Source organism: Zeus faber, assembly GCF_960531495.2.
Source record: "Zeus faber genome assembly, chromosome: 14".
Classification (NCBI taxonomy): domain Eukaryota; kingdom Metazoa; phylum Chordata; class Actinopteri; order Zeiformes; family Zeidae; genus Zeus; species Zeus faber.
In genome coordinates this window covers 15,160,326-15,433,482 of record NC_137200.1, presented here as the reverse complement: position 1 = coordinate 15,433,482, position 273,157 = coordinate 15,160,326, and the positions used below count along the sequence as shown (strand labels likewise).

At 43.2% G+C, this 273,157-nt stretch overlaps 1 protein-coding gene across 1 annotated transcript; it reads left to right on the top strand.

The window, feature by feature from the left end:
* Nucleotides 1-102,530: 102,530 nt before the first annotated feature.
* opcml (opioid binding protein/cell adhesion molecule-like) lies at nucleotides 102,531-245,545 on the top strand. The gene is made up of 7 exons (XM_080014178.1): nucleotides 102,531-102,764; nucleotides 172,838-173,073; nucleotides 198,862-198,987; nucleotides 242,971-243,108; nucleotides 243,422-243,542; nucleotides 244,511-244,662; nucleotides 245,438-245,545. Exons 1-7 carry the CDS (start codon nucleotides 102,622-102,624, stop codon nucleotides 245,536-245,538), a joined length of 1,017 nt encoding a protein of 338 aa, XP_079870304.1. The 5' UTR covers nucleotides 102,531-102,621; the 3' UTR covers nucleotides 245,539-245,545.
* The last annotated feature ends 27,612 nt before the right edge of the window (nucleotides 245,546-273,157 follow it).

The window sequence follows — 273,157 nt, the reverse complement described above, 5'->3', positions numbered from 1 at the left end:
AATGCAGTAGTCATTATTTTGACAAAAAATGAAGTGCCACATGTACTTTTGATATAAATATGGAAAAGCCTTGTGAGATGTGGATGCTTTACTGCGTTGAATGAACACCAAGCCCATTACTGTGTGATCCAAGGTGGGTGCTCCCTGTTGCTCCACGCCGCCTCTTCCTTCAGGGAGCCTGGTTAACCAAAATAGCCTATTGCACCCTGTCAGCGTCAACACACTGGCAGAGCACAGACAATACGAGGTGTTCAATCTCACCTTGACTAGAATGGGAGGGTGGGTGTGCACGCAGTATTTGAAGCTCTCAAAAGAAGCGAATGTGCTATATTGGGTTGACGCTCTCCCAGTTTCCCAAGTCTTGAGGAAAAGAAGCAGTTCATTAGCCTGAAATAAATCATACCTCGTTCCGAAACAGGGTCGGAGAGCCTGGGGCTTCCGGTGTATTTATCTCGAGCCGCCAGGTCCTCCAAATCGAAGGTCGACGCTCAATAATTTTCTTTGGACCCTTAACCTTCGAGAACGGCTTCTGTCGGCAAATGGTGCGTCTTCCTCGGCCTCCGAGAAACGAGTGAGTGGCGGCCGGACCCCTGTGCAGAAGTCCAGATGAAGCTTCTAAGTTGCTGATTGCTTCAACACAAGAATCGCACGTGAGGGCATGCTAAATACTGGGGCTTTTGTGGTAAATATACTGCATTTCTAGGAGTCTTTCAGAGACATCAGAGGCCACGGTGCTATCAATACCCACCACACCCTCCACTTGTCCACCGGGAATGAAAGCGCTGTGGCGCAGCGGTCCGCACGACTCGAAATTGAAACAAGGCCCAGCATTTCTAGTGTTAACACAGTTGGCAACAGCCACAGTGCACAAGGCTCCCCTGAAGTGCATAATAGAAAATGGAACAACTAGATTGGAATAATCTTTCTGAAACAGTTGATGACTCTGGTTTCCCCATCCCATAGTATTATCCCGGCAGATTAAGAATTGTTTCCACCAAAAAGGCTCACTTCTATTGCTCAAACAATCAATGTGTTCGGGAAGAAACTAGGCCACAAGCTAATCTGTGGCGATTAACGCATGTTAAGTTGCAGCCGCTGCGTTGCTGATGGTGCCCCAGAAAAACACCAATTTCGTCACATTTTTCAAAAAGCGTATCTGAATGATCACGTTTTACTGTTACGCAGAATAGCGATACCCGTTTGGCACATGACTAAATCAACGTAGATGGCTTCAGGCATGAGATCGACATGTACCGGGGTTCATATAATATTCTGAAAAGTGTTGAGAAAGTAGGTCTTGGTTTGTCGGGATATCATCTCAGCGTCTGATTTGGCAGTGACGCCTGCCTCACAGCTGTGAAGCCGCAGTGAGCAAACACCGTGCACAGTTTGTGTCATGCATGCTCCCCGCTATTTGTTGTTTTTCTTGTGCTGATGGCGGGGTCCGCCTTTCCAGGCGAGAGTGCACTGATCGAGCATGCACAATGAGTGAGAAACCGCTCCATAATAGATGAACGCTCGCAGACTAAAAAATATTCCCACTACCTCAAGTGATGAAAAATCGACTGATCAGAAAAAAGTATGAAATGGAATTCTGCGACTTCTAGTTAAAACCACCAAACACCGACGATTTTATGTATTTCCACTTTAAATGACCTGCACGTTGTAGGGTATGTGTATGCGTGCGCAATATAAACGTGTATGTGTGTGTGTACTCTTTTAAAATTAGCATATGCAGTTTGGATGGATGTGTGCTCAAAAAAAATTGTCTATATAGTTACATACATGCATATAACCTTTGTATGTACAAAATATGTATGTATTGTATGTTATTGTAAATATGTTTGTATGTATATAATCTATGTTATGGCTGAGGAAATGGCTCATATGAATGTGTGTGTGAGTGTGTGTGTGTGTGTGTGTGTGTGTGTGTGTGTGTGTGTGTGTGTGTGTGTGTGTGTGTGTGTGTGTGTGTGAGTGCGTGTGTGTGTGTGTGTGTGTGTGTGTGTGTGAGTGCGTGTGCGTGTGTGTGTGTGTGTGAGATGTCACTTTTTTTAATCCAGCAACCTTTTCATCTATTCCTGACATAACAGGACACAAAAAATCATCACAGTTTGAATGTCATATATCTCGTATGCTATTCACACTAATCCACCGGTGCCTTGACAAGGCCTGGTACCAGATGTCCATTCCAGATCCCCGCAGAGTTGCCCTTGCTCAACGCTGCCACAGTGTCCAAAAAGGAATCCCTTTCCGTGCCCTTTGCTGGGTGACTTTTGTTAGGAACTGCAGGCGTGTTTGTGGATGGGCAAGATAACAGGACGTCACAACGTCACACGAGTTGCAGAAGATTCTCATTGGTCCTCTGCTCCAAAATGAAGGGTCGATACACATGCTCCATCATGTGGTTTTGATTTTTGGATGTCGATCAGAAAAATAAAACAATAATTAGCAGTCCCTGATAAGAAGCTTAAGCTTATTTTTTAATCACATTTTATTTATTGGCTGCAAAACATGCTTTCAGTTAACCTTCCTCACCTCTGCATTTTTTTCAAATGCCACAGTAATTGGTTTATCTCTTGTCTGAATATTAATGAAGCTTTTTGGAGGATTATTTCAACAAATACACTTACAAACCAGTTTCCATCAGTGACAGTGGTGCATGCTGGCCACACGTCTTTAACAACAGGCTTCCTTCAATGTTAGCCTCCCCTGTTATCATGGACAACCAAACATGTTTGATTTTTATCAGGGTTAGTCTATCCAAAAATCCTTTGGGGGTGTGCCCCGAAAGCCAATGAGATCATGCACCCGCACTGTGGCGACGCCAAAGAAGGAATGGGGGAGCGACTTGTGGAATTGTGGCGACTCACGAGGGTCTAATTAGTGTAGAACGTCAGCCGCAAGATCATGCACAAACAACCACAGTAGTGAGCTGCACGGCACCCACGCTTGCTTTGCTTGGTGTTAAATATCTTGCCTCTCGTGACAGACAGCATTTATATTGTGTGCAGAAGAGACTGTAAATGTCAGTTGTTTTTTGCAATTTTTTCATTGTTGTCCACGATTGAGAACATCACGTTATATGGCCCCAGCTTTAAGCGGTAAAAATAATCCCATAGATGCAACGCACAGAGAAAACAATGGCTTATATTGAGGTATACGCAGGCGGGAATAAGTAGTTGGGGTAGGAAGTGGACAAAAATGAAGATACCTGGTCTAATGCCTTTTGTCAAAACAAGGCAGCCAGAAAACAACTCTGACTCCGTCCCAAAGTCGCAGTTGCATCGAGGAAACACACAGGGAAGAAAACGGCGGCAAGACAGCGTTTCAGGATAAGCAGAGGACACGGACGCTGTGACAAACAGCCGGGGGAGTATTGTTGACAATATTGCCTCGTGCGAATCCCCCCCGGATGAGGCGCGCTGTAGCATTTCTCACAGTTACTGCCGACGCCTTGCACCCATCCCCGCAGCGAGGAGGTTGTGCGGAGTGACAGGTAAAGTATGAAGTGGAAGTACAATGGAAGGAGCTCCTTCCATTTGTTACCCAATCAAGTGAGCGAGGTATAAAAATAAATAAATAAATGAATAAAAACCTGGAAGGAATGAGGAAGTAGGCGGCGATGCTGTTTGGACTTTGTCTATCAGCTATGAGCTGTTGGATTTGACATTCAGACATGCGGATGGACTGGACATTCCTGGGAAGGAACCATGGCCGCCGCCCTCCCGTTCTTCTCTTTCACTGAACTTATACATAAATATAGCCATGACTGCATTCCGACTAAACTTGTTTCCTCCCACCGACAACGTAGCGAGCCACAGAGAGGTGGTACAATGTTCTAATCGGATCTGTGAGGCCCGCAAAATACCTTTGACATTCAGCAGACATCACGGAAGAAACCCACAGATGGCGACGACAAATGGTGTCTGCCTGAGTTCCAAAGGTGGACAATTCCCGGTTAGGAGGATTATTAGATGGTGCCTCTGTGTTGTTCTGATTAGCAAATCCAAATGGTTTGCCTTTAAATGCTGTGCAAGTCTTTCACTTTTAAGGCCATCTATCTGCCGAATCAGGTGCAGAGATTTCGAAAAAAAACGACAACAACAACTTTGTATTAATCAGCCAACTGTGCTGAGTAAAGATATGATTGTGATTGCTCGTGATTAAAGATAATTAATGGCTCAACTTCTCCATTGGCTCCGCGGACGAAAACGGAGTTGGCTGAATATTTCAAATCTTTCCCATGCCAGGAGCTGTTCTCATACCTTCCCGGGAGCACCGAGCACTGCGAAAAAAAAAACCTGCCTTCCAAGTCCTTGGAAGCCGCATATGCAAAAGCTCAAGAAAACAATGAAATATACGGCAGAGGAGGTTTCGCCAGAACGCTCCTGTTTCATGGTTTTGAGGGAACACGATGACAAAAATGCTGCTCAAAACCCGATAAGCTCACCAGCAGAAGGCAGAAAGTTTCCCCCGTCCAAAAGGTCAGAAAAGGCAATGTTTTTGAAAACTTTGGAATGCCCAGAGTGTATTGGTGAACTTATTTTCTGGTTGTGTGCCGCTGTGTAAGTGCATCTCTGTGTGTTTGTTCGGCACCCGGCATATGGCAGTATTTGTTGTGTGAGCAGGACAGCTCTTTGCGTTTGATCATAGATCAGACGTGCTTTGTGGCCATCAGCGCTGTCTCTGTCATTATTTATTGATGAAACAACAATTTCCAGCGAGACACCCCTTTACATCACCCGGGTGGTCCAGATCTGGCAGACAGACGAGTCCTGACCTGAATGGAAAAAACCTTCTCGATTCCGCTTTTTACACTGTCAAGGTCATTGTCGGGCAGCAAAAACCTGCTCACATTCGATTTAATGCAAACAGAAAGTCATGTCAATATAAATGAGTCCGATTATCGGGAGGAGTGGAGAAGGAAGAGAAAGAAACAAATAAATATTAGAATCAATCCATAATGAGATCGTGGAAAGTAGACATGAGATACTACATATATCAATAGAGAGAAACATGTGTACATATAAACACGGGCAGATTCATAGCTACATTAATAGAGAAACCGATAGATGCATACACTGATAAATGCACACAACATGTTTGTATTGCGACTGCGATCGCATACGTGCATAGTATCGAGACCTAAGCCTGTGACGTATAGAAACTGATGTTTCGGGAGGGCAAACAGCAGAGTTCCCATTTTTGGCCCTGTCAGCCGGCCCTGCCTTCCCGTTCAGCTGTCACATCTCATTTGGCGCCGGCTCGCCTTCAGCATCTCCAGGCCCTGACCCCCTCAACAACGTGTCACTGCGACCGGTGGCGCGCAGACTTTCTCCTCCGGCAGCGATGAGGTCACGGTCGCTAAAGAGGAACATCTTCCATCGGGCAAAGTCGGAGAAAGTGACCCGCAAGGTCACAAGGCTGTGGACTGTATAAATATTACGAGAATGTTGATCTCCGCGCCGGATGCAACGGTTCCGGCAGGAATGTTCTGGGTATGGAGAGCTTCTTGTTGAAAGTTTTTTTTTTTGAGTACTGGGATAATGATGTAGTACCACTAGTCACGACGGTTCACCGGATGCGCCTCAAGATCGGCTGCGACGACTTTGAACTGCGATGCATCATCTGCGATGAGGAGCTAGAACTTGTTTTCTGTAGCAGTAGGGCAGGGAAGTTTTTCCTCCGCGCAACTTTTGCCACAAAGGCGAGCGGTGGGTACGGGTATGTAGGCAAGCTGTGTAATGCAATCCAAGCTCGTGGTTACCTCAAGGTATCCTTTGGGGAATGGGGAAATTGATGCTAAAAACCTATCTGTGATATGTAAATTAGGCACTTGACTTTATTCATCAATGCAATTGGTATGCAGACTCCCTAATCCCGTTGAATCATCGGCCCTCTCACAGCAAGGATCATCAGGCTTTTAAAATTGAAATGTGTACGTGGACGGACTTTTCCCAGCCTGCATTAGCTCGCATATAATGGGTAAACAAGCAGAGTAGACAAAAGGTCCGTCTCGGTGAGGTGGGGCTCTTCGGACGGAGCCAGGTTGATCCAAAGAACCATCCACTGCGCCGGGCGGTAGGATTTCACACAGTTAATTCAGTTCATAATCAGGACAGTGAATGATGTGAATAATATTTGAAAATGTCACGTTCCGTGTGAAGCTTTTCAATGCAGTTGCAGTCCGCCGGTATATCCGCAACCACGTCGTAGAATGTTCGTTAATAGATGCTGTCGATTAAGCTGTTCATGGAGGGTTCGAACCTTTGCTGAAGAAAGGCATCTCGTACCTGAACACTCTAATATAGGATAGAAAGCCGAGGAATATGGAGGGGTAAAACGATACGGTATAAAAGCCAGGGTGGAGGTTTTTCCCTCGCCAATAAAGTCCATGATCCAGTCGATTTTAGGACATCCATTGCTCAACTTCCCCTGAGCTGTCTCTTCCCATAATTCTGAGGCATTAAAACAGTGATGCACACGATTAGGGGGTTGTCTGAGGGCATCGTGGCACCAGGAGGAAATGAGGAATGTATTTTCCCGGCACTGCAGTGAATGCCGTCTGTACGTTAATGTGCCTACATTACCTTTATCCAACTATATCCCGAAGGGAAAACCTGAAATAGACACATTAAGGTGGAAATGTGTGAGTTGCTCCAGATTTGTGCGGTTCGTAACATCGATGGTACCAGAGCAAAGGTGGAGGTACGGGTCATTTTCATCCATATCTCCTATAGATTCGCCACCGAGGGAAATTCACTCAATTATACTTTTCTTTAAATGGGTTTAACGGACATTCAATTAAAGATTAACTTAATTGCTGACAGCACAGGTTTAAAAAAAAATTTAAATACAATTTGAACTTAATTATTATTGTTTGCAGATGTTCTTGCGCTCGTGCAGTGCAGGCAACGGCCCTGTTGGTAAAAACAAACCAAAACAAAGCAAAAAAAAAACCACCCGGGAAAGACACTCTTTCTCACAGGGAAATAAACACACCCAAGTCGCGCTTTTGGATAAACTCACTGTTCGCCCCCAAACACGGCCGGTCCGTCACAGATTGCTCTCCCGGGAAGCCCCGCCCCGCTCGCCGTTCGCAGTTTACTGAAAGTTTACCAGTATGACATGTGTCGCGTGTCCAAATTGCACCAAATTCAACACTGCGCGTCCCTTGGGTCCCGCTACACCCGCCGAGATCATCGCCGAGATTCCTTCCTTTATAGAGAGAGATTATATTCAGTTTTGAGTTGTAGGGATGGGCGAGGTTGTAGCACTGCTCTCAGCGTGGTTGCACGCTGTTATGAGGCGGTATGAGTTCGCGATACCGCCTCGCCGTTTCTCCCAGAACACTTCCCGCCCCCTCTCGGTTATTTGATCACCAAAGAGGCCGCAAATGAAAACAAGCCTCCTGGTCTTTCCAGTCTCGTTTGATTTTGCACTTGTCGAGCCAGGGGCGCGGCGGGGGAGCGAGAGATGGACGCGCCGAGCTCTTTCGTTCACCGAAACGGTAATGACAGAGTTAAGAGACGAAATAAATGAAACGAAAAAAGACGGCCCACGCGTCCACACACCCACGGACCCACGGACCCACGGACCCACGTGCAAAAAAAAGAGAAAGAGGGGAAAAACATGAGTAGCCGGAGTGGTCCGTTAGCCGACCGGTTTCTTCTTTATTCTTTTGAAATTGCGCCGTCGTCGTTTCCTTTCTGTGGGCACAGAAGGTCCGCCGAATAAACCAAAATGGAGACAAAGGAAAATCACGAGTTGGACTGAATAAGGTTGTGTGCTTTGGCTCTGCAGCCCCATAATAGATCCATCTTTATGTCCGTTAAATTAAGTTTCATAACCGCCAATTTAGTTGAGCGAACCCTCCAATCTTCCGGGTTGAAAGGCCGCAATTTTTTGTTCAACTGTGCGCCGGTATCGCTCTTGGGGGTTGACATCGAATGCCCTTGTCGAGCGCACGGGTCCTTTTTCTTTTTTTTGGGGGGACTGACGGGTTGAGACAGAGTCTTCAGCTGTCATCCTCTCCTGTCCGGCCTGTCAAGAAGTCGATCCATTAATCATGTTTGGCTCCGACGCGGGAGAGCGACCTCCATTTGCTTGAGGTCTGAAGCACCTGTGACGTCGGAGGGGCCAAACCCCCTCTAATGGTACGTGACACTGGACGGGGCGCGTCACCTTCGGGGCGTCGTCCGTCTTTCACTCTCGGTGAGATTTAACTCTAGCGGTGGCCCCTGACGGCAGCCTCGGCGTTTTGGAGTCGGGGAAGAGTCATACGTTATTCATGGTCGGCGACTGACGTTTACTCGAACCTGCCATCGGCTGGGCCGGGGGGTCAGAGGTAGCGGGATGAGGAGAAAATGGGTGTAATACTGAAAATATAAAAATAAAATATTGCTGCTCTGTTCTGGTCTATTCAATATTACAGGGTGGCCAACTGTGCTCAACTGGCTGCAGAGCGATTTGGATGACTGCTTTCTCGGACTCATCACCGACGACCAAAAAGAATGTGTTCTTCGAAACGAATGCGGCAGACTAACATAAACCCTGCATTGGGATGGTGTCTCATACAGCAATGGTTTTCAACTACAGACCTCGAGGACTTTGTCTCTCGATCCAAATAAAGGCGGCAGGTATTAATGTCATTTAATATCTACATAGTAAGTGTGGCAAAGACCTCAGACCGCGCACGGGTTTGAGGGATTGCACACGTAAAAATGTTGAGCCTCAAATGTGTTAAATCGTTTTGCTCCACGTCAGTGGCGCTTTGAATTTGGAATGCCGTAATTCCATTTCTTTATTATTGATTCATGTCCATTTATGTTAAACCCTTCAAAAAATGAAGAAAAAAAAAAAAACACTGTGCAGAAACAACAAAAAAAATTGTTTTTAATAAATAATCTTTGCGGGTGGCTTGTATTTCTCAGAGCATTCCATCTGGCCTTTTTAATGCGCGTCGAAGAGGCCGATCTGCCCTCAAGTGACACACCTTCTGCTCCGAGGCCACTCTGCACACAAGCCCCAGCACGATGGAACACAGTTATTTGTAATGGGAAAACGTGCAGCCGTCGTCTCCTCATCTCATCCGTTCCCCAATGTCTGCCGCATCTTCACCGGCTCCATTTCTCCTTCCTCATCCACTATTCCTTACTTTTGTCAAATGAATGAACTCCCGACCGTTTCTTCTCTGAGACACTGCAGCTGGATCAGGGGTCCACCCGATGTTCTCGACAGCCCCGTGACTCTCAATCCCCTGTTCCCTCAACACATTAAAGATTAAACACATGCTCTCACAGCACATGTCCAGTAAATAATAACCGAATAAGATAGTGTCTCCGGCAGCAGCTCCTCCACAGGCACCATTTCAATCCCTCCTGTGTCGGGCATTGCAGTGAACAAGAATAAGGATCTTTTCTGTGATGGGAAGGTTTTTACATGTTGTTTTTGACATGTTTGTAAAAGTTATCTACATTCGAATGTTTTTCAGTGTGCATCATTAACAACCTTCGTACCTCTATTGCATTGAGGGAACCTAAGGCCTTGGAAACACAGATACAGGTCCCGGTAGGATCCAGCTGGCTAGCGGCTGCAAGACCTAACAATAATGTACAAGCTTTCACAAATGACTCTGTTAATCTAGGAACACGATTAGCAATCCCAAATGACATTAGTGTCATGTTGGAGTGAGACTTTTGTTTGGGCAGCGTGAGACCATGAGTGTGCAACCCTGAATATTGTCTCTAATATAATATATTGACTATAATATAAGTTTTATTATGCTGGCGTTCACGCTCCATATTGCATTGTTGTTGTTTTTTTAATGAGAATGTAGTTGTTACTTATGAGCTGAAAAGCCTCTGGTTGACCTGCACAAATGTAATATTGCTGCTGTGAATGCTAACTGTTTAGGTATGATAGATAAGAACAATATTAAGGCTGAACTCTGCCGTTTTTCATGCTTAATAATAATAATAATAATATTATATATATATATATATATATATATATATATATATATGAATATATATTCATAAATAATAATAAATAATAATATATAAATAATATTCATATATATTCTTATATGTTAATGGAGCCCAAGGCTCCATTAACATATAAGTAGAAAGTAGTGATGGGAAGGGCTGGATTTGCTGTCTGGGGTACATTTTATAATAAAGGCTTATGGCATGAAGGGTGTTTCTAATGGATGTTCTTACATCTGTCATGGCTGTGACAGGAAGGTCTCTTCTATACTTTCTTTAGAACAGTTTTCTGTCTTTATCGTTATTATAATATTTTTTATTACATTTTTAACATTTTATATTTGAGACTGTCTCCTCCTGCGAACACCTGCCTTCGAGCTCTTTCAACCAAACCGTCGCCGTTTAAGGTTTTCAATAACGTTCCCTCGCGCAAAAAAAAAAAAAAAAAAAAAAAAAAAGGTCTCATTTTATGACCCGAGACTAAATTTGGCAGTCGCAAAATGTTATATGTGTACATGAATGTGTGTGCGACCTTGTCGGAACAAACACACGTTTCCGGGTTCTCCTTTTTCCCATGGGAGAGAGAGAGAGGGAGAGAGGGAGAGAGAAAGAGAGAGAGGGAGAAAGAGAGAGAGAGAGAAGGAGAGGGCTGGAATGTGGGAGCTTGTGCATGAAGGAAAGTCTAGGTCAAGCAACACACAGAGAACACCCTCTCCAAATCTGGAAGGATGCCATGGAAGTGCTGTGAGAGGTGGGATGGACTCGCCCGGGCGGGTCAGCGGCAAATCTCGCACCGTGTAGAGGTTTATCATTGGATGACTTTACCAAGAGGACGACGAAACAAAAGCTCGACTTTGTTTATTGTTCTACATTGCCGATTTACTTGTGTCTTTCTGCCCGCAAATATTGGAGGAAGAAGTTGGTGATGTGGTTAATAAATTGAGAAATGAGAATTTTTGAGATATGCTTCCGTCTTAACTCGTGGAGCAGGACTGCTTGAGTTCGTCCACTGGCCGCATCGACGAATGGAATATTTTTCCAAACGTCATAGTTGGTGTCTTGAATGCAGGCTAATCCATGGTTGTTTTTTCTGTCTTTTCTTCAGCCAAGCTACAAGCTCCTGCGTGATTTATCGAAGGTTAATCAATGGCACATAAAACTTGATTTAAATTCACATATTCTTATTCCACGGACCACGTTCGATACAATTTCGGTCCCTGTGACGCCAATCTGAGAAGATTTTTAATTGTTAGATATGATTTAGTTCAAGCCTACATACCTGTCCAGACTGTAGTTATGAAGATTACACCGAAACTGGGATCAAAACGTTCATCATTGTACATTGTCTAATCATTTTGCCCTGGATCCTCTTGAAGGACCCATGGGTGGTCCCTGGGTCCCACACCCAGAACCGCATAAAAATAATTACAAAATTCTCAATTTCACTGAACCGCAGTGCGTGAGTGTCGACGAAATCATTTTACATGTCCTCGATTCTTATCAATGCTATATCTCATCAACGCATAACTTACCCAAAGTTGTTTTTTTACGACATTTTGACCCTTTTTGCTCACGTGTGTGTGTGTGTGTGTGTGTGTGTTAAGGGTGATCAGTTAGGATCGAACTCACAGCACGGGGGGGGGGGGCAGGTAGTTTATTACTCGGGGGGCTTCGAACCAATTTGACATTTCGTAATCACACTCGGGGGAAATCAACGCCGCCAACAAGGTGTTCACGCTACACACCTCGGAGAAATTTGCAAAAAAAAAAAAACAGCCGGGCGAGAAGTATTGCGGTCGTAAGCGTACACGTCAACTTACGAGCGGTTTGTGCCACGGTCTCGGAGGGATTTGTGCAGAATATGAAATGAAGAAAAAAAATAAAATAAAAATGTCATAAAATGGAATGACTGTGCCTCCCGATCCGATGAATACAGTGCAGAGCTGTATTATTTATGAGCGCCTTGGCTTTTAGCATGTAAGTGACAACCTGGATTGGACCGAAGGGATGGCCATTTTGCTCTCTTGCTTAGTGCGGGGAGCGGAGAGCTTTCGGTATAACAAATTTAGTTGTTGGTTTTTTTTTTTTGCAATGGCGGTATTTTGTAGATCTTAGAGGAGCTCTTTTCACTCACAGTTATCCTTCATTTTTACTTTCACACATCAGCCCAGTTAACAAACACGTCCCGGAAAAAAGAACGACTGAGCGTAAAGGCGGAATGATGAGCGCAGAGACAAAATACGTTGTGTTTTGCGACACTGTAATGAAAAAACAAACCAACAGATAGAACATCTAAAATTCCGTACTCCGTACTTTGAAAAACGAGATGATTTTGTCTCTATCTTTTCATTTCGGAAGCAATGAAATGCAAATATTTATACATCTAATCCCTTACACATTGTAGGAGTCGTTGCAGCAGTCCCCTGCTTGTGTGGAGGTATTGCTCAGTATCTAGTGTTCATGGGGCCACAATATGAGGAGAAACTCTCCTCCTGCACATGGCATTGGTGGTGAGGTTGTAACTTTGCTGTAAGGAACGAAAGCAACATAAAACCAGTTGAGTGACATTTCTGGACATTTTAATTAGTGGGCAACAGGAAAAAGGTAATTGCAGGATTGCAAACACGTACTTATTTACATCGACGTCTTTTGAAATTAGATGTCATTCGACTAAATCCTTCATTTAAACCCATTAATCCGGTGTGATTTATTTTTTATTTTTTTAGGTGGTTAATTTGATACAGATTTACCCACAGGGGTGGTGAGCAGTTTCTGCTGATAAACCCCTCTGTGTGGCATTAGCAGACATGAAGCTTGTAAGTAAGCGATAATGTGCAGCCTGCTGGTCATCATCACAAAATTAATCCCCAACATGGTAATCAGGACTCTGAAGAGGGTTATTTGGCGATACTGACCGACTGGCTGCACATTGCGGCTGCCCATTGCGTATTCCGACGGATACTTACTAAATAAAATAATACGTTTAGATGGATTTTATACTGATTTGAAATGATTTCATAACTTGTTTGTCTTGTTTAAAAGCTTCCACTATGAAAAATAGTTAGACAACAACGTAGCAAACTGTGTCTGGACTATAGCATGTCCGACAAAAAAAAAAAAAAGCCACCCTGTATGTCTAGGGCTGAGCTATGTACTGTTCAGCGCCAAACTGGACGCATCCACCTCCATCTCTTTATGTTTTCCATTGTAGTTTCCTTGCAGCGTGACAAAATGTTGCTGCCACCTACTATTAGCCTCCACAAGAGCGTGCGGGCGGAGTGATATGAGGGACATAAATCCATCTGCAGAATCGGTTGTGCGGCCTGGGACGACGGTCGTTATTAACAGACATCCGCCGACAGCGCCGCGTAATATCCACCTACACTCAAGGAAACGCAGCGGGCCGCCGGATTGTTCAGCATATTGACTTTGTCTTTTTAATGATACCGACGCTGGTGGCACTCCGCAGAACCAATCAAAAATCATTTCGACTCACCGAACCCGGCGGAGTTTGAGCATCGTCTCCATCGGGCTCTCCTGAACGCCCGCAGCCAAAGATCTCTCTTTGCTCACCATCACCATTGACACTGACATTGAATTATGAAAGGAATAAGCGATTATAACTCATGGCGCTAAGCACATTTACAGATGCCTGGGCTTATCAGCCGTTGCATTTATCAGCGGTGTCGCGAATTCCAGAGTACAATACGAGGACGCCAGCTGGTGTTGTGAAATCAGTTTTGAAATACGACAAGAACGGCGACTCGCGTTCCCAAGTTCCAAGGTCCTAGCTCATTTGAATGTCGTTTGAGTGGATCCAAGATGGGTTATTGCAGATGGCGTTGCGGGGCCGGCGCGATCAGACCTCGGTGTCGTTTCCTCTTTTGTGGCGTTGGAGGGTTTGAATGCGGGCGCCTGGAATCGCCGCCGCGTGGTAGCCACAGGAATCCAGACGGTTATTTCACATCATCTATGCCTTCCGTATTAAAAAAAAACAAGTAAAAATCATACCTCCAAAGCTGTCTTGCGCAACTATATGTTAACGTGCAGCATACAGTATACGTAGCTGCTTTTGTGGAATCCTGCTTTTTGGGAAATCCTCCGTTCACGTGAACGATGGAAATATTTCTGATGTGACTGTGGGATAGAGGTTTGTCCATGGGATCGTAGCGTTTCTCTATTCAGGGTCTCTGCAGGTGCTTTGTCTTAAAAAGTCTTCAATTCAATAACATTGTTACAAATTCTAGGCCAAATATTCAAAGTTGTTTTGCATCAGAGTCAACGTTTCAGCCTTAATTTGATCCCGATACCGACCTTCATACTTGATGAAAACTTGCTTAATCTCTTTCCAGCAGTTCATCACCTCCCCTATAGCTCTACCTAACCTTAACCTCTGCCCTGTACCAAATAGTAATGCCACAGTAGCAAAAGTTATGGTTAGTAGGCTTAGTAAAGAAAAGTAAAGTCTATACTGTTTACTATTTACAATGATGTATACAGTAATACCGGGTGGTATTATAATGACCAAAGTATATTTTAATGTAGTAGTATGAGGTGGGGTTTATGATGAAAGAACATAGTGTGATGATATAATGATATGGTAATAATTGAGTATAGTATTCATAGTTTGTTCAGAAATCTGTGTTAAAAATGTGAAATTGAGCTCTGTGATCCCCTGTTGTTACACTGTCCTCAGATAAATGTTTAGTAGGGGGGTCATTCTCATGAAACCACTATAAAACACGTCCAAAATGAATTGATACACAAATTCGCAGAGAATGTGAAATAAATAAAATGTATATTAAAGTACACAGCGCCTACTATATGGTCCACTTGGTTGTTTTTAACTATTATATTATTTCTCTAAACAAATTTTTACTGTGCTTTTCTTATTAAAAACATTTTTTTAGGAGTTCCTATTTTCAACTTTATCTTTATACCATGAATTACAGATTACAGATCTATTGCTGTTACGGCAATGAATGCACTTTATCTTCTATCTGTCTATCTTAGCGTAAAATGGGGGAACACACAATGGCAGTGCAAGCATGTATACTCCATCACTACATTCCTTCACCGTTCTTTCCATTGTCAAGTTTAAAATAAATACAATTCGTATTTCTGTCAGAAATATGCGATATTACATTCTTACGGCAATGTAGGGGCATATTACATCAATTTGCCCGGACGCGTTACAGGAATACATTTTTTGAAGAGAAAGGCACAGAAAAAAACACTCAAATAATAAAACAACCATGTGGGCCACATACTGTAGTAGGCACTGTGTACTTTACTGTATTAATATTGAAATGAAATATTTCACATTCTCTGTGAATATGTGTATCCATTAATTTGGGACGTGTTCTGCACTGGTTTCATGAGAGCGACCCGGGTGAGGTGAGGAACCCCCCGACTGGTGGAAGCGTCCCGTCCCACCGGCGGGGGAGACATCTGCGTGTGGGAGGCGTGATGGTGGGGAGGGGGTTACAGACGGTCTGACAGGTGGGGAGAGGAGGCGTAGGATCCTTGTGCCCTTGGTGCTGAGCGGGTAGGGAAGCTGCGGATTACAGCTGCTAATTAAGACAGGAGGCCGAAACGCTGGTCCTAGCAACGCACACACACACACACACACACACACACACACACACACACACACACGCACACACACACACACACACACACACACGCGCAGGCGCGCGCACGCACACAGACACAGTTGTTGCTTAGATGATTATTAAATTGAAGACCTGTGCAGCCCAAATGAGCCTCATCGCAAAAAAAAAAAACGTCCAATTCACCAACACCGACACTAATAGCCACACGCAGTTAGAATGAAATTATTATCGTCTTCAGAGAGCCGGTGGTAACTGAGGCGCATTCATAAGGGGGTGGCACGGCCAGACTTTCCAGTGATCTGTAAATTCTATTTTGACATTATTCATACAATTGTTATTTCTGTCGCGGCATCTGAAGGTAGCGGAACGAGCAGTCTGTGGTGGTTTTCATAGACGCACTCCAAAAGCGACTTGTTGAAACCGTGAATAATTGGTTGTGCAAAAATGGGTTACAAACGTCGGCAAAACCGGTTTAATTATTCCTATTCAACTCAAAAGATTAAAAATAAAAAAAATTTAAAGTCATTGGGAAGAGCTGTTATGTTATTATGAATAATGTTTACCGAGGCAGAGGTCTATGCCGGTGTAGCCAGTGCACAGCATGTGGTATGACTAAAACATAGTAGCAGTCAGTTACCTTTCTGGAGAAATCATCCACTTCTCCAAATATCATGATGTTGCATCTGGGAAGCAATTGAGTATCAAATAATACTCATAGATGAAAATCAAATCTCAGTCAATGTGTACATTTAAGGGGGGGCGGGGACGGGGGTTGAGAGCTTTCCAAATGTACCTGCTTTTCCTTTCCCTTTTGTTTCGATCGATTTTTTTTCTTGATTTGTATTTATTTTTTAAACAAACAAAACAAAATAACATACTCCAGGTGCGGCCCAGCGAGCACGTGCCCATCACAGCCCCGTGCTCGCTGGGCCGCACCTGGAGTTTGGAGGCCCGATAGCCCCAGGAGCCGGGCCGCTGCACCCAAAAGGCCGCGGCGTTTGGCCTGCACTGAAAAAAAATAGCTTTGCCATGGAGTAAAATATTTTTTCTGTCACAATTTCTTCATTGTCATATTACGATTCAGTGAGGGCTATAATTTGTTAAGTAAAAATTTAAATATATATTCTGTACACTAGGGTTGCCGCGGTTCATCAAATAAAAACAACCCCGAATTGATAAAATACTGAACGTGTTACAGCACTTAGTCAGACGCTACAAAAGTGAAAGTCAAAGTGTCGGCTTGTGCGCGCACAGCAGAGTCTGTTTATCACGGGAGGAGAGGCGAGAAGGCTGCAGGAGACCATCGATCGGCTACAGAGGCTACACCTGTCCCCCTCCGTCCGTACGTAGTTTCCCCCCCCCGTTGTAACCTGTCCAGTGTTGCACGGTGCTGTCGTGAGATTATTAACTGGCGGGGAAAATTCCTCGCCGTGACATCCCTACTGTACACATTTTATTCATGTAATAAATGAACTGTGTTGGAAGAGTAGGTTCTATAACGGAGTAACTCATACTATTTGAATGTTTAATAGTCAATGCACGTAAACCTAAAAATACAAAGTCAATTTTAATCAAAAAGTATAGGCAAATTGCAGCAAAACTTAATGGGTGTGGCATATCATGTGAAACTGCCACTTAGTGTATTTACTTACTTACTTAGCTTGTGTATTTCATGACTTAGTTTATTTACTTACTTACTAATTCATAAATTGTACTTACTTAATGTATTTAAGCAGTCCATATACTAAAGTTGCGGTAAATTGAAACCACCTACTTCTACTTAGTATGTTAAAAGTTGTACTTAAGATGCACTTAAATACAGTATATTACAAATATATTTTCATGTATTTTTTTCTACTTTTGTAACAAATAACATTTTTATCAGGTATACAAAAGTGGAAATATATTGCTTATATAAGCAGGTAACAGGGAGTTGGAGGCAGCACAATTGATGCTTCAAAGCTATAATTACAGACTGTATTACAGGTGGAAGGACAACACATTGTTCGTGTTAGGATCCCCTGGCCCACCTGGGCTGGGTTTTTTTTTTACTGTTTTTTTTTTATCTTTATTTATTTCTTCACAATGCGTTGTGTTTTTTTTTAGTCTTGTCTCTTGTCAAAAGTGTGTTTTGCAATTTTCCCCCTTATTGTGTTGACAACTGCAAACCTTAATAAAAATCATGAAATAGGTATAAATTATCAATACATTTAACTATAAAGTCTGTCTGTCTGTCTGTCTGTCTGTCTGCCTGCCTGCCTGCCTGCCTGTCTGTCTGTCTGTCCGTCCGTCAGTCTGTCTGTCTGTCCGTCTGTATGTCCTTGGATTATCTCGACAACCCTTCACCATGATCCATTTCACATTTGGCGGGTGTGTGGCTGGGGACCCAAAGCCGTGCAGTGTCGAATTTGGTGCCATTTGGGAAGGCGACATGTGCGGTGTTTGTAAACTTTGAATAAACAAGCGAACAGCGAGCCGCTCAGCAGCGAGCAGGTCCACACTAAGGTATTGAGATAGTTCTACATTAAAAAAAACTCAAAACACAGCCATTAAGAGCTCATCTATCTTATTTGCAAAATGTGTCTTTTTGCTGTTTTCAATATATATTTCCCAATTTCTTTTTGTTTTTCCTTCCATTAGTGCTGTGTCAACCGCCGTGCCGCACGGGAAGGTATACAACGCTCGCATTTTAATGAGGTGGTAATTCACTGACACCCTCGAGGAGTTTTGTAGGTACGTTTGTTTCAGGCTAAGCTGGCCCCGGGCTTTAGGAGGACACTAATTCATGCTCTTTTCTCTTTGGCCCTCTGCCCCTCTCTCTCTCTCTCTCTCTCTCCACACATCGCTCGTTTTGTATGAATGTCTCGTTAAAGCCATCATCTCCACTGCTCTGAACTCCTGGTCACTTTCTACCGCTAGTTTGGAACAGAAGAGTGACCGGCTGATAACTGCAATTTGTCGCTCCAACGGAAAAAACGTAGCCTTATCATATTGCCAAACTAGATGTTAAAGTACAGGGACGAGTGCAGAGTAGCTTTGTCATCTTTTCCGTCGTTTATTTTTTTTTAATATAATCTTGTAAATTTTCATGTTATTCTAGACCGTTTATTTGTCAGGAGCTGGACTGAACCAATTACCATTTTAAGATGGCTGGATGACTTTTTTGTTCGACCTTGGCAGATGGAAGCTACCACCACTTGTCCATGAGCCACGCAAGCCCACTCAGAAACACTTTCAGGCTCATGATGTTGCAATCAATTAGCGCTGAGCTCCGGCTGATCGAGACGGTCCTTACACGCCCAGCACGCAGCATGTGTTTTGTTTTGTTTTTTTCCTGCTGGGAATGCATTGTGTGAGGGACCGAGCCATCAGACACGGCAGTCACATGTAGATTTGGGGGGGGGAATTGGCATTCATTGACCAAAAATTATGATTACACTGATTACAGAATAGTTGCAAAACAAGTGCAGGAGGAAACATTTGGGACCAACATGAAGACACCCCAAACAGACCTCCCCAAATGAAACAGGAGGGAACAAACCAAAATATACACAAATGTCAGAAAAAAAAAATGATTTAACTTTTATTTTTACAGGGAACTAAATAACATGAGTTACACATGTTATTTATTTAAAAAAAAATACCAAACCTTCACCTATAAAAAAGGAATTATTGTCAAAGTAAACACAAAATAAGTATGAGGGATGACATTGATGTTGAAATGAGTTGAAGAGGCCACATATCCGCCAGGTGGGGCGTCTGGTCAGCTGCGGTGGGGGCATGGGAGTCCTTCCGGCTTCCTCGTGCTCCCTGGGACTGGGTCATGCTCCTCGAGGCCGTGAGCATTGCTCCACAGCCCTTTGGCTTCTCTGGCGGCCCGGGGGTCTTCTGTGGCCGCAGGGCAGGGTACTCGGGGCTTTCCTGCAGCCGTAGGGTGTCTACAGGGCTGCGGAGTTCGGGGGGGCCCTTTCAGCTGATTGAAGGCACCGCGACATAATACCAACCTTATACACCAGTACCAATGGGGATAAGTCATGTACACTCACCGGTGGCCACACACACACACACACACACACACACACACACACCGCCACACTTGCTTGGAGTGCACCCCAGCACCCTCCTGGTTGCATTCCTCTCTTTTCCTCCCTCATTTGCTGCCATAACTACGACAGGAAGAGGCCACGTGACCAGTTGTAGTTCCAGTTTTTTTCTGGACCTAATTAACTGTTTTTGTGTAAATGTTGTTTGTTTCTATGTTTTTTTTTCATGTCATGTCATGTTTGGGTCTATAAACAACTGATCACTACTCTTGGAGTAGTGATCAGTTGTTTATAGACCCAAACATGACGTTCTCCAAAGAGGTTACACATTGGAACCCTATAAAGTACACACAACCGCCATTGTAAAATCAACCGATGAACCAACACCCGTTTCCAGCTGCATAATAAAACAGCAACTCTGTAACACCACCATTTCTGAACAAATGAATGCAGAAACTAACGGCGAAGTGTCGGTGGAATGGAAGCCATGCGAACAATTATAAAGGCGGTGTGACCAGGCTTTTCAACAAGAATGCCACGGAGCTGCCGACTGCGCTGGATTTAAAAATCCCCATACGGCGAAGCACTCGAGCGTTCAAGCGCTCAAGCACTTCAGACCCTTCTAACGTACTGCAGCCTGCACAAACGGCTATGTTTAATTGCGAGACTTGAGTTTACACACCTAATCATTTTCAACTTGCAATCATCTATAACTGTCATTCAGACCCAATAGACACCGTAAGCGGAACCGCCGTCTAACAAATTGCGTGACCATATCTGTTTCCTTCTATTTTCATCATGTTGTTGATTTTCGGAAGCTATCAAGCGTGGAAAAAACTCAAATTAAATTGCCTTTTAGCTTACCACAGCCGCCTTATACGATTTCAGCTGTTCCGGCAGACATTGGCGGACGCGGAGGGTTGTTGTGCCCCGGTGTTGATTGCTTTGTCACCCGTCTTGTATTGGAAAATAATCCAACACAGTGGGCGTTACTGTAGAATCGGGGATTTGATTTTTCTATCAGCCCCCGTTTAAGGAGGCCCCGCTTCCTTCGCCGCCCTGACACAGAACAGCTCAGGGTGATGTTCCACTTTCTCCGACTTTATGCCCATCAGCATTGGCCACACACCAATATAGAACCCAGAATTGCGATTATGGCGCCGCCCCTTGCGGCCGCCTGCGCGAGCACCTCGTGTCGATTACGCACATTTTAGTATTTTTCGTATTTTGAGAGCTTACAGAGCTTATTGTGCGTAATCACCAGGTGTCATGACATTTCACTGCATATGTGTATGACCGTATGTCAATGTATCTGACAAATTATCTCTCGAACTTGAACTTGAGCTGTCCGAATCGTCGTCTAGAACCTCTTTAGGAAACATGTCATCTAGGGAAGCACATCCGAAAACTGCCCAGTGGGAGGAAGACTTTTGAAGGGAATTGAACCAGAAGGGCTTTTGAGTTATGATATGCAACTCTGTGTGCAAATGTGTTGGAAGGGTTTGAACAGGGCGTTTTGCTTTCTTTCGCTTCCTACACGTTTTGACCAATCATTGTTGCGTTAGCAGACGTTACATGGCATGAGCCCCTCCTGGAAAGCAACCTGTCCAGCCAAACCACAACGATAACACGCTGATTGAAACGCGACATGGCTGACCATCGATTGCCAGGGACTTAAAAGAAAACCTTTTAGAAAGGGAGCCCCGGGATCCCAGTTTGCTCCTTGGCGAATAGTGAACACAAACTGGGCCGGCGCTGACAAATCAAACTTTTCCTGTAGCGGTTGGGAAGACGAGCTAAAACGTTCCATTCCGGACACCAACGCTCTCAGGCAAAGTTTGGAGTGAGGTTTCCAGTCGTCAGCACCGTGCAGACTGGCCACTGCAGAAATACACTTTAAATCCTCATTTGTAAGCTCCGTCTCGCCACTGGCGAAGGAGGTTTCTCTTCGATACGAGACTCGGGGGGGCTTACCTCCAGAGGTCCTTTTAGAAAAGGGCCGATTAGGGTTGCCCTAACCCTGCCACGGCAGTCCTGGCTGGGCCTGGCACAACAGCGGCCGTTCCTGCTGCCAACAATGGCCGATGGCAACAACTTGTTTTGCTCTTGAGCTGTTTATTTTGAAGTGGTTCTCTTCCCCCGGTTCCTCCTGTGGTGCTAACCCTGTCCGGCCGCTGCCTACCTCTGAAGGACGACGGCCTGTTTTTACCCAGTGTTTTTTCAAAGTGCAGCATTGAGAAAATCAAATCCACAGCAACAGTACACTACAAGGATCCAGAGAAGGTCTGAGACGGTTGTTCTCGTTCCCGTTAATATACTGTCTCGTCCGCGCACGAAGCATTTCTTTTGGAAAACGTATTTGGAGTTATTTTAAGGCCGTAGAGTGCGTGTTAAACTCGCCTCTTGAGTCTTTGAACAGTGTCGTTGGATGTAAACATAAAACACCGGATGGAACGCATGTGATAACACCGCTTCGGCCCTGACGGTCTGTGTTTGAAAAGTATCATTTAATCGCCGCCGTGAAATGTCGTGTTTTTCTTTTAGAATCTGTGAAAACTGTTATTTTTTTAAGATTCCAAGATTCAAGAGGCTTATTCGTCACATACATATACATACTTTCATACATATATGCAGTGAAATGTCAATGCAACGATGATTACGCACAGTATGTTCTAGACTGAACACAGTAGCTACCTAAAAGTTTCTACTTGACCAACTAACTGATTCCGTAATGCAGTAAGTAAGTGGAATAGCATCGAATAAAATAAAATAAAGAACTCAAAGGTAATGCAGAGTGGGGGTACAAAATACAAATAAAGGGAATAGACTTATGTGTATGGGATAGGCTATTATGTACATACAGATATGTGCATTAATGTGGCATGTGACTAAAGCGAGGTAGTGTGTGTGGAGACATACAGTACAGTATACTGTATTAAATCTGGGTCTGTGAAATTCAGCAAAATGTACCGTGAATTTGGTAGGGCCCGAACTATGATCAAAATGGGATTCAACTCAATTTTTAACCTGAGCTTAAAATTCTTGAGCCCGTCTTCACTGCACCGGTGACGAACAAATGAAAACTGAAAGGAAACTAAACTTTGATTTAGTTCAAAGGGGCATGTGGTGAAACACATGGCAGAGACATTGTTATATTGTCAACAGAACATGATATTTAACCATTCCAAAGTTGATATCAAAATGATGATCATTTAGGAGCCGGCGTCAAACCGCTTTCAACAATAATGAGCCCTACCGCTTACTGAATCAATAGAATGAGTGAAAAGTTGTGCGTGAAGTGTGAGAGTTCAGTCGGCTGCAACAAAAAACATTTAAAAATGAGTTACATGGACTACCTTATAAGCAGGCCAATGCAATTTACCACATAACTGTTGGGCGCAGGTTTTTGGACCACGTTAGTGTTCTGACTTGGATCATCTCTGAGAGCAGCTTTCAAAACACGAGGAGCAACGCTTTTCACCTGGATAATGAAATTAGGGGATTTCCGTGGATGGGCCCGTGTCGCCGTCCAGCTTGGTGGTGTGAACGCGCGCGGAATTGAAGTGTGACAAACGACCTGCCGCAAACAGGTGCGTTCTCAGCAGGATCATGACGCGCCTCAAACTAGGTGACAGGTGTGGAAATCGCTTTGCGTGGCCAAGATGAGCCCCGAAGACTCGTTGAACTCGGCGGTGTGAGACAGCTGTCTGACGCGGATGAAGCCCCAGCTGTATAGAACCCAGTGACGGAGAGGCTTTTCAGAATGTTCCCGTCGGTCTCTCAAACGCTGTGATTGCACGGGTTTCAAGAAAAGCATCTCAACTTTTTCCCACGTGTGGCCCCGATCGATCAGCGGTTGAGGCGATTTAATATTCGAAAAATGATGCCGCTCCAGCAGAAGAGTGCAATTTTTGGTTCAATATCTCGCAGACGAGATGCGTAATGAACAGCTCTGAAGGCAAGATGGGACAGATTGCAGTTGGTCGTGAAGGTGGAATGGGATTGGAGCCAAAGGAAAGTTGACGTGGCGGCAGCTGGAAGGCTTTGCAAGAGCGATCGCTTGATTGCCACAAAGACGATTGATTGCTCGCTGTGGCCCAAGTCGGTGTGATCGGGAGGGTTGGGGAGATGAAGTCTGAGGTTCCTTCAAAGCTGCAGCAGCTGCTTGTAGCATTCGCTCTCTCACGGTCACGTTTATCTGCCAATAGTCGAACCGTTGCGGTTATGTAGAAGGTCTGACATCACCTCTCTCTTCCTCTCTCTCACTCCCTCGCCGACATCTTTTGGCACTACAACATCCCCAGCCGACTGAGCCAATTCCGTGGTCAAAAAAAAAGGCCATTGTTCTGATGCGGCGGGCTACCTCGGCCACCGCACTTTCAGGAATACATTTTCTACATTTTGTTACATTTCAATGCAAATCCATGCAAATCCGTTGCAGATTAGACAAAAAAAAAATTAATTGGTTTTAGTGACTGCATTTTTTTTTTGGAAACCATCTCTGATGTCAGTAACGGCGGCGTCACCGCAATGCTCCATTTGCATCATCGTTTTAGAGCAGTGGCATCACATTTATTAAATTTGGAATTCCTCAGCTAAAGCCCACCCCCCCCCCCCCCCCCCCACACACACACACACACACTTGCTGTAATTGAAAAAAGGGCTTTCACAGCGGAATATTAAATCACACACGGCACAATGTGCGAGACAGAGGAAAAAGTGCGCGCCAGCAATCTGGAGTTGGGGCTTGTGCTCTCATTTATACTGCTTTACAGTTCAGCAAGCCCGGGTAAAGTGCCTTTTAACGCCTTTTGGACAAATGGGATGTCAGTTTGTGGGAGGACCTTGTAGGCGACGGTCCTTAAACCACCAGCTCAGGGGTCGCTTTTACTCATTGCGGTGAGGCAGCAGAAATATCTTGTCTGTCTTTATTTGTGTATGTTAAGTGATTTTTTCTTTTCTTTTTTTTTACGTTATTTATTTCTGCGCTGAAAACCATGAGTAATTGGAGAATCTGAAAAGTCATGTAATCACCTGTTAAACCTACATATTCTTTGTGTTTAAAACTTACATCTGTGAACTCAAAGTATAAATATGAAGTTGAGAAAACCTAAAAATATAATTAACAAATTAAAGCTTTTTTTTTTCAAATTGATCCAATGACTTATTCAGTGTATTTTTTTTCCAGTGTTCATGCATACATACATTAATATACAAATATAATGTACATTCACACAGTTATACACACAGTATTATAGCACTGCAATGGAAAATGTGTGGTTAGGATAACATTATAAACAGGAGAATGCATCACAATTCTTTGCTTTAAAATCAAATTGCGTGGTTTGATCTATATTCTTGGCTTGTATGACATGTGAAACCTTGCGTTGCACATAGCTTTTATTTTCACATCTTCTGAGCTAAATCCTGTTGGGTTTTTTTAAACTTCCTCAGACAGAGTAAGATGAACAATTAGGCTTGCACTAGCAACAAAAAGGAAAGGCTTCTGCAGCGAAGGAAGTCAAACAGGGAATCTAGAGAAACGAGTAAGGGGGAACAAGTGTCCGAAATGACTCAGCGTGGAAGTCTGAAAATCATCCAGACAGCGATGGAAATTAAGACGCAAGGATTTGGTGCTTCCTTTGAAAATCCCACCAACTGGGGTAAAAAATATTTGCATGGACCAAATTGCCAAAGTACTAAGGAAGGTAAAACCACACACTAGGACATCGTGGCTCCAGGAAGGGAGAGCTTGTTTCCAAACGCCTGGCGGCCAATTCTGGTATTGCAAGTCGGCCCATAAAGCATTAGCGTCCCCATAGATAAATGTATAGGTCGTTAAGTGAGGAGTACCTGTACAGCATTTATAAAAAAAAAAAAAAATTAATTCATAACCTGCTCTTTATATTATCAAATGTCATACCAATGAGTCACCAAGAGCCAAGTAAAGCTAATGTTATGTGTGACCTTAACCCAGGGCAGCAGCATTTGTGCTTTGCTTTGGGAATTACTCCGGTCATGGCTGAGTGGAGTACAGCTGAATATCCAGGCTACACAGCCGTATAGTTCTGCGTTTATCAAAACGGGACATTGATAAGTACAATAAGGTTTCTCTGCATGTGCTCCGTTGTATGTGTCCAAACCCAAAGGCCACTTTAGTGTATGCGCTGGTTGAGCAACTTGAAGATAAGATGCAATTTTGGCCTCCTCCAAGCAGTCATGTTCATACCTCCACGTGGGACATTCATCAGCCCCAGCCAATAGTGGACTTAGCCAAAGACCATCCAAAAATGAACCAGCTGTATCCAGACTCATGGAAGATGTCATTGCGGGAACTGATATCAACACAGGTAGAACTGATGCAGTAGCTGGAACACAGGGATAGGTTCGATGTTTTTAATCACAGGCCTTATTATCTTGTCGGTTCGCATCATTTAACCTCATGGTACAAACTTTCTGAATGCCTTACTGTTGAGAGACTTACCACTCTGCGGCAGCGTCTCACTGATTTTGAATGCAGTCCGATGGGGCAAACTTCAAAAAATACAACTTTACTTTTCAGACAGTCTTCATGTTATACGAGCAAAAAACTGGTTACAATCGTGGAGTTGATCGGGTTTTTCAGGGTTTTATTGATTCTTTTTTACGAATGTAATTCTTTTGTTCTCTCAATAAGCTCTTTGGCTACATCTGTGCGAACTGGCAACCTACTGTACGTACTAATGTTATGCTTTGGAAGTACTCCAGCAATTAAAATATGCGTATCTTTAAATAAAATGCAACATTACGGTTACAACTGGGGGTGTCACGATTCTATTCGAAATTAAAAGTCGATCGGAGTGAGCGTTCGATTTTGAACTTCGCAAATCACATGCGGGTTTTAGCTTCTCCCCATAGGTTTGTGGGTAATATTTTCCGAAATGGTCACCATTTTGGGGCAGTCAAGATCCGCCAGCAAACAAATGCAGTGTCCGTTGGGGGGACCCCAAAAAAGTGTTTTTTTTTGCTTTCTTTGGAGAATGGTGTGTAACTTATGCTTTATCATTCTCAAGTCTAGTTTTGCTAAAGCTCTCAACTGTTTAAGTGTGTAATATAAATATTTTCATTCATTTCACTTCAAATGTTTTTTATTCTTATTATTATTTATAGTTTTTAATATTCAAATAAAAGTTATTTTTTGAGAAACAAGTGTTTTTCTTTAGAAATCAAGACTCGATGGTCAAACAATGGCATAGCTGTCAGTGCTGAACAAAAAAATTTTAATCAAAAATCGAATCCAATCGGGACCTTACAATCTAAAGTCTAATCAAATCGAGGATTTGGAGAATTGTGACACACCTACTTACAACTGTCAAAACATGTAAAAAAAAATTGCGCAAAAGCACAATTTTCTAAAAGAGCATTGTGGTGTAGGGAAGGGATGGTTTGAGCAGCCACACCTGACCTAGGTGATTGGGTCAGGGTGGCTGCATACCTGTTTCTTGTTGGTTGGGCAACAAGCAGCAGGTTAAAAGCCTCATCCTCACACACACTCAGGAAAGGCGCCCTGTCATGAAATGTTCCATCTGCTCCTGGCTAATTCCACCTAGCCTCCTCTCTGAAATAAAATGGTGTCTACAACCCATCGTCTTCTGTGTCTCTCAGTGAGAAGCTGCAGCAGAGTGGTAAGTTTCTCAACAGTAAAGCGTCAAGCGACGTTGCCGCTCTGAACGGTTCCACTAACCGTGGAACAAAGAACATAGAAATGTTTTTGTAAAAAGGGCAATCAATTTAAATGTGTTTTATGAGTCTACAGAGCTAGAGCTGCTGTAGGATTTGCTAATCAATCAAGACCTGTTTTAAATACAATACACAATACACAATACAAGGATATCCCACTGACCAATTTCAACAATTACAGCTCACATTTCAATTACTGTATAATAACAGTTATTTAACACAGACTACTATAAAAACATGTTTTAAACACTTTTCACTGGATAACTGCAAGGCCTTGTTTAACTGAATGTGTCTGCAGCAATTGGAGGACATATTGTGAGACAGTCTAAACGAGATCATGGTCATTTTTAAACAGGTGACAAACAATGAGCAGAAATCCCAAAGATTTATTTTTCACACAGTAACTACTTAGTACCAAACTGTGTGTTTGATCTAAATTGCTTTTGTCCTGAAAATTCCTCCTCTCTCTACGACAACGTTGGCGCGTCTGGGTAGCAGGTAAAACAATACACAGGCCCCGCCCCGCGCCCATATGCAGCGCCAACACGCCCGGTGTAGTTCCAGCGATTAAAAATGTCCCTTCCACACTGGTGTATGAAAGGCCTTTGAATAATTTAGTGCGGCCGCCGGGGTGACTCAGGTCACTTTGAGGAGATTCTTGAAAACGACTTGTTTGTTCACATACTGCACGTCTACGTATCTCCTGCATCCTTTCCACGAGTGGGGTCTCCGGGTGGAGACTCAGCAGCCTCCAACACAGATCTCAGAGGACATGCCTCGATTAGATTCGGAGCGGCACCATGTGCACTCCTGTAACATTGCATTGCACGTCCAGTCGTTGATCATTTGTCTTAGCTTTGGTATTCGACTATTAAACCATTCTTTATTTACTGTCTCTGTTGGCGAAGCCAATCGATAATCTCCCCTGACTTTCATCAAGCATGCTGGCTGAACTTGGCGTTTCATGCAGAGTGCATTCCTTCTGCTGGAGCTTCAAAGGTTCTGCCCGTGGGAAATGGTTTGTTAGTTCTCCTCGGAGCCGGTCCTGACCCGGTTTGAGAACAGCACGACGTGTTGTCCTCTGAATACGACTCTCGTCTTGTCGAATTACTCGTCGGCCGAACGAGACCCAGCACGGGTCGCGCAGCTACAGCGGTACCGGCAATGAGATATCCATTTCAAAGCCTGGCGATGGCGAGGAAAAGACCATTCAGCTCTGGCTCATTGCCAAGGTGGTTGCAGTGCTGTGGAAGAGCCGCCGTTGACCTCCGTGTGCACGAGGAGCGTCTGGATCGATCCGCACTGTCTTCTCCGTCATATTTCATTGCATTATCAAAGAATGATTTTCCAACTAAGCAGCCACTAATGATGTACTGGAGATGTATCAGCAGGAAAACAAAATTGCTGGTATTAAGTTTGTTTTGATGAATATTTTTGTTAACAATGTGGTTAGTCTAGCACCCTGAAAGAAAAGTCATTAAATAAACAATTGCTTAACCAGTCTCATATTTAAGTGAAAACAAAATAAACGTTTAAGCAGACGCTGTTATGCACCACTGTCATCCCTTAGTATTTTCCAACTGATGTTCATGATATTTTTGTCTTGACGGGTTTTATCTCTAACAGGAAATACTTAATTAAGGCAAATACGCTACATATGCCTCTGAAATGGCAAATATGTTACCAATGGTCGTATAAAATTTGATATATTGTAACGCTGATCAGAATTGACTCCCAGTGATGGGAAAACAAGAAACCCCTTCTTTGACTCATAAGACCATGATATTGTCCAGATTTTGTGCTCCTTACCCCAGCTTATGATTCACTGTGCGTTGGCCTTGGATGCAAGTACTTTCTAAATCTCAAAAAACCAATACCAAAAGTTATATAGTGCTGCTTTAACATTAAAAGCTTTGAGATAGTCATTTACTAGATAAAACTGAGTGTCGAGCGTCAGCTATCCTAAGGGAGACTTCGGAGGGAACCAACAGCTGGAGGGTTAGATTAATCTTTTGCCCCTTTACCCAGGTCGGAGGGCCGATTTGCAATAGCTCGAAGGTTTAGGAAAATGAGCACGGTGGCATAACAGTTCATCAAGTACTCACCACTATTTGAAGGGCACTCGGAGAGCCTTGCGCTCTGCAAAGTCATCCACAAGGCGCCGTATGTCCAACTTCTTTGTCATTTTCAATTCATAAGGTGGCCAGTCCGCACAGTTTATCCAGTCCCATTGTGCTCTTCAGATAGTTTTTCATTAGTTTTAGTTTGGGGGAAGAGCGCTCGGCAGTCGCGACGGTGACGGGAAGAGTCAGAAAGTGTTGACAAGTGATTGATGATGACGTACAAATTTTTTGGCAGCTGTTGACGCGGCATATATTACCCAGCTCACATTAGGAGGCGATTCACTCGTACATCTGCGTGTTGTTACGGCAACAGTTGTAAGCGTGCAAATAAAACAACTACTCATGCAGCACAAAACTTTTAAATGATTTAATTCATTTCATCGTTTTATTTGAGTCATGGCTCAAATTGTGGGCAATTTATTACCAACTGTGACCTCCTACTGTATGTGACTTAGGTGTTATATATACAATTGAGTACACTGATTGGAGGTATGGTAATGCTCTAAAGGTGACATCGTATCAGCGCTCAAACCAGTTATTACGTTAATACATGTTATGGGCTTGCCAAGGGGCCGCACAGTCTACTCAGGCCGGGGTTTCGGTGGCACATAGTAGGGCAGCCCTTCTGGCAATGCCCAATTCCTGGATGGCAACTGACCTTTGAATATTCTGTCACATTGATGTTTGGAATGGTGAAAGCTGCACCGGTTTCTCTCCGCTCAAACGGAAAGCTGTGACGCCGCTGCAGCAGACCCCGAGTCATTGGGGCTCAGTTTGCATTTTCAGTCAATGTGCATTTGATAATGCAAGGAAAATCAAGAGTCCCTCAGCAATCAGCAATAAGTCCCCTATAGATTGCAATGCGCTGCTGAGTGCTGTTCCACACTACGGTGAAGAAGAGACACATCTCTCCAAATTTACATTTTGGAGTGAGCGTAAATTGCAGGATTTCCTAATTTTATTTGGGATCAAACCAAGTCTCTAATCAGTGTCTCGCAGGAGTGTTTGCATCTGTGTTAGCACAGGTGGCTGCTCACTTCAGCACTGTTTCGTGGCAAACAACAACGTTTGCCAGTCACTTTTGTAATCGTGTCGAAACAAAAGGGAAATATGGTAGGTGGATGCGTGGTCTTCTCGTCATATACGCTGTGCCTGTGGTGTTTGAATTCCGAAATTGCTACTGCACAGTAAACACGTTTGGGTAGAACCGTGTGGAATTACTGTATATCTCTCCCATCAATAATAAAGGTTAAAAACACAAGGTCATCGATATTGCAGAATAAGAGTATGGCTTCTTTCAATAGCTCAGCCTGCGTCAACTCCAGATCCTCCTGGCCCCCCTGATCCAGACTGTCTCTTATCTCTAGGAACATGACAAAATTTGACCTCAGAAAATACGCTTCCTTTGGGTGCAAATTGTTCTCGATGACAGTTCACGACCCGTAGATCTTTTTTTCCCCAGACCAATGGACGCCGGGTAATTTGTCCAACTGTCACTGAGTGACCACTGAGATGAAGAGCACGGGGTCATTCCTGTATCAATGGCTTGGCAAAAAAAAGAAGCTATTTTTGTGCCCTTTGCTGCTCCACCTGCTACTCGGAGTGTGGTGGTCTGTGTTTGGAACAAAACCAAGATGCTGTTTGCGCTGTTATTTTGTCAAAATGTCTTCCTCATTCAGCTACAGTTAAGTTTAAGGATCCATATAATCGACAGAAAAGGCCAAATGTTTTTTTTCGGTTTTTATTTGTTATTTATTTATTATTATTATGAGATTATTTTGTTAAAGAATCCCCATCCATCAATTTATCTGTCTACCTGTCTGTCTGTCTATTTATCTGTCTGCCTGTGTCTGTCTGTGTGTTTTTGAGTAGTACTCGAGTACTTAGATTTTAGGGTAATATTCTACTAAAGCAAAATACTTTACATTTCTCTACATTTAGCTGGAAGACCTGTAGGTTATCTGTTTCCAGTCAACTGCTCTCATCGTTCAAGCCGTTCCACCACTGTGGTAACCTTCCATTGTACATAACTTTGGAATTTTTATGCTTCTACTTAATCGCAGTATTTTTCCACCGCTCGTATGGTTAAATATGTAATCCCAAGGACAACACCAAACATATCTGCGCTCTGTATCTCTCTGGATTGAAACACGCTCTTTATCCTCCTACATTATCCTCCCACATATCACTTTCATGCCTGGTTGCTAATTACCTTTATCTCGCCCCCCACCAAATTAATTATATACCCGTAAATTGGCAATCTACCCACCTTAGTAATGCTTCAATTCTTTTTTTTTTTTTTTTGACCCCGTTCCCCCCTCTTCCCAAGATTTAAATGGCAATGGGAGCATCTGCCAAACCTCGCCTATTTTTCTGCCACCGCTGAAGGTCAGCCCGCCGACGGCGCGCCAACAAAGCCTGCACACGCGGGGGCTGCTCCTGGCGCCTCGGAGAGCGGCAAACAGGTGCGATCGCAATTCTGACGGGTCTTCGGTCTGTGCTCGCCGACGGAAAGAACACGCGGCGGATTGCCGGAAATAGTGTTGGGGTTTTTTTCTGCCGGTTTGTGTGGAAGTCAATCTCAGTCAAGGACGGGTTGCTGTGATTATTGAGCGTCCCGGAGCTCTTTCAGATGCTCCGTTGTGGCCTCGACACTTTCACCGGAAAACCAGGCGTCCCGCTCGGGGAAGTCACAGAGTCGAGTTCACTTGGAATCTCTCTGACCTCCTTTCTCTCTGAATTCCTGTCAATTGAACTCTGCCTTGAACTTCTTAAAAATAGCTGGGTTTCTTTCAGGTGTTTTTTGGTTTATTTCTCCGGAACTCGCAGCCTCCGTTTAGGTGATGGCACCAGAGGAGAGATTGCTGTCTCTGGTGGCTCTGACCATTTGTTAACCTTACTCCATTGCTCAAGTCATGTGAACAGCCCTCCTCAAGGTCGTCCAAAGAGGTAACAACAGCTTCTGACCTTCTCAACCCCAATATACCAGAGAGTCAAGTTCCTCTCGTGCCGAGTTCAGACCACAAGATTTTACCCAGATTTTCCACTCGCCGACAGGTTTTTGGAGATTGCCGTGCAGAGCCCCAGATTGGGGGGAAAATCGTAGTGCGCTCCCGTGAGGGACGAGCGTGTGGTGAGAACTGATCACAACCCGATCCGACTGCTCACTAGACATCAAGCAGGTTTAACATCTGGTCGTGTCGGGATCGAGTCGGGAGTAACGAGCTACAGCCAATGAGAGCAGACATGGAGTGGGGGGGGGGGGGGGGGGGGTCCAGAAGGAGAGACGGAGAGAGATGTTTTTACATTTCTACTCTGGGTTTTTAATGTATTTCTTAAGTTCTGTTTTATGCCTTTTTTGATTTTTTTAGAATGATCAAGAATATAATAAAAAAATAAATAATCCTTAATAAATAGTCATTTCCGGTGTCAGTTCTGCCGTGTGTTTGTGACAGAACGTCGTTTGGAGACCCGACAGACTTGTCAGTGAAAGATCTTGTAACGTGTGACGCCCCGTCACCGATCAGTCTTGTAGTGTGAGGGCCACAAGACTCGCAAGATCCCCCATCGCCAGACAGAAAGTTGTGTCGTGTGAACGGTACAGCGATCCGACCACTTTGAAAGTCGTGTAGCGTGCCCATGGCATTACTTGTATACAGAGAAATGGCTTATTCGGACAGGCCTACATGACAGAATCACTTGTCTCCTCTGCTGGCCCTTCAGGAGTACAACACCCCACTCAGAAGAAGATCGTTGATGCAGCATTTTTCTCTAACTATGCTCCGAAACTATGGAACAAGCTCCCAAAGAATATGAGAGAGGCAGACCCTGTGGGTGCTTTCAAGCCACAAGGCACAAGCCATAAGCTCTTCGAATTGGCTTCCTTCGTTGTTTTTAAATCCATTTTTATTCTTTTAATGTTTAAAAAAGTCCAAAGAAAAGAAGAGTTTTTAAAAAAGTTTAGAGGTAAGACATGGGATGTAGGAGAAGAGGCGGATGTGATATTTGGCCAACAGTGGAAGAAAGCCATGGTGAATGTTTATGTGTACGTGTGTCGAGGATCAGACACTTAGTAGATGAGAGAGAAGGAGTGATAGTATTTTGTGCAATTTGGGTGTCATGATCATAAAATCCAAGGCTGCATCGAAATAAGAAAGATCATTCTGAGGGACGCTTACTCTTGCCCTGTTTTTAATTTATATCGCTCTTTTAATTATGGTTTTATTCTTCTTTTTATTCTGTAAATGCATTTTGCTTTGCTTTTATTGTCGCTATCTGACGGCCTTCTTTTAATGTAAGGCACTTTGAGTTACAGGTTCTGTTTGAAAGGTGCTGTACAAATAAAAGTTGTAATTATTATTATTATTATTATTATTATTATTATTAATGTTATTATTGTTGTTAAAAGTATTAGTATTAGTGTTATTATTGTTATTATTATTATATGGTCTAGAGGGTTCAGAGGGGAATTGCCATTCTATCTTTCTCTCTGTACGACCGTTTTTCTCAATTTGTCTGCGCATTAATTGTCCTTTTGAATGCATCCCCTCAGAAATGGACCCCTGACGTTAACCTGGAGCGATTGTTCCGAAAGGGGCGTCTATTCACAGCCGCGCGGTTGGTCGTCGCCTCGTGTGAGCGCTTCTCTCGTCCGTTGAGCTGTGAGCAACTCGCTCGGCCAAACTGTTGCTCGGCTGTTTGTCATCGGCTTCCTTCTCCCTCCCTCCCTCGTCCTGGCTTTGTTGACCGAGGTTTTGTAATGGAACCCCGCTTCCCCCCGTCCCCCTTAAACAGGGGCCCTGCCTCTCGCTCTGCGGTACCAAGCCTCAAGTCATGGCCATTGCGAGACCCTGACCCCCGTTCACTTTTCCGCTTATTATCTGACCTCTCTGAAAAATTGCCAAGTTTTACCAAATAAATCCCGTTCCCCTTCTTTGATACCATCACACAGCGAGGGGTGGGGGGAGGGAGAGAGATATAAATAATTTGCTGATAAGCAGACGGGTCTTTTATTTCCTCTCAGACAATTTCCTTTTTTATCCCTCACCCGCCCAGAGATAATCCCTCTGTAATATACAAAGGTACCGCCGGTGTTTCATTACTGTTCTTCATCAAAAAAAAAAAAAAGCCTACGGCAACCCACTAAATTAGTCATTAAGCCGCTAATCAAAACTTTCATTATTGGCTTAGGCCTCTTTGGAAACGGAGAGCAATGTTGCAGACACCACGGAGCTAATCCCCCCGTCTTACACGGCTCTTGTTTGTGTTTTGACAGCCCCTGTTCATCCCAGAGTAGTCAGGGAGCGGAGGTTTGCAGGCTGCTCCGCAGAAGGATCGCCGGCTTCCTCCGCAGCTCTGATGATTTGGTTAAATGATTCGCAGTGAGCAGGCGGTGCAACCCACTCGGAATTTCCAATACATTGAGTAACAGTGACATCTACTGGGAGGGCGCGATGCAACTGGGCAGGACGTCCTGGAGGCGCTGCCGGGGCAAATCCCCTCTGATTTAAAAGATTTCTTTTGACGATGTTCATGCCGTGGAGCGTTTTTGGTTCTTTGTGTGACACAGGCGCTTCTCCACCCGTACTCCATGCTCAGGTGGGGGGGGGGGGGGGGGGGGGGGGCGATTTCCCCCCATCGTCGTCAAGGAAGGACAGCCTACGTAACTCACAAGGGTGGAGCCGCTTATACGCTCCTGCATTTAAAATGGATTCCTTTGTACATAAAAACCATTGATGAGAGAGGGTGTGTGTGTGTGTGTGTGTGTGTGTGTGTGTGTGTGTGTGTGCCTGTGTGTGTGTCTGTGTGTGTGTGTGTGTGTGTGTGTGTGTGTGTGCGTGTGTGTGTGCGTGCATGCATGTGTGTTTGTGTGCGTGTGTTTGTGTGCGCATGCATATATGTGTGTGCTTGCATGCGCGCGTGTGTGTGTGCGTGCGTGCATGTGTGCGCGTGCGTGCATGTGTGCGTGCATGTGTGTGTGTGGTGGGGTTCCACCTAGCTTGATTGCTCCCTGCAGCTCATTGTGAGCCAGACTGTCTGTGTTGATATTCATCTCGCTAATTTACAATTCACTCACTCCTGCTGAGACTCTCAATTTGTCCTGACCTTAGTTGTTGCCCTGAGACTTTGACGGAATGAGTTTATTAATGCCCTGGTCTCGAGAAATGCTATGTTGTCTGCGTGTGTGTATGTTGGCGAGAGAGTGTGCACAGCGTTGCATGTTTGCATTTGTGATGAGGTGCCATTAAGAACCAATTAGGTCCAAATTGCTATTTGTTACCTTCTGAATACCAAATGACCCCACTCCCGACGCGTGCGGTGGCTCCTCCATTAGCTGGGCCCGGGCGGGTTCCCCAGGTCGTGCAGCTGAATTCAGACTTCCATAGACTTTTCGGGAGACGTTTGTCCGTCTTATGGGGAATCAGGATCGGAATCCGTTAAAAAGTACTTTTGGGGGGAATTTGTGGTGGTGAACGTGCAGTCTGAAAAGATTTAACAACAATAGCCAAATGTTCACAAATACACATAATGAATAAATAAATAATAATTTAAATATACAGAATATACAGAATATACAAAACAGAGTGATGTTAAGTTAAAGGCAATATCTGGCGGTGTGGTTGCTATGTTTATGGGTACAAAAAATAAATACAACATACACAGAAACTATAGGTGGATGTACTGTACAGATTAATAAATATGAAGACGATTCTACAGGGATGGATGACAACAGGCGAGTGGGTGTAAGTTATAACTGTGTTTGACTCAATTATTACTGTATTATTAACTGGTTGCAATGTTGAATGAACGCTGCCTGAAGGGTCTGACGTCAAGGTGTAAAGCGTACCATGCGATCCTCCTTTTCAACAAGACAATTCATCCCCTCCCTCCTCCTGTCTGGGAAGAAAAGCGAGCAGCAGATGAGTCCTCTCTACCTCGCCGCGATGATATTTTGATTTCAGTTTCCCATTTCCAGTTTATCACAGTTTGATAAGGTCACCTCACGCCGTCACCTGCGCTATCCAACTCCATTTACTCGAGCGGCCCCGAAATGCTATTATCAATATGATATATTGTCCAGACAGACGGGGACTGTTCCACAGAGGAAAACATCAATGTTTACTGTTTAGGAATCAGGCCCTTGCCCCAGGTGCCAGGCATTATCTGGCTCCTCTAGGGGGGGAAAAAAAAACAAACAAAAAAAGACAGCGATTCCTAATCCCCTCCACTTGCTTGTGGCACTCCGACTCGACTGAGCAATATTGTCCCTTCTGCTGCCCCCACGCCAAAAAAAAACCCATATTAATTTTGCTCAATATGCTACATTAAGCGATAGCAATACAAAACAAACATATTGGCATGCACCTTTAAAAGAAATTGGGAATATAGCAATAAATGGATGTGAATACATGTGGATTCATATAAATTTATTTAGCATGTATGTAAAAAAAAGTACTATTCATGATATTAATATTCTCATATAAATATGAATATAGCAAAAATATTCATTTGGCCTGTTTTTCTATTATTCAAATATACTTTATATATATATATAAAGTATATTTGATTATACTTACTTATAATATATAAGCAACATATGTGGTTATGTTCTACCAAAAGTGGCATATTGCACTTTATTAATTATACTATGCATATTTCTTGTAGATGATACTTATTTGTCTGTTCCTCCCTTGATATCTGTGTAATTACAGTTTAATTTCTGATATAATATTTTATGAGAACGGCGTTGAGTTGCCAAACATAATGAAAAAAACAAGAACGACAATGTATCTGCATTTACGGAAAATGTCTTTCTGTTGTGTGAGACAATAGGTAGTGTTTATACCATTATTAACAGTAATACACTGGCCCCTAAAATAAATACATAATAAAAGAAAAACACATCCCAGAATGCCACACAATGCCGCTCAGACATTTTCTTTTTGCTCTTTCTTTGTAAACAAATTTCAACACATATTTATTGATTTCTTTGCAGCCCTGAATTGGTGGAATTACAAACGGTGCAGAATTGATTCCCGGCTCGCTGGAAAGAATCAATGGCTCTGAGATGTGGGGAGGTGGGGAGGTGGGGAGGCGGGGACGCGGGGAGGCGATGAGGCGGGGAGATGGGGAGGCTGTCCCGAAAAACACAAAGGTACACGGACACGCTGGGGATCGGCGAGATGGAAATAAATGTTCCATTTTGTGGTTTTGGTTATCAAAATAGTTTTGTTTTTTTAATGTATACATTTTAAAATCAATGAGATGAGATTCGGAAGATCACCCTCGGGGGGGCGTGGCTTGGTCGTAGATTACATCGGGGATGGAGGTTCATTATCCAGCTGCTGTGGTGACCGGGCGGGGCGCTTACAAGGTGCCAGCGTCGGCAAAACGTGTCATCGGGCCCGAGCCCAACATCGCAATGCGTCGACCTTTACCGCGACAAATTCCTCAGATGTGAAAATGTACTGGCCCACATCACAATTCAGATTCAGATTCTGATTCTGACCGGGGGTGGAGCCGCCGTGGCCGAGCTCTGGCCAACGGCTGTGTATTCCCTCAACGATGAACAATCTCTTGGGTGTTTCGTCTCAGATCCTGTCAAAGCGCGTCATTATCGCACTGTGGCTTTGTGGGATTATTCCATTGTGATTGGCCAATCAGCGGTCAGTTAATAGTAACAGTAAATAGGTTCAGGTATGTAGTGCAATGTGTTTTTGTGAGGTAAATAGTCCGCTGTGAACTATTTTATCGTGTAATAACCGGCCTTAAACCACTGTCTTCTTTGTTATAAATTTTGGGTTTAGGTAGGCCGTTTGTGCGTTTGGTTATGTAGTTGAGCTGGAAGTGGGGGCAACGTGGGCTTGTGTTTCGGGAGGAGCCGCGGTTATTTTACAAAGCAGCCTGTGTCCGCGTCCACGGCCCTGATGCAGGAGGCTGATTCAGAACACCTTGGATGGCAGCGGTGGGCTCGCAGTAACACCTGCCATGTTACTGGTGACACGTGAAGTGTCAAACACCTCTGAAATAACTGATTCTAACAGCTAGATGTCATTGAGGATGGGAAGGGATATAATTGCCGTTTCAACAGCTGCTGCACTGTGTCATCTTCCACTGGCTCTGGTTGGGGACAAAATCTGAACATCGGCCTCTTTATGGCAACGTAAGCTGGAGACTTCTACAGATGGTTTATTATTAACTGCTGCCTATTCTGTGTACATACATTCTGGAAATGTATGTACAATATCCTACAAGTTCATTGGTACAATTATATTTACATGTTTTCTGAAAGGACATATTTATCGTATGTACTGAATTCAGCCTGTTAGAGATACCAGGCATGGCCTGGTGACGGATGTTTAGACTAATGTGTATGTATATATACAGTGTATATACTGTATATACTGTATATATGTGTGTGTCTGTATCTATTCTATAAATGATCCAAACACAGTAGCTTGTGTATGAAAACTGCAACATTGTAAGGAATGGAATCGTCTTTGTGGTTTACAGCTGATAGTGAATCATAGTTCAATTGTGTGTGTGTGTGTGGGAGTGTGTGTGTGTGTGTGTGTGTGTGTGTGTGTGTGTGTGTGTGTGTGTGTGTGTGTGTGTGTGTGTGTGTGTGTGTGTGTGTGTGTGTGCGAGCGCCTGTGTCAGACACACACCAGAGCTGCTAAGTGTAATTGTGCATATAAGTGTCTCTGTGTGACTGTCAGAGAGAGCGAGAGAGAGAAAATAAGAATACAGTCACATTGTGTGGGCATCTGGGAGAGTGAGTGTGTGTGTGTGTGTGTGTGTGTGTGTGTGTGTGTGTGTGCGCGTGCGCACGCGTCTGTCCGCCGGCCCACCCCCCCCCCCCCCCCCCCCCCCCGCCGCCCGCCCGCACGTGTGCTGGCTGAGGCCCCCGCTCTCGTGCGCGGATCAACAAAGAGCGTCGCTGTGATGGTCGGTACAATGGCGCGGCAGATACGTCGCTGAATCACGCGAGCGTTTATCTCCCCAGCGCCACCCGAGCGAACTGACCGGCCGCCGTCTCCCCCCGGCTCCGGCCGGGCCTCCCGACACCACCCGCCGGGTCACGCCTCCACGGGCGTAGAAGACGTGCGTATGGACGTGGAGGACTCCCCCCCCCCCAAAAAATTGTGCCGAACGCAACGGTGTAGAGATAAACAACATCAACAAAACTAAGCTTTAACATTGGCGTGTGTGTGTGTGTGTGTGTGCGCGCGTGTGTGTGCGCGTGTGTGTGTACGTGTGTGTCTGCGTGTGTGTCTGCAGTGCCTCTACTGTAGAGGCTTTGCTCTATAATTAACTGAGGGAATTAAAGGCCGGGATAGGCGGCCCGGGTGTTGGGTATCATTACAAATCCAACGGCACAAATATCAAAAAGTCATTTCATTTCCAGCGAGTGAGTAATCAATTCTGCGACTCTGCAGATGTGACCGCCGGAATGCGGAGACTAATGGGCCGATTTAACACCCATCGCATTACAATAGGCAATTGATTTCCACCTCCACCTCAAATCCACGATGCAAATGAGACGGCATTCCATCTCCGCGGCCAAACCGGTTATCAAGGCCTTGAAAATAGCATAAAGAAAAGACAGTGATTCAGTGAATTAAGGCACTACGTGTTTAAGCATCCGGGATGAACGTGGACCGGTGGAAAAATGATCATCAAAAGATTATTTTGATTCGGATAAATACGCCGCAGTCGGTGAGGTGGCTTCCCAGCCCCAGTGGCTTTTCCATACACAAGTATTTCGTGAAATAATGAGATTGAAATAAACCGCCGGCGCCGTATGTAGCAGTGTAGTCATTAGACTGATGGAGAACTCCCTATCTGTGTGGAGGGTATCCTCACCAATAATAATAATATGTGTTCAGTATTCGCACAGGACGGAGCGCGTCTCTTTAGGAGGTTTTTTAAATATAGCACCACACAAAACACACATTATTAAAACAGTACATAGCCACTTTTCGACTTCATAGACTCACTGGAAGAAAAAAAAAGTCAACAGCCCGGAGTCAGTGCAGATCAAAATGCGGCGTCCTCTGCAACGAGGCAGCTCGCCACTAGGGGGCAAAGGAGCACCGTCAACCTCGGGCGGTGGTGACCCATTTTTCCAAATGTATTGCTCGTCGCGAGCATTTGTTGTTGGCTCTTTGAAATGAAAAATATGTACACAAGCGTAAACATATATAATGCATTAGCATACCGTCCGGGGCCGAATGCTGTGTCACTATGGAGAGGGCCGGGCGTGTTATGAACAAGTGGTGGACGTCGCCCCCCATTCTCTCCCCACTGTCTTGTCATTAGGGAGAGCGACGCAGGCGAGGAGGCCGGCGGAGGAGACAAAAGCTTCCAGGGACATCCGGCGTCTGATAATTATCTCCTGCAAACTCTCTCGAATGCGGCGTGACGTGCCATCGGAGCGACGGGCGCAATTTGTTATTTGTTATTTGTTCGCCGGCTGACACTACATCGGAGGGCTTCTCCGGGGGAAATTTAACAGGATATAAGGCTACGGCTGTACGGCCATAAATAATCCACCTCGAGATTCCTCTTTACACATCAAAGAGATGCGGCGTGGAGATTAGCATTCAGCTTTTCACGGGATTGGGGCGGGGGGCGGGGGTGGAAGTGTATGGAAGCGCGTGCGTGTGTGTGTGTGTGTGTGTGTGGGGAGATAAAAATAGTTGGGTTTCCACGGAGAAGCATTCTCTCTGTGGCGAGGAGACTGGAAGGTTATTCCTCCGTCGGCTGTTTTGCTGGTGCCCATCGCTCTCGTCCGTCTCAGCCCGGTGTGGCTGCGCGTCCAGCCTGCCGGGGCGCAGGTGTCAGAGAGAAATTGGTGCCGGTCGACGTGTCCTGGAAGATTTCAATTTCCCCGGAAAAATGGGAGGGATTCCGGGCCAAATTATCTGGGTTTTATTGATCTTAAAACCAATTGATAGGCAGAGTAAATAGAGAATAACATCATCGAGGCATGTAGATGTAGAATATTTATTTATCGAATATTCAAAATAAAATAACGCCCTTAGCCTGTCAGTAAACCCCATTTTACAAATAGATGAATAAATAAATATGTCCAATATTACTACTACTACTGTTACTACATGTCACTAAAATGAAGTTTTGATCAAATCAAAATCAACAAATCAATTTGACAAGTAGGACTAAATAAATAATAAAGTTTGTGTGTTGTCCGTCCTCGTCGGGACATATTATACACAATGAATCTTTACCGTCTGCTTTGGGCCAAAAAAAAAAACCCGCCAAACTATGGACGTATGTGTCCCAACGACACATCATCTTTCTGCTTCTCCTCAGAGTTGTAGACGCTCCAGCTCCGTCTCCGCTCCGTGTGTGTTTACTGTGTTTACAGGTGCAACCTGTCCACAAGGGGGGGAGGGGGGCGGGGCTTAGTTCTATATCGACAAACCTGATTGGTCAGAGCTGTAGCCCTCAGCCCAGCTTGGGGTCGTCCAAACCGACCGGCTTCCCGTTGCAGCTGCAGCTTTGCAGCTCGCCGAGTTCTCCCCGACAAAGCGACCGAACAGGTAACAGCGGAGGAGTTTGAAAGGTTCGGCGTCCTTATCGGTGGCTTGCTGCTCGTCGTCCTGCATCTCGCCGCGGATCCGGCCTTGTTTGACCAATCTGGTCTCAGTTGTCACAGATATGGTTTTGTAGCTGTTGGTCAACATCGGCGCAATTTACCCAGAAACCCTTTACACACACCGACGGAGCTTCGGTTTAACGCCCAATTTCACCCAAATGCTGAAGTTTAGCGGAGCAGAGACGCTCGGTTCTCCGCTTGGGAAAACAGAAGATAAACAGAAGAAATACAGGCCTCCTGAAGTGAAGACTCACGCGTTTAAAAATGCTATTCATTTTGGAACAGCCACCAACCAAACAAATACTCTAGTTTTTATAAGGAACGGGGCTGTGATTCCGTCTTCGAGAGTTCTCCTCTGTTCTGAGTTTAAAAACAAAGATCCTCCATTTCCAAACTGTTCTGTCTTGGATTTTGTGGAATTTTGCCCGTTGTCGCCCCATTCATTTTGCACTTGCTGTGTACTGAGCACCCCCTGGTGGTCATTTGTTAACATTTTTAAATAGTGTAAACAAAATGACATGCATCGTTGTCTCCCCCGACTTCAAAACAGCGTCCACATTTTTAATTTGTTTTACATAGTTCGCAGCAGCTTGCGAACACCTTTGTCTCCTCTCGCAACGTGATAGAAACCAGCGTGTGAACCAATTCATGAGAGATCTATCCAGTGGCATTTTTTTTTATTGACAAATGGAACTTCTGCGTGTGTTCCCAAACACGTAGACATCGTCCACATTTTTCACTCATAAACAGAAATGTGCGCAGTGTTAACAAGTCTTTTTCAAATTCAGTCGTGCCGACCTATTGACGATTTGTTATCCATTCCAAAACATGTGGGGCCAGGCAGCTGCTTAATAATAAATCCCCCCGACAGCCAACAGCTGATTCATAATTTAGCTCCCGGACAGGTAAAGCCTCTGCCGAGGAGGCTAAGAAGTTGCCGAAACTTTCCGGGCGCTCGGCAGGCGACGGAAAGCTGCGCGCCTTTAAAAAACGATGTCATTTGGGGGAAGCGGGGGAGACGTGGGTCTAACAACGCAGCTGACATCAGTAACTTCAGGGACTTCCCAGGGCCTTAACCTACTTTGCTTCAAGCCTGGGAGAGGCGAGGAGGAGAGGGAGGGAGGGAGAGAGGGAGAGAGAGAGAGAGAGAAGAGCAACTTGCTGAGCCGACTGCCTGCACCGGCATCTGATTCCGGCTCGGAAGAAAAAAAACAAACAAAAAAAACCTTTTTCCTGGGGAAACACAAAGCCCTCGTCTGGATCCTATTAAGGACTGAAGTCTTGCATTGCGGGTTATAAGATCTTGTTTGCGGTAATGATATACTGCATTTGAGCAGGAGAACCTGAAATACAGAGGCTTCTTATTATCCTGACGGTGGAAGCTGTGTCGACAAGGTCAAACCGAATGGAAACCATCAGCAGCAGCTTGTATTATTTTGGGTTTCATTTGTTACAGTGGGAAAATACTGCGACGGATGCAGTTCCGTGGATGCTTTGATTGTTACGGGCGTGCAGAACATTCACAGAAACCATGTGACGGGCAATTTTTCCGGCATCGCGCTAAGTTATTAGTTTATCTGGAGACGGCTCAGAGCACAAAGGCAATCAGCTTTTAGCTCTTAGCCCCGATGAGCCCAACGCAGCAGAGTTCTACATTATGTTTAGGAAACGTTGAATAATTTCACACCCTTTATTTTGAAGCGCGCATGCTTTTTATTTGGCTTTGGCACGAGGTCACGCTTTCACAGGAATGGATTGATGTGGGGCAGGGCTGTTGCAGCACCGTTTGCTGTGGAACCTGTTGTCAAAACCTCTGCTTTGAACTTTATCGTACAGCTTCTGACAGCTTTGCATTTTTAATACTGGACTAGAATCTCAGAAGGGGTGTGAAAATTTGTATCCTATTATTATTATTATTATTATTGTTATTATTATTATTATTTTAGTGTTCTTATTTTCTGTACAGTCACTAAAACGCCACAATTTAAACCAGCTTATAGATTTTTTTTCATGGTTATTATTATCATAACTTATTTTTATTGTTATTATGAATTCTTATTTTGTTATGATTATTATAATTATTATATTTTGTTTCATTTTTATTATTTTTATTATGTGTATATTTGTGTTTTTTCTATATTGCAACGCACATGTATACATTTTCGTTCATTTTCTTTCATCCCCTTAAAAAGGCGGGAAAAAACCCTTTATTTTCCGCCTGTGCGAGGCAGCGATTCTGTTGGAGAATGAATTGGAACTTGCTTTGTTGAGTGATGAGTTTATTTGTTTGTTTGACTAGATAAACAAATTTTCCACCAGTGCAGAGCAGGTGTTGTGCGAGGCAACAAAATACTTGAGGGAATACATTAAATGAAGATATCTGCCGCGGTTTGTGTACGAGGAGAGGGAGGCAAGCGGCAAATGCAGCCATCCGCCATCACTCACCGACTTGAAAAACCTATGAAATCACCATCCAAGCATATTTGGGTGGCTGACTTCCTTATCTTCACATGACACTCCCCTGCGCCCTCTACCCGAGACATTCAAAGCCGGAGCCCGGGAACGCTCCGGCTTTCACCGCGGCGTTCATAAAGGGCTTTTTCGCATTTTGCATTCTCCCCCGTCAAAGAGCACGGCCAGAGAATTCAAACCATCGGCGGAATGTTGCGGGACATAATGGTCATCCAAAACACTCTTACTGGATTAGCCTCAAAAAGCCCTTTCCTCGCCGCGCTTCCTCGACCGGGCGTTGGAAAGCGCGCAGGCGTAGAAAAGTAAAGCCAAGCGATCACTGGCAGGACGCATTTGATCGCAGAAAATGGTTCTAATTAACGCCACCTCGGCCTTGAGCTACAGAGCTCCAGAACAAAAAAAATAAGAGAAAAAGTCCCATTTTTAAATCTGCTGGTGTATATATAACAAAAGGAAATAATTGAAGGATCATGTGTTTACTGGGCGCTTTTTGGATCAAATTACCGTTCTTTGTTGTCCCACTATTGACTCAGCGATTACAGGTTTGTAATGGCATGGGGCGCTAAAACAAAACAAGTTGTTTTTTCTTTTTTTCTTTTTTGTTTCTTCTGCTGCTTGGGGATATAGCCCCCACATATAGAAAAGAAAGGAAATGTCCCACTGGGAATATTTTTTCTATACACAGAGAGAAAAACACCAGTTCTGTCCAAAATACACTGAGATACAGCGTGACTCTCAAGACAATAGAGACTGCCCTGTATATACAGTTATATACAGTATATACCTATGTATGTATGTATGTATGTATGTATGTATGTATACTGTATAGTATATATGTATGTATGCATATATACTATATATAACTCTATATACAGTTATATACAGTATATATGTATATCTATATGTATTCATACTGTGTGTGTGTATGTATGTGTATATAAATATATATATATATATATATATATATATTAGGGATGACTCGATACTACTTTTTCATGTCCGATACCGATACCGCCACCTTAAGTATCTGCCAATACCGCCAATCAATCATTTGTCTGCATGCACTTTGCTTCACCTTGCGATCGAAAAAACGTCAAACTGCTCAGACTGTGAAACACTATTCTCCTCCCCTAAAGTCCCACAACATCACTCGGTTATGCAGAGTCAGAGTACCTATCTTCTCATTCAGCTTCTGGTCTCCTGGGACCTGAACTCATACGTCTCTGTGTACGCGAACACGGAGGTGTGAAATCTGCCTCTTCCACTGCTCTTATAAACATACAATGCATCTGCCGGCCACAAAGACATTGGTCTGCCGGTCAGTTAAACAAGTTCAATGTAGAATTTCCAATTAAATGCTGCATCTTTGTCACAAATTTCAACAATATGTTTTCATATTTGTTGTTTATTATAGGCATAATAATGAATATCGACGGGGTAGTATAATTGATAGCACCCACAATGATGTGTTCTCCTGTATGCAAACATCACTTAAACACTTTGTATTCTTTTTATTGAATTTCTTTATTTTTCTATGCTGAGAATTAAGAATACATCTTGGTGACAAGGCATAGTTTTTCATTAGTTGTGGTGTGTAGATCCAGCGGGTTTGGGGGTGTCGGACCTCACTGGGTTGACACGGAGGGCCCGGCGTTAAGATCTCCGCTGCTGTCCCGTGTTCCATGGAGGAGTGTGAGCTGGCCGTGGCACAGCTTGTGACACATGTCGCTCAAAGTTAAGTTCAGGGTTTGCCTGATAGTTTTGGCCAATGGATCGGATCGGATTATACTCCCCCCCCCATATATGGCCAGTTTCGTATCGATACAGAGTATAGGATCGGCGCATCCCGAATATATATACTGTATGTATATATATATATATATATACACATTTGTACTTATACAGTATATGCATACATACATGAACACACTATATATATATACAGTATATATACTGTATTTATGTATGCATCTATATATACAGTATAGATGCATTATGTATGCATGTTCATATACTGTACATACATACATGTATTTATGATATAAGTTATTTATACACTTGCGTGTGTGCGTGCTTGCGCGCGTGTGTGTGTGAAGGCTAACGTGAATGGGTCTACTTAATAAGCGTCTCACTGCTCTGAATTGAAATCTCTCTGACCCGCCTCTGACATGCTGTCATACATCCCCGGTATCTTGAGCGATCTGAGAGACTTGTAGGCTCGATTAAGACTTCACTCCGCCGCGGCTATTTGTCTAATATATACACCGCTACCCTGTGGTATTGGCTCCAGCAGTCCATCAACCATTCAGTCGGGGCTCCCCCGTGCGCTGGAGGCTCGAGGTGAATATCTATTTCCTGCGAGGAGTGGATTATACTGTATATGAATTCACCTCAGTCCGACAACTAATGGTGGCGTGTGGCTACGTGCCGAACACCCCCCCCCCCGCGCTCCCTTTCCTCTTGAACAATCTCAAAACGTTCTGCGCGGCTTTTCGCTCGACCCCGTCCCAAAGCGTCCCCTAATGGCGTCGCCACCAAATTGTAGCTACCGTCCGTTCTCAGGCTCCTCTACGGAGGAGCCTTAAATATCATGGAACGGGAAATGCTGTTAATAATAAACCTTGTGGAGTGGAGGGGAGGGAGGCCGGTGAATGGATGCCGCTCCTTAATGACCGCACCGGATTAAATGGAGAGCACCGCGTGAAGACGCCCCGTCGCTTGCGCTCGCACTTCGCTCGCGCGCGCTTTAATATTCAGACGTTTCATTTCCGACAGCCGCTGAGAGAGGGAGATAAGGTGACAAGGGAGGGAGGGACGAGAGGGCGAGGAAAGGGTGAGAGGGAGGGAAGACAAATGTACCTTCCAGCGGATAAAGCGAAAGGAAGAGAACGCGTGGAGGGAGAAGGAGACAGCAAAGTGCAAGGAGGAGGTACGGGGACGGAGGGGGAAGATGCAGGTAAATTCGAGCAGGGAAAACGACGGAGGAGAACGAGTGGAGGGGGGGAGAGAGAGAGAGAGAGGGAGAGAGAGAGAGAGGGAGAGGGGAGGAATAGAATGCGGAACAGGGCTGGACGGCGTCGGGATGCGATAAGAGAAGCAGCTAATGGAAAGATGATGCCGCTGCTGCCGCTGCCGCTGCCGTTCGGCTGCTTCGCACAGGATCCCCATCCCGAACCCGCCGCTGTGTCAATAATTTGGCGGCCAGCAATGTCAACAATTCGGAACAGAAAGGACGGGATGGAAACGCCAACCTCCCCCCCCCCCATCCCCAACCGCGCCCATCCAGCTCATACACGCTGGAGATTTGAGTCATCGGATCAACTGCCTTGTGAAGCCCGTATTTGAAGGAAAACCGAGGTGCCTCCTCCGCTAAGATCGGGGCGTTTGTCGGGAATTCCCTCCTTTCCAACTATGTCTCCTTTCCCGGGTTGGTCGGATACTTTTCTGAGAGACCTCGGCCCTTCCTTCCTATAGTTTGTGGCACTGCATGTGCAGACATGCCATGTGCTATACGTGCTTGCGCTGTAGCGTGTGAGTGGTTTTTCAGCTGGGTCGCCAATGGTCTCACGTACTGCACGCGCCATTCACCATTGTTTTTGTTGTTTTCCTTCCAGATGTGAAGTGAGACTCATTGGCTATCGCTGGAGACTAAGGGCTAAAGAAGCAGGAGACACTGAAGGAAAGGAACGTATCGTCAGCGTCTAATTGTTAAATCTAACATCTAAATTAGGCATGAAGGTATGGACAATGAGACAGGTTGGAGAGTTATCTGAGTCTTTTTTTCCCGCATTAAACAACGAGTATAACATGGGTTTGAGGTAAAACACAAACAAATCCAGCAGAGGTGTCCCCAGAAATGTTTCACAGGGGTGGCCAGATGGGGCCACTGACTGAGAAAGACTCCCGTTACACATAGGTTTGTCTTTTTTCTGTTTAAGTTTGCTAAATTAGGAAACGGAGAAAAATAAATACATCTACAATTAAAACACTGTTTTTAATTTGTTTTGTTTGGAGGTGCGCAGGCACCCATGCCACCCCAGGCCACTCCCTGGACACACCAATGAAATCAAGACTTAATGATTCGTGATAAATTTGACGGACAGCATGAGCCTGTTCGATTGTTTAGAGCCTCAGAAACCTTCATGGAAATGAATACGGCATAATCAAAGAGAATATGTGTGGCAGTCAAATGCTGCTCTTCACCAGTGGTAATTATTTAATAGACCGGTGGGCAAAATATGAATTAATTACAAATGAGATGTAACGATGACAAAGCCGATAATCTTCTGGTCCCTCGGTCACACTGTCTTGGCCTCCAAAATAAATCATTTTAATTCCGGTTTTGCAGCACTAGAAGAAAGTCAATATGCTGACTGTGATGTGGAGTTGAATTTTCACGCTCGTTTTGTGCTAATATTTGCACAACTCATTGTCGTGATTTCTGGCAGGATGTTTTGTTTTCACGGTAACGACCCTTCCGCCCCGCCTCCCAAACCCGGGGTTCATATTCAAATGGGATATTTCATTGTTTGTTAAAACCTACTTGTACTACCAGATTTTTTGTAGTGCGGGATTTCTCTGCCAGAGTTTGTCACAATAGACGTGTTTGGACCGAAAGGCAAGTTGGGGATGAAAGCGCAGCACCTACGGTATCTGGAATTTGTCCGCCTTGCTGTTTTTGCCGTTTTTTTCCGAAACCGCATGTGGTGAATCCAGGGAGTTGTAGTCCCAAACAATCTGTGACGCAAGCATTGAGGAAAAAAAGTTTAGAGGTTTACCCAGAACTTGGCAAAAGATTTATTACTGTTCATAGCACAACCTGCGGAACACACTACTACTGAGGAACTTACCACTCTGCTGCAGATTCTCACTGTGTAAATGCAGTCCAACAGGGCGTTTAAGCCTGAAAAAAACATGAAATCTCCGTTACCAAAACCCTTCACTCGTTACTTAAAAAAAAAGAAAAAGTAATGCCTTACTTTACTTATTATTCCCTGTAGAAAGTCATCCCTTACACTACTCGTTACATTACATTTGCGTTACTCCACAACATCGCCTGAGATGCATTGTCACGTCATTTCCAGGCATTGTGCCTTCCTGTTTCGCAGCATGCATTGTGTTCCGACTTTGAAAGTTATGTCATTAAGTGATGTCGTTAAGTATAGTGTTTAAATGTCATATGAAAGTGTTACGCACGATTGTTCATTGTTGTTAAATGGTAAGTAATCGTTTCGGTTTATGTTTGCAGTGTTTTGGGGGAGTACTGGAACCGTGATGGACATTTCTGTTTGGTATGATTACTGCAGTGTTTATTTTGACACTGTGAAAGGGTTTGTCTCTCAGTTTGGTCGGTCAATAAAGAGACTGTTAAGAAAACGTTGTCTTACTTCACTGTCCACCACAGACAGATGAAGGCTGGGTCCCTCCGCTCTGCCGTGCCACCCGCACTTCCCAAACGAAATATACGCCCTTGTAAGAGACTGGAAACAGGAAGTTTCACCGCTTCCTACATGCCACCTTCTCTAGTTGGTATTACGCTCTGGATATGCTGCAAAAAGTACCTTTAAATACAATGTGATAGCATACAAAACAATGTGAAAAAAATACATTATTAAAAATATATATATTTTTAAGGCTTGAAGGCCATTTTCCGATTTGGACTGCATCCAAGTACAATAAGAATCTGCGGCAGAGTAGTCAGCTTGTCAGCAGTAACGCGTTCAGCAGGGTTCTGCTATGGACCAACACTTTAAGAGAAATGGCAGGGTTGGGTTGAGAAATGGCAAAACTATCCTTTCAACTGGAGTTTATGGGTTGGAATTTACCTCTGATGCCTGGGGCCATGTGTGGGAGTAGTGAAGTGATGTGGAGGAGGGACGAGCCATGGGCTCTTTAATCCGTTTCTCTCCAAACACACACCTCTCCATTCGGACGCCATGCCCAGTTACCTGCACAACAAGCGGTCACCCTCATTATTTTAACAGCCATAATTAGGCCATTTCAATTAGATTATGAGAAGCCCACTCTAATGCTTGCCCTGATGGCAACACACAATTTTGTTTACAATGTAAAAAGTAAAAAAAAAAAAAAAAAAAAAGCCTAAATTGATTAAAAAAAAAAAAATACATTTTTTTTTTTTTAGCTCATGCACATTTATTTTTCATGACTGACCAGAGATATGATGAAAATCAAAATATACTGGGCTGTCTGCAGTCCCAACAGGCTTTCACATTCTTGTCATGACTGCTATTTAAAAGAGAATTTTGCAGCCGCTGTCGATAGAGCGAGGGTGTGTGTGTGTGTGTGTGTGTGTGTGTGTGTGTGTGTGTGTGCGTGCGTGTGTGTGTGTGTGTGTGTGTGTGTGGGGGGGGGGTTATCTTCGCTGCTTATTTGCCAGAGCTCTTGAATAAAGATGGGCGAGCTCACTCCGGCAACCAGAGGTTCCGGTTTGACCTGCGGGCCCTGTGGTCACTGCAGAGGAGGGAAGAGCCACTCTGTGTTAGCCCAGTAACCCGGCCGGGGCCCCATCTACTTCCCATGCAGCGAGCGGGGTTAATGGACTCGCCGAAGAGGAGGAGGAGGAGGGGGAGGGGGAGGAGGAGAAGTGGTTGGAGTGTTTATTATTGGAATGGTTGGAGAAGAAGCGATGCGCTTAATGACAGGGTTGGTAAACACAGGGCAGGTCGAGGGGAGACAGCAAATGGATGGGATTCAAAGCCCCCCGCGGCCCCCTCGCTTTTCCTTGTTCTCCGTTTGTCACGGCAGCTCGCGGCGAATCTGTCTGGACTGTCTTCTGCAATGTCGGGAATATCATAAAAGAAAGTGGAGGCAGTGGAGGCACGATGCAGAGACAGTCAGGATGAAGGCGATGCTTGTGACATAATCGCTGAAGACCGTGACTTATCTCGGGCGAACCTTCATGTTCCCAATCAGGCATCTGGCGGGGATGTGGCAGCCGCCCTGAAAGAGGCTTACAGGCGGAGCTGAGCCGGGGATGTGTGATTTCAGCAGCCGTAGGTTCCCTTTCCTCCTCTCCGCTGCCGCCATCACCTTGCGAGAATAACAAACAAAAAAATGAGCCCAAATCCAAAATGCGAGCCCGTCAGCGAGAACAAAAACCAACTGTCGGGCGGTATCCATCGTGACGCTTCACGGCGATAAAGGCTCTCGCATCAGCCCCGGGTTCAGACGACGGCGAACAACAAAACCTATTTAAACATTTGTTAAAGCCGCTCAGGGTTGTTCACACAATGTGTTCCAGACGCCGCTGTGACCTTAACGTTGATCAGCAGCAAGAATCTGAAAGCAATTCCTTTTCTTATTTTCTATTGTTCCCAGCGAACATGAAAGCAATGTTTTTCCAACGGCTCTGCGCCACAAACATTTTTCAAATTTCATCTTAAAGAACTGAATAATGGAAACTAGCTCTTATTGTTGGTGTTGCAAGGTCAAAATTCCGATGCTCTTCTAATCCATCAGTTCCATCAGAGAGAATAGCGGCTCCAGCAGAACAAGTTCCACAAGAAAGTGAGGGCTATTCGTGCCGATGAAAGGTTCGACACTTCTTTTGTCTACCCATCAAGAGTCGTTTGATATTCCCACTTCTTTGTTTTGTTCAGTTGGCATAGCGCACCGTGAGCTGTGAATGATTTAATTCTGTCAAAATTCTTTATTTTGGCGGAATGCGAAAAGTAAATCAGTATGAATTATGACAAATCCCTTCACCCGTTTTTTGTGTCAGACTTTAATTTAGTCCTCAGTAATTATTTTGAATCTCAGAGTCAAACATCCAACTCCCGCCCTCGCTGTTTTGACGGAGTGACGGCCAACTCCTGAGTCATCTAAAAGATTTGTTCACTGTAATCGAACCGTTTGCGAGTCTTGAAACATTAACTATGGGTTGAGCATAATGATAAGCGGGGATTGTGTGGGATTGTTTCATTGTAAAAAGTGCCGTGGCAGACAAAAACACTGCATTCAATTTATATAGTTTTGTGTTTGTGTTTGTGTACACGTACACACACACAGAGACACACACACTGTGGAAATGGATCACTGGGCTTACCGGAGTGAACCGCGTCAACAGATCTGCTGTCACCGGACGCAGCGAGTGCCAGCACAAAGCAGTGGTAATGCACTGGAAGCCGACTATAATTCCTCCACCCCCATCATGCACCTGGTGGGTATGTTTTTGAGTCTCGGGCTCGTTTAAAAGCAGATACATCTCAGAATTTAATCGCTTCGACTCCGGGTTTAATTTAATAACCTTTGTACGTGGAGTTTGATGGACATTTATCCTTTTATACTGTGTCTGAGGACAGCCGTGTGGTGTGGTGTGGCAAATACGGAGCGGTGCGGAGTACGATTGTCCCGGGGGGGGGGGCACAGAGACGTACAATAAAAGTAAGACTAACCTGATCAAAGTACACCACTGCGGGGAGGTTTGGGGGGTGGGGGGCATGGATGTATTAAAATGTATAATGTATAATTACTATTTAACTATCAGCGTTTGCATGCCTGTGTACCCATCAGCCAGCGTGGTAAAAATGTCCATGGTAACAGCAAGCTCCACCAATCAGAGACATCGCTGTTACACTATTACAGTCTCCATGACATTCAAATTAAACATGTTTTTCTTTAAACAAGGTTGATATCATACAGACTTGTGACTTCTACAGGAGCAACAACAAATTATTATGTACATTGCATAATATTTACGCAATTATTTATAAACATTTCAAATCCTAAAGCTAAACTGTATTCCTTGAAACTACAAAAACTACAATTCAGTTTTGCATTTATCATTTGCATTTGGCATCTTGATGCAATTGCCTCATGGGTAAAATAGTTGTATTATTAAAAACCTGAAAACAAAAAACATTATTAAAAACCTGAAACAAATTTATGGGTGAAAAACGACATGCATGTGTTGCTAGGGTTGATTTGGTCAGGGAATATACTTGTAAAGCCCTGAATGTATATGTTACTGACACTACCATCCTCACCATTGACATTGACCATTGACATTATACTGTAAAACAGCTGTTCCCAACATTTTTAGACTCACGGCCCACTTGAAAAAAGTGTTGGCGACCCACATCCTACCAGAACTAATACGGGAGCCAAACAGTGCATTCTCAGAGGACGTATATTTTAAAAATCATACGTATTCTCATACATACAGTGCAGTAGTGGTAAAACAAAAAAAAGAGTGGGTTAAAAATAACCTTATAACAATGGAACTTTCACGTAACCTTTGGAATGTAAAACTAACAATAACAGGAGCACATGAATATGAACTCACCTCATGAGAAGGCTGCTTGATGTCTGGCTTAAGGGACGACAGTCTCAGGCGAAGATCTGGCTCAACATTCAGTTTATCCCTGTATTTCGTCCTCAATGCCACAAGCGCCGAAAAGCCAGTCTCACAGTGATAAGTCGTCGGGACAGGCATCAGAAATCACAAAGCTCTGTCGGACAGATCGGGATTTGCGTTCTCGGTGCCCATACATGACTTTTCGGTGACTTTCCTCTTGCCCTGATACTCCTTGAGTTTATTATGGAAAAATTCCAGTGGCTTGGACGTGTACTGTTGGTGTTTTGTCTCGAGGTGACAGCGCAGTTTATACGGCGTCCGAGCATCATTTGATAACATCTCTGGCCCCCGCCCGCCTTGACTTTTCAGTGTGCCTGATGATAGACAACCATCCACCTCGATTGTCACTGCAAGTTCAAAAATGTAGATGTGCACGATGATCGTCGTCCGGCTTGGACGTAGTACGCCCTAACATAAGTTCCTATCTATCAGTGATGATACATTTTTGAATGTTTTAAAGAAAAAATACCATGATATTATTATTTTTTTTTACATTTAAAAACGTTTTTGCAATTAATAATCTTTTTTTTTATTTTTTCAATAAAATCGATTTGTGTTTTGCCCATGATTTGGCGGCCCACTTGCAATACCCTCGCCGCTCACCAGTGGGCTGTGGTCCATCGGTTGGGAATCGCTGCTCTAAAAGAACATGTCCAGAGCGGTCCGAAACAGCTGACCTTATTTTCGTAGCTCTTTTAATTACTGAGATACAGGGCTTCAAAGGTCAATATCTCAGTTTGGTGTCCACAAAAATGTCTCAAACGTACACGTGTTAACCTACAGGCTGAGGCCTTTCCAAAAATGTCTTTGGTTTTGTTCTACGTCAAAGTAAAACACAGTCCAACAGCCCCCCCCCCCTCCAAAATCCCAGCAGTCAATGGGAACGCATTAAAAGGGGGATTCATGACCATGTATGTCAAAATGGCGAATTTCTTTCAAAGTTAGCACCACTGCATCTAAGGCCCGTCAGAAATGGTACCGTGAACTGCCTTCGTGTGTCTAAAATATACATTTTAGATATTTTTTTATCATTTAAGGATGCTCCAGATCGAGTCACGTGCAATTTATGGACAAGCAATACCCTAGCACTAGTACAAATAAATACAAGCTGGTGTTTGTTTAAATATTATTTTATTGTTTATAGACCAGAAATACCCAGGCCAGGAATGCCTGTACCTCAGTAGCAGGTCAAACATGTACAGTACTTCATTTTTGTTCAATTTTAGATATTTTTAGATTTTGTTTGTTTATTTGAATATTATTTATTTTTCAACTGCAACTTTAGAAGTACAAATGTGTACTGCCAGTACATGATGTTTGCAATTATTTACTGTTTATAGACCTGCCCTGAAGATTAAGTCCTTCAAGTTTCAAGGTTAAAGTGATCAAATTGGCAATGGCATTATCTGATTTATTTCCTGTGTTGGAATAGATTGTACAGCCTGTTCAAATATAGACATTCACTGACTACCTGAATCTAATCTATCATGGTATCCTCACAGTGGTGGCCTGCTGGCAACAAACCTTTCACTTGGTTTCACTCACTCTGTTTTAGTGTTACAGCAGCCTAGAGTATCCATCGATTATGCTTATTAGTGGTGGTATCAAGGGCTGGTGTTTTTGTATGTGAGTCAATGGGCGCGGGTGGTGGCGTATCTGCGGCCTGGTTGCGGTGGGCTGGTTTGAGTAAGAAAGTCCAGGGCATTTTCTTTCCCCAGTCGGTCCCTGGATCTCGCTGTTACCATGGAAATGTTTACCACAATGGCTGATGGGTACACAGGCGCACAAATGCTGATAATTATATTCAGTTAAATTGTATCTATGAATGAAGTTCATACTGAGGGTATGACCCTTTATCCCTATTCTCACCCAACCTTGAATTTAATAGACCATTCAGAGAAAAAACAAAACTATTCTCCCCCTTTTATTTCATGCTAGTCAGAATAAAATATAAACCCAGGCATTTTAAATTTGAATACATCCATGTCACTTTGACGCTTGTGGCTCAGCACATGTGATAGACCTGCAACAGCCTGGACAACGACGCATGAATTCAGACGCCTGGTGCATTGTTTATGTTTTTTCACTGGGTGAAAAACTTGTGGGACAGAACATAATAAACGTCTATGTAAGCGCTGAAAAAGTTGAATATTATTATTATTATTATTATTATTATTATTATTGTGGTGAAAACTGGGACATTTTAGTGTTTTACAGATATCTGCTGGGACTTGGGACACAGCTTGAGACCAGGACGATCCTGGACAAACTGGGATGTCTGGTCACCGTCATCACAATGATAATAACAATAATAATTATCTGTTGCATTTACCCGCAGAACAGGTTTCTCTCTGAAAGACGAGAATTCTTCATCGTGCCGAAAGTTTCGACTCTTTTTTGAGATCCGTTTTCCGACGTGTTGCTCAGTAGAAAGGCTCTGAGTTGGTTCTTCCTTAGTTGTCACTCTAGTTTTTGCTCTGCCAGTGGAACTCTTTTCAAGAACACAAATCGGTTCCCGGGTTATGATTGGTATGTTAAGTGGACGTCGCTGAATGGGAGTTTTTCTTTTTTCTTTTTTATCAAAGACGGTTAGAAAACGAAGGAAATGGGACTCGCTTTTGTTTGCGATTGAACCATGCTTCCCAGAGACCCTTCCAGCCATTTTATTATTCCTTTCAATCGCTCGTATCTGTTGTTGCGTCCTTCCCTTTTGGAAAGACACAATCGCTCCGAGTTTGTTCTTCACCTTGAGCGGCCAACGCTAACTCGCCGCACTCGCAAAGTTTCAAACGTTTTTTGCTTCACGCGACGGAAACCTTGCTGCAGAACGGGAGCGTTATCGCCAGGAAATCAAATTCAGCCGCCCAAGAAAAGGAGACGCGCTCATCTTCCATTCGTCCCCCTTACTTCTATTCTATACATCACCCTGATAGCCTGGCAAGCGTTTCTGCAGTGTTTTTTCAGTCAGTTTGAGACGTTTTGCCAACAAAGTCATTCATTCATAGCTTTTCTTTAAATCTTTGGAAAGCGCCTTGAGGGAAAGACTTGAATTTGAAACGAGGTAGAGACAGCACAAAGAAAGAGGAGGGAGCTAAAAGCTGCTGCACTGGAACTCTACACGATTTATAGTCCCACCTCGGAGCCGGCAAAGAGGGTACCACTTTAAGGGTGTGTTGCAGTGCATTCCCAGTAAAGTCAGAAACACAGACTTTCCGGGTTCCCTGTTAATATTTGGAACCTGACGCCTGAGACGGGATGTCTTAGATGTTTACCTGAGAGAATGGCAAAATCACACTCTCTGCTAATCGCGCCGCAAAGTACCTTATTTCGAGAAACACATTCATAATTGATCCCCAGATATATGAAAAACCTCGGTATCCAGCAGATTCAGGACTTTGTCAGGGATACCGTGCGTCTGTGTTGCGTTCTGTGTGAGTGCTGCTCCACAAAACCCCAGACGGTACCTTGTTGGCTTGATATTAAACAGAGCTGTGATGGAAGGTTTTGTCGGTTCAGTGCATTGCCCAAGGAAATGCCTGCTCATATCCCCAAACTGGTGTAATTCAGTTTGAGCGGCATGGACAAACATCGGGCTTCCAAACAACGCCTCTGCCACGGCGGCTAAGAAGCCTCACGGAGGAGGGGCGTCATTTTTGTCGACGTGGAAGTAGTTTCTCTGCCGTTCATGTCTAATGTTTACTGATTGAAATGTACGGAAACTAGAGAGGCCCGGTGAAGGAACCAGATGTACTGGTTCAATTCCTGTTTCTGCAAACTCATAAGAATGGGTGGTTTTCTTGAGGTACGTTAGTTCTAACATGGACCCAGTGTTGGTCCTCCAGAACCAGAGCCAGAGCCAGAACCCAGCCCGGTGACATCCCAGCAGCCACAGGGAAACGGGATCCCTAAACCATCCCATTCAATACGATGGCTCATTTTCAAAACCCAAACTGCCTTGATGTGAAAGGCCATCTTATAAAAATATTCCATCTTCCAAGTGATATTAGGGAGCAGCATTTGCTGGCATTGATGTTGTTAGACAACAACAAAAACTGAATTCAGGGCCAAGAGAGATACAGAGATACATAAATAGCCTTAAACCCAAAAAACAGTCTGCCACTGGTTTTTGTCTGCTTTGTAATACACAAAGAATGGTGGAATTCGCTTTCTCATAATTGTCTTGTCTCTCTGAACCTTCCATTTGGAAACCCTCATGGTCTGTGTTGTGTTGTTCATTTTGTTGCATGAATCCCCCGTCTGCAGACGAGCAGACCTCCCACTTGGCCCAAGACATGATGCAAACTCAATTTACACGTTTGCCAACTCGTCTGGTGCAGCCAGAGCCACTTCCAGAACCACAAAATAAGAAAAAGAAAAAAAACCTGTCCAAATCCCAAATGACTGAAAAGGTTGTTTTCAGCATTACAGCCTTCACATGAAGGCATTTGGGGTTTAATCGTAGAAATGTGTTAATGAAAAAAGCTTTGTTTTTATGCCAATACCAATGATTTATCCTGTGCATAGAATATTCACATTTACTATATTCTGTATTTTATTATTTAATTTTATATATATTTTTTAAATATATTATATATTTTTTCATATTTCTGTTTTGTATTTTTTTGGCTATTTAGATAGAGAAAGATAGGTATATAGATAGAAAGATAAATATTTACTTTATTAATCCCTGGAGGGAAATTGCAGTGTCACAGCAGCAGTTATGGGATACATTTGCAATACAAATTGCAAATAACCAGATAAGCTAATGGACCTTTCACCTTTGTATATATTTAGCAGTTTTAGTTTTTTCTTTTATATTTACTTATTATTCAATTTAATTTTATTATTATTATGAAAGTAATTATTTTTCACTCTCAAGCTTATTTGATGCTAAATGTCTGCGGAGAAACACACCGATCCTCACCTTGACAAATTCAGATTCTGGGAAAAATACTGAACCCCTAAACCCCTGGCCTTCTTCTCCTTCTTTAACCAACAAATAAAAACGGCGGTATTTTCCACGCTCTAGTTGCTGGATCCTTCATGGTGACGTGTGATCAGGTGTAAGTGTATGAGTGATGCACGGGCCGCGGCGCTGGCCTCTCTCTAATGGCTGACATTACTGGCCCTGGGACCACGAGTGATGACCGGCAAGCCCTCGTCTGGGGCGCGGGGACGTGAAATATGGCGGCAGGAGCTCAGCCCAATGTCTAATCAATATTGTGCTCATGCCCGACTCCGAGACGCGCAGTGCTCATCTGCCGTCGGAGAAAAGGGGCTTTCATCGTCGCGGCTGGAAGATAATAAACATTTTATCCAGAGCGACCGAAAAAGAGGCAGTCGACAGGCAGAGGGGAAAATGACAACGTCTAGGAACAACACCCATTTAATTGCCGTCCTTCAAATTCTTCCATTCAGTGCCACTCGTCACGCCTCCAAGAGCTTTGTAGCTGGTTAACATTTGCCTGCTTTCTTTTACATTCGGTTATTGGCAGGTAACCTGTGTAATTTTAAGCGAACAATAAAACTGAGTGTGGGAGGCTCTGCCCACAGCAAGGGTTTTAGGGAGGGCACCAGAGTTTTTCTCGCCGTGGCGTGCCGACATGGCGAGTGATTTTAGTGGAGAGAGGAACAAAAAGGGCTCGCTGGCCAGAAGTATAAATAATAAATAATAGTGAGAATTTTGGGGCGCAGGTGGAATGATGTTCCGATCTGACCTCTGGTTTGCTGACGAGCCCGTGCTTCCGATCCCCTCTGCAAGACAGACAAACGTTAAGGAAGCTCCCCGCCCCGAGTCAGACCAATCTGCGCCGCGTGGGGGCTGATTCGTCCGATTCGAGGCAGCTTGGCAGCGGAAGGAACGGGAGCCATGCTGCCGTCTGCAGCCGGTGCTCTACCACGCCCCCTGGTCCGCCACACTGAGCAAGAGCAACACATTGGATCTCGATTACAAGTAATGAGGGGTTTAAAAAAAGAACTAGTTTTTGTGTACTTCAACCATTCCAAGGGTGTACTCAAAGACGCATGTTGCTGATCACCAATTGAATAAAAATAATGTCTTTCGGTGTTTCAACCTGTTTTCTCTCATGTCACGCTTTTCACAATTAAATCATCTCAGACACTACACCGCTAGCCTGTTAACCACTAAAATTGTCAGAAACATGCGGTGTGTGAAACTGTGGTCATTATTATTATTGCCTTCTGATGGTTAGTGATCCAAAATGCAAACGATTCGTTCGTAGTGAAAAAATCTTTGAATTGACTCGGGAGCGTGGCCGAGCGAGTCAATTCACTAAATGAAAAGAATTTCTGAGAATTCAATTGGTGTCCAAGGAAAAACAGGCCAATGCATTTGGCACAATTCCTACTGAATGTGACTGATTAACGCTTATCAGCGTTAAATAATTTTGACAGGGTGAACTGATTCTTATGAGAATTCAGTTCACAACTCAGAGCCGAACCGACTCTTCTGACTCTCAAAAATCGCTCAGGAATACGGAACGACTCTTCTTGCCGAGCGACTCGTTGAGAACCGAATCTCCAAGAAAAAGTCGAAGTCTTTAATTTTTCATTTTTTTTTAGTGGAATTTGAAACATTTCCATCTCTTACTGCACACTAATCTACTGTGGCACACTTAATATTAACCACAGCGTGGTTAATATTAAGACAATATTGAGACAAATATTTCAATTAATTGGAGAACAGTGTTATTCAGGAAGTGCTTGGCCAAACTACTGGATCTTTTCCATTCCGAAATGGTCGGACTCATCATCGAAACCATCATCATGGCTTCCTACACAGAGCCGAAGCTTCGGTGCTGAAGCTCAATTCGATGCAGCGTGCCTTTAAACAGCGCATGACTCAACCATGCGTCTCAGCGGTATTTAAAATAAATGGGAATTTAATTTTTGAGTGCCTCAATAAAGACATGCCTAGGGCTTCCAGAAATACAGCAGTGAAATATCTCCTGCAGTTTAGGCATGGGCTCTACACGAGTACTTATTGTGCATAATCTCCGGGTGCGTTGCAATGTCATTTCACTGCATATACAGTATGTATGCTCGTATGAGTATGTTTGTGATGAATAAACATCTTGAATCTTGAATCTTGAATGGAAAGCAGCGTATAGAATTCATAACAATGGCACATGTTGTACTTATGAATCATGTAGGAACGTACAACAGTTTGTTTTCTCGCATAAATATGGACCCATTCATACAAATTTTACACATTATTGTACTTCGTCTCAAGTAAACATGTGTATCATTCTTAATTTCCTGTAATAAAAGACCAATAATAAAGTAATCTTATCTTAACTTACCATATAGTACAGAGAGTGAACAGATTTTATTGTATAGATACAGATGCATGTAATGTGCAGATACAATAATGTACACATTTTATTATATATATATATATATATATATATATATATATATATATATATATATATATATATATATATATATATATATAATTGTTTATCATTTTATTTTTATTGTTTATTGTAAAAAAAAAAGTATATTGACAAATGTACTTTTTTTCTAATTATTGTACATTGCCAAATTTGCTAATTTTAGGTTTATCTAATATTAGTAGAGAGTGCTCAGGCCAACAACCAGGAACCTGAATAAAGACCCTCCTACTTGGTCGTCTGCAATCACTTAGACCTGGAAGGGAACGGTGTCGCCACAGATGTTTTTCTTTATTTTATTTGAACCTCCATTACTCTGGTGGTGGCTTGTTCTCCATCCCATCGCATGGGCTCTGTTTCGCAGTGTTAAGCGAACTTCACACCAAATCTGTATACGCATCTGACAGCGGGATCCACCCTCTAGTTGGATGAACTGTGTCTGGGTTTCGCATCACAAAACATGTAATGGAAAATGTGTGAGCTTGTTTTTTTCCATTACAACAGCGAGAAGTTTTCTCTGCTTGACATTTTCCATTTTCCTTGAATAAGAGTTTACAACTTCCTTTATAAAAAAAATATAAAATACACACAATTCACTTACTGTATGTAAAAAAAAAAATACAGTTATTGATAGTGAATATGGTGACGTCAACATTAATAACCTCATTATTTAATATACGTGACTTCCTTGGTTTTAAATTGGAAAATGTGAACACCCGGTGAAATTCTGCAGAATCCTACTTTTCCATAGGAACGAATGCACTTCTGGTTGGTTCTGGTCGTTTGTCAGATTTGGTGTGAATCAGGCTTTAGGGCCTTTTATTTGTCATCCTCATCGCAGTGTGAGACTTGGCAGTAGATAGCGCGTGGGCGTCGGACGGCGTCTTAATCTGCAGCCCTGACTCAGGGTCCGGTCTCGGTGTCAATCTGCCTTGGGGGTCCGCCCACAGATTATCGCTGGGATTTTTCGGGCTGGCGGCGGCCGTCTACTTTGCTGGTCGCCATCTGGAGCTTGGTGCGGTCAGAGATTTGGATGTAACTGGGCTTTAGTATGCCTGTACGCATACGAGCGTACAGGCATCGTGGTTAATTCTATGTGTGTTGTGGGACCATTTTGATCTTTGTCTTCGGGACCGATCCTCTAATCTGTCGTGTACTTATGCATATATGGCCTTCGATTATAGTCGACTCAGTGGTATTTAAAATGAGTGCGAATTTCATTTTTGAGAGCCTCAAAAAAGATATGCCTCGCAGTGTTATCAACTTGGCAACTTTATCGCTAGATTTAGCAACTTATCAGACCCTCTCAGGGATTTCATTCCTCAAAAGCGACTAGAGACAAATTACAACTCTGGTCAGTCAGTAGATGTGGGTGTGGCCAGACCATGTAGTTGGTTTGAACTCTTCTCTCACTTTTTCTCTCCAGATTGCTAGGTAAGAGTGTCCGTGTAGCTTGCAAATATGTAAATAATTAGTTTGATCTCCCTCCCTTTGTGGATTTGTTTTTTTACTTCATATATGCGATGTCCCCGTCGAGAGTTTGTGATTATTTGACTAACGATTTCTCTATCTGCCTTTTATATGTCTTAACGTGATGTCCCTTGACACAATCACTAAGGTTTATGCAAATGAATGCACGATGACGTCATCCATATCTGTAAGATAGATAGATAGATGAATAGATGGATAGAGAGATGGTTGAATACATAGATAAATAAATAGATAGATACTATTAATTCCTGGCGGGAAATTTCAATGTCACTTCAGCCCAAATCAAAAAATAAATACAGTGCTACCTCGACTTACGACTGTAATTCGTTCTATAAGAACGGTCGTATGTTAAAACAGTCGTATGTCGAAGCAATTTCTCCCATATGAATGATGAAATCATGAAGGGTGAAAATAAACAAACTACACAGCACAAACACAGTAAATATGAAAAAAAATATCGATAAGCCCCGAACTACGTGCACACACCATGTAGGTCGCCCGCTGACTGACTGCTGACTGACTGCTGGCTGACTGCTGACTGACTGCTGACTGACTGCTGACTGACTGCTGACTGATCGCTGACTGACTGCTGACTGACTGCTGGCTGACTGCTGACTGACTGCTGACTGACTGCTGACTGGTTGCTGACTGACTGCTGACTGACTGCTGACTGGTTGCTGACTGACTGCTGACTGATCGCTGACTGACTGCTGACTGACTGCTGGCTGACTGCTGACTGACTGCTGACTGATCGCTGACTGACTGCTGACTGACTGCTGGCTGACTGCTGACTGACTGCTGACTGACTGCTGACTGATCGCTGACTGACTGCTGACTGACTGCTGACTGGCTGACTGACTGACTGCTGACTGATCGCTGACTGACTGCTGACTGACTGCTGACTGGCTGCTGACTGACTGCTGACTGATCGCTGACTGACTGCTGACTGACTGCTGACTGGCTGCTGACTGACTGCTGACTGACTGCTGACTTGCCGCCGACGCGCCAACTGCAAATCTCCACGGTCGTATCTTGAAGCAGTCGGTCGCAAGTCGATACTAATTTTCGTGACTATCGCTGCTCGTATATGGATTAGTCGTAAGTAGATGCAGTCGTAAGTCGAGGTACCACTGTATAATAATAATAATAATAATAATAATAATAATAATTATAATAATAATAATGAAGCAATAGAATAAATCATATAAAAGAAAATGGCAATATATGTAAATAAATGTGAAAATATACAAAGCAATATAATATACAACAAATATTACCATATTTATGCGAGAATATTCTTTTTTTATATATAATTTTTGTGTCTGCTAACTTTTTTGTTCATGCAGATTTCCTACATTATTACACTTCTGACTTGTACTTGTATGATAAACCGTATGAACCAAAACACATTTTCGTATATGTAAGCATTTATATCATGTTTCCCAGTCTATATGTATTGGCTACACTGTCTCATTTGTTTTGCTAAATGGGCGCTTTATTACAACCAACATATCGGTTATTACCTTGAAAAGATGATCACCAATAAAGGGCAAATCGATGGCTCATGCAGTCACGCCTCGAAAATGAAAGTCAAATCAATGCTTTGAAGAGACAGAGCCGCTCCCTTACCCCGACACAACGCACGCCCTGAGCTCTAGCACCTCAACAGGAATCCAGGACGTTCTCAATTCCAATTCCGGCGCCGGTCAATTTCCCTGAGACACATGCTGTCGCTCGACCGCCACCGTATTCCAGTGCGGTCGGCGATTACAGGAGTTTGATTCGAAGGACACAACGGAACGTAACAGCGCGCAAGGTCGCCGCGGTGAAGCGCTTTTCGCCGCGCTCTCTTGCGCCAGTCGAATGGCTCAAATTAATTAGGCTCCCTTTTTTCGGAAAAAAAACTCTCGTGACCTTTTCAATCACAAACCATAATGGCCTCCTGCTCGGATCCAGCGCTAATGAAAGAGAAGGGTGTTGGTGTTACGCCGATCACACTTCACGTCTACGTCCGGCCTCCACCGGCCTCGACGGAGACCTCGGCAAATTCAGAACAAGTGTGGCTTTTAAGCGGCGAGGAGGCTCCCTGTGTTCCTAAGCCACCACTAATTCAACACCAAAGCCTACAAACACGCAGTAATCCTTCTATCTTCCTATGCAGTCAGGAACCTTTGATGAAAGTCAGCGCAGATCAAGGGGATCTGTCGAGTGCTTTCCAATTGAAAGGACGAGAGCCCTCCTTCAAAGGGGCCCCCTTGTGGTTGTGCATTTATTTCCAAGTATATTTTCGGCGGTTTTTCGACACCGCCGACGTTGATTCCAGCCATATGGTCGGGGGTTCGCCATAATCGAAAAAAAAAAAAAAGTTATCCTCCGGGGTAGAATTGTTCCACGGAGGTAGATGGCACACACACACGCGGTTTTGGCAGAGCCTCTTAGAGGAGAAGCCTAATGACTTTCATTCCGTTTGTCTGCCAGCAAATCGTCCGCAGCGCAGAATGAAGTGTCATGGCGGCCGGTGAGTCCCTGCCAACGCATTGTGTGGTGGCTGAGACGGCTCTGGAGGGGACGCCGCGCTCTAATCACGAGCAATAACGCAGAGAATTAGAATCACAAATTAACAGATTGCTGCATTCTGTAGGTGTGAGGGCATACAATTAATAATTTAAGATCATTAGACAGATAGATGGATAGATAGATAGATAGATGATAGATAGATAGATAGATAGATAGATAGATAGATAGATAGATAGATAGATAGATAGATGATAGATAGATAGATAGATAGATAGATAGATAGATAGATAGATAGATAGATAGATAGATAGATAGATAGATGTATAGATAGATAGATAGATGTATAGATAGATAGATAGATAGATGTATAGATAGATAGATAGATAGATGTATAGATAGATAGATAGATAGATAGATGTATAGATAGATAGATAGATGTATAGATAGATAGATAGATAGATAGATAGATAGATAGATAGATAGATAGATAGATAGATAGATAGATAGATAGATAGATGTATAGATAGATAGATAGATAGATAGATAGATGTATAGATAGATAGATAGATCGATCGATGGATCGAAGGATAGATCGATGGATAGCAGCTTGCATCAAAAATGGGCAATACAATTTCATAGTAAGAACACAAATGGAGACAAAATGCCAAGGTGCCATAAACCTGAGGATTACCTTAAAGTTTTTTTAATATAAAGTAAAGCTAAGGATGAACTTAAAAATAAAAAAGGGAATGCGCAATTAACAACAAAAATATACCCTTACTATAATCCTAAGATAAACAATAACAATTGACAGTTACAATAACAATGTGGAAAATAAGTGTAAACCTGGAATGAACAAAAACAATAAAATAAAGCCAGGAAACCACAATAAGCAAGAAGAAATGGCAATATACACCAAGCTAGAGTGAACTTGAACAGGAAGTAACTAGAGGGCACAATCTTCAGAAATCTGCGATGTTTTTGGGGAACTGCAGATGGCACAAAATCATGTCCAGTTACCGACTCGGTTCACCCTAACCCTATATCAGCCATAACTTCAACCAGATTTTCTAAAAATCCTTCTATGGATGGTTCCTAGTTAATATTCTGGTGCTCTCCAGAGTTAAGCTTTAATATAGTGCTTCGCTGTCGCCTGGAGGAACGTAAACGCTTATCACAGCTTTATGAAACCATGCGCTGGCTTGTGAGTAAACCTTTTTTTTTTTTTTTTAACAATTTATCAAATGAACCGTGTTAATTTCCACTTCTTGTTGCACTCTGCCCTCCTGCTTGGAGAGGTGAACCAGCTCTGCCGCTTGTAATACATTGAAATTACGCTAATAATAATAATAATAATAACCTTTATTTGTATAGCACAACATGCAACCCATAGTGCTTGACATTCATAGAAGGCCATGAACCAGTACCAATAATAAAGCAAACAAGCAAAATGCATTAAAAGAAAAAGATGAGTATTATACTCATGTTCAGATTTCAAGTCATCAAGTCAGACCTTGAGGGATCACTGTGATGCCTCACCAAGTCATTTTCTTACTTTAAGTGAGACAATGTCTCTTTTCTCTTGAGTTATTGGTCTTGAATTCACTTGATTCTCAAGTATTTCGCACTGGTGCACTTAACCTCAGTCACCAGCGTAGTGGTGATTACACGTCCTTTGTGCTCAAACGGATCACACCGATATGATACCACTAGATAGTATTATGCTGTTTAATGCAGCCATTCAATTCTCCTGACGGGATCCCCAAACATTCTATGGGTATAACACAAAGTAGCAAAAAAAAAACCCAAAAGAATGATGCATTGTTTAGGGAGCTATACGGTTGCCTACGGCGCTGAGGTCAGCGATGAAGACACTCTTTCACTGGAGTTTCATCGAATCTGGGGGTTTTTGCCCCGCCCCCCGCTGTTTTGACACGGTGGTCTGGCTTGGCAATTTGGGCTGGCAGGGGAGTGTGTGTGAAAATAAGAGCGGGCTAGATGGGATGGCGAGGACCGCCAGCAGGATTACCGCGTTAAAGCAGACCCAGCTGGAGGAAATCTTCAGCAAACAAGCCATCAGGAGAGCGAAGACGATCCTCGGCCGTCCACACCGCCCACTCCTTCCCCTTTCCAGAATCCCCCCCTCAGGCAGGAGGCATTCTAGATTCTCCACATTGGAGAGTAACGGATCAAAGTTTTACTTTTGTTTTCTGTGTACGGTTAATCTTCTGAACAAATGAACTAAACCTAAATGAATATGAAAGACTTGGTGGATTTCACACGTGTATATACTGTACAGTAGACACACACAACGGCCACGGACTCCTCTGTGCTCTTGAGTGTTAAGAATTATAATAGAATTCTAATTATAATAAACAGCTGTGTTCAGTTGACTACAGCCAAAAGCTGAGATTAGCAGTGGAAAGTTATTGGAGAATCATAATCAGAATGAGTTTAATTTTCCAGGTTCATTTACATGTACCGTACGAGGAATTTGTGGTGCTGAGGATCGCTGCGTTTCCACAGACAACTGGAACTTCAAAAAGCTTAACAGTCCGAGACAATATCAGATTATAAGAAAATAAAAAGGACAGAAAAAAATGAAATACAAATAAAATATCAAAAAAATACAGAATATATAAATGCAATTCTATGCACTGCATAAGTGATCGACATGCGTATTTCATTTTAGGTGCAGTGACATTACTCACAACTCATTTTTACCTCAGGTGTGGTTGAAGCTGCTTGGCTGAGTTGAGGTGAGTAGCAGTCTTGGAAAGGTATAGCACATAAAGCATTTAGTTCTATTCTGGGGTTTGTGACGGTGAAAGTAGAAATGGAGACGTTGGTTTGGCTGCCAGACCTTCCAGGGTCTGAACAGGGGAGTGGTCTGGTCTTGGCTCATGCTTGATTTCCTTCCCTGATTAACAGTGAAGGGTCCTAAGAGTATGATGGATTGGCGCTATCCTCCATTCTCAATCTCCCAAAATGAGCATGTTTACTCAATATGAATAGAGCCAATTGGGCCCCAAGGAAACAGAAAGTGCTGCGGAGAGTATTTTTATTGATTAAATCCATTAAACGATGTATTGGATTTGTTAACATTCAGCCTCGGCTACACTCGGGCAATTAAGCGTCTGTAAAACATTCAACCAGGTAATGGTTTATCAAGATGGTTAGACATGAGACATAACGTCATCTGTGGCGTATTTGTGGAAGCAGGATCCAGTCAGATGTGGGAAGTTTGCTTGATTTTTGTTTTCTATGCTTGCAACATCATTAATTACCGTGTATCCTGATTTGGGTTTGTGTACAATACTGAAGTACCATGAAGGATTGTAAAATATTAGAGATTTTGTACTACTCGTAAAATGCACCAGTCTTTAACTTCTGAATGTGCTTCATACAAAGCCAACTCACTGTATCTATTTACTAAACTTTGGTTTGAAAGCTGAACAGGACAGGTCAGTCCATCGTTCCTGCCCAGTGGTGTAGTGGTGCCTGGGGAAGTGGGTATACGCTTTAATTTTTGCCCAAAAAGGTTTTTTGTTTTTTGTTTTTTTTTTCAAGCGACCCATCCAGCAAAGGATGAACGCCCTGTGTTATGAACACTGACATCTAAGACTACTCTCGCATATTTCGTTCTCCCAAAAATGGTTCGCTTAACTTCTGCTGCCTGACGTCAGGGAGTAAGGATCACTATGGAATTAACATTAACCACAGGAGAGCAATCAATCGATGCTGGCCCACAGACTATGGGGCAAGACAGCTACATAATAAGCCTCTGTTTATGTGAGGATGGTGTCTTTAGTGGGTGTGTTTGAGGGAACAGAACATGTGCTCCGACTGTCATGACTTGGCTGTTGCCGGATTTACTCAGTATTTGTTTATAGTTTTTCCTTGATTGCTTGAGCACATTGGCTCTGGCAGAATTCACTTTTTTTATTTTATTTTTTCAGAGACAATGGACTCACAGGCAAAAACTTCAACATGTTGGCCAAAATGGCAATTTATTTTTTGTGCACCAAAACTCTCAAAACATTAAATACACTACACAAAATCAACTCTGCATCAAAACATACAACTTGTCATCTAATGTAAAGCTATTGCAATTGAGGTGTCCTGGAATGTGTGTCGTCCCAAGGCAGTCCCCATTGTATAAGATAATTATTAACAGACGGTGCCAGGGGTCTCTCTCTCTCGCGAGAGCCCATTGTCAGGGGTCCCGGCGATAAGGGAGGTGAAATGTGAACGGTGACCTATGTAGGGGAGTCAGAGGGTCAACGTTGTCTCTGCACAAGCATAAAAGCACCTGCCCGAGTTTTATCTGACAGAGAATACATCCGGCTCTGTTCTTTTTTACTCAAGTCAGCGTCAGCGGTCACTCCTTCTTCATTAACACATCAAAATCATCAAGAAACTCCACAACCAATCATTACACAATGGCCCAATAAATACTGACTACAACTGTCCTGATATACCCTCACATGGTTAACCCGCTTGTACCTGTCTGCACCATGTGCTGATATTACAGTGTGTGCCGTTAAGAGGAACACATCACAGTATGGCTGTATCCTTTTCCGCACCATGAATGTCACTCACGAGCATGGATGTCCAGAAAGTCTGACATTTCCAATTTGGGAAGCCTTTACAAAACCCTTATCCTTTGCAAACTCACTGACGCTGCACAACCAGGGGATACGATCGAACAAATCACTGCGAAAACAAGGTAATGTCAAAAAACAAAGCAAAACAAATTCACCACATTAAGTCTGTTGGTTCTTGTCGATCGGGCCATCCTTCGCGGTGCAACTAGGAAAGAATCCCCCCCCCCCCTCTTCCTCTATGACCCCTCTTCCTTTATGACCTCCTCTTCCTCTCTGACCTCCTCTTCCTCTTTTGCTCCATCTTCCTCTATGACCCCTCTTCCTTTATGACCTCCTCTCCCTCTTTTTACCCCCTCTTCCTCTATGACCTCCTCTTCTTCTCTGACCTCCTCTTCCTCTTTTACTCCATCTTCCTCTATGACCCCTCTTCCTTTATGACCTCCTCTCCCTCTTTTTACCCCCTCTTCCTCTATGACCTCCTCTTCTTCTCTGACCTCCTCTTCCTCTTTTGCTCCATCTTCCTCTATGACCCCCTCTTCCTCTCTGAGCTCCTCTTCCTATTCCTCTTCTACCCCCTCTTCCTCTATGATCCCCTCTTCCTCTATAACTCCCTCTTCCTCTTTGACCCCGCCCCTTCTCTATGACCCCTCTTCCTCTTCGACCCCCTCTTCCTCTTTGACCCTCTTTTCCTCTTCTCCACAAGAATGTGCTCCGCATTTGCATTGTGTGGGAAAGCAATGAGGAATGACATACAGTTTTTTTTATAAAGTATACTGTTGTGCTCATTAAGTTATGATGGAGAAGTGGACCCCAGTTTAATTACAAGTTTCTTAGCGCTCGAGTAAAACTGTCACCGCAACATTCACAGTTCCGTCCCAAATTGACTGAATATCAGCGTGACCCTGGTGCTAATCTGTGACCCATTGAGCTCGTGCAGTCGAATCTGTCTCTAGCTTCCCAAAGCTCATTGTTATTCCCTGATTTTTTTATTTTTATTTTGATCCGGTCTTTTAATCTAGATCAAGATTTGACTTTTTTTTTATTCATCTTTATTTTTTTCTTGTCATATATGGATATCATCTCTTACTGTGCAGCAGTGATATATCTCTCACTAATGTCTCAGGAAATGAACTGATCTGCAGAACTTTTTAAATCAAAATGATCAAGTCTTTTTTATTTCGACATCGAGAAAAATCGTTATTGTTTTGTGGCCCAGTACAAATTCAAATTGTGCTTACAGGGAATTATTTTTACTGGACATTATGACCGGAGAGATTAAAATATGTCGGACGTCAACAGATTTTCCCGGGCAAAAACCAGCAATTACTGGATAATGGAAACTTTGCCATCTATCTATTTGTCTATCTGTCTGTCTGTCTGTCTGTCTATCTATCTATCTCAATTGGCTCCTGGAAGATGAGACAGCGTCACAGTTGACCTTGAGCTTCACCAGTTCACCAGTTGGACTTGACCCCTCGGGTATAGATGTCATATTACATGCCCTCGGGGCCACATGGTGGATTATTTATTCTGGGACATGCCCACAGCATTCGGTTTTCTATGTACTCTACCTGGCCCTGAAGAGTCACTTTTTACCGTGTCCCTTAAATACGCTCTCCATCCATAATTCAAAATATTGAATATGAATGTTTTTAATGAAGAGTAATCTGCTTGAACCTGGAGGAAGCTGATAAGTTTGATGCAGTGCCCACTAACTAGTCAGCTTCCTCCATGTTCATTAAATGTTTTTTGTTCCTGGAGGTATTTGCATAATGGTTGGACCTTCTGAGGCAAAATAAAAATAAAAATTCTTCCATCGAATACTGTTTCCCAATCAGTTTTCTGCCACGTCACACTATTTACGATAGAATAATCCCAAGGGACTCGACCACTTTCCTGTTAAAAACGCCACCAACATGTAGAACTGTGCTTATAATAAAGGTGGCCGTGAGAGCTCAATGCACTGCAACTTAAGAAAACAGAAGCAAATACATAAAACACAAATGCAAAATAGTGTTGGGTCCTTCGCGAATGAATCGTTCTTTGTGACCGAATCTTTGAAGTGAACAAAATGAACTGAATCCTCGTCCTCAAGATGATTTGTTTGTTTGAGTCTCCGCCAAGAGCTACTACCAGAAGTCGTTCGCGAACCTAAAGAACCGGTGGAAATAGTTCAGAACTATTAGATTCATTTATTGATTCCCTGTTTAATTATTGTAATCAGGATTCTGTTATTTCAGTTTGTGAGCTGCAAACCGTATCGTGCAGACATTACACATGCATTGCACGATGCATGCCTGTCAACACTGGGTTTCGAAAATAAGGGAAAGTTTCCGTTAATCTACAATAAAAAACACACTGTTATTATTGGTTTTGTTTGGAGAAATGGGGGAATGGGAGCGCGCAGCCGTCCGGTCAGAACTGGTAGTCGGAGCCGAGACGGGTCAACCTCTTTTTTCTTTTTCTTTTGGAAAGATTAAAAATACTGGATATTTATTAATTATGGGAAAAAAAACAACCGGCAGTACAGCAGGAAAGAAGAGTAACATACAAGAGAATCCCGGGGGTTGACATCAATGGCATGATCCCACATACACTTGGCAACATGACATTTAAGTCGTAAGTAAAATCTTTGTCAGGTAAAATTTGACATTAAAATATTTGTATTTAATATATATTTTTTAGATAGTTTAGATTTAACTGCCATATTGATTGAAAACAACTATCTGACATCTAATTGAGATGTAGATCTAATTTTGCAAGATCTAATTGACAAATATAGGACGATTCCATATTTTACAGGACGGGTAGCATCCTTATTGGTCAGCGCTTCTTCTACAAAGGTTTTATCCTTTTGCCCCCCTCCCCATCACACTTTCTCTGTTTAACAGCTCGGATAAATAAGTGAAAATACATTCAAACTAAGGTGACACGATGAATGAAAGCCATAAAAGGAGCAGTGTTTGGATGTATTTTAATCAGGTGTCAGCAACAATTTCCTCATGCACCATCTGCAAGGTGCAGATATCCACCAAAGGTGGGTTCACAGCAAATCTCCTCAGACATTTAAAGACGAGGCACCCAACTGTTCATTTGACTGTCAGATCCCAGCCTGGGGCAGCAGAAGAGAGCAGGGATGCAAGCAATACCAGCAATGCACCCCTCAATGTTAATACAAGTAGATCTAGAGGAAAGGAAACAGAGAGCACACATTTTGTCTCCAGACCCGTTTCCCCATGAAAGCAGAGGACAGTGGATGAGGAGCTAGTGAGGATGATAGCTCCTGATTTTCAACTTTTTTCAATCGTCAAAGACAAAGGATTTAGAGGCTACACAAATGCTTTACAATCCAAATATGCCTTGCCTTCCAAATATGCAGGAAAACATTGTCGAATACAATTATTCCTGGAATATACACAAGACTTGGGAGAAAATGAAGGATGGCTACAGCCATGTGCCTCACCACAGACTGCTGGACTGCCCGGACCAAAAGCAGTTTCATGTCTGTGACATGTACTTTCTTGGAAGACTTTCAATTAACCTCTCTCTACTTGACTGTTTTCAGTTCAGTGGAAGGCACACCGCAGACGATCCTTCAGAAGACTTTTAAGCATTGCCAGAGAGTGGGGCATCAGCGATAAAGCAGTTGCTTGGGTCACTGACAATGCAGCAGGCATAACCCTAACCACCAGAAAAACAGGGTGGAAGCACCTCAGCTTGGTAGCTTGCTTCGCACACACCCACAACTTAATTGTGATGGGGGCTCTTGAAGCACAACTGCAGCGGAACAACTAAAGGCCATTGTGGGAGGTCTGCCTGCCACACGCCACCCAAATGGCGTTTTCAGGGCCCTCCAGCACAGAGACACAGACGGCGATGGGTTGTAGACGTTAGTTTATTGTAGAGGAGTCTAGGTGGAATGAGCCAGGAGCGGATGGAACATGTCATGACAGGGCTCCTATCTTGAGTGTGTGTGCGGATGGGGGTTTTAACCTGCTGCTCCTTAGCCCAACCAATGAGCAACTGGTATGCAGCCACCCTGACCCAATTACCTAGCTCCAGGTGAGGTGTGGCTGCTCAAACCCTCCCATCCCCACATCCCAGCCACTAAGCATCGTATGGGACGGCCGCAACTGCGTCTCAAGCAAAATTGTCCAACACGCACACAAATTCAACTTTTTTTCATGTTGAAATGGTTTTGTGAAATGAAAGACGCAATCACCACCACCCTGACTTTGGTCAATCCCCGTCTGCAAACCCTGTCTCCAGATGAGTGAGAGGAAATCAAAGAAGCCTGTGATGATCTGAAGCCATTTGAGGAAGAGAAAGTTGAAGTTAGTAGGGAAGGTAAGAAATTCATATTGATGAAAGATTAGATTGTTTAGAAATTGTAGTTATTATAAAAAAAAAAAAATTATTATTAGTTTGTTAATGATTTTGTGAAGCCTCTAATTGAACTTGGCAAATCAGAGTTGTGAACCTTTGTCCAGTTATTTCTTTGAGAACAGCCTCAAAGGATTAGTTCCCCTTAGCTGAAATATTAAAGGAAAGCACCCAAATTATCAAAAAAAATCAAATACTCACAAGGAAAAAAACTGTTCACCAGAAATGCTATCCATATTTTTATGGAACAATAATAATATTATTATTATTATTATTATTATAAATAATAATAAAAATAATAATAATAATAATAATAACAACAAAAACAACAGCAATAATAATTGTTGCTATCGAGCCTAGATTTTCAGCATCTTTTATTCTTCCAGCAACTGAAATCCTCCAAAGTCAGAATCTGAAAAGGTCCGTGAGGGAAATGGTTTAAGCCCTGAACACAGACGTGGCTTCCAGATTCGGTGGAACGGAATTTCACAGGCTGCGTTCAGAGGCAGCAGCACTGGACGCCAGGTTCAGGAAAAGAGCTTTTACCGATGGCCATGCCGCTGACGAGGCCTTTCGAAGGTTTTGCAGTGCAGCAGGAAAGGTGACTGTCAACCAGCAGGCTGGAGAAGAGGAGCAAGGAGCCGCACAGGCAGGGAGCGCCACAAGGGAGAGCTCAGTGGGGGCCGAGTTTGATCAGCGACTCTCTGGACAGCTGATCAGTGCGACTGCAGAAGCGATAACGGTGGTCCGCTCCTCCTTCGGAGAGGCTATGGTGCCCAGGTCCTCTAACCCGCTGGTGCGGCGGCCAAATCCGGGTGTGGTCATGATAGCCGAGCTTTGCATCGCGGCCACATCTGTCCCTTCAGAGACAGTCTTCGGCAAACCTGGGCAGATCAAATCAGAGGGACGCAAAACAGAGTGAGCCCTTCAAAAGTGCGCCAGCTGCCATTTCTTAATGGAAAAACCTGCAATAGGGTTGCTTTTTGCCATCGAGGCATTTCCTCGTAATTAAGTTTCGTAGTCATTGCTCATTGTTCATTGTTCATTGTTCAATTATTTCTTCAGTCGTTAATTATGATTATTTGTACGTTTGTATTTCCACACTCATGTTGATAATGTTGGCATATTTATATATTCTTCTTTACATTTTCTTATATATATTTATTGCCTAAAATATATTTATTGCCTGTTCCTTTCAACCTAATTAAATAGAATTCCAATGGAAAGACAACTGTTCAGAAATGACAACACTATCACAGAGCGGGTAGATGGCGTTTTCTCTGGAATGTGGCACTTAAATGGCTTAAATAAAAACCGTGGATTGATATTAAAGTTTTTTGTTTTTTTTTCTATTTAGTAATTGCATGGAGGAAGCAGATGGAGGATTTGGACATGGTGGTCCCACAAGGTGCAATTTGTCTGCGATTATTCCAGGTTGTTACTTGTAAACACTACAAACTCTGCACTTGCAAACTCTACACATCCTTCATACAAATTCTTCTTTATAATTACACAAAATAATTTAGTTGAATATATTTTATTGCAGATAAATCTGTGCATCCACCGTGGCTCACTTCCGTAATGTGGCTTTTGCGTTTGTGTTTTCTGTTAATGCAGGTGTGTTTTTCATGTTTGCGGAGCGTTTCGATTCGCAGTTTGTTCGACACGTCTGGAAGTGCAGTGCGTTTTGTAAATGCGGCTCACGTGTTGTCGTGTTGGTGAAGATGTTTTCTTACTTTGCTCGCGTTTTTGTCGGTTTGCGCGTGTTTTCTTAACTTGCAGTTAAGTTGTGGATTTTGCATTTGTCTTTAATCTATTTGCATGTGTTTTTCTAAAGTTGTAGGGAGTTGAGCTCTCAGGGCCCCCGTACATTATGGCCTACTAATAGTAATGCATGACTTGCGAACTATTCTTGGTAGCGAACGACTCAGGAGTCGGCGGTCACGCCGGCAAAAGAGTGGGCGAGCAAGTGAATCTTCAATTGACAAACTGAAAATCATTAACTCTCGTTCATCATTCAGGAAGTCCTCCCTCGCTCACCTTGCGTTACGCCAACTGAATCAAATGAACAGTGTCAGAAAATCAAACGGCCCTTTTTACTGAGTGACATACATACAGTGATCTCTAATGAACTCAGAGCTGCTATTCTGCAGTAATGAGTGCAATGCTGATCTTGCAACACAAAGCCAAACTTCCCTTGTTACGTCTTTTTTTTGTTTTGTTAAGGTTGAAAAGTTTAAACGCCGCCACGTGGCTCTCACAGCACACTGATGCACCGCAGTGCAGCGGTTGAAAAACACTGGTTTAAAAGCCGTACAGCAACGAAATCGAACGAATGGATCGTTTTACGATGCTGTGGCCCGTTCTGCGGTGACTCTTGCGTCCTGAAAGGAAAGTAGCTCCAGTCTCCTATCTCTGCTCTGATGTGGACTGGATCACCAGCTCCTATCTGGCAGCCGATCGCGGCTCAGAGCTCCCCAAAGAGTCACAGCGCGGAGGCGTGCGTGTGTGTGCGTGTGTGTGTGTGGTTAGTGCATAGAATCACATGTCTGTTCTGTATATTTTGTGTATCACGTATATTCTTTATATTGTTGACTATTTCTGGCAATACGTGGCAATTTTTATTTTAGGGTTACTTGACTTTCTACTTTATTTATTATTATTATTATTATTATTTATTACTTTTTATTATTAATATTATTTTTTATTTCTTATTATTTTACAGACTGTTAAGCTTAATTTGTGCTAATGGCCTGCAAAGACGCACCAGTCCTCATCATGACAAATTGCTCGTCCATGGCTATGCGCCTGGCGGATTAAAAACTCATTCTGATTCTGATTCTCCAACAACTTTCTTGCCTTTTGCTAATCTCATGTTATGGCTGGAGTAAAATGAATACAGCTGTTTATTATAATTCTATTATATTCTCAACATTGTTGGCAATACTTAATCAGTGAGCCATCCAGTATTGAGTCCCTTTGGCAGACCTGTGTGTGCAAAAATAGATTGTGATTAAGGGTAAAATGAGTGTTTCTACCAGTTAGATGTCTCCAGATAGCCCCTGTTCTGAAATACAGCAGCGTCAGGGAGATAATCTAAAGCAGGAACACGATGGGAGATAAGGACAGGAAGTATCTCCTGAGCGTCTGCATCGCAAAATGGAGGTTTCGTCTCCGCTGATTACAGCCAGGGGCACGTGGACCTCCAATCAAAATCAGGGACATATAATTAGCGCCGAAAATGATAACGCCATGGAATGGTCTGCAAAATCAAATCATACAGTGATAAAATAGCTCTGAAAGTGTGTGTGTGTGTGTGTGTGTGTGTGTGTTTGTGTGTGTGTGTGTGTTTCCCTTTTGACCAAATTGTAATGAGAGATATTCCCTGAGCTTTTGCTCTCAAACCAACATTACAAAGATCATAAATATTTAACCTGCTGTGAATCACCATTATTCATAACTTTATTTAATTGTTAGTCATTTCCATATTGCAGTTTGTTATTATAGATGGATGGACGGATATAGCTAGATGGCTGGATGGATGGATGTATACATACAAACACTTCTTCCTGTGTCCATTTTCTGTCGTAATCAGAGGTTTTGGAAAAATAAATCCTCTTCCGTTTTGGATTCCCAAACAGCAGCAGAACAGTGCGTGTGTGTGTGTGTGTGTGTGTGTGTGTGTGTGTGTGTGTGTGTGTGTGTGTGTGTGTGTGTGTGTGTGTGTGTGTGTGTGTGTGCGTGCGTGTCCCGGGTTGGAAGCTGCAGTCTGTTCGGACGGTGACCGAACCAGACAGTCGCTGGCGCCCGAGCCACCGCCGCCAAGGCCACCGCTCCCACGGCACTGCCCAGTCGCGGAACTTTCCTCCTGCTTTGCTCTGTTTGTTTGGGCCGACAGCCACAGCAGATGTCAGTCCGTGCTCGATATAATTCAAATGATCAGCCAGTCGGTCGGTCGGTCGGTCGGTCGGTCGGTCGGTCGGTCGGTCGGTCGGCGATACCTTAACGTGTGAAGCGCAGTTTGGAAAAATGTGACACCCTAGCCCCGGGATCCCGTTTGTTCTGAGCTTGAGCCTGCCTCGCGAAGTGCTACGCGGTCTGTGAGACTAATACAATCTGTAAGAATGACCACACTGTACACATGCGGTGCTGGTGATGAGAGGCGTCTCCCTTTGGAGATTCGGCTCTTTACGAGTGATGCGTTAAGAGTTTGTTCGGTTTGGTTCAGTCGGTGAAACGAGTCAGAAGACGGGGTCGGTTTGGCTCGGTGTGGTGGACGGAATCCTCACAAGACTCGTTTGATTCTTGTGAAGGTTATTTATTTAGGAAGAATGCCGAGTGTAATTGGAAAGTCCCATTCAATGTGAGTTATGACAAAAGCCTTCACACAAAACACATTTTTTCACCTACATTGAATCTGCTGCGGAGCTTCACGCGCAGGCGTCGCTCGTGACTCAGGGATCCCGTCCGAGGATCGGTTCGGGCGTCATTGCCTCTGCTTGAGCTTCGTGTGTCACTTGTGACTTAGGGCTCTCGTCCCTTTTGAGCCTGTGTGTCTGGCTGCAGTAACAGAGTCGCAAACGGGCGACTCTTTTACCGGAGTCACTCACGAATCCCGGACGACTCGAGTCATTTAAATGATTCTTGCATCACCAGAAAGTATACTGTGAGCCTCGTATCAAACAGTACGTAATCCTTTATGACGTGTTTTAGTCAGGGTTTTTACTGATCATTCAAACTTTAGTTAAATACATTATATCTAATATATTAAATATTTTTATTGGTTGTGTGGGTCCCAACAAGAGCATGCAATCTTGAATTGCTAAAATAACGAAATCTTACCGTCTTTTAAACAACACAACAAAAGTCGCGTACTGCACAAACAGCCCAGGATTTCACCGCGCGGCGTTGGAAGCCCAGCGGATCTTCCTGTCGAACCCCGCACCAGGTGTTGATCCACCGCTCGCCGCTGCTGACAGCTTTACAACATGTCGGTGGTTTTCCAAACCACTGGCAAACCGCCCCCACCCCCAAACCTTCCCCCAGTCGAATGCATCCACGGGAGAGAGAGCGTTTCCAGGTCCAGAACAAACAACCAAGTGGCCACTTGGGAAATAGAAACAGCGGCAACAGAATAAAGCAGATCATTTTTAGAGACACATGCCGGAGTCTGGCCAATTTACGCTCGGTTGGTACATCACAGTTATTCTTCTTTTTTGCTGTTGTTATTAAATCACCACTTTGAAATTCTCTGCTCAAAAGCTCTGCCCTCACCCAAAAGAAATACTTAAAATACCCGCAACCATCTGAATTGTTTACGAAGAAAAAAAAGCGAGTGTCGGACTGCTTTATTTCAGACGCTAAGTTTGATTGACTTTGACCCCCTGCTTCAACACGGGCAGGTTGTCCAGACGACGATAAGGGAGAGGGAATCGCACTCCTCTCTCTCTCTCTCTCTGTCTCTCTCTCTCACTCTCTGTCTGTCTCTCTCTCTCACTCTCTGTCTCTCCCGAGAAAAAATAGAAGAAAATAAAAAAGCAAGCGTTGCATCCTATTTTCGCTTAGCCTCACAGCCTGTCAGCAGATAGCGGCATTTCAAATGACAGTCGCTTATCTGAGCAAGCTCCACTGCTCGGGGCGGAATGGGTGATACACAAACTCCCACATCCCCACCTCGCAAGTTTCCCTACAGGAATACAGGAATACTGTCCCAAAGACGGGTTGTTGTTTTTATTACTGTGCTATAGGTTGTGGCTCCCCTGTGGCCAGCATTGTAGGTCTTGTGGCTGGTTTTGTCCCCCTTGTGGTCTGTTTTGTCCAACTTGTGGGCAGCTGATTTTGTCACTGTTGTGACCTGGTTTTGTCCCCCTGTGGATGGCTGGTTTTGTCCGTGCTGTGGCCCGTTCTGTCCCCGTTGTGGACATTTTTTCTCTCTTGTGGCTGGTTTTGTCTCCCCTGTGGCCGGTTTTGTCTCCCCTGTGACCGGTTTTGTCTCCCCTGTGACCGGTTTTGTCCCCCTTGTGGCCTGTTTTGTCTCCTTTGTGGCCGGTTTTGTCTGCTTGTGGCCTGTTTTGTCGCACTTGTGGATGGCTGGTTTTGTCCCTGTTGTGGCCCGTTTTGTCCCCCTTGTGACCCGTTTTGTCCCACTGGTGGCCCGCATTTCCTGACTTGTGGCCGTTTTTTCCCCCTTGTGGGGCGTGGCCAGTTTTGTCCCTCTTGTGCAAAATCAAATCACCGACATCATCAAGACTTTTCAGCAAAATGAATGCAAATGTGAATAATAATTACCGCCGGGTGTAGTGCATCCAATTAATGTCAATGGGAGTTAATTTGACAAGTCAACGTGACAACATTTTTCTCTGTAACCCACTCGTCTGAAACATGAAAAATGAATTACAGGTGCCTCAGATAGTGATTTCAATTGGACATGAAGTCGTTCTTCTAAAACATATCCCTCCGTGCCCAATTAACGCAATGCTTTTAACGGACGCCGCCGCTGCTGTTGAAAGAAAAAGAAAAATCCAACATGGAATCCCTTCTCCTTTCTTCTCTCTGATGTTACAAAGCTCTGTTCTGATATCGAGCAAGAGCTTGATATCAGATCTATTGTCGTGGCCTCATCTGCAATTGTTTATAAATAATAGGACTGTATGTTGCGGCTTGAGGAGGGGTGTGGGGTAAGGAATAATAAATCCCCCCAAAAAATTTATTATGAAAGAACAGGTAGAGATTAATCTCTCATACGCACATGGTTCTCCTGCGTGTATGTGTGTGACGAATGATTTTGTCTCCCTTATGTATGGTTTTGTCCCCCTTTTGACCAGTTTTGTCCCCCTTGTGACCAGTTTTGTCTCCCTTGTGGTCGGATTCGTTCCCCTCGTGGACAGTTTTGTCCCCCTTGTGCCCGTTTTGTCTGCCTTGTGGCCATTTTTGTCCCCTTTGTTGACGGTTAAGTCTCCAATGTGGCCAGTTTTGTCCCCCTTGTGGCCAGTTTTGTCCCCCTTTTGGCCAGTTTAGTCTCCCTTGTAACCAGTTTTGTCCCCCTTGTGGCCAGTTTAGTCTCCCTTGTAACCAGTTTTGTCCCCCTTTTGGCCAGTTTAGTCTCCCTTGTAACCAGTTTTGTCCCACTTTTGGCTGGTTAAGTCTACCTTATGCCCAGTTTTGTCTCCCTTGTGGCCAGTTTTTTACCCCTTGTGACCGGTATTGTCTCCCGTGTGTATGGCCATTTGTGTCAGTTGTTATATGGATATGTGGTTTTGTGTCGTGGTCAACTGATTAATTGGTCAGCCGATAAATTGGGCCGATATTTGGGCATTTTGAGATATTCGGCATCGGCCGATGCCTGCGCTCCCAAGGCCGATACACAAAAAATGTCTGCAGACTAGTGTTGTCAAAAACATATATACATATCGATTCCGGGTATTTGAAACAGTTTCAATACTCATTTTTCGCACTATCAATATATAGCAGCTGCTTCCTCGCTCTCTCTACTCTCCCACAGCGAGTCACTTACCCCGCTGTAGTGTCCACTTAACCCCGCCTCCTCTCACTCACTTGCTGTCTTCACTCATCTCATTCGCTCTGGTTTGTTGTGGTCTTAGCTCATTAAAGATGGCAAGTGCAGAGCCTCCGCGACCGGTTTTGAAAGAATACAACAGGAGTGCTGTTTGAAAATACTTTGCATTTGAGGCAAAACGTAAACCTAACCCAGAGAATTGTTCACACCGCGGTTCTTTTAAGTTAAGGTTCAATAAAGGAATGGAGCAGCAGGGGAATGCACAGCGTAGCGCACATCACGGGTGGCCCAATGTGCACCATCGTGGGCGTCCTGATCGTGGAAATCTGCTACCTTCAGTATGTCCCCACTGTCTCGTGCCACTTCACACCATCTCCCCGTTGCTTTCTGTTTCTATGGGACTTCATTTCGTAAAAACTGGATGTTTTTGTGTAAATACTTTACTTGTAAATAATAAATCCTGCACTTCTGTAATGGGGAGACTCTATTTCTGGACAAGACTTTAATGTGACGGTGTTTATTCGTAGTATTTTTTAATCTTTTATAATAATTTATTTTCAATCTTTTTTTTTTAAGTTTCGTTTTTTTGATTACCTTTGCACATTTATTCAGGTGATACATTTTTTTATTTAAAATAAGCGCACTATTAATCACAGCGAGAAAGAGCGAGAGAGAGACAATGCAGACAATAACATTATTGTTAAATAAATGTTTGTTTAACTTCAGCAATTGTGTGGCTTATTTGTTATTAATATTAAATTGTTGTATTCAATAAAAAAAAACAAAAAAACATAAAAGAAAAAAACAACAACATGATACCAGCATTATACAGTATACAGTATATCGGCCATCGGCCACCCCGCTCTCTAAATATTGGCATCGGAATCGGCCATTGAAAAACCCATATAGGTCGACCACTAGTTAGGGTGGCCAGTTTTGTTCCCCTATGGGTGGCGGATTCTGTCTCCTTGTGGGTGGCCAGTTTTGTTCCCCTATGGGTGGCTGATTCTGTCTCCTTGTGGGTGGCCAGTTTTGTCCCCCTTGTTGCAGGTTTTGAGAACAAGTAGCGAGGGACTGAATCTTTAAGAGCTTTTCCACTACAAGTGGGTTCTCCTGTGTGTGTGACAAAAGGCTCATAAAGCAGTCAGGTGTGTGTGATGGAATTGAATCATATTGATTTACTGCACTGAAAAAACTAACCATCAGTCCCCGAAGTTTATAAATGTTGGGCGAGGGAAAAATAAAATAACCCGAAGAAGGGCAAGAAAAGTGAGGAGTGACCAGGGCTGGCGACCAGGGCTGGCGGGCAGGGAAAACTTGGTGACAGTGAGGGATGGCGGGGCCCGAGGTTCCTCCTCTTCCTCCCGCCGCCAGATCAGTCATCATGGTCGCCGGAGCTATTTGAGGGTTAGGGGCCGATATTAATCTCAGCGAGAGAGAGCGAGAGCGAGAGAGGGGGGGGGGGGGGGGTGTCCAGTTGAATGAATCAGGATTGGCGATATATACGGACAAAAGGGATCGGGCCAACTTTTTAAATTCCGCAAAAAAAAAAAAAAAAAAAAAAAAAATGGAAATGAGCTCTTCTGTTGCAAGATCAAAATTGCAAGGCTGGACAGTACGTGTGATTCATCAGTTCCTGACAGAACAGCAGTCTCATCAGAACAAGTTTCAGTCTGAAAGTGAAGACGATATGTGGCGATGAAAGGTTTGACCCTTTTTTGAGATTCGGTTCTTGACGAGCCACTCAGTAATAAGAGTCATTCGATTTTACATCTTTTTGCGTTAGCGCGCGAGGACTTCGGAAATGATGAGCGAGAATCAGAAGAGTCGGTTCGGCATGGAGCTCTCTCAGGAATCATTTAATTTCGGACCGCAAAATTATTGATTTTGGTGGAATAAAAAGAGTAAACCAGTCACATTCACTATGGGATATGACAAGTGTCTTGGCCTTCTTTTTCTTGGACCTCACACTAAATATTTTCAGTTTGTGAGTGGGAGACGCACTCTTTGACTCCAAACTCCCGGGTTATTTCAAAGATTTGTTCACAACGAACAAATCGTTCAGGAGTCGTGCATCACTACTACAGGGCCAGAATAATAACTGGAACAGTTCGACATTTTTCGGCCGATTTCAGTGTTTAACAGGACAGTGGTGTACTGTGGGATTATTTCACTGTAGAAAGTGTTGTGGGATTAAATGTTTGGGGAACACTGGGTCAACTCATTGGTGACAGGGTTTTTTCTTCTTTAATTCATGACTTCTGGTTGGCACCGAAGCCAAATATCAAGCCGCCGAGGACCCTTCTGCTTCTCCTGCTTTTCAGAATTATACGCTTCTGAGTTGTTTACAATTTATTTTCCTGGAAAGTCAAAACTCAAAGCGTTATACTGTACGTCTTACTGGCCAGAAGCAACAGATCCCACGCCTCCACCCACAACAAAACACCCACCTACAACTCCAACCACCGCCTCCATGAGTCACGCGGCCGGTCCGGGTGCGAGAGAGGGATTCGGCGCTCGGAGACACATCGCGGCCCTCAACGGCGATCTGAAATGATCTCTAGCTGTGGCGTAGGCTCCCCTCGCTGTATGGTATACACCACGATACACGCCAGACGTTTGGCTAAGACGTAAATGAAAGACGGGGCCACGGATCCAACTGCGCTCAATCTCTCCCCGTCCATGAGTTCTCTGGACTGGCTGACGCGGTCACCAAGTGACCACCGGGCAATCCAGGGCTTCTTTTAACCGCTGTGCCCTGAATTTTCTCTCAACATCCGCTTTTGAAGTAAATGAATAATGGGAATGAGCTCTTGTGTAGCAAGATCAAAATTGCAAGTGTGCACCAATCCATTCGTTCAAGACAGGATAACTGCTATGTAATAACTGCTCTGTGTTCATCAGAACAAGCTCAGAGAGTGAAAACTAGTAATTAGCAGTAGAAGGGTCATTCAGGAGAGACACGTTCAATTTTTTCAGCTCTTTGCTCAAGAATGATTTAATTCTGTCAAAACCATTTGTTTTGTTGGAACTCAAAGTGTAAATCAAATGACATTGAATGTGAAATACCTTGACCTTTGCTTTAATTTAGTAATTATTTTCAGTTTGTGAATCAAAGGCTCACTCGCTCCCCCGGAGCGACTCCTGACCCCCGAGCCATTTAAAAGATGCGTTCGCTACAAACAAATTGTCCTTGCTTCTCGACTTAGCAGGCCCCAATAAAAAGCAACTTTTTCTGTATTATCCACGAGAGTGGAGTCAGGAGAGTAAGAATAAAAAGCTGCTGAGTGTTATTTTCATTTAATTGTCAGGGCTGTTATAAGAACCGTAATTACTGCTCTCTCTGAGGTCACTGTGATTCTATAAGTTCAACCTTTAGAGAAATAAATTACGGCTCCGCCAAATATGCCCTTTGCCCCGTTTGACTTTACCTTCTTTTAATCTTCGTCTATCTTGAAGATATATTTATTCTTCTTCTCGTACATAGTGCAAATGTCATTAGTTCTTAGGAACTAATGTCATGAGTTAGAAGGGGGCTTCTTGTTTTTGGTTATATCGCAAAGGACGTCTTCACTCGTCCCTAAAAAACAGAGCAGTCCAGGGAGATACAAATGAAAATGACATCAGAAATCACATCACATAATGTGCACTATATATCTACACAAGGTAACACCAAGCAGCACGACGCCAACTAGTATCCCTATGCTTAATTCCACTTCCAAAATTCCAATAAATAACGGAAATTTGCTTTTGTGTTGCAAGATCAAAATGACAATGCTGTACTTCAGCTCTGTCTTCATCAGCACAAGTTTTGCTCTGAAAGTCAAAACTATTCGTCAAAGGTTTGACTCATTTTTGAGGCTCGGTTCTTGAGGGGTCACTCGGTAAAAATAGTTTTTGACTCTTTGTTCATTTGATTCAGTTGATTGAATGCACATTGAGCAAGGCAGGGCTTCCCGGGAACAAGGGATGAAAGGTTAATTATTTTCAGTTTGTGAGTTGAGCAGTCATTCTTTCGTCAGAGTGACTCCCGACTCCCGAGTTTTATAAAAGAGTTGTTTACTACGAACGAATCCCTCGCAAGTCTTGCATCACTATTAGATGTCTATGATAGCAAGCGCAGTTGTTTCTCGGGGTTAACAGCATCGGATCATTCCATTGTAAAAACTGTAACGTTGTAGAAAAGGTTAAAACACTGGTACAGTGTTGCAGCATAACTAATAGAAGTGACGTACAGTATTAACAACAACGAATGATAACGCAGTCCATAATAACAGTTTTAATAATGAAAATGGTACAAATTATCCAAAAATAACACTGCGGCAGTTCAGCCTGCCACACGCCAACCGAGTGGCACTTCCAGGGCCCTCCAACACAGAGACAGAGGCTGAAATGTTGCAACTACACCAGTTTGTTATTGAGAACGGCATGTACCAAGCCGGGTGCAGATGGAATCTTCTCACGACAGAGGCTCTCCTCTGTGTGTGTGTGGGGATGGGCGATTTACCTGTTTCTTGCTGATTGCTCTGACGGGCAACAGTTGTACAGCCACCCTGATCCCGGGCCCAATTACCGAGGCCCAAGACCGGTGCGGCTGCTTAAACCACACCACCCCCACACCACAAACAGCAGTTCAAATAAATCGCAATATGTAACAGTGTGCAAGGCAAAATAATCCAGATTTACAGTCCAGGTCCGTACCGGCGTCACATTGACGTTTAGAACAGTTGGTGTCATTTGGCAGCAGCGTTAGCTAAAACACTGAGTGTTTGTTTCAGGGTTTTTCTCAGGGTTCCCGGCATTGGGCAATGGGGCCGCTCAGCTCTTCCTCTGATTGTATAATCATGGTTTTTGTTGCGAGAGGGGGAGTATGGATTTGCTTCTCCCAACACCACATTTGGGGCGTCACTTTCCCGTTGTGCACCGCTCCCCGGGGGCTTTCCTCTAAAGGGGCCAAGAGCAGAAGAATGGTTTATATTTGTCTCCTCCTTTCTGCTTTTGATAAGGATAATAAATCCATCTTCAGGGCCTTTTTGGCTCATCCTTGTTGCAGACAGAGAGAAAATTGAAAGAGTCGCAGTGGATTCTCACATCCCTAATACCATTCACAAGCCCTAAAATCAGACACTTGAGACTCGTGCAGAAATGTGGATTTTATTTATTTATTGTTATTTTTAACAAATCTGTGGGAAGTATAGAGAGAACTGAACTGGAAGAAAGAGTAAAAGGAAGGACCAAATATGTATCAAATGGGGTTTTAGCACCAACTTTGACATATTAATAATAATATTAATAATAATAATAATAATAATAATAATAATAATAATAATAATAATAATAATTGATCCGTTTTATTATTATTATTATTATTATTTATAATTATTAGTATTGTTTTTAAAATATTGTCTCTATTTTTGGGATTTGGAAAATGCAAACAATATGAGAAATCTTAGAACTGAAAATTATTATACTATATTCTCATAGTTAATTAATTTATCCGCATTTTGCATTGTATGTGTTAGTCCTGCATGGGGATGGTAGCTCAGGCGGTAGAGCTGGTGGTCTAGTGATCTAAAGGTTGCTGGTTCGATCCCAGGCTCCTCCTGCTAGCATGCTGTAGTGTCCTTGAGCAAGACACTTAACCCCTAATTGCTCCTGATGGCTGCGTCCGTCGGTGTTTGAACAATTGTAAGTCGCTTTGGATAAAAGCGTCTGCTAAATGACTAAATGTAATGTAAATGTAGTCCCATGTTAAGGCCGCCTTGAGGAGTTACTGTTACAAATACAACATTTGGCAAATCTAAGTCACTGAGTCTGGTCCAGGTTAGGAATAACGGTAACAGTTTAACATATACATCAGATGTATATGTTATACATAGAAGAACCTGGATATTACATTTTCAATTCAAATTGTGCCATTTCACAATGTGTTGTAAACAGACCAAAGTCCTGAGAACGATATCTTGATCCTGGAAAAAAGGAATATTTAGGAAATTGGAGAAGGGTAGAAAATTAAGTGGTGACTGAGCCGATATACTAGGAGTCTTCATCTCCATTGAGCAAATCCCAGTGGCACACCAATCATCTGTGCGTTCTACATAGTTAATTAAGATGGAGTGTGTGGAATTAATGGAGTCGCGCCGTCACAAAATGTCCTCAATCACCAGGCACACACACTGTAATCTGTCTGCTCATCTGCGGGTCCATTTCCCCGGTGATACTCACATCCAGAAATGTATCGTAACGTTATCATTATTATTATTATTATTATTATTATTATCATTATTATTATTATTATTATTATTATTGTTGTTGTTATTATTAGCAGTTGTAGAAGTAGTAGTAGTAGTAGCGGTAGTTGTAATAATAATTATAATAATAATAGCATTAGTATCACTGCATTAATGTTATTGTTTTTTATTATTTTTATATTATTATTATTATAATTGTCATTTTTATTTATTTGATATAATTTATCTATGGGTTTCCCTCCGTGCTATTCAAATCGAGACACTTGTATATAATAATATTATTGTCATTGTTATATTTTATTATTATATTATTTGTATTGTTAATCTTATCGTCATTATTATTCATTTTAATACATTTCATATAATTTATCCGTGGCTAAATTTTTGTCCGTGATTAGTAGTAGTAATAGTAGTAGTAGTAGTAGTATTAGTATATAAATAGTAGTAGTAGTAGTAGTAGTAGTAGTAGTAGTAGTAGTAGTAGTAGCAGCAGCAGTACTAGTAGTAGTCACAGTAGTAGTGGCAGCAGTACCACTATTAGTAGTAGTAGTAGTAGCCCCCCTCTGAGGGTGTTTCTTTCGTTGATTTTAACTGCGAGATGCTGTTCTCTAAGACTAAATAAGGAGCATTGCAATACTATTTTTATGGACACAGGTATTCATGTTTAGAGTGGACTCCCTATTAGAATAGCCAAGGGCCGTCCATTGCTATTTGTTAAATTCATGAAACTTTTTGTATTTGACATATTTTACACATTTTGTTATTGTTGTTGTTGTTATTACTAAGTTATTACCTCCATTGATTATTCCCCATCTCCTCTGTGTTTTTTTTAGTGAGGCACTTTAAGATACTCATCGGTAATAAAAGCTGTAAATGAGTCCCTGACTCACTAATATACGCCTTCTTCTTTTTCTTCTTCTTCTTCTTCTTCTTTTCTTCAGCTTCTTCTTCTTATTATTTTCATTATTATCATTATATTGTTATCATTGTTAGTCTTTTTTTTTTTTTTCTTTCTTTCCTTTTGTTTACATAATTTATCAGTGGGCACATTTTTGTCTGTGATATAATTCTTGTTGTTGTTATTATTATTATTATTATTATTATTATTATTATTATTACTATTATCATAATGACATAATTTGTATTAATTTCCAACCCTTCTATGATTGTAGATAAAGCTGAATGGAAGAGCTCTGTCCTCACACTTTGGAGAGAAAAAAAAAATGATGCCAATAAAAACACCAAGTTGAGATAGTGAAGCCTGTTCTGTTTGTGTGAGTGGAATGTGATGTTTTATCAGGGAAACACTGTTCACTCGCCGGCTCCTCGGACTTCCCCAGATAAGAAAAATGAGCGAGACTTAACCTCATTTTTCTTTCCCGTGCCAACATTTTCTCCTTTTTCCGTTGCCGGTTGTAATTGTGCCCTCCAGACTTTCATACAGTCAGCGCCAAAATTGGCCGACCAAAAGAAAAACAACTGCGGCCGAATCGGAATGTCCCAGCGAGCCATTTTACCAGTGAATGTGTTGGGAAATATACAGCAGAGAAATCACCCAAAGCGCATTAAGGTAATTACACATGTTGAACACTCTACAAACCAGTGCTTGAAGTGGAGCAACAATAAGTGCCGGTGCTCCCCTTAGTCACATGTTGTTACACATGTTATTATAAATATGCTTTATAATAAAGAAATATAACTGAGGGTCCTTTCCCGCCTGTGTAGAACAGCTAATGCTGCGTTTCATTGAAGTCCATTGAACTCTGAAAAATCCCACCTTGTACTTGGGAAAAGTGTAAAGGAACGGCCATTTAAGTTGGAAATTTATGAGCCGATCACGCACTGCTGGTGGTGGACAACGTTCCCTTCGTATGGAATTTAAAACACGTCTGCTGTCCTTTCAACTGTTGTCCGTTGTGATAATAAAACAAAATAGTGCGCTCCAACTCAATAAAATATGATATTTTACAATATGTTCACTTGATTTTTCCACTTGAGAGGGCAGAGTACCAGTCAACTTCAAGCCCTGGTCCAATCCATAACTACTAAAAAATACATTGCAATCATTTATAATACTAAGTTATAAGATTTTATGACCTGAAGATAATAAAACATGGGAATGTACAATAAACCTAATGATAAATACTCAATATAAGCCTAAAAAAGTCCCCAAAGAATATAGCAAATAACCTCAAAATGAACGGTGAATATATTTTCCTCTCACTCACTGACTTATACTTATATACACACGTATCACATGCTGTGTGTAGGGCACCAAGTGTTAATTCTTAAAATACTCCGCTGATAAGTTGTAGGATATTTATCATGTTTTCATTTCCTGTATGACAATGCAAAGTTTTGCTGATCATGCATTTATACTAAGATTTGTTATATACATTTTTTAAAACCTTTAAACCATCTTTCTTAAAGCCTAGTTAATTCCTGAAGTCTGGGTATCTTGAAAACACATTTAACTCTGCTGCATGTACATACTAATTCATTTCCCTTGTATTTCTTGATGAATGCAGGGTCAATGCTGAAATTGGTTCATGGAGGAACCCAGGACCGAGAGGAAGATACTGAGTCTGCCTATCAACCATCTACCAGCAGTTCAGTCGCACAAGATAAACCTGTCATAGCTGTCATATGATGACCTCATTAACGATTTTGCAGCCAGGAAATGCAGGCGTGTGACTCTGTAGAGCCTCCCCAAACTGCTGAAAAAATGCCTGTTCTGTAGTTCTTCTATAGTGTAATATACACTATAGTCTTTTCAGAGTTTGTAAAGTTTTGTGACTTTTACTCTGTTTTGTGTGACTGATTGTAGTTCTGTTTTTCTTATTTGTCGTTATTTATATTAATTTATTTTAACAGTAGCAACATTGATAATAAAAATAAAATTCTTAGGTCTATTTTATTGAAAAATCTTGCAATTCCACACGCGTGTGTGTGTGTGTGTGTGTGTGTGTGTGTGTGTGTGTGTGTGTGTGTGTGTGTGTGTGTGTGTGTGTGTGTGTGTGTGTGTGTGTGTGTTTGCCAGTTCTATAGTTAGTTGGTTCCAGCTTACAAGCAAGGGGATGTAACAACTTGGTAATATCAGCGACATGTTTTCCCTTTGAAATGTCAAATGTAATTTAAGGAGCGCCCGCAGTGGGTGTGTGCCACACAGTGGGTAAACAGTGGCTGTGGGTACTGCTGCACTCCAGCTTCAGTGGGAAGGGGACAGACACCGAATAATCACCACAGATGTATCATTTCAGCATGGCTGTTGCCTGTGTGTGTGTGTGTGTGTGTGTGTGTGTGTGTGTGTGTGTGTGTGTGTGTGTGTGTGTGTGTGTGTGTGTGTGTGTGTGTGTGTGTGTGTGTGTGTGTGTGTGTGTGTGTGCGCGTGCGTGCGTGACGCATGGTTGCCTCATATATGCAATAGCGCCTTTGCAGCTAATGGTTGGAATCTCGGGCTGTACGATTAAAATGATTTATTTATTTAGTTTACCCAAATTTGGCCCTGAAGAAATATTGTGCTACTTAAAAAGCAGTGCATTGAGTTATAGCTGATGCCTATGATTTTATTACCGAGGACAGAAAAACAAAGTAATCGTTATCAAAATGTGTTTAATACCATTTTTACCATAAACAAGAGTCAGTCGCTAAGACAAACAAGACTGTTTAGTAAACAGGTAAATACATAAATATGTTAAATATGTTATCTTATATGTAATATGTAAACATGGACCAAATAAAATAAAACATATACATCACATCTATAGTTCATCGCAATATTCGTCAATATATTCAAGATTCATGAGGTTTATTCGTCACATACATACACATACTTTCATGCACGTATACCAGTTAGTTGAAATAGTAGAAATTCTTAGGTTGATACTGTGTTCAGTCTAGGACATATTGTGCGTAATCACTGGGTGCGTTGCATTGACATTTCACTGCATATTTGTATGAAAGTATGTATATGTATGTGGCGAATAAGCCTCTTGAATGTTGAATCTTGAATCTTGTCATTACTATAGTCAAGGCAACGCATAATTAACATGTTTACTTTGACAGCCCTATTATTAAATTAGAATAAAGATTATCTTTTCTTAAGCAGATGGTAAACAGCTCAACCTTGGATGACTGACCGCCGCACGCTCACCGTGTGCAGTCACTGTATGTGTGACTGCTGTACCATCCACCCACACATCCCTCCGAAAAATGAAGAAATATAGAGCGTCTTGGAAAATGCCCGGAGTGTAAACGATATTTCGGGATTTTTAAAAAGATATAATATGACCGGTTCTGAAGCCCGTTCGTCCGGCAGCTCCTCTCTGGCGGAGCATCTTTCATCATTCACGCCATGTCTAACCCGACTCGCTGCCCCTTTATTTATTTATCGGGACTCCGGGAATTGGGTTAGGGTTAGGGCTTGTACGACGACTGGAATCCTGGAACGCAATGAAAGCCTCGCGTTCCCCGACGGCACCTCCCTCCAAAATTAGATCAAGTGAAGATATTTCTACGGTTGAGCAGAAGAGAGACGGTACTCGTTAATGCCGCTACCGGATTTTTAACAAAGAAGAAATTCATCAAAGGTCACGCCTATGACGCGTGTCTGAGCCCAGTGCTCTGCCGGAAAAGGTTGGATTTGATTGGTCTTCGGGGGCAAATATTCACGTATACACACACACACACACACGTGTGCAGGTTTCAAGCCCTCTGGCGCGTCGTCCTCTTCGAGAAAGGCCTTGCCGGCGATTACGCGGATGTCCGGCACTTCCCGGCGATCTGATGAGAGCTTCGTTGGCGTTCGTATCGACAGTGCAGCCTGGGAGCGAGAGCTTGGGGCGCCGTGGGTTCCGCACGGCAAGCCTTCGAGGCTACGGCTCCACGTCCCTCCCCCGCCCGCCCGCCCGCCCGCCCGCCGAGTCGCGACCTCGCGGCGAGTTGAGCGAACGAGGGCGACTTTAGCGGGGCCCGGGGACGGGGCAGGAGCAGCAACAAGCCCTGATTAGTTTTCCTGCCGTCCGCGGAAACGGCACTAGAGCGTCCGGCAGTTCGACCGCCATCCACTGGCGGCGGGAACGCATCAGTGAGGTTCGGATGAAAGCTGCAGCACGCTGCCGCGAGTGGTCATGGAGGCGGCATGGGGAGGTGTTGTGGGCGTTGGATCCAAAGGAGTACTGTGCCGTGAGTTTGTCCATGCAACACAAGCTTGCTATGTCTACTGAGCAGAAAACAATCGAGTAAATGCAACTTGGCAAGACGGAAGAGTCCAATTTTTGGACTTTTTCCATCTTACCCAGATTCAGATGAGAAGGTCAATACCGATTTCATCCCTGTCTGTCCGGCACTGACGTAGTGACAGGGTTGCATGCTAACTGTGCTAGCTTAATGCAAGCCCGCAGAGGGGTTAAACTAGCCGAGCTCCTTGAAATAATACACCTTCCAGCACCTCAAAAAGCTGAGTTATTTAAGCTGCACATCTTGTGTCCTATACGAGGAGTGAAAAATAAAAACCCTGTTGTTGCATCGAATACATTCAGGAGTGTTGTTGACCATCCAGACACCGGACCTAGTGACGATCAGACTGAAGGATCATCAGCGCGCCGTGTTTGTTCTGTAGGGTTGCCAGTTCAGTCAGCAGAGTTTCGTCGACGGTGACGTTCTCGCGCAGGGCCTTGCAGTCCCCTACCTGGCAACCCCCGACTCACCCCGAAGCGAGCAGCTGATCGACGAAAAGAAAATCTCGCCCCAAAAGTGCAGCATCCCTTCAAACACAGGAAAGATAAATCGCTCATTATGAACCCTTTAAGTGACGACCGTCGATCACATAATTAGAGGCTTAAGCATTTGAAATTGTGCGTAACCTCGATTATAAAATCCCCTCACCATGCCGACACTTTTTTTCCCCCAACCTCCCTAACTGCAATCCATATGTCAATGTCACAAATGATCTGACTGGTTGATTCATTCTATTCCGAGGTATTCGTTCCATTTGGCTAATATCTGAATGGAAATTGCTCACTCAGATGCAATCACATTGAAGTGAGTGGAATCCATCTCCGGGATGACACTTGTCCCCTAAATAAGCACGGCTGGTCTCAGTTCAAATTGAACACTATTAGTGCCACCAACCAAACTGTCGATAGCACCCGGGGTTATACAACAGATATATTTGCAAACGCGAAAATTAACATTTTAATATTTGTGGAATCGACACCGGGGCCGAAGCGGATACATGTCGGGCTCCCGAAACCGCAGCGGGATTTTGTCTTTCGGCGGCTCGGTGAATGCAGCGGGCAGATTGATTTCCTCCTAACGTCATACCGGAGCAGTGCGCCGCCCCGCGCTTCCATGCGAAGAGTGCGGGCGGGCGGGGGAGAGCTAGGGATAACAAACGGAATGAAGTTGTTGTGAAAGTAAACATCTCGGGGAATCTCGGGCGATAATCTGGGCTCTTCATTAGCCGCGCCGCTTTGTCTCGGCGCCCGAAACCCTCTCGAAACGTATTAGGGCTCATCCCCCCCCCGGTGGCTGCTGGAGTTCCATCTCCGAGACATCATTAACCAACCCATTTAGCAGGAGCGCTAATCCTGGATTTGACGCCGCGGAGATAAACGGCTGCAAGACAGATAACTAGCCACCTTTTGTCTTTTGTGCCCGTGACCTTGGAACTGGCGTCTCAACTTACGACTCAAGCCGAGGCTCTAGTCGTCAGTGCTCCTTATTTGAACTGCCTCAATGTGCGCGTACTGCGGGCACAAACAACGACCCTCAATGCCTTGCGTATTTACCCTCCTTATGAAAGACGCCCGATCGCGGCGGTTTTATGCTCTGACCTTAAAAAAGAGCTTTCATGCGCATCGCCGGTCGTCAATTGAGTTTGCCGGATTTTTCTTTTTTATGTTTGTTTTGCCGGCAAAAGTGGTTTCATCCCAACATGCAAAGGGAGTTGCGCGGTCGCAGAGGGATGGACGACCTTGGGGCCCAGTTAGTTACATAACGTGATATTTGGACGGCTGTGGCAGACTGGGGAGCCCGAACCTTTGAGGAGCGCATTCCCTTTTCTGGAGAACAACTCTGGTAAACAAGCGGCGGTACATTTATGCTGGTTATTATTCAATCTATGCATTCCCTATGCGCATACGTTTGTTCCCTTCTCGCTTCTTACCTTTTCATCGTCTGTTGTTTACGTGGGCTTGCTTAATTGACCGTTACCCTTTAACTAAAACCGTCTTTTCATTTCGTTTATTTACCGTCGAAGCTCCTAAGGCAGAGTTATTCCAAGAAACGTCGAATTGATTTTGTGTTCCTCTCAATCATTTATACCGACCTGATGTGAGAGATGGGACGCTCCGTTGACTCGGTCGCGCTTTTGTGATCGGAGGCTCCAGATCGGACCGCGGGCCTCGCGTCCTTTGGACACTAGAATGCCGGCTCTGGCGATCGGATCCGACGTTCACGCCGAGCATTAAAAAAACAAAAAAAACTTTGCGGGGAAATGGCGCAGGGAGGCAATTCGACCCCAAACATGAAGGTCGTCAGTCAATCGAATAATAAATCTGCGCCTTTGTTTTTGGAACTGGACTTGGCCTCCGTCTGCATTTTCCTGCCACCCTGTTATCCTGCGGTGCCTCGAGAGCCAGGCCGGTCAGGAAGCTCCATGACAAAGGTTTTTGGGGCTGAAAAACAAAAGAAGTCAACGAAAATGATCGCGATCGACTGACCGTGACTCGCACGGCGGCGCCGATCAGATAGCCTGGCACAAGGAAAAGGAGAAGAGGAAGCGGGCCCTGCCAATCACGCGGTGCAGGCAGCGAATGGCTAATCATCAGACTAATTAATTGTTTCAGATTAGATAACCTAGGAGTGTTTCACGGTCACTTTATTGGGCATGCTTATAAGGAATGATTAGTGTGCAGCGCAGTGCAAATGACAATATCTACTAAATAGAATTCATATTATTCACTCTACCTCCCCCTTCTGTGTTTGAGCTTCCCAAAAAACTGCAGATTATTCCGTAGATTATTTGAATAAAACCACCACATGGCCCCATGTTAACATGCATCCCCGGGAAATTATGTGAATGTCATTGTATGTGTTAAGTGAAATAAAGGAGAAATGCAACCCACCACAGGGAAATGCTGGAAAACACACACACACACACGCACGCACGCACGCACGCACGCACGCACGCACGCACGCACGCACGCACGCACGCACGCACGCACGCACGCACGCACGCACGCACGCACGCACGCACACACACACATTTCGACAAACCCTGCAAAAAAACCTGTTGCTGAATTAAGATAAATAGCTTCAGTTATTTACGCACGGAGAAATCAATCCTGACCTTTATTCAACCAGAAGAAGATTTAAATTCAGGGGCTACTGCTTTTCATTTTTTACGTTTTATTTTTTTCATTATCTGTTTTTGCAATTGCATTTGCGATTTGATTAGTCATTGTTGACACTGGCACGAGTGAACTGCATGATGTCGTGTTGAAGGTGTTAAAGTGGTCAACAAGGTCCACGGAATTTCCCGACAATCTCAACTGGGTGAAAATGGATTAGAATGCAGTTTAATCGTCTTTTAATACGTTTATTTCGCTTTTTATTTCTATGCTTTTCTCCTTTATGCCTCAAATAAAGCTCTTTTGAATGACCCTTGTGTATGAAATTTGCTCTACAAGTAAACTGGCCTCGCTTAGATTTTAGATACAGACATGATCATCATCACAATCTGAATCAGAATCCGCGATGCACATGCAGGGTAAGTCAGGTCAAACACAACACCTGCTGGCGGTATGGCTGCCACCATGGTTATGCGTATAAAAACAATTTAAATATGAATATAGGTGGAGGTACTGTGCAGATGAATAAATATGAAAATACTAAGGAAATGGATGACAATGAGCGAGTAGGTATAAATTGTTACTCTGTTATTACTAAATGCAATGACAAGTTCACCTCTTCCCTCCGCTCTTATCTCCCCGTTCTCCACTCAGGTGAACATCGATAGCAATTCGTGTCGAGGGCTGAGTTTCTGAGTTTGTCCTGTGTGCATGTGTGGCCCCCCCAGGGTAGGCAGGGGTGGGCTCTGCTCTGGATATTTGAAATGATGACATTTACTCACAGAGGGCAGCTTTGCAGCAACAGCACTCCTGCTGTCCGGGGAGCTGGGCTGATTGGTCCCGGGACATTTTTTTTTGCCCTGAGATCCTCCACATCAGTCTTGTGGCTAAGTTTGCGTGGTGGCGTTTATTACCGGTGCGCCGGCACCAGCATCTCGACGTCGGGCCGCGCAGCCGTGCTGTTCATTTGCAATTCATTTCTCATGAATTCATAAGTTACGGATAATGCAACGACTTGGATTGTTTTTGCATTGTCTATAACTTTATGAATAACTCACAGCGCGTTACGGCCACAAAACAATATATAAATATCTTTAATGCAGGTCACTGTACCCGCCGTGTAATGGACAGTATTATCTCTTATTTTTGTTTTTGTGTCGTGCACTACTTACTTACTTACACCTTGGGGGAGGGGGACTACTGTACACAACCTTATGGGGACATTTTAATCAGCTGTGGGTGGGGCTGGGTTGGAGATTGGGTGGGGGTTGTGAATGAATCGTTCTCCTTCGTCCCTTAATTAAGACCACGTGACTTGAAATTCTCGGAGGTCAGCAGGGGGCGGGGGAGGGTTTAATTTGGAAACGCGGTGAAGATGTAGTGCTTGTGCTTGTTTGTCCGGTACCGGGACCGTGCCCGTATCTCAGGTAGATATAATTTCTAATTAACTCTTATCTCGCTCCGTTTTTTCATCATTGTATTTCACTCTGGAACAACGTCGGACGAAGGAAAAAAAAAAAAAAAAAAAAAAAAAAAACGTGGCTCTGGAAATTACAAAAAAAGGAGGGGTGGGGCGACCGCTATATCCACGGGATCTATCGAGTCTATTCAAGTGCATACAATTTAGAACAGGGGGGATTCGATACTATCGTGTTATTACCATGTTATTGTTGTGTTATTCTGCTTTTAGTGTGTTATTATCGTGTCATTATTTTCTTACTGTGTTGTTGCAATGTTATAATTGTGTTATTATCGTATCAGCGCACAGGTCACTATTTCAGCAATAAGACTTATTAAGAGAGGCAAATACCATTTTGTAGTCGAAATGAATAGATGCAAGAGGATACAGTATATTTCCTTTGACCATAATAAATCTGGATATTCACAAATCATATTTCAGTGACAATATGAGTGTTGCTCATGTGTACGTACCTCACATCGGGCCTCATTCACAGATGGGTGGACATTAGAAATGTTTTTTCTTTGTGCGCAAAAAAAGCTGGATATATGCACAATATATGCAAAAATACGTGGCGTGCGTACCGGCCTTATTTGTTCCTAAACACAGGCGTACGTTGATGAAGCTGAATCATTCAAGATTTACAGACGCACGTGGCCAGTTGCAAATAAGCATAGACCACGCCTCGGTGTTTCCGTATAAGGAGGTTCCCGGGGAGCCTCAGAGGTAGACAAAGAGGAGGGGTGTCGACTCTGCCGCCCACGTCTGCCGCAGGAGGTTTGCCACGCGGTGGCAGGCAGGGCCCGGGGCCGGGGGCCTGGGGCTCGGGGCTCGGGGACGCGTATCTGACTGGAGGCTGTTTGGTGCTTGTAGCCAGGAAGCAGAAGGAGGATTCGGACACGGTGGTCTCTGGTGGCGCGGATGGTCTGGTGACTGAGTCATGGCTCCTGCTTATTACATACGGTATATAATAATAACACAATGGAAATACCAATAATTAATAATAAAACGACTTCTCTTGCCAATCGATTTACGAACCGCAGATCTGTGCTGCGGGCTGTTGGCGATTGACGCCCATCGTTTGACAAGTGACCTACATGACTGGCACCTACAACCAGATTTCCCCGTGTATATTTATAACGCCGTGGAGAAATTTCAGACGATCGGCCCCATAATCGTCCCCGTCTCTGCCGGCGCTAATTTGGCAGCGGCGGCAGGAGAGGCACTTCGGGGGTTAAACGGAGGACGGGGAGGACTTCGGGGGGCGGCGCCGTCGTCTCCGCGCTAAACGGTTTGTGTTCACGCTCCGAGCCCCGAGCCAGCAGAGGGCGCGGCCGTCGTTAGCTCTATTCACAGTGTACGTGTGTATGTACGTGTGTATGCACGTGTGTATGTACGTGTGTATGTACGTGTGTATGTGCGTGTTTATGTACGTGTGTATGTACGTGTGTATGTGCGTGTGAATGTACGTGTATATGTACGTGTGTATATACGTGTATGTGCGTGTGTATGTATGTGTGTATGTACGTCTGTATGTACGTGTGTATGTACGTGTGTATATACCTGTTATATGCGTGTGTATGTGCGTGTGTATGTACGTGTGTATGTACGTGTTTATGTACGCAGTGGCGGCGCAAAGGGAACGCCGCTGGATTTGCAACCTGCAGAGAAATGTGCGACAATAGACGGACTTCAATAGGACTGTAGAGCACAACGTAGCAGAGTGTACGAGACCTGGATAGAATACAGTGCACTAGAATAGAGAAGACAATCGAGCGGAATATACTGCAATACCCTCGAATAGAGCAGGATATAGCAGAACAGAATACATTATAATATGATATAATAAGTAGAATAACAAAAAACTATAGAATATACGAGAGTGGAACAGAATAACTTTGTGTTTTTCTCACTGTGAAAAGCTTCCAGCTCCGATTGATGCCTCCTACCCCCCTCCCCCTCCTCCTTCCACCCTCTCTTCCTCCTCTCCCCCTCTTCCCTTCCTCCTCTCCCCCTCCTCCTCACCCAAAGCCTCTCGGAGTGTGTTTCTCAGCATCATGTCATATTTAAAAAGGGTTGAGACAATGTTGTGACAGTGGATCCTCACTGCGTCCTCAGGTCCTCATATAAACCACACGCACACAGGCACGGACACACACGCACGCACACACACACACACGCACGCACGCACACACGCACACACGCACGCAAACACACACACACACACACACACACACACACACACAAAGCAGTGTCAAGTCGTAGTGTACACCACACCGGATATTAAGATAAAATGTATTAATCCAGGGTTTAATAAATAACCCCTAGATTAATAATCAGATCATAATATCTGATGCTATCTAGTAGTACTATATTAACTAGTAGAACTACACTAACTAGTAGCACTATACTAACTAGTAGCACTATACTTACTAGTAGCACTATACTTACTAGTAGCACCGTACTAACTGTAGCACCCGGCTAACAAGCAGCATTATACCATGTGTTGACTATGCAACAAAAAACATTTTAGGATGGTTCAAGTGGCGACAAAGCCACCAAAGCCAAATGAGAAACGTTTTTTTTTCGTTTTTTTTTTTAGTGCAGCACGTTTCATACACAAGGGAAATACAAAGAGCTTTTCATGAAAAAACATGAGATGAAAGCAGAGAGGAATGAAAGCGTAGACATGAAAATGTAAAGGCGGATAAAGACGCCGCAGTGCAACCTGAGACACGCCCGAGCGTGGAATACGGCATTCAGATTGGTCGATAGCGGCAACCAGCGGCGAGTTATTTCCGAATAACCACCCGTTAATAATGGCCACTTCTGCACCCGGATTCAGACCCCTTGTTTTACTAGGTGCTAATGTTAACACTAGCCGGTGGCGCCACCTAGTGACACTATAAGGAAACTACAACGGAAGAGCCGAGCGATGAACGTTTCGAAATGTCCAATTTCCCATTACAAACAGTAAATAAGTTGGTCATACGTCGGAAGATTGATGGTGTTGTCATTGAACAGTTCACCACGGTGTTACGAAAACATTTCAAATCTATGTTCCGTCTCATTGTAATCTTTTATTTTGGCCGCCGTGTAATACGCAGAATAATGTGCAGCCACCGCAAACTAAACTGATCAGTGTGTCTCCCGGGGGGTATTCTGCAATGATGAGCGACATTATCCCCCCAGCATATGTTGCCTGACAGACATATGCAAAAAAAAAAAGATACATATAGGCAAATTAAAAAATAACGAGTATGCATGTATGTACTGTAGGTGTGGGTGCTGTAATACTTTACGCATTTTATATTCCTTGATATTTACCATCGTTATTCACAGCAAACATTGCACCGCATTGCACTATTCAAAATAATGCATTGTTTCTGTTTTAAATGCTGTATATATATATATATATATATATATATATATATATATATATATATATATATATTCGGTTCCTATTTTTTCTTGTTATTTTACCTTTATTATTTTCCGTTTTTTCATGTTTTCCTACTACAGCAGTACTCTGCACAGTCTCTGAAGTTTTGCAACAATTCTCATTTCACCACATGCGCCGCACAGCGCAGTATGTAGTGCGGGACTAATGATAATAATAATAATAATAACAACAACAACAACAACAACAACAACAACAACAACAACAATAATAATAATAATATTTTGGATCTTGAACGTGCACTGTGTCGGTATGTACCAACACTCACTAGTTAGCATTGCACTTGTGCATATTCATGAATATTCGTGAATATTTGAGTGAAAACGCCGTCTCCTCTACGCGGCAGGGAGTGGGGGCTGGATCGCATGCTCAGTTCAGACCCCTATACCTGCAGAGAGAGAGAGGGAGAGCGAGGGCGAGAGAGAGAGAGAGAGGGAGGGAGGGAGGGAGGGAGGGAGGGAGGGGGAGACTTTGAACAGCTGAATCTACTGTATCGGGGGGGAATCTGGTGGAGGACCGAGGACCGAGGCTCCGCACCGCACGCATCTCTCCGCGGCATCCTTCCGCCTTCTGACCCGCACTCCGCCCGGAGGCTGAGGAGCAGAGAGACGCGCTGCTCTCTCTCTCTCTCTCTCTCTCTCTGTCTCTCTCTCTCTCTGTCTCTCTCTCTCTCTCTGTCTGTCTCTCTCTCTAAGAAGAAAAAGAAAAATAACAAATAATCATTGGAAAAAAAAAAAAAAAAAAAAGCCTCCTCGTCCGGAGATTTGATAACATTTTGATTCGAGTCGTAAAAGTCGAGCCCCCGCCGCTACTTTTCGTCCCTTTTTTTCCCCACCCGCGGGGCTTGTATTTCTTCGCGTTCTATCCTTGGAAGGAGCGTCGCGTCGGTCGCGCGTCTTGCAGGAATCCGTGGCGCGCCGAGAGGAATACTACGTCCACGGCAGCATCCACCACAGTTTATTGTTTTTGTATTTTTGATTTTTTTTTTTTAATTTTTTTTTTTTTTTGGTGTCTCTCGATTTATTCCCCCCCTTCCCTCCCTCCCCCCCTCCCACTGGAAGTTGTTTTTTTTTTTTCCTCCCGCTCCATCCCTGCTCTCCGCAAAAAAAAACCAAAAACAACAACAACAACAACAACAACAACAACAACAACAAAGAGAGAGAGAAAAAAAAAAAAAACAGAAACAAAACAAAAAAAAAAACCAAAACCATGGGGATGTGTGGCTGTAAATCCCTGGTGGTCCTCGGACTGAAATTGTTGTTCCTTGTACCCGCAGGAGTTCCCGCACGGAGCGGAGACTCTTTACTAAAGGACAACATCACCGTCAGGCAGGGGGACAGCGCCGTGCTCAAGTAAGTGCGTGTGTTTTCCTTCAGAGCCCCCGGGGCGTCACGCATCACGCCGGTGTGCGTCACGCTGCGCCGCTCCAAGTGCGGCGAACGTGCGCTATTTTGCACAATATACATGTGTCTATCGGGCGGTTTCAGCGCCCCTCTCCGTTGCCCTTGGGTGTTATTGGTCCTTGTTGGGGATGCTCAGGTTTCATTCCCATTCGTCTGGACGCGTGTGCGTGTGCGTGTGTGTGTGTGTGTGTGTGCGTGCGCGTGCGTGCGTGCGCGCGCCAGTGCCCGCGTGTGGACGCGTATCGATCGGCCGTTATTGCAGAATTTGCCATTTTCTAAATGCACGTTTTTGTCTCTCGAACGTGTTCGACCGTGGCCGTCCCCTCCTCAAAGTGCAGATCCGAATAGGATGTTGCATCCGCCCCCCAACTGTCCTCAACTTAAAAGTGGGGAGAGCTTTTATATTTGGAGTTGGAGAAAAAACAACAACAAAAAACAGACAACTACTGCGTATTTCTGTAAGCCACACTTGGAGGTCGTCCCGATCAATGGCCATTTTACTCTGAAGATTGGATGTAGGCGGCGCCCTAATGTGGAGCAGGTTCCGTGAGGGAAACGCTCAGAGACACCTGGTGTGGAACGGATGGTGGGGGTGGTTATTTCGACGACTGCAGAAGTTAACGGGAAAGCTGCGTTCGTGAACTGTTATGGAGCAAAGCGGCTCCCGGGAGCCGTCTACATCGTTTCCTTCGTCCCCCTCACCGTCGTCATCAGGGTCTCAGCTCCTCCTCCTGGGCTCCTCCCACCCCCCCCACAGCTTTCCACGAGGCCGCCATTCCGCGGACGGGAAGTCGTTGCTGTTTTTATTTTGACACGCCGTCCGCCGGCCCGCGCCGACAGCGTTTCAAATTCGACTTTCGTTCCGCAAGATCCAAATTGCGAAAGTTCCCGCCGGAACCGCAGCTCTGTGTTCACCTGAACATTCTGCGGTTTCCCGCTGAGCGTGAGAACTATTCGTACTCGTAGTGTTGAAGGCTTGGCTCTTTTTTCGAGCGCCGGCTCTTGACGAGTCGCTCAGTTTTACGACTCTTCTCGGTGCGTTTGGTTCGGTCGGTGCGACGCGCGGTGAGCGAGGGAGGACTTCCTGATTGATGAACAAGAGAGTCAGTGAGAATCAGTCACATTCAATATGAATTATGGCCAGGGCCCGCCCAAGGCACTGGATGGACTAAGCGCCTGCTCAGGGCCCCCCCTGGCCACCAGAGGGCCCCCAAGAGCGGCGGAAGGCCCCCAATCAGCGGCGCGCCGGGAAATCTCCGCCCTGCTGCACGTCCCCGTTCCCCATTTCTCCCAAAAAAACACCAACAAAAAAAAAGGATTTTATTTTAGAACATGTTTCCTGTTTCCACGATCCTCCGTTTCCAATTTGAAAGATGAAAAATAACGCTCCGTGTGATCCATGCCTAGTCACGCCCCCCCCCCCCGGCCTCATAAAGGCTTGGGCCGGCCCTGATTATACCAAATGCCTTTTTTTTTGCCTTGGACTTTAAATTAGTCCTCAGTGATTATTTTCAGTTTGTGAGTCGAAGATTCACACTTTTGAAGGAGTGACTCACGAGCCATGTTAAAGATTTGTTCGCTACGAACGAATCGCCTGCGAGTTTCGCACCACTAATTATTTGCAGGCCGTAACAATAAGCACAAGCACAAGCTTGTGACGTAGTCCGCTGTTAACGGGATGGTGGTGTCGCCGTGGGATTATTTCGTTGTCAGGAGTGTTCTGTGGCAGAAAACGGGTTGAAACACTGTCGTCATGTAATGATCCTTTGCTATCGTTGGGAGCAGATGCTTGAAACCTAATTAATAGCTTGTAATGGGCAGAAACCTGCCAGCGTCTACTTGAGCGCCGAGGAGCCGCGTTGGACAAATGGACAAAGGGATAAGCCAAGCCAAGCGGCGTTGGCGCCGACGCTTGTGTTTTCCCTGATAAATGCACCCAATAGTTAAAAAAAAAAAAAAAAAAAAAAAAGGGCTCGAATGCTGAAACGTGGGTGATAATCCTTACGCAGGCGTCCTCCTGCTATTTCAATTCAGACGGATCAACAATAGGAGTGGATCTGTGGAGCCGTAGGCGCTGTTCGGCTACACACAGATGCTTGTTTTTCTTCAGCGCTTCTTATCACAAGAGGTAAATATTAGCCCCGACCGGTGATCCCATTATGGGCTTGGTCAGCATTAATATTTTAGACCTCTCCTGTTTAAACCCACACATTGAGAGTGCCGGTTAAACTCCCCATTTCCTCTTTTCCCTGTTTTCTTTTCATGAATTTGTAATGGGGTTTGTTCAGCCCCCCAAAATGTCCTGGATTCCAGCTGTTCTCCGGTAGCGGGACGTCCCAGACAAAGAGCAGGTGCAGGGGAAATCATTTTCCGTCCGATTGTTCAGGGGCGGTCGTGAGTATTGGCAGAACTTTCCAACTTAAAACCTATCGGCGCAATGGATTTCACCGTCAAATGTTTTGCGCTAGAGTTCCCAGGAGTGTTTGATGCCGGTGGGAAATATCTGTCAGCCTCTGGTCAATGACCTGTGCACTCACGAGAGAACGAGTGACGAAAACTACGCCTCGTTTGGGGATGCGGTTCGAGAGCTGAGAATTCGGCCCGAGAATCCCGGCCCCCTTTCGTGAGCGGAGTTGGAGAGTGGCGCCTCAGCTCGGGCCCGCTTGTCTGGCCGCATGTACTGAGCGGCGAGCGAACGACTCTTTTGCCGGAGTGACTCACGACCCCCCCGAGTCATTTCAAAGTCTGCCATGGCCGAGTCGTTTGCGTCGTGCATCGCCCGAGGGACCGTGGAACTTGGCCTGTCATCGCCTTGTCGCGTAGGATCATGAGGCAGATGCTTTGGTTTCCTCTATTTACTGCGAATCAGTCGCCACCTCTGTCAGAACTACATCCGCGCCCTCAAACAATTGTTATTCCAAAGCGGGAGGTCAGTGATTCATCCAGGAGCGGTGATCTTATTGCGGTAGACTTTGCTTCTTCCATTAGATTACTTTTTACCCACTGCTTTTGAAATAAAATCTTTCCAAAGTCTTGAACCCCGAAAATGCCTCAGATTTACTCGTGAGGCGCTCCAAAAATGTATCAAATAATTTCTTCCTGAAGTGTCGGATCTGAAGGGTCCAAGTTGCACAAGAGCTGAATAAACACCTTCAGTCACACTCTATTAATCCGTGTATCGTGTTTGGATAGAGTCCACACATCACAATAAATCGAACATTAAGGACAATTCCCATCTTTATATCTTAAACCGAATCAATAATTTACGCCTTGCACATACCTCCATATAATTAAGAACTACGCTGGGACTTATATGCAAGATAGAAATTCAAAGATAAAATGACAAACACTTTTCTGCCCTGTGGATGTTGGCCAAACCTGGGAATGGCTGGACCGGCTTGAAGGAGGCAGCTTGAGGCCACTGCACCCACCGTACGGACACTGGGATGATCCATCTGGAGGCTCTCAGAGGAAACTTCTGAGGTTCCAGGAACGGCCAATGGCCAGAGGACGCCGGAGCACCTGTGCGAAACGCTGAGCGTGCTCGGGGAGAGTATTGGAGAAGATTAGGTGGAGCGCTTCATTTCACAAAGGCTTGAAAGGCTACTCGTGGTGACAGGTACTCATGGTGTCCATCAAAGCCAGGGGGAAGCTTGGTTCTAGCTTGGTTCCAGCTACTGCTAGGTTTTAGCTTGATGTTTCAGTCAAGTTCCAGCTTGGATCATGCTTGGTTCCTTCTAGGTTCCTTCTAGGTTCCTTCTAGGTTCCTTCTCGGTTCCAGCTCGGTTCCTGCTTGGTTCTTGCCAGGATCCAGCTTGGTTCCTGCTTGGTTCCTGCGTGGTTCAAGCTTGTTTCCTGCTTGGTTCTTGCTAGGATCCAGCTTGGTTCCTGCAATGTTACCGTTGGTTCCTGCAAGGTTCCTGCTTGGTTCCTGCTTGGTTCCAGCTTGGTTCCTGCTTGGTTCCTGCTAGCTTCAAGCTTGGTTCCTGCTTGGTTACTGCTAGCTTCAAGCTTGGTTCCTGCAATGTTACCGTTGGTTCCTGCAAGGGTCCTGCTTGGTTCCAGCTAGGTTAAGCTAGGTTCCTGCTTGGTTCCAGATAGGTAAAGCTAGGTTCCTGTTTGGTTGCTGCTTGGTTCCTGCTTGGTTCCAGCTTGATTCTTGCTTGGTTCCAGCTTGGTTCCTGCTAGGTTCCAGCTCGGTTCCTGCTAGGTTCAAGCTGGGTTCCTGCAAGGTTCCTGCATGGTTCCAGCTATGTTCCTGCTACAGCTAGGCTGAGCTTTCAGCCAAGTTCGTGCTTGGTTCCTGCTTTGTTCTTGCATGGTTCAGTGAGGTTGCTGCTTGGTTCCAGCTTGGTTCCTCCTTGGTTACTGCTAAGTTCCAGCTTGGATCCTGCAACGTTTCTGCTTCGTTCCTGCTAGGTTCCAGCCAGGTTCTCACTAGGTTCCTGCTAGGTTACTGCAAGGTTACTACAAGGTTCCAGCTTGGTTCCAGCTAGGTTCCAACTTGGTTCCAGCTTGGTTCCTGCTAAGTTACTGCTAGGTTCCAGCTTGGTTCCTGCTAAGTTTCTGCTAGGTTCCAGCCTGGTTCCTGCAAGGTTCCTGCTTGGTTCATACTAGGTTCATGCCAGGTTCCAGCTAGGTTCATGCTAGGTTCCTGCTAGGTTCCTGCTAGTTTCCATCTTGGTTCCTGCAAGGTTCCTAGTACTGGGAGGTTCCAGCTTGAGCACCTGAAAGTAAACAAAAAGTAAATTCTTCATGTCACTAGGATATCATACGGTGTAATACTGGTAAAACTTGAGAGTTAGAGAGATGCTAATGCTTGTAATTTCAGCCTTTTTTTGCAGTCCCCTGTAGTGTTGAGATAATAGGAGATTTGTGCAGTTTCTTCTTGTTCTGGACTACTACCGCTCCACACTTTTATATCCACACTACAGATTTACGTCACTTTTTATGGCGCTTCTGCACGTAAGGTGGTAGCCAGATCCATTCACTGAAATACCATATATTTAAACACTTCAACGCCTAAGAACAATGGCAACTATCGTCATTTTCACCTTTTTCATTTGTTTCTTTGTCACAAAAGTGTCCGGGCTCCAGGGAATGCAGATCAAACAACATGGTCTTCAAATGTCTTTGAAGAGGAAAGCTGCTTTTTGTGGAAAATAAAATGTGAGCTAAATGTGACATTTACTTGTCACGTATAAGTTAACATACAAACATAATATATATATTTTTTAGCAATATATTTTTTCTAGCTTCCTTTCTTTCTTTCTTTCTTTCTTTCTTTCTTTCTATTTATTTATTTGCAATATTTCAAATACAGATGGAACAAATAAAATTATAAATGAAGTTACAGATGAAGTACAATATAATAAGCACTGAGAGTAGTCTACTAAAAAAAATTTGGCTTCATCAAATGTGGCTTTCCTACCAAACAAAAAACAAAATGAAAATACCCAACGTCTGCGGTAACCCCAAAAAGAGAAGAAGAAGATGGAAAAAGTTGTTTGCAGATTTCAAATGGATGTCAAAATAATGAAACACCCAACTGGAGTTATTTTTTTCCTCGCTATGACTACAATCAGGTTTTCTGTTTGGCCTGAGGGTTCCACAAGGTCGTAATGACTTATTAATCTTGATAACGATGATGCAACGGTGTAGTTTGTTCTATCACCTGGACCCCTCGTGATGTACCTGAGGACGGAGGCCTGGGGTTCAGGCGGAACCAGCGGCCGTCGCATCCGTCATCCTCAAAGCCTTCCCCGGGCATCCATCTTCCCCTCGCCAGCGTGCAGCATCTTCATGTTGTCGTAAATCACTGAGATAGTCATTAATTTTTAATATCCAGACACCCGGGTGGGGTGGCACAGTCCAACGAGAGCCCCCACTCCGGTGAGGCCACCACATCCATTACCGTCCGTCCTGTCGCTCTGCATGTTTGGCTGCACCGCTCTGATATCATTAATACTCATCAGCGACAGCACCTTCATTCCACTCCTCCGTCCACCAGCCAGCTCCGCTCCACTGCCTCCGTCGCGCTGCTCACTTTTCTCTTTCAGACATTGGCCATTTTTTAATCCCTCATTTCACATCGGCTATAAAACGTTCACATTTTTCCCAGTGCAGACTAATGGAGAAAAACAAGACTAAACTGACCCAACTGCAGATGCTTAATATGAAGGTTTCACATATGTAAAAACAAAATAAAACAAAATAAAACAGAAGAAAAATGCAGCGAGGCCCAATGCAAACACATTCAAAGTGAGTCAAAAGACTCACCTTCTGTATCATTTTACATTCATTAAACGGTTCTACAATATACCACATTCAAAATGTCTTAGAGTGGAACCCAAGCAGGAAAACACTTGGTTGCCCGTAAATCAGCCCCATAAATGCTGGTGCATTTACAGGCAGTTTCCCCAAAGGCTGTGAGCAGGTGACTCCCGGGTGTTAAATAAGTATAAAGATTAGATTCAACTAATTGTCATTGCACAGAGTACAAGTACTGAGGCAACAAAAACTATTTCACCCATCCTAGTAACTGACGTATCTAGGAGCAAAGGGCTGCCATATAGCGGCGCCCTGGAGTAATTCGGGGCTAAGTGTCTTGCTCAAGGACACATCAGCACACTACCAGGAGGAGCTGGGGATCAGCCGACAATCTTCCGATTACTAGATGACCTGCTCTTCCTCCTGAGCCCGTTCCATAAGACTATAGTTCTAATATGTTAGGACCTTGAATAAGTTAAATAAGTAGGTTGTTAGGACGTTAAATAAGTACCATGGACGTTGAGTAAATAGGATAGTCGGGCGTTAAATAAGTAGGATCTTAGGACGTTAAATAAGTAGGATGTTAGGACGTTGAAGAAGTTAAATAAGTAGGGTGTTAGTACATTGAATAAGTTAAATAACTAGGATGTTATGATGTTAAATAAGTAGGATATTAGGACGTGAATAAGTCAAATAACTAGGATGTTCGGACCTTAAATAAGTAGGATGATCGGATGTTGAATAAGTAGGATTATAGGACGTTGAATAAGTTAAATAAAAAGGATGTTAGGACGTTGAACAAGTTAAATAAGAAGGATGTTAGTACATTGAATAAGTTAAATAAGTAGGATGTTAGTACATTGAATAAGTTAAATAAGTAGGATGTTAGTACGTTGAACAAGTTACATAAGAAGGATGTTAGTACATTGAATAAGTTAAATAAGTAGGATGTTAGTACATTGAATAAGTTAAATAAGTAGGATGTTAGTACATTGAATAAGTTAAATAAGAAGGATGTTAGGATGTTGAACAAGTTAAATAAGTATGATGTTAGTACATTGGATAAGTTAAATAAGTAGGATGTTAGTATATTGAATAAGTTAAATAAGAAGGATGTTAGTACGTTGAACAAGTTACATAAGAAGGATGTTAGTACATTGAATAAGTTAAATAAGTAGGATGTTAGTACATTGAATAAGTTAAATAAGAAGGATGTTAGTACATTGAATAAGTTAAATAAGTAGGATGTTAGTACATTGAATAAGTTAAATAAGAAGGATGTTAGTACATTGAATAAGTTAAATAAGTAGGATGTTAGTACATTGAATAAGTTAAATAAGAAGGATGTTAGGACGTTGAACAAGTTACATAAGAAGGATGTTAGTACATTGAATAAGTTAAATAAGTAGGATGTTAGTATATTGAATAAGTTAAATAAGAAGGATGTTAGTACGTTGAACAAGTTACATAAGAAGGCTGTTAGGACGTGAACAAGTTAAATAAAAAGGATGTTAGTACATTGAATAAGTTAAATATGTAGGATGTAAGGACGTTGAATTAGTTCAATCAGTAGGATGTTAGGACGTTGAATAAGTTAAGTCATTTGGTTGTTAGGACCTAAAATAAGTGGGACGTTTAATAAGTTAAATAACTTGGATGTTAGGACGTTAGTTAAATTAGTTAAATAAGTGGGATGTTAAATAAGTAGGCCACGCTGTGCAGAGGTGATCAAGATACCCTTGGAGCAGGACTCACACTTTCTGCTGCGTTCGCAATTTACTGGGCTGCCGTACGTTTCTAAATGTATGTCAGAGGACGACCAAGAACTTATAGGTCGAAGATGTCAGGGGAAAGCAGAGTCACGTGTTGAGCGCAAGCCAAAATAGCACAGCAGTCTCTTACTCGGGTGGCGTTTTATCTCCCTGGTACTTGTTGCAGCAGGAAGAGCAAAGCACTTTGATCGCCCCAGGCTCACACCTTTCAGCGCTGCCACCTGAGTTGATCCACCCGTTGGTGGGCATTAAGGCGGTACTTCAAATCTTGTTTTCTTTGTTCTTTGTCCGTTCCACTCGAAATCTGCCTCATTTCAGAAATAAGAAGTCTTCAACCATCTGTCAACGCAAAAGTAACACAACGCGACCAACACAAATCAGTGCTAATTCTCCAGCTTTGCGCCAGGTCCCGGAATCCAGCCTTTCACTTCGGCTAATGAAAAGCATCCAGCTAATTGGAAAATATGGCAGAGAAAAGTGCCTTCCATAGATTTGGGTTCCCTTGCCAAACACTGCCTCAAGGAAAGTGCAGGTGGAGCTATAGTGAACTTAGGTTCAGGGATAAGACAAACCCATTATTTTTTTGGGACGTTCACCGCCTTTGAAATGTTTTTAAAGGCTGGAATGTTGACGAGACTCCTAATGGAGCCATTTCACGTTCAGCACAAACGTCCATGTCAGTTAAAAGCAGAATGCAGTCATTATAGCAATTAAATGAGATTTGGCTGCCTGTCCTCGCCAGCTTGTGCTGGTCAATGCGAGAGCCGTCCCAGCAACATGAACACGTCTGTCATGTTCTCTACTATGCATTGCAGCCATTACGCCAAGATTAGCAAATTGTTCGTATTGATCTAAACCCAGTAGCAGCTTATCTTCTCGCCATCAGTTAAAATTTCCTACCACATTATAATACGTATTTGTATTAAAGGTCACTGTCTCCCAGTGTACCCTTTTTTTTTCTTCTTCTCTACATCTGTAACTATATGGCAAAACCATAATTAAAACTACATTGTTGAGTTTACTGAATGTAAATCTAATTCCTGAGCTGACATTTGAGTTAGTTACCGTGGAGCTTAAAGGTCACAGCCCGTGATGGTGCAACTTTCTGTGCAGCACATACATCACATTTATTGCAGCTAAAGCTCTGCTTGTCTCTATGTATTTAACTCAGTGGTTTCCAACCCCTTCGCAGCAAGGGCTGGCCAGGTGTGCTGAGAAAATGTTTCAAATTCCGCCTAAAAATATATTAATGGAAATTGTGTTGCAAGATCTAAATTGCAAGGCTGTACTACTTCATTTAATTCATCAGTTCCAGCAGTATGGCTATTGGCAGCAGTAGGACTATAATTACTAACAAAAGGTTCGACTCCTTTTTGAGATTCGGTTCTTGACGAGTCACTCAGTAAAAATAATTCACTTCACTGTTCCAACTTTTTTTTCAAGAATCATTTAACTCTGTCAAAATTATTTATTTTGCCGGAAAATACAAAGAGTAAATTATTCAGATTCAACATGAATTGTGTTTTACCTTGGACTTTCCTAATTATTTTGTCTGTGTGAGTTGAGCATTCACTCCCTCTATTCACTTGCTCGGCTCGAGTGACTCCAGAGTTATTTAAAAGCTTTTTTCGCCACAAATGAATATGAGTAGGCCATAATAATAATAATAAGAAGCACAGTTCTATGGGTTCATGCCATATTTTGTGATTAACAGGATAGTCAAAAGTGGATTATTTCATGGTAGAAATTGTGCTGGGGTGGAAATAATGGTTGTAAAACACTGATTTAAGAGACATATTACTTGGTTTACTTATTTGTTCCTCCCTGGGTAAGGAATGAGGGAAATTAATGGATGGATAGATAGATGGATGGATGGATTGAACTTAATTTTGTTGCTACTTCTTCTGGAACGCAATATTATATTACTGTAACTGTGTCAGTGACATCACTATGGTCGGTGCGTCCCTTATTCACTTGTTGGTGGTCGGGGGGGGGGGGGACCCTGTTACGCACGGTTGCACTCTGATCGCGCAGCGGAGCCGAAATCGCTCTGATCGCACAGTGACTTTTGATTGGGTGGACAATACGCACGTTTCGCCGGCCGTGGCGTCACGCCCTCCGATGGTGTCACCCGGTGCAGTGCGCACCCCCCACGCCCCTCTGGTGATGCCACTGAGCAGTAGAACCAGCACCTTGGTTCTATTTTCTGGACAGAGAAGACAGAGAGGTCGAAATCACTCTGGAGGAGTGAGGTTCCAGGTTTAAGGTTTATTTTTTGGGTTTTCAGACAATAACGTGCTACCGTGGATACCTGCAGCGCCGAGATAGATGGGCATAACTATGCTGCTCCAAAACACATTATTTTACCGTAATTAATAGCTAATGTTATTGCCACTGACTCCAGTTTCTATGAACCAGATTCCAGTAAATAAGATTAAAATGACTGTAAGACATCTCAGAAGAATTTCTTATCGCAGTGTGGACAAATTAGTGCCCAAAGTTATGCCCAAACTGGATGATATGCTTGTGGTGACGGGTCTGGTTGAGTAGCCACACCTGACCTGGATCTAGGTGACTGGGTCAGAGTGGCTGCATACCAGGTTCTCGTTGCCACTGTGGTAGTTCCGCCTGCCACATGCCATCCATGTGGTGTTTTCAGGGCCCTCCGACACAGAGACACAGAAGATGGTGGGTTGTAGACACCCGTTTATTGTAGAGAGAAGGCTAGGTGGAATTAGCCAGGAGCAGATATTTGCACTGATTTTGGGTTATGAGCGAAATTGCCGCTCCATTTGTGCAACTTATGCAGAATATTTGTATTTGTGCGAGAGTCAATTTTTTCTCTATAATGCTATGTGTGTCTGTGCTACAGATGTGTGGGGTTGGGGTAGTGTGGTTTGAGCAACCACACCTGTCCTGGGTCTAGATAATTGGCCCAGGACCAGGGTGGCTGTACGCCTGTTGTTCGTTTAACCAATTAACCCGCAACAGGTAAAACTTCCATTCCCACACACACACACAGGAGAGGAGCCCTTGTCATGACATGTTTCCATCTGCTCTGGGCTGGTACCACCTTGCCCGCACTGCAGTAACCCTCGTGTGTTTTCAACCCCATCGCCTGTGTCTCCGTGCTGGAGTGGCCCTGAAAACACCACTTGTGTGGCAAAACTGCCACAAGATGTATCAGGATAAAACAAAATGCATTGAGTAAATCGAATAAAAGTCAAGTCTTAATGCTAATGTAATGGTATTGCCTCCTGAATCAATATTTGAGAATGTTCACAGAAAGAAACAGGATTGTGATATGGTGTGCCTTCAAGAAAAACAAAAGCAAACATTTTTCATACAAGGTCTTTGCAGATGTAATATGAACCCTTCAACCCTCACACTCTCCGACATATTTCCCTCCAATGTCTTTTGAAATCGATAAAAAACAATATGCAGTGGATAGGCTCATGCAAGATTGTCCGCCTGAATCAGGCTTGTGTTGAGGCCGTTAGCAAGAAAATCTATATCGTAAAGTTGAGTGAAGTTTAAACCTAAGGAGGTGAAAATGAAGATGAGCCTTGACCTTTAATCTGAACAGACACGTATTGGCACTTGCAGATCCAGAGAAGATTGTGATGGAACCCAGACTACGCTTCTCTCTTAACTTGGTCGTCCTTTTTTCAATCAAGATATTTTCCAGTTACCATTCATGCCAAACCGTTAACAGCTTTGTCAGTCATTTCTAAACAAATGCCTCAATTTTTTCTGGATAGCTTGTTTTACCAGCAGTAAGTATTTTTGAACGATGAAACACAGGTTCGGACATGTGAAATACTTACTTCACTGTTTCTGGCTGTAGCCTTTTTGTATCCCATACATACAGTGCCTTGAAAATGTATTTGGCCCCTTCCCAGTATTTGTCACACTTTATCACTCCAGATCTTCAGAAGAACTGTATTAATATTAGACAAATGCAACATGAGTGAACACATACACATTGTTTTTGTCCGTTATTATGTCATTTTTTTTATGAAAAAAGTTAGCACACCCAATATCATCAATGTGAAAAGGTAAACGTATTAACTGGCTGCAGAACAGCTTTAAGTCTGACAAATGGGTCCGTTTTGCGGCAGGAACTGCTTGTTTCCCGTCGTGCCGCAGCATCTCTGTTGGGTTCAAGTCAGGACTTTGGCTCGGACAGGCCAAAGCTTCAATTTTCCAAAACTTGTTCACGGCACTGTAGCCCCTGGGAGCAGCACATTGGGATATAGCGGAGACCCCTGCGCCGCTGTCAACATTTTTCAAATTCCAGAAAGATAGGTAGACGGTAGAGACAAGAATGTAAAGAAACACTTTATTTACCTTAAAAATACAGCTTCAGAATCATTTTGATGGTTCACTGACTTGTACTATGGATAATGGCACCTCTTTCATCGCTACCCACCCCCCTAACGACTATTCTTGCACTATGTAACTTCTGTGTCGCGGGAAAAGTGCATTACACTTCAGTTTTTTTGGCTGCTAAAAATTAAAAAAAAAAAAAAATCTTCAAATGATAAACATTGTCAAAATGTCCGGTAATAATGCTCATACACAGTGTAGCTGCTCCACCTTCCCTACGGCGCGGGTGAGACGGGCCAGTGCCTCAGCCGTCGCGCGCCAGCCCTCACTTTCATGGCGCCTCAGGGTTTGTTTCACCCTGTGACTCCCGCGTATGAGCTGGTCTGCCAGGCCGAGCACATTTGGTACCTACACCGGTAGCAGGGGGCCGATCCCCGCGGAGTGCTGGCTGAAGCGGCGAGGTCTGTGCAAGGGGGGCTGTAACCTAGGTGTGCCTCATGTTTGCGTTTGTGACATCGACTGTTGTTGAATTGTGGCCAATAAGGTTCAAATTTGTCCGGTAAAGTTTTACAATGATGGTGTAAAAGTGCAATTTCACTCAGAAATTGTAGAGGCGCTAAATCTCAAATACCTAAATTGACATACCACTGCTGCTTTAATAGGAACTAGCTCTTGTTTTGCAACATCGACATTGCAAGGCTGTAACAATTAATCTACTGTAATTCTAGTTCAAGTTTCACTCTTGAAGTGACGACTTTTCGTAGTGATGAAAGGTTTGACTTATTTTTGAGATTCTCGAGTTACTCAGTAAAACGTTCCATTTGTCAGACTCTTCTCGGTTCGTTTGGTTAGCGGTGAGCGAGGAAGGGCTTCCTGAACAATGAACCATAGTCAGAAGAGTCTGTTCGGCTCTGAGTTGTTAATGGAATTCTCCTGAGAATCATTTAATTCTTTCAAAACTATTTATTTCGGTGGAATGCAAAAGGTAAATCATCCACATGCAATATGAATGCCAAATGCATTGTCTTGTTTTTCCTTGGATTTTAATTTTAGCCTCAGTAATAATTTTCAGTTTGTCGGTCGACTCACTCGCCCGCTCTTTTGTAGTAGTGACTTAGGACTCCGGAAGGGTACCCATTGAATCTTTGGTTGCACAACTATTAGTGTAATTAGGGTACGATTCATATCACATGTTATAGATGATCGATAGATAGATAGATAGATAGATAGATAGATAGATAGATAGATAGATAGATAGATAGATAGATAGATAGATAGATAGATAGATAGCTCCTCGGTGCATTGTGATTCATAGATTTTTGCACATGTTTGACCTTCCGGGAAATTAGAAAATACAAACGATTTTGATGAGGATGCAGCCAGTTTTTGCCCTTGTTGGCTGGTTGTAGTGGTTGCATGGGCCTGAAAAGTCCCAAATTCATTTCTCGTCGTAGGCTATTTCCTGACCTTTTACCATCCCGACTTAAGCCCTTTTGCTATTAAACAGAAAGCCAAAAGTGCAGGGAGCCATCGAAGAATAGAGAGAGTAATACTAATTAATAAATAAATGTTTTTATGGAAAAAGGTGTGAAATGTAAAGTAGAGTGCATGAGTCAAGGTTTATAAACTTATTTTTCTGCCGGCTGTGTTAATAGGAATCCACATCAATTCATGAAATACAACCTTATCTATTAAAAACAAAGAGTATGTTGAACCTTGTTTTACATTTATGGAATATAAGTTATTCATTGTTAGATAGATAGTTAGATAGATAGATAGATAGATAGATAGATAGATAGATAGATAGATAGATAGATAGATAGATAGATAGATAGATAGATAGATAGATAGATAGATAGATAGATAGATAGATAGATAGATGGATAGATAAATGGATAGATAGATGGATAGATAGCTAGATAAATAGATAGATAGATAGATAGATAGATAGATAGATAGATAGATAGATGGATAGATAGATGGATAGATAGATAGATAGATAGATAGATAGATAGATAGATAGATAGATAGATAGATAGATAGATAGATAGATAGATAGATTCAGTAAAAACTAAAGTAAAAATTGACCAATAGAAAAAATGGAAAGGAATGTAAAAATAGGAAAATATAAAATAATAAAAATGTGATATGCAATAAAAGATTAACCTAAAATATATGAACAATTCCAAATGTAAACGCAGGAAATTGTGAATCTATGCATCATTAAAATTGTTGTAATTAATGTAATTATTATTAATTCAGGTTTTTCCATATTAACAAATAACAAAAATAACCCATATAACTAATAACTAATAGTTCTTTGTGAAATTGACAAGCTTTATCTTTAGCCTATATAGCCCTTGGATTTTTATTTTATTTTATTCCAAAATGAGATTTTACATTTACTGACTCACTCTATAGACACCATACATGTTTTTTTTTTTCCCCCTCCACCCACAAATGCTTCCATTTACGTAGTCATCTATTTATTATTTACTCCACGCAGATGTTTTTTTTGGGGGTTTTGTTTTGTCAGATGATTCGTTTTTGAACGCCCTCTCTGGTGTTTCCCGAGCTCCAGTCTGGAGCTGCAGCTGCAGATTTGACGCAGATCAAGCTGTCGCTCGGGGATCACGTGGATTTAACTCAAGTCTCAAGGTTTCTTTTTTTCCTTTCCCCCCCCCCCCTCCTCTTCTTCTTCCTCTTGTTCTTCTTCTTCTTCTTCTTCTTCTTCTTCTTCTTCTTCTTCTTCTTCTTCTTCCTCACAGTATCTCTCTCTCTCTCCCTCTCTCTTTCTCTCTCTCTTTCTCGTGCATTTTGGCACTTGCTGTTTGTTCCCAGAGTAAATTTATCCTTAAAATCAGTGCTTCTCGATCAGGTGGCGCCGGGAAAATGTTTCAAATTCCGCCTTCAAAAAATATATAATGGAAGCTAGCTTTTGTGTTGCAAGATCAAAATTGTAAGGCTGCACTAATTCACCTCGTTCATCAGCTTCGGACAGAACAGCGGCTCCAGCAGAACAAGTCTCTGAGAGTGACGACTCTTCTGAGTGGTTGAAAGATTCGACTCTTTATTCAGATTCGGTTCTTGCATAGTCACTCGGGAGAAAGATTTGTTTGTTTTTCCAACGCGTCATTCGTTTTGGTTCGGTCGGTGCGATGCACAGTGAGCGAGGGGGACGGACTTCCTGAACGCTGACCCAGTGTCAGGGCCCTGTCTCACCACCTGTCTTCACCTTCCTCGTGACCCCAATGGTATTTAACCTGGTCCCCATTCACTCTGTCGGTGTCAGATGGTTGTGTGTCTCTCTTGAACTCTCGGCCCTGATTCCTGCACCCTGATTCCTGCACCCTGATTCCTGCACCCTGATTCCCTCCCTGCCTGTCCCTGGACCCTGATCCTTTGCCTGTCTCCACATTATACTTTGCACCTTCTCCCAAAACCGTCTTGTGTCCTGCATTTGGCGAACCCAAATGCAGGACACATTTATCCTTAACACCCAGAGGCAGAAGTGTCGGTTCAGCTCTGAGCTGAGAATGATATTCTCCCAAGAATCATTTAATTCTGCAAAACGTACTTATGTTAGTGGAATGAAAAGTGGAAATCAGTTATATTCAATATGAATTATGGCAAATGCGTTGGCCTGTTTTGCCTATTTTCAGTTTGAGTTCAAGATTCACTCCTTTGATGGAGTGACTCCCGAGTCATTGAGTCATTTGTTGTTCACTATGAATGAATCGTTTGCGAGTCTCGCATCATTAAAATATAAGTAGCCCATAAGAACAATAAGCACAGTTAGTGACTTATTTAGTGGTTGACAGGATAGCGATGTGCTGTGGGATGCTTTCATTGTACAAAGTGTGTCGTAGAATCCAACAGTTTTGGTTGAAACACCGGTTAAAGCCGCATGGCCGATGTGTCGCCGGCATTGTGTTAGGGTCAGCATCAACGTCTCTCTCTCTCTCTCTCTCTCTCTCTCTCTCTCTCTCTCTCTCTCTCGGCTCCAACATCATCGATCGGCTGCGTCATCACTCGCTCAAGGGAAAAAATAAATAAATGCCCTGCCCTGTCACCAGCAGGTCATTTAATTGCCTGTTTGGTTTTGGACGGCCATGTGAAACTGTCGCTTTTTGATATTGCAATCACCTTTTGCTTTTGTGCCTGTGTGTGTGTGCACGTGCGCGCTTCTCTAATTTCTAGACGTGGATTTCCCTCCATTTCCTCCGGTGTGACTCTGTATGGGTTTGATGGATTTGGCCAATAACTGGGTGCTCTAATGCGGCTTGCTTTGTGATGAAAACAACAACTTGGAAAAAACAATATCATTTCTGGACGAACACCCTTATGTTTTTCTTTTTTCCACTGTTGATGTTTTGTCAGGGTGACCACATTTTTAAACCCCCAAGCCGGAACCCTTTATTGTACCTGTTAAAACTTAGGTTGCCATGTATTCTCCTGTTTATTTCTCCTGCCATATCAGATTCGGTCTTCCCTATAGTTCTCCCCCTCCCTATCGGCTTCCCCCCCAGTCAGCACTGTGATTTCATAGCATTGTGACAAAATGTCTGACAAGGCCTGTCTATAAATACCGGTCCTGTTTCTTGCGGTGTCTGATTGTCTAGTGTCTGCCACCCAGCTCTCCAGTGTCCTCACCTGCCTTGTCCTGACCGTGTTCCTTCCTTCTGGATTCTGGACTTACCCCTTTGCCTGCCCCTTCCGGAGTGTTAGCTGTATGGACTGATTTGTTGGTTTGACATCCTCGCCTTTTTTCCCTGTCTCCTGCCTGAAGGCCATTTAAGAAGTCCATTAAAGAACTGTTACTTCTACTTGATTGTGTCAGTGGTCGTGCTGTTGGGATCAGTTCGGTCTCAGAGGTTACAGTACAATCGGACGAGTATGAACCCAGCCGACTCGGAGCCTCTCAAGCAGCAGCTGTTGGCTCAAGTGGACGCCATTCAATGCCACAAACGGGCACTCTCCTCATTTGCAGAGGTTCTGCAGGATCTGTCCACTCGCTGCGAGCGCACTCTTTCCATCCCCATGCCTGTTGCTTCTTCTGTCGCTCAAGCAGCAATTCCAGCCAGACTTCTTCAGCTCCTTCAGCTCCGAGCCATGATTGCTGTTACGTTATTCAGGGTCTCCGGGAGCTTGTGGTCCTTCCTGGTCCAGTGTTCCCTCATGTTCAAGCTTCAGCCCTCATCTTTCCCCACTGAACAATCATGAGTGGTGTATATTAATTAGCTTTTCTCTGGCCGAGCTCAGAAATTGGGAACGTATGAGTGGGAATATGAATCCCCTTCCTATGCAATCGTGAATTGTTCTCCGCGGAGCTCCGCAAGGTTTTTGACCACACCACTCCCAGTAGAGAGGCGGCTTGGGGTCTTTTCAATGTCATCCAGGGAGGGTGCACAATTTCGAAGTACTCAATTGAATTCCGGACTGCCGCAGCTGAGAGTAAAGTGGAGTGGTCCCTCGTTGTTAGACGCTATGTTATCATGGATTAAGGACGAGGTGAACGGGAACTCCCAGTCAACCTTGACGATTTTGTCACTTTTGTCATTCACATAGACAGACGTCTGCGGAAACGGCATAAGGAGAGGGCTCAGTTCCCTCGGCCCTGGGGGCCACCTCACCGCTATGCACAGTCTCCACCCTCTTCTCCAGAGTCAGCTCCCAGCGCCCCACCAACACCCTGGAGCCCATGCAGCTAGTCCACCATACCGCACCATACCGCTAGTTAGCTAGTCCACCATACTGCTCCTCTTCGCTTGGGCAAAGCCGGTAATCATTTCACCTTATTAATGCTCCTCAGCAGCCGGTCATTTTAGGTTATCCATGGCTGAGGAGACACAACCCTTACATAGACTGGGAGACAAGGACCATCTTATAGTGGGGTAACAACTGTCATGATATCCGCCTCAAATCTGCCTGCTTGGCCACATCTAACCCCTCTGTCTCTCCTGAGTTCCCTGATCTTCCCTTGAGTTCCCTCTGACCATCTGGACCCGAAGGAGATGTTCTTGGGCCAAGGTGCTGCCTCCTCACCGCCCCTATGACTGCACTATCGATCTTCTTCCAGGCTCCTCACCTCCCATGGGTTGGCTCTTCTGGCTGTCGACGCCAGAGACTAAGGCCATGGAAATTTCTATCAATGACTTGTTGGCAGCAGGGATTATCAGCCCTTCCTCGTCTCCACCCAGAATGGGATTATTTTTCCTGGAAAACAAGGACCCTCCGGCGCTGTATTGACTATCAACGATGTCACCATAAAGAATAGGTACCCCCTCCTACTCATAGGGTCTGCTTTTTAACTCAGGGAGCCGGCATTTTCACCAAGCTTGACCTTAGAAACGCGTACCATTTGGTGGTATTAAGGAGGGGGATGAATGTAAGACCAGGTGGACACTACAAATATCTGGTTAAGCCTTTTGGACTAACTAAGGCCCCTGCTGTATTTCTTCAGTCTGTGGTGAACGATGTGCTGTGTAATCTGCTGAATGTCAGTGTTTTCATTACCTGGATGACATTCTCAACTCCTCAGAAACGCATGCAGCATGTCCGTCGGGTCCTCCGGAGACTCATGGAAAACAAAATGTTTGTCAAGGCAGAGAAGTGTGGGTTTCATGTGTCCAAGGTGTCGTTGATCAAAACCGGGGGAGTTCAGAAGGACTCTTCCAAGGTGCAGGCAATTGCAGATTGGCCTGTCTCTTCCACCCGCAAGGGCCACCAATGATTCCTGGGGTTTGCCAACTTCTACCGTCGCTTCATTTGGAACTTCAGCGCAGTGGCGGGTCCCCTCATAGCTCTCACATCCCAAAAAATCTTCGTTCCAGTGGACCCTCAGCCACTGGTCTCTCCCTGTTCCACAGTTCCAAAGGTTATCAACCTCAGCTCTTCCTTGAGCAGGAGCAGGAGCGGGAGGCCAGTGTCCCATCAGTCCAGGCTTTCACTGCCGGTGTCGGTGCACCTGGATGCAAGCACGCTCCACCCTCCTGCGCTCCTCGGATCGGTACCAGCGCGGCTCCAACCAACATCGTCGACCTGGATCAGAACGTCTGGATTTCCACTCAGGACCTGCCCATCCAGGTGGAGAGAATGAAGCTGGCTCCTAGAGTCGTGGGACCATTCCATGTCACCAAGGTCATTAACCCTGCGGCGGTCTGCCTTTTTCTTCCCAGGGTTATGAAGATCCACCCTGTGTTCCATGTTTCTCGGCCCAAGCCTGTCAAGGAGAGCTTGCTTCAGCCCTCCTCTAGACACAGACCCCACCCCCGACTCACCGACAGTGTACCTGCCTACATGGTCCGCCGCCTCCTCAGGGCGCGACGCCGGGGGAGGGGCTTACAGTACAAAGTAGACTGGGAAGGCTATGGCCCTGTGGAGCTCTCTTGGGTCCCTGCCCGGTGCTACCGTCCCTCATCAAGGATTTTCACCGGGACCACCAGGACTAGCCTGGTGGGACAATAGGGGCCGTCCCTGGATGGGCGGGGGGGGGTTAGGGTTGGCACAACTTAGGTTGCCCTGTGTTAGTCTGTCACTTATCCTGTTTATTTCTCCTGCCATTTCAGATTTGGTCTTCCCTACAGTTCTGCCCCCCCCAATCGGCTTCCCCCGAGTCAGCTTTGTGACGTCTTAATTTTGTGACATGTCGGTCTAGGTCTGTCTATATCAACCCAAGTCTCATGCTTTTTCGTGGTCATGAAAATGTATCTTTTAAATCGTATCTCGGAGCACGATTGTCTGACATTTCCCGCGCTACACATAATGCTTCATAAAACAAAAATGTTGTTTTATGTATGTATGTATGTTTTATTTAAATGAGGATCCATTTAAATGAGGACCCCAGGATCAATTCATTTCAATGAGGAGATTATATTCGACTTTAGAAGGGCATGGGGAAGGAGGGGGGCCCAGATATGTACACTAAAACTAAACTAAGGGGGGGCGACCATGTTATTACCAAATTAAAATTTAAAATGCATTTTAAATCAAGTTTAAATTCTGTTCCGACTAGCACGAAAACAAAAGCAGGATACTGGTTTTGCTTTTTCTTTATTGAATGATCTATTCAATTCAAGGTTGGGCGACAATCGAGGGTAATACCATCAGTATGAATTTCACTCATAGATACATACGCACATTTTAGTACTTTTTGTATTTTTAGAGCTCATAGAGCTTATTGGGTGTAATCACCGGGTGTCATGACATTTCACTGCATATATGTATGACCGTATGTATATGTATGTGACAAATAATCTCTTGAATCTTGAATCTTGAATTTAACTGGAGATGAATATTGGTGTTGCACGCCTGTGTACCCATCAGCCAGTGCGATAAACATTTCCATGGTAACAGCGAGCTCCACCAATTAGAGCCATTGTTGTAACACCTAGGATTATGGGTAATGTAGTCTCCATGACATTGCAAATAAAACATGTTTTTCTGAAAAGGAGGTTGTTAACAGACAGACTTGTAGCATGTACAGGAGCAAAAACTAATTATTATATACATAACATAATGTTTATGCCATTATTTATAAACATTTCAAACCCTAACATTCACCCTTATCCTAGAAACTACAAAAACTTAAATTCTGCACCATTTTGTTATCATTTTGATGCAATTGCCTTATGGGTAAAGTAGTTGTACTACAGGTATTCCTCACTTAACAACCTACCTGTTTAATGACCTGTTCGGACTCACGACCAGCCCTCCGACCAGTCAGTATTGTACAATACCGCGGCGTGCACGGCACCTCAGCGTCAAGCATTTCATCGCGCATCACCGTTCTCAGTCTCGGTCTCGTTCCCGCAGTTCATCAGTATTCACAATGGCCACGCCCCCTTACCGCGAAATAACGCGGGTCCTTGCTTATCGACCAATTTCCTTAACGACCTGGTTGTAGGAAAGGCACTCGGTCATTAAGTGAGGAGTACCTGTATTGTTTTATTATTATGTGGTTGTATTATATAAATCCTGAAAATGAAACTTAAACTAAAAACTACATGCATGTATTACCAGGGGTTAATTTTGTCAGGGAATATACTGTACCTGCATTGTCAGAATTTGCATATGTAATTAGCAAAGCGCAATTATTTATAAATGTTTCAAACCCTAATTCTGGAAACTACAAAAACAAACAAATTCCAATGCCATTTTGTTCTGCATCTTGATGCAATTGCCTCATGGGTAAAGTAGTTGTATTATTAAAAACCTGGTTGCAGCAAGATGCTATTTGACGGCTAAGACGAAAAACAGGAAATAGAATTATAATGTACTCTCACTTCAACAAGGTTCAGTGTTATAGTCAACTTTCAAGCCACTGAATTTCCTTTCATCTTCAACTTTCTAAAGCGGTTCAGTGCAAGCACCAGGCATACTGATCTGATCTTCTTCTGTCTTAATACTGATCTGATCTTCTTCTATCTTAATACCGATCTGATCTTCTTCTATCCTAAAGTCAACACACTAACAACCTTTGCATCAACACAAACCCACTACATTGACAAATATTCTCTTCGACTTGAACTTGAATTTTTTGGGTGAATTCTTTGAGTGATTTTCGTCCTTTTATTCTGCTACTTTAGTGGTCTGTCCCATCGAGAATTCAACGCGGCAAATGATTTACCCGTCTTTCAAACCCGGCGTGTCGCTGCCGACAATCATGTGCGTCGCTTTGTGTCATTCGCTTCCTGGTGAAATCACATGCGCTGTTTATTTTATTTTCGGATAGTCCTTGCTCTTGGCAAACCACGCGGCTTTGATGTCGCAATGAGTGATGTCACACTGAGCCAATCAGAAGCTCGATTACGATCCACCACAGTCCACCAATCAGAGGGGAGATTCTTAACAGATCCAATCAGCTTCCGAGCCATGTGCAGCTTTTGGATTGTGTTGGCGCTTTAGACCTGTGTAGGTTTTTCCAGTTTATTTCTGCATGATGGTTGCAAAGAACTGTCTCAGGCCATGTGCAGATTGGAGACTTTCTACACCCGCGTTGGAAATTATTTTTGCAGACAGGCGACGAGGAGCAGGAGATTGATCCGAGCCCGATCAACGAGAATGGTTCTCAAAACACACAAATACATCGGCAATTGGCGATTGTTGGGCCGGTAAGAACATTTTGACATATCTCCCAACCCTAGTAGGTTATTATATGTACTTGGGACAAGATAATGCATTATCTTGCTTATAAAGGCTATTTACTAAATACATTCTGAGTCTAATAACTAGCCGCTAGCTAGTGGTAGCATTAGTGGAGGAGTGGTTGCCCATGGCAACGCTCATTATTCATTATTTCTGACAGTGGCCAGAAATAACTGACCGCTCTTTGCTGCTATTGACCAATCACAATGGAGTATTCCATTATGCCACAATAAAGCAAGGAGGCTCCGATTGGTTGTGGTTGACATACCGGACCTGGCCGTCATAGCAGGTCGTCTTCCTGACTGAACCTTCACTCAATCCCCATGAAACAGCCCAACCGACATGGAGGTCAGACGGGAAGCTGCTCTGATTGATGTTGGACAAACGGGGATTTTGTTTTTTTACGGGATTTGAGGAAGGTCAAGGGAGGAAGGCAACGGGAGGGGGGCAGAAGGAAGGGAGGCTGGAAGGGGAAGGAAGGAGGGAAGGAAGGACGCGGCAGCACGCCCAGCCCCGCCCCCCAGCTACAACATCACTTCAGTGTGTTTGTGAAGGAGTGGGAACAGGTTTGGGATGGAAAGGGAAATGAGGCAGAAATAGAAAGTCAGATATAAATAAGTGGCTCAGATGCAGGTCACTCACTCGGCAGCGCTGTCAAGCTTTTTTTCAAAAAGCAGCCTTTCCCCCCCGACATTTTACAGGCTAATATGAATGAAAAGACTCTCTCCAAGCGGGGGCCTCCTTTCACACTCTAATGTCACGCCCAGAAGAGTCGTCTCTCATCAGGAGCGATGGGAACAAGATGGGAAGAGTGGCCCCAATTTAAGATCCCATGCCCACATCCACAACCACTCCACACTAACATACTGAGACTGGTGTTACTTACTAGTACTGCTGTTATACTAGTACTATCACCCTGATTAATACTGTTAGCATGGGCTGGTATTATATTATGATCCTGAGTACTATCACCCTGATTAATACTGTTATTTGGTGCTAGTATTATATTACGATCCTGAGTACTGTCACCCTGATTAATACTGTTATTATGGACTGGTATTTTATTAGGATCCTTAGTACTATCACCCTGATTAATACTGTTATTATGTTGGGGATGGTAGCTCAGGCGGTAGAGCTGGTGGTCTAGTGATCTAAAGGTTGCTGGTTCGATCCCAGGCTCCTCCTGCTAGCATGCTGTAGTGTCCTTGAGCAAGACACTTAACCCCTAATTGCTCCTGATGGCTGCGTCCGTCGGTGTTTGAACAATTGTAAGTCGCTTTGGATAAAAGCGTCTGCTAAATGTAAATGTAATGTAAATGTTGTGATCCTGAGTACTGTCACCCTGATTAATACTGTTATTATGTTGTGATCCTGAGTACTGTCACCCTGATTAATACTGTTATTATGGACTGCTATTTTATTAGGATACTTAGTACTATCACCCTGATTAATACTGTTATTATGTTGTGATCCTGAGTACTGTCACCCTGATTAATACTGTTATTATGTTGTGATCCTGAGTACTGTCACCCTGATTAATACTGTTATTATGGACTGGTATTTTATTAGGATCCTTAGTACTATAGTACTTTCATCCTGATTAATGCTGTTTTTATGGACTGCTATTTTATTAGGATACTTAGTACTATCACCCTGATTAATACTGTTATTATGGGCTGGTATTATATTAGGATCCTTAGTACTATCACCCTGATTAATACTGTTATTATGGGCTGGTATTATATTAGGATCCTTACTACTATTACCCTGATTAATACTGTTATTATGGGCTGGTATTATATTAGGATCCTTAGTACTATTACCCTGATTAATACTGTTATTATATTATGATCCTTAGAACTGTCCCCCTGGTTTATATTATTATTATGGACTGGTATTATATGAGGATCCTTAGTACTATAGTACTATCATCCTGATTAATACTGTTATTATGGACTGGTATTATATTAGTATCCTTTATGTTAGGATCCTTAGTACTATAGTACTATCATCCTGATTAATACTGTTATTATGGACTGGTATTATATTAGGATCCTTAGTACTATCACCCTGATTAATACTGTTTTTATGAACTGGTATTATATTAGGGTCCTTAGTACTATCACCCTGATTAATACTGTTATCATGGACTGGTATTATATTAGGATCCTTAGTACTATAGTACTATCATCCTGATTAATACTGTTATTATGGACTGCTATTTTATTAGGATACTTAGTACTGTCGCCCTGATTCATACTGTTATTATTGGCTGGTATTAAATTACAATCTTTGGAACTATCACCCTGATTAATGCTGTTATTATGGACTGGTATTATATTAGGATCCTTAGTACTATCACCCTAATTAATGCTGTTATTATGGACTGGTATTATATTAGGATCCTTAGTACTATCACCCTAATTAATGCTGTTATTATGGACTGGTATTATATGAGGATCCTTAGTACTATCACCCTGATTAATACTGTTATTATGGACTGGTATTATATGAGGATCCTTAGTACTATCATCCTAAATGAATACTGTTATTATGGACTGGTATTATATGAGGATCCTTAGTACTATCATCCTGATTAATACTGTTAATATGGACTGGTATTATATTACGATCCTTAGTACTATCACCCTGATTAATACTGTTATTATGGACTGGTATTATATGAGGATCCTTAGTACTATCATCCTAAATGAATACTGTTATTATGGACTGGTATTATATGAGGATCCTTAGTACTATCATCCTGATTACTACTGTTAATATGGACTGGTATTATATTACGATCCTTCGTACTATCACCCTAATAAATATTGTTATTATGAGCTGGTATATTAAGATCCTTAATACTATCACCCTGATTAATACAGGTACTCCTCACTTAACGTTCTACCTGTTTAACGACCATTAGACGACCAGCTCTCTGACCAGACGGTATTGTACACTGTGTACAATACCGTGGCGTGCACGCTGCGTGCGCTGTGTTTCAGCGTCAAGCATCTCATTGCGCATCACCCTTTATATACTATATAGACTATATACTATAAATACTATTTACTATGTATATACTATATACACTATATATACTATATACACTATATAAACTATATTTTCTATATACACTATATACTATATAAAATATATATAATTTATATAATACATTTTATACATCTCATCACTGTTCTCAGTCTCATTGTCGTTCCCGCAGTCTGTGAGTATTCACTACACAAGCGTTAGCAATGGCCACGCCCCGTTACCCTGAAATAACACTATATTTACTATATACACTTTATACATCTCATCTCCATTCTCAGTCTCAGTGTCGTTCTCGCAGTCAGTCAGTATTCTCTACACTAGCGTTGGCAATGGCCACGCCCGCTTTCTGTGAAATAACACGGGTCCTCGCTTATCAAGCAATTCGCTTCACGATCTGGTGCTAGGAACAGAAGTCATTAAGTGAAGAGTACCTGTAGTGTCAAAGGTTAGTATAGTGCTGCTTGTTAGTCTAGTACTAAAGGGTTAGTATAGTGCTACTAGTTAGTTTAGTTCTACTAGTTAATATGGTGCTACTGGTTAGTATAGTGCTACCGGCTAGAGTTATTATAGTGACACTAGTTAGTAAATTTGAATAGTTAGTTAGTAGATAGTTAGTAGTAGCTACTAGTTAGTGTCATGCTACCTCATGTTAGTCTTTTATTACTGCTGCAATGCCCAAGCTCCCCTCCAAGTCTTATCTTATTAAATTGAATCTTATCTAATTGTCTTATGTAATACACTTTGAGTGTGGAAAAGCAGGTTTAAATCACCTCACATGTTAACGTTAACCTCGCAATATTTGTCGCGAACACAGCAGGGAGCTTAAAACCTTATACAGGAAGAAAACAAAAACAACAAGCCACTAATGGAGCTGCCGGCGCTGCAGTCCCCACTCGCGGCGGAATAACTAGAAAATCAACAAGGACTACTCACGCTCGAGATGACTGGACCCACGATAAAAGCAAAACAAAATGAGGTACGGAACCGAGAGATAAGTTATTTGTGAATCATCAAATCCCACTCATACATTTTTCTGGGTCAAAAAACCAACCCTTTTTTCACCCCCTTTGAAATTGAGATGGTGGAACTCTGTAAGCGGGCGTGGCAGGTGACAGATAAGGATTGCCGACTCAATTTGAGGGCAATTTACAGAATGTTTTCTATTTAAATTGCGGTTGTCAGGTGTGTGCTGTCGTGTCGAGACGGAGCCGACTACGGGACACCAGAGGCCCTTCTCTGCTCCCTGAAGCCATTATATGAGCCTGGTGAGATGATTTACTCTTGTCAAAGCGACGGCCTTTCCCGAATGAACGACCTCGCTCTGACTCTGTGTATACAGGTCCCTTTCAAACGCCCTCGGAAACAGCAGAACAGTCCTGCAGCTCCAGATCCAGATCCTAGGACTGAAGAATAGATAGATAGATAGATACGTAGATAGATAGATAGATAGATAGATAGATAGATAGATAGATAGATAGATAGATAGATAGATACGTAGAGGTAGGTATAGGTAGGTAGATGGATGGATGGATAGATGGATGGATGGATGATAGATAGATAAATACGTAGAGGTAGGTATAGGTAGGTAGATGGATGGATAGATGGATGGATGGATGGATGATAGATAGATAGATACGTAGAGGTAGGTATAGGTAGGTAGATGGATGGATAGATGGATGGATGGATGATAGATAGATAGATAGATAGATAGATAGATAGACAGACAGACAGATAGATAGATAGATAGATAGATTGATAGATAGATAGATAGATCGATAGATAGATAGATAGATAGATAGATAGATAGATAGATAGGTGGGTAGGTGGATTGATGGATAGATAGATGGATAGATAGATGGATAGATGGATAGATGGATAGATAGATGGATAGACAGACAGACATAGATAGACAGACATAGATAGACAGACAGTCATAGATAGATAGACAGACAGACAGACAGATAGATGGATAGATGGATAGATGGATAGATGGATAGATAGAAAGGTGGAGGAGGATGAAAGGAATGTGTTTTGTTTCCATCTGCTGTGTCCTCCGTGGACAGAAGGACAAAGGGACATTTGGGCTAAAAACATGCAGGTTTCTTTCTACATCTAACCTCCTTTTTCACCCCCCCCCCCCCCCCCCCCACCACACAAAAAAGGATGGCTCAGCATTAAATGGGGATCCGTATGAAAGCCCTCATCTGTCATTGTTATTATTTGTTTCTTTAAGCAAAGAATAAAGCAGCACCACCTTTAATATTATAGTGATAAAAGTAATGAGTACCCTCAGCCAGTATGGTGACAGGCGATCACAAATTCAACTGCGGGAAGTTGGTTCTCTATTTTATTTATTTTTTTTATTTAAAATTGTAAATGCATATTCTTAATGTTCATTTTAACAACTGTTTATTTTTATTGTTATTTTTAGGTCTATTCTTGTTGTTTGTTTGATCGTTGTTTATCGCAATTTCTTTGATTTATTTATTTTTTTGTTTGTTTGATTTTTCCTGTTCAGTTAAAACAAAAGGTAAATTCTTATTGTTTACTGTTAATTTTTTTTTTTTAGGCTAACTTTTCTTTTTCTTTTCCTTTTTGTCGGTTTTCTTTGTCTTGTTATCGTCTTTCATTTTTCTCACCATCCCTCTTCCCAAGAAATAACCAAAAACGCCAATTGTGTGTTTGTGATATCTCCTTGGTGGCGTCGTACCGCTGCACTGCTGACCGCCCACTCTGGCAGAGGGAGTGATGACGGCGCTTGACAGTGACCCCTTTCTGATCGCTGTCGGATTTATCGGACCGTGGACGATCTGACCGGGTCACACACCGGGGCCATAAATGTTTAATTACAGCCACACTACCCACAATGCAATGCGCGATTCAGACATTCTACAGTGTTTAATACTCAGCTGTGCGCATCTATCCATCCATCCATCCATCCATCCATCCATCCATCCAACATATTGTGTTAATAATTTGCCAAATTGCTGCTGAGTGCAATTTGCGCTTGTTTTGCGTCTGATCGCAATTATCCATGTGTTGGGGGGCCACTTTATCGCTCTTCCCTATAACCTTTTGCTGTTTTTTCTCCATATCTCTGGAGTTTAACAGGAATCATAGAACCGTTTTTGTCACCGTTTGTAACGCCTTATTTGTACAACACATTATTCACAGTTTGAACAAGTGGCTTTTGGAGTGGGTTTTTGAAAACCACCTCGGACGGCTGCCCGTTCCGCTACCTTCAGATGCCGTGACAGTAATAACAATTATAATAATAATAATGTTTAGATATGATTTTCAGATCACTGGACACCCCCTTATAAATGCGCTTCACTTGCACCAGCTCTCTGAAGACGATCGCGCAGCACTGCCCTTTTTTTTATTTGTCTCGCGCAGATATAATTTCAACTCTTACGGCCCGTGGTCATTAGCGCCGATGTCTGTGAATTGGACGCTATTTGCCACGAGGCTCATTTCCTTAGAAAGGGGCCAATTTTGCACCAAATATATGAACAATACCTCATTTAAATATGCGCAAATAGCACCGGTTCACCGAGACTATTTGTGTGGCAGCGCAGTTAGCGGTGTTGATAGCCGTTTGCTGTGCTTTGGGAATTAGATGCTCCCTTTTTTTGTCATCTGCGCCGGTTTAAGGGCCGCAAAGGCCGTGCATTCACTTTGTGAATTCGCCTCAGAGTCCTTTTATTGTAGATGGATTGAAAGTGCCAATGTCCGTGTCATTTGATCAAAATCATTGGAATTCAACTATCAATGTGTAGAACTATACATTTTGTGTCTTTTCGGAATCACATTTCTTTTACATTTGTTTTTGTTCTACTCTGGAGGCCAACACATCTAATTTGCTCCCATTAAAAATAGATAATTAACACATCATTGTAAAGTCTAAATAGATATGGATAAGAGATATGGGATAGATAGGGTAAGGTTATTAAGATGGACCGAGGCCACTGATAATGGACGACATTCATCTTAAAACAATATTCTTATCTGTGCGCGGCGCAATCGGATGTAATCAAGACGGAGGCGTTTGTGATAGCTATCTAAGGAAAGTTTGAGCTTTATCTCCATTTCCATCCATCACTTTGATTTAATAGGGAAATAAAGGGAAATAGGGAAGCAGTAGGTGACCAACACCAGCCCCGTGTGGACTCAGAACCGTTCTACATATTATCTTGTGACGATTGAAATCTCGAATCTGAACAATTTGTTTTGTCAAATAATTTTAATTTGGGGGACGTTCAATGTCACTGATTCAACAATCCACTGATTCAGGTCGCCATCCATAGTTTTTAATGCAATGGATGGATGGATAGATAGATAGATAGATAGATAGATATATTGATACATAGATGGACAGATATACATCAGTGGATGGATATATATAGATGAATAGATAGATTGATAGATAGATTGATAGATAGATTGATGGATAGATTGATGGATAGATGGATAGATGGGTAGATATGATTTCACAGGTTTCTCAGTCCTTTTTCCAGATTGCTTATTGCTTTGTTTCAAACCCATTTCCACGCTTGGAACGACTGTGATCGCTAGAAGAGGCTTCAATTCCAGACAATAACAGACACACACATGCACACCTACACACACACACCCCTACACACACGCATGCAAACACACACACACACACACACACACACACACACACACACACACACACACACACACAGGTTTGGCTCGTCTGTTGTGAAGCTATCGATTGAGAGGGCAGTCGTCCGTTGGCTCTGAAACCACCTTTGGGGTTTTCGGGAACCATGATAAACACCATCCATCTCTTTGTGCAGCCCTCGGGAGGCGGCAGATGGTTCTCAGCCTCTTTTAATCAATGGGGATTCGACGCTCTAACGTACCACCACGCGTAACTGCAAGTCGACTGAATTCCCGCTGTTCGAGTCAATTTAGCCCACCTGTTTGCTTTGAAACCACCCAGGCACGTTTGCTGTTAATTTTCTTTTGAAAAATGTACAGTACCATACCTTCGTAACGTTTTTATAAATCATGCTTGTGATATTTTGGACGGTGGGCGAATGTTGACAGTGATTGAAAAAAGTATGCCTATTGCACTTAAAGAGCAAATAGAAATTTACGCACATCCAGGGTAGTAATAATAAATGATGGGTCAGACAACTCTCCCTGCTTTGCTGCCTGTTTTTCTGCCTGCTGTGCTGCGCTCCCTCCCCCTCCCCTGCATCCACCTATCGGGCTCCACTCTTCTACCCAATCGGGGAAGTCGATCTCATCACTCTTATATTTCTGTCTCACTAAGTATGACTGTGGTTGCTGTTATGCCTCGCCGGGAGTGATGAGCGGTAGAGCCCAGATGCCCAAACTGAAATGATGCAAAATAAATAAAGAAAATCTTTAACTAAATCTAAGAGTTGTCTGTCCAAATATGCTCCCCCACCCCTCCCAATACCTCATGACTAGTGCTAAACCGGCTGCCAGAGATATTTGTTGGCGTGGCTTTTGGCTGGAAACCTCTTGCGGCCTCAGAGACCCTAACATGGTTACGAGTCAACAGATTTGAAAGTTAATACTTTGCGGCAAGATGTTCAAACAACGTGCTGTGTGCAGTTTGGAGAAATGTTTATTCCTCCCCGGGATTCTCTTTATCTGATAAAAACCTGGCTTTGTAAAATAAAGACATTTCTCAACAATAAACATGTACAGATTTATTTTGGATTGATTTTGTGCAATGGCGCTAATCCAACTTTAATACAGAGGCTGGTCCCGTCTCTCTCCGTCGGCCCACACACACGCACACACACACACACACACACACACACACACACACTTTTACACTTATAAGATGAGAGCGCCTTTGCCAAGAGACTGTAACGTTCACTGGTACTCGCAGGTTCCAATCCAAAAAGCGCGACAATGAGACAATCCAAGTCGCGTGGAGAGGCCAATTTACTTAGTCAACAGGGAAGGTCAAAAATGGGAGATCGGACACTCAGGCAAACAAATCCGACAAGGGTCAGGCAGGGAATCCAAGGTCCGGAAATAAGGCAAGCAGGGTCAAAAAATAGGCAGGTCAGGAAAAAAACGGACTGGAAGACTGGACGATGCTGGGACGCTTGGCGAAACACAAGACAATCTGGCAGCGAACAAAAGGGAAGAAGACCGGTGTATAAGCTGAGGCACTAATGATGGAATGAGCTGCAGGTGAGGAGATGGTGAAGGGAATGAGTTGACCGCAGGGCAAGAGGAAGTGACAGGATCTGAAATGACAGGAGGCTAGTGGCACGGCATGATAACAAAAACCCGGATGCAATTAATTCATGTTTGGGGGAATTTGTGACAGAGACGGACGCTGACGTTTTCCGAACATTTTGGAACGCTCCTCAACGACGGTATCCATGAGATGATTTTCAGCTCAATACCGTAGACATTGGGATGTGTAACCGAGCCTCCGGTGAAAAGTTCATCTGAGGAGTGTGCGTCGCTCAGCCTTGATGCTAAAAACAAATGGAAAAGCTATTGATTTGGTGTCGAAACAAGATGCGTCCGTACAAGCTAAGCAGACAATGGTCGAAGTCCTGTCCATGCAGACTAATCCTGCAGACTATTTACTCAGACCGTTATCGATGACTCGCTAAGATTTAACTATGAATGGAGCGCGACTTTGTTAGCCTCCACGATGATGATGAACCCGTGAGTGTCGGTAATGCAGAGTGGGGGAACAAAATAGAAATGAAGGGAATAGACTTATGTATATGGGATAGACTATTATGTTCATACAGATACAGTATGTGCAGTAAAGTGGCATGTGACTAAAGTGAGGTAGTGTGTGTGGAGTTACACAGTACAGTATACAGCAGTACAACACAGCAATACAGTAACACCGAACACAGCAGCAATACAGCACAGTATGCAGTGACCCAGTACAGTGATACAGTATGCAGTACAGTATGCTACATACAGTACAATAAGGCAGTGGAGCTTATGTGTGTGTCTCAGGGAGGACCCCTGGTGAGGTCAGCCTTGACAGTTCTTAAAGCTCACCAATGATGGAAACACTCATTATTTCCGTGCTTGTGCACATATACTTGGGTCTCTGTTGGGCCTACTAACACACAAACTGTGAACTGTGAAATTATTTAACCAAGTCAGTTTTTTGTGGGCTGCCTAGGCCAGAAAACTGAGTAACTCTGAGTAACTCCACCCACGGCTTGGGAACTTCCTTTGCAAAGGTATTTTTTTGCTCAATTATTTTTCTCACAAGTGTCGGACACGCCAGCATTGTGGCGAAGCTTAGAGCCAAGCATGGGAAGTGCACTGTTGTTGGCTGCACAGACCAGCACAATTCTTTTAAAAGAGAGCAGAATCAATACAAACTGTCCGTGAAGAAACCGCCGACGATGGAAATGTAAGTGGTTAGAAAAATTATTCCACTGTGTGTTTCTTTCTTTCTAAAGAATAAGGTATGCGGTAGATAGACTGTAGCGCGCAATCCGCTGTGTGTTGCGCCAAACGAAACCAATGAAAACAGCGTGTTTTTTATTGGAGAGGTATTTATTTTATTTATTGTATTGTATTATCCGACGTTTTCTTGAAACAAAGAGTCCCCGGGCGCAGGGTCCCAGTGCAGTGTCTCCCACAAGCACGGAGCACGGCAACGAAAGTCAGAACTATCTTTTAAATGAGGCCTTGTAGATCTAATATGAGTGGAGATTCAGCAACTGGATTGCTAATTTCTAGCCTCAAATTTTGTTCAGAAACAGGTTTTGGTGGACTGATGAGGTGGAATCCGTGAAAGTTACGACAAAACCTGGAGTAAAGATCAAACCCAATTGGCTCACGGAACTAAGGGCCTCAGGAAGCTGGCTCTACCCACAAAAACAGCCCGTTTTGAAACAGGATGGCATAGAGGCATGTTTGAATGTCTAGAATGCATTAAAGTGGTATTTTCTGCAAAAAAAATTCAAAAACATCTCACAGACTTTGGTTAAGTTGTTGTAAAGGAGCAGAATAGGTCCATCCTCTTTAAAGTCTTTCAGCCCCTCATCACGCTATCTTTGACAAAGCACAAATTCAAATGTCATTCAAATGTATGAAACAACCTTAAATATAACCTTCTTTCACATGGCAAAGATTATTTTTGTGAAAAATCACTAATTCCAAAGCCTTTTTAGCATGCTTTACAACTACTTTCTTAATGACAAGAATTTTTGAGAACTTACATAGCCCAACAAAAAATATTTAAATTTAAATATTAAGTCGAAAAAGTTTTAACTTTTTGCCATCCTCCGTGATGGAGTGTCAGCCGGATGTGACGTAGCGACCTGACCGACGCGGAGAAAGCGCGCGCCGGAGCGTCACGCTGCAGTGACCGATGTTTTCTCAGGAACATCGCACTTTAACGGCTCAAATAAAAAGCGTGGAGTGATATTAACGTTCGCCTTCTTTAACTATTCATTAATTGCAGGGAGGCGGTTTGGTGGTCGTAGCGAGGAGGCGGATGGAGGATTCCAAGGTGGTCTCGCGTGGCGATTACTCGGTGCCCACTTGTATACTTTTTTTTTTTATATACTGTGTAATAACAGACACAAAATAACCGAGCTGCATATCGTCACGCCTGTTTCATTTTGCCGTACTGCCTCCTCCCTGCTTCCCCCCCGTGCCGTTCAGAAAGCGCCGTTATCCCGTTGCCTTGTAGTGTTCCACCGTGTCAACGTGGCATCAGACCGCAAGGAACCAACACAACATTTGGGCAGCGCAGAACTGATGCGACACAACAGATAAACGTCGGCCACCGCCATCGGTGAACGTCATCCTATTTGCCAAGGCGAACATTGGCCAACGCTGATGAATCGGTGCACCCCCTAAATAGTACGTGTAAAAATACATCTAGGAGATAAGAAACAGTCAGCAAAATAACCCCCCGACAGGGTGATTCTGATGCGAAGCGGAGGTGTCTTTGTATCACTGAAGGGGGTAATTACGGGGTGATTATGATTTTATATAGTGATTTTATACAGTCTACCATGTCTGGTTTAAGAGCTTCTGCGCAGAGGGAAATAGTCACAACAGCGCAGCAAACGCTGCCACAACGCAGTGAACTCTTCACGCACAACAAAAGCCTGCGTCGCCCTGAATATGAGGAACCAATTTACTGTTATTAATGTGAAATTGTTACTAGCTAGGGTTAGCGTTCGCATGTAGCCGGAGCGATGCAAGGGAAGTGAGGCGTGGGAAGTGGTTGCCCGTGACAACGGTCATCATTAAGAGACGGCGGTCATTATTCAGAAATCACCGCTGATGGCAACCATTGACCAGTCAGATTCCACAGAGCCGTGTAAGGAATATATGCTGTATATATACAGGATGATTATGATGTGATGTCAATTAGCATATTCTATTTTGCTAACTCATCCAAATCATCCAAAGTCATTTCAAGTAGAACTCGAGTTAACATCAAATTGTCAAGAGTTAAACTGAGTCTCAAATAAAAACCTTTAATTGTCGTCTGCAGAGGTTCAAAGTTTCACCGCACCTCCGGAAACCTAGCAAGAGGAGCTATGTAGAGAACACCGCTTAAAATGGGATAAGATAAGATAAACCTTTATCAGTCCCACAACGGGGACATTTACATTGTTACAGCAGCAAAAAAAAAGGGGACAACAGGAGATAGAGAACATACGAGGGTAAGCACTATAAACAATATAAATATATAGAAAAAACACCATAAATAGGAATCAGAGTACTAGCGTATTGCACATATTTTGACACATTGCATATCAGCATATTGTACTTTTTCCTTTTCGTTTGATAAAAAACTCCGCCGTTCAAGGTGATATGCCCATTTCCTTGTGTAGATGCACGGCCAATTCAAGAATAAGATATCGAAAGGCGCGTCATTTGCCACCATAAAATGTGATATTTTCACAGTACCGCAGGTACCTTTCTGCACGCACGTCATGTGAACTCCCAGGCAAGACTTCCGAGTTGGAATGGCATAAAGCGATCCATTCTCCGCGATCCATCATGAAGGTTCACCGTTTCTCCAAAGAAAACAAATACAGAGCGTTTTTATTGTGTACGTATTTATTAATTGAATGACACCAAAAAAGGGCGGCGCGCAGCCGTGATGGGAACACTTTCCCCTCACGCGCCCGCCACCCGCCCCGTCAACTCGTGATACAACGATAGTATCGTGTATCGCAAACTTTGGGCAGGACTGCATCACGATGCAACATTTTGGATATGGCCCCAGCCTATAATAGGCTCACAGCTCGGGTCGTTATGCAGAGGCATCGCTGCTATGCAACGTGTTGCTCGCTACGTCTGGTCAAAGAAAAGCCCAGCTGGGCGTGCGGGCGGGGCTCGCAGAGAGAGATTTTGTCAGAGGAAATGGGTGAGCGTGTGTGGGCTCCAGTGAGTACAGTGTGTAGTTGGTACAGTGTGTAGTTAGTACAGTGTGTAGTTCGCGACCGTCCCTTTTCTGCACTCTTCCACTGGATGTGGCGCCAAAAAAATGTTGTTTTGATTAGCTGCAGACTGGATTCCTGCTCCACTTGCGTGCTCGTTTGACGGTGTGGGAGCAGAGGGAAGCTTCCGGTCAAAGGGCTGTTGGTGCCCGTCCGTTGTTGCCGGTGTCTCCTCCGCCTGTTTGGTGCCGTCACCCCAACCCACCCCCCCACCCCCCGCCCGGCCTGGCTCGCCATTAGAGCTGTGCTAGAGCTGTGCCGCGGCGCAGCAGCACGCCGTGACGGCTCGCCGAGCGCTGCCGTGAGAAACCTCTAAAATGCCATCTAAAAAATATACAAACAAATGGAAATTAGCTCCTGTGTTGCAAGATCCGAGTGGAAAGGCCGCGATAATTCATCGAAATAATCAGCTCCAGCAGAATAGCAGCTGTGTGTTCATCAGAACAGGTTTCACTCCGAAAGTGAGGACTACTGTATAGTAGTGATGAAAGGTTCCACTCTTTTTTGGGATTCGGTTCTTGAGGAGTCACTCGGTAAAACGAATCGACGTTTCCTGACACTCTGTTCGTTTGATCCAGTTGGAATTGGAAAGGGAATCATCACAGCGATCGGATAATTCCGTCCAAACTTTACTTTGGTGGAAGGCAGCGAGCGAATCAGCCACATTCAATTTGAATTGAGCCGAAGGCCTCGGCCTTTCACTCAGTTCTGTGATGATTTTTCGGTTCAAAGTGGTGTCTGACTCCGGAGTCATTTTAAAGATTTGTTTGCTATGAACAAATTGTTTGCGGGGTCTTGCATCATTATTAGTAGGCCAACATAAAAGGCACCATTCCACTTGTTTCCAGCGTCTTTAGTGGTTAACAGGGGGATCGTGGTGAGAGTATTTTATCGTACAAAGTGTCAGGATGGGAAACACTGCATTAAGAGGACCCGGCCCCCTACGGGCTGGTGGTCCGCTCCGTTGTACGACGGAGTTAATGAGCGTCCCGGCGGCTCATCATTTTCCAAATTCTGAGATTCTTCACCTCCTCTGACCTCTCAGGTCGGCATCATTTCCCCCTCTCAACCCGATGGCTCTGGAGTTTTTTCTTTTTTTTTTTTTTTTTTGAATGAAACCCTGCGAAGTCCAAATAAGAAATAAGTGAGAGAGATGAGCTCAGTGGAATGTTGGCCGAAATGGATTGAACGATGACCAAATTCCCAGATCTATTAACGCATTGTCCTTACAGTGTGATCGTGAGGATGAATCAATAGGACCCATTGAAAAGATTAAAAGAGAGCTAAAAGTGAATGTTGTGCTATTACACCCGTGGGCTTTACAGGGTTAAGGACGTGGCTGAGTCCCTATTATAATGTCAAAGGGTCTCACAAAAAGCTGCCCAGAACAATACCATGGGATGGAACAGCAAATTAAAGCTTCACAGTTAGAAAGATACTGAGGCGAAACTGATATTTAAAGGGACAAATTGCTCGATGAAAGCTTCTATTTATTGTCTGCAGAGTGGCTTGGATTCCAATTATTCCAAAAAATTGGAAGTAGCTCGGGTCTCAGGTCTTTGTCGTCACGAGCGAAGTATCAAGGATGTTCGTGATTTTCGAAACAGAAGAGGAACATTATACTGTAGGGTATTTGTATATAGGTATTTGAATAGTTTTTTTTAGTATTTTGTGTAAATGAAAAGATAGAACACACGCACACACACACACACACACACACACACACACACACACACACACACACACACACACACACACTGTCACTACTATAATGCACAGTATATTAGTGCACATTATAACATAACAAAATAACATTGTAGTGATACTGTATTCATTTAGTAATAGTAGTAGTATACAGTAACAACTTATACCTGATATATCTAGCCCTATGATTTATCCTGTGCATAGAATCACATTTTGTTTAATCTGGGCATTTGACTGGAGAATTTTTGTATTTAAAAAATGCAATTTGCATTTACTTTAATTTAAAACATTTATATAATTTTACTATTTACGCCGCTAACCTAAAATTTATTTCCAGTGTTGTCATTGCTATTTTGATACAAACCACAAATTCACACTTGATAAATCCAGATAAAAAAATGCACCGTATCAAATATATCTTGTCTCGCATCCTTCGGGTTTTTTTTCAGGGTTTTTTTGGGGTTTTTTTTCGTCTCCGTCCACATAATCCCATTTCTTAACAAACTTAAGAAGACGGTGACTGAAAAAAGCACCAGGTTCCAGTTGGAAAAGTCCTCATTATAAAGAGTCCCGGGATGGTCAGCCAATTTGGCTGGGGAAGGACCTGGCAACCTGCGCCGCAGTACAGAGCGACTAAACAGCATCTGCAGCCATCAAAGCTAATGGATGAAGGACGACATGAAGAGAACGTCTTGGCTGTGACTCTGCAGGGCCCTGGCACCTTGCGCTGTCAACCAAATAAAAAAATAAAATCTCTTCCCTTTCACTTAAATAAAAAATAAAAGGCGGGTGGCGTTCAAGATGGCTCAGTTTTCAAAAGGCAAGTGCAGTGGAGTGTTGTCTGATCACCCTGTGTGTGATGGAATGTGACTGTATGGGAAGAAATTGGGACAAAAAAAAAAAAGTATCAGCGGTGATCGGTTGGGTTTATTTTTTTTCCGATTTAGTTCGTTTTGGACGAGTCAAAAGGAAAAGAAGCTCTCCCGTTGGGCGCTGTGTAACGCGCGGTGAATGGAAGAGTCGTCACATGAAGAGTCGTTTGATTCTGTCAAAATTATTTATTCAGGCTGACGAATGCAAAGCGTGGATCCCAGAAAATCTTTTTTTTCCCCCGAATTCAATCAAAAACATTTTATGTAGCCCCCGAGAAAGGAAAAATGGGTCTGGCAAAAATAAGTTGGCACCCTCCCCACACATCCTTGACCCCCTACCTACTCCCTCCTTACACCCTCCCTTCAACCCCCCCCCCCCCCCGCCCCCTCCCCCCCAGTTATTCATCTTTCTGCTGTTCTCTCAAACACTGGAATTTTCGGTGGTTATGATTGCCGGTTTCCTAGAATGGACCAAAAAAAAAAGAATCTCTCTCTCTCTCTCTCTCTCTCTCTCTCTCTCTCTCTCTCTCTCTCTCTCTCTCTCTCTCTCTCTCTCTCTCTCTCTCTCTCTCTCTCTCTCTCTCTCTCTCTCTCTCTCTCTCTCTCTCTCTCTCTCCTTCCCTCTCTCTCTTTCCTTCTCTCTCTGCTCACTCTGATATTCTACCGTCGCCTTAGAAAGGACGTGGTTCTTCGGCTGCGTCGTGTAAATATAAATAGAATGGGGAGAAATCTGCGCTTTGGCCCCCGTACTGGGATTTGGGGAGCGGTGTGTGGTTATTATTATTTTTTTTGTTTTGGTTTTTTCATTTTCATTTTATTTCCCTTTTCCTTTTGGGGACAGTTCAGGTTCTGATCAGGATCTGCTGTTCAGCGTCAGGCTGGAGGCTGATCACTGGCTGCTATTTGACGCCACCTTGTCTAATTCTAACTACTCCCAACAGAAATTATTACACTGAAAAATGGCGTACTTAAAAAATACATTTAAGAAAGAGGTGACATGGTGGGTTTAAAACTGAAATAAGAATAAACAACCAACTCTTGATGCAGCAAATACAGTATAAGCTCTGTATATTTGTTGCACAATTCACAAAACTACATCTTTTGCTGTATTGTATATTTAATATTTTATATTGTTATACTGATTTTGTCACAATATATTTTTTTTATCACATTTTTTATATAATCTCATAGAATTTTTTGGTATATGCTCATACTTAATTATTTTATTGTATTAGTTTATATATTATTAATATTTTTTAAGTTATTATTTATTATGTAGGCAAACATTGTCAGGGTATGAAGCACAATTTCCCATTTTTGACAGAGTGCGATTTTTCAATACAAAGGTTTTAACAGAGTCAAATTATTCTTGTTTATTGTTCACTGTTCATTTTCAGCTTTATTTTTTTTGTTGTTTACCATCCATTTTTTGGTTTATTTTGCAATTTTCTTTTATTATTTCTTTAGTTAATTATAACCCATTTTCACCAGGAAGTGAAGTGTCTTTTCTAGTATTTTCCACGTCTGCATCCTGAACAAAACTCTGCAAATAGAGATGACAAACAGACACGCGGAGAGAAACACAACATTCCATCCCAAAAAAGATGGGATGGGATGATCACGCATCGCCAAACAGGAATTAAATTAAATTAAATTCATAAAAAAGAAAAGAAAAGAAAAACAAACAAAAAAACGGAAATCTCAACTTTCCCGGTCGCGGAGTCATAAAGGCTCAAATATGTTCAAACCAAGCTGCATGTGGTCGTGGTTATAAATATAATTTTGCGGCATTGGCAGTAAAGAAAAAGGTCCAGCATCCAGTAGTAACAGAAATAAATATAACTATATCATTATAGGTTCCAGGATAACCTACGAACCTGTTTACGGATGTCGTAAACTATCTGTGAGAACCAGCATTTCACAGCCATCCCTATATCTCCTTTATTTACATTAAATGGATCAAGAGGCATCACAGCCACTGCCTGTATTTACTAAGATACTGAGAGAGAAAAATAAATAGGTTTTCATCCTCTGAGGTGCACTTAGGGCGCTGTACTCCCATCGGAAATTAAACACAGAAATCAACTCATTTTTCTCATGGTTGTGTAACCTAGAAAAATAACAGAATAAATATAATAAAAAGAAAATAACTCATCGGGGAGCCGGAGAATTAACGAGACATGTCTGGAACACGTCAGAATGTCTGCGAGGTTGAACCCCGCGCTCTGTCTTTGTTATTCCAGGACGCGTGCGGCCCTGAACCTTATCACTTTGTGGTCAAGTTTTGATGAATGTGCCATTTGATGGAAATAGAAGGGATTTGTTTTGGGGGGAAATGAAGCATGTGCTGTTTGCGCTGTGCAGGAACTGTACCTCAACGCTAACCTTGGCTTTCTGTAACGTCCTCCATACAAGCAAACAATTAGTTTAGTGTAAGTGGTGAGCCTGTCCTGGTGCGTAACTTAGTCAGGCGAGTTTTGCAAATGATTCGTTCGTAGTGAACAAATCTTTAGAAATCTTTAAAATCTTTTAAAATGACTGGGGAGTCTCGAGTCACTCCCGCAAAAGAGCCGTCTGTGTGCAACTCGGTAACCCCGCAGCGAATGTTCTAGTCGTGAACAGAAAATAATGACTGAGAATTAAACTAATGAGAAGTAAAGGCATTTGGCACATTTCACATTGAACGTGTCTCTTTTTTACACCTTGCATTCTTCCTGAATAAATAATGAAACATGAGTTAAATGACGCCTGTGAGAATTACACTCACGGCTCAGGAGCTGCATTCACACATGTAGCTGACAACCGGAAATTCACCGTGTCAGATGCGTTCACACCTACTCTATATACTCTGTTTGCTTTAGGCTAGGGGCAGAGCCTGGGTAGAGCGTGCAGGAGGCAGGACGCAATGCAATGATGTATGACGCTGCAGAGTTTTTGGCACACCCAAGATGGCGGACGAGACTGCCGACGTTTCAGCAATTGTTACTTTTTTTCCGCTGATACTCCATGTATTTGGACGTATCCGCAAGATGAACGAAAGGGTGGGAAGGAATATAAAGGACAGCAGAAAGGAGTGCGAAGAAGCTCCGCTCCGACTCTCCTTCACCCTCGACCGGGCGTGTTGACGACGTCACCAGTCGCGTGACAGAGACGTCGTCAAGAGGCGACGCGCCCACTCGCTCGCTGTGAATTCTCCGGACAATGACCTGTTCTGTTCGCACATACAGTACTGCTCAATCTGACACCACACAAACTTTGTACTAGGGTGCTGGCTGGGTAAAATGCGGGTAATTCGCGTTCACACATACATCTCCTCTGGGTAATGTCCAGAACATTTCAGAGTTGCAGTGCATGTGTGAAAGCAGCTGGAGACGAACCGACTCTTCTGACTCGTTACGCCAACAGAACCAAACGAACAAGGAGTCAGAATGCATCCATTTTTACCGAGTCACTTGTAAAGAGCCGAATCTCCAAAATGAGAACATTTCATCACTATCAACTTATCACCACAGGTGATCTATTTAATAGACTGTGAGGGCGTATTTGTTAAATAGTGTGTTGTTGTTGTGGGTTTTTTTAATGTAAATATGTCATTTTTAGTGGATCCCCAAAAAAGGTTTGGTTTTAATGGTTTAACGGGTGCGATAGGCCCTTGGAATCAACAACTTCAAGGTTTGTCATTGAACAAATGTTCCCACTCCTCATTGTCGTCTGGGGAACAGATCGCAGGGGCATGTGATTTACACCTGCGTGTGTGTCGAGCGATCGGGAGCCGCGGCAGCTGTTTGCTTGTACAAATCACCGTGCACCCCACGGCAGCGTTTTTCAACCACTAGTTTGCCGTGAGAGCTCGCCCGGGTGTGACGTGAACGTTCCTCAAGTGCCGTCGTGGAAATGAGCTCTTGTGTCGCAAAATCAAAATTGTAAGGCTGCACTAATACATCAGTTCCCGGCAGTGCAAGCTCAAGTTTCGCAACCGAAAGTGAGGACTGTTTTACCGTACGCCACGTTTACTACTATGTGTTATTTCTTATCTCTTTAAAGATGTTCTCTCTTTCCAGGCTCTGCTCTGTTTTTGGCTGCTGTAATGCCTGAATTTCCCTCCAGGGATTATTGAAGTCTTATCTTGTCTTACTGTATCTTATTAGTGGACCCAGTGCTGGAAGCTGTCGGTGTCTGTTCTTCCCTCCCAAGTGGACCTATCAAGTGGGCATACCGTAAACTGAATAATTGAGTATTTTAGGAGCGCACAGGCTGCAAGTTCCGGTCCGGGGTTGCCATGACGTCGTTGACCATGTATGGACGTGGACGGGGGATTTCTTTCGATCTTGGGCGTTCGTGTTTCACACCTTATTGGTTCCATTATCTATTAGACCTGTTCTGTTCCATCATTGGTGAAGGCAGTTGCCCACGCTCTCTGGTTCAGGTGGACAAGAGGACGTTCGAATAGTAAAAAATAAACATGCCCGCCAACATGCGAGTAAAGGGAGTACCGGCACTTGTTTCTTTTATTAATATTTTTCTTCAAGCACTGAGTAGATAGACCATAATAATAATGATAAGCACCGTTATACCAAAAGGTTCGGGGAAACGCTGCGTTACGGGAACCGTGCGCTGTGTTGCCTACACGACAACCTGGAATGCCGGTGGCCCGCTCTCTGTGAACAGCCGCCAGATGTGTGACAGCTGTCTGGGTGGAAAATGAACGTCGCTATCAGCGAGGGGCTCCCGCTCTGCTCAGGGCTCCCGCTCTGCTCAGAGCTCCGTTCCACAGCTGGAAGCCCCGGCTCGATCAAGCAGGCAGTTTGAGAGCCAGTCAACAAGGCTTTTGTAAGCTCCTCGCCGTCTGAGTGGGTGGCTGGAGCTTTCGCCCGTGCGGAGCGCGTGCACCTGCGTTTAAATGCGGGAAGATGAAGCGACAGTTACTTAAAGCGATGCTTTTGACAGCCGGGAACGTCGGGAATATGTTCAGCGTACTCCTGCGCCGCGGAAGCGTGAAGTAGTTGTCAGGTTCCGGGGTGTGAATCGGTGAAAAAAAAAAAAAAAAGAAAAATAAGCAAAGCCGGTATCCCCTCTCGCCGTCGAAGCTGGGACTGGGTGGGCGTTGGTTATTTAGGAGGACAATAAAACTTTTGCGGTGAACAAAGCTTTTCAATGACTCAGGAGCCAAGAGTCACTCCGGCGTCTTTGCGCTGTGCGGGAACGGTAGCTCAATGCTAACGTCAGGGATTCAGCGCTTTGGGATTAGTCGCTGTTAGTTGTCAATTCAAAGTTCGTCACTATTACCCGCGTCGCGCGCCCGCCCCAAACGTGCCTGTTCGTAACAGGCCGATCGCTTTCACGGGGAGCACCGCCCCCCGAGGGCTCGCTGTTTGTCACGGGAAGCCCCACGCCCGCCCCACCCTTCCCGCAGGTTCACTGTTCTCCATTGATTGAAAGGTTATTAATATTATACGTGCCGCGTGTCCAAATTGCACCGGAGATTCCTTCCTTCATCATTAGATACACATTTCATGTTTTCCCTTTATTTGCTGTGGGACTGTTTAAAACAATCACTGGTTCATCTATTTACTATTCTATTTGATTGCGGTTTCATCCTTGACGTCTTGAACGGCATCTTATCCGATCAAACATTCATATTTATTTATTATTTTCATGGGTTTTTTCACCTCCATCACCACATTATCCTGGTCCTATGCGCGTCAAAGCAAAGATTTCGCTAAAAATATAATGAACTACTGTGTTCCTGAAGCGTCAGCCTGTTTGTCACTATTCCCTTCATAATGAAGGGAATGTTGACAACAGCCAGGCTGGCAGGACTTGAGGGACTTGAGCCTTTCCCCTTCTCGCCGAGGCCGAGGTTTACGAAGTTATTACAGAAGAAGTCGCCGGCAGTAGCCGCTGATCAAACATCAAACAGTCCCTGGGAAGCCGCGGAGCCGTGCTTTACTCCACCAAACAACAGAATGGGAATCGGACTCACAATCTGAATGAGTTAATTCCGTCAGGGACGTTCACATATACAAGGAATTTGTCGTGGTGACGATTGGTGCGTTTCTCTACAGACAATAAGCATTAAAAAACGCTTAAAGTTCTGAAAAATGTGAAATAAAATAATAAATAATAAAAATGAGGAAAATAATATTAATCTAATTAAACACAATTAAAATTGCTAATTATACATGGAAAACATATAAAATATATAAAAAATAAACAGATTATTCAAAATGAGATTCTATGCACAGGATCAATTATGTATGTATATACCTGCTAAATTATATTTTATGTAGTTTCTACAGTGTTATAACAGTGTTATTGCACAAAAGGTGACTCAGACCAGGGAAAATGTGTGTTTTTCAGGTCGGAGCTTCATTACTTTACTGTGGCCAAATGGTAATGTCTCCCTTCTCATACTATCACCACTACCACCATTTGCTTTGGAAATGATTCATGCCATGTTCAGTATTTCATCACATCGCCTTTTGTATTGCAATTAATTTAATTGTGAAATCCCTTGATCCGACAAACCAGATTTTTTCTTTTTTTCTCTTTTCGACGGCGATATTCTACGACCGCCCATCTGTGGCTAACGGCCGCAGCCGCAGCCGCCATCCGCGGCGACATTTTCCTTTTTCCCAAAGTTATTTCCCACCATTCGTCATGGCTCCGTCGCGCCGCATCGCTGCACGCGTGGGCGGACTAATGAATGTAATGGCTCGCGCCGCAAGTTTCCCAGCAATTAGAGGAGTCTTTCACCAAGCAATTTGTCTCTAAACAGGAGGTCATGTTGCGAGGCCCCGCCGCCGCGCCGGGCTCTGTTTGAACCCGTGCAGCCGACGCTCCTTCTGATGTGCTATTAGCTGTCTTACATCCGCCGTGTGTGTGTGTGTGTGTGTGTGTGTGTGTGTGTGTGTGCGCGCGCGCGCGCGTGACAGAGTCCTGCATCGGATCTGGTCGCGGGTACCCGACGGGTGAAAAGAAAGAAAGTTCTCAGGTGTTTTTTGTGTAATTCCCAGGTGTTGAATAATAAATATATTAAAATACAATTAAAATAATTACAATACATTTTATTCATCTTTTAATCCTCTGACCACTGCAGCGCATCAATTCGGCCGGTGCACGAGAGGGTGTCTCTCCACCGGGTTTTGCCCGGTGTGCACACGAGCGCTCACGTACACGGGGCATGGGCGAGCCGGTGTAAACAGGAAGCAGATTGTCTACTCTGCGGTGGGTCGCTTAGTTGCAGAAAATAATATGGCGGGAGAACAGGAATGGCAAAAAGTAAGACCAGAGATCTCTTTGCTCGCACCGACGACGAGGTGGAACTGTTACTGAAACGGCGTGTCGGCTCTGGAATATGAGCGCCGCTTCAATCGGGTGCCTTACAAACAGGCACCTTCACTGTGGAGATGGGCTGCTCAGTATTATGGGAATAAGCCAAAAAAATATGAATTAAAATTGAATTTCCTGAATTGCCTTTGTTTTAAAATATTAATTATTTTCATTATTATTCAAATATAATTTAGATACTAGATGATTTTAAAATTATCTTTAGATGTACTTCATTAAGCCTAACCGAATTAATCTAACAGCGCTAGGACATGCGGTTTCGGGTTGGGCCGCGGAGCTTGTGTCGATGGGTCGGGTCGAGTTGTGGACCTAATTGGCCATCGGGCTCCACAGTGGCCATTGGGCCAATTAGGTGCCGGGTGGGTACGGTATTTAACGTCGCGGGTGCATCTTGAAAATCAGACCCATGCAGGACTCTGGTGTGTGTGTGTGCGTGTGTGCAACCATTTTAAATAATCACCCTTACACAGTTACTAACTGTAGACTTACTTGATTGAAAAGTTTGTACATCTTAATGGAATGTTATTTAGAGAAATATTCTGAAATATATTTACAAGCATATGGCGGGGGGGGAGTATCAGACGCACAAAGTGCAACTAGAGCTCTCAACGCTGGAAAGATCTGCAGTGGTCTGATCGTAGGTTGCAGATTGTCCGTTACAGAGTTGAAGCCGGCTTTACACTGAATCCACAAATGTCAGCAACGAAGCGGAAGTCAATTAATTTCTATTTAAAAGCCGTTCGTGTTATTCCTGTAAGACTAACTGCCCCTCGGCCACACTGAGCTCGCCAGTCATTAGTCTGCATGCTCCCTCATGTTAACTTGTGTAGAGAGGTGTGTGTGGACTCTTTCGTTCTTCTTTTCCTGCCGCTCCTCTTTCCTCCCACCTCCATCCCAGACATCCAGGAGGTTTGGATAACTGGACGCTCGATAATCGCGTGTGGATGCCAATGGGAATGACCATAGGCTTCTGTCCAATAGCAACGGAATGGGGTTATTTCGTAAACGCTGTTACTAATAACTAATTCCACATTCCAAAAAAAAAAGAAAGTACACAGCGTATGAAAAAGTTGGCCAGACGTGTCAATATGCTCGGGGCTCGATACGGAGGCTGGAGCAGTAGTTTGCACCGGAATGAACTTCACGGCTTCATTACAGCTATCAGGGGTCAGGGCTGCAGGCGGAGGTTTACCTTGTGGCGTGTTCTCACCCAGCAAACGACTCCGGCCCAAAAACCAAACAAGCAAGCAAGTTTCCCACCGTTCCTACCGACGGGTCTGTCTATCGGCTCCGTTTCCCGGCCGCGCCAAACTACCGCGGAGTCCGCTGAATCGTCCGTTTGTCAGTGTAATTAGCGAGTACATGTTCGACAACAGCGACGGAAATCCAGCCCACGCGCCCCATGACGAACATGAACCTTCGTCGATTTGATGGGAACGGTTGAGGTTTAACTTTATTTGTTTATTTATTTATTTTTCTTCTTCCTCTCGTCCCCCGGCTGCGTAGGTGCGCCGCTTAGCGCGCGCGCCGGCGTACGGCTGCGGGCGCCGCTGTCAGACATGACAGATTAGGAAGGCTGGCAGAAGACGGCGGGAAGAATTAGTGGAGCGTTAACGTTGTGAAGGACGGCGCGCTGCTCCGCCTTGGCAGCCGCTGGACGCTTTGGAAACTGGAAATTGAGGCGGAATGGAACCCAGGACGAGTCAGAGAGGAGATCTCAGGCGCTCCTCCCCATTCCCCGTGTCCTTTTCTCTCCCGTTAATTGTTTGCGCTCCCGGTGATAGAGGCCTGCCTTCCTTTCCTTTTTCACCTGGGGGCCTGTGTTTACCGCGGTTTAAACCTTCCCTCGGGGGCGTCGCGCTTCGCGTCACTGAATCATGGAAATGGCTCCGGCCAGCTCGGCTCTGAGCGCCACTTTAGCCAGATTAAAAATAGATCGATAAATAAGTGCGGCGAAATGTCAGACATTTCCAATCACGTGACGCCATGATGGAAATCTATTCCGGTGTAAGAATCTCGACTTTGCAGAACTCAAGGCGGCCGTCGTCACTTTTTCCCGCCTCGTCGGCGGCGGCGGCGGCGGCACTGGAAATGAAAACTCCGGGGAATCCGCCGGCAGTTTCGAGTCGCTGTCTGTCGTAATGCAGATTGATGAAAGATAAGGGAAAAGTGATTGTACGGATGATGGACAGCTGTATCGGGGGACAAATCTGGCTCCCTGCCCACCCGGGCGAAAATGCCAATTGTGGGCGTCGGTGCCGGGGATGTATTTCAGAGTCTGGGTGGTTATTCTGCCCCCGTCACGCCTGTTAGGGAGAGACAGCGGGCCGGTGGCGGCAGAACTCCTGCTGAAATGCGTGTGAAATGATGTGAAATTCTCCCCAAGCCCAACGACAAAGGAGATCAGTCGGACCAACAGGTACATCTGCTCCCAGTAAATTACATCTAAAGCCGTAACTAATGAATATGCGCCGCGGTGGCTCAAAGCGAGAGAAAGGTTTGCATTGTGCTCATCTGTTGTTTTGATCTTATAGAGAATCATGTGGATGGGATTTTTGTTTTTACGACCAAATCCTATTCATCAAAATAGCCCGAATTCCCAACCACAGGGAATAACTTTTATTCAATTGATAACTGTCAAACTAAAGATATATTAAAAAAAAACTACCAATATTATATAAATCAAGGAATTTCAAAAGATGTATTTGTCATATACGTATTGCACTGTACAGCACGTCGTAATTAAGTTTATCTCGTACAAAAGTGCCTTTAGACAAGTTCCCTGATTGATTTCTCATTAACAGCACAATAAGTAATGTAAAGGAAATGCTGGGCCGTCCTATCATATAAATGAGTTGCTGAATGTGTGTGACAAATAATCTCTTGAACTTGAACTTGAACTTGAAAGCGAGCCTGATGCCAGCTTCACAACGAATCCGAAAACGCATCCGCCAGTAGGATCCTCCCCCTAGTAGCCGTCGGACGAACTGTGAGCATCACAAAACAGAAAAAAGAGCTTGTCTTCCCTGGAACAACAGGGACATTTCCCATTTCCCATGAATGAGAGTTTAAAACCCCCTGTATACAGGGTTTGCAACGTGCGAAAAAAGAATACACACAATTCAGTGATATAAAAACAGATTTTTTTTGATAGAAAATAGTGAATATCAAACTACACTCTGTTGTACTGGAAAAATCGAGTTTTTGCATTTTCCCTGGCATATTTTGTGTTACAAAATCTGGACACGGGTCATGGGATGGCCACTAAGGGGGAAGCATCCAACTGTCCGGGGCTTTTTTGGATTCGGTTGTGAAGCACACTTTTGGGACAATGGAGTGTAGCATTTTCCATGAACTTCAAACTCCCCAAAAATGTCGATTGAGTTAAGTTCCCTTCACTCGACCAACACAAAAGCATCAAAATACATCACAATGAGTGTATCTCAGGCATAAGGTCATTAAAGAACAGCTTCAAAGAAAAAAGCATCAATATGTGTTTTCATTTCAAACAAAACAAGCAATGAATAATTAGCTGTGCTTGGCTTTCTTTCCTGTCTTTCTGCTGTGCCAATTTGGGCCTCTGATATTTTTCTTCAACAATAATATATAATATGCCGTTAAAATGCGGGCAAAATTTGTCCGTGCCTCCAAATAGTCTCCTATTTAACCCCTAATGTTCGATTTCTTAGAAAAAGTTGAATACAAATAAGTTGACTAAGTGGTTTGAACAAATTACTGTCATCATGACATAAACATTGAATTGTTTAGTATTATTATTATTATTATTAATAATAATAATAATAATAATAATAATATTATTAATAATAATAATAATAATAATAATAATAATAATAACTAATACTACTACTACTACTACTACTACTACTACTACTACTACTACTACTACTACTAATAATAATAATAACAATAATAACATCAACAACAACAACAACAATTGTAATAATAATAATAATAATAATAATAATAATAATAATAATAATAATAAATAAATTGATATAGCTCCACACAGTAATGCACAGGATCCAGGTTAGTCACGTTAGTCAAGAATTACAGCTTTCCGAGTTAGCATGCAACGCAGCCTCACTTCTTTTTGAGCTAAATTACAATTTTCCGAGTTCCCATGGAACGCAGCATCCGACCCAGTCGTCTAGCCATCACAATTTGGCCCTTGTCAATGTGGCTCAGATCCTTACGCTTGCCCATTTTTCCTGCTTCCAACACATCAACTTCAACAACTGACTGTTCACTTGCTGCCTAATATATCCCACCCCTTGACAGGTGCCATTGGAACAGATGATTAATGTTATTGACTTCACCTCCTAGTGATTTTAGTATTGTGGCTAATCAGTGTATAACAAAGTGGATGATGATTTCACAAAGCGCCCTGCTCCACCACCGTAGCCGGCTCAACAATCGCAGCCCGCCCCTCTCCGCTGACGTTTGGCTGCTTCCAGTAGTTTGGCATTGTTTTTTCACTAATTTCTGCTCCAGATATAGATCGATGCGGATCAAACTTGGACCACAAATGTCTGAACTGCCCCGAATCCAACAACACTTCATTCATGTCCATGGGTTTGGCGATTGCTGTGCGCCAGACACTTTCTGCCGGAAAAATGCCAAGGAGAAAAAAAACAAGAAATATAGCTGCAGGCAGCAAAACACGGGTCCAGTTTGGTCATGTCAACTACGTATTACAGTTTAGTGACTTTCTGTAACGATCTGCTCCAAATGTAGATTGATATTGATCAAACTCGAAACTCAAAGACATCGCGGTTCTGACGAAACCTCAACCACGTCCATGCGTACTGCGGGTTGTTTCAGATACTTTTACCTGAAAAACGCAGCGTAAAAAAAAACCCCAAAAAACTGAGCAATTTGTACAGCATAAACAACATAGTGACAGTGATAGTGACAATAAAAGCAAAACAAGCAAAGCAAAATGCATTTACAAAGTAGAACACAAGAATAATTATAAGAATGACACAAATTAAAAACAAGGTAAGAACAAGCTTTCCTCAGCAAATTATTTTCTTATTTTATAAGTTTTACATAACTTATACATTGCATAGAATCACTTTCTGGTACATTTTTGTATAATTGTCTATATATTGGGTTTTTTTATTTGGCTATTATAACCTTTATTATGCTAACTGTCTATACACATTCTGTACAGATTCAAATTTTGATTCTTGCCTAAATGTAAAATAATAATAATAATAATAATAATATATATACTGTAGCTGCAGGCAGCAATACACAGGGTCCATTTGAGTCGTATTAGTGACAAATTACATTTTACAAATGTTAGTTTTAATTAGTACTTTATTGTATTTTTCAATCTACAATCGAAAAAAATATATATAGAGATTAATGGTCTATATTGTAATACCTGTATTGCCTACATTGTAATGCAGACATTTATGGAACATTAACATCAATTTGGAATTTGACTTATTTTGCAAGGGCTCATCACTATTTTATGCCTTTTCTCTTTTCATTTCATTATGTTCAGCTCTAGGAAGCTGCTTGTACATTAAGTTTCTTTAAAACAACCGTCTGTTTTTGCCTTTTATCCAAACCCAGTCATTGTTCAAACTTACCTTATTGTTCTTGTAAATAGAGCTCTGGTCACAGTGACAGAGTTGACGTTTGGTCTCGTGTGAGGCAACAAGGACATATTTACGGAGGCTTACAAAGCGAAGCGAAGTTATGTTTTTTTGGTGGTGAACCCTTCTGCGAAGTTACTTGAACCACGAGATGCCTGCTCCGTCCCGGTTCCTACGACACCTCAACCGTGTCCGCAGCTTCAGCGATCGTTCTGTTCCGGACACTTTTAGCCCCGAAAGATTCCCGAAAGGGAGAATAATACAAATCTGAACAATTACAATACAGGATGGACCCCTAATAATAACAATGAGTACTAATAATCATAATCATAATCATAGTAATACAAAACAGACAAAAATATATTTTTGGTACTCTTTAGCAGAATGCAAATGAGGCCTTCACTACCGCTGGTATGAAAATGACCGTCCTCAGCGTGAAACTCGCGGTGGAGACAACAGTTCGTACCGTCGGACACGTGAAATAACTCGCCCTAATTAACCTTTTAGGGTTCCACTCCGACCAAATGTTATCAGCAACTATTTGCATTCCTTGACAGGGGAAAAAACAAAATAACCAAGTAAGTGACATTAAGGTGCACTGGATAAGGGATTCTCGATAATTATATTTGTAGGGCATACATATATATATAGATGCCCTTTGGTGCTTCTATAGCATTAAAATAAAGAGCAATGGCAACCAAATACCCTTCTAAACAACATTTCTGTTGGAGTCACTCTCACTACTCTTACCTCTCACCACTGTAATTTCTTCATTTTGGCAGCCGTCCTGGTGAAAATGCTTTTTGCCGTACACTCTGGTAAATATTGACTTTTTTCGCACCTGTGTGAAATTGTTTTGAGGATCCGGAAAGACACAATGCTGGGGAATCCGCCCCGCTAGGTGGCCGATCAACCGGGGAACCCTTCAACTGGCAACCCGCTTAAGCGATGGCATTATGAAACGTTGAAGTGGTAATACATGAAATCGTCTGCGGTCATACGGGGATCATTTTGAGGTACGTCCGCGGCGGAGGGAGAGCGGGACACATAACGGCGATATTCATGCTTTTATAGGCGGGCTCTCGACGGTGAGTACAGTGGCAGAGAAATCTTTTCGTTCAGGCGAAAAGATTTCTCTGCTTGTTTTGGGAAACAGGGAAAGATCGCTCTCGTCACAAACGCGGAACAAGAAAAATGCGGTTTGTTTGTCCCAGAATCCCGTACAAAAGGCAACGTTCTTTTCAAAATCCGGGTTTACCCTTATCCTGGCTTAGTCGGAACACTTTCTTTTCTCCAAAGTTCATCCTGATCGATTCATTTGTTTTTTGTTTTTCTCGGTCATTCGAGGTGTTGGGGATATTTTGTTCATCTGGGGGTGCTTGCTGTTCTTTATTGTGAGTGTTCATCCATATTGACAGTTTACTGACCACGACTCGCACTCACCGCAGCTGCTGCCCATATGATCTTTGCATTCTTGCCGGGAAAGGAGGCGGACCCCGCCACCAACAACGCAAACAACACATAGAGGAGCACATGCGGAAGGCAAGCACATTAAACGGCTGTTTCTTATGACGCGTAAAATAAATATCAAAATATGTATCAAATATGGGACAGATTCGGGATACATAAAACAAAATCAACTTACAGATTTCCGCTTTAAGTTTCAGCTCTCCTTGGGGTTGTCATCCATCCCCCTGGGCGTTAGCTGCAACTCTGCCCTCATACATGTATCACAACCTCAACTTCCCGAGCACAAGGAATATCTTATCTCCTGCCGCGTTCATAACGCATCAAGGGCAACCGAATGAGAGGGCAACCGAAATAGAGGGCAACCGATTGAAGGGCAAACCAATGCAATGAATGGAGTACAGACGTCCACTCAAATGTCTGTCTTTCCGAGATGTTAATGTCCGTAAATAAAGTAGATAAGTACATAATCTAGTTCAGGGGTCGGGAACATATGGCTCGCGAGCCAATTAAGGCTCTTTCGATGACGGTATATGGCTCGCAGACAATTTTGAGCTAAAATTTTTCATCACAATTAACAAGTAATAAATAATAATTCTGTGTCATTTTAAAGTAAAATAGGTAAGAGAAATTACAATTTTGAAAAAAAAATTCAAAATATAAATGTGGCGGACAAAGGGGCGTAGTCAAGCACCGGCTGCGGACCACAGAAAGACTCCAGGGGGCCTTTAACTCGGCGCCCTGCCACAATTATATATATCACTGAGGATTATGATAATAATTGTGGATAATAATGATCCTCTTGGGCGCAGGAGGAATGGCGTTCCACTGCTGGGCTGCTTGCGAGCCCGTGCGCCGATCCCCTCTGTAAGACAGACAAACATTAAGAAAACTCCCTGCCTCCCGTCAGAGCAATCAGCTGAACACATCTCTTGAACTTGAACCTGAAGACCAGCTGATCCTTAAAACTTGGAACGAGCTTCCCGTCACACACCACATCACAATGCAGCGTGTGAGTATTGCCGTATTGACCCTGTTTGGCTCTACATACGCATGTGAGCAGTCGTTCTGGCATCTGAGAAACATTAAGAGCAACCTACGCTCACGCTGATCTGATGGAAGCCTCAGCAGCATGAAGTTCAACCTCAGTACGTATGAAGCAGACCACAAGGCCACCAGCAAAACCATGCAGCACCAGAAGTCGCATTAATGGTAAAAAGTATTTCATTTATTATTGGTTAGCTACAGTATAACATTACAATATATTATTAAGAAGAATAAAGAGAAATGTATTATATATAGCACTTTTTTAAGTACTCAGAGATGTGTTACACGTTAAAAAACTATGCCTTACTTAAAAAATGCTCGCATTGAGCTGCATTCAATTTTATTAAATATTATATGGCTCACAAGGAAATACATTTAGAAATATTTGTCTTTTATGGCTCTCCCGGCCAAAAAAGGTTCCCGACCCCTGATCTAGTTTAGTTTTTAGTTTGGGGGGGGGGGGGGTGGTTTGGCTGCGGTTTGACGTTAACTGACACAAAGAAGCCCTGATGGACTGCGATTTGCAGAAGTTCAAGTTCAAGTTCCGGAGATTATTTGTCACATACTGTACATATACATACGGTCAAGTGTACAGTTGAATCTACATTTCCTATTTTCATAATTATTTGTATTTTCGGTCTTTAGAATACAAAAGCCAAAACCACGAAAAATGTATAATTATTATTATAACATTCAAAACAGGGGTGATAATGAATCTAGAGTTCAAACAGCTGTCTGGTAGTGGCTTCTTCAAAAGCAAAAAAATAAATAAACGGAATCTTTTTATACATTTCTTTTTCCATCATCTGTAAACAATCAGAGTGAGCATCTCTGTGCTGCGGCGCCAGCTGTTTGTGCCACTTCCCCCGACCGCGCTTCTCCTCACAGTTTGTCTGATTGGCAGGTATTTGTAGCCGCAGACAAACAAACCGCATATTTTTGTTCCGCGTTTGATGAAAATCCCGGACGATCGCTGTGTGATGAGAGCGATCTTTCTCTGTTTCCCAAAACAAGCGCTGTTTGTTGACACACACTTCGCCTGAACGGAAAGATTTCTCCGCTACTGTCCTCACCGTCGAGAGCCCGTCTATAAAAGCATAAATATCGCCGTTAAGTGTCCCGCTCTTCCTCCTCCGCGGATGAACCTCAAAATGATCCCCATATGACCGCCTGGCCCAAAGCTTCAATAAATATACTGTCCATCTGTGTGGAGCTGAAATGATAGTTCACACAACATGCCTAGTTGCGTGACCAAGATGTGTCCAATATGTCCAGCGGGGGCACAGATGAGATCGACCAGCTCCATACTAATGAAAATACATGGAAAACAAAGTGGGTTTTTTGGTGTGTGGACATTTTGTCCGGATATACATCTCTGATTTACATGGAATTCAAAAAAATTGGTGAAAATCTTCCATTACCAAGCCCGGTATGCATCCACCACGTGTATAAAATGGGTGATGTGCGGTCTTAACTTGGATTACCGAGTTCAATTAACAAACTAGTACATTAAATTGAACCTCACTCATGGAAAGAAAATATTATCATTCCGCCCAGGAATAGACGTTCAAATTTACTTCGTACTTGGGAAGTAGTTTTATGAAGTTTATTGGCCTGCTCTACTGTAGGACACTGGAAGCGAGACGGTCTCCTTGCTGCTTTGGACTCAACTACATGTGGGCTCTAGTCATGATGACTGAGATTTATAGGTTTTTGTAGTAGAGAAATCTGTTGATTTATTTATAAGATATCATGAAGCTATGAATGTTTTATTTAGTGCACAATAATATCTATTGCATGTTTTCCTTCATTTAATATTCGAGCCGCAAATAACTGATAACAAAAAGTAATCAGAAAAACACTTACTTACAGAAACATCTCAATATATACACATATATAGATTGTGGAAACCTCCTGCATCCTCCTCTGGTTACTGGGATCAACCCACCGCTGCCGTCTCTGGCTTCTCCCTCGGACCCACGGAGAAGAGCCGGCACCGCCTTCCTCCTGTGAACGGCCGCAGTGTGTTTATAGATCAGTACTCAATACAGCGTTAAATTGCGTATTCAAGACAGAAGCTGATGTGTGAAATATTAACAATAAACGCTTCACTCAGGAACTAATGAAACTACGTGAGGAAACACAGACTCCAAATGCGACTAAAATGAAAAGTAAAAGGTTGAAAACCAAAGCGAGGATTCACTTACCCATGGAAAGTTGAGAAATGGCACAGTTTTGAAGCTTAAAGTCTCGAGAATTCTGCTTCACTGAGCGCGTTGAGGATGGAGTGAAGGGGTTGTAGACGGACCGGGAAAAAATTGACGAATCGTCAAATGACCCTCCGCTCTCGTGTTGCTGACGATGTCGCTTCTGGTGTCTCCTGAGGGGTCACTGTTGCCAGATCGCCGCCATATTGGGCTGTTTTGAAACCGTGAAATGGCTGACGCAGTCCAGTATGGAACCTTAAGGCGGAAGCGAAAAATATGTACCGTGTTCTACAAGCTGCACAGGAGCACAAGGGAACATCCGGATCTCATCACACTGTGGCTCCGTGGAATCCTCCATTCTGATTGGTCAACGGCTGCAATCGGCGGTCAGTTAATTCTGAATCATTGCCGATGATCGCGACCGTTGTCACCGGCAGTTGCTTCTCCGCCTGGATTCGCGGCCCTCACTTCACTCCGCGTACACAACACTAGCAACATAGACACTCCAGTGGAATACTGGAAGAGATGAACGGACATACGTCCAAGTTCACATTGATAACGATGCTTTCACACCTGCACCGCAAGCCCTAAATTATTCGGACATTACCCGGAGGAAGTGTATGTGTGAGAGTAAATGTCCACATCATTTGGACCGGCCATGACCCGGACTTTACCCAGGCAGCACCCTAGTACAAAGTCTGTGTTATGTCCGATTGAGTGGTGTGTGTGTGTGAACAGAACAGGTAATTGTCCGGAGCATTCACAGCGAGCGAGTGGGCGTGTCGCGTGTTGACGACGTCTCCATCAGGCGCCAGTCCTTTTTCCTTCGTATGGAGTGTAGCTGCTTTGTACTCCTTTCTGCTTCCCTTTATATTCCTTTCCACTCTCTCGTTTATATTGCAGCTACGTCGAAATGCACGGAGCACCTACGGCAAAAAAGACGAGTTGGCGGCGCCGAAACTCCGCAGCGTCATTGCGTCACGCCCCGCCCCCTGCAGGCGCTACCCCGGCCCCACCTCTCGTCTAAACCAAACAGAGTATTTCCAGGGAGTGTAAACGCGTGTGTGTGCAAGCAGCTTCGGAGTATTATAATAGAGTGGTATTGTAATAGGTTCCTCATACACAGGGTGACGTTTGTTTCGTAGGTGAATAGTTAACTGCGTCGTTGCAGCGTTTCTCTACATTATTGTGACTATTTGTCTTAGTGGAAGCTCTTATACTAGACATGGTATCAAATCATTTCAAACCAATATTCCGCTCTGATGTATTCTTTTATTTACTGTAGGAGGAAGTTGCCGTGGAATAAGCAAGATACAGTGATTTGCAGCTAGCTGCCCATTATCTCAAAATAACCCCCTTCACCCTATCGAGGGGGCTGTTTCATTCCTTACGTATGTTGTTATTGACTGATCCTCAAAGGAAACGACAGAGGCACTGGTGGAGCGAGGTGCGGAATTATCCGACGTAATCTATCTATCTATACCTAAGTCACATTGAGAGGCTCCAACAAAGAGGAAATTAAGAAATGGAAAAAATGAAAGGAGGAGGGAAAATTTCAACGCGAGTTGTTCTTCTCTTTTCGCGCCACTGGGAGGATCTCTGCGTCATTGTGTGCCCGCTCCTTTGTTTCCCTCCGTTATCCGCGACCTCGTCGAAGTCCAGCGCGGAGTCTACTTTATGTCCCTTTTCCTTTCTCTGACATTCCTTCACACAAAGAACGCGCCTTTCCCTTTGTTCCCTTCCGCGGCGAGCTTGAAGTCCATCGTCTGAGCTAAGTTCAGAGAGAGGGTTTGGTGTTTGGAGAGGCGGAGCACAAGGTGAAGCCCGAGAAGAGAGGCTGCAGGAACGACAGCTGATGATTTGATATTTGATGATATTTAATCCTGACATCGACGCCCAATTGGACTATTTGACTTATTGTAGTTGCCAATTTTTCAGCAAATTCTTAGATTGACATTAAATTGCCATTTTCCTTTTTATCCATCCATCCATCCATCCATCCACTCATCCATCCACCCATCTATCCACCCATCTATCCACCCATCTATCCATCCATCCACTCATCCATCAATCCTTCCTGCTGGAGTGACTCCTGATTCCTGACTAATGTAAAAGATTTGTTCGGTACGGACGAATCGTTTGCGCGCCTTACTAACTATTATTTTCAAAGACTCTGTTTTTGGACAGTTTGGAGTGTGTTTTATGACACGCGGGTGCGTTATAAAGACATACCCACCGACTACCCGTAAGTCATGTTCATTTAGCAGGATGTCAGACAGCAAATTCTAGAAGCGCTAAAAGTATCGTGCGTCACTGGAAGGAATATAATCATTTAAAAAAGCAGCTGCTCCATATTTCAGCGCTCCACTGTTGCTGTATTTTCCCAGTCAAAGTGAATATTGTGATTCATATTCGATCTTGTTTCTGCTTAATATGCCATCCCCGTTTCCCCACTTCTGGAGACAACCATGTGGCGTAGTAATATATATATATATATATATATATATATATATATATATATACTGTTTATATGTATATATATGTATACAGTATATATGTGGGTTACATTATAATTTGAACTGACTATATACTACTTATACATTTATATGCTGCTGATATATGTATGTTACTATACTACTATGGCATAGATACAGTATATATATAGATAAATATATATATCTATATATATAGTATATATCGTCAGTTCAAGAAATTATGCTCAATTAATTAGTTGCATAATTCAGAGACTATAGACACCAACACAGGCCCTCATGTTAAATGACCTTTGAGTCATTTAACATGAAGTATTTTGACACTAATTAAAAAAAAAAAACGGCGGTGGAAAGGAATGAGTTTTTACGGTTCTGCATAAAGCCGCAACCTTAACAAAAATGGAGGAAGAGGAAGATAAAACATATTATACTTGTACAGTATGTGAGTCATATTTCTTACTATTTTTAAAACAATAATAAAATAAATTAAGTAACAATTTGTTACTTAAAATTGTACTTTTCCGTCACACTTGCTATCCCTTATCTTGAATTAATTTATTTTGTCCCAGACTCCAAATTAGGACCCAAGGAGTCATTTTGTTTCGTCAAGCGTCTTTTTTTTTTTTTTTAATGTTAATAGTTTGTCCTGTGTTTGCTTCCCGTGCGCCGTTGAGTTTCCAGGATCATAACCTAACCTAACCTACGGCGAGTGTTTGGATCAGGGAAAAGTTTGCACCAGAGATGAGAAGTCGGGGTCGGGGCGAGGGAATGGAAGTGGAAGTGCAGCGGAGGATTATCTAAAGTAGAACATGTTGGATGACGTGGGCGTTGGGGGCGCTGACATGCAGCTGGCGGGAACCAGTCGGACCGGCACGTTGGTCAACATTCGCTAAATGAGTGTGTTAAGTGATGTTGAATATACAAGGATGATCTGCAATATGTAATGTTTTCATGAAAGCTGTTGAGTTTGTGCTGTGCTCTTTGGACAGTAGCTACCTTTTGTCGGAAACAATGGTAACGTATATTTACTGTTTGTCTCTGGTGGTGAAATGCCACTAAAATATGAGGTTAATGAGTCAGTTGCAGCAGCGTCGCTCCTCCGTGTTCATCGACAACGTATTTGTGACTATTCGTAGTGATGAAAGGTTTGACTCTTTTTGGAGATTTCGTTTTCGACTCTGTAAACAGTCGTTCGCTTTTCCGCCTCTTTGTTCATTTGATTCAGTTGGTTTAATGCACAAAAGCAACGGAGCTTTTAGTCCCTGGCATGATGAAACCATCGGATACAGTCAACACCTTCTCACCTTCTAAACTTCTAACTCAACTTCTAACCTTCTAACTCAACTTCTAACCTTCTAACCTTCTAACTCACCTTCTAACCTTCTAAACTTCTAACTCACCTTCTAACCTTCTAACTCAACTTCTAAACTTCTTACCTTCTAACTCAGCTTCTAACCTTCTAACTCAGCTTCTAACCTTCTAACTCAGCTTCTAACCTTGTAACTCAACTTCTAACCTTCTAACCTTCTAACTCACCTTCTAACCGTCTAACTCAACTTCTAACCTTCTAACTCAACTTCTAAACTTCTAACTCAACTTCTAACCTTCTAACCTTCTAACTCACCTTCTAACCTTCTAAACTTCTAACTCACCTTCTAACCGTCTAACTCAACTTCTAACCTTCTAACTCAACTTCTAAACGTCTTACCTTCTAACTCAGCGTCTAACCTTCTAACTCAGCTTCTAACCTTGTAACTCAACTTCTAACCTTCTAACCTTCTAACTCACCTTCTAACCTTCTAAACTTCTAACTCACCTTCTAACCGTCTAACTCAACTTCTAACCTTCTAACTCAACTTCTAAACTTCTTACCTTGTAACTCACCTTCTAACCTTCTAACTCAACTTCTAACCTTCTACCTCACCTTCTAACCTTCTATCGTTCTAACTCACCTTCTAACCTTCTAAACTTCTAACTCACCTTCTAACCGTCTAACTCAACTTCTAACCTTCTAACTCAACTTCTAAACTTCTAACTCAACTTCTAACCTTCTAACCTTCTAACTCACCTTCTAACCTTCTAAACTTCTAACTCACCTTCTAACCGTCTATCTCAACTTCTAACCTTCTAACTCAACTTCTAAACGTCTTACCTTCTAACTCAGCTTCTAACCTTCTAACTCAACTTCTAAACTTCTAACTCAACTTCTAACCTTCTAACCTTCTAACTCACCTTCAAACCTTCTAAACTTCTAACTCACCTTCTAACCGTCTAACTCAACTTCTAACCTTCTAACTCAACTTCTAAACTTCTTACCTTGTAACTCACCTTCTAACCTTCTAACTCAACTTCTAACCTTCTACCTCACCTTCTAACCTTCTAACGTTCTAACTCACCTTCTAACCTTCTAAACTTCTAACTCACCTTCTAACCGTCTAACTCAACTTCTAACCTTCTAACTCAACTTCTAAACTTCTAACTCAACTTCTAACTTTCTAACCTTCTAACTCACCTTCTAACCTTCTAAACTTCTAACTCACCTTCTAACCGTCTAACTCAACTTCTAACCTTCTAACTCAACTTCTAAACGTCTTACCTTCTAACTCAGCTTCAAACCTTCTAACTCAGCTTCTAACCTTGTAACTCAACTTCTAACCTTCTAACCTTCTAACTCAACTTCTAACCTTCTTACCTTCTAACTCACCTTCTTACCTTCTAACCTTCTAACTCAGCTTCTAACCTTCTAACCTTCTAACCTTCTAACTCACCCTCTAACCTTCTAAACTTCTAATTCAACATCTAACCTTCTAACTCACCTTCTAACCTTCTAACTCATCTTCTAACCTTCTAACTCTCCTTCGAACCTTCTAACCTTCTATCTCACCTTCTAACCTAACTCACCTTCTAACCTTCTAACTCACATTCTAACCTTCTAACCCACCTTCTAACCTTCTAACTCACATCCTAACCTTCTAACTCATGTTCTAACCTTCTAACTCACCTCCTCTCTCACCTTCTAACCTAAATCACCTTCTATCCCACCTTCTAACCTTTTAACCTTCTAACTCACATCCTAACCTTCTATCTCATCTCCTAACCTTCCATCTTGCCTTCTACCCCACTAACCTCTATATCGCTTTTGCGAGTTTTGGTTTCGAAATCCATTCCAGTGCTCTAGCCAGCAAACAAACAAACAAACAAACAAAAAGATCTGTAAACACTGGTTCACGGTGATCACCATATGATGGTGTAATGTCTCAGGCATGGACCTTAAACTGTCCGTCCGACTTTCCTGATGCATAAATGGTATTTCTTCGGCGTTCGGGGTCCACATGGTGACTTTGATGAACTGCTGTGAGGGAAGTGGATTCCTATCTGGCTCCCTCCTCTCTGACCCCGCGCAGGCAGAGCCAAATGGCAGGATGATTTATGATATTCATCCAATGTAGTCCATCGGATTGAAGGCTGGCTGGCCCGGCCGAGGAGGTAGGAAAACAATAATATGTCCTGAATATGAATCTTTTTGAGCGGCTGCCTTTCCTTCGGGTGGTCGAAAACACTCTCTCATTCTGGCCGAAGAGACAACGCTCCCCGGGGGAATGCACAGGAAATGCAAAACCGCTCCTCGGTTATCGGTTTTGATGAATTGTGAATGGATTCTGTCACAGATCCTGGCATTTAGAACAGGGCAGCATAATGAGGATTATTAGAAAAAACATTACTCATTCACCTCGCGTTTGGCATTTATTCGATTTTCATTGTTGTCGTCATTAAGCGTCAACTCCCTTGTCGAGTCGAAAAATCCTTTTTGGTTATTTAACATCAAACAAACACACACACACACACACACACACGCTCATGATGCACGACTCGCAAACGATTAGTTAAGCAATTAGCACACTTTTAAATGACTCCGGAGATTTTAATCACTCTGACAAAAGAATGGGTGAGCGAGTGAATATTCGACTCATGAACTGAAAATAATCACGTCCAAGGCGGATATAAAAGTATATTTGAAATATGAAATATGTGGTATCAGTAATAACCACATACTGTACATGCATAATGTCTAGCACAGGGATTACTTACTTCAATTTGTTCCAGCGTCTGTTGATTTGACATTATTTCTCCCGCCGCACAAGCTACAGACAAGCGAGATCTTTACACGTTATTTTTTTATTTTTTTTAATATATATAAACATTTCACCTGTGCCTCCAGCAGCATGAAGGGCTCCTTCACTATCGGTTTCGATGACGTTCAGGAGATACACAAATCAGACAATAACAATCCAGGATTTAAGTGAACACCGTACTCTTTATATTGAATGCGACTGATTTACACTTTTGCATTCCACCAAAATAAATAATTTTGACAGAAGTAAATCATTTTGTGGATTCACGCTTTACATTTCTCCGCCGAAATGTGAGAATTGGTCTCAAAGGTGTCCTGCGATCACAGTTTTGCATTCTTATGCCCAAATAACTAATTTTCACTTTGAATTACGGCGTTCTTGTGAAAATTCTACCCCCAAGTCAGAGCATAAACCGACTCTTCTGACACCTGTTCGTCATTCGCGAAGTCCTCCCTCGCTCGCCGTGCGTTAACGAACGACTGAACAAAACTAATGAGGGGAGTCAGAAAATCAATCGACTCTTTTCACCGAGTAACTCGTCACGAGCCGAATCGGGAGAAAATAGTCGAACCTTTCATCGCCAACGCGCACACAGACGTGCATACACCGATACGCAACGGCGGAACGTAACCCCTTTCCTTGCGTATCCGTGTTCATTGTGTTTCCCCTCAATCATCCATCAATAATTCAGGCCGCTTCGATAGCGACACGCTGCTGATCGCATCAAAGGAGGCTTTGAGGTTTCTGTCGAAATAATGGTGCGCCGCGGTGTAGCGCGCGTTGTGCTGAGTGAGTGTCAGCAGTCCAGACGAGTGCTGGCGTGACGGCTGTTTTCATATTTATCCTGACGAAAACAGTTGTCGCCTGCGAGTCTCGCAGACAAACATTCTTTTCGAGTGTGTTTTCAGAAGAAAGGGTTTTGTGGGGCTTTTTTTTTTGGGTTGTTTTTTTTTCCCCCGAATATGGCTCTACTTTGTTGCTTCATCGCGGTGACGCGAGACTCGCGAGCAATTCCTCCTCAGTGGCTCAGAGGTCTGGAGTCACACCGGGAAGAGGACAAAGTTCGCGCTTCTCGTTGGGAGAAGCCGGGCACGCGGGCGTTCACTGAGGCTGGAACTTTGATCACAAACCGAAAGAGCAGGGAGCTCTGAGTCACACGTGAATCCCAGGCGGCCTCCTCCACGTACCCGACAAGCTCCCTCGGATTTCCCTTCAGCGAGAGGAAAAAAAGCTCATGTGGAATGGCGGGGAAGAAGGTCGAGGCATTTGTCATGATTCACACTGAATGTGACTGACACTGAACGTGTGACACTTGTTATTCCACCGAAATAAATAATTTTGACAGCCTTAAATGATTCATGTGAAAATTCTGTTCGAACTGACCGACCGCTCTGGCTCTCACGCGTGGCTCACCGCGGCTCCTCCCTCGCTACGTCTGAATCGGACTAATGAGTCTCAAAACGAAGCTTTCATCGCTGCTTCGGCGGGGATGAAGTACAGTGTTGGAATTTGAGCGAGCGGCGTCCAATCTAATCAAGCGGTACAACCAAAAAACACAGTTATTAATAATTACTACGCAAAGAACCACGTCACCGTGAAGGAAAATGAATTGAGGAAAAGTGCGTTTCGTCACGGGAGCTCTTACCACAGGGCTACTTTCTTTTATGACAGCGCCGCCCGTCATTAGCTCTCATCCACACACCGCATCTCAAAAGTGCAGCCAATTTTGAAAGCTGTCTGGAGTGAAATGTTAGAGTTTGAGCCCCGGCTCTGTCATCTTTCCGGCGAGGCGTCTTGGTTGGGCAAGCGCTGTCTAATAAGTGTGAACGGGATACGCCACATGAAGGCGCCATAGAACAGCAGCAGCGGCACGGTACCGCAATTTAAAGGCGACCTATCCGGGAGAAATAACGGAAGAGAGAGATAGATAGATAGATAGATAGATAGATAGATAGATAGATAGATAGATAGATAGAGACGATAGACAGACAGACAGACAGACAGACAAATAGATAGATAGATAGATAGATAGATAGATAGATTGATAGATAGATAGATAGATAGATAGATAGATAGATAGATAGATAGATAGATAGATAGATAGATAGATAGATAGATAGATAGATAGATAGATAGATAGAGACGATAGATAGAGACGATAGATAGATAGAGACGATAGACAGACAGACAGACAAATAGATAGATAGATGATAGATAGATGATAGATAGAGACGATAGATAGATGGATGGATAGATAGAGAGAGAGATAGATAGATAGATAGATAGATAGATAGATAGAGACGAATGATAGATAGAGCGAAAGAGAGAGAGAGAGAGAGATAGAGACGATTGATAGATAGAGAGAAAGAGAGAGAGAGAGATAGATAGATAGATAGATTGAGATGAATGATAGATAGATAGACAGATAGATAGAGAGAGAGATAGAGAGATAGATAGATAGACAGAGACGAATGATAGATAGAGAGATAGAGAGAGAGATAGATAGATAGATAGATGATAGATAGAGACGATAAATAGATAGATGGATGGATAGATGATAGAGAGATAGACAGATAGACAGATAGATAGAGAGATAGATGGAGACGATTGATAGATAGAGAGAAAGAGAGAGAGAGAGAGAGATAGATAGAGTAGATAGATAGATAGATAGATAGATAGATAGATAGATAGATAGATAGATAGATAGATAGATAGATAGATAGATAGATAGATAGATAGATAGATAGAGAAAGATAGATAGATACTTTATTGATCCCCAGAGAAATTTCTGTCAGTGCAGCTCATAAGAAGTGAGCAATAATAATGATAATATTAATAACATAATAAGAATAAACATGGAAGTTTGCAATATGCAATTTACCTGAGGATTACCTGAAAAATTTGCAATATACAATAAAGATTAGGATTAACAATAAACTAGAAAATATAAACCTAAGAATGGACAATGGATAATGTAAAAGTAATGGCGGACATGACAAATATGATGAGCCTAATGATCACCAATAAATATAATCTAGAAGCCTAGAATTGAACCACAACAAAAATAACAGAAAATCGGGCAATAAATATTGCTCTATTTTCAGCTTCGGTTTTATACAATGCACCTACTGCTAACCAACAAACAGTAGAAATAAAGATAACCTAAAAATGTACAATAACCAAGCAGTGATAAAGAACAAAAAAAACCCACAAGTACACTTTTAGGATATGAAAACTCAAGGCTTCTTTTGGTTCTTTATATTCTTTAAGTTCTTTAGGTGCTTTATGTACAAAGCGTGAAGCTCCCTTTCCAAGATAAGGGCGTGGACCTGCGGCGCCTGTTTTGAAACCCGGGTATTTAAGTGATAGCGGAGAGGTTTGTATTTATCTTCAAATCCCCCCGGCCCCTCCTCTTTTTGCTCGCCGATGCTGTGAAAGTGTTACTGATAGGACCTTTTACATCTACAGTTAGCAAATGTAATTCCGAGAGGGGTGTCGAATACCAAAGGAAAAAAGGCTCTTTAAAGTTAAAAAACATTGGGTTTCCTTTGTGTACCCTTTCAAAACGTTCATGGAATGCACAGGGCTTTATTCTTTATTTAAAAAGCTGCTGGACTTGTGACTTGAAGATCGGCGCCATGCCCCCCCGGAGTGACTCCGCCCAGGGGCAACGGGCCGGGACCGCTCGCCCCGGGGAGCCCCACAGGGGCAGATGTGCACGGTGCATGAATGTGAAATGGGACGTTTTACTCACATCCTGGGTGAAAGTTTGTCCCTCCACTTTGGGAAAAAAAAAAAAAAAAAAAAGGTCTGAAGCCGCTAAACTTTGGGAACAATTTGGTGAGACAAGGTTTGAACAAAGGAATGCAGTTCGGAGTTCATCTGGAGTTCTTCTGATGGGTTCTTCATTCTTCTAGAATTCTGGAGTTATTCTAGTATAGTTATTATTAGTAATTCTGCAACGTTCTTCATCCTTCTATTCTCATTTGTTCGTAATTGTCATACAATTCTTTCAGAATGTCCTTAGTTCTCCTCAAATTCTTCTGGAATTCCTCTAGTTTTTATGGAATTTCTCTGAAAACCCCTCACTTTTCCCGGGATAGAATACTACTAGAATACTTCCAGACTGTCCTAAGATCAGAATAGAAGAAAAGAAAATTCTTCTGAAGCTTTGTAGTTCTTCTAGAATTCTCTCTTCTTTCTTCTTTGTCTCAGCACAAGAACAACCTGACGTTTAAAACCTCCCTTTAGCTGCACTTACTGCTCTGGTCTTTGTTATTATTGGAGATATTTGAAGTTTGTTTTTCTCATTGTGTAAACCCGACGGAGGCTTCGGCACAGGCACACACACACACACACACACTCTCACACTCTCACACACACACACACTCTCACACTCTCACACACACACACACACACACACACACAAAACACACACACACACACACACACACACACCCACCAACACACACACTCTGTCTCACACACACACACACACACACACACACACACACACACACACACACACACACACACACACACACACACACACACACATTCAGCTCTCAATGTAATGTAAAGATGCGACCGAGTGTAAATTGCCTGGAGTGGGGCACGGCGTATGCAGGTGGGATTTTTCCTATTTTCTTCATCCCCGACTCCGATGCTCCATTTTTCATCGATATAAAAACACTGCAATGGAGACCGACCAATGCGATATGTCACCTTGCGGCTTGATTAATCGCGGCGCTAAATTGGCCCCTTCAAAAGAGAATCCTGATTTGTTATCGATTCCTTCCCAGTCCATTTGTCACGCTCTACTTTTTGAACCTTCTGTATATCTGACTGTTCATAAAAGTCAACCTTGTATACAAAGGGGAAGCTTCATCTTTCAACTCAAATTTCAACATTAATTGACTGCTGGTGCAGGCAAAATAATAGGAGGGAGCGGAAACCTTGGGTGGAACCGCCCCCCACCCTCCCCCCACACACACACACACACACCAAAAAATACGTAGACGTCTCTATAGACTTTAGATACTTTCTAAGAGAACTAAAATAATAACAATAATAATAATAATAATGATAATAATAATAATAATAATAATAATAATAATAATAATTGGAACCCAGTAGTGATACTTCAAGCATCCTGGTGGTAATCATCTTATAATGAAATGCGATTGAAAAAAATCTGAAATTTCCCATTATACATAGTTCTAGCATTCTGTTAACTGGATTCCAAAATATCAATGCAGAGCCCCGATCTTGTGACCTTGTTTGCGTTTGCGTCGGCCAGAGCTTGATCAAGGCAGCGCGCCTAAATTAGTTTGACCAGTCAGGCGAAAAAGGCAATCCATTTTTAAGTGAAATGCTTATTTTTTAGGGTGATCTTGAAAAGCTGCAAAGATTAGACCTCGGGGTTCCTTCCCGGAGCTCTTAGTAGTGCTGCGGAATGGGCTATTTGATTTGCTTAATGAACTGAAGGGGGGGGGGATAACATGCTAACATGCGTGACAAAAGTGAGCTGTTTCCCTAAACCTAAAGCTGCCTTGAGGTAGCGATTTTTTTATTTTTTTCTTTGGATTTTTTTGTTTTTTGTTTTTTTTTCGTTCCAAAAGAGAGTCAGGAGTGCTGCTCGCCGCAAAGATAAACACTCGGAAGACCTACGATGCCGCCTGCGCCTTGTTTGGCGGTGAACGTGTGTTGCAACTTGATCCTGTTTGCGATGTGTGGTCTCCAGAATTCCAGTCCCGTAGAATCTTGTATGAAACTCTTTGTTCTCGGTCGTTCTCAATCGCTGCATAATTATCCAATGCTTTGTGTCGCCAAATACTGGTGTGTTTGCATGGCACGCTTGCGTATTTGACCGGTGAACTCGCCACGTTCAGACACCGCGGTCTCTCGGGTCCATGCGGTGCATCAGGAATGGCGCTTTGCGCTTCAAGGACTTCGCGGCTTTGTTCGTTCGCCGGCTGCTTGTGTGCCTGCGAGGTTGCGCACATTGTCCTTTTGCACCGCGAATGACCTCGATTTGATCTAGATTTGCTTGTTGTCGGTTGAGCGTGTACAGATTGCTTACAGCTCAGGTGAGGTTCAAGGTTCAAAGTTCAAAGTGTTTGATTAGTCAAGTGTACAGTACAACGCAAGGTCATTCAGTACAATGAGATTCTTAGGGCAACAACTACGTAGTGGGCATAAAAAGATAATTAACAAGGCAACATTTTGTTGATGACAAGTTACACTTCTAAAATGTTGGTTTCATTCTTAGGTTTTTTCATTTCTGTTTTCCCTCCTTCCTTTGACTTTCTCTGTGAGAACAACAGTTGGAGCACATCAGTGACGTGTGGTCTACCTACCCCTGGTATAATAAAAAGCACATTTCATTTACGCAGCGTACTAATATTGGTATGCCGTGTTACTAATATTATTAGTTAAAAGGTGCCCTCTCTGGAGGCCGGAAATAATGAAGTTTGCTCAATTTTCTCAATCCTCAAAGTCCATTTATTCGCTCGGATTATTTGCTGCTGTATCTCTGGCTGTACGAACAACTGTATGAATTGCGAGTGGTTGGGCAATGACGCTGCATAACTCCTGCGGATAATGTAAGGGATCATACCGTAGCCTATATATAAATTGTTCTCTCTCTCTCTCTCTCCTCTCGTACTACGTCGCAGCCAAGTTATCAATCATTTCTGTTTGGCTTGACGTGCTAAAAAAACCTCTCTGCTTTCGCCACTGCCTACCCAGGCTGAACTCACTGCAAATTACTGGAGTAAATGTCTTTTCAATCCCCTGATTGTGCGGTATCAGTCAAGTATTTCATAATGGCCTTTTTGGGACGTGTGTGTGTGTGCGTGAGAGAGGGTTTTTAATTTAAGAGGGTGTCATTAGTCAGAACCGTATTTGGTATGCAGGGGCGCCAGAGAGATATAACCGAAAACGGGGAAATTCTGAGGCACTTCCAGATGTTGTTTCCCTCCCCGTTGTGCAGAGGGTTGTTTTTTGGAGTTCGGCCTCCCGATGGAACGGAATCCGCCTTTTCATTGCTGTTGTTGTTGTCGTTGTCGTCCGTTCCAGATGCAAACTGGACAGCAAGGTGTCGCGAGTGGCGTGGCTCAACCGCACCACCATTCTGTTTGCGGGCGATGAGAAGTGGACCCTGGACCCCCGCGTGGTCCTGATGGACAACACGGCGGTCACGGAGTACAGCATCAAGATCCAGAACGTGGACGTCCACGACGAGGGCCCCTATGTCTGCTCCATCCTCACAAACAAGAAGCCCAAGTCCACCAAGGTGCATCTCATTGTTCAAGGTAAAATACCGCAACCCTCTCCCGACCCACTCAGGCGTTATGTGGTATATATAGGAGCACGTCGTCTCGGTGCTTAGTGCTGTTGCCTCTCAGCATGAAGGTTATTGGTTTCGACTCCGACTGGGGCCGTTCCGTGCGCAGTGTGCCCGTTTCTCCCTGCCTTTCCTCAGCTCTCCCCCCTTCCCCGAAAGACACGTCGCGGTTAGACCCTCCCGCTGATGCCCCTGAGGCCCCTGAGGCATGGCAGCCCGCCGCTCTTCGATACGTGCGGTAGTAGGATGGGTCAAATGCAGAGAACTGATGTGCCCGACAGGTGATTCATAAAAAACAAATATATATATATGCAATATTAGCCCTGACTCTAGTAAGGGATGATTGCTGTTACTTATAGTATTCAGTGTAGCAGCAGGTTCACTGGTGTATCCTCTACACCACCCCCTGAAGAAATCCCACTCTGTGGTCGCCAAGATGGTATTATTACTTAAAATTCACCACCAACATTGCGAGTGGTGATGAAACTGGGTTTCAATCTTGGTTTAATTTCAGATTGCTGATAGGTATTGATTTAGGAAACCGGACACTGTGAAATATCTTGGCTCCGTTTCAGCTGACAGTGGACCTTTGTTATCTTTTATGATGAAATCCATTTGGTACACGCTCAAGTTTCCAAAAACAATTAACACTAATGCCCCGGCTGTGCACTAGAGGTGTAGATCGTGGATGTGCACTAAATTGACGTATAATTAAAAGTTAGATTAAGTTGTTGCGAAAGATTCCACGTGTTGAACGTGCATTTCCAAAATGGGACTCCACCACTTAGGTAGCAGTAAGCACATGGACTGCTAATGGCGCCTTGTGCCTTCTTCCTTTGGAAAAATTGGGTGCAGATGTACCATATCAAGTTGTCGAGTCTTTGGGAGATATATATCTTGGATAAAATGGCGAACCTTGAAATTAAAATTTTAAATCCATATACTGTATATATCCACATAAATCCGTATACATATATATATATATATATATATATATATATATATATATATATATATACTGGATTTTAGCTCGATTTTTGATTTAAATGTTTAATTTACATTTACATTTCAGTCCCTTAATTTAAATAAATGAATTCCATTGGTTGAATAAACAAAGCGGCGCATTGAGGCAGAACGCTGCGGCGTGATGAGAGGTTTGGCTCTGAGTCACTGAGCCGAGCGCTTCGACTCAGTTCAGCCTGTGTGTCCGGCTGCAGTTTGACGGGGCGACTCCCGACTCATGAGTCGTTTGTTTCGATTAGTTCATCACGAACGGATCGCTTGCGGAAGAGCAGGAATGCAGTGTGACTGTGGGCTCGAGGAAGTTTCCGGCTACACAGACACAACAAACTGGGAGGAAACAGGAAATGGATTGTAATTTGACGTTGTGAACACATGATCACTCCGTCTTGGTTCATTTCCCCACTTATTTGAGCGCTTCTCTTTTTCGGAGCCAGTTCGCTGATCACCTGTCGGAAAAACGCTGGAGGCTCACTTCACGCCGAAGAACGGTTTGCACCAAAACCAAAGTGCATTGTGGGCCGTACTGGTGTGCCTCTGGAGATGGAATCCTGGGAAAGTGGGTTTCTTGGTTTACCTTGGAAATCTTGGAAAACCCTTTAAACCAGAGCCTCTGTTCTCATATAATTGATTGATTGAATCAATACTATCATTTATTGATTACATTGGCGTATTGAAAACCAAACATTACATTTTGGGGGTATTGCACCGCGCCAAGTGAACCGTGCCATGCACCGTATCCCCGTTCACAACATTGCGGAGAAGCACGCGCGTTTCATGGGCCGCGGTTTTTTTTTTCCTTCTTTTCTTTCTTTTCTTTCTCCTCCTTTTGGAGCGTATTGCGTTGGGAAAAAAAGACGGCAATCTCCCCCTGACGCCTTTCCCCTTGAACTTTATCTGTCCTTTTCTTCGCCGGCCGTAAAAAAAAAAACTCACAAGGCGTCAGGAAGCTCATAAGACGCGAGCTCGTAATTCAAAATAAAAGCCCGCGGATCCATTTTACGCGACGAGAGGAAGAGCGCTCCTCCGAGCCGCGCGCCCGCCCTTTTCACTCGGAGCCGAACACGGATACAGCGGCAGACGGAGCTGCATTTAGAATCCGGAATCGTGAAAATCACGAGGTCCGATTATGTACGTCGCATATTGTCGTGAATCAAGCAAACAGATTCGTTTCCCACTATGCAGATGACCTCCTGTTGTGACTTGTCTCTCCAACGCATCATGTGACATGGTGTCATGGTGGGGGAGGTCGGGGGGAGGATAATGAAATATGGAAGCCTTTGTATTATTCATGGGAGCTGTACTACGGGATGATGGAAAGGGGATTTGTGCGTGTCGGGGGGGGGGTCCATGTGGTTAAAGAGCAAGGCCAAATATTAGACTCACAGCGGCACTAGATTTAGCTGCCAAACTCAGACTCCGACTCGCGGACGGTTCCTTTGTCGCAGACGATTAGGTCATTGTGAACATACAGTATCTCACACTGCATTTCTTGGCGCAAAAAAAATATATATATATATTTTGAGGAAATTTTGGCTTCAAGTGATTCTTGGGAGATTCCATTCATGACCTCGGAGCCGAAAAACGACATTGGCCGTTGCCCGTCGCCCGGGGAAGTACCTCCCCTCGCTCGCCTCGCTCGCCTCGCCGACTGAACCGAATGAACTAAGAGTCAGGAAACAGAAGGACTCTTTTTTTTTTTTCTGCGGGGCGACTCGTCCGGAACCAAATCTCAAAAAAAAGGGTTGAACCTTTTCATCACTAGCTGTTGCAACAGGAGATTTTTGTGATGAATGCGCCGAACAAAAATGTACGCTGGCTGGCTTCCATCCTCTCACTGAGTATTTTTTTCCTTTTTCTCTGAGACATATGGGGCCGTCGTGGGGGGAAGTGACAAAGGGTTCAGTCACAGGCCATTGGTTCAGGTACGACTGAACACACTGCACCATCCTACCTCCTTGGCAAAGGGATTTTGGCAAAGGGCAGGGGGTGGGGAGGGGGGTACCGGTGGTCCCCACAGGTCCTCTCATCTCTTCCACAACGGCAATAGATGTTGAACCTGCACCAGGGGAAGGACTCTGGAGGCTAACATCAATCAACTCAGTGACCTTGTCATCCCGTACCATCAGAGATATATAGGCACAGGCGACCGCTTCCATGGAGACTGCACAGAGAGGCCACCGGGAATGGCTGACTGCGGAGAATCCACATCGCTAGAGATATACATTCCACACTTGAAAAAAAAACAACATTGTGTAGTTGTACTCTGCCATAACATGGAGAAGATGCTTGAGCTGGCTTCACGCTGAATCTGACGGACGACGTTGACAAACCATGCATACATTTTTTTTTTTTTAATATTTGGCCTTTTATTTTACTTTATTTACTATTTATTTTGCCATTTTTTCGAAAATGTGATTCATTTTGTTTTGTTTTTCAGAGCGCTAAGCTTTTTATGCCGATCGTCCGTCCGTTCGGCAATGCATCGCTCTTTACCGCGACAAATTCTTTGTATGAGAATATACCTCATAAGTGGGATTCTGCACACTATGTTTATGACAGAATCGAATCTGAATCCAATCTTATTCTATACATATATAAATCCCGTATATATAACTTGCAGTTTAAAATAGTTTAAAGTCCAGCGCCGCTTTACAGTTACTAAGCAACGGTGGCTTTTAGTCGCAGTGTTGGACCAAAACCTGTTGCAACAGATGAAAAGTGTGAATGCATCCCAGTGCCTCAATAGAATGCTGAAATCAGGCAGAGCGTCACAGCTTCTCGTCTATAAATCTATTTTATTAATTCATTTTGCATATGACAATAAAGAAAGATTTAACCAAAGTAAAAATTGAAGATAAAAATGATCAAAATAAAGTTTTTGCCCCACTTTGAAACACTACATGAATGGGTTGGCAATGGAAATGGCAGGTTTCAGAAAAACGGAAAAATCAAAGTTGCAGGAAGAGTGTTCGTACAGTGTTGATCCAAATCGCTCAATGTTCAATATTTAGGATCCGATATCATCGCCGTGTTGGGGAATCCACCGAGGACGCGATGATTTTACAGTGCAAGGGCCATAGAGTAATGACACCATCGGCAGATTGGTTCCCTATAAGCCTTGTGTGGCGGTCAAGCACCGGCTCCGGACGACAGCACGGTTCCCTTTTAAATATAAAACTCCCCTCAAGATTCGAGGCAGGGAGTTTTCTTAACGTTTTGTTTGTCCGAGCAGTTTTGTTTGAGCAGCAGTCGAGAGGAACGCCATTCCTATTATTACCCCCGATTATTATAAGACTCAGTTATAAATAGGATTGTGGCCTGCGTGCTGCATATTGCCATGGACAATAAAACTCTCGCCATGTGGGCGCACCACGGCCAGAAAGACTACGTCTCCCTCCCTAAACCCTCACGTGTGGGAAGAGACCTCCACACCTTGATATCACTATGCAACACGGAATGCCACCGGGTACGAAGATTATCAATTTATTTGCGGGCCAGTCTTGCCCGCTCCAATAAATAATCCCTATGGCGACAACGTCGACGTAGCAGTGAGCCGGAGCAGCTAATGCAGCGTCCCTATATAAAAGTCGGTGATTGCGCAACCAAAAGAAATACAACTGAACTAAAATTGTGACAATGTCAATTTCACCACGCTTCTTTCTCCTCTCTCATTTCCAAAGTGGTGCTGCTCATTTCCACGGCGCACGCTTAGCGATTGTAAAGCGATCCGGTTGTCTTTGTGACAGCGGCGCAAAAGCCGTCAATTGCACCTTTAATCTTTCCGAAGTCGCTGACAAAGTACTTTCCCCCCTTTTTTATGCAATTTAATTGTCCTGTAAAAAATAAATGGGCAGTGTCCTTATCCCCCCCCATGCATGTTGTGCTGCTAATACAAACAGTCATTTAAGCCAAAACTTGGGCCGCTCTGATCCAGCCTGGGCTCTGGGCACCGCTCCCAGGTTGTCTGTTCAAACTGAGGAACAACAGACTTGTGTATAAACTACGCTCTGTTAGAGCATGTGAAGATAAGCAATTCAAAACAAGGTCACCTTGTCTGCTTTGTAAAACACATATTTAGCATTGTTCTGGACCGCAGCAGGCTGGTGTTTACATATTAGAATCAAATATATCAAATAGTTGAACCCACCATTTAAAAAGAGTCCAGAAGAGGGAAGTAAAGAATTGCAGCGTCCTCCCTAATGTGAGTGATTGACTGACTAACTGACTGAATGACTAACTGACTGAATGACTGACTAACTAACTGAATGACTAACTGACTGACTGACTGACTGACTGACTGACTGACTGACTGACTGACTGACTGACTGACTGACTAACTGAATGACTAACTGACTGACTGACTGACTGACTGAATAACATTGGAGCAGGAAATCCTGCTTTGTCTCCCTAAAACCACCAGTATCAGATAGCAATGAAAGGTTTCTCTCGTTCTTGGGGATACGGCTTTTTGCGAGCGACTCGGTGAAAAAGATCTGCTCTATTTTCAAACCCTCCATTAGTTCCACTGCATGAATAATAGTTATGCGTAGGGTGTAATATTTGTGAGCAATTTTCAAACTTCATCCATTTTACCGATTTACTTTAAAAATATCCTACTGTCAGATAGACAGATTGATGTATGGATGGATAGATATGTAGATAGGATGTAGATAGATAATACAAATACAATAGAAAAGGAAAAGAAAAAGGCAAGGATTTCCTGAAAATTGGCAATATCCCTCGAGATATGTGTAAACCTAAGATTTTACAAAAAGCGATCAACAATAAATAAGGTAAAAAAAAAAAAGGCAATATGATTCAACAAACCTAGAAGTTAACTAGAAGATATAAAACATTCCAAAATACACATTTTTACAATAAACAATAAAATAAATAAATATCAATAAACCTAATGATAAACAATTAATACATCCCGGAAGCCTAAAAATGAACAAAATCCAATATAATGATAAATTGCAGGTTGCAGGGCTGTATGTTGAATATGACGCGCAATAAGTCGATTTCCGCACTCAGTTCTATTCAAATCAGAGTCAATAACAAAATTGGAGTTTTCCACTTATTTACTGCCACACAGTGTCGCACAAATGCCCTTTTTCATCTATTTGTGGTCTTATTCATTATCTTGTTCTCCTGCTAATGAAGGACGAGATGGAACGATCTTTTCTCTCAGCTCTCAGCGCACTGCATCGCCTTCAAAGCCTCCAACGCACATTTCGTTTTTAATTTTTAGCAATCGCCCCTCGATCGATCCCTAAAGTCTGGAAATCTGCTTACCTAAATAAGTCACCCAAATAACCACCGGCACATTTCTCCATGGCCCCCGACTAGTTAAGCTGCTGGAATCTCTCATTAATGCACAGAAAGCCCGAGCGCTGTGCGAGCCGACTCTCTTGTTGATGTAATTACTGCTCTGGGGACGTATTCACTTAGTGTTTTATATTATTGCCAGGAATTCTCCCAAATGCCACCAAAAGCTTCCTGTCTAAGATTTTCCTCTTACAACGTATTTAACAAAGACAAAGATCTCCGGAGCGAGGTTGTCCTTTGCGGCGTATGACATTGAGCTTCATGGAATCACTGACTTACACAGTGATTTGATGATAGGGAAAAAAAGCCCAAATTCCTCATGGAAATACTTTCGCAGTAGGTACAAATCTTGCCGCCATATTTAAGTAAGCGTAATCTTTATGTGTTTCCTACTTAGAATTCAAAGTTTTTTAAACATTTACTTGTTGCCAATTTTTTTCATGTTTACTGTTGAATTTTTATTTTATTTTGTTAAAAATGTTTGTTAATTTTATGGGGTTTTTTGGGGTGGGGGGGTGGTTATTGGCCAATTTATTAGTTTATTTTTAAAATGTATCATTAGGGTTATTTTCAGTACCAAATCTTTATTGTTCATTATTTAGCTCTAGGTACATTTTTCCGTTTTATTGTTAGGTTCATTTTATTGTGCACGGCAAATGTATCCATCTTCTAAGGTTTATTATTTACATTGGCATCAGTGACATCAGCATTTAGGTGGCTTTTACTGTGTTTTGTTAATTGTTTATCAACAGGATTATTGCATATTGCCATTTTTATTTTATTTAACTTTACTGTTGATTGTTAGGTTTATTGTATATTTTCCCATTTTTCCAACTTCTAGTTAACTTCAAGGTTTAATATGTTTGCCATCTATTTTCTCTCTTTTATTATATTGCCTTATTATTATTATTATTATTATTATTATTATTATTATTATTATGGACTATATTGATGTGAGCTGCTATGACACTGTAATTTCTCTCCAGGGATGAATAAAGTATCTAAAAATAAATACTGAATCGTTCAGGGCAATATCACTCCTCCGCCTTGTAAGATAATTAGCGGATATGCATTTAAACAGCCTGTTTAAGTAGTACTAGCAATAAAAAAAAAAACCAGCGTGACATCACATTGTCCTGGAAATGCAACTGCAAACCAAACGTTTTACTTCTTTCTCAACTTGTTCAGGGAAGGAAGGAAAATGCAGAGTCAGGGTCGTTGTGCAAGTTGATTGCAGGAAAGGACAGAGACATAAGATTCCAAGCGACAAAGATGTGCCATCGATCCAAGTGAGAGGACGTTAGGACCACAGTATCTAAAAAAAACAACACTAGGCTGCAATATACTGTCTTTAATCAAGAATAAACATGAATGTATTCATTTAGAAATGAACCATTTTACGTCTACAGTATATATCATTTGTCCATAGTGGGTTAGGGTCCTCTTGGCTACCCCTATGCAGAGGAACGTTTTGAACCACAATAAATAGATAAATACATGTGGCATGTGAGCATAAATAATTCAATGTGTTTCATTATTTATTTGGTTGTTTATTTTATGTCAGCAATATTATTTTAGGGACTATCATGAGACTCGAAATGTACTTGAACTGTCACTCTCAGCCATCGACAGGGTTTGAACAATGGGATAAAACTGATGGATAGATGGGTGGATAGGTGGATGGATGGATACATAGATAGGTGGATAGATGGGTGGAGAGGTCGTTGGGTAAGTGGATCGATATATATATATAGTATGAATAGATGGATTGATAGATTGATTCATAGATGGATGGCGAGGGGTGGATGGATGGAGAGGAAGGTGGATATGTGGATAGATAGATATATGGAGGATGGATGGATGGATGGAGAGGTAGATACTGTAGATGGATACATAGATAGGTAGCTAGGCCAGGTTGGAGGGATAGATACACACACTGAGATACATGGATGGATGGATGGGGTAGGGAGGTACGTAGGTAGAGAAGTAGATGATAGGTAGATAAGTCAGGATAGATAGAAGGATATTGTAGATGCCACTAGTAGTATTATAGCGAACAAATATCACTAATTCCAATTAGATTAGATTCGTATTGGATTTGTCCTCAGGCGAAGGATAAAAGAGTTAAAAAGATAAAAAACCTTTCTCAATATGGTTTGAATGCGGTTTCCGCTGAGAACAAAGGGAAGCGGTGTGTTGGGAAGGTGTTAATCCATTTAGCCGAAGACATTGCGGTACGTGAGAGGCGGGATTATCTCCTCTGGTTTCCTGCAGAGTAATGATGTGCTTCTGTGTTTCCCTGATTAGGACGGAGGCAAAGAGACGGGAGGACTCGGTCCTTTCCACCCAGCGCTCACTCATCTAATAGACCTCAGGGCTCATTATATCAAGAGGGAGTAGGCAGTCTCTCCCCACCAAAATGGGAGTAATGAGGCATTGGAAATATTCCACAACATTAGGAAAAATTAAATTGCTATAAGCTTTGCTTGTGTAACACATTAAAAAACGTTTGTTCTTTCCTGGGGTCGGGTGGAAATTCCACTTTTCAATTTCTCACCTACTGCGTTCTGGAGCTATTCTGCCCCATTTGCAAGTGCTTTCATTTTCGTTTGTTTTATTTATTTATTTATTTTATTATTTAATCCGGGGACAGAGTGTTCTCGTCACATTAACAGTCTGTCGTGATTCACTGCTTCGTCGGCTCCGGCGGAATGTCTCACATGTTTTTGGTATTATCATGAATCGTCTTCATTTTCCAACACCTCCCGCTGTGCGGCGTGCAGCCGGAGCTAATTCTAGGCCAAAGCTACCTGCAAATCCGTTGGCTTTGCAACGCTTTTTTATATTTTCATCCATCCTGCCTAATTAGCAGCAAAGCTGAATACAAGTCCAATCGGATCTGTGGTCTTTCTCGCTAATTCTTTAAAATAAGCCTCGTTTGAGCTCCGCACTGAGCAGATTATCTCCAGCATTTGAGTAGTGAAACAGCTTAAGCCCAGTGCGGTGCTTCTGCGTAGGAACACGTAAACAGGGGGGATTCTGGGTAACCGCAGGTCGCAGAGCCTCGCCGAGGAGCCGCCCAAATCTCCACCGCCGCGGCGCTGCACGTCAGACTTCGGCTTCCTGAGGCGGGATCGGGACGGAAAGTACGACGGAGCAGATAGAGGCGCACAGTGCGGATGAGGGTCGAAAGCGTATTTTTTGTTTGCAGATCCATATTTTTGGGGAAGCCCCCCCCCACACACACACACACAATGTTTTCTGTACATTGTGTTTCACTAAATGTGACACTGCCCCACAGTGGACGCGTGACCCTATACACAAAATCCATACAAGTATAAGAGCAGACAGCCACGCCAACGTCTCCGAGCGACGCCCGTGCACGTGGAGAAGCAGGATCCACCTGCTTTTTTTGAGAATCGATTCTTGACGATTCTGTTGTCTCTCGGTGAGGGGGGGAAAAAAAAAAGAGGGGTTCTATTTTTCTACTCTTCGTTGGTTTGGCTCGCTTGGTGGAAGGACTTCCAGTGAATGAGAAACGATGATCGGGAGAGTTCAACGATCAAAGTGATTTCTCACGGTGTTTGGCTCTTTGGTAGGGGGGGATTCCTGAATCGATTCATCGCAAAGATTGTTTCGGCCTCGAATGAATCGTTCACAATTCTTACATCACCACAGGCCATCTCTGGCAGGATTCAAACCCCAAGGTGTCATGTTAAGAGGAATAACTTTACTTGCATCGTTCATTGTAAATGCATACAATGCGAGTGACCACCTTTATCCCAGTACACTATAACCCAATTTTTTCATGAGATTTGATTAGATACCACTTAATACCCTATAAAACATGCTGTGTATAATACAAAAGTATGAACCTTTTGTCAAGTGGAACGAAAAATGTATGCATTTGTTTTTTTTTTGTTTTTTTCATGCATCAGTTGTTACTGCACTGGTCCTTTCGATTTACCACTTTCTTTTTTGCCAAAAATGATTTAGCTGTATCCCAACGACGAAAAAGGTCTTTATGTTTGGTTCAGGCTTCCTTTGATAGGGAAGAAGCCATGGAATATGAACCTAGTGTCTCTAAACACATAACTTTTTCCATTCCAGAACACGTGAAAGATGGAGCAATGCTAAAGTTCATGTAGTCACCCTCGCCTATAATATATTCTGAATTAGAACGGCAATAAACGGCTTTATCGTCAGGGTCCTGTGTTCAATTTTTTTTGCCATATTATGAGCCAAGGTGAATAAATAAAATAAAAGGGTCAAGAAGTAGAGCGCCACCTCCAATAATCTTTGAAAGAATCAGTGGCTTGGATACCATCAAATCAAAATAAACCTTGTTTCTCCGCTCGTTATCTCTAAACCTAAGCAGATTTATTCTCACTAGGCAACGGCAGAGGCATGTCTCCATTGTCCATAATATAACATTGAACGTGAATAATAGCGGGTTAGCAAGGTTTTATTCAGCGATTTTATGTCAATAGATCATATCCCAATATTGAAATCGGGGATATTGGAATGTTTAAAAAACAAACACTTGGATTGCTTGAGGAGTGTTTTTCGCTCGCATCCTCCTCATGTTTCAGGCTTTCCCGTGGGATTCTGGGAAATGAGCTCCCACTGTATGACAGAGAGGGGCAAAACAAAATATCTGCATAATGCATTCCAGGGGTAGTCTAATTTGTGCTCACATACACATCGAAGGGAAGGTATAGTTTGTTTACTGTCTCACTTCGTCTCACTTCCTCTCATTATCGAGCAAAGTGTCCGTCGTGAAGAATCTGTGTTTGATGCTGTTCTGAATAAGCTCTAATGCATGACACTTTTGACACCATTATTATGAAAATACATTAAAAGAAAGCTGACATTTTATTATTTTATTTTGTCTTGTTTTATTATATATGTATTTTATTTCTTTTTCATTCTTTTATTATTATTTTTGTTTTTATTCTTCAAACAACAATGAAATAAATGATATATTTCTTCATCAAGCATCAGGGTCTGACTTATAGTTCTAGGATATCCAGCCATATACCATTTACATCAAACTGCTTGACTCATCAGCCTTTACTGAAAGGGGTTCACATCAAACAAGACGAGTACTGTGTGTACTGTCTCAGTACTCACAGCATTTTGCTGTAAGCTCATAAAACTTTGATCGAGAACCCTGCACACGTCTGAATCATCCACCTCCATTGGCAGCTTCACATTTCAAAGTACATACGTCCACGTTTCCTCGGTGGAGTCGCTAAACCACACCCGGAAACATCGTAGAAACCTCCCTAAACGGTCCAGCAGCGCTGGGATTTTTGTTGTCTACGAGGTTATTGCTTTGCATTTTTTAATTTGGATGCTTTGCATAGACCGGCTGGATCCCATTTTAGCCTTTGAGGGGAGAAAGTTGGGATGGACACGCTGTTCATGTTCTGTTGCTTTTACCAAGTGGTTAAAAGAAAGTTGCTTGATTTGGGGATAGTCATTCTTGGGGAATGAAGTTGCCGGAGGGGGTCTCAAAAGTAGATAAATCGAACAGCCACTGTGGCAGGACAATTAAGTAAGGTTGGCTACACCTGACGTTGAGAAATGTTACCCGCAATTTATAGACGCCGAGGCCATTTTCTTATCTGGTGTGCTCTGGAGGGGTCTGGTCGGTTTTAAACTGTTCTAACGTACGGTTGGGTGGCATCAACTGCACGTATGCTACCAACTACATGGGAATATGTGCCATGCTGCCCTGCTGCAGTTTCACAAGAGTTTGGAATGACGTGTGTGTGTGTATGTGTGTGTGTGTAGAGAAAGAGGGTGAAGTACAAGATGACCCACGTCCTCTGCTCCCGCTGAGATATCGCCACTTACCGACAGCCTGCAATTTAATACATGATGTGGGAGATCTCTCCTGTAAAGGTGACCTTGTTAATGCTAATCCAATATCGGCTAAAGCCGCTCTCTTCGGATCCCCAGCATACAGTGCCGGCGCTAAACGGATTTGGCGGTTGCAGATGCAAAGGCCTTACGACCTGGGAACCCATCAGAACCCTGCCGGAACCCGTCGAAACCCATCGGGAACTCATCAGAAGCCATTGGACTCCGTCGCAGCCTATCCGAACCCATCGGAATCTATCGGAAGCCTTTGCAACCCTGTGGGGCCCATTGGAAACGCTTACATAATAGGCCGCTTTGTGCCACTCACAAGTTCAATCAGAGGGGGAAAAAGGTGTCCATATGCTTTTAAACATGAACAGGCCATCATAATGTACTTGCGGCCAATTTTGCCATTTGGTTTGGCTCCAATCCTGCTGGAATGGAGCCCAGAAGCTCAGATGCGACGGCTCCCGTGTGACCAAGAGCCGCCTTTTAACCAAGAGCGTTCGGCAGTTTGAAGCCGGATGTCACCTCCATTCGCCGCCAACCAGGAGGACAACAAACCCAGATTCTCTCCTGAGTTACCAGTAAGGCCCAAATGCTTTACCATTTCTATCCGGCCTCCGAAGTTTGAAAAATCTCTCCGTATTCGCCTCTGGTGCTTCATACAAATTGACAAAAACTAGACATGGATGACCAAATGTTGGTGAAATGCGTGCCTGCTGCTTAGTGTCCAGAGATGAGATGGCAGATTTCAGGACTTCACTGACAGGGAGTCCTTTTGATGTTTGGGACGAGTTGTAATTTGTTATGAAAGACGGATTAGATTCAAGATTCAAGATGTTTATTTATCACATACATATACTGTATGCAGTGAAATGACATTGCAACGCACCAGAGATTATGCATAATGAGTATTAAGACACAATAGCTAACTAATTAACTAACTAACTAAACTAAGCGAACTAACTGACTCCTAAAATGTAATCAGTTAGTAAATAGAATAAAATAAGAGTAAAAAGGTAATATACTCAGTGGGGATACAATTATATATTATTATGTATATTTATATAGATATGTGCAGTAAAGTGGCATGTCAATAAAGTGAGGTAGTGTGCGTTAAGATGCTGTATATAGTACAGTTTTACAACAATACAGCACAGCAATAGAGTAACAATACAGAAAGTACAATATGCAACAAACTACAAAAAGGCAGTGGAGCTTATGTGTGTGTCTCAGTGAGGACTCCTGGTGAGGTCAGCGTTGACAGTTCTTATGGCTTGGGGGAAGAAACTCTATCTCAGTCCCTCTGTTCTCGCTGTGTGACTGCGGAGGCGCTTGCCCGACCTCAGCAGCTGGAACAGTCCTTTGTTGGGGTGGTGAGGATCCTTTGTGATCTGCTTCTACACCTCCTGAAGTATAAGTCCTGCAGGGAGGGGAGGGTAGTTCTCGGCTGAATGCACCACCCTCTGCAGGGCCCGTCTGTCCTGAGCAGTACAGTACCCAAACCAGGCAGTGATGTTGCCTGTCAGGATGCTCTCCACTGCTCCCGAGGAGAAGGACTTGAGGATCCTCACCGAGACCCTGAATTTCTTCAGCTGCCTGAGGTGGTAAAGATGCTGCCTCGCCTTTCTCACCAGAGTGTCTGTGTGTATAGTCCAGGTTAAGTCCTCCGTGATGTGGACTTGAAGCTGCTCACCCTGTCGACAGAAGTCCCATTAATCACCAGCGGCGCGTGCGTCCCCCGTTGTAATCCTCTCCTAAAGTCCACGATCAGCTCCTTCGTTTTGCTGACGTTCGGGAAGAGGCTGTTGCCCCGGCACGGGAGTGACAGGTCAGCTACCTCCTCGCGGTAGGCCGCGGAACAGCGACTCCATGGTTGTTATTGTCTTTGTTGATCGTGTCGGCGTGTAAAGTCTCCACCAGCCCCTCTGGATCAGCGGATCAAATGTCCAAAAGTTGTTCTTCCAGGGAATTTTTTTATATCCACGAGTGCATCGCGGTCATAGGAGATCACTGCCCATGAGTTTTTGACGGACATAGTGATGTGAAGGGAAAACAAAAAAATGCTAAAATGTGTGAAATCGATACGGAGCGTTCGCGCAGGCGACCACGAGGGACGGCGCCAAGCGGATCGATTCAAGATTTTTGGAACGCTTCTGAAAAGTCTCTGGCTTTGAAGTTCAGCAGGTTCCAATGGTTCAAGCTACAAAATGTGTTTCTCTCCACGCTCGCCAAAGAGTTCAGTCATTCTGCCCCTCGCATGAAACTTTAAGTGATATTGAAGGATGGCTGGAGTTATATCACCATTCTGGAATCAAGGGTGAAGACCGTGAATCAAAACATGTTTCCAAATAATGTTTTCACTTGAATGAATTCCCTTAGTTGCAACACAGTGGTGAAATACGAATGATAACAAGTGTATTTTTCATTTATATTCTCCCTCTTTTATTTTATGAGACAACACTGTGACTAATTATCATGCATACAGCACGGAACAGACTGGAATTTGTAAAAATCTACCAGAATTCATCCAGGTGCAATTAAAATAACATTTAGAATTGGGCTGACAGCGTTTCCACTGTCACTTTGATATTATACTGCCTGCATACCTGTAACAGCTTATAGTTACACGTTATTTTAATATGCAACACAATCGCATGCAAATTTAGATCTTTTTTTTTTTTGGAACAATTACACCATGAAGAAAAATAATGCTGATTGCCGAAGGCGATGAATAAGCACAACGCATACTGTACATCACAGCATTATCTTCACCCGACTGGTGACCAAGAGTTTGTCTCTTTTTGGAGATGCGGCGCTGAGACTCGGATCTGTTTTCGTGACACAAAGTTTTCTGACACTTGGTTCTTTTGATTTAGTCGGTGTAACGAGTCAGAAGAGTCGGCTCGGCTCTGAGTTGAGAATGGATTCTCACAGCAATCATTTCATGAATGCGAAGTGTAAGTCACATTTAATATTAATTACGCCAAATGCTCGTCAACCGTTCAGTCGGTGTCTGGCTGCAGTTACCGCGAACGAACGACTCTTTTGCCAGTGACGCCCGACTCCTGAATCATTTAAAGGATTTGTTCGCAGCGACCGACTCATTTGCGACATGTTCCATCGCCACACCAGACCCCATGACTCCAAAAAAATACGTCTCCGCTAAAGTTTGAACCATGAGTGGAGGTTAAATCTAACTTTTAAGTTGTGATTCCCACTCTGGCCAGCTGGTAAGTGCTGGTTCATTCAATTTATCTCAACGCGGCCTCTTCACTGGGTTATATAGCGGCAGCTGCGCTACCAGCAGGGTGTCACTTAAAGCCAGCAGCACGCTGCGGTTCACCCCGCGGGTAGGATAAGATAAGATAAGATAGTGTAACACTTATCCTACCACCACAGCAAACTAATCCACTCTGTTGTGTGTTGGTTGCTTTATTACCTTTATCTAACACAAACAATTAAGATATTCAAAATAAACCCAAAAATGCGTTTCCTGTTTAAATTTTTAGGTTTATTTCCCGTTGTTTTTATTTGACAATTTTCAGGCTTATGTTTAATGTTTATCATTAGGTTTATTGTACATTATTACCATTTTTCGATCTTTAGGTTCATCTTTCTGGTTCATGTTCATTGTTCGGTTTGTTTCGTTAGTTTCTGTATATGACCCCATTTTTCATGTTTATTTTTTCAGGTTTTTATAATTTGTTTTTTGAGTCTTTTCTTCTCCCAAGGTGGCTTTGTGATCTAACCCGCGATAGGCAACGACAATGGCCGGGTCTTGAGAATGTCCAAATGTGCAGGGGGGGATGAACATCTCAGAATCAGAATCGTCCTTATTGCCAAGTAGGTTGGCAAGAGAATTGTCTTTGTGTTCAGTACATACAGGAAACATAAATGTCAAATAGAACAGGAAAACAATCTGTAAATAAATAAGAATATGTAAAATAATCCTTTGTGCAGGAATGTGCAAATGTTCGGGAAGAAGTGAAACAGTAATGTGCAATGTGCACGGATAATAGTCCAGAGGAATGCGCGTTAATGTAACGCAATGACATGTCCATGCAATTTAAGGCGTACAGGTCTGTGTAATATCTATGCTTATCTGTCTTCTGGTTGCTGTTCTAAGGTTATAGCTTGTGTATTCATCAATTGAAGTTTTGAGCCGCCAAATCCAGGAAAATATACGCGTATCACAGATTTCTTGTTGTCTAATTTAAAATGGTGACTGACCCTTAGTCATTAGTTCATTGCTATATACAGTATATACTGTATATATATATATACACACACGACTTGGATTCATATATATACAGTATATATATATACACACATATAATAAACAAATAATATACAAAATATCCCCAATGTGGGCAATTACATTTTCTCATCTAATCTTACACAACCTAATCTAATGTTATTTATATCCTGCAGTGCTTAAATCGTGTATAAGAAAAAAGTGGGTTAATGTGCTTGAACATGTGTTTTGTTTTTAATTTTACTTTAATACTTGAACACAAAGTTTTACCACAACAAGGGTTTTTTAGAAGTGGTTAGATGAATGGAATCCTTCAGGTTCACGTCGTATCTGTGGTTTATCAGTTTGCACCATTGACGCTGGCTGCTTCGCATTTTCTTCATCTGTTCACCCCATTCACAACTTCACAGTACTTTTCAGTTGCTGCCTATTCTCAAACTCTGGAATCATTATTGAAAGAAAAGGCAAAAAATGAATACATATTAGGGATGCAATGGTACATGGGGCCCACGGTTCAGTATGTGTCACGGTTCCCTATCGCAGGGACTGTGATCTACAGTATAAATCATGGGACTGGTCGTCAGATCACGTAATCCAATCGAAACGCTCTGCATTCACACCTGAAAAGGCAGAGGAAGTGACGACGCCACGCTTTCGTCCCGTCCCCGCCGGTATATATTGTGGCTCGACTTCCGCTTCCTCTCGACTTCCGCTTCCTCCTCTTTTCTTACGTCGCGTAAGAATAATCCACAACGAGACATTCGTATTTCCACGCCTGCTTCACCTCTCGGATCCCACTCGTGCGAGTCTGTGTGAATCACCACCTCGAGTGCCGTTCGGTGAGGCCATATATTCTAACATTCATTCCGTATAACTCTGTAACTGTCATTTTTCCTCCGCGAAAAATATATAGAGTCACGGCGTCGAGGAGGTTGTATCCAGACTGCAGACACCGCATGGATAAAGGCGACCACCGTCGGTCCTGCACCACATGCCTGGGTAGGCAGGCCACCGAGGCCGCACTCCTCGAGGACGCTGTGGCCTGCGCCCAGCTCTCCCTGACTACTGTCAGGAGACGGGCGGCGTGCTGGCGCGAGGAGGACGCCGCAGAGACGAGAAGGGGGCTTCCACCCCCCTCTGCCTCCTCCTCCCCAGAGCTGCCAGGGGCAGCAGAAGCCGGGAGGCTGGACCAGGACCGCAATCTGCCCCACTGGCCAAGCGCAGGCGCAGCACAGGCAGCCTTAGGACAGCTTCTTGTCCCATGTGAGGCCACAACAGGGCCCCGCCGCCACGGCAAGCAGACCCTGAAACTCGGAGGAAAAGGGTGGGGGCCAGCACGACGACTGTCCTGTCCTGCCGGAACCTTTCTTTCTCCCCGTACAGCCAGAAAGCACGTGTGCCAAAACGTCTGTGCCATGAATTACATTCCCTATTCCCCCATAATCCCCCACCAGGGAAGTGCAGCAGGCTCACGTTATAAATGCCGGCCTGCCGCGCACAAACCCTGACAGGACCACAAAGCACCGTTTGAGCACAATCACAGATTCGACAATAAAACCTGCGAAACTCATAAACCCCGGTGTCCCATTGTGCCATGCGGCACCAGGGGAGAATTTTTATCAGAAAATGTCACCCACGAGACATAAATGGCCATGAGTGGGCACGAGCCCGACCCACTGAATGCGCCCAGGCTCGAGGCGCGTACATATGGGACCTGCGGGTCCATGGGTTGGACGTGCAGTCGACGTGCACGCGCCCGACCAGTTTTGCACTACAGCGCCGCGTTCGCGGGCTCAAAGCGTGGACCTCGCACAATCCTGCCACAAGCCAGCACCGCTGCGATGTACAAAAGTGTCGTGCAGCGTCTCGCAGCTCCCCACACGCACACATTTGTGCGCTTTAACATGTTGGACGTTACTAGGTCAAGGCTTACATACCTGAGTATGCAGGTGTTACAGAATGTAGCCCATAAGCTTTTTTCCTCACATGTCTTGGACAGACACGACAGGCGGTACGGTGTCCTTCAGAGGGGCTCAGAAGCGAAAAGAGGAGGAAGAGGAAGCCTTGCCGGAAAATATACCCACAGGGGCGGGACTGAGGCGCGGTGTCGTCACTTCCTCTGCCTTTTTCGGGCGTGAGTGCAGAGTGTTTCAAGGGGATTACGTGATTTTACGGTCAATCCCATGAGCAATAGTTCTGGTCCCTCCTCAGGATGAATCCTAGAGCATGGTTGCCTACCCAACCTAGACGTTTATGGGCCACGGTAACAGTACAGTTTCGGTTTCTTTATATTTAAGAAAAAAATATATATTATTTAAAAAGTTTAAAAGGTGTGAATTTTTTTTTTTTAAGTAATCCGCTATAAATATTTAGTGTTTAACTACTGTGTGTGTATGACTGTGGGGGAGGGGGGAGACGGGGTTCAAGTTCATCGGTGGGTTGTTATAATTACTATAAGTTTTTCTGATTGGAGGGGAGGTGTCCAGAATAGTGAGTAATTGGCCCAGGTGTCTAGGGGGCGGGTTCCCGGCGGAGAGTCAGAGTGTGGAAGGAGAGGAGAGAGAGAAGTGAGGCGAGCGCCTGGTGCGAGTGGAAGCGAGTGAGAGAGTGTCTGAAGAGAAGTTCCATCCCAGGGGGTTATTTTTTCGACTGGACACATTGATTGATTGCACTCTTTACAAAAGCATTTATATTTAGTTTTATCTTGTGCTTATATTAAAAAAGGTTTGCCTAGCCGCACGCGGTTTAAAAAAATAGACCTCTCACGGAAAAATAGAGAAACGGCAAAACTGACGTGGTCAGTTGAGCTCCAACAGTGAATTAACATGGATTCAGTAGGAAGCCTGCACTTACAGCATGCTGCACCGGGAAAAAGAAACCCATTTGGGAGCTGCGCCCTGTCAAAATTAACCTTTAAAAGCTATTGGGGCTACAAATATTCCTCTATAATCCCATTCCAATTTGCATGCTTTATTATTTTTAATATTCCAAATATATTCAAATTTTTAACGCTCAAATTTAGAACGGGGGGGGTGGGGGGGGGGGCGTTACGCACACGGTTCAGCTGCAGCTCCGCAGCAGCTTCACACATTCGCTGCTCCCACATGGAGAAACAATCCAAAAAACATTTCAAGTTCCAGTCAGAGCCTGGAGCATGGAGACAGAATGGGCAATGGGCGGAATAGGCATTAGATGACTGTTACAGATACGGCTGCTCACCCAGAGCCTCAGCATTTTTCAAACATTTGATGAATTGAAATAATACGTTCGATAGATCATTGTGATTCTCCTCCTCAACAGTATGTCACACGTCACACTAGAGGCCGACGCTGTTTTGCTACTCGTCACGCCCCCATGGTCACGGCAGGATCTATCTATCTACCTATTTATCTACCTATCTATCTATCTATCTATCTATCTATCTATCTGTCTGTCTGTCTGTCTGTCTGTCTGTCTGTCTGTCTATCTATCTATCTATCTATCTATCTATCTATCTATCTATCTATCTATCTATCTATCTATCTATCTACCTATCTATCTATCTATCTATCTATCTATCTATCTATCTATCTATCTATCTGTCTGTCTGTCTGTCTGTCTGTCTGTCTGTCTGTCTGTCTGTCTGTCTGTCTATCTATCTATCTATCTATCTATCTATCTATCTATCTATCTATCTATCTATCTGTCTGTCTGTCTGTCTGTCTGTCTGTCTGTCTGTCTGTCTGTCTGTCTATCTATCTGTCTATCTGTCTGTCTGTCTGTCTGTCTGTCTGTCTATCTATCTCTGTATCTATCTATCTCTGTCTGTCTGTCTGTCTGTCTGTCTGTCTGTCTGTCTGTCTGTCTGTCTGTCTGTCTGTCTGTCTGTCTGTCTCTCTATCTATCTATCTATCTACCTATCTACCTATCTATCTATCTATCTATCTATCTATCTATCTATCTATCTATCTATCTATCTATCTATCTATCTATCTATCTATCTATCTATCTATCTCTATTGGTTTTTTTTTGTCAGATGCAAAGAAGATCGTCTTCATTTCCACGATTTTTGCTTTAAGCGCCTGAATGAAATATTTCGAACTGTTACTTTGATGAAAGCTTTCTCTGGCGTCTCTTCTCGTTTGTCGTGGCTCCGGCGCTCGCTGCCTCCGCAGCCACATGAGGGCGGTTCGCACAGATGCAGTTTATCTGTCAGATTAGTTATCAAAGTGCCATCTGAGTGCAGCACATTGCCGCCAAAAAGCAACTAGTGTTATTTCTCGAGTGCCTTCGTATATAAAGGCCGAGGAAAAAGAGTCAGCTTTGGCAATAGCTGATTAGATTAGGAACGTTTTGGCACTTTAGCTTTCATTTAGATCCTATTAATATACTTTCCAGCATGCGTGAGTCAGCCAGTCTGGTGGCCTTATCTATCATCTGTGAGCATGGAACACAGAATTAACGCTGATGAAATACAATCTCATTTTTCCGTTTAATCCTCTCCGAACACATGTAGCTGGAGTGGAAAGAGCACTCGTATCCTGAGAGAATTAGAGCTGCCCTGAGAATACAGTCCTCTGATGAAAGTGAAAGTCCTCCGTTCAACATTAATGCATTAACTTTTAATACTATAATTCTGATGCCAAATGTGCTAAAAGGGTTTACGGTCCAGTTTTAGTTGCACAAATAGCGGCGGTCAGAAATGAACCGACAAATCATTTTGAGCGAATCATTCTCAACCTCGAAATGTTCAAATATGCATGACTGTGTATAACACCCAATGCAAGCAGAGAAACTCCAACCCCAACAAGCCGGAACGCTCAATACATTGAGGTGTACAACTGGCTCGAAAGGAACGAATCACCCAAAGGAGTCGCTTTGCCCAGGACAAATGCACAAATGCCCACAGACTATTGTGTCTATGAAAAAGAACTTCCAGCAGAAATGACCTTTGCTACTTTGGTTTCCTCTCTTTACCTCCAGTTTTCTCCTTCAGTCACGACTCTTAAGGTCACTGACGGAAACCTATCATGGAATGACTGGCGATCAATACTAGGATCACCTGTCGTGGCTGTATTTTCCTCTATTCAGCCACGTAATGAAATTGTGATTAGAGCGGAAAACTGAAGATAAGGCAGAAAAAGGGAGCGGTAATAAACATTAGCCTGATGCTGATACTTGGTTCTTCCCATTAAAAAACCCTGCACCGCCGAGTGATGTGGCTTCCTGCTTGTTCTCACCGGGTGTTCTGTCCGCTCTACTTTTCAGCACCATTGACTGCAGTTGGACGGATATAGACGCACTTTCAACACCATCCAACACCACCATCCTCTCAGCACCACCCACTTAAAGGATGGTTTCACCATCCTTTAAGTGGGACTGAGAAAGTGTCCCTTTTGTTTCATTCAGTTCGGAAATAGATGAAAATAAATACATCTACAATTAAAACACAATGCTATTATTTGTTTCCGCTTGCTTGTTTTCGATTTGAGATGGTTTGATTGCACAGCGGAGCAGAAATTGCTTCTAAACTTTTGATTGGATAGGCAAGACGCACGTATATTGTTTGTGGTAGATCATGTTTGTGTGCTCGGCGCAGGGCACCCTGCTGACGCCAACAGGCCGCCAGATATATGGGCCCTCCACCAACCCCCGGCATCCGGGGCACCTACCGCAGAGAGGCCGCGCAGCAGGAGCAAGGGCCGACAGCCGCCCCTTGCACCCCAACCCACACCCACAACAGCAAGGGGCCCCGGAAGGCACCCGGCAGCACTCTCCGCAGTCCCACAGCATGCCAGAAACCACCAGGCTCAAGCCACCAGGCCTCCAGACCAGCCGGCAAGGGGCCCACCCGGCCACCCCCCGGCCAACCACACCCCCACACCAACCCACTGTGTGCCGTTGGCAGTTGCAGTTAAAATTGCAGGGTGTGGGGGTACGAGTCCTCCAAGCAAGTCGAACCCGAATCACTTGCACCGCTCCTCCCCCTGCTGGTCTGGTGGATTGTTGTTCGGAGTAAGATTTGTGTGCCAGTGTATGTGTTCTAGGCTAATATGAGTGGAATTAAAATTTCGGGATGGATGAGAAGCACGCCGGGACGGGCAAATTCGCAGCCGCCCGCCACCTCCCCACCCACATAGCTCACACCCCACCCGCCCTGCAAACCCTCGGCCTATTGTGTGATGTATGTACTAGGTATGAGTTTTGGCGCTGGGAGAGATAGGCGAAGCGCAGCTAGATCGACGCAGACTTCCACCCGACCACGCCAAAGCACGCCCACCTCCCTACCCGGAGGTACACAACGCACAGCAACCAGCCATGGCACAGAGCGCCTCTGCCATGCTGGGCAGCTCAACGCCCCCATCAGGCCCCTGGTCAACCCCCGGCCGCTGTGCATGCGGACCCCAGAACAGGCCCAAGAGCGGCAGAGGACAGGTACCCAGGCAACCCGGTGCGACATCAGGAGTCCGCCCCCCCACCGAGGGAGACCATATGCTGAGCCGCACGCCGAGCACACCCGGCCAGTGGGTCTCTCCCATTTTCAACATCTGTAAGATTTGAAAAATATTTTCGTGTGGGCCAGCCGACACCTTAAAATTAGATTTATTTTGGATAAGTTGTAACATGCCACTGCTTGTTTAGGTTAAAAAACAGTTTGTGCAATTTGTACGAGTCAAAATAATGTTTTTTAGGAGCTTTTGAGACAGGTGAAACTGTATAAATAGGGTCAAAGGGTTAATTAAAAAAAATGAATTAATTACTTAATTTCAAATAACTTGACATGAACATTTCATTTCCGTTGTTTTTTTTTTGGTGAGATTTAAATGCATGTCTTTAAAGACCGAGCCTCGCTGAGTACGGTTATTAACAGGGTTTCTCAGCGTGCACACACAGAAGGGTTACTCAGAGTTTTTGGGGCGGCATTTAGAGAACCAGGTCACACACTGTGTCCAAAATGGAGCAATTCAGCCGTCATTAGGGGTGCATGCTAATTTAATCAGGATATTCAAAGGTCAATGGGATGCAAAGGAACAAATCACTCACGCTTTGATCCCTGGGCACATTACGTCAACACCATTAGTTCCCTTCTCTCCACATTTCAAGTGGGTAAAAAAAATATCCCCCTTTATTTGGAGGATAGAAAATTCTACGCAAGTCAGTTTGCGTTGCAATGGATTCAGCTTTCAAAGTCCTTTCTTATATCAACATTGGGCTATTTTTTCTGTTTCAAATGAAAGACCGAAACATTTTCGGAGGAATTACGTATCACACATTTCTGGGGGAAAAAAATTGATTTCACATTTCTGGAGTTTATTTTCGGACCTGTTCTCCATCTTGGCGTTCAGGGGTCTTCAATCCTGGCGGTGTAATAATTTGTGGGTTTTTTTATGGGTATTTGATGGCCACAGTCCCAGGGAGTTTTGTTTTCCAAAAGACCAGAATTTGCCGCGTGTAAAACTTTAATTGTGTGAATATCGTGCTCCCGCAGGGGATGTTAAAAGTTTGCTTTCTGGTCTCCGCTAATGATCTACATGTCAAACAGAATGCACATCAAAAGGTTGAGCACAGGAGAAGCTCGCCTCCGCACTGCGCTCGGCCAAGATGGGGGAAGTGGAAATCCCAAGTGTGAGTCAAGTAATGCTAAATATAATCATGTGTTATGAGTTGTGCCAATAATTCAGTAAGTTCAAATAGAGTAGCGAGCAGAGGAACAGCAGTTTGCCAGGTACCAGCGACGTTACAATGAATAAGAACACTGTTTCTCAACCACTAGTGCGCTGTGAAAATGTTTCAAATTCCACTTCAATACATAAATAATGGAAACTAGCTCTTGTGTTGGAAATTGGATGTTGCAGGGCTGCAATAATTCATCCAACTCCTCAGTTCCAAACAGAAAAGAAGCTCTGTGTTTCACTCCGAAAGTGACGACTATTCTTAGTGATGAAAGGTTCGACTCTTTATTGAGATTTGGCTCTTGATCAGTCACTCAGTGAAAAGAGTCGCTCACTTTTACGACTCTTGGTTTCGTTTGGTGCAGCGAGGAGCAAGGGAGGACTTCCCGAATCATGAACCACAGTCAGGAGGCGGCTTTGGGTTGTTAAAGAATCATTGAATTCAATCGGAATTATTTATTTTTGGTGGAATGCGAAGAGTAAATCGATCACATTCAATATGAATTACGGCAAATACTGAGACCTTTTTAGTCGCCATTAATTATTCAATTGCTCGCCAAGTCTTTTGCTGGAATGACTCCCGACTTATTTAAAAGAGTTGCATCCAGGCCGAGTTGCATTTCAGGCCATGATGAGCACATACATATGGGTTTCTGACATGTTGTGACATTTTTTAGTGGTTAACAGGATAGCTGTATACCACCATTCCTGTACACGGGAATATTTAATTGTACAATGTGCGACATGGAAGACTGAGTTAGGAGACGACGGGCCACAAGTTATTAGACACTTGGATTTAAGCGGGATCGGATTGTTTTGTGTGTGTGTCATGTACATATCAGGGGAATGGACCATTAAAGTTATATTATGTGATAACAATGAACAGAAACTCAGAGCGGCTATTATTGCCACAGTCCATTCCTTTTCAACATCCCATCGCTCTTTCTTTATAAGGATGATTTGATATGGACCAGAGAATATTATGTCTGCAGTGAGAGCGTGCATTATAGATAAATATTATCCAGTCAATTGATTTGAGAGCCAATTCAAACTGACCGGCTCTGACTCACAGATCAATAGATAGAGAGGTGGACAGATATATATATATATATATATATATATATATATATATATATATAAATTTGAAGTGTGAGGCTGACACTCGCGAGGGAAGGTGACATTTCAGTGATAATGAGGGACAGTTGACGCCTGGATGAAAGCGCTCCACAGTTCAGCTTTGGCCACGAGCGCCTCAGATCGGCTGGAAAGGAGGGTTAACCACCAACGCTTCTCCTGCCCTTTGAGTCTCGCAAAGTCAAGCCACTCCCGCCCCCCGCCTCCCCGCCTGCCGAAAAAGCACCGGGATGACGTCCATGTCTAACTTGAGATCTGGTGTCAATCTGCGTCTAATGAGCAATGTGGTGGGGATTCAGAGCGTTGGAAATCAATCACTTCTAATACCGCGGCGCGCCTGAGAAACTCCAATTTGTCAGCTAATTTCAGGTTAATGAAGTCCCCGTTTGCGGTTTATTTGTAGTCCGCACGCAGCATCTCACAAATTAATCAAAACATCAATCACATATATAGATGTGTATTTATTTGCTCTTGTTCTTTCCTCCTCCAGTCCCTGCACGGATCACCAACATCTCCAGGGATGTGACGGTGAACGAGGGCAGCAGCGTGGAGCTGCTGTGCCTGGCCATCGGCCGCCCCGAGCCCAGCGTCATGTGGAAGTACCACAGCACCAGAGGTGAGCAACGCCGCCTCCGCACCCAATTATTTACCTCCGTCGCCCACCGCCAACCGGGGGTGGGGTGAAAAAAAAAATGACCCTTTTTTTCCTCCTGCACCCCCCCCCCCCCCCGGAAACAAGTTTTCCGCTTGTAATGAATATTGTCAAACAGAGCTGCAGTCTGAAGTCGGCTCGGTCCGTCCTCCCACGCGAGGTGCCCCAGATGTCGAGATGTCGACGTTCCCACACAACGTGCACCTTCAGCGCTTGTTTCACACGAATATCGGGCCACGTGAACACCCCCACCCCGCGCCCCGCTCCCCTATCCTCCATCCGCCCTCCATCCTTTCTTTTCCTGTGCTGGTCAAATCTACAGCGCTTTTTGTCTTAACGCCGGCAGACTGGAAAGGTCCTGCCAGGCTTTCAATCTTTGCCGCTTTCCGTTCGCCGACGTGGCGGCTTGGAGGATTGGAGGAATGGAGGACGCGACGCCCAACGACCTGTCGCTCGAGGGCGGTGCTTTGGATGGAGGAGTTGTGAGCTGAGTGCGTCAGGGAAGGGCAGCTGGTCTGGTCTGGTCTTGTTTGGTCTGGTTTGGTCTGGTCTGGTCCGGTTTGGTCTGGTCTGGTCCGGTTTGGTCTGGTCTGGTCTGGTCTGGTCTGGTCTGGTCTGGTCTGTGGACCAGACCAAACCAGTGTGTCGTTGTGTCGGCCCCTTCTTTCCGAGCGTCGGGCCCTATGAGTCGTGCACAGCCTCTCTAGGATCAGAAGTTCTGGCCCTCGCGCTTGTGGCCCTGGCTATTCTTGGCTTCTCGGCTTCCATTCATTAAACACTTCTCTCATTCTTCAGATTTACGAGGTTTAATAAATCAAACCGTTAAATTAAAAAGGCTCCTCCACAAAGCCGTGGGCAGATGGCGCCATTGGCCTCATTAGCTCCATTGACCCCATTGGCCCCACTGGCCCCATTGGCCCTGTTGGCTCCATTGGCCCCATTGGCCCTGTTGGCTCCCTTGACTCTACTGTCCTGTGGCCCCCTTTGGCTCCATTGGCCCTATTGGCCCAATTGGCTCCATTGACCCCATTGGCCCCGTTGGCCCTGTTGGCCCCGTTGGCATTATTTGCTCCATTAGTTCGATTGGCTCAATTGACCCCATTAACCCCGTTGGCCCTGTTGGCCCCGTTGGTCCCATTGGCTCCATTGGCTCCATTGGCTCTGTTGGTCCCATTAGCCCCATTGTTCCCATTAGCCCCATTGGCCCCATTCGCTCCATTGACCCCATTGACCCCATAGGCTCCATTGGCCCCATTGGCCCCATTCTCTTCATTGACCCCATTGGCCCCATTGGCCTTGTTGGTGCCATTGGCTACATTGGCTCCACTGACTTCACTGGCCCCATTGGCTCCATTGACCTTCTTGGCCATATTTGCTCCATTGACTGCATTGTCCCATTGACCCCATTGACTCCATTGGCCTTATTGGTTCCATTGGCCCTATTGCCTCCATTGACCTTGTTGGCCCTGTTGGCTCTATTGGCCCCATTGGCCTTATTTGCTCCACTGACTTCACTGGCTCCATTGACCCCATTGGCCCTGTTGGCCCTATTGGCTCAATTAACCCTATTGGCTCAATTGTCTCAATTAGCCCATTGGCCCCGTTGGTCCCACTTGCTCCATTGGCCCCATTTGCTCCATTGACCCCATTGACCCCACCGGCTCCATTGGCTCCATTGGCCCCATTCTCCCATTGACCCCATTGGCCCCATTTGCCCTGTTGGTCCCATTAGCACCATTGGCTCCACTGGCTCTATTGGCCTTATTGGCCCTATTGCCTCCATTGACTGCATTGTTCCATCGACCCCATTGGCTGCATTGGCCCTATTGGCTCCATTGGGCCTTTTAGCTTCATTGACCCCATTGGTCCCATTGGCTCTATTGGCCCTATTGGCCTTATTGGCTCCATTAACTCCATTGGCCTCCTTGGCTCCATTGGGCCCATTAGCCCTGTTGGCTCCATTGGCTCCATTGGCCCCATTGTACCCTTGGCCCCATTGGCCCTCTTAGCCATGTTGGCTCCATTGGCCCCATTAGCTCCATTGACTCCCTTGGTGCCACTGGCCCTGTTGGCCATGTTGGCTCCAATGGCCCCATCGGCTCCATCGGCCCCATCGGCTCCACCCTAATATACGAGATAATTCTCCAGCAGAAGGGACGGATTTTTGATGGATGCCGTGTCCGTCGGCAGCCGCCGGGACGGACGCATCGCATCAATTGTTGTGTCAAATATGAAGAAATGTAATCACTCCTGAGAGGCAATATCCAGGCGGAGACAGCGGCCTGTCCTAGGTGTGTGTGCGTGCGCCGGTGCGTGCGCCGGTGCGTGCGCGTGTGCTCGTGTGTGTGTGTTACTGTCAGCTGAGGAGATAATGGCTTTTCTTGTGTGACATTTCTCTGTGTACCACTAATGAAAAGAGAGAAGATGTGGGAGACAGCCAGAGACATTCCGGTTTCGGCAGCGAGAGGCTAAAATGTTCCTTTTTTTTTTTTTTTTTCCCCCGCGAGTGGCATTTTCCCCCGGCCGGTTCGCCACCGCCACCGCCACCGCCACCGCTCGCCTTTTCTCTTTTCTCGCTTTTTCCGCTTTTCTCTTTCCCCCCCCCCCCCTGTGTTTGTCGCCGGCGATAACGGACAATTCCCCGGGAAGGACAGTGTTTGTGTCTGTCGGCAAATGCCACCGGAGCGGGCGGCCTCCTTCCTCCGCTCGAGTTACCGCGCATTCGCCGGAGAAGCTGCAGTCAGAGGGCAGTGGCGTCGGGCTGCTGTGTCCGCTTACTGCAAAAAGACGTGTTTTTCTGTGTCGAACCCCGTGCGCCGCTGAAACCTCCACAACGCGAGAGCGATCGGGCTGCGTGAGCCTCGGATGGAACCAGGTCAAGTCGTTCAGTTTAAAACCTGAAATGATAAAGACAACGCCGAAGAAAGTCAGAATCTTTGTCGAAAACCCGTCACTGAAGTACACGCGCATGAGCACAGAATAAGATAAGACTTTATTCATCCCAGGAGGGAAACGCAGTGTTACAGAGTGTAAACAGTGCAGTCGAGAAAGACATAACACATTTACTACTACACACTACTACACTCCTACACTATCTACACACCACTACACTACTACACCATCTGCAATACTACACTACTACTACACACTACTACACTACTACACCATCTACACTACTACACTACTACAACACACGACACTGTCTACACACTGCTACACTACTACATTACTATACACTATTATACTACTACACTAATACATGATATACACACTACCACACACTACTACACTATCTACACTATCTACACACTACTACACTACTACCCTACTACTACACCATCTCAATACTACTACACTACTACTCACTACTACACTATCAGCACTCTACTACACACTACTACACTATCTACACACTACTACACACTACTACTACACTGCTACACTATCTACACATTACTAAACTACTACACACTACCCCTACACGACTACACTATCTACACACCAATACACTACTACACTACTTCACACTACTACTACACTACTACACTCTCTACAGTTCTACTATACGATCTACACACTACTACAATACAACTACACTACTACACACTACTACACTGCTACACTATCTACACGCTACTACACATAACTGCGCTATCTACAAAGTTAACATGAAGTAGCACTGTGCTAACTAGTAGCGCTATGCTAACTAACAGCTCGATGCTAACTAGTAATACCATCCTAACTCGTGGCATTGGACTAGTAGCTCTATGCTACCTAGTAGCTATCTGCTAACTATGTAGTAGCACCATGCTAACTAGTGGTATTGTGCTAACTAGTAGCTCTATTCTAACCAGTAGCAGTACCAGTAGTATATTAACTAATACTAAGTAGTGACTAGTGAGTCAAATATGTGGCAGTTACTCTCCAGTTCAAGTTAAGTCTAAGTAGCAGTTACAGTATTACAGCATTACTAATTAAAGTGCAGTCGAGTCATACAGTAGTAACAACAGTCAAAAGTCATATAATATAACAGCAGTCCATCATAACAGCCTTAATGGGTGATGGTGCTAATGATCCGAATAAAACAGTCCTACGCCGCCCGAAAAAGTAACAAGCTCATATTTACTCTCCAAGGTGGTATCACGTGTCATCCAGAGTTGCAGTCCAGGGTGCTATTATCGGAGTGTGTCTGTGCAGTGGAATAGTTGTGTGTGTGTGTGTGTGTGTGTGTGTGTGTGTGTGTTTTACCGCGCTCTCAGAAGGAACGCAGTTAATGAGGGATCCCCACATGTCAGCTCAGGGAGATGTGAGGGGAGGCGCCGACACTGTAGTTTGAATTATGGGGGGAACTTGGACCGCACCAAAAATAAAAAATAAAAGAAGTTGGAGGGAGGTCGCAATGTTTATATATCCTTCTTGCCTCCAATTGTAAGCATCACAGTATGTTCCCCAAATTCAAGCCCGGACGGGTCTTGTAATACGATTTCGGACACCCCTAAAGCGGACCGGGCCATCACGCCGGGCATCGGGCTCGTCAGCTCCGATCGGACCCATCCAAGCAAATAAAAACAGTGTTTTTATTGTAGCTCTCGTGTTCGACAAAAGCCGCCACAAAATGCCAGGCACCGCGCCTGACGGGGACGCTTCCGCCGCCGCTGGGGATACTCGTCGTTGTGCCACTGGCGCCCCGGTTGACGCGTCCGCCGCCCTCCTCCACTTAACGCGCGAGCGCTGTCAGTTTCTCGGCGCAGGCAATGTTTTTCCGCCGCGCGTACGGTACGGGCCTTTGTGCCGTTTTTTTTTTTTGTTTTTTTTATAAGCCGGCGAGCTCGCGCCACCGTAAATTATTCAAGAGTGGGGGGGGGGTGGTGGTGGTGGTGGGGGGGTCCACTTAATCTTGGCTCCTGGCTGGCTGAAAGGATTAGACGATAGACGGACGGCAGGGTGGGGTGTGGGGGTGCGGAGCGGGGGGGCGCATTATATTCAAAGGAAGATACAATTCGGATCAATTTCCCCCCCATTAAGGCTCATTAAACTGAAGCGTTTACAGATGTAACGGTTGGAACGGGTTCACTGCGTCATCAATTACCACCTCCAAACGGCGTTGGGCGGCCTTCGAGGCGTCCACCAGTTATTCCTGGTCCGGGAAAATATATGGAACGTTATCCCGCCATCGCCGGCGATTCCCTTTGTATGTTTATTTATCTGTGGTTTGTTTGTTTTTTTGTTTTCCCCGCACAGTCAGGCGGAGGAGATGGCTCGGCGGAAATAAAAATGAGTAAGACCTCCGAATGGAAAATCAATCTCTATTTAGGCGGCGCGGTGGCTTGCCCGAGACAACCTGCAGCGCCGCAGACGGATGCTGACAGGTTCTTGAGGAGCGTTCCGAGGCGCGCCATTCATTCTTCTCGGCGCCCGACGCCCGGGTCTGTTTCCTCGCTGGCGGAGGGGGCGTTTGTTTGGGCGGAGGCAGTTGGTGTGAACGAGGCTGTCGGAGGGGGCACGGCGAGGTTCCTTCCCCCGGGCCCCCCGGACCAAACGCGGGCTCCCAAAGTAAAACGGTTTGGATGGCGACTTTAAAACTTAGGGCTTCAGAAGGGGGATAAGAATAATAAACTTCATTCGTACGGCGGCTTTCATACACGGCATGCAACTCCGCCCGCTTGACACGAACAGGTACCGATCAAATAGCTGAGCGCATTTAATAAACAAAAAGGTCAATTCAGACGTTGCAGGGTCACCGTCGATCGTCGGCGAATGATTTCTCTTTAAATATTGGTCTTGAATTGACTTAATCCTCGAATAATTAATGGTCCTCGGCGCAGTGGCGCTGTTCTTTTTTGTTTTAGTCGGGGATGATCCTCTATGCTTCGATTCAAGCGTTTCCAAAACGCCCGTCAGTCGTGTTGTCAGCCGGGATGTCTGAAGTGTCCCGCCGGTATTTTCGATGTGGATCCTGGACCGCAGCCCCGTCACCTTTGAACCCCTCATTCGCACGCAGCCCCGCCTGGATAGCGGAGCTCAGCCACGGTCGTGAACGTCGGCGCTGATGCGTTACTGTGGCGCAAATAATCGAATCGCCTTTTCGGCTCATGCGACGGGGCGGTCACGGTCCGTTTGAAATATATAAAAGGGCGATCTCGCAGTTCATCGAGGTTTTGTCATGAAATCACCCGATTATCCACCTTCAATCTGCGACGAGGAAAAGTGACGAGAGGCATCGATTGCGGCCGTGTTATTGTTGTTTTTTTTGTTTTGGTTTTATCACGACCAGCGATCAGGAATGCACAACCCTTGTTGTTGTTGTTCTTCTTCTTCTTATTATTATTATTATTATTCTTCGTCCTCTTCTTCTTCTTCTTCCTTCTCCTCCTCCTCCCTTGGTATCTCTTATTTGTTTGACATGATCAAATCGGCCAATTAGAAAACAGAAAGAAAGATGCTTGAGGTAGTATAAGGGGACGCATTCTGTGAATTTTCATCGCTTTTTTTTTTTGTACCGCTTCCTCGTGGTTTTGAATCTTACACTCGGGCGAGGACTTATTAGTCTTGCGATTCAGGTTTTCGTGTCTCCATAGCAACAGCCGATGAGCGTCATGGGTTTTGTAGTAGGTACAAGCATTTCAGCCACCGCACTGACAGGAAAATAAGCTTCAGAGTTGCAACACTGGAGGGGAGGCCCTGTCGTCCTCTATTTACAGCCTGGTCTCATGCTTTTTTTGTGCTCGCGGTCACGAAAATGATCGATTGAATCTATTGAATTGTGTCCCGGAGTATGATTGACCAGCTTTTTAAATAGCGAAATAACGAAATTCCAACCGACTCATTTGAATGGGGGGATTTTATTCGACTTCAGAAGTGAACGGGGAAGGAGGGGCGCGCGGATGCTTACACTAAAACCAAAACTGACCTGACGAGTTAGTCTGCCACCACGGGAAGGTGGGGGACCATGGATTGAAATTTAAAATGCATGGGTTTATATTCTATTCTGACAAGCACGACATAAAAGCTGTATACTGTTTTTGCTTTTTCTCCATTGAATGGTCTATTAAATTCAAGGTCGGTTTGGGAATAGGGATTTCATACCGTCAGTATGAATTTCATTCATAGACACAATTTAACTGGACATAATTATTGGTGCTTGCGTGTGCCTGTGTACCCATCAGCCGGTGCGGTGAACATTTTTACTGCACTGGCAAACTTTACATCATACCAAACAAGGTGACAGCGAGCTCCACCAATCACAGATGTCGCTGTTACACTTAGGGTTATGGGTAATGTAGTCTCCATGACATAAATAACATGACATGTTTTTCTTAAAACAAGATTGGTATCATACAGACCTTTAGGCTTCTACAGGAGCAAAAACGAATTCTTATATACATGACGTAATATTTACGCAATTATTTATAAACAATATCTATTATAAATTATAATATCAATTATTATAAATATAATCATTTAAAATGAACTCAATTATTAATAAATTATATAATATTCACCCTCATCCTAGAAACTACAAATACTACTTTGCCATTTTGTTTTGCATCTTGATACAATTGCCCCATGGGTGAAGTAGTTATATTATTATAAATATAAAAGGAAAAGAAGGTCTAGTTGAAAAACTACGTGCATATATTACTAGGGGTTAATTTGGTCGGGGAATATACCTGCACTGTCCGATTTACATATGCAATTTGCGAAGAGCAATTATTTATAAACGTTTCAAACCGTAACCCGAGCCAACTACAAAATCTACAATTCTGGGCCATTTTGTTATGCATCTTGATGCAACTGCCTCATGGTTAAAGTAGTTGTATTATTAAAAACCTGAAAATGAATTCATGGGTGAAGAACGACATGCATGTATTAGTAGGGGTTCATTTGGTCGGGGAATATACCTGCGTGGTCAGGTGTACATATGTCATTTCCAAAGCCCTGAATTATATGTTAGGGCATCTTAAGTGGCGCCCCCTATTGACACGCCCACCCTTCTAAAAGTACATGTTCGGAGCTGTCCAAATCAGTTGACCTTATTTTGGTAGCTCTTTTCATTACTGGCTTCAATCATTACTGGCTTTCAATCCCGACCTCTGGTCTGAGCCAGACCAGTCCGCTAACATCCACCTTTGCTTTCTAGTGCGAGCCGCAGTGAACGTCTGAACGTCGTCTCATATTTCCATTAATGCTCAACAGCTACGTTTGCGTGTGCGTCCCGTTATTACAGGACAAACCATTTTGAGTGATCCATCCATCCCGACTCCTGTGAAGGGTTTGGAACAGCAGAGTGTACGAAGTAGGAAAGGTCACATATATGTACCAAGTTTAAATATTGAAGAACCCACTCAATATATCAACCAACAGTTTGGGGATCGCTCAATACTTGTGGTTTGCCAGCAAAGTAAGCTTGTTTTATTCTCGTCTGGGGGGCGCCGTGCGGGCGTGGTGATCGATTTGCGTCTTTGTTTTTTACTGGCTGTTGTTCCAGAGTGTTCGGGTGAAACCCCTCCCACAAGCAAGCCAGCACAGCAGTCGGTCAACGGAGACATGCTTGTTTTGGGGACTAGACAGTATGAACAATTAATCCCTTTGCATAGAACCGTGTTGTTGGGATCTTCCACACGGAGTGATTTCCTTCCACAGATTACCCACGATGCAGTGTCTTAAAGTGACAGGCCCCGGCACTACCGGGACCCGTCTTGGAATTGTTTTTAAAAAGACAAAAATGCAACAGACATGACAATTATTTTAAATTGCCATAAATTGATATATATATTTTTTTATTTCAAGAGATGTTTTTGTTGAGTTGAGAATAAACTATTAATCTATTTAAATTATATATAATGGTGCTTTCTTTCAATAAATTACAAAGAGTTAATATCCCATGTCTGTCATTAATCACATCATAATTGTGCTGGTATTTGGGATTAGGCAAGAACTTTGCCTCCTACCGTATGTCTATTGGCTTAAAAACTTAATATACCTTTTGGCGTAATACATTAGGTGTCAAGGGTTGGGTTTAGAGGCTTAAAAGGCTATTATAAGATATACATTTTATAGTGCTTAGGTTTGCGATTTAAGTTTATTTTAATGTACATTTAGCAATTTAAACATGTCAGCCCTGCAAGTTTGTTTCCTGAGGCTTAGCAGACTACCCCACTGACAGATAATGACAGGTAATCTAGTGGAGGAGTGGTTAGGGGTGGAGTTAACAGATTTTCTTCCCGCCCATGACCTGCCTCTGATAAGTGTGTAAAAGCTCGAAATCTTGGAGGGTGGATATTCTCTGCTAGAGGAGATGAGGTGTACCAACATTCAAATAACAATGTGTTCTTCAAATATTTTCAGATTTCAGTGTATGACACATCATTTCAAAGCGTACAATCTTTGCTTTCATTATCTGTAAAAAACTGAAAAAAGGACCTGGCCGTAGCTGGGAACCAAAACACCAGACTCTGTCACAATTGTTCAAGAGGTCGAATTTTTCGATGAATTTTTTGAGAATTTTTTCCCCGACTTTAAAATAAATGTTTTTTGCCCTAATTAGACTATTATTGTCCCTGTAAAGCAAAAATAAATATTTGTTCTGATATTCCACCTCGCCAATTGCATTCTGGGAATCAAAATATATAATATAACCATTGTTATAAAACAATAAATGCAGGAAATGGGAATGTTTCGAAATTACCTGATGATTACGGGCTCATGCTATTATTGCGAGCATGAACTTAGAATGAAGCGCACGGGGTGGTTTGGGATGTTCCGGTGAAACCTCCCATTTCAAATGAACAGAGGCTAAAACCCCGGCGCTCAAAGGGACAAGCCGGTGTTTACGTCCATCTCGGAGGCAGCTCTTTGTGGCCCGTTTTAGGTTCCCCCATCTGGGATGCTGGTCCGGAGCCAGGCTCCGCGTGGGGGGTCACCGAGGAGTCATGATGCTGTTGAATATGCAGGCGCTGCAGATTTCACCGGTTTGGAGATGACAGATGATGAGCGCACTCCTCCGTGGGGTCTGGTTGTTTTTTTATAATTCCTGTATTGTCTTCTCCCCCTTTTTTTTTTGGCGCCTCTTTTTCTTTTTTGCCGTAGGCGAATGAATGGTGACCTTGCCAGCCAGGCTCTCCGGTTCCTCTCTGTTGCTGACCCGAGGCACATCTGTTGCCCGTCTCCCGCCTTTAATTAGGCATAATCTAATTTACTGTCAATCTTATCAGCAGGCTAAAAGAGAAAAAAAAATCATCACATTTATTTTTTATTGTCATTTTATGACATGATTGAATTAGTCTCAAATTGATATGTACGTTCGTGTGCTGTTTATTCACAGACTGAATAATTCTGTAAGCCGAGCTGAAATCCTTTTTTAAAAAATTTTTCAATCGGCGATAGGAAAAGGTGAAACGTTTGGAGTGATTAAAACAAATGTTTCTGCAAAGTTGCTGATTGATTTACCAGTGGACAAAATCTTCTGAGGAAAAGCAAAGTCTTTTTTCCTGTTTTCAACCACAGTGATTCCACTGTGGCGCTGCGGAATACTGCATCCTGGTTGGTCAACAGCTGCAAGGAGCAGTCAGTTAATACTGAATAATGACCCCAGAGTGACTACAACAGAAAACTTTATGCAGTGTAAAAAATACAGTTCACTGATGCAAAAAGGGATTTTTACTCATCTGGTGAATTTGGTGACATTCAACGTTAACGTAAATATTCACTGGCCTAACTTCCCGTCGCCTCCTCGGCCCCGAAACTTGTCCCAAGAGTTGCATGATTAGAACTCATCCGACTTTTTCCACAGAAACAAGCCGACTTCCGCTTTGCTTTGTTTGCTGTCGTTTGTCAGAGTCGGTGTGACGCTGGCTTCAGGGTCCCTGCGTCGGGAAGTGCTCGGGTCCCGATATAAGAGACGAAGCAGTTATCAGATTCTTCCAGGGAGAGCCTGGAGAAAGGAATTTCTTTTTGCTTTTAACAAGAAAAAATGAGTGCGGCGGAGGAGTGGAAGCCACGAGCGATATATCGAATTTGACCAAGGGCGATCGAGAGTGAGCAATGGCGGCACTTACCATGTTTTGGTATGTGCGCGGGTAATGACATATAACGGTCACACACACACACAGGGTGTCATTGTTTTCATATTTAGTACGATAACACACACATCACAAACATCCAGAAAGGGTGGTGAAATATTTAAATTGAAAAAAAGAAATGTTGTGGATTTCCGGTGGCTTTCATCTCCCACCTGAGGCATCAGGTGTGATTTGACTCTTTGCTTTCACGTTCAACAATTGTGCCAATTTTCCGAGCGCCTCTCGGAGTCCCAAAGATGAAAACCTTTCGTGGAATTGAACCGGTGGAATCGGCGTACACCCTGACGTGAAGGACGTCGCTCACATCTAACGCAGTCTCCTGCCGCTTTGTGTACATGTTGGCCGCGGGAGAAAGATTGCTTTTCATCCCGCATCCTATACGTTTGATTTTGATGCGGATAATATCTGCTCTTTATTCTGGAAATGTTTGTTTCAGTTCTGAAAAGCTATTCAGATTTGTCCTTTCTATTTAAATTTATTTTTGTTGGGTTTTTTTCCCACTTATTTTCTATTTCTGTGCATTTTCTCCATCTTTTTCCCATGAATAAAATAACACACAAATAATTGTTAAAAAAAATCCTCTGTCGTCTAGCTTTTGTGGTGCAGAAAGCTTGCTTTCGAGCTTGAACTCAACAGTTTACAACGAGAACTATAAGGCCCTCATTTCAAATATATGTATTGATTGATTTTTAATCGATTATTATTATGATTATGATTATTATTATTATTATTATTTATTTATTTATTTATTTTATTTTTTAATCAATTTTTATTTTTATTTTTTATTGTGTGTGTATATACTGTGTATATATATATATATTTTACATTATAGCAAACCTGTCCTTATAGAACATTCACCCTCTAATTGATTAGGGTTTTCTCAGTGGATTTTGTATACTTCAGACCCTCCTCTTTCAATTACAGTAATGTCATATTTTGCCGAAAAAAAAACCCCGGATAATATCTTGAACTGTTTTGTCGTCCCAGTGTTTATACAGAACATTTTCTGTCTCATTGCATTCTCTATCGGATCCAATAGACCATTAGAATCCAATATGGCTGCCGAACTATCATTCACTCCTCTTGTCTATTTTTTCTGCGGCAAGACAAGGCACTGAAGCCCAGCACCAGTGATGCATTGAGAGATAGTTTACTCTAGAAGTAAGGAACAAGTCAAATGATCGCAGAACGGCCGCTGTCCCTGACAGAGGAAATCTATTTGTCGAGGTTAAAATATGTGCTGTCTGTTTGTTATGACAGTGTAACGGGGAACCAGCATTTTGCCGCCAACCCCCTCCATCCATTAGAGCTTGTCAGAGTCGTTTCTCGGTGAAGAGACAAAAAGCATCCTCGCTAAACCACAAGGCCGCGCGTTTTGCAGATACGCATTCACGACATATGTGGGGTCTGGCATTTTTCCCTGCAAGTAAAAACATAAAAATAAGATGAAAGAAAAATATACCTCCACCGCGTTCGAGATGGAAGAATAATTCAATTTGTGGATGAAAAAAAAGTTGTGTTTGAAAGTTGTTTGTTTTTGTTAAATCTTTGTCTTTGTTTGGTTATATGAATGTCTGGCGCACACAATTGGTCTATATTGGTCATAATTGAAAGATAGTGGCCATAGTGGATAGGTCAATAGTGAAAAGTGTGATTACGACTGAGAGACGTTCCCCGGTACAAGAGGAGTTTCCTCATTCTATTGTTTACAATTAAAGCGTCTTCAATGAGCAAAGAGTGAAGGCTTGAGCGTCGTCGCTTAGCGGTTGAATTGACTCGCTTCTTGAGAGCAATCTGCAGAGGCTGCCAGGGAAATTTGTTTTCGCATGTTGTTCAAGGTGTGTCAATTTATAACTCTCCTCTATCTTCCCGGGCACAGTGTATGTTTTTGAATGAGAATTTTAACCTGTACGGTGAGTTGTAACAGCAGTGGTGAGAGCGCTGATAGACATTCTGCCGTTATACCCAAACCAAGAATGCAGGAATCCCAGTGGCCACAAAAATGATGTGTGGCCCGCAGAACGAGTTCTGTCAGACAACTGGACGGCGCCACATGCTTCTTATAGTGGCCGGCCTACTTCTGCAGCCTGTCCCTCCTGCTCCCTCCACCTCCCCTGCATCCACCTGTCGGGCTCTACTCTTCTATCCAGTGGGGGGATTCAAGCTCATCACTCCGGTGTTTCTAGCTTAATAAGCATGACTGTGGTTGCTGTGCACCTCACTGGGAGTGGTGAGCGGTAGAGCCCAGACCCCACACTCAAACTATGCTAAATAAACAATCAATTTTAAAGTAAATCTCGAAGTCGGCTGTCAGAAACGCCGCGCAATCCTATGTTTCATTTGCTCTGCTGTGGGAATTTATTGCGGCTTGATTGGCAGGCACACTTTGGCATATAGTCATTTTTGTCCTTTAAACAAGACAAAAATGACTGCTCCTCGAAAACCAGATCCCTGCGTTAGCAGCGACCTCCCCATCGCTTGGGACTTCATTGCCGCCTGATTGGCGATGACATTGTAAATTCATTGTCAATTACGTTGAATCCCCAGAAACCCAAACGGCTGAACCCAGCGAGCATACGGGGTAAAATCATGTTTGCTGATGATTTCGAGTTGTGTGCATTCGACTACATTCGCTGGCGGATGGAGTCTCGGTGGTAACGAGACTTCCCAACGTTAGAAAATGCAAAAAAAAAAGTACTTTTGGGACATAAAGTACTGGGCGAGCGTCCTTTAATTGGCCAAATGCACTTACAGCGTACAGGTGCTGTTTGGCAAAGAGATGGGGCGAAGTCAAGTGTGGTTTGCGGATGCTGTACTTTTGTGTTGATTGACATTTGTGTGTGTGTGTGTGTGTGTGTGTGTGTGTGTGTGTGTGTGTGTGTGTGTGTGTGTGTGTGTGTGTGTGTGTGTGTGTGTGTGTGTGTGTGTGTGTGTGTGTGTGTGCGTGTGCGTGCATGTGGCACTCTATTGAGGGGGCTTGCGAGCAGGGCTTACTCACCCAATCGCCCACACACATCGGCAAAAGGCTGCGGGAGGGAAAAGTCAGAGGGAAAAGTCGAAGCAAGAGGCGAAAAATGATGAAAAGTTGGAGACGTGGAAAACGGAGGAAGGGGAGAAGAAGGGGGAAAGGAAAGGCGTGAGGGGCAGGAGGGTAGGGCCGAGGGGGAGCCTTGTAGCGGGCTGGTATCCAGGGCGTCCTCCAGGCCAGAGACAGGTGCGCGACCGTCCTCCATCATTAATCACAGACAAAACGCCGCTAATTCCTCTCTGAGCCCTCCTCATTAATAACCCATCGTAGGTGGACCTGTCCGCACTCACGCCACTTCTTTCTCTCTTTATTTCCTTCTTTCTTTCTTTCTTTCTTTCTCTCTTTCCTCCCCCCCTTCCTCCTCTCACACTGGAGGGGAATGGACGGGTCTCACGCGCTTTCCTTCTGACTGGTGGAGGGGGCGACAAGCGCCGCTGTTTTCTTATTAATTGCCGTACACCCGTGATAGATTGTTCAACTTATCGGGGGGCGAAACCCTTTGGTTCATGAAGCGGGGGGGACATCGGATATCCTTTCGAAATGTTTGTTTGGAACTTCTACGCGTTTATCTGTGAAATGCACCTGCGTTTCTTCCATAAAGACAAGAGTTTCCGATGTGTTTTTGCAATGAAATTATCCCACAGCACTAAACCGCTAAAATACTCAGAAACATGTAGAACTGAGCTTATTATTATGGACGACTAATGGTGATGCCACACTCAAACAAATGAATGAGTTGGGAGTCACTCCACTAAAAGAGTGAATCTTTAACTCACGAACTGAAAATTATCACTGACGGCTAAATTAAAAGGTCCAAGGCTAAAATGGCCAAGGCATTTGGCATAATTCACATTGAATATAACTGATCTCCACTCTCCTCCGAAATAAATACTTTTGACAAAATTAAATGAGAATTTTTATTCACAACTCAGAGCCGAACCGACTCTTCTGATTCTCCAGAAGTCCTCCCCTCGCTCACCGTGCGTTCCATCAACTGAACCAAACGAACAAAGTCGGGATGTCGAAAAGTCGGATAATTGAACGACTGTTTATACCGAAAGAATCATCATGAAACTCGTTCTGATGGACACAGAGCTGATGTTCTGCTGGAACTGAGCAACTAGATGAATTATTACAGCGTTGCAATTTTGACCCTTGCAACACAGAAGCTAATTTCCATCATCTATATTTTTAAGAGGAATTATAACGGAGGCTCTCAACGTGTGTGTGTGTGTGTGTGGGTGTGTGTGTGTGTGTGTGTGTGTGTGTGTGTGTGTGTGTGTGTGTGTGTGTGTGTGTGTGTGTGTGTGTGTGGGTGATTTACCTGTTGCTCGTTGATTGCTCTGATGAGTTACAGGCGTACAGCCATCCTGATCGGGGGCCCAATTACCTAGACCCAAGACAGATGTGGCTGTTTCAGCCACACCACCCCCACACAGCAAACATGTTTATCCAAATTGTTGTCACCTTCCTTGAAACCTGATGAAAATCTTGTAAAATACATGTTTTGTTTTTCTTCTTATTGTTATTATTTGGTATTGAACTCTAGCATTGCCCTTCCAAAGCCAAGATGACTTATGTGTCATTTTGGCAGCGACTGAAATGTGCCACTTATTATTTGGTACAGTCATCCTTCCTCCCCCTGAAAGCAGCTTAAAGTATTTAGGAGTAACTGTGCTGCTCCAACTCTGTTTGAGGACAGTTTGAGGGCAGATTTTTCATCCGTCCTCCTCGCTAGATCGGTTGTGTCTGCTCGTGGACTGAAATTCTCAAACGGTCACACAAATTTTTCACAGATTGATCAAAACTTTTCACTGCACCAGAGAGTTCCTACTTTTTGTTCTTCAGCAAATCCACTGTTTCTGTGGACTGGGAGACGGAACATGGTCACTGGTTAAACTGGTGATTTTTCCTCCCGAACTTCACATTTGACTGTGTATTGATGAAAGGTTTGACTCTTTTTTTTCTGGATTCCTCCGTTCTTCATTAGTCATTTTCCGAGTCTTTGTTCGCTTAATTCAATTGGTGTTATTTATCACCAATTATTTAATTACAAAATTATTTATCTCCGCTAAAGAATTCAAGCTGTGGATCCAAGAAAATATTTTAGACTAATTCTCCCAAAATGAGGCAGATTGTGAATCACAAGAATAATTTAATTCTGTCAAAACTAGTTATTTTGGTGGAATATTAAATTAGTTACATTCAATATGAATTATGCCTTGACCTTTATTTCAGCGCAAGATTTAGTCCTCAGTAACTTTTCTCATTTCATGAGCCGAGAATTCAATTAATCAGCCCATAGTGACTCCCAACATCATTTCAAAGTCATTTCAAAGTGAGTGACTCGTTCATGAGTCACTCACTCTCTTGAAGTATTTCCTGTGTTTTGCTTATTCCAATTTGCCTCTGGGGCCTTCTCTTCATGCTCTCTGGGAAAACGGCGGATGTGTTCGAATAGACTATTCTTTGTAATCAGGCGAGGGGCCATCTTAGATGTTGCCCCAAATCCAAAATGGCCGACAACATTTCTTTGTGGCCGCCGAAATATCACAAATTTCAAAATGAATTTCCACAAATGAAAAAAACGGATGATGTCTTTTTTTTATTTTTTATTTTTTAGGTTTTGTCATCAAGCACCTTCCTGTGTTTGTACAGAACATTTCCGATCTGATTGCATTCCAGGCTGGATCCAAAATTTCAGGCCATTCAATGATATAATGAGTGGTTTGTTACTCTCAACCGCCTCCATGTCAGTGACAAAACTTTTCTTGTCTCAATACATTCAACGAGGAATTCCACATGGCCTCCAGAATCCAATATGGCTGCCCCACTATCACGCTCTTATCTTCTGGTCTGTAGCCCAGCACCAGAGTGTTACATTGAGAGACAGTTTAATGTGCTTCAAAAGACGGTTCCTCCTGGAAAAGGGCTTGTTATGGATGACAGGTGCAACTTTCCACCCCTCTCCGCCTCTTGTCTCACGGAGAGCAATTGTTGACCTCTCCGCGGCTTCCCCCACGAGCCGCCGCCACCCTGCTTGTGCCTATAGCTTTGAGGGACGGGGGCTTCTAGGAGACGACGGCTTCCACTTCCTGATTATTATTCCGGCGCGGTGGAATAATAATCAGGGAATCGCGGTGCTCTACAACGCCGGGTGTTATCCCAACCCTTCCTCTCACTCGTGCTTCCCTACTGCTCCGTCTCTGACTTATTTAAGTCCTTATTTTCATGCATTTCCTTCCGATTCAAAAGCCTCAAGTCAGAATCTCAATTTGTCTAAAAACAGGGGGGGCTTTATCCAGAAAATTAGGCTGTTACTTCAACAGCTCATAGGATAATTGTAAAAGCAATTTTTGATCTTATGGACATTTATATTTTTTCCATTTGTCTACTCCCGGAGCTTCCCCGGCGCTTTGGCAAAGGGCATATTGGAGTTCCGTACTTTTTCCTCTAAAAACGAAATATTCCTGCAAATTGAAAAATAACCTCACCTTGAAATAATATGTTTCAGGTCTCTGCATTTTTAGTATTACACGGAATAAGCAAAATTGTTCCTTTATCGGCACTCTGCAATGTAGTCCACACAAGTCCTGAACTCGGCTGAACTAATTACTGTTAGTAACTACTATATATCACTGTTTTATGTATTTATTTGTTTATTTATTTGTTTATTTATTTATTTATTTATTCATTCATTCATTCATTCATTCATTTATTCACTTATCTATTTATTTGTTTGTTTATTTATTTATTCATTCATTCATTCATTCATTTATTCACTTATCTATTTATTTATCTATTTATTTATTTATTTATTTATTTATTTACTTATTTATTTATTTATTTATTCATTCATTCATTCATTCATTCATTCATTCATTCATTTATTCACTTATCTATTTATTTGTTTGTTTATTTATTTATTTGTTTGTTTGTTTATTTATTTATTTATTCATTAATTCATTCTTTGTACACTCGTTGGTTAGTTCATTCATTCATTCATTACATATTTGTTTGTTTGTTTGTTCATTTGTTGATTAGTTGATTTACCTATTTATTCATTCATTCTTAAGGGACCATGTACAGTAATAATCATAGATGTCGGCATTTGATGTATTGTTCCAGAATTGGCTTCAGCTTATTTTTATCTGCGATCCCTCAGCGGGTTACAGAATTGGATTGTTTGTTGTTTTTTTGTATATACAGGTGTAAATATTTCGTAAGTCCAATTCTGCTGTTAATCAAGTCTTTATAATCGATGCCGCTACTTTTACCTACATCTAAAAATCCTTTCTTCCACAACTTGTTCGGGATCCAAATCCAACAAAAATAACACAGTGTGGGAGGGTGCTACTGGAATAAAGGCACCTATTGTATGGAAACTCAAGAGTTAATATTCATATTTAGTTCACATTTCATGTATTGTGTGATTACAGTATCATGCCAATAAAAATTGAAAGAAATTGCAATATGCAATAAACCTCATCAAAGCTACTATTTAGAATAAATGGCAAAACTTTATATAATAAAGCTACTAAAACTAAAAGTAGTAACATTTGGCAATGCACAATAAACTAAAAATGAACTAAAAAAATATATTTTAAAAAGGCAATACACAATAATCCAAAGGAAAGTTACGATAAACATATTAACAATTCACACTCAAAAAAGAAAAAAACACAGGAACAACTGACTAGTTGAAATCCTCCTGTTTTTGCTAGTTATGGGTCAAGTTATGGGTCTTACACTTCAGTGTACATGAAAGGCTTTTTACATGGATTATGGTGTGTGTGTGTGTGTGTGCGTGCCTGCGTGCGTGCGTGCGTGCGTGCGCGTGTGTGTGTGTACGCGCGTGCGTCGCTCAAGCGCTTTCTGTGGTTTTCTTCAGATCTTTGGGAGAGAAAGGGAGTGCGATCCTTAATCCGTTACGGGGGCCCGGCTATTGTTCTATCTATATTGCATCAGACTTGTCCTTCAGCGGCACAAGAAAAAAAACAAAAAAAAAACCAAGCCCTTTTATACCAAAGCGTCCCCAAATTTAAATAGAAGCCTCCAAAAAAACAGAAGCAAACCTCATTTGCAAGGAACTAAATGGATTTCCACGACGCATTCATCACTCGCAGTCGTCGTCTTCCAGCGTTTAACCTTGAGCTGGGGCCGGCCGTCGCACTCTTGTTCGCGATTTTGTGAGAACGTACTTTCTATAAACTGATTATGTCTGCTCTGAGAAAGAAGAGTAGTAGTTGCTTTCTTTTTTCGTGGTTTTCCTGGTTTCTTGTCGTGGGCAAGGAAACTTAAAACCTACATGTTCAGCTCTTATAAGACGTTAGGAAACAGTATCAAGACGCTGCGAGCCAGAGGGCTAGTATATTACTACTATATTATCTCTCCACAAGTTGAGTGATATTCTTTTTGTTTTGCTTTTTCTCGTTTTTTTTTTTTTTTGTCTGGAAACTGTAAATCTGGAGAGGATTCGCGCTCTGTTGGCCATATTGCATGGATGGTAGACTGCAGATTGCCTCCGTGGTTTGCAGACGGTGAGGGAGCGTGCTGAGCAAACCTTAGCCAGACCTTAAAGGAATCTAAAGCGTTCCCAGATGCACGAGCAGCTGTTTGGGAAACGGCGCTCATCAATAATGCAGCGGGACCCTCAGCAGATCCTCCCCAGACCCTCCACCTGGAAGGAGCGAAAACTCTCAATTCAGCCTATGCTTGATTGAATCGGTTGATCTGGTTCATTGTCGAGACTTGTTACGATATACATGCAATAACACTGTACAAGCTGTAATAACTTAGTGCATAGCAATCATTCAGGATTAAAATTCATACACTTTATACCAATACCAATATATTATCCAGTGCATAAAATCGCACCTTGTATATTCTGTATATTATACTGTATATTTGACTATTTCTGTTTTGTACTATTTCTAATTTTTATATTTCTGTATTTGTGTATATTTGACAGTTTTTATTTTTATTTCACTTTTTATTCTATTTTCTATCCTTATTATTATTTTTTTTTTTTTTTTTTTTTTTCAGATTTTTATTCTCATTTTTATTTTTTCTTCTAAGGTTTTTGTATTTTAAAGCTAACTCTAGCTCTTCTGTTGAGAAATCCTCACTGTGACAAACTCCTTTAATATGTGATTCCTTTAGATGTGGCAAGGCGGGTGGGATGGGTGACTTGCGGTTACCATCAACAGTTGTTTTCCTTTTTAGTGTAAGAACGGTGGCACCTCTGCAATAAAACTTTTAAACTCTTATCAGCAGTGTGAATTCAGTGCAGAAAACAGCTGCTTTGCCGGTGGATTGAGCTTCTTGGAGCAGATGGATTGGCTCCTTCAACCACTCTTTCTCCTGTAATAATAATAATAATAATAATAATAATAATAATAATAATAATAATAATAATAATAATAACTAGCAGCCTGGAACTGTGATGGCTGGAACAGTAGCTGCGATGAAGGACTTATTTGACTTGACATGACTCATTTGAATGGAGCAGACGAGGGGTGAAAACAGCTATTGATTGATCATTGTCTTCTGGAAAGGTCATGCATTTGAAATGAGGCACGGGAGAGGGGGAATGTTCACAATTAAATCATGATGTTAATGGGGTAGGCCGCTATCGGGTTAGGGTTAGCAGGATTAGTAGTGGGTTAAGTGTCGCTAACACGGCCCGTCATCGGAAGTCGGCGGAGCCAAGAGATCCTCCCGTCAGTAATGGAGACAGTGGATGAGTAATGGAGGTGGTCAGACTGGGCTGAATACCACTCCCCATTCAGGCCTCCAAAGCCAAGGCTTCGGGGCATTCAAGGCACTGTACTGTAATTGGCAGCTTATATTTGGATTCTGTGTTAATCTTATTACGTGACAAAATGAACTGCTCATTCCATTCCGTTACTATTGCAGAATTTTAGTTTATATTTTTGTTGTGGGAAGTTTTAAGTGACATAGGTATCGTCATTTGCAGTGTATTAACCTGTGCGTGAGGTGTCGGTAGGTAGGTAAGCAACTAGGTAGGTAGGTAGTTAAGAAACTAGGTAGGTAGGTGGGTAAGCAACCATGTACAGTATGTACTGTAGGTAGGTAGGTAGGTAAGCAACTAGGTAGGTAGGTAGTTAAGCAACTAGGTAGGTAGGTAGGTAGGTAAGCAACCATGTATGTATGTACTGTAGGAAGGTATGTAGGTAGGTAGGTAAGCAACTAGGTAGGTAGGTAGGTAGTCAAGCAACTAGGTAGGTAGGTAGGTAGTCAAGCAACTAGGTAGGTAGGTAGGTAGTCAAGCAACTAGGTAGGTAGGTAGGTAGTCAAGCAACTAGGTAGGTAGGTAGGTAAGCAAGCAACTAGGTAGGTAGGTAGGTCTGTTTTGACTTAAGGTACAATGGATGCCAGAGAATTAGGTTTTCACTTGTTTTCTTTGAACAATTATTATTAATTTAATGCTCGTCACAATCGTTGTTTGATTGATTTATTACCAAGTTTGCTGGCAAATATGAACATGGTTATTAGGATTCCTTCTTTATCTCATTACAGGCGGTCATTATGTTTCTGTGCAGTTATTGCATGACAGGCTGCTACAAGCCGCAATGATCTGCAGACCCACAAAAACACATATTTATACACATCACAAAAACACATATTTACACATCACAAAATCACAAACAGCGCCAACCCGCGGTGCGGAAGTATGTGGGAAGAGGCTTGGGAGTGTTTCACAAGAAACACTCGTACTGCGCTTATTCGTGTCAGGGGGTGATGCAAAGAGACTGTCACGCGCCGTTTTTTTCATTACGTATGTTTTAGTAGGCGGGTCAGACAAGTCAAACATCGGGCCACTGGGAAAGTATAAAAATATATTAGATTGTTGCCGGCTAAGGGTTGTTATGGAAACCGTTTGTTCAAATATAAAAGTGAGGAGGCTGTGCAACGCCGGCACTTATTGCAGAGGTGCTCATTTAAAATATGGCATTCTCCTTTCTACACAAAGGTTTCGGGGTCACTCATAAATATGGTAATCGTGGCTCTCATTAGGTTGCTTCATGTCAGTGGGATATTGATTCGCAGGTAAATCGTTCCAGTAATATTAGCAGCGTTGACGATAAATCAAAATCTCTCTGTTTGGCCTTTGTTGAGCCGAGTTGGAACGAAGAAGTTTTTTAATATTTCCGCCGATCCTTGGCACTCACTTAGACAGCCAGAAGATATTGCCTTTCACGATGAGCCCGGGACCCAGGAGCTCCATTTATCCTTGTGTACTTTATTCATAGAATCAAATGAGCAGCTGTTTTCCCCCTCACATATCCAATAACACGATAGCTCAGTTAGAGCTCGCCGCTACCAAATGAAAAGATGTTTTTCCGACGTTCCTCGACGCCCGGATCAGACTGCAGAATAATTTAGTCTTTCGCGATGGTCACCATCACCATGTGAGATAAGGCGATGACAGTGCCATAAATTCTTGCTGTGTGGCTGTGTGACGCCGACCAATCATCGTTGTTCAAGTTCATAGGTCATCGGGGGGGGAGGGTCAAGAAACTGTCACCAAACATGGCTACAGAAGCGTCAGGTGTTATGCTGGCGGTCTTGTGTTCTGAAAAGAAAAAGAAGAGAAATAAAAAGTGATTGTGGAGCCATTCCAGTGTAGATGCGATCGGCATCTACGGATTCGGCTTCCACTTCGCAGTCTCCCGGCGCTCCCGGACGGACTCGGTTCCCTGTGTACTTGTGTAAATGGGCATGTACATGTGTACATGTAAATACCAAAAATTCTGACTTGCTAGACCTTTCCTCGGGTGACTGTTCGTTGATTATGTCACACTGTTCATATTGAAAAATCTGTCGGCAAAATTTGGTCAAAGTCAGGCTGAATCAGTGTAGTCTGATCCCAGCATCGAGGGCTGCAGCGCTGCTTTACTGCATGTGTCAAGCATTGTACAGGACTGTACACTTTTCTGTCTTGCAAACCTTCAGTTTTCATTTTTTTCATTGTTTTATCAACACATAAAAACCTGCCTAAACGAAAAGTGTTCATTATCTGAGCATAATTTGAGCGTTGTATAATGAAGTATCATCATTATTATATAATTTGTTGTGGTCAGAGAGCTGGTCGTAAGTCTGAACGGTCATTAAACAGGTAGGTCGTAATGAGAGGACTACCTGTATATACAGTATATCAATTTAAACTGTCCCCATTCTGTCAAGTTCAAGGACAGATGTAAAGACTTTCTAGCATTTTTTTATTTATTTTATTTATTAGGTTCTGCTTTTCCTTTGGAAAGATGTGGGTCAGCAAAGCAGATGTGGTCTCTAAATCAGAGGCTCTCATATCGAAATGAGTCAATTAATCTGCCTTTCCTCTCTCACATTCCTTTTCGCATACTGCGTATTTTTGTATGTTTTTGAAGATGTAGCATAGTGAGTTGTTTCTGTAATAACTACATTTAATTCTCTGGGCCTCTCCATGCAGAATGCTGTACATCTCTCTGTCGGTTCTTTTCTTTGACAACTCGACAAACTCCACTCGTTGTCTCCTTAAGTGCTATCCTGACCCGCTTGTCTCATTGTCACATGATACTTTCCACCATTCAAAATGTCCGCTCTGTGCTCACATTCTCGGACACTGAGTGCATGTTTGTGCTACAGACATCAAGGTACCTTACTTCCCATCTAACTAGCTACCGTCCGACACACCAACCCTGCTCCCCTCCCTACCTCCCTACCTATCTACACCCCTCCTTCCCTCCCTACCTACGTACCTAGCTACCTTTCTACCGTCTACACACCTACCCACTTCCCTCCTTACCTACCCATCTACATAACTACCTACCTACCTCTCTCCCTTCCTACGTATCAACCTATTAACCTACATCCTCGCTATATACCTTCCTCCTTACCCACCAACCTACTTACCTACCTACCTACCTACCTACCTGCCCACCCACCCCCCTCCTGACCTACCACCAACATCATTTTGCATCATTTGACACTTAACAGTATGATAATTGTTCCTTTGTGGATGTGTGGGTCCCTACCTACCTATCTACTTCCCTCCCTCCCTTCCTACCTAGCTACCCACCTAAGAAACTACCGTGAGTGTACCTATATACCTGCATACCCATACTACCTACTGTAAGTGTAGGAAGGCAGGAGGGGGATTGACGGCAGAACCAACATCATTTGACGTTGGACGTATCACTTTACAGTGAGATAGTTGCTCCTTTGTGGATGTGTGGGCGGGTGGTTGGGGGTGTTGCTCAGCTGATCAACGCTCCTGGGAGCAGAAGTACGTGTGCGTGTCGGCAACATGTCAGATGCATGAAAAGGAATCAGTTCGAGCGATGATGTTGATTAATCTACTGTCGCATGATGAAAACACACAAGGTGGGAGGGGGGAGGGGCTACGGGGCGTCTAGGAAGTGGCCTTTGGATAAAATATGATGCAATGTTTGTGGCACGAGGGGAAAAAAAAATCTCGCTCCAAACCGTTAATTATTCTTGAGTCTTGAGTTAAATGGCAGGTCTACCACCTCCTCCCCCTCGCTCTGAATGTGACGGTATCTGGTGTACAACCTGACTGAGTTTGAGATGTTAAATGAATTACTCATTGAGTATCAAGGACGCACGATGGCGTTGGCTCTTATCCCTGAAAGTAGCCTTTTCACAGAGGTGTTACACAGTAGGGTAATCACAGGTATAGCTCATATGGTTAATTATGGCTCTGTTCCTTATCCCGGGTGTTGCCGGTGAATTGCTATAGACGCCGTAGAGTTAGCTCAAAGGTTTTGTCAATTCAATTACTTCCCGGGCAAAGGCATAAGTCGATGAAACGGATCCGTACTGAATGTTCCACTGCTGTGTTCCACTGCTATAACACCTCAGTGAGAAGGGTGTATCACGCCCCCTTGTTGGTGTCTCCTACACTGGTGTCAAAAATGTAAGACTGCTGGGGTCATTTACATTTTGGCAGCAGCAGGTAATTAATGTGGGTAGTTGGAATATCATTGAAAGTACTTGTGGGTGGCGTGGCCATTGTTTCAAGAGTGTTTCTCCTCACTCAGTCCCTCGCCCACTAGCTGCATACTGCATACTTCTACAGTATGCTTCGTGATGGTGAAAGATTTCAATTTTCCATCTCGAATTTTGGAGTTCACAATTAAAGAATAGGTTTATGTTTTGTTTTTTTAACCTTATGCGCCGTATGAAAATGTAGGTTTCCGTCATTTATAATTGTTCACAACACAGCACAGCACAACCTCACCGATCGCCTGACTATTGAGAAACGTATCACTCTGCGGCAGCTTCTCATTGTGCTTGAATGCAGTCCAGTTGGGCGAACGTTTGAGTCTTTAGGCCTCACATTATGGTGTGTAATAGTGTTCCAATTTTTTTGTTTTACATGGTTTAAGTAAAAGTACCATCCCACTATTTTTGAAATTATTTTTGCAATTGCTGCAGTACATCCATAGTGTAACCTTGGCTACAGCAGCTTGACAGTAAGAAGTCGCGAAACTTCCTGTTTCAAGTCTCTTACTATAAGTGTAGATGTAGCAAAAAGAGCAGTTTGAGACCAATTATTCCTCGTATAACGCATGCAGGGTTGCAGGGTTGCAGGGTTGCAGGGTTGCAGGGTTGGCGACCATATTTTCCCTATACAGTACAACATATGGGAATTGATTATATTGTGAGTTTCTGGTTTTTGAAATGGAGATTTGACGTGTTTTTAAGCAAGGTTGTGCGATGAACAGTTACAGTAGTTGGGGCTAAAATGACCAACATTGTAAAGGATTTAACAGGCCTATCCTTTTGAAATGTATTTTCAAGGTGGAAATGGATCTTTAGCTTATTTTCGGTGTTTTATGTAAACCGATGTGTAGCGTTTCCCCACATCTCTGTCGGTGGTGGAGCTCAGGTTTCGGTGATGACAGAGGTGAAAGGGGGTCCATGCCAAGAGGCTGCAGGGCATCGGCGCCAAGAGAATCCACTCCCACGCCGGTCGTCTCCCCTCGTAGGTGGAGGAGGCCTGTCAGAACAAGAACCGTCGGAGAAACGTCCTCTTGTGATCTCAAGGCTGCGCTCAGACAAAGGGTTAAACTGTAATCGAGTACCGCAGTTCCTATTCTCAACTTTGATGCCGAATACAGCTGCCTACTGGGTTTGTATTTGAATAAGTAATTTTTTTCCTGAAGGGATTTCTGTATTGAATTGAAAAAAAAAAAACGTGTTGCTCTCATCGTTAACGCGATGTCAACAACTGCCGTGCACAATCAAAGCCTTTTTTTCTTTAATTAATCGATCAATAACCACATCCAATCTGCTGGTGCGCTGCATACATAACAACTACAAACACAACAGTGTCATAAATACTTGTTTTTTTCATCACTCAATAGTTGCCCAATATCTCTTCTTTTGACACCAAGGTCACCTGCAAAATAATCCTCAAGGGCAGATCTTTGCGTTTTCAGAGAGACCAACTCCAGATCTTGACCGATGCCTCGCAGAGGGGCGTCGGCAGGAGTGTCTAACCCTGACATGCATGTTTCTAGCGTGGATGGAAACCTGAGCACCTGGAGGAAGCCCACGTGAACACAGGGAGAACATGGAGACTCCACACAGAAGCACCCTAGTCCCAGGACCTTCTTGCTGTGAGGTAGCAGTGCGCCTCAGTGCAAACACGGAGCCGCCAGTAGCAGCAGACTTGTTTTCTTAGGGTCCCTGGAACGGTGGCTAATGGATTGTAGCGACCCCAGAGAAGCCCCTTTAACGTCCCCTCCCTCGTCACATCATTAGCGTGGCATCCTCAGTCAGCCTCCGTTCCTGCACATTATTAAACCGGTTGCACACCTGATGGAGCCGCGCGATCCCTTCCCCCCTTGGCGTCACTTTCATCCTCTGTCTTCCTTCCTCGTGGTCCTTGGGGTGGTGCCGCTGGGACGGCATGCATGAACGGCTCGCCGCTGGATCGTTATTAATTATCATCAGTTGGAATTATCGGGCTGACGCAACACGGGGCCTGGGAATTTGATGCCACGGTGAAAAGCTACGCCGTGTATCTGGAGAGTTGGCTGTTCTCCGCGGTTGATAAGGTGCTTGATAAGGTGCTTGATAAGGGTAAGCCTTGACACGCCGTCTCTGTTAGCCGTGCAAGATAGAAGCGGTGTTTAAAGTTATTTCCGCTAATGACATTAATCAGAAGACTTCCTCTAATGTCAAGTATGTGCCTGTGTGCTTTTGAAGCTAATTGGCTATCCAAGAGCGAGGTAAAGGCCCTTCACACCAACACGTACCCCACAGTTGGAGCCTCTCCCCTAGTGGCCATTCGATGAACTGCGTCTGGGTTTCACTTTTCTAATTATTGCCTGTTGTTTATGATATGAGTGTTGTGCTGTGACACTCTATCTATCTATCTATCTATCCATCTATCTATGTGTCTGTCTGTCTGTCTGTCTGTCTGTCTGTCTGTCTGTCTATCTATCTATCCGTCTGTCTGTCTGTCTGTCTGTCTGTCCGTCTGTCTGTCTGTCTATCTATCCATCAATCTACCTATCTATCCATCTATCTATCTATCTATGTATCTGTCTGTCTGTCTGTCTATCTATCCATCTATCCATCTATCTATGTGTCTGTCTGTCTGTCTGTCTGTCTGTCTATCTATCTATCTATCTATCTATCTATCTGTCTGTCTGTCTATCTATCTATCTATCTAACTGTCTGTCTGTCTCTGTCTGTCTATCTATCTATCTATCTATCTATCTATCTATCTATCTATCTATCTATCTATCTATCTATCTATCTATCTATCTATCTATCTATCTATCTATCTAACTGTCTGTCTGTCTGTCTGTCTGTCTGTCTGTCTGTCTGTCTGTCTGTCTGTCTGTCTGTCTATCTATCTATCTATCTATCTATGTATCTATCTATCTATCTATCTATCTATCTATCTATCTATCTATCTATCTATGTGTCTGTCTGTCTGTCTGTCTGTCTGTTAGCTGCCTATCCGTCCGTCTGTCTATCTATCCATAATTGTGTGAAATAATTTCCATCTGTCTGTGGAAATTCAAGTCATCATTCAGGCAACTTTTGTTTTTCAAAGTCAAGGGAAACCCAAATCAGTCCTCCCTTCCTCTTCCCAGATGGTGAGTGGATGAAGCCGGTGTGGTTAATATTTAGGGTGCATTCTGTGCGGCCACTGGAGCTTTAAAGGGCATACGGCACGTCCCCGTATAGGAATTGAATGGTGAGCGGCAACAGAAGGCAGACATCTTCTTCACCTTTTAAGCTGACAACACAGTCCCTGCATAATGCATCACAGTCCCACGGTGCCTTGCTGACTGATCACTTTGCCCAATGGGGCGATCTGTGGCCGAGACCCCCGTCTGCCGATCCCCACTTTGTTAATTCCTGGAGGGAAATTCATTTAAAACAGTGCTAACTAGTAGCACTGTATTAACTAGTAGCACTATACTAGCTAATAGAACTATGCTAACCAGTAGCACTATACTAATTAGTAGCACTATACTAACTAGTACTGCAGCACTAAACTAACTAGTTGCATTGTGCTAACTAGTAGCACTATGCTCACTTGTAGTACTACATTAACTTGTATAACTATATGAACTAGAAGCACTATATTAACTTGTAGCACCATATTATACGATAATATAGCATGCTATACATTACTAACTAGTTACTAGTGAGCCCAACATGGCAGATGTCGGTTAGTCTAATGAAAGTACAAGTTATTATTGCAGCATTACTAGTAAAAAGTGGCGCCTAGTAAAAAGATAATCTAGAAGTGGCGTACAGTCATGAAGAATAGCAAAATTGGATCACAATCAACGATTTGATCTGGTTGTTTCTAATCTAAGGCCTTTTAACCGAGAGACCAACACCGGCCACAAACACAAATGTTCTTTGTGTTTGAGGCCGGTGTCTTTGAACACCAGATGGTTTTGAAGCGAACGATCAGAGGGCAAAGGCAGCAGATGATTAACAGAGCGAGAGGTTTGATCCCATTCAGCTACACAACATCCCCCCCCAGGAAGGAAGGAAGTACAGCGGTTCATCAGCGATGTGTTTCCGGGGCAACAGCGTCGTACTGCTGACCGAAATGTAACTTTGAAAATTCATTGTTTGTTTCGTAGCCTTTAAGTAGCCCTTTCCAGACGTATGGCTCTGGCAAATATTGTTTCAGGGTTGTAGAATTGCAATTCCTTTGGCTGGAATCACATGGAACACATTGGATGAGCTGGCAGTGCTTTTCAGCCGCTGTGCTGTGGTACTAGTGTGTCTTGAGAGCCCGCCAGGTGTGCCATGAAGAGCTGGTGTACCAGTGGTGAGCCAGGGTGGACTTCCTCAAAGATGAACGAGAGTCAGAAGAGTCTGTTCGGCTCTTAGTTGTGAATGCAATTCTCCCAAAAATATATATTTTGTGGCGGAATGTAAAGCAGTGAATCTGTCACATTCTATATGAATTATGACAAATGCAGTTTTTCCTGGACTTTAATTTGGTCCTCAGTAATTACTTTCACTTTGTGAACCGAACTAGTTCACTCCCTTGCCCGCTCTTTTGCAGAGTGACTTCAGACTTCCCAGTCATTGCAAATCTTTGTTCGCAACGAGCAAATCGTTTGCGGTGGTGCAGCACTATAAGTAGGCCATATTAAGCCGTTACGCACATTTCTGAAGTGGTTGTTTTTAGTGGTGAACAGGATAGTGATAGATTTTACAATGATAGTTTCATTGTTAAAAGTGTGACGTGGAAGAAAAACGGTGTTCACCAATAACATCCTAGCGGATCGCAAAGCTACTGCGCAGTTTGAAAATCCCTATACACGGAGTGCCTCTGAAAATTAGATCAAGTTCTGGTGTAACTGAACTCACTTAACAATAATTAGCAAAGAAACACAAAATAGTGATTGATTGAACAGGTTTGGAACTGCCCTGTGACGTTGTGAATGGACTTCACACCTTCTGTAACGAGCATATTTGATGTGACAGCAAAGGAATCCGTTTAGTAATTTTCTCTCCGATGAAACACTTGACCTGACTTGATTGTTATGTGTTTTTCCCCATATTTCTAAGCTCAATACAATTGTGACATTTACGTGAATAATAATAAGCGATCACTTCAACCCATGGCATCTGGGTGAAATTACATTTAGAAATGGCTTTGATCGCCGCCGAGGGCCCTTCAAACTGGGTGCTCCTCGAGAGTACTCGACATACAAACTTCAAACGATGTGACGCTACATGAAGTGTCCCTTATTTCCAACTATTATCACCTGTGGGAAGGAACTCATTATGTAGCTATGTTGGTGCCTGGTATTTTAAAGGAGGGGAACAAAATGTATAATGCTTGTGCCTCTGAGAGCACAAGGTGATTGAAGAATGTCCTCCAGCCTGAGCAGGTCTCGGCCACAGCTCTTTGGAATGGAGTGGTACTGTAAAACTGAAAATATCATCAGTGGCGTCACCAAGGGGCGGCTACAAAACTACTACCCAAGCGCACCGCCATCAGACAATGTTCTATTACATATATCCTTTTCCACTACACCAAAAACCTTGTAACACCCGCTAACGTCTGGAATGTGTCATTAGTGGGAAAGGTTACACCCAGGCTCCGATCGGCTCTGATGGAAACACGACACCCGGGTACACACGCAAATTTAAGACCCTTTACTGGCGCAATGCGATGCGCATTGAAGTTCCGACGTTGGGGTAAATAGACAGGAATATTTTGTATCATTCGATCATTTATTCATTCATTCATCATCACACAGAAAGGCTATCTCCCAATTAGGGACCTTTCTGTGTGGAGTTTGAAGGTTCTCCCCATGCTCACATGGGGTTTTCTCCATCTAACAACAGTAAGGACCCCCACCAAAAACATGCACACATCATCGTCTGACCAGCAATGGACATGTGGAACCAGGTCCTCGGGCGAGTCATTGAATGCTGCCCACTGCTCCTGGCTGCCCCCCCGGAGGAAGGGATGCCAGGATGGGTTAATTGCAGAGAACCTATTTCACCGGCCACCATCCGACGCATGTGCGTGTGTGTGTGTGTGTGTATGTGTTGTAGTGGCGTGTCGTGTGACAAATACAGATTATTTTTCTTCTTCTTCTTCTTCATTTCACATCGGATTTATAATCCAAAATCAAAATCACAAGTGTAGAGTGATACAGCAGGAGCCACTTGAAGAGGGCTGTCCTAGTGGTCTCTTGGCTGACAGCCGAATGTAAACCAGCTTCCAGTCAGTTTTCAGTCAATTACCAGGCGGCGCTCACACCGGCAGGGATCTCCCCGCCACCACCCAGGTGTCCTGACCGGGCGTGTTAAATTTTAACTGTAAACATGCCCATTCATTCAGTTGCAGTGTGTCACACACTTCACAAAAACACAATCACAAATCAGCGAGAGATTTCAGTGAACCTGAGATATTGTCCTCTGAACCCTGACCAGAGGTCATCTTTCAAAGTTCAATTTTTTTTTGTCATATGAATGAGTACAGTTCTAGTCTTTATGCCTTATTCTAATCTACATGTTGCACAGGTTCTCTAATTTCAAAATAGAAGCTGTTGTTTTATTTACATTTTCAAAATGACAAAGTTCAATAGCTTTGTCATGAGAGCACTCAAAATAGGTTTATATAGTTATAGTTTCAAGTTTATTCTCAAATACTTGATAACAATGCAAACATCATTACCGGAAATTAGGTTCTTAGTCTCAGAGCCAACTCAACTTTACAAAATAAGTAAAATAAGGGCATAGTAGTGATTAAAATAAAACAATCTATAAACTGAATTTTAACAGTATTTAAACAGTATTTAAATTCAGTATAAAAAAAAATCAAAAATGCAAGTGAGTAGTATAATAAAAATAATATAAAAGTATTTCCTAAAAATAAAAAATTAAATACAGAGAATAATGACTGTGAATCAATTTGATAGTACGCATCCTAAATAGTCATGGGCCACAACAATGCAGTGTCATACTGAATGGCAAGATAGACAGTGATGTAAGACAAACACTGCAAAGTACTACTAAGAGGTAAGACAGGGTATGCAATGCAATACTTGATACATTAAAGTGACTAGTGGTAGATTAGGTAAACAGCAGTTTACAGTGTATGTATATATATATATATATATATATATATATATATATATATATATATATATATATATATGTAGTATATGTATATATATTCACTCACTGTCAAAACTAACTCTCCGTCCCACTCAATCTTCGTTGTTGTGTTTTTGGGAAACTGTCTGTCTTTGTTGTGATTGGTCAGCTGATTAAAAATAAGCAGTTCATGTCAGTTGTGATTATTATTTTTTTTTCTTTCGGAAACCTTGAGCCATCAGCCCTCTCCTGGGAGGCTCTGTGCTGATTTCAACCAGGAGAAGGTCACTATCTGTAATGCCTATTTAGTCCCATCTGTTAAGACAGGTTAATATCACGCCCAGGATTGATGTGTTTCATTAGAGGACAGTCATATCTCTCAGTTTTACGGCTCAAAGAGAAGTGCGCGGCACCTCTTTAATAACTCTACCGAGCTTAGCAGATGATGGCTCGGCGTCTGCGGAAGAGGACCAGCAGCCTCGCTCCGAGGGGATAAATTGATAATAATCGCTGATTACCAATGGCTTGCAGCAGCAGGTAATTAGTGCTGCTAATTAGTTAGCTCCCGCTCTCACTGCAGACTGACCCAGAAGCCAAACCCCACGATCTGTTAACACCCAACCTCACACCTTCCCAGTACTGGCCTTCCCTACCCAGTGAACATCTGCCGGAGCGCTTGTTGGATTTTCAGTAAGTGTTGGATTAGGTCCCGTATGTCTTTGAACATGGTCTAATATGAATAAACAGAAAACAACGTTGAAAATGAGGGCTTACGTGTGGAGTCTGGTTCACGTGCTGATATGTGAACAGGTTTGTTGGCTTGGATCCAGAGTTGTTCATAAATCTCTCAAAAACACCGACACATTGTACTGTATGTATGAAATCCATTTGGAAAATCAGAAACTCCGGACAGAAGCGCCACCTGTCCCCTTCTTCAAATACACCAATGAGAATAATTTGTTATTTGTGATAATATTTAAAGTAATGGCATTCCTGCTGGAGTCATTTTATCTCTCGTCTCGTCGTCGTATCGTCCAAAACACAAGCGTGCAAACCCCTTAATGAATATGTGGTCGTCCTAATTAAATTATTGAAGCAGCACTAATAAAACCTCCAGACTAAATAGATTCCCGGATAAAGAAGTGGTCAATGGCCGCTTGCTCCTTTTAATGGCTTATGTAAATGATGGACCATCAATGTTTTTTGGGCAGAATTCCAAGACCTTTTAGGGTCACAAAATGAAATGGGCAGATGCGATCATTTGTTGAAGGCCTACAAGCTATTGCTAAATAGTCGATAATGTTCCTGAAAGTATTTATGCGGTCGATCTGTTCACCCCGGAGAATTGAGAATTGAGTTACATTCCCTTCCTTAAAAGATAAAAAATAACATCAAGACAGCAGTTCACGTGTTACCTCTTATTGTGGAGATTGAGATCCTGACATTGGTAACAACAAAATAGAAGAGATAACCTGACTTCAGCCCATGTTTTCCAGGCTTGGAGGGGAAGGTGTGAGCTTTAATTGGCGGCTGTTTGTTGCCATGACAACTGCTATTTTTTTTTTTAACGGCAAGATTGCAGCCACAGATTATTATAATGAGGCTTCTGTATCGCCATTCTTTCTGCCGTGTCATTCAAAAATAATTATTCCCATGGTGTTATTTTTTACCCGTTCCCCTTTGATGGAAATATAACTTCCTGAGACATGGTTTAAAAAACGGTATACCTCAAACTATTTCAAATTAGTTTGAATGTTTCCTGAAGTGGAAATCCACAAGATGGTCTGTGTCGTGGAGGCTCGTCTGTGCCAAGGGGCGGCTTCCACTACACCAAAAACCTTGTAACACCCGCTAACGTCTGGAATGTGTCATTAGTGGGAAAGGTTACACCCAGGCTCCGATCGGCTCTGATGGAAACACGACACCCGGGTACACACGCAAATTTAAGACCCTTTACTGGCGCAATGCAATGCGCATTGAAGTTCCGACGTTGGGGTAAATAGACAGGAATATTTTGTATCATTCGATCATTTATTCATTCATTCATCATCACACAGAAAGGCTATCTCCCAATTAGGGACCTTTCTGTGTGGAGTTTGAATGTTCTCTCCATGCTCACATGGGGTTTTCTCCATCTCACAACAGAAAGGACCCCCACCAAAAACATGCACACATCATCGTCTGACCAGCAATGGACATATGGAACCAGGTCCTCGGGCGAGTCATTGAATGCTGCCCACTGCTCCTGGCTGCCCCCCCGGAGGAAGGGATGCCAGGATGGGTTAAATGCAGAGAACCTTTTTCACTGGCCACCATCCGACGCATGTGCGTGTGTGTGTGTGTATGTGTTGTAGTGGCGTGTCGTGTGACAAATACAGATTATTTTTCTTCTTCTTCTTCTTCATTTCACATCGGATTTATAATCCAAAATCAAAATCACAAGTGTAGAGTGATACAGCAGGAGCCACTTGAAGTGGGCTCTCCTAGCCTGTGGTCTCTTGGCTGACAGCCGAATGGCAACCAGCTTCCAGTCACTTTTCAGTCAATTACCAGGCGGCGCTCAACCGGCAGGGATCTCCCCGCCACTCTCCCAGGGATCGCCCCGCCACCCGCAATTTTAACTGTAAACATGCCCATTCATTCAATTGCAGTGTGTCACACACTTCACAAAAACAGAAGCAAAATTCAGAGAGAGATTTCAGTGAACCTGAGCTATTGTCCTCTGAACCCTGACCAGAGGTCATATTTCAAAGTTAATTTTTTTTTTGTCATATGAATGAGTACAGTTCTAGTCTTTATGCTTTATTCTAATCTACATGTTGCACAGGTTTTCTAATTTCAAAATAGAAGCTGTTGTTTTATTTACATTTTCAAAATGACAAAGTTCAATAGCTTTGTCATGAGAGCACTCAAACTAGGTTTATATAGTTATAGTTTCAAGTTTTTTCTCAAATACTTGATAACAATGCAAGCATCATTACCGGAAATTAGATTCTTAGTCTCAGAGCCAACTCAACTTTACAAAATAAGTAAAATAAGGGCATAGTAGTGATTAAAATAAAACAATCTAAAAACAGAATTTAAAGAGTATTTAAACAGTATTTAAAATCAGTATTAAAAAAAAAATGCAAATGAGTAGTGTAATATTTTTTTTTTTTAAGTATTTACTAAAAAGAAAAAATTAAATACAGAGACTAATGACTGTGAATCAATTTGATAGTACGCATCCTAAATAGTCATGGGCCAAAACAATGCAGTGTCATACTGAATGGCAAGATAGACAGTGATGTAAGACAAACACTGTGGAGGCTACACCGAAAGTGACAGAATGCCTTTGGAAACTGCAATGTTTTAAGGTTTTTTTTCAATGTCCGGATTAACCACAAGTTTTTGCTCTAAAATGTCAAATTAGTTTCTTTTTTGCCCGTCCGAACTTTGCATTCTTGCCAGAACCATTCTTGCCAACAATGTAAAACACGTAGAGGAGCATTCCCAAGGCCAATACATTCATTTACATTCATTCACTGATAAGGCTAGAAACAATCAAAGCAGACACTGACCGTTGGGGCAACCTCGGACTTAAGTGCATGAGCTTCTGTTTCTAAATTCAACCAGATACAATTGCAAGATGCTGTAAGGAATCAGAATAAAAATTGTCTTATTGGTAGAAAAAAACAACCTTTTTTTTGCTTGATATGTTAGTGCATCATGTCAAAATAGCAATTTTAAACTAGTCAACACCATCAATTCATATCTTGATTCAATGTTTTTTTTTAATAAAAAATGCTACTTTAGTACAGAGTGTCATATGGTATTTTTTAACAAGACGATCTCACCGATTAGTAAGTAAGTGGAAACCAAAACAGTTCAAAATAAATAATGTAAAGAATATAAAGTAAAAACATGATGAGATAAGTGTAAAAGCAAAGCAAACCGACATAGTTAAATGAAGACGACACAACTAACAATAAAATGATACTTAAATAAAGTAAAGTATAAAAAGTAAAAGCAAAACAAAACTGACACATTTAAATGAAGTGGACAAGACCATAGAGAAAGCCTTTTATCACCTATAAAAAACGGTTTTAAACTGACGACCGTGAGCCTGAACCAAGTAGGGACAAATGGGCTGTTTACCTATCCATGGTGTTGACAAAAGTAATTGAAATTGCAGGAATAAAAATTAAATGCAGTGCCCACAATAGAGATGTGGCTCAGGCAACTGGGTGAAGTTGGGCTGGAATTCAGAATAGACGTCCTCTGGTCTGTAATGAGACTTGGGGATGATGCTGTAAGTGAATAGATCCATTTCTAACCCTCCTATTAAAATCTGAGTACATTACATATACATGGGAACAATATTGTTCACAATTCCAATGATTAATAATCCCAATGTTATTGAATTGTCATTATAATCATCAATGTTCTCATTTTTATAAAAAAAATAAATAAATCAATAAACGTCTTTTAAGGATTACCACTTTAATCACACCAGAACAAGGACGGATGTAATGCCCAACACCTCCTTTACAGCATCTTTCAACAACGGGCCTTCCTGACGCGCCAAACTCTTCCACTCAAAGTGAATCTGAGAGACAACACAAGCTCAGATCTCTGTCAGATTGGAGACCGTGGCCTTTTGAACGGAGCAAAAACATGAGAAAAGCCCAAGATCAAATTCATTCTTATTGTCACATAAAGGCAGCAACGCGCGTGTTATCGGGTCGCCTCACTCGAGAGTTGGGATCAAGTTGTAGTGCAGAGCGTCAGTACTTGAAAAGGCTGCGACGCCGTATCGATGGTGGCAATCAGATGGTTTTGTCAGAGAGAGAGCGCGAGAGAGAGAGCGAGAGAGAGAGAGCGAGAGACTGGGGTAGAGAACGATCGATGAGTCCCAGATGGTGACCAATTATATGATGTGGAGAGAGAGAGGGCTTTTAACACCTCAGAAATAAAGACCTTCAAGCCGGCTGCTTTTTCTCACTTATTCCATTTTCCTAAGTAATTGTGACGCATTTTATTCTCCGGCTTTAAACCACTGTTTGTCAACAGCTCGCTCGGTACCCCGTGAATATGTTTCATTTTTCACCTCAATTGCATAAATAATGGAAACAAGCTCTTAGCTCTAATGTTGCAAGATCCAAATTGCAAGGTTGCACTAAAGGTTCCAGTCAGTAATAAAGGAGACGCTCTGGAGTGTCTGTTTGATGCTCTGTGGTCATCAGAACAAGCTGAGGTTTCATACTCAAAGTGAGAGAGGTTCCTAATGCACAGTGAGCGAGCGAGGATCCATGAATTGACGGACTGACGGACTCCAGTCTTTTTAGAACTTCCAGAAACCTTTTTCTTTTTTTAAAATCTTTACACTATCCTCGGCGTCAGCAGCAGTGGGAAAAGGGTTCTGGAAAAGTGGGGTAATCTACCGTTGGCTACAGTGTTGAAGTTGTTGGGATGACATCGCTAAAAGAGAAGGTCCTTGGCCTGTGTGTCTCCTTGGAGACCGAGTGGCAGTGGAAGGCTCTACACCCTCCACCCTCCGCTGTCATGGCGTCCTCCCCAGCAGCACGGGGAGCTGGGGAGCAGCGAAATGAGAGGCTTGAAACGATCCACACAAAGGTCATGAGGATAAAAGCTGGTGGCAGAGGCACTTGAGTTTTTGTGTGACTCCACGCCATGTGGACCGCTGCCTGAGGCAGGGAGTGGGTCTTACCTGGTTTTGACCTCCCCTTGAGGTCAGGGAAAAAAGGCCTTATGTTGCTAGGAAGCGTAAGTCCCCAAGGCGTGGAGAAAAGAAAGTACGACAGAAGGGGATTGGTTCTCGGAGTGTGGAGCCAGGGAAGTGGTGAGAGGAATCAGACATCAGTGTCTAGGATTACCTGCTGGTTCCTGTCACTGCAGGCGCCAGATCTCCAGAGCGTCTCCTTTATTTCCCTGATGGCTAGTCTCTTTGTTGTTGAAAGAGGAAGTAAGGAAATAACAGCAAAACACATTTTCTCCCCAGACTGTGGCGTTGAATTCATCGGGCCAGTGACGGAGGAGGAGGCCACTTGGCCAAGACGTTGTGGAGCCTTAACCTCCAGCCATATATGATGAATTTGCTGAATCAAATGGCCGCTTAGTAATGGACAAACCACGGCGGAGAGGGAGAAAAACTGAGGTAGTGACAAGGGAGTACCAAGACCTGGAAAGTATGGGAAGTATGGCTCAGAGTCCCTTCGAAGCATTTTGTGCAGATGTGAACGCACAATAAACTGTGAAGTTCAGCCAGACGGGTAAATAAGTTGCTTTTCCGGTAATTAGAATGTGTTTTTCACACCAGTAAGATCTTGGGTGACTTAGAAACAGGAAACTAATGCCATCCATCTACAGAAAGTGCAGCATGCGCTGTCTCTGCCTCAAAGCTACTTAAAGCTAATGGCTTATATCGCCGAGGTTTCTCCATCGAGTGTTTTTAGACGCTCATTTGTGCCAGCTGCCACCCTGCGCTGTGAGGGCTCAGTTATTATCCGCCCAGCCGTGCTACCCCACCGCTGACAGCTCCTCTACTGCCAGGGGAACGGTCATTTGGATTCCTCTCATCCCAACGAGCGTGGCAGACCAATGGGAGGCTGCCGTTGTTCTAGGAGGCGGGTTCGTTGGCGAGGCAGTATGGCGCCCGCCGCATTTCGGAACAATGGCGGCTCCCGAAGACGATGGTGCCGATGCAGCTCTAGCATCAGTTTTTGCTGGAATAGATGTTATAACATGTTATAACAGCAATAAAACACCAACTCAAGTGTGCACTGTGGGTTTGATCGGAGGAAAAGACGCTTTTGCTGTTCTACCGACTGGATTCATAAAGAGCTTGATTTATCAGCGTGCCCATATGATGTTATGATGTTCCCCAACAAGAATCATATTTACAGCAGATATATATATATATATATATATATATGTATGGCAGTTCCGCCTACCACACACCACCCGAATGGCATTTTCGGGGCCCTCTGGCACAGACACAGATGAAGGAGATAAAACATGTCAGTTTATTGTAAATAGTGGGCAAGGTGGAACAAGCCCGGAGCAGATGAACAGCATGTGGGGATGGGGGCTTTACATGTTGCTTGTTGATTATTCTAATGAGCAACAGGCATACAGCCACACTGATCCTGGGCGCAATTACCTAGACCCAAGACATGTGTGGCCGCTCAAACCACACCACTCCCACACCACAATCGTTATATCGGTATATTTTTCGGAATCACGACTTGATTAAAAGCAAATGCAATTGCATCAAAGAAATATATTTCAAAATATATTCAAAAATGGTAATTGAAATCATGAGTCAGCAAGTATGTCAGAATGTGGGTGAGATGTTACTTGAACATTTATACTTGTTTTTATACATTACATTACATTACATTACATTTAGCAGACGCTTTTATCCAAAGCGACTTACAATTGTTCAAACACCGACGGACGCAGCCATCAGGAGCAATTAGGGGTTAAGTGTCTTGGTTATTATTTATTTTCGTGATTTGATGTTTGTTTAGTGCCATGGTTTACTATTAACATCAATCGTCAGGCACTTTAGGTTAAATCAGACCACGGACACAAACGTTAATTCACGTTTTGTTACAGAAATGATAAATCAGTGTTCTTAAGTTTCTCTGTTCAATCGGCGTTGACTCACCAGCCAAGGACTATACCGTGTATGTATATGAAAGTTGGTTTATTAATTGATTATATTCGTTAAGTTAAACTATTTGTATTTTCATTTTCTTTAATATTAAACATGTTAAAGCTTTAGATGGTAAATAAAACGTTAACTTAAGTGTGTTTATCTGATTACTAGAGTAATTCATTTGATTGCTCTGTACTTACCTGATGTGAGAGCTGCAAAATTGATTGTCTGGGAAAGCTCCATTTAAGGAGTAATTTAAAGGGGGGAGGGAGGTAGGTTGCACAAGCATAGGTCACATGCTGTTTGATGCTCAGTTTTGTAAAGAACCTTTGTTTTCTTTTGTTATCCTATGTAAATATTTTTGAATCTGCACCTTTGTTTTCTTTTCACTTGACTTCGCCTTAGTCTGCTTCCGACTACCCATTTTCAATCCGGAGAGATGAGAGCTGTATGTGTTATCGCAAATGTCTGAATCAGTTGGACCGGACATTAACCGGACTTTACCCAGCCAGCACCCGAGTACAAAGTCGTAGCATTATGTCCGATTGAGTGGTATGTGTGAACAGAACAGGTCATTGTCTAGAGCATTCACAGCAAGTGCACCAGTTACTTACCTTTTTATAGAGCGTAGCTATTTCGTACTCCTTTCTGCTTTCCTTTATATTCCCTTCCACTCTTTCATTTATATTGCGGATACCTCCAAATAGATCAACGGCAAAAAAGATAAGTCAGTAGCCTTGTCCGCCATCTTCGGTGTGCTAAAACTCTGCAGGGTCTTGCGTCATTGCGTCACGCCCTTCCTCCTGCACGCTCTACCCAGGCCCTCTTCTAAACCAAATGGAGTATTTCCAGGTAGTGTAATCGCGTCTGACACGGACAATCTCCGGTTGTGTGCTACACGTGTGAAAGGGAACAAACATACAACAAACAAACAAGAAAGGGCTCCCAACCTCATTTTCCGGACAAACATATAAACATAGAATGGAGGAGGGATCTCGAAGGCCCCTGGAGAGATGCCCCCCTAATGGGGTCCTGACACGGGTGGTGATGGAGCCGCTGAGGGCGTCCGAGGGAAGCCAACTGGGCTGCCACTGGGCGGAGGTGGAGTGGAGGTGGGGAGCTTGAGCGTGGCATCTGAAATGACAGAGAGAGAGAGAGAAGAGAGCAAGCGGATATGTGTAAATACCGGCAGAGATTGGCTCCCCCAGGGTGGTGGTGCGCTCTGACTGGATGGCTCCACGCCGGAGCTGATGAGTGCCACCTGCTGACGATTACGTAGGCTTCCTGCCTGAACTTGCGATAAATCTCCATTTGTCGACACTCTGGTTGAACTATCCTACAAAGTAATATATCCAAAAAATAAATCGAATTCTGGAAATTTGAAAGTTGGTGACATGCTATTCAGCGCAGTCACTAACGTCATTATCTAAGATGAAAATGTTCAATTACCTGTGTGAGCAGCTCCCACGGTGTCTCAAACATTAAGTTACACACAACGGGCTGATTATTCTCCACCCGCAAACCTCTCGGCGAATCCTCCGCTGGCAGCAACGGCATCTGAATCTGCAGCTTCTGATTTGGGAGGAAAACATAATGATATTATGCTAATGCACTGATATTGCTGGATTGACATTTCTCCTGATTGGGATTAGTGCTCCTATCCATTTTCCCGCCTACGCAGCGCTGGCTCTGGGTCGTTCTGTCGCCAGAACATGCTTTTAACAGCACTGGTGTCAGACATAATTTGTGGTTTTACTCAAGTGGGCTTGTTTCAACGCAATTAATTTATTTTCTTTGTATAATTAACACATGCCCTGAGCTATCTGCTTCTTCTTGGGGTATAATACCTCGCTTCCCGCTTGATCATTGCCTAATTGAGTAATCTAGTAGAATGCGGGTCCTGGGTTGGAGACCCAGGGAGGTGATTCCCAGGAAATACTGAAGCATTAAGCAAAATTAGGACTTTTTTTCACAACCTCTGGAAACGAGTAATGATGAAGATTTGTCATTTGCATCGAGATCACTTGTACCGCAAGGAACCCAGCACCGCTTATTTTCATGCTGAAGAAGTAACTTGCTTTTCCCTAAACATCTCATTACCCTCCCATAGCTGGTGCAGCTTTTACACTTATGGGCTCCTGGGACTTCACGGAGCAATCAACACTTGTACACTGCTACGCAATGTTGGAATACTGCATGGAAGGGATGCTAGACAGTGATGTTTTTGCCACTGAAATTCTGGTGGGGCAACTTGCTGATAAAGGCATATCACCTCTGAAATTATTTTTCAGCGTCATCTGACACAGCAGATGTTTTGTGTTCCAATATACATTATTATTTCAACATTTGGTTCGAGACCACGGTGCAGACTTCGATTGGGTGCAATGGCCCCCCCTAAATTCTGACTTTATTTTAAAGATTTAATTTCCAATACAAAGTCGAAATTCCGAGTTTATTATCAAAACACGTATTTTTCTTATTTTTATCACATGCCCCGAATGCTCTTCCCTATATAATAACCTTAATTTTCACTATTTTTTTCTAACTTTTCATCATATATTTTCAAAAATAACATGTATGGGAATCTTTATTAATTCATTTTTCATGACAACTGTCATTGCATTCAGTAAAAAAAAGGGTTTGAGCAGAGCTGTCCATGGTCCTTAAGTTTTTCAGACACTGCAGGAGCAGTGTCGGACGGAGGCTGTGGTTCAATGCCGATTTTAACAATTATTGCTATTCCCAATATATCTTTTAGGTTTTTTTGTTCGTTTTTTTTATCTTTTGGGTTTAATAGGAATTACTTAACCGGTTTTGTCGATGTTTGTAACCCATTTTTGTACAATATTATTCAAAGTTTTAACAAGTTGCTTTTGGAGTGTGTTTTGAAAACCACCAGAGACTGCTTGTTCCGCTAACTTCAGATGCTGCAAAGTCTGGGGGTGACACCCCTTATTAATGCACTTCAGTTACCACCAGCTCTCTGCAGACTGTAACAATTTCACTCCAACCACTTGTGGCTATTAGCGCCGGTGTTTGTCAATTGGAAGTTTTTTGCCATGAGGCTCATTTGCTTAGAAAGGGGCCAATTTTATGCTAAAGTATGCATAATACCTAATTTAAATATGTGCAAATAGCACCGGAGCACTAAGACTTTGCTTGGCAGCGCAGTTTCACCATTTGCAGCTGCTTTGTGAATTAGACGCTTTCTTTTTGACGTATTTGCAGAGGTTTAGCGGCAGCAAAAGCTGTGCAATCCCTTTGTGAATTCACCCCTAAGTTTCTCCCTGTCTTGTTTTCCCTTACCTTATCTCATCTTACCTTACTTTATGTTATTACTTTTCCGTATCTTGCCTACCTTACCTTATCTTGCCTCACCTTTCCCTACCTTACCACTCTTTTGTATCCTTACCTTATCTTATCTCACTTCACATTAGCTCACCATAGATGAGTTAAGCTTATCTCACCTGATCTTGCCCCAAATTACCCTATTTTACATTATCTCACCGGATTGTACTTAATCTTGCCTTAGCTTACCTTACATTATCTTACCTAACCTAGTAAGTAAGTAGTAAGCTAACCTTAGGTTCCTTACCTTTCATTATCTCCCCTCACCTTATATTGCCTTAGCTTTGTTTGGCTTATATCAATTTATCTTACCTTATCATATCTTACATTATCTTGCCATATCTGACATTATCATATCACATCATAACATTACCTTACCTTGTTTTACCTTACCTCCTCACCTTATCTTTCTTACCTTATCTCAAAGTATCTGTATCCAACCTCACCTTACCTTATATTGCCTGACATTTTCTTTTCTTACCTCACCTTATCTCATCTCACCTTTCCTTACCTGAGCTTTCTTTACCTTGTTTTACCTCACCTCACACGACCTTTTCAATCTTAGCGTACCTCTTCTTACCTTTTTGCCTTACCTTTTGTTACCTTATCGTATTACCTTACTGTACCTTACCATACATTATCATATTCACTAATCAATGGATGTGTTGCTTGTCTCCCCACACCTGCAGGTATACAGAAGTTTGTGTCTGACGGGGAACATCTGGAGCTGAGAGGCATCACCAAAGAGCAGTCGGGATCCTACGAATGCATCGCCTCCAATGACATCTCCGCCCCAGACACCACCACAGTGCACGTCACCGTCAACTGTAAGCACCGTGACAACAGCCGTCCAGCCGGGGCTGCGGGCCAAAGCGAGACGTAACACCGAACAGCGGCGGTGGCGTGTGCTCAGCAAAGGCGTTTTGTTCATCTGACATGCTCAAATACACAAAGATGATCCACAGTCATATCTAATAGTCGTCCTGCCTTTGACAGCCAAAGGGGAGAAGACTCAGACACCTTGTCTGCTCTTGCTATTGTTGCCGTTGTGTTGTCATGTTAAATAACACAGCATGCCACGCATTGCGTGTTGCAAACCTCTGTGTTGTTTTAAGTTATTTTTGTGATCTGTTTCAACAGACCCTCCCTTCATTTCCAAGGCGAGAAGTACAGGTACACCTGTCGGACAGAAGGGAGTTCTCCAGTGTGAAGCGTCCGCTGTACCGAGAGCAGATTTTGAGTGGTACAAAGAAGACCGCAGGCAAGTCCCTCTTCTTATCTGTCGGTATTACGGACACACAATGAAAAGTCCTGTGCCAGCGATGCACTTCCAACGGATCTGTAGCTCACTTCCAAACAGAAAGCCTGACAGGAGAGTCAGAAAAGAAGATCATTTTTTCGGATCAGCCCTTGATGCACCCCTTTTAAGGGATGAAGTGAGCCGACATCCGAATAGCGGCGTGACCTTTACCTTCAATAAATGTTTTCAAAGTCAAATGAAAATAACGGCTGAATAAATGAATGAAAACCCGACTTCATTTCATTTTTCCGACGCAGGTCGCTTGTGTCAGCGGGGTGCTCTGCTTAAAGCATTGTAGAAGATGTAGAGAGTATATAATGCAGTGTTTTTCCATCTCAAGGCTGAGGAACGCCGGGACGCGAGATGAGGAATGGTTGGATGTTCATGAACGGCCCCCCAAGGCAGTAAGACGATCTGGGTAGGGGGCATGTTAGGCTGTGAAATGGTCCTTGACGGTGACAGCAGCATAGCGTCTCTGGTGTCAGTCCCTGAGAAACGGAATAAAAAATCTGATTTAAAGAACAACAATAGATGGAAATCGCTGATTTAACCTATTGCATTTGCGAAAGCCCGGAACACCGATAAAACAGAAAAGCCCGGGAATAGTGAATGGCAAAAGATAAAGGTATATTGATTCGTAGAATAGGGCGCAATAGCACAGCCACTTCGGTGGACCAATGAGCTTTATTCGTGCTTGATGGCGAGAAAAGGCTTTATACAATTTGTCTAGTGTTCGCTGTAATATTGCCCCAGAAATAATAGCTATTTTCCCTCTCCTTCCATGTGGGTGTAATGTCTTTATAGCCCACGCCACGAGATAGAACCACGGAGGTCCTAATGGATGCAGCATGAATCTCCGCAACGTAGCGTTGAGGCTAAATGGTAAAATGTGTTGAAAATGCTTCTCCCGTCTTGTGTCTTTCTCACAGGCTCTTCAATGGACTCAACGGGGTCAAGATAGAGAACCAGGGTAAACAATCCATGCTGGTGTTTTTTAACGTGTCAGAAGAAGACTATGGGAACTACACCTGCGTGGCCGTCAACACCATGGGCATCACCAACGCCAGTATAGTCCTTTTCGGTAAGACTCCAGAATGCAAAATGTATAATATGTATGTAATGTATAATAAAATGAACAAAATGGACTTAATACATGTAATTCCTGTCCGGGTGTTATTATTGTATTTTGTGGTCCGAGGCACTTTGCACCAAGATTGGCCACTTTGGTAATTTTTAAGCTATTAAATGTAATTTTTTACTGTTATTTCTCGCTGAAATTCCAAAAGCTTGAGCCGCACGCCGTGAGTCAAGGCTCTAATCTTGTTTATCAAGTCGAAAAGTTGTCTCTTGTGACGACTTCACTCTTGTGCCAGAGTGACTCCTGACCCCGGCGTCGAGTAAAAGATTTGAGGTTCGGAATCAGAATATGTTTAGTTCGGCAAGTACATTTTCACGTACCAGGAATTTGTTGTGATGAAGATTGGTGCCTTGCCGAACAACTCATTTGCATTTAACAAAAATTTGCAGTCTGATAAAATTAAACAAGACAAGCCAAATGTACAAAAACAAAGCCACATTCCCAAAGAAAAGGAAAAATCCAAATATACAAAATATTCCAAATATAGAAAAAAAATCAATACTATGCACAAGAAACCACGTTGTTAATGCTAATGTCAGAGCCGATAGTAATGCATGAATTTCAAATACTAACCATGCCACCCCCACGCTCCCCCATCGCCCATTTCGAGGCAAATTGAAGGAGGCAGAAGGTTGTGGGATGGGACGGCGGTGACCCTTTAAAAAAACATCATTAATAACAACATCACATCGTTCACACGGAATATTTTCCTCCGCAGGTCCCGGCGCCATGCACGACGTCAACAGGGTGGCCGTGTTGCCGTTCTGCTCCCAGTGGCTCCTGCTGACTCTGAGCTTACTGCATCTACTCAAGTTCTGATCCCCCCTGCGCTCCCCTCGGCACCAACAGACTATTAGTCCGATGAGTGGAGAGAGAGCGTCCCCGAGCGTCGCTGGTTCGCCCTCTTACTCTCTTCGTGCTTTAGTTTTCCTCCGGCTCCGCTCGGCTCCGGAAGAGACGCCCGGTCTTTTTTTTGGGGGGGGTGGTATCAATCATGCACTAATTGACGACGGCAGAACCTCGAGTTAGCATTTCCCCCGACCTTTTTTGTTTGTAAAATGGGAAGAAAAAACGAGAGAAAAAAAACAAACAAAAAAAAGTTAATGTAAATGTGGATAGTTGACTGTTTTTTGCCCAATATTGAAGTGTACATTAAGATTACTAGTGTGTCACGTCCTGTTCAATCTGTACAATGCCATAGGAGTTTTTCTTTTCTTTTTTTTTTGAGTAAAACGAGAAAAATGGCGTTAAAAAAAAAAAAAAAAAAAAAAAATGCAACGTGATTGTTGAACTTTACTGTATTTTTACAGTTGTATGCAACACAAAAATGAAAGCATTGTGTATGAACAAGTCGGAAAAAAAGAACAATTTCTCAGGCCACGCCCTCCATCCTGGCTCATCCTCAGTTCTGAGAAGTCTCCCCTCGGGTGTGTGTGTGTGTGTGTGTGTGTGTGTGTGTGTGTGTGTGTGTGCGTGTGCGTGTGCGTGTGCGTGTGTGCGTGTGTGTGTGTGTGTGTGGGTGTGTATAGAGCGTGTACAAAGCGTGTACAGAGAATCTACAGTGGTTTGTTTTCAAAATGACTATCCTGTACTTTACTTAAAACCTGCTACGTTTGTACCTCCTCCTATAATGAAGCATAGTAGCAGCTATCTTTTAACTATTTGTGTAATATATGTGTCACTTGGGCTATGACCGCCATGGCAACGATTTTGAACGAACTCCCGCGATGCAATTGGGAAACCGTAACTCCCCGAACGCAGAATTTCCGTTTATTGAACTAGTCGACGGTTTATCCCCCAACTAAGCCGCTGTTATGCTGCCGGCGAGCTCGGAATGGATGCTGTAGTGCCCCCTGGGAGCCGCAGGGCGTCAAGCTCGAGCTCACTTGCTGTAAGTCACAGAAATTCTTTAGAGCCACCCACCCCGTGATTAAAGTCCTTCATTATACGTTTATGGCGTTTGTAATATGCGATAGACGCCGCATACAGAGGCTTTTTGACAGGGAGCTTAACACTAGCGTAGTCACAGCCAAGCATTTTTAAAGGGGACCTGTTGTACTCCTTTTTACACAAGTTAATCTAGGTCTCTGAGGTCCCCTGAACGTATGGGGTTTGAGCTTTACTCCGGGTTGCGTTGTATTTACTCCGTAACTTTTACAGATTTCACATTATCACTCCACCAAAATCTGTCTCTGAACAAATTTGAGGCGAGAAATAAGCAACCCGGTGGCTGAATCTTCACTCCCATTAGATCTACGAGGCCTCATTTAAATGTTAGTTCCCACTTACGCGTGGCGGGGACGCGGACGCCGCACTGGGAAGCACCGGAACTCTCGCACGCGGGGCTTTTAAGTTTCATGCAGGCGTCTGAAAATCAAATCAAACAAAACGGATAAAACAAGTGCGTCTACAATAACGTATAAAGAAATGCGTGACTACCCGACGTCAGCTCGTGCGGGGAGTCGAAAAAGAGGGTTGGAAACCGATGCGTTCGGAGCGGTCGGAGGCCTGAGCATTTTTCTCACAGCGATTAGTTTGCCTCATTATATGAACATCCCACATTGTAACATTATTTATGTGACAGAAAACAGTAAAATGCATAATAGGTCCCCTTTAACATCAGACAACACGCTTTGTATTTCAAACAACCTTATTATTTTGCTGTGTATGGGTGAGGTGAATAATGAACTTGGTTTAAATACAGCGAAACGAATCCAGAACTGGCGAAGGAAAGCTTTCCTCTCTACACTGCAAACCACCCCTCCAAACTACCCTTTTAGAGGCAAGCCGCAATGAAAAAGAAAAGCCGAACCAACTCTGTTGAATTGGTCACCGGCGCAAAGCTTTTGTCTCGGATGTTATGAATGTGCTATCGATTGTTTTGGGTTGTTGTTTTTTTTTGTTGGTTGTTTTTTTTACACGTTTACAGACGTCGTTCCCCATTTGAGCCGCGCGGCTGCACAACACCGCCGCAACAGCACCGCCCCGATCACAGCTACGTCCTCCTAATGTATGTGAATGTATGTGACCAGACGGTTTCCAGCTGGGTGTCCCGAGTCCCGACAGTAAAACCCTAAAATGTCCCGGTTTTCAACATTCACTACCCAATTGTCCCGGTTTTCAGCACAAATAAGATAGTGATAATAATATTATACTTGTTTTCAGCGCTTACATATATTATATACTGTATACACGCAAGCAGAAAAGAGTGTGCACAAAGATCCCACGAGAAGTGGGCGTCGTCATCAACACGCCCACTCGTTCGCTGCAAATTGTGTGCTTTCAGCGGTGTGTGTGTGTGTGTGTGTGTGTGTGTATGTGTGTGTGTGTGTGCGTGTGCGTGTGCGTGTGTGCGTGTGTGTGTGTGTGTGTGTGTGCGTAGGGCCGGCGCTTCCTATATGCGACTCCGCTGCGCGTCCCCTTGCCTCTCCGTTACCTTATTGAACGAAACAAAAAAAGCACCATGCGTAACAGGGACGCTCTCTCAATCACCCTCTTTAACCCCCCCCCACCCCCTGCAAACAGAGTGCTGAACGTGCGGTGCATTTAAGGTCCCAGTTGCCGGGTTTCAAAATGTGGGCACCCTGTCCTCATTGGGACGTTGCCTTCGAGAGTAGTCTTGCTTTTTGGATTATTTTTGTTTTCTTTGGCCGTTGTGGGGTTGTGTTTGCCGATGGACTGTTTTCCAGCAGAGAGCGAAACGACTTAGAGCACAAGTGGCTGACGATGCTGATGTTTCGCCGCTCCCGATTGCCTGTATACTTATTGAGTTTCCCCAAAGTGTATTCTAGCTAAATGGGCGGAGGTGAGATCCAGGCGAGTGGAAATGCTTTTGTTGTAATTGCGTCACAATGCATATTTGTAGCGGTGGTGAACCAGTCAGTGGCAGACTATGTAACAGGATGTGATCTAACATTTAAGAGTTTGTGGAAAAAAGAAAAAAAAAAAATGACAATAAAAAAACCCACAGGTGAGACTCTTATTGCCTGTGAAACACTAACGCTAAGGGTGCGTCTAACACCGTTTTATCCCGGACAAATGAAACATGTGATATTGATGTCAACAAGCTTGAGTCATCTTGTTTTAAATCCCTATTAAAGAAAGAAACTACTGGAATATGGATAAGGTGTATTTGTGCGTACGGCGCCTGGAGGAAAAAGTATTAAAGTAATGGATGTCATGAGATGGAGGGATTTTTATTTTGTTCCGTTTTCCTTTTAAGAAAAATAAATCCCACTCCTACTTAATACATAATCTTTGGGACATTTTGAAATTACGCATTTTTTTTTTCACGTGAGTTCATGATGAGGCTGCATCATTGAACTGTACGTCACTCCATATGGGACTCACCGGCGTCTGTCCATCAAGATTTAAAAATTGTAATTGTGGAATGGAAACATTATCGTTTGAAGTCAATATTTGAGTATTTGTCCACAAAATGCAGAATTAAGAGTAAAAATAAAGGCTCGCCATTTCTAACCTTATAAAATATTACAATAGTTATAATAATAATAATAATAATAATTATTATTATTATTCTAACAATAATTTATTGTAAAATAAATAAAATTATAAAAATTATAGATTATATAAATAATTTAACATTAAAATGTCCCATAATTTATAACTAATCATAGCAACAACCTTGCTGAACATTTTACTACTGAGAAACTTACCACTCTCTGACACTTACCACTCTCTCTCTGGGGAAAATGTTTTTTAGCCTTTACCTTTTAATATTCTTTTCAAAGCTGTAAGCTCACAATATGTTATAGCAGAAAACAATTGGCCGAAACTATATAAAATATGGTTTCGGCCAATTGTTTTCTGCTATAAAAATAAATAAATAAATATTATATATATATATATATATATATATATATATATATACACAGTATATATATATATATATATATATATATATATATATATATATATATATATATATATATATATATATATATATATATATATATATATATATACAGTATATGTATATATATATATATATTAAAAATAAAATTTCTAGGGTTTATTACTCTTTTCACAAATAAACTCTTATAGCTACAGCCATGTAAGAGACTAGAAACAGGAATTTGATATGCTTCCTACTGGCGACCTGCTGTAGCCAATGATATAACTGTTATTTCAAACACAAAAAATTACACTTAGCTGCATGGGAATATAATGAGCATTTCCCGTTCTGCCTCCAAGCACAGTGAGGCGCTCCAGCAGGGTATTACATTTCTCAATAGGAAAGTACCCAGTGAGGTTGTTGCTTCGAACAGTCACACCGCTGCATTTCCTCCTCCCTCTCACAAAAGTTGCTTTCTTCTGAAAAGTATTCTGAAGCGAACATTGTAAGGTGACATGAATCATAAGAGTGATTTCTGACACGTGCATAATGGCCGTGAAATGCATTTCAATGCCAGATCAACGCTGAAAAATATCCCGGTTGCCATGATTGACTTATTGCACAGCGTGCTCTATTAATCGGCGGGTCTGACAAAGGAAAGGAAGGTCAGGTAGGAGGTCCTTGAGTCCCTTCTCTCTCTTTTCTTTCAGATACTTAGACTCCCTAAGTTGACTCATTTCCAACTTCCAGGACTACAAATATTTTACCTGCACAATGCATTAGGAATCGTGAAAGCTTTGAGTTCAGTAAATCTTGGCCTCTTCCCAATGCAACCTTGTGTCATTCAAGAGGATAAAAATGTCTAATATACCATATATATATATATATATATATATATATATATATATATATATATATATTCAGTATATATATGGATGGATGGATAATGGATAATGGATAATGTTATAAGTGTGTGAGTTTATCAAAAATGCAAAATGAAAAATATTCCTAGACTCTAACCTTTGAAATTGATTGAGAACGTCTTTGCACTACATTTGAGGTTTCAGTTATGATATGTAATAAGATTATATAGTAACGCCAAACGTTTTACTGTAAAGCATTGGGAAGAAATGGATAAAACATGAAATGAAAACAGGGACTATATAATTTAACATTTATGGACTGCTGTCATTTTATGGACTATATAGTTCTATAAAGTGTGGTTGTTATTTAAAAGCCCTTGTCACTGGCCAAGGTCTCTGGACAAATATATCAGCTAAAACTACCGCCGGGACAAACCGTTCCCGAGAATATAACAGCAAACGTCTTGTCCCAACAGATATACACAGAGGAAACCGGGGCAGAGCTTTTCATTCGTATTATGGGATGCATGATGAGCGGCCTTTCAACACAGCGACCACGAAGAACGACTCCCCCAAGGCTGCTACGCCGCGGCTTCGCTTATTCCTTTATTTTCCTCCTTTTTCGCTCAAATAATGAGACACCGCGAGTCATGTGGTCCGCTGCCTGGACGGATTTCTGAAGCCGGATTCACACCGACCCCGAGAACGCATTAGACAGAACACCTTCTAGTGGCGGGTGATCTGCGTCAGGGTAAAAGGGAGGACATTTATTTATTTTTTTCACTACAACGGAGAGTAGTTTGCTCAGCTGGACAATTTTCCATTTTATAAAGCTTCCTTTATACTGTGTTTGCAACGTGTGAAACAAAAATAAAAAATACACATAATTCACTGATATAAAATAATATTTATTGATAGCGGTGACTTCCAACGTTGAAATTAAGAGCGTCATTATTTTGTCTACGTGATTTGTTTACTTTGTTTTAAGCCCAGTTCCGACAAACAACCTGACTGACGTGACTTCCCTCCATAGTCGCCTCTTGAACTTGCCGCGATTTGAACGCATCAGGGGCCTCGACCGCTCTTTTTGTGTGCGCAATCCTGCAAATGTTCCATAGGAATGAACTTCTTCTTTGTTGTTTTTGTTTGTTGGTTCCCTAGGGAAGCTGTCTTTTCTCTTTTAAAGCTGATGTCTGGATTTTTATTTCCCGATGCTGAAATGATCATTTGTTCATTTGTTGATCCGATCATTTGTTATAAAGTCCGAAGAAAACTTCAAATAAGTACGCTTTTGAGCCATGCATTGAGCAAACACTGTTAGCATGCAACCAGTAACTATCTTTTTTACTGGACACACATGCATGAAATTGGTATTAATCTTCTAGTCTCAATCTGGGAAAGATAGATAAAATATTTCCCCGAAAACTGGAGTATCCCTTTAAAATCACAAAAAAAATAAAAAATAAAAATAAATAAAAACGTTAAAAAATAAATAAAATGACCTATTTGCAAATGACCTATAACTCAATTTTACGTTAGTGATGGAACTGGAGGTTCACTGAATTGAGACGGTCAAGCAGTCGAAGCCGGGGATCTGTTAGTTCAGCACCTTGAATTTATCAAAGGCAGTACATACAATACACAGTATCCAAATGCAGTATAAAGTATATACAATATACAGTATCAAAAGGCAATATAGACAATATTCAGTATCAAAAGCCAGGATAAATACAATATAGGCAGTATATATACAATATATAGCATCAAAAGGCAATATTCAGTATGAAAAGGCAGTATATACAATATACAGTATCAAAAGGCAGTATATGTATACAATATACAGCATTAAAAGTCAATATATATACAATATACAGTACCAAAAGGCAGTATAGACATTATATAGTATCAAAAGGCTGTATATACAATATACAGTGTCAAAAAGCAATATATATACAATATACAGTATTAAAATGCAGTATATACAATTTGTGACCCACCGCAGCAAAACCGCTATCTCACGCATTTCTAATAAGTTGCACCTTTCTTGAAGCTGAGAAACTTTTCTTGAAGGAAAATTCGATTTTTCCAGATTTGTGTTCCTTTGTGGGTTTTTTTTTTTTTTTTATCTCTCAACATATTTTCAAAGCTGAGTTTGATTTGAAAACAGAAGAAAATGTTAAAGCGTGGAATATTCCCATTATACCACATGGGGAAACACAGTTCACTTACCGAGACGCTGAACAGCGCTGAACAACGCCGATTGATCGTTTCCTTTAAAACGAGCGTCCAGGTGAAGATCATTCCTCCATATTCCATGTGATGTGAAGTCACAATGTGAAACCGTTTTGATAGAATTCAACCTTTAAAGAGTACGATTTTTACACACACACGGAGACATTATTGTGAAGGGGGCGTGTACCAACAAAGATGTAACGCTGACGTCACTTCCGTAAACAAGACGAGGATCCTTCAGTTTCACTTGTCTGTGAAAACTTTAATCTCCGTGTTCTTATTGATAAGGAGAAGCGGGTGGAGGAAGATCTAAATCATATTGCGGACCTTCATCTGACCAGTGCGATAGATCCAAGTCAGTGTAAGCAGCGCGTACTGGACTTTTTCGCGATGATTGTCAGTTCTCCGACAGCGATGTTGAATCTGATACCAGCGTTATCCCGGACCCGGAGAACATTTCAAACAGCGGATTTCAACCTGAATGTGACGATGAAACGGGATATTTTCAAGAACCACCCGAGGAGACAGACAATACGCCCGTTGTTGTTACAACGGAAGAAGTTGATGACGTGCTGAAGTCCGTTGAGGTTGGTGATGCAAGTAGCAAAGGACACAATTTTCGAGTTTACCTGAAAATGCAGCCAGGGGTGAAAAGAAATTGAAAAGAGAAGGGGCCCAAAAACAGGCCCAAAACAGATTCTCAGCGTGTAGCTGGGGTTGGGTTGGGGTTAGCCCACATAATAACTCCAAGAACTTTGAAGCAACTTTGAAGATATTTGGCATATGCACATTTATTTATTAAATGATACACAGGCAGGCATACAATATACAGTATCTAAATAGCCGGATTGGTTGGATGGGTGTGTCCAGGGTAGACGTAAACCCGTTCGACATCAAAGTTGTGTTCACTGAGAAAATACAAAATTTAATGCTATTTGCTACAATTTGTAAACATATAGTTTTATTTTTAGTGGGCCCAGCTGCGGAATTCCACCCGTAGCAGCCGTCAACCTGATCGAGGTGATCATGAAGAACATGGAGAACCATTTTTATCTTCAATTATTGAAAGTTATTTCGGTTAGCCTAAGTGTCTGTTGGACTTCCTCCTGGAGTCCTAAACTGACTCTTCTCGCTGCAAAACTAACTAGGACCGTTGTGCTTTATTTGGTCGCGCCAACCCTGGCTTAATCCTGTCTCGCTGAGGAGGATTTACGCAAGACCACATATTTCATTTTGGCAGGGTACACTGTCAGCAGCTGCAGCACATTCTGTTTTATCCGCTTCACAAATTGGTTATCCTACCTGGTTCATTTCCAAATGCACGGCATCAGGTGAGCTCACAGGCACATGAGAGCTCACTTCAGTTCACTTTACCGCCAGGATTGTGACCCATAATGAGTTTGTCCTTGTAATCAACGATCAGAATAAGCAGCTTGGGTTGATGGGCAGTTATTGCTCGGATGAGCGAATGGGTGTGACATATCACGAGTCTTCCTGCTCTGTTATGTGTCCGATTCTTGACAATCAAAAGTCCAAAACACTATACGGAAGCATTTTACTCAATTTACTCAATTGGCCAAAAGGGATTACTGTGGTTGTTAAAGATGGGAAAATTAGGTCAAGGTTGAAAATGGACAGAATTATCCCATCCGCTAGCGTCTCCCGTTTGAGATGAAAATAAGAACTGAGATGTGCACACTCTCTTTTTTTGGGGCAGAAGGATCACCTTGTTAAGTTGTGAAATTGGCAATTGCCTTACGCTGGCATCCCTTGACCAGATGTCTGTCAGTCAACGTGCCGGCTTTGTTCTCGTGCGAAAATCAGACACATTCCAAGCTATTAGAGGTAGAACAGTTGTCCACCAATGGTGCCAAGGGTTGCTGGTCTTATCCCTCCTCCCCCTATATAGTGGCTGAAGCCAAATTAGGTCCATTTGCCATTTGTCCTTGTTGGACACCAGCCGTTAAAATTATTTATATTTCCAAGCAATGAACAAAGACTCCAGTAGCAGCTGATCTACAGGCCGTTCCAGCATGCTGCTTCCGCATTGAATTAAATCCAGAACGACTTTATGGGCAACATAAATGGTCTCCACCAGGATGTCGATAGCCTGCAGAGACCTCACAGACATTACCTGCACTTTTCCTAAACACAGAATCTACAATCTGTCCTGTGAAAGAGAGAAATCATTGTCTGGCAGAGGATCAAGGAGATTAACTGGTTGAATATTACGTTCCGAAGTGAACTTCAGAGGGGAAATGCCGCTAAGTACCAATTACACTACATGGGTCACACTTGATAATAATAGTAATAATTGATCTAGACAATAGAAGATCAGATATTCTACTGAGTAAATACAGTAAGTACTACTGATTTAATTGCGCAGTTATTCACATATTTATTTTAAATCTTTCAGCAGAGGATCAACAAGTTTGGCCAACAATCGTCAAGGCCATTCTGGCTTAAATGAAAACTCTTCCATGGAGAACACGGTTGCCAGGACAACAGTTCATCTAAAGTCCTTTCTGTCAAGACTAACCACCACTGTCTGTGTTGTGAAGTGGCATGTTCCCCTGCAACGAGAAAGATTCAACTCTGACAATCAGGTTGAAATTATAACTGACTCAAATCCTAAATCCTAAAACTGACTCTGAATCAACCAATAAGCCAAACTTAGTATCATGTTTAACGATTTACACAGCCCTAGATTTGGCATGATTGTTTCTGTTCTGTATCTATTTTCCAATCATGCTTCTTCAGTTTTTAGTAACAAGGAGAAGTTGTGTGCAGTGATGTGAATGAAGCAACTCTATTTGATACTGCCTTTTTTCTCGCATGAAACATTGTGTAGTCCAGTCATTCGTTTAAAATTAAAACGATGAATTAACAAGAAGGGAGCAGCTTCATGCATTTAAAACACGGTACTCTAGAGCAAGCCAGCCGAGAGTCAATAATGTCAAGTCAGAGTGCTGAAAAGGAAGGAAAAGTAAGGCATGGGTGGCTAACGTACGCCAATCAGCCAGAACACTAAAACCACATCTAAAAACCGCTAATACTGTGTAGCTCCCCCTCGTGCCGCCAAAGCAGCTCTGACCCGTGGAGGCATGGACTCCACAAGACCTCTGAAGGTGTCCTGTGGTATCTGGCACCAAGATGTTAGCGGCAGATCCTTTAAGTCCTGTAAGTTGCGAGGTGGGGCCCCCATGGATCGGGTTTGTTTTTCCAGCACATCCCACAGATGCTCCATCGGATCGGACCCCAACCCCGGCCATCCACATGATGTAGAAGAAAAAAAGGTTCATCAGACCAGGCCACCTTCTTCCATTGCTCCATGGTCCAGTTGTGACGCTCACATGCCAATTGTGGCCGCTTTAGGTGGTGGACAGGGGTCAGCATGGGCACTCTGACCGGTCTGCAGCTACTGTATGCAGCCCCATGTGTTCTGCCACCTTTCTATCATAGCAGCATTAACTTTTTCAGCAATTTGTGCTGCAGTAGCTCTTCCGTCGGAAGACGGGTTAGACTTCGCTCCCCACGCACATCGCTGAGCCCATGGGCGCTCATGACCCCGTCGCCAGTTCCCTGGTTGTCCTTCCTTGGACCACTTTTGGTCGGTACTAACCACTGCGTACCAGGAACACCACACAAGACCTGCCATTTGGGAGATGCTCTGCCCCAATTGTCTAGCCATCACATTTTGGCCCTTGTCGAAGTCGCTCAGATCCTTACGCTTGCCCATTTTTCCTTCTTCCAACACATCAACTTCAACAACTGACTGTTTACTTGCTGCCTTATATATCCCACCTCTTGACAGGTGCCATTGGAACGAGACCAGCAATGTTATTCACTTCTCCTGTCAGTGGCTTTAATGTTGGGGCTGATCGGTGTATGTTCAATGCTCGTATTGTCCCTTGTAGAGAGACAGGATTGCTTGCGCACTTGGGTAGAGGTAGCGAGAGATTTGAGAGAGAGAGAGAGAGAGAGAGAGAGGGAGAGAGAGCTGCCAAAAAGCTATCAGTACCGAACCAGAGAGTCAAGCTGCGAGAAGAAAAAAGACAAAAAAGAAGAAGAAGAGAGAAAAAACAGAGAGGTGGGGGAATGAGCCATTGTGTCTCTTGTGGAATCCAACCTGATGTCCAACATGGCGGCTCGGTGCAAGAGACCGTGTAGAATGGACGCCGGCCGGAACCGGGGATCTGCCACAGAGGAGGCTGAGCCGCCGGGCAGATTGGCTGGGTTCACACAACTATGGAAGAGTGGCAGGACGGTCTGAGGGAGCGTGCAAGCGTTAAATTGAGAGGTATAGCCAGCACACACATGAGAAACATGTCCGATGGCCAGAAGACTAGTGATGAAAAGTCTGCCTCGTTTTGGCAGGTCAGCTCCTTACGAGTGACTCTCTAAAACGATTTGGTTAATTCTTTCCAACACTGTTCGTTTGATTCAGTTGGTGCAACGAGAGCCAGAAGAGTCGGTTAGCCCGAGTTGTGAATAGAAGACGTTATTGTAGGTCAGTACAGCAACTGTCCAAATAATTTATTTTGGAAGAATGCCAGGAGCAAATCAGTCACGTAAATCAGAATGAACAACTCCTTTTTTCCCAGAGTGTCTCCCAACACCCGAGCCCTTTAAAAGATTTGTTATCTATGAGCAAATCATGCGAGTCTTACATCACTACAGAAGACAGGTCCGTTGGGATTTGAAATTGGGTGGGGAGGGGGGATAGTGGGGGGGGGGGGGGGGGTGAGGGGATCAACACAACCGTAGGACAAGATGATGAACGACGCCGACTAATAGGCTGGGCTATTGTGACTGTTCGTCTGATGTAAATGATAATTGTTTGACGTCCTGAAGCCCCCAATTAAATTTGACATTGAAAAATATATATGAAATATTGATGTTATTGAAACGGCTTAAAGTACCACTTGCCGCTGAATTTGCATTTCGGAGGCAGCTTTTAGCGATAAAAAGCAGCAGCCCCCCGTCATTTGAGTCGTGGTCACTTGTTAGATTTCTCTGATAAAGCCATAAGAGACTGAAGTGATAGACTTCCTCAGCTCCATTTCCAGCCCCTGTGCATTCATTCGGTTTTTGGATTTTTACTCCCTGACCGCCACTGGTACACTCATTGCCCTCTCGTCACACTCTTTTCATGCAACTAATGTCAAAAGGAGACATTTGCACCACCTGAGAGAAGTACGAGAACCCGCAATCACTGATCTCAGATCAATGAAAAGGGTTTACCCGGGGAAACAATTGAAGTACTTCAATCTCCACACGAAGCCTGATATTGGCGGTCCTTCTTATGGGTGACTTCATCACTTCAATGGAGATACTCCAGAAAGTTAAAGCCAGCAGTTCAACAGTTGAACTCGATAAACCCCAGATAACTTTCAAGGAGCGGTAGATAGCTGTTTAATATGTACTTACGTACGTATTTTCCTTGATTCTCTACATCAGATTTTACACTCGCTGACCTCGGCCGGTAAGCTTCCCTTTATACAAGGGTCACACTTGTTGATAACATTGAAGTGGATTTTGGGGTAAACCCCATCTCTGAGCAAGACAAGACACATATTAATTATAAATCTTTCACCACGTTTGGTCAATAATCGTCAAGTCTATTCTGGCTTTAATGAAAACTGTCCCACGGAGAACACAGTTGCCAGGACAACGTTGCATCTAAAGTCGTATCTGTCAAGACTATCCACCACTGTCTGTGTTGTGAAGCAGGCATGTTCCCATGCAACGAGAAAGATCCAACCTTTCCATCGGGTTGAAATTATAACACTGACTCAAATCTTAAACCCTAAAACTGACTCAACATCAAGCATTAACCAAAACGAAGTATTATGTTTAACGATTTACACAGCCCCAGATTTGGGATGATTGTTTCTATTCATCTTCTGTTTTCTAACCCTGCTACTTCTGGTTTTAGCAGCAAGGTGAAGTTGTGGCCAGTGATGTGTTTTAAGCAGCTCTATTTGATGCTGCCTCACTCCTCGCACAAAGAATTGTGTAGCCCAGACATGCGTTTCAAATTAAAACAATGAATTAACTAGAAGGGAGCAGCTTCGTGCATGTGAAACAGGGATACTCAGATAACTTTCAATTAGTCGCAGATAGCTCTTTAATATGTACGTTATATTCCTTGACCCTCAACCTCAAACACTTGCTGACCTCGGCCGGTAAGCTCCCCTAGTGTTCCCGGGCATCAGCATCGGATTCGTTTTTTTTAACTACGCGATACTTTGCTCGCATCCAGGCACTTCCACATTGTCATCTTGGCTTCGTTTGGAATTTTGTGGCTCATTGTTGCATAATCCTTGATATTATGCGGCCAGTTGGGAAAGGCTGCAGTCGCCTCAACGCTAAATCATCTGAAGTTCCTTAATGGTGTGGAAACTCACTGTTTCAATGGCAATTGATGGGAGCTGTCTTTCTGTTCCCCTTTTCATCCCCTGTACTTGTTTTTGTTTTCAATTTATGAATGCCTTATTGGACACACCTCGGACACACCTTGGACACACCTCGGACACACCTTGGACACACCTTGGATACATGGACTATCGGCTTGTAGCTCTGGATTCAGGCTCATCAGGGTTACTGAGGGAAGTACAGCAGAGTTTCCCCCTCAGTACCTTCCTATGTGTGGTTAATTCGGGGTCAGCATTGTGATTAACTGCATTATAAATCTGTTTCTGGCATATGAACAACATATAGTAATAATAAGGTAGCGAAACATTTTGTGCCCTTGTGCCATTGCCCTTGTATTGCACAATATACTGTATATCAATGGGGGTTGGTTATTTTCTAAAATCATGACATTCAATGCAAAACAAACAAGGATTACGACTCTTTTAATAACATTAAGAGGAACATGAAGATCCATGAGATGGTAACGCTTTATTCGATGGTGGTTCTTTGCACACGGCGTCTTGAGAACCATTATTTTTCTGTCCACAACACACACCGCTTGAGAGAAGGGGGCGGGCACCTGCCCTTTAGTCCTCCACCACTGTACTTTGCATTTCTTTCCCGCTCTTTCCAACACGACTGGCACCCTGTCATGGGGGGATTGATGTCAGAACACGGAAAATCAGGCCCTGTCGACTATAATGCGGATACATTTGAACACAACAACATCATTTCTTTCTCCTCTGTTTTCTAAAGATGCCCTATTTGACGGCGGAAAACATTTTCACATGCATTTTCAAAGACATGTAATCTCCTGATATATAATCACCTGCCAGCTCACACCGACACAAGTGACCTCTCCTGACGACATCTCCAGAGGTGTCTCGAGGGTATTTATACGCACACAGCACATCCTATATACAAGCAATGTCAGTAAAATAGGACTTCCAGATTCAGAAGGAGTAACAGGTGCAGTACATTCACATTGACGAGAAATGAGTCACAGTGAGTATTTGTGCGTTTCTCTCCAGATGTTCAACATAAAAAATATGCATAGTAACAACATTTATAATAATGATGATAATAATACACTGTAATGAAAAGTATTTTTTTTTCACTAAATATTAAAAAATAACAGTTGTGAAATAATCACAAATAGCCTAAAAATACTAAATAAAAATAATAAGACATTGAAATAAACAGAATACACAAGGTGCGATTCTATGTACAGGATGAATTATTGGTATGGGTATATAGGGTATAAATTAAAATTGAAAGTTATTGCTATGTACTTGCTAAGATATTACAGTTGTACAGTGTTATTGCATGTATTGTTATTCATTATTTATTATTGTTGAAACAGGTGAATCAGATGTGATTTGTGCGTTTACAACGGTGTATTTTTATTATTTGATGGTCTATTCAAGCATGTTGACATGTGAGCTCAGGTAGGAGCAAAAAACAAGGGAAAACAAGTTCAGGATATGGACAAAAAGAAGGTCAAAATATCTGCTCCGTTGATTTGCGATTCCCTGGCTTTTCATGTGTCTGTGGCACAGGAAGCCTGTTGTACGGAGAGTGACACTCGAAATCGGATTCGTATGGTGGCCCACAAAGGACACGGTGGCTTTTCAATAGAGAAAAGCACAAACATCAAGGGGCACGCAACGGCAAATTGTTTTGGGGCTGCATGTCTGTGCTTCTGCTTTCGCAGCTTGATCATCCTTGTGGGCCACGGTGGATTGGACCTGGAGTCTCACGGCGACAAAATGGGATTTCAGACGTTAAAAAGACATGTTTTGGTCTGCAGAGCTCTAGAAAAAGAGCTAATTTGAGATAAGATAAGTGTTTCATTTTTAAGTACAGTGAGAAAAAAGCAAACCTCATTTACACTGTGGATTGGAACATACCCTTTGTGTCTCAGGCGATAATTGGTAGTTGTGACGTTCTGAACTTTTGGCTGACATGACAGTTGGTTCCATGACAGTTGTTAAACATCTGGCCTGGTGTGGAACAAGCTTATCAACATCACATCTGGACGCACATACTGTATTACCAATGCAGGTAAAAGCTCCTGCAAGCGGAAGAACAGGATAGGCCTTTAGCACAGCTTTTTTTTTTTCATACTGTTAAATAATTTATAGGAAAAAAAAAGTAATAATTCTAATTTGTATGTATTTTTATGTTTGGGGTAGTTTAATATAGATTTCTCTTTAGTTGAGAAGTTTTCCACAAAATAGCCTAGCTTTAATATTAATGTTATGTCCCACTACAGTATGTTATCAATATTCGATTTTTTCATTCAAGCATCATGATACACATCCTAGTCAGTCATGGCCCGAGCTGCAAGCAGTATGTATCATAGCATATCGTATCAGTGTTTCTCAAAAGGGGGTACTCATACCCCTAGAGGTACTGCAGGGGGTACTCCCAAAATTAAAAAGAAACGTGTTAAGAAACATGTTGGTTATATATAATATACAATAATGTATAAAAATATGACGCACATACAGTACATCATTTATGTAAAAATAAAAAAGTTCTACCAATGCCATTGAAGGGTGTACAGAAAAAAATATATTCGCGGGGGTACACGATTAAAAAAGACTTTGAGCTCCACCACCAGATGATGCATTTGCTCGCAGTTTAGCACTTTCTGTTACATTACCATTTTCTTGGAGATACTTTACTTTTTATACTTTATATGTGCTTTGCCAACCTGAGGCCAAACCATCAGATTGACAATGTCACTCACACTTGTATGCACAAATAATGTTGTCATTATACTAAGCTCTAATTTACACCCTATATACACATACCAATAATCTATCCTGTGCATACAGTTACATCACATTTTGTATATTTTGTATATTCTGTATCTTTATATATTTGACCATTTCTGTTGTATTTTACTGCTATTTTTATTGTATTTTTATTTAACTTTTTATTATCATTATTATTATTATTATTATTATTACGACTTTTAAGATTTTTATAAATGCTAATCGTCTGTAGAGAAACTCGGTAATCACGGTAAATTCCTCGTAGATTAAACGTGTAATGAACTTATTGTGATTCTGATCATGTACACGCAGAAGAATTTGGGATTTTAACCAAGAAAAAAAAGGAGAAAAGATGATAAAATGGAGCTTACGCTAGGTTTGCTTGATTGGCGATTGAGCCAAAAGGCTGCATCGCTCCTTGACCCGAGTCCCAAACAGGGAATTAAATGTAAGCTCAGCTGGAGGTGGGTGGAGGCTGAAAATGGAGACCCTGAGAAAAAAAGGTCGCTGCATGGACGGCGTCTTTACGTTGGCATCTTCTGTGTTTTCAATGTTTTTCGAATTGAGTGTGGTCAAACATTAAGTCAGAAGAGAATGGGCAGACAAGACAAATACCTCCTTTGACAGCGATGAACCAATGCACTTTCCAAGGGCGCTTCACTTGCAGATTTTTTGTTTTCTTCCTTTAAAAAAAAAAGGAAGCAGCAAGTCCCCACTCCATGTTGTATTTCTTTCTTTGGGGAAAGGGAGTTGGAAATGGAAACAGTTTGAGCAGGATTGTTTTTTTTGGGGGGTTTTTCAAGACGGCTATCAGTAAATTAAGAGTTTAATAGTTGTTTGAGACAAGGTTTGAGACAGGTTGCGGTACCGGAAATGTAAAAGTGTTATCGCCCCATCCCTGGTTGTAAGGTAAAGTATGGTCTAAATCGAACGGCAAGAACAAAGCGGAAGTCCATTCCTACGGGGAGTCGGATCCTTTGGGCTGAAAACTAAGAAAACAAGTCACGTATATAAAAAGATAATGACATTATTAATGTTAAATGTCACCAGGACTGGCGCTTCCCCCAGGCGACATAGGCGGCCGCTTAGGCTGCCACCCCGAGGGCGGCGACGGGGACGTGTTTTGCGCACCTGTCTCAATCTTCGATGCCGCTGACGATACGCACTCCGGCGATGGGGAGCCGCGTGTTTTTTTTTAATTTTTATTTTTTTATGAAGGTTATTTTATTTTACGTCTCTTTATGGAACGAAACAAGCACCCTGCATTTTGGGGACACTCCCTCCGTGACTCTCCTACCCCACAGTTCATCTGATGGCCACTAGGGGGAGGGTTTGACTGTGTAAAATGCGTAAGTGGATATGGTGTAAAGCGCGCTGAAAGGTCTAAAGTAAGGCATTGGTGTCACAGTTCAAAAGCAAAAGCTCCTCATGTGGGACATGTTTTTTTTATATGGAACCCATAATTTCTAACAGAACTATTATCATATTTCAGGCTGTTATCTGCCTTGATGTATGATAAACATTGTACTTGGCCTTGCTGTAAAGAGAAAATAGCAACGGCGCACATGTTTTCGTCGAGCAAGATGGAGTTGAAGTTTCATTTATTCAGAAGAGAGATTCCTGAAATCACTTTGGACAAAACAAGAACGCCAAACACCAACATTAGTTCAATGAATACAGTTGTTTTCAAAACACAGGAAAATCTGCTAAAAGAGCCGATTGACTCCTGTACCATTGTAGACCAGTATGCCTTTCTTTTTAGATTTTCTGGTGTGTCATGTTTGATGTCACGAACACGCCGGAAAAGTGTTGTTTTTCAGTGTGACCGGGAAAAAAAATCTGTAGGAAGTAGCGTTGGGGATCCATGAGCTGGCTGCCGAGCAGGCCGGCTCTCCGGGCGTCGGGGCGCGGTCCCTGGGCGGCGGGGAGCGGAGACGCTCCGCCGGTTCGGAGGACGGCAAGGGACGGTGCCGGAGGGGCTGGGCGCCCGCTGGGGAGCGCGGAGCGGAGCGGTCGGAGCGGTCACCGCACTCAAAACATTTCATGGTCCAGCATGAGGGGGGAAAAAAAAGTCAATAACTTCTGATTTTTATTTTGGACCCTAAACGGGACACGAAATGTGGTCATGTTTCCATCACAGCCGAATGGAGCTGGAGCCGATAAATACCCGTGACTACTGCAGAGTCTTCTGTCCCTGGAATGAATGCCGATTGTAACCTTTCCCACACAAGACGACAGTCGGATTTTTTGTGCGGTGAGAAAGCGGTGTTAAGCAAAGTATTAAGTGCAGTTGCTTCTTGAGGAGCCCCTCAGCTCCTTCCCAAGCAGGGCCCTCGCTCGACCGATTTAATTGTTGTTGTTGTGTTTTGTTCCTCTTGTTTTTTTCTTTTCTCTTTATCGCTCTGAGACCTTGGAGAAACGCTGCCATCATTCGTGTCTGGCAACAAAGAGGAGAGGTGCCGCCTAAACGAGGGGGAGCTGTAACGCCACAGCAGAGCGGGAATCCCAATCTGAACCGCTCTCCGACGTCGTTGCTCTTAGTTTTGATCGGCACCGCGCCGTTCCTCCGTTCGGCACTCGGCTCGCGATCAGGCAATCAGGCGGATCAAAAGATGTTTTACCAGCCCTCGGACTGTCTCCCCACCTTGATGAGCGAGGAGAGCCGAATGAGGAATCAGCCGCTCGGCACCGACGGACCGTTCATTTTTTGACTGTGTTTTGACATTAATTAGGTTGAATGTAATGGGGAGAGAATCAGGGGACTGCTTCTGCTGGGAGTTGGAAGGGAGACGGCGTGACACCAGGTTTTTCCCCGGCGGTGCCTGAACGTCCATCACGGGTTTCCTGCTAGATAACAAAGACGCCTTCTACTGTATGTATTGTACAGCACTAACCTCTCTGAACGCTTCACTGTTGTGAAACTCAGCCGTCTGTTGCAGCTTCAATGCATTCCAATGGCGCAAATGTTCAAGCCTGACAAAAAACATGTGAATATCTCCTTTTCAAACAGCGCATTTGATCAGGATTTCCGGGGGGGGGGTTTTGGCATCCGTGCCAACGGAAGAAACTAGAAACAGGAAGTTGTGACGCTTCCTACTGGCCAATGTTACGCTCTAGATGTGCTGTAGCAATTGCAAAAAAGTTATTATTTGCAATTACTTTGCCCCATTTTTCTGCAGCTTAGAACACTGAGACGCTGCAACAAAGCGGTACGTTTCTCAACGGTAAAGCGTTCAGCATAGTTGCTGCTATGAACAGTTCTAAATGATGGAAACCAACATTGTAACACAGTTTACACCCAAACATACATCCTATTCTGTCGATCAGTTTCTCTTGTGCTACAGTGCTGACGTGGCTTCCTGCAACCAGCTACATACAGTATATACATATGATGTATGGATATACATACATACGTACATACATACATACACACATACATACAGTACATACAATATTCAAGATTCAAGAGGTTTATTTGTCACATACATACTTCCATACATACAGTATATGCAGTGAAATGTCATACATACGTACATTCGTACAAGGTATACACATAGACATGTATACATAAATCCAGAAATACATCCCTACATACATACATTCCATACATAAGTACATTCGTACAAACATACATACATACGTACATAAGTACATACATACATACATCCATACATATGTGGGGGTCTCTTCCCACAGGTAATGGTTTAGGGAGGGAGGGGGAGTCGTTCTGGCCGTGGTGCGCCCACATGGCGAGAGTTTTATGGTACATTTCAATCTCTGGCACGCAGGCCACTATTATATGTATAACTGAGGATTTATTATATTAATTGCAGATAATAGTCCTCTCGGGTGCAAGAGGAATGGTGTTCCGCTCCTGGACTGCTGACGAGCCCGTGTGCCGATCTCCTCTGTAAGACAAACGAACATTAAGAAAACTTGAGCCTCGAGTCGGACCAATCAGCACTTGGTGGCTACGGGGAAAGCGAACCGTGCTGTTGTCCACAGCCGAGCTTGACCACGCCCCTTTGTCCGCCACAACCTGAATTCGTACAAACATACATACAGTACATACCTACATACATACACACACGTACATACATACATACATACATACATACATACATACACATACGTACATACATACATACATGCATACATACACACATACATACATACATACATACATACATACATACACACATACGTACATACAAACATACATGCATACATACACACATACATACATACATACATACATACATACATACATTCGCACAAACATACATTCAAGATTCAAGAGGTTTATTTGTCACATACATATACATACTTCCATACATATATCCAGTGAAATGTCATACATACATACATTCGTACATTCATACAAAGTATACTCACATACATACATACAAACGTTCATACATACATACATACATAGATGCATACATACATACATACATACATACATACATACATACGTGAAATGTCATACATACGTACATTTGTACAAAGTATACTCACATACATACATGTAAATGTACGTACATACATACATACATACATACAAATTTGCATACATACATACATATGTACATACAAATATATATATATATATATACATATATACATACGTACATACATACATACATACATGCATGCCTACCTATGTACATACATATATACTGTATATAAAGTATATATATGTATATACATACATACATACATACATACATACAAGATTCAAGATTCAAGAGGTTTATTTGTCACATACATATACATACTTCCTTACAAATATGCAGTGAAATCTCATACATACATACATTTGTACAAAGTATACTCACATACATACATACATACATAGATACATATGTACATACAAATATATATACATATATATATATACATATGTACATACATACATACATGCATACATATACATTCTTACATTCGTACAAACATACATACATCTGTACATAATAGAATACAATAGCCAGTGAGAGAGCGTAAAGAGGATGAATCTGTCATTTTAATAATGGTGTAAGTACAGTATACTGAGGAAAGCAAGTATACTGTGTAACTCAGGAAATGTTCTTCCGCCGCGCCAAGTAGATATCTGGGCGAATCAGCAAAGCAAGACAAAACCGGTGGAAACATGAGATTGGCAGAACTTCTCTTGTCGCATTGTGCCGCATATGACCGATTTGACAGAAGCTGGCTTTACACTGAATCCGAAAACGCATCTGAATCCCACAGTTGGATGCTTCCCCTTCGTGCATCCAAAGGTTTTGCATACATACATACAGTGCATACATCGTTTTCCAAATATTGCCTTTGCCTTTTACACTGATTGAAAATGCGCTAAAATAATCCATTCGTAAAATGTTTGAAACATTTTTGTTATATATTGTTGTATTTATTCTCACAATTTTTTTTTTCGTCAATATAACGTTAATTAAATGTACATATCTAAGGCTTTATATGCAACTTACAGTTTAAATGAGTTGAAACGTCAACACCGCTTCCGGTCGTAGGGTCAGAATGAAATTTGTCACGAGAGTTTGAAAATGAAAATACATCCCGCAGCCTCGATTGGATGCGGAAATCTCGAGGGGGCGGAGCTTGCGACAGAGGGGCGGGGCTCATTACGGAGCGTGGAAGCTTTTTGCCTGCCCAATCCGTTGCCATAGAAACCAACCGACTTACGATTTGTCGTTGTCATTTTTTCCACTTGTGAGACCCCAACCGAGGCCTCCCCCCCCCCCCGAGATAAATGTACCGTACATTCCTTTGCACAAACAAAGTAGGAAAAAAAGGGTGAATTGCTGTCACTCGCAGAGAGAGAGGAAAGCATCCTCCTTCCCCCCCCAACACACACACACACGCACACACACACACACACACACACACACACACACACACACACACACACACACACACACACTGCACAACGTCAGGGTGTGGGACTGCTGCCGTCCGGGCCACAGCAGTTAGCAGTTAGCTGGCCATGTACGGGACAGGCCATGGCAAGATCAACCCAAGGTTAGGACTTGAGGGGGCCCAGGAAATCAATAGGGCTTCTCCGGTTCCTGGAGCGGAGCCAGGGCAGTGGACAGCGCTAAATGGACGCCTCGGAATAATGTGTTGGCACAGCAGAACGCCAGCACTCCCCTAACGAAGGGCTGAAGGGTTGGTCCGTCTTCCCCTGCTCAAAGGTCCTGTTTGCAAACGGGAATCTCGGGAGTTACTTTAGATTGAAGGCGGGCTGGGCGCGGTTGAGGAAATCAGCTGTCACAATATTGTTTGGACACCTCAATGTTGATAATTGATTATGTTTTTATTATTATTATTATTATTATTATTATTATTATATTTGGGGATGACTATTGGTTATGACCAAGCAAGTAGCAATGGTTCCTCACTCACTGCATTGACCCTCCCCATAGACCCGACACGGTCCTGTACTAAATTGAATGGGTGTGTCAATGCATTACATTAACGCACATTCCTCATTCTTCTGGACTCTTACCCGTGAACATTGCACATTACTGTTACACTTTAGACGAAACATTTGCACATTCCTGCACATTCCTTTATTTAAAAAAAAAAAAAGCACAACAAAAAACCCCCAAAAAACAAAAACAGCCTTATTTTACATATTCTTACATATTTATATTTTATCTTAGTGTTTTACATTTATGTTTCATGTATGTATGTACACCAAGACAAATTCCTTGTACGTGCAAACATACTTGGCAATAAAGACTATTCCGATTCCGATTCCGATTCCGATTTTTATTTTTTTTCGTGTGGGCAGTAGCCCAGGAGGTCGAGTGGGTCGTCTGGTCATTGGAATATTGCGAGTTCTATCCCTGGCTGGTTGCATGCTGAATTGTCTTTGAGCAAAACCCGCAACTGAATCAACCGTCTTTTTTCTTTTTTTACCAAGTGACTCGACAAGTTTGGAAAACTGCGCTACTTTACTCTAATGCAGCATTAAAGCCTCGCACATTTAACTTTATTGCAACTATATCCCTGATATCCCTATATCCCTTCGTCTCAATACTAGATTGATTGAAGCCCTAAAGCTTAAGGCGATCAATACATTACGTCGGAGCAGTTTTAGCCAAAACAGTTTTTACAGGTCAGGGATAAAGTATGAAGGATGATTTTTCAGAAACATTCCAAGTAGTGCTGGAACGCAGGTGTATAACTGCAGAAATAGGTGCATGGGGGATGACTTTGAAACAAGAAAAAATCGTGCATTCCCCACCTGGTGTTAAGATACAACAGTTTATTATTGTCAGTCTTAAATATGAGCACACACTTTTCATAAAGAAAATACATATGAACCAACAATCCTTTTACATCGCAGGGAGTTAAATAAGTACGTCAGCCCCCCCACAATTCCATTTTGGAACAATCCAAAAATCCGGGGAGCCCAGTGAACTGTCAGTGTGTGTCGATATATAAATACCTCAAAATGATAATGGGGCCGTATCGGAGCAGATCGCCTGGTCTGCCGCGACGTGATGCTCCTGCGGTGGCGTCCGACTCAAGTTCACATTCAAAACCATTTTCCTCCGCTCAATGTCACACGACACATAAAAAATCAATAGTACGATACGAGCGTGTCTTTATTATTTTTTTTTATTATTACATATACATATTACATATTTATTTATTTTTAGCCCCGTTAAAATCAATAGGTTAAAACCTTCCCGGGAAGGCTGCTTAGAAACCAAGCGGGGATACGACTATATTTTATCTTGAGCTTTTAATACGGAACTTAATGGACCATCCAAACCATATTTTGGGAGAACAAAATAAATATTTTTATGAATATCTGATCTATTTACTGTGGCATATTCATTAATATTCTAGTTTTCGCATCCTCACTGGGTTATTAGGTGTTCCTCTTATTATTATTATTATGATTATTATGATTATTCGGGGTCCTGCCCTGAAGGGGCTGTATAATAAACCTAAATAATAACCTATTGTAACCTATTGTTTTTTGTTCAGAACAAAATGGCAGTCGAAAAAAATGGCCTAGGCAATTCAGACACGCCGTCATCCGAGTTCGATCCATATCGGTCCATTTTTGTGGGAGAAGTAAATAAAAACCTGTGTTTTTGTCATTTCCAGAGAGCACGTGAGAGCACAGCGAAAAAGATGCAAACAAAACAAACAAAGCTCAAACCCGGCTGCTCCCGGCCTTGTTTGTCTACGGCCGTAGATCTCACCAAAAGAGTGGAAGGGGATATAAAATGGCAGCGATACCACACTGTTCAAGGTTGGGAAAGGATTCGTCAACATTGTTTTGGGTTGTTTTTTTTTTTTTTTTTTTTACAGCACGCACATATTTAGTTTGAGGTCTTAAATAGACGCGGCAGAATCTTAAAGGTTGGAATAAAGTCACCGAAGGTGTTTGATGCGCAACTGTTCCAGAATCACACCTCGGGTTATAAAAAAAAAACAAAAAACGTTTTTTTTTAAACCTGTTCCGCTTATCGATGAATCTGAATAAAGACATGGGATCAAGTTGAGCTGTGAGGGTTGGATTTGACGACTGGCGCAGACGCTGAGCGGTGATGAAGAGCTGACTTCAAAATGGAAACTTATTTTATATGTCCTATGGGCTGCGGAGTGCGGACCGACCCGGTGACCCGGTGCCACACGCTGTGCGGCCCCGTACCAGCCTGCGGTGGTTGGGGACCCCGGCTTTAGATGACCCGGGAGGCGGGAGTCACCCCGGAAAACAAGTTGTTGGCTGGTTGGTTCGTTCGGGTTCGATTGTTCGTCCGTTCGTTCGGCGGGCGACTCCGGGACGGCACCATACTGGGGTCCCAAACTAGAAGATCAACCTAACCCTCGCAGAGCTCCTTGGGTTTCGATTCAGCGAAAGAGAATCTTCGCAAACTGAAAATAATGACCGATAATTAAATTAATGAATGTGGAAAAAGGGGAATTTGGCAAATCACCTCATGTTGAATGTGACTGATTATGACCATTTACCCGCACAATAAATCATTTTTGACTGGAGTAAGCATTCTTCCGCCGAAATAAATCATTTTTGACAGAATTAAATGGGGATTTTTTTTCCCCAATAATTGAATTCCCAACTGAGAGCCAAAGCGACTCTTCTGGCCCTCGTCCTTCGTGCACGAGGTCCTCCCTCGCTCGCTCAGCGCACGTTACAGCGACTGAACCAGACGAACCAAGAGACGGACCAGTCGGGCGGCTCATTTTGACTCGAGAGACTCGTCAAGAGCCGAATCGGAAAGAACGAGTCGAACCTTTCATCGCTATAACTGTGCGGGTTGGTTTTTAGTTTTTTTTTTTTCTTTCAACCCTGCGAACGAACCGAAAACAGTGAGAAAACACATTTGTTTGTGCAGAGATAAAGGCTTAACCCTGAATAGCTTAAAATGACTGGAAGAATGACTATTGACATCAAAATCTTGCTATTGTTTTCCCCCTAAAACACATTTGAATACACGTGGCGGTGGTACTGGGTAGATATAAGCCAGAGGTGACCATTGGTTAGCGTTGCCTCATTGTAACAAACACCGCAGACGATAGATGCGTCCGATGATCAATTTCAGGGGCCTATCGGGTGTCATGCCTTTTTCGATTTTGACAGCGACTTCCTGTCACGGGAAGGAGCGCTTAACAACGTTATCCGAAAGACGCCGCGACAGAAGGCGCCCGACGGGCTGCTAAAGGCGAGGGTTAATGGTCGTCAAAGGGAGGCAGAGGGACGGAGACCGAGGAAACACCCCCGAAGAGACGGGGAAGCTGTTTAAACTACGAATGGAGCGAGTTCCTTTTCGAAAGGAGCCATTTGTGAGAATCCTAAAAAACATCTGTTAACAGATACTAGACACACACAGACCGAGTGGTGTGAACGGAACGCAGTTGATCCGCGATCCGTACGGGTCGCCCCCTCCGCGGTTCGGCTCGCATGTGAACCGCGGATCAATTGCGAAATTGAACCATCGTAGTGAAGCACAGTTTTACTGCCGCTGTTACTTTTTAACGTCGTAATTCCGTGCGCGCTGGATGCAGAGTTGTGCAGCGAGAACAGGAGACAAGAACAGCTGCTGCTGTGTTTTGACGGAGCGTCGCGCTGCGTTGCTGCTACTTTACCACATGCGGTGAATGAGCTGTGGATACAGACAATGTCGCCGCTATGCGTCTGCGAGTCCGCCACATTGGATCAGTCACCATCCACTAGTGAACAAATACAATGAATATCGAGAGATGCAGACCTCTCTACGGAACCGACTGTAACTCACTTCATTCTGAACCGAAATTTTATGAAATTTGGTTTGTTATAAACGTGAGAAATTGAACATGAGGCTGGTTTCTTACTGGAATTAAATTCAGTTACTGGGGGCGGATCTAATCATATTTTTTCTTTCACTACCATGTTTAAAGGAAGGTATCACGCCTGCCTCGTATTGCACTTTCATTTAGCAATTGAGTATTGAATATTTTATATATATATATTTTAAGATTTTCTTCAAACATTGGACGTCTTGCATGTTGTTTTCATTTAAGACCATGGGCAAAGGTTCCTGGCGTTAAGTGTTTTACAGAATAAATGGAAAGCAAAGTCATGTATGTTTCTTTTTTTGCTGATCCGTAAAAAATAATCTGATACGATGATGTGATACGATCCAAACCGTGGGTGCGAACACTCACAGACATAAACACATACAAACACACACATACACACAAACACATGCACATACACACACACACGCACACAAACACACGCAGACATGCAGGCACACGCACTCACACGCGCGCACACACACACACACGCACACAGACACCCACAAACACCAAACACATGCACACACACAAACACGCGCACAAATGCACGCACACACACACACACACACACACACACACACACACACACCCTTAATAGACAGACACACACACACACACACACACACACACAGATGCACACTTGCACACAAACTCACGGCCACATGCCTGCACGCACGCACACACAACCACACGCACGCAAACACAGGCACACACACATGCATGCACGCACGCACACATACAAACAGACGAACACAAACACATGCACGCAGGCACAAACACGCACACACACACACGCGCACACACACACGCACACACACGGACACACACACACACGGACACACACACACGGACATACACGTAGTCGTTTCAAAACCGCCTGATGTTCCGCTGTCTCAGCGTCCTCGGGCCAAAATGCCATTAAATTAAAACATTTTCCAGAAATGTAACAT

Coding starts and splice junctions, on each gene's coding strand:
- opcml (XM_080014178.1), top strand. CDS start 102,622: ATGGGGATGTGTGGCTGTAAATCCCTGGTGGTCCTCGGACTGAAATTG. Junction 198,988..242,970: donor GAAGTACCACAGCACCAGAG/GTGAGCAACGCC, acceptor CCACACCTGCAG/GTATACAGAAGTTTGTGTCT. Junction 244,663..245,437: donor CGCCAGTATAGTCCTTTTCG/GTAAGACTCCAG, acceptor TTTCCTCCGCAG/GTCCCGGCGCCATGCACGAC.